This window comes from Xenopus laevis, chromosome 2L, assembly GCF_017654675.1.
Source record: "Xenopus laevis strain J_2021 chromosome 2L, Xenopus_laevis_v10.1, whole genome shotgun sequence".
In the NCBI taxonomy this organism is placed as follows: domain Eukaryota; kingdom Metazoa; phylum Chordata; class Amphibia; order Anura; family Pipidae; genus Xenopus; species Xenopus laevis.
The window spans coordinates 33,774,760-34,053,003 of record NC_054373.1 but is presented as its reverse complement, the minus strand read 5'-3'; the positions used below and the strand labels follow the sequence as shown (position 1 = coordinate 34,053,003).

General features: G+C 40.2%; 6 protein-coding genes and 1 long non-coding RNA gene across 9 annotated transcripts; 2 read left to right on the top strand and 5 right to left on the bottom strand.

The window, feature by feature from the left end:
- Window positions 1-90,945: 90,945 nt before the first annotated feature.
- Window positions 90,946-117,560, bottom strand: fam222b.L (family with sequence similarity 222 member B L homeolog). Its single transcript, XM_018246116.2, has 3 exons — window positions 117,188-117,560; window positions 96,750-96,877; window positions 90,946-94,151 (listed from the first exon to the last, which is right to left on the bottom strand). Exons 2-3 carry the CDS (start codon window positions 96,829-96,831, stop codon window positions 92,161-92,163), a joined length of 2,073 nt encoding a protein of 690 aa, XP_018101605.1. The 5' UTR covers window positions 96,832-96,877; window positions 117,188-117,560; the 3' UTR covers window positions 90,946-92,160.
- A 9,306-nt stretch (window positions 117,561-126,866) lies between these two features.
- On the bottom strand, window positions 126,867-128,579 carry LOC121399868. Its single transcript, XR_005965299.1, has 2 exons — window positions 128,482-128,579; window positions 126,867-127,690 (listed from the first exon to the last, which is right to left on the bottom strand). It is a non-coding gene; the product is annotated as an uncharacterized LOC121399868 (long non-coding RNA).
- A 17,885-nt stretch (window positions 128,580-146,464) lies between these two features.
- flot2.L (flotillin 2 L homeolog) lies at window positions 146,465-183,041 on the bottom strand. 2 transcript variants are annotated; one of them, XM_041580869.1, is made up of 11 exons: window positions 182,820-183,041; window positions 174,890-174,971; window positions 166,504-166,594; window positions 156,036-156,159; window positions 155,611-155,729; window positions 155,380-155,493; window positions 154,545-154,664; window positions 152,964-153,178; window positions 151,929-152,112; window positions 150,582-150,731; window positions 146,465-149,748 (listed from the first exon to the last, which is right to left on the bottom strand). In XM_041580869.1, the coding sequence occupies exons 1-11, from the start codon at window positions 182,866-182,868 to the stop codon at window positions 149,710-149,712; spliced, it is 1,287 nt and encodes a 428-aa protein (XP_041436803.1). In that variant the 5' UTR covers window positions 182,869-183,041; the 3' UTR covers window positions 146,465-149,709.
- A 17,332-nt stretch (window positions 183,042-200,373) lies between these two features.
- LOC108707950 (acrosin) lies at window positions 200,374-203,297 on the top strand. Its single transcript, XM_041581719.1, has 4 exons — window positions 200,374-200,747; window positions 200,897-201,168; window positions 201,279-201,418; window positions 202,567-203,297. Exons 1-4 carry the CDS (start codon window positions 200,491-200,493, stop codon window positions 203,101-203,103), a joined length of 1,206 nt encoding a protein of 401 aa, XP_041437653.1. The 5' UTR covers window positions 200,374-200,490; the 3' UTR covers window positions 203,104-203,297.
- A 3,022-nt stretch (window positions 203,298-206,319) lies between these two features.
- On the top strand, window positions 206,320-209,270 carry LOC108707440 (acrosin). Its single transcript, XM_041581721.1, has 4 exons — window positions 206,320-206,813; window positions 206,965-207,236; window positions 207,347-207,486; window positions 208,644-209,270. The coding sequence occupies exons 1-4, from the start codon at window positions 206,557-206,559 to the stop codon at window positions 209,178-209,180; spliced, it is 1,206 nt and encodes a 401-aa protein (XP_041437655.1). The 5' UTR covers window positions 206,320-206,556; the 3' UTR covers window positions 209,181-209,270.
- Window positions 209,271-211,600: 2,330 nt separating this feature from the next.
- On the bottom strand, window positions 211,601-221,105 carry dhrs13.L (dehydrogenase/reductase (SDR family) member 13 L homeolog). 2 transcript variants are annotated; one of them, NM_001094507.1, is given in 5 exon segments: window positions 211,601-212,789; window positions 213,880-214,191; window positions 214,321-214,444; window positions 216,300-216,418; window positions 220,868-221,105. In NM_001094507.1, coding segments are annotated over 5 exon segments (945 nt in total). In that variant the 5' UTR covers window positions 220,995-221,105; the 3' UTR covers window positions 211,601-212,526.
- A 7,545-nt stretch (window positions 221,106-228,650) lies between these two features.
- On the bottom strand, window positions 228,651-273,754 carry phf12.L (PHD finger protein 12 L homeolog). The gene is given in 8 exon segments (NM_001091196.1): window positions 228,651-229,936; window positions 231,577-232,964; window positions 249,560-249,614; window positions 249,835-249,955; window positions 250,969-251,356; window positions 252,469-252,541; window positions 268,232-268,413; window positions 273,236-273,754. Coding segments are annotated over 7 exon segments (990 nt in total). The 5' UTR covers window positions 273,290-273,754; the 3' UTR covers window positions 228,651-229,936; window positions 231,577-232,847.
- Window positions 273,755-278,244: the final 4,490 nt, after the last annotated feature.

The window sequence follows — 278,244 nt, the reverse complement described above, 5'->3', positions numbered from 1 at the left end:
ATGAAGATCTTGTTTATACAGTTGATTCAGCAGATTCCGCAACGGAGGAGTAATTACACAGCCCATTGTTCATAACAAAGATGCTGTGGAATATATTGTGTATACCAGCATGGCAATGGCAGGCCCTTTAAATTGAGATGGCTGTTGACAAATAAATGATGATGATCATGGGAGTGAGTGCAGTTGTTAAAGGATGATGGTTAAGTTATGAACATCTTTATAACCATATTATTACATTGGAAGCAGTCTGAATTCTAAATAAAAACCCAGAAGCAACCATCTGATAGTTACACCTAGGATTCAATTAATATTGAACCTATTATAAATGGAAGGTGGCATTCAATAATAAATGACAAATGATAAAATAATGACAACTTATTATGTCCTGCTGCCTATTGGAAGCCAGAAGCCAATGGCAGTCTCTCTTTGCTGGACAGTTACCTGCCTTCAGCTGTATATATACCAATCTTTCACCCTTAAAGTATAACCGTTGCATTATTATACTGGAATAGTATCCTGTGAATCATGAGAACTCTCCCATAACTGAATAAAAAGGCTCAAAAGTTGATTTCTGCAGGTCTTTATGAAGGTTGTCCAACTTACCTGAATATAAGTTGTACTGCATATAAATCGAAAATAAGTGTTTTTAAAAATGTGAAGACTTTTTTAGTTAGACCAGTATATTCCTCATGGTCTGTACTACATGGCCTGAAGAACCTTGGGGACTTGATATATAAGAGCAAGTAAAATTAAAAAAAGGACTACAAAGAATACACTTTTAAATGTAGTTTAATGTTACAGATTTGTGGCATCATCTGACCCTTTGATTTATCTGAGAATCGGCAATGCATAACATTTTATCGTTTTTAACAGGGCTAGTGAGAGAATATGATTTCCCAAGGGAGGAGTTGCATATATTCATCTTCTCTGCCAGTCCCACACATTATATTCCACCAATACCTTAAGAACAATGGAAAATATGCTGGGGGTCATTTATCAAACTGGATATTTATTCTGATTCATCTACAGACAAAGAGCTTTGAGTGGAGTGAAATGAACTTTGTATTGGAGACAGCCCCTTAAAATATCAATGTTATGCTGTAGGAGGCTCCTTCCATTTAATTTAACAAGACATTGATAACTATACTCCCTAATCCCAGTTCATTGTTTCAACAAGTATAAGGTATTGGCATCAACAAACTCACCATTTATATGGTAATATATTTGAATCCTAGAGTAACTTTACTTGCATTGTGCAGATGGGAAAAGTCAATGCACACTAAGGGCAGAGACAAACACTCAGATTCGGGGAGATTTATTTGCTCTTCTTCGGGGTGTCTAATCTCACGAACTGCCTCCCCTGTCGGCTAGAATCTAAATCGCAGGCGAGATGGCACTCGGAGTGATTCGTTTTCCGAAGTCACCCGTAGTTTCCTCATGAAGCAACTTCGGGCGACTTCGGAAAACAACACACCCGATTGTCATCCTAGATGGCGGGAGGCAGTTTGGGGAGATCAGTCGCTCCGGAGAAGAGATTTGTCGATAGGTGACTAGTCTCCCCGAATCTGAGCGCGTGTCTCTGCCCTAAGGGCTGGAAGATTGGTTCCCCTCTTTGTGCTTTCGCTTACCAACCAGAATGTTTATATATTCTTTTTCAAATGCATCTTGTAGTGGTTTGTTCATACTGGTAGTATTTGTGAAATATGACCCTTTTTTCCCCATTCCTATATTGGCGATGGCTGTACCAGTTCCATACAATAGGGAGCTGAACTATAGGTGGAAGATGTAAGTTGTTCTGTAGTGTTGCTTCCAACTGTCGATTTGTATTCTAGATAACAATGTATTAAAAACAACCTATTAATACATGCTCCTTAGATCTCTGCCTTTGTGTCTCTGAGCACTTATGTCATATTTTAAAAACTGCAAATAAAAATTAATTGGAATCACAGATCCCATGTGGGGCTGTTTGCACATGTCATTGCAGTCCCAAAACAAGTATGTCGCTGACAACAGCGAGTCCCTTTAATTGCTAATTAGCCTTTACAGAAGACTGAATCAGGGTAAAACAACTGTATTTACAATGTCTTACAAAATAAAACAATGAATGCAAAAATCTACCTTCCACGTCCAGACCCACGAATTTCTGCAGTTTGTGTAGGAAGAACATTAAACCCATAAAACCGGTTTGACCTGATCATATGTAGCCTGGTGAAAAATAGTAGATTACAGATGCAATGACTACATCCAGCTATTGTGACTATGATTTCTGTGTAAGGTGTGTGAATCTTCTCTTTCTGTCTGATTATTTATTGTCTCCGTTTCTCTGTTGAATGAAGAATTAATATTATGAATGGGAGGGGGTGGCTGATTGCCTTTATACTTTTGTATAATAAAATCCTCTCAGTATTGAAAATTCAAGCCTGTTTGTGTGTTTTTTTTTTTTATTGGAGTTTCATTAGAAGGAATATACATGCATAACTGAGGGCTTAAAACCATTTCTTGCTAATACAGGGGATCCGTTATCAAGAAAGCTCCAGATTATGTAAAGGCCGTCTCCCGTAGACTCCATTTTATCCTTTTAATCCAAATTTTTAAAAACAATTTCCCTTTTCTATGTAATAATAAAATAGTACCTTGTACTTGATCCAAACTAAGATGTAATTAATCCTTATTGGAAGCAAAACTGGCCTATTGGGTTTATTTAATGTTTACATAATTTTCTAGTAGACTTGAGCTATGAAGATCCAAATTACAGAAAGATCCATTATGTGGAAACAACAGGTCCTGCACATTCTGGATTACAGGTCCCGTACTTGTATCTATTTCTATCTGGTACCAGGTCTTGCCATATCTAACTCCAACTACACAACACCAACGTATATAAAGCATTGATCAGTGCTTGGAAGGGGATAAGATGAAAAGTATCCCTTTATCATATGCTTACTCTGGAACCCCAGAGGGAGATTAGGAACCTGGGGAGAGGAACAATAAAATGCACTTCTCACCCAAGGGCTTTATCTGAGACATCTATTTTAGTTCCTAGGTGTGAAAGGCTTTACTTTGTTCCTACATTCAGCCCCTGGCTTCTCCATAGCCTGCAGTTTTTTATGCTTGGATATTCCAGACATCAAGGCTACAACTCAGCCATGTTTTGATCCGCACAAAGGATTTATTAGTTAATATTTGTGCTATACAACACACTTACAGGGGAATAAAAGTTTTTTTCATCAAGATAAACCTATGCCAGCTGATGCCTATGTGATACCCTGCTCAGGAGTATGTATACAAATTGGCTGATTATTGGGAATAAATCCCCAGTCAATCTAGCCCACTGTGTTCTCATGGGGCTGTTTCTGAAATTGCATTTCTCAAAGTTAATAAATTAAATTACTTGTTACTTATTGGTGAACGTATCCCTGCCCCCTGTCCTCTATTGCACTGAAGCAAAGCGTATTATTCTGTATTTATGATGAAGTCTTAGACTGGATTTATCATTCGTCAAAATCAAACTTGACAACAATTACGCATATATTTTCAAGTTATGAATCATTGTTATTCAGTTTTTATTTTCTAGCTACATGCACTTAAAATAATATAATTGTAATATATTTTATATCTAATTGTAATTGTAATATGCTGTTGAATTGAAATGGGGGGGAGCTCGTTGGTGCAGTTCAAGGACATCTGGAGGGCTCCAGGGTGCATTGGGTTTCTTTGTGTATTAAATTTAAATATGAGCAGGAGCTGCCATGTAACTCTAAACACTGAAAGAACATTTTGTAATCAAAAGTTGATAAGCCCTGTTTTATGAATGGAGCGCAAAGGATGCAGAAATTGAATATCTTCTCCAGTCATTTCCCACTCCACAACTGCCAAATTTATAAACCTTGTTTTTTTTACTATTATGTATTGTTTTCTTGTGTTAAAGAGATTATGGAGACCGACTCTAAACAGAATCCCGGATTTACAGTTTAGCGTTGCCAAAAGAACCCAGATTTAGAGCGTTTATGCAGACGAATGTTTGTAAAGTTACGTGGCTTTGTTAATGTAGATTCAGCCATTAGGCAGTACATAAATTGCCAGCAAAAAAAATGTCCCTGAATCAAGCGCTGGAGCACTAAGGGGCGCAAAAGTAATGAATACTTTAGGTCACATGTAGAGCGTTGGACTGGCCAATCAGGATACCGTGAAACATTCTAGTGGACCCTCCTGCTCTTAATCAATTGACCTATTTCATGGTCTTCCCTATTTCTGTATGGGAACAAACTGTACAAATAGAAAGAAGTGTTGATTATAGTATTTAAAGAAAACAGACAATGAGAAAAAAAAGAGGTTGAGTGAGAGTAAAAACTGTTTGGAGATTAGATGGGCCCCTAGTCTAATAACTAGTAGTAGATTGTTCCAAACGAATTACTTGCAACTAACTAATTAGTTGTTATTGGTAATTGCAAGTGTCGTTTATTTTCATATATCAGTAGTACCATTACTTTAGTTCAAATTGACTTTTTGAAATTGATCCAATTGATTTTCTGCCTAATGGTCCATTTCACCAATGGGCTTCAAGGGGTTGGAGCAGGAAAATAACGACAGACAATTTCCATCCTTTCCATCATAGTTCTGGTGATTAAGTTGGGAACTCGGTTATTAGGGAAGACAAAGCTTGCAATCACCTTGGAGCAAGCCCGTCCCTAGGCAGGGACAAAATACCAAAGAAATGATCAGTTGAGTCATGAAGCAATAGTCTACAGGTAAGCAAAATGTCCCAGTTATTGCATCTCATTTAGGGACATGATCTGCCTTTGTGTTTTCTTTTATACATCTATGTATGTGTGTGTGTGTGTGTAAAATAAAACACATAGGCAGATCATGTACCTAATGTGTGAAATGAGGACCCACATTTATTGGCTCATATTTACAGACGAGCCTGAAGCTGCAGTCTGATCTCATACATTGTTAATCCCCTCCTGCATTTAATAATAAAGTAATGATGTTCTATTGATAAAGGCATAATGAATTCAGGCAAACTAACAGCCGGAGGGGAGAGAATTGGACACCTTGTTTGCCAGTGATCCTTACCTTTCAGCATCATGCAATTTAATGGCAATACATGTATTCTTGTTATAACAAAGGAGTGATGTATTACACAGCACAAAACACCAGTAACTGGCGTTTCTGCCCCTGGTTTACAAATGTGACTCCCACTCCTGGTACTTTTCAAAATACACCGGGCCGCAGGGCAAGATGTCATGTACAGCAGCTCATTTAAGATGACCATACACTCGGAGGTCTGGTAGATCTATTAAAACAATAAATGTATACAGCGCCGTTTCTGTATGCATTGCCGCCTGAGGCGGCTCCAGTAATGCCGCCCCCCCAGCCCGATTCGATTTCCGGGGGGGAGGCAGCAACGCTAGTGCGGAGAGCGCAATTGCGCTCTCTCGCCCTAGTAAAGCCGAATTTCCGGTTCAAAAACCGGAAATTCGGCTCTTAAAGGCACCAGGAGCGGCTTTTTGCCGCCCCTGGAAACCTAGCTGGCGATGCCGCCTGAGGCGAGCGCCTCAGCTCGCCTCATTGGCGGATCGCCCCTGAATGTATATTATTCTTTAGGCAAATACCTGTTTTTGGCCGGAGGACCCGTTTAAAGGCATGGTTCAGCTTTAAGTGAACTGTTTTCAAATGGCCGTTTCTGAGCAACATTCCAGTTGGTCTTCATTCATTTTAGTTTTTTAATTATTTTACTTCTGCTGCTGCCTCTTTCCAGCTTTCAAATGGGGATCACTGACCCCATCTAAACAATGTAAAGTTAAAGAGTTGAGTTAAAGATTGTGGAAATAAGCCAGGCTCCAGAAACCACAGAAGCTGTGCTGCAAGGTTTAATCACAAGACATGTTTCGAGCTGCTACACTTGAAAAAGAGCTAAGCAGCTCGAAACATGTTGTGTGATTAAACCTTGCAGCACAGTTTCTGCGGTTTCTGGAGCCTGGCTTATTTCCACGATCTTTAACTCTTTTACATTGGCACGAGCTTCATTGAGACAGAAGCAAGTGGTACAGGTATCAGGGCCGTGCAACTGGTACAATCTTTCCTTTAGTTTCCCCATCTAAACAAACAAATGCTCTGCAAGGCTACACATTTGTTATGAATGCTACTTTTTAATACTCCTCTTTCTATTCAGCCCTCTCCTATTCATATTTTAGTCTTTTATTCAAATCAGTGCATGGTTACTAGGGTCATTTGGCTCCTGGCAACCAGATTGCTGACATTGCAAACTGGAGAGCTGCTAAATAAAAATCTTAATAACTCAAAAACCACAAATAATAAAAAATGAAAATCAATGCAAATTGTCTCAGAATATCACTGAAAGTTAACTCAAGGGTGAACAACCCCTTTAAAAAGTTCTAATTTTTGCTGAACATGGTAGGGAATGCTTATAGGCCACCTATCACCTAATATATGGATGGGAGAAACTATAGTACAGGTACGGGATCTGTTATCCAAAAATCCATTATCCAGAAAGCTTTGAATTACAGAAAGGTTGTCTCCCATAGATTCTATTAAAATCAAATAATCCAGATTTTAAAAATTGATTCCCTTTTTCACTATAATAATAAAACAGTACCTTGTACTTGATCCAAACTAAGATATAATTAATCCTTATTGGAAGCAAGACCAGCCTATTGGGTTTATTTGATGTTTATATGATTTTCTAGTAGACTTAAGGTAAGAAGATCCAAATTACAGAAAGATCTCTTATCTGGAAAACCCCAGGTCCTGAGCATTTTAGATAACAGGTCCCTTACCTGTATTTTCCTAAGAGAATCCCCTGTATCACTCTATCTGTGATGCAGGATCTATATAACTTAGTTACTGTATGTAGCAACTGACTACATATTCACAGACAAACAGAAATGGAAGATTTTAATTTCTATGGTGGAGTAAAGATGTTTATATGTATGCCAGGAAATAAAAACAACATAAAAATGGGATCTCTTATTGGCTGAGATCACAAAGCCTGGTTCAATATTCACAGTTTGCACGGGTTCTTGTTGTAAGAGTCAAAGTATAAATAAGAGACAGTAAAGGCATGAGTGTTTCATTTGTTCGACTGGTTGTTCCACTTATTCCCCTTGCAGTTTCCTCCTTTCCGGGCCCTGCAATTTTGTCTGAAAACGTGTGATTATATAATAACAAAGCCATGTGCATTCCATTGTGGTGAGTACATTTGATTTCATGGAGTCGTTAGTGTTTCTCCGTGATTATAGTCTCCTTGTACCACTTCATGAGTATCAGTAATTCTCCTTCATGGTGATTCTGAAGAGGGTCAGTGCTCTTTAGAGCTGTTAGGGTGAACGGACTTATTCTTGTCTCCTCTCAACATTTATTCAGTCTGTGTTTAACCAAAGTCTTTCTTCTTTATCGTTAATCTCCTCCTTCTTCTCTAGTGGCTCCCATAATCCCAACTCTTTATAATAACACCTGATTGTCCTCCCACTCGCACAAAACATACATTGTTCTCTGTGCAAGCGTTTTGCCTCCTCACTTCCATTTTGCATTGCACTGCTGCCCGGCACAGCACGAAGCCCCCAATTCATAAATAGAAACATTTTCATTTGTTCTTTTCTATATTTGACTTTCACTAGTAGCTGTAATTTTCTCTGTTCTACAGACACATCCCCAGTGAACATAACACCTTGGTTATTTTCCTTTTACATTTTCTAGCTGCTTCTACATCAGGGAGCACTTCTACGTGACTTCATCAAGTGATTTAAGATACTAGGCCAAATTTGTCCAACTTGGGCCATGCCAGGTGTAAATATATTACCCATCTACTGAGGGTTGTAGTTAAAGAGCAAATACATCTCCAAGCAAATGCAACCTTGGTATATTAGCATCAGGGTTGGACTGGGCCGGTGGGAGGCCCCCGGGAACAAAGCTGGAGGGCCCTGGCTCTTGTGGGCCCTGCCAGTACAGATCCACTGCCCTCGACCTTCCTTCTAGGCCTAGGTCGTGCCAAGGCCCCTTTTGACGTCACTATCCACCCCTTTTTGTTCCCGCCCCCCACCGGCCGGTAAACATTTGGGAAAAGGTGGCAACCCTAGGTGAGACTAATTTGCTGTTTATGGAACTATGACTGAAAAACATTGATCGTTTCCTACATCTGTTACTTTGTTATGTGCCAAGAAGGGGCCTGACAAAAGGTTGGAACTCAAGTGGAGTTTCAACTGAAAAAGTCTGACACCCACTGACTTACAGGAAAATGAAGGTCATCCCAAAGGATCCTGGAAGGTGAACCAAGTTTGAACTGTAGCTTTAAGAGACTTAGGGCTGCAGGGGAAGGAAGTGCTGCATTAGTCTAATTAGCCAAGCCTATATTTACTTGGTGCCATTCTTGCCGTTTGAATAAATTTGCCTCTTGAACCCAAAGCCAGTTTATGAAATCTGCATGTTATACGTATACACCCTTTTATGTACGGTGTTGAGGAATATGTTGGATTTTTACAGATGTATAGTAATGATTAATAAAAAACAATCCAGAAATATATAAAACTTTCTGTGCAGAATAGGCCCATTTACTGTAGCAAATGTCTAATAAGATTGGGTACATTTTGTTTTACAGTTTGTTTTTGTAATTTTATCAGAGCTAGTTATCATTTCTTAATTACATTTAAAATAAATATAAAGTTATAACTAAAATGTACACCACAATGTATGCAAGTATCTTGCCTGTAAACAGAAGGACCTTTGATCATTGTTTTAATGATAAACCCGCTCTTGTAATGACAGAATCCCAAACATCCCAATGTGGAACAAAAGGGCTTATTGTTGCCTAATGTATGTTGCCCTCCCCCTCTTTCCTGTCAGTCCATCCTGCCTCTGGGATTACGGCTTAGTTTGCATGGAGACAGAGGGACAGGACAATGCTGTGGATTTGCTGCTACATTTACACACCAGTCATGGAAAAGTCAGGGAGCAAACTGATAACATAATGTCACATGTATATGAGCCAGACTACACTTATATCACCTTTATTGGATGAATTCTATCCAAGGATACTCTTTGCTGAATGCAGAAACACTGCGGATAATAACAAATGGGAACATTCGGCAGGAAACAGTTGCTGTTGCCACTTCCCATCTCACCACTGAAGTGACCAGAGTCTGTCCCTGTTATCCTTTGCTTGAGTCACCATCATTCCCATACATTACTATAGGAAATGGTAATGGTGGCTATTTCCAGCCTCAGGGCAATCGAGGTCAAAACACCCTACAGTATGGGCCATTATTGTAAAAGGGGTGGGTCACCTTTAAGTTAAATTTTAGTATGTTATAGAACGGCCAGTTCTAAGCAACTTCTTAATTGGTCTTCATTGTTTATGTTTTATAGTTTTATAATTATTTGCCTTTTTATTCTTACGCTTTCCAGCTTTCGAATAGGTTTGCCACCTGGCCGGTATTTTACCGGCCTGGCTGGTAAAAATGATAGCTGATCAGAATGTTATTAATAGGGAAAAAAGATAAATATATAGGAAGGCCGGTATTTTTTTCCAGAAAAGGTGGCAACCCTACTTTCAAATGGGGGTCCATGAACCCATCTAAAAAAACAAATACACTTTAAGGCTACTAATTTATTGTTATTGCTGCATTTTATTATTCATCTTTATATTCAGCCCCTCTCCTATTCATATTCCAGTCTCTCATTCAAATAAATGCATGGTTGCTAGAGTAATTTGGACCCTAGCAACCAGACTGCTGAAACTGTAAACTGGAAAGCTGATGATTTAAAAGCAAAATAACTCAAAAACCGCCAATAATAAAAAATGAAAACCGATTGAAAATTGTCTTAGAATATCACTCTCTACATCATACTAAAAGTTAATTTAAAGGTGAACAATCCCTTTAACCTTTATTTATATAGCACATAGAGCTTCTTTGTTAGCAATCAGTCAGTTTCTCCTTTCTTGTGTTCTTTAGGTTTAGTTCTATGCTCTATGCTTACAGTAATATGGTGCCATTCTAATACTAGTGTTTTCAAAACATTTGATGCATGTGAAGAAGATGTAGTATTTCGAATTTCTATTTGTAGGCTGAATCGTTAATTAGCATATACTGACTGTGAAAAATATTTACCTACTGAAAACAGCTGTGAAGTTCTTCATAAAGATTTACAAGAGGAAGTCAGGGTTATCCAATGAACGTAAAGCATAAAGTATAGGAATACGTAATGAGTAATAAGACAGAGAGCTGAAGGGCATTTAACTGACATTATGTGATTTGCATATTTATTTCTAGGTCAGTCTCACCTAGTATATTAATAGTACATATAATTATTGCTCGTTGGCCAGGGATGTCCACATTTGCTTAAGTTAAACTGATAACCAGATGTGGAAGGAGATGTCCCTATGATGCTTCTCTGTAGCAATCACACCAAACCCTACAACCCTGACAGACTGAGATGGCAGCTTATTGGCCCGTGTGTGGGGCCATCCGACGGGCTTCCCCGATCTATATCTGGCCAAAAGTTGGCCAGATCTCGATCGGGCAGGTTAAAAAATCCCTTCAGATCGCGGTCGCATTTGTGCGTGTATGTGGTCCGGCGATCTGCCCGCCCATTTTGGATGCATTGTGATCCGATCATTGGGCCCTACTTCAATGTGGGCATATCGGGGAGAGATCCTGCGTCTATGGCCACCTTAACTCTCAATGTAGTAAATTACAACCAAAAATACTGATAAACTGTATAATAGTAGCTATAAGCACATACATTTTTGGGAAGAGAGGCTGTGGATCTAAATTTAAAGTATACAGTTGTGTGTGCTTCAACCACCTCACATACATACATATATACACTGCTTTGCACTCTTTCGGGCAGAGTGCAAAGCAGTGTATAGGCCCTTGTCATGGGCCAATTATACAGCAAAAAGGAAAAACTGCAGCACCTCTTGTTTGCAAATTGTGAAAAATTTATTACAATTGGTCAGTAACAGGCAAAGTTTCGGGCCTTGTCTTGCCCTTTCTCAAGCCTTTTTTGGTGGATCTAAATTTAAACAGCCATTGGTTCTGAGTTTACCTTCACACAAAGGATTTTACTGATCTGATCAACTGTTGTGCAGTCAGAATGATAACACAATGATGCCATGGAGAGCTTTGGTCCATGTAATGCGCTGTTGTAGCTCACTGGCTGACAATATTTCTAGTCCTTGGCAAGGTATTACGATCTGATTGGATTAGAATTCGGTTGGTTAGTATAGAAGTATAGATGACCCACATCACTAGCACAAGGAATCAGAGGCCTTCCTTTCTATCTAAAACCCAATTACAGATAATTGAAACCCCGTTATTCAGAAAGCTCTGAATTAGGGAAAGAATGTCTCCCATACACTCCATTTTATCCAAATAATCCAAATTTTTAAAAAAATGATTTCCTTTTTCTCTGTTATAATAATAAAACAGTACCTTGTACTTGATCCCAACTAAGATATAATTAATTCTTATTGGAAGCAAAACCAGCCTATTGGGTTTATTTAATGTTTACGTGATTTTCTAGTAGATAGAAATTACAGAAAGATCTCTTATCTAGAAAACCCCAGGTAACGAGCATTCTGGATAACAGATCCCATACCTGTACTTAGAATATAGCCAGTGAAAAAGGCAAATGACTATTTCTTTAGCTCTAATTTCCAAGGCTCTGCCTTTAAAATCCTCCTGGGTAATTGCTGATTCAAAGGAAATGGTTTTAGCCAAATGCTTTTCAAGCTTTTCATCGTCATGGACCCCCTGCACTTTTTATGTCATCCCTCACAAGGACGGAGAGTGTGTGTATGAGGTGAGTGTAAGTGGCGAGTAGGCACACTGCTTGAGGCAATTTCACTTACAAGGATGCAAAGTGCTGAAGGGCTTTCGAGGAGGGTACGCCTAATTCATGTAGCAATTACACACAGAATCAAGCTCACTGTGGGGGTATCTTTAGCAATACAGTTTGAATACATTATCCTTGTAATGTAATGCCCCGCAGCTCATTTAATTTAGGACCCCAAGCATTCATGTTTCTATTATCCAAGATATACTGAAAGTGTTGCTTAACATGAGCCTCACTAGACTCTCTACACTGATGGGCCCCCCCTGCAGTTGCTTTTTCTGTCTGGAGCCATTTATCCGAGTAGGCAGCAGTAATGTCCTGTTGGGAGCCAGGTCAGTACTGGGCTATTATTGAGTAATGGTAATCACATCATATAGTAACATGAAACTCAGTAATTTAAATAACATCAGTTGCATAGGAAGGCTGACAAGGCAAACCGTGCTTCATCATGAAATCAGACGTGTGCTGATATTTGTGAATTAAAAAGTAGAGATGCAACAAATCCTGGGTTTGGTTCGGGATTTGGCTGAATCTGACCTATTTTTATAATGATTCAGACTCAGCCGAATCCTAGAGCCTGGCCAAACCAATTCCGAACCCTATATTACTATAAAAAGTCGGTGCCAAATTGAATCCGAACCCTATATAACTTTAAAAAGTTGGAGCTCACCCTACGCACGCACATCAGATTCTACTGCCCGCGTGCCTTTTTTTCTGTTCAGAAATTCAGTATTCAACTGAATCTATAATCCTGGGTTTCAGGGATTTGGCCCAACCCTGAAAAGAATCCCTATTAAAAAGGTGATCTTCAATTAATTATTTGCAAACCAATTACAAAGCATGGGCTTAATTGTACTTGGGTTATAGATTGTTCAGAGCAATTGAATATGTTGGTTTCTTTTTAATAGATAAAAATAAAGACAATGTTCTCTAAAACTTTTATTCTGTTTATTGGTGAACTTTATTTACGCACTTTTTTCTGCCCTTTTAGACTGTCTTTGAAAATATCAGGGGGTCATGGTCAGTTGACTCAGAGAACATTGGCTTGTATGTCAGGTTACAATCTGCCTTCCTCCCACTCTTTACTCTTTGCTCCCTCTCCCCCTCCACTTCTAGTGAAGAAAGAAAACGGCTATTTGCTGAAAATGTTTCACTTAAACCTTTTGTACAATTTCCAGGGCATAATGACTGTTGTGACTGCATGCAAACAAGCTCATAGATAGATATTTAGCTGACTCATATTAATGCTCTAGATTCTAGAACAAGATGAAGTTCTCTATCTGGGCCGAATTCAGATAACTGGTGTAGATAGAGTAGATAGATAGAGTGTTGGACCCACTGCAACTACCAGAAGAAATTTATAGCAGTACTACTTTCAAGCAGGTGAATTGGAATATAATGGGAACTTGAATTTGAGAAGAGCAATAAAGAAATCGACTAGTAATAGCTCACAAGCTGCTTCTGTGCGGGACATCATAAAAATGACTCTCCAATAAAGATAGCAGCTTTTATGAGAAGGGTCCCATGAACTATTGTCACATGCCAATCTGCACCATTTATCATTATTAAATAAGCATTGTGCCCTAAGCAGCTGCCCCTTCCTCCTAGCCCCTAGTTTCAACCCTGTCTGCTTGTCAGTGTTCACACAGAAGGACATAAACCTTAGGAACAGTTGTTACAATAACACTTAAATAGAAAAAAAATTGAATATAGGGTCTGCCATTTCTGTGGGATCATTCATAGGTTGTTCATCTTTAAATTAACTAAGATGTAAAGAGTGATATTCTGAGAGAACTTGCAATTGGTTTTGATTTTTTTATTATTTGTGGTTTTTGAGTTATTTAGCTTTTTATTCAGCAGCTCTCCAGTTTGCAAGTTCAGCAAACTGGTTGCTGTGGTCCAAATTACCCTAGTAACCATGTATTGATTTAAATAAGAGTGTGCAAACCCAGTATCTGTAATATTGTGTATTCTGGTTACTATATGGGGAATATTTTTTGGGTTACTTGCACCTCATTTAGCATTTTCCTTATATTTAAATTATTGGAGTGCCCTCCATTGATCAGTATTCTTGATTTAAATAATAGACAGGAATATGGATAGGAGAGGCTTGCCTAGAAAGACGAGTAATAAAAAGAAGCAATAACAATACATGTGTAGCCTTACTGAATATTTGTTTTTTAGATGGGGGGTCAGTGACCCCCATTTGAAAACTGGAAAGATTCAGAAGAAGAAGGCAAATAATTCATAAAATATAAAAAATAAAAAATGAAGGCCAATTGAAAAGTTGCTTAGAAGTAGCCATTGTTTACCATGCATATAACTCAAAGTTAAACCACTCCTTTAAAGCAGACAAATGGTCTGATAGTGGGCCTTTTTCACCATTTATTTAAATGGCCCTGTCTATGAACTATAATATATATATAATTAAAAATTATATTCTAAAAAAAAAAAAGTGTTTGTAAAAAAAGTTAATGTGTAACCACTTATCCAGAAATGACTCTCTCTCTGGTGGAGAGTCGTTCAACTTATGAAAATAATCGATGTATGCTTTGAACAATATAGTAAAGTTATCTTTTATCTCTGTATGTTAAAGGGCATGTAAAGGCAACAAAATAAAATCCCATTTTTACTTTCTTTAATGAAAAAGAAACCTATCTCCAATATACTTTAATTAAAAAATGTGTAGCGTTTTTATAAGAAACCTGACTGTATGCAGTGAAATTCTCCCTTTCGTTTACTGCTGCGGATAGGAATTGTCAGATGGTCCCTAACTGCTGAGCAGGGAAACAATCATACTTATGTACAGCAGGGGGAGCCCCCGCCTTACTTCCCAGCCATGCAGAACTCAAGCAGCTTTGTTTATGACGATCCCTAAGCAGCCCAGACCACACTGAGCATGTGCACAGTCTTAGTCTTGCAAAGATGTTTAACAAAGTTACAAGATGGTGACCCCCTGTAGCCAACTTTGAAAGCATAAATTATTTGTTTGATTAGGCTTGTGGTGCAGTAAGTTCATGTTTATATTTAGTATACAAAATACAGCATTTCTAGCCTTATTCTATTTTAGACTTTACATGCCATTTAAAGATGAAACCAATAAATAAAGAACTTTGGGGAAAAAATGACATTCTTAACAATGCCTCTTACAGTATATCCTGTGTTTAATATGTATAGTTTTTCTGTTTTATCTGTACATGGAAACCTAGATATTTTCCAATGAACTAAAACAGTGATTGAAGTTTTTCCCCTAGGCCTCATGCTGCCTAAATAGGGCCTTGTATTATTTTGGAAATACACAGGGAAACTGAATAGAAGTAGGATAATAATTACAATTGATCAAGTGCCAAAAGGCCACATGATTGTTTTGCAGACAGTTACAAACTTTTTTTTATTGCAGGGCGAATAGAGAGGGAGATGTGATGCCTTTTTTTTAATGAAAGGGTTAAAGATTGGTATCTTTCAGCAGCAGCACAAAAGGATATGACAACAATCAGATTTCTACTAAATTGAAGCTGGAGGTAACCTTGGGGCGGAGAAATCCTTGCCTCGTGGGACTCTGTGTTTAGCTAAGTGCGCTGGTTGCAGGGCCGTATGCAACGTTACACCAGGCTGAGCAGTTTATTTTCAAATGCACTAATTGCAACTCTCCTCTGGGATTTCAAGGAAAAACAGTCCTGCCTTCGTCGGTTGTTATGGGCAGAAATACATCTGAGCAGATCTCAAGCACAGAACCAAAACCTGGGCCCTTATACTACACAGATGGACTCATATTGGTTTCCTTTGAGTTCAAGTGTCCTGAAAATCACTCCATGAATTTAGGTGTGGCCCTACTGTATTGTTAAACATGGAAAGCTGCAGTTAAATATGTTTTTTTTTGCCATGACAGGGCCTTCGGCATTATTTGTTTGACATACGCCTTTTTTTTTTTTACTATGTAACTTAATGCTTCTGAATATCCTAGGGACTCATTTGAAAACAGTATTACTGTTTGGATAGCTGTATGTAGGTGGAATGAATGCTGTAGTTCCAGATTTCTGATGTTTAGCCAATCCATTAGTTAATATCAATCCAGGGAATGTCAGCCAGAACTTCATTTGCTGAGAAACTATGATTCACAACCAGTGGAGTACCTTGAAATTACCTACAGCAAACATTTTTTCAGGCCACCATAACCCTGAGAAGACGACCTCTATCTCAAACATATTTTAATTAATTTGTATTGTATTTTAATTAATTAAATTGGACATCATTTAGGGCTTCATTGGGTTACTTACACTCCTGGGGCCCTCTCCCCCAGCAGCTGCAAAGTCTGCAACCCCTACAGCTAGGCTCATGCTCACTACTAGCTCTAGTAAGGTGTTTAGGTGCACACCAGGTAAATCCTCCACTGGCATTTTAGTGGTGCTGGAGAAACCCCAGTGCACACCCAAAACTACCTTTTCCTTCTGCTGTTCATTTGCTTTCATCCGAATGTCACTAACCACCATATCAGATTTTGTCCAGAATTTAGCATCTCGTGGGAGGGACCAAGAGCATTTGTAGGGCTGGCTCAGCCTGATGGTCAATTAGGCTGAGATTTGGGCAGTCCAGGCTCCACTTACAGGACTATAGAGGTCCTAACTGATGAAATATAATACTATATGAGTGCAAACATTTTCATATTTTATTATTTGTGATTTTTGTGTTATTTGGCTTTTTGTTAGGCAGCTCTCCAGTTTGCAATTTCAGCAATTTAGGGTTCAAATTACCCTAGCAACACTGTATTTATTTGAAAAAGGGACTGGAATATGAACAAGAGAGGGTCTAAATAGAAAGATGAGTAATAAAAAGTAACAATAACAATACATTTGTAGCCTTACAAAGCATTTGTTTTTTTTATATGGAGTAAGTGTCCCCCAATTGGAAAGCAGGAAAGAGTCAGAAGAAGAAGAAGGCAAAAAATGCAGAAACTATAAAAAAAAGAAAAAATGATGATCATTTGAGAAGTTGCTTAGAATTAAGGGGCGTAACTACCGGGGCGCAGGGGGTGCAACTGGGCCAGGGGCCGCACCCCCGCAGGGCCCCCCCGGTAGATTGTGCGTGCTGCAGCCGGCTGGAGTCGGCTGCAGCGTCAGAGAAAATCACGCAGACGAGGGTGGGGGCGGGCCCGGCTGCACGTCCCGCACCAGGGCCCACCCCCACCAAGTTCCCTTAATGTTAGAATTAGTCATTCTATAATAAACGTTTACAGTACTTATTTAACAATGTTAATCCTTCCCCACAAATATCAATTGCACCAGAGATAATCCTCCAAAAAGTAAAGATGATTTGGGTGCAGCATATGCAGTTCCGATAAACACACCTATGGGGTGCAAATCCTCACTGTACTGGCAGATTATTGACCTGTGTATAGTGCTTAACATTATTTATGATCGAATCTCAGATAATGGTCTGAAACGCAGGAAAATCCTGTCTGGTGTGGACCTCATTTGGCCCATAATGTTATCCAGGCATTGGCCTGAGGGCAAATAATTAGATCAGCCTACTACTTAGGTTGCCAGATGCACAAATAAGTGCATTGAACGTGTTTATGGGCAACGTAATGCTAATGAATCCCATTGGTTGAGAAGAGTTGCTGTTCTGGAAAACTGGAATTAACCTCAGAGCTGGATTTAAGGCAAAGACAATTTTGCCTTTGGAAAAAAAACAAGTATCTCCAATATATATATATATACTGTATATTATTAATGTATCAATATTTATAGTCAGAAAATTAAAAGCAGGCCCTGGAGTAAATATCTTTATACCACACCGGCCCTGGGGCCATGGCAAAATGTGACCTCCCATTAAGAATTGTGAGTGAAGTGACACTGCATGAGTGACATGGACCCCAAACACTAGCTTTTCCTCAGTGCAGCTTGTCTCCCCAATATCCGTGGATAATGAGGGTGTGGGTACATGGGTATTAAAGGAAAGGCAGAAAGTCAGCTTTACAGTTTCCATTTACTCTCAAGTTTTCCAGGGCTCAAAGGGGACATTATTGTATTGTATTTTGGAGTCAGGAAGGAAGTTTTCCCCTTCTGAGGCAGATTGGAGAGGCTTCAGATGGGGTTTTTTTTGCCTTCTTCTGGATCAACTGGCAGTTAGGCAGGTTATATATAGACTTAAAGAGATATTGAGACCTTTTTTACATCTATCATAACATTGTCTTTGCATGCTTTTTATGATTTTGCCACAAACGTATTTGCCCCATGCTTACATCACCTATCTGATCCCCTATGTTGCTCTATGGGGGGCTGCCATATTTGTGCAGCAGTAGTCCCTTAGTATTAGAAACTTTAGCTGAACTCAGCTTCAGCTTCGCTGTGTGTGACTGGATACAGGCTGATCAGATTGAAATCAATGGAGCAGGGGCACTGAGCAGATCTGCTTCTCTCCGCCTGCAAAAATACACAGGCTGACAACAGCCGTTGACAACAGCCCGTGTGCCCATAGCCTAAAGCTGGCTAAAGACGCAAAGATTTGATTCTAGGAATCTTTGTTTTGCACGATTTTCAGGCCGTGTGTGGAGTGTCCTGAAATTTTTCGGCCCATGCTGATCGGTCTTTCAGTTGATCGGACAGGTTAGAAAAATTCTAAAGCCTACCCATAATATCTCTGCATGTATTGCTGATCTGACGATATCATTTGGAGACGTCACCAGCTTTTGTCAGACAGAACTTTCGTACGATTGCTGTCAGGGGCAGAACATCGTCTGATCTTTTACTACTTTATTTGATCTGAATGGTTAGTGGCAGGTCGGGAGATGGCACCAAATCATTGTTTGTCCAATATAAAGGTAAATCTGTACTTCTATGGCCACCTTTAGTGACAGGTTGATAAGAGACGGCCCGTCAGGTTGCTTTGCCGAAAAAACTTCACGAATTTTGCGGGAAAAATTCACGAAACTCGAATTTTTAAAGTCAATGGGCGTCCGAATAGTGTTGACACAAGACGGTTTTGACGCAAGCAACTTTTCTGACGCGCGTCCACATTTTTTGACACCGGCCTATTCTCATAGGAGTTTAGCAAATTTATTCGCCGGCGGAGAAAAACTGAAATTCAACGCAAATTCGCGGCTGACGAATTTATTCGGCCATCACTAACTGTCTTCTCTCCAGTACCAGTTATAATGAGATGGGCACCTCCTTGGAGCCCTGAGACTTTAGGAATCCTGCAGGAAAGCCCATAGTTTGTTTGATATAATAATAAAGGCTTATTTCCACTGCAGCAACTGTTTCTCTTCTCTCTCCCTCTTCCTCCCAGGGATCATTTGCCTTCTCTCTCATAATTCCAATTTCCTTTGTTTCTTTGCTGTTTCCTTTACTTCTGTTTACAAAGATAAGACAAGAATTTCTGTGTAATTAGAAAAAAAAAAATCTGGCTGCTTTTTCTATATCCAGTATAAATCTTCCTTCCTCTTTTTCCCTTTTGAAGCCAATTATTACACTGGCATTTGTGTGCAAAAATATCTCAATCCTTCTAATTAACCCCTTGGATGCTTGAAAGGCACAAATACACTGTAGAATAGTTGGGAGCCAGAGAATGTGTAGAATCGACTCTAGGCTCTGTTGTTTAGCAAAATGCTATTCTCGGGGGGATGCCAATTTGTTAGGCCCACCAGTGAATATAGTCGCTAACCGTGGACCCCCGGCTACTGCTTCTGTCCTTCCTTACAAGCCTGGCCATTCTTCATCACTATATATTAGGCTGTCAGCCTTTGATTATTTCAAGAGTCAAAAGTGAGTTTATTGTCATTTCATCCATATACGTTTGTACAGTACACAGTAAAACGAAACAACGTTCCTCTAGGACCATGGTGCTACACAACACAACATAGATGTACCGGACAACAGACAAAAAGTGCAAGTGCAAAAATATGCAACTCCTGCAAAACAGGACAGCATAGTGCAGGGACAGGACAAGACAGTGCACACTCAGCAGATTTAATATGTTATGTAAATAATGCTAAACGTCAGACATGATGGGTGTATCATTGTGATATAATAGTAGTAAGAACATGATAAAGAACATGATAGTGCAGATGTGCTCATAGAGAACAATTGTATCCAATGGCTATTAATTTATACAATAAGGTCAGATGGAGTGTGAGTATGAGAGAGATCTGTCCGGTCTGAGTATTCAGGAGCCTTATAGCTTGGGGGAAGAAACTGTTACACAGTCTGGTAGTGAGGGCCCTAATGCTTCGGTACCTTTTTCCAGATGGCAGGAGTGTGAACAGTGAGTGTGAGGGGTGTGTTGGATCAGCCACAATGCTGGTGGCTTTACGGAGGCAACGAGTGGTGTAAATGTCCGTGATGGAAGGAAGAGAGACACCTATGATCTTCTCTGCTGTCTTCACTATCCTCTGTAGGGTCTTGCGCTCCATGACAGTGCAGTTCCCAGCCCAGACAGTGATACAGCTGCTCAGGATGCTCTCGATAGTCCCTCTGTAGCAGGTTTTGAGTATGGATGGTGGGAGATGGGATTTCCTCAGCTTGCGCAGGAAGTAGAGGCGCTGTTGGGCTTTCTTGGCTAAGTAGCTGGGACCAGGTGAGGTTCTCAGCCAGGTAGACATCAAGGAATTTGGTGCTTTTGACGATCTCCACATTAGAGCCGTCGACGTACAGTGGCAGGTGGTCACTCCTAGTCTTCCTAAAGTCAACAACCATCTCCTTTGTTTTGTCTACATTGAGAGACAGGTTGTTGGCTCTGCACCAGTCTGTTAACCGCTGCACCTCTTCTCTTTATGGTGACTCATTATTGCTGATGAGACCCACCATGGTTGTGTCATCAGCGAACTTTATGATGTGATTTGTGCGGTGCGTGGCTATTCCCTGACCTATTGAACAGTTCAGTCAGTAATTATTTATCATTGAAACAAATATCAGCAAGAAATCGATGTGATTCAAGATGATGTAATCCTGATTTCAGTGTACAGTTCATTATGAAAGAGCAGAGGTGAGTAAGGATATACCCCAGAGGCTTTCTACACTACTGTTTGCTCATTTCCTATTTCCATGCCCAGTTACTGTGTGCAAGGGAAATAATTACATTGGCACCTCATTAATGGCAAACCTCAGGAGTAGGTGTGACTGTCTAGGTTATGCTGGGAGTTTGATGTTGGAAACCGTTGGGTGGAGAATGTGACAGATGGGAAGGGGGTAATTACAGGACTGACGGGTGGATCTAACCACAAGCAGATACACATCTTTGTCTCAATTGCAGGATGACTCCATTGCATAAACAGGTGACAACTTAAGGACCGAAATGAAATAATATTGTGGTGCTTTATTTCCCACGTTACGCCTGTGTAATAGATGTAATATTACTTAATAACTCTTGAATGTAGTTTATAGATATCACATTACAGAAAAAAAGCCTTTAGCCGTATCTGGTTAAAAATGACCAAGCTGGGTTTTCTTATCCACTTCTATGGGTTCCCCCGACTCCCCCAAGAGGAGCAACATGTGTGATTCACTTCCAACCCAAAAATTCTAAATGGGATAAACTTGCAGGGACAGGGTATATTTCGAAAACCATTAAAAAAAATGTATGTACAGTATATTTCTGTATGATCATTTACGTGCACAAATGCAGTGTGCACAATGTCATTTTGGACACAATTCACAAGAATGCAGTTACCCACCATCACCATTTCTACATAATTGTAGTTGCGTTGGAGGTTGCACCCGATGCTTGCTTCAAACAAATACAATTGCAAGTGCACGTTTTAGCAAATCAGATGCAAGTTGTGGCTAACACATTTTACGCATTGCATCACTCTGTGATAAAATGACGTCAGTGTATGATTCTTTTGGAGCAAGATCTTCTCTATGGGAACTCTCGAATTACCACTAAGTTCACAGTGGCTGGAGAAGGTGCACTTACAAAGCAATTTCAGCAGAAGAGGCAAAAGGGAAACAATTACGCTTGGTGCAAGTATACAAGAGTGCAATAATGCAAGCAGTTTTGATGAATGGCATCAATAAGCACCATTTAACACAATCACACTTACACTTGAGTTGTAAATGAACTGTAATTACTGTGCCTAAGAAACACAATGTAGAACTTATTTCTCTGTTAGGGAAGAAACACACGCAAAGATTCGGGGAGACAAATCACCTCTTCTTCGGGCGACTAATCTCCCCGAACTGCCTTCCCACCGGCTAGAATCTAAATCACCGGCAGGATAGCACTGGGATAGTTTCGTCTTCTGAAGTCGTCCGAAGTTGCCTCACAAGGAAACTTCAGGCGACTTCGGAAAAGGAAGTGCTCCGAGTGCCATCCCACCGGCTATTTAAATTCTAGCCGGCGGGAAGGCTTTTCAGGGAGATTAGTCGCCCCGAAGAAGAGGCAAATTGTCTCAAATGGTATTCATTATTTATTTTTTTTTATAGTTTTTGAATTATTTGCCTTCTTCTTCTGACTCTTTCCAGCTTTCAAACGGGGGTCACTGATCCCCAACAAATATATTCTTATTGTGACTTTTTATTACTGATCTTTCTATTCAGACCATCTCCTATTCATATTCCAGTTTCTTATTCAAATTAATGTATGGTTGCTAGGGTAATTTGAAACCTGACATTGCGAACTGGAAAGCTGCTGAAAAAAAGCTAAATAACTTAAAAAACACAAATAATAAAATATGGAAGCCAATTGCAAATTGTTTCTGAATATCTCTCTCTTCTACATCATTCTAACCCAAGTTAATTTAAATGTAAACAACCCCTTTAAGCCAAGCAAAAAGTGGCCATTCCACAAGGGCCATTGTTTCACTGGTGTCTGTCATTGATATGAGTTGCAATTTATCTGGTTGCCAGAATGGAAATCCCAGGAACAAAATAGTTATAGAAATAAAACTAAAAAAAAACCCCAAAATGTTTTAATACAGCTATGGGACCTGTTATCCAAAATGCTCAGGACCTGGGGTTTTCCGAATAACGGATATTTCTGTAATTTGGATCTTCATGCCCTACGCCTACTAGAAAATCATGTAAACATTAAATAAACCCAATAGGCTGGTTTTTCTTCCAATAAGAATTAATTATATCTTAGTTTGGCTCAAGTACAAGCTACTGTTTTATTATTACAGAGAAAAAGGAAAGCATTTTTAAAAATGTGGATTATTTGGATAAAATGGAGTCTACGGGAGATGACCTTTCCGTAATTCAGTACTTTCTGGATAATGGGTTTCCGGATAATGGATCCTATACCTATTTTATTGAAAATGTAGAACACCATGAATACAAACCTACTTACATTGAAAAGTCAGTTTTTTATTTTCTAAACATGAAAGAAAGATATTTGCAATAAATCCACTGGGATTCTGGGAAAGCATGTTGATAATATCCTAGTATTTGCAGGCTTATCATTATCACTCATTTGACCTAGTTAGTTGTTTATGACTCACAGGGAAGGGAATCTGTATCTCCATGGCAAGGAATGTGATGCCTATTATAACCTGTGCTTGCAGGTATGTTGCTTAAGTACACTCGCAAATAACAACACCCTTCCAATTGAGGCATTAGACATGTAATCAGGGACTTAATGGATTTCTAAAGAAACTTCATTTTATGGTTCCCTTGTCGGTAAAAGCCAGAATTATACAGGAAGAGACGAGTGTGTCCCAGCACACATAAGGACATTTTTGTCTGCCCAGTCATTCCTTGTTGACCATCAAAAGACACTATAATACTTAAAACTATTTATTTCCAAAAACAATGTTGCATGCTTAGTTAATTGGATTACTCTTGGAAAGTAGCAACTTTTTAAGGAAAGAGCTCCCTTGTGGCACTGAGTGAATGCCTGGCACATGGCCTAGGTGCCCTAGCGGGTGCAAAATTGCTTCCCCCGCCAGCCTAGACCTACTCCCTGCCTGAAACCTGGTGCAGCCATGAGAAGAAAAAGGCAGCAAAGGGGGGCCGGAGTGGGCTTTGTGCCTGGGAGGGGGGCCCTAAGGCAGAAGCCCCTCAGTCTGAAGATGGCCACATGTGTCAGCAATCCAGGTGTATTCATTTGTTTTAACAGACTTTAATTTGTCCTGGAATAAAAACATCCATACTATGCATGTAAAATGTGCAGGCCGGATTTGTGGAAAGGCCACCAAGGCCCGGGTCTAGAGCGGCAGGATTTTAGGGGACGGCATGCTGCCCAACCACACCCACATTGGGTCAAAACACTGGAGATTCGCAAGAGATACGGTAGTTTTTTTAACCTTCCCATGCGCCATCCGCCATTCGCACAAATAAAGGGAAGGGGACAGGGCAACGAATGACAGCAGGCCTAGGGGCGCCTGCTATGTAAATCCGGGCCTGAAAATGTGTTTTACAACAAATGTGTTATTGTTTTTCTATACTATGACTTTACGTCATGATGGAACTTCGTAACCAAGCCAGGTGTGAAAATGCAACATGTCACATAGTAGTGATGTGTGGGCCAGTCCTAAACCTGTGGGACCCATGGGTCGGGCAGGTTTGGCCCGACATTCGCACAGGATTTATGCCGCACGTGAGTCAAGTTCAGGCTGAGCTCTCCCTTTTGTCCTCCCCAACTGCGACCTTACTCTTCCGCCACTGGAAGCCTTTATTTATAGACGCCTGCCCACCCCACCCCATCTCTGAAATAACAAAAGGGGCGTGATGGGCAGACGCATGCCTATAAATAGAGACTGCTAGAGATGGAAGCCTGGTGGAGTAAAGTAGCAGGTAGGTCTATTAATAATGCTGGGTTGAGTCGGGCATGGGTTGGGAGCAGGCAGTTTTATTCAACCTACACATCACTATTGCATAGTACTTATTACTCTTTTTTTGGATGAGCCTGAACTAGTATCACATGACTGGTAGAATGCAGCTAGACATAGGAGAAGCATCTCCTAATCACCTTTGGGATATGATTATGACATTTTTTTCAAAGACATGTATTTGTAATACTATTGGTGCTTTTCTCTCATGTGTAACGTTTCCTTTATTTGCCCATCATTACGTCCTATGTGAAATGTTTTTGCAAGGTTACAATGACAAGTTAATTAAAGTACCAGAAACAGTCCTCCCACTGGAAAACGACTTTATTAGCCAGGCATTGGCTTTTAGCATATGGCCGCTAATGTGATGGATTGCCTTGATTGCTGTTAATCTACCCAGGGTTGTGGTAATTAGTTTGGAACACGGAGTGAATAAGTAGACTGCTGAAACATACGGCTTAGAATGAGGAAGATATGACACTGAGGCCCATGTGAGCACCTTGGCATTTAAGTCACTTTACCTAATTGTCTCTGAACGTAAATTTGACTTCGAGCTGTAGGAGACTTGGTGCTAATAATGTAATCTCAGGGCTGTTTGTCTTGTGTTTGCAAAGCCCCCTCTCATCATTTTAAACTTTCCTATGTCATTCTGTATATCTTTGCATTTATGATAAAAAATATTGTCTTGCTAGAAAAGACAACGCTTATGAAAAGACAACGCAAGGCAATTTAAGGTGGTTAAGAATCAATTAAGTCTATCCACCACCACTACCGGATTTAGGGGGTTATTTACTAAAATCTGAATTTATCTCATTATTTAAATTTTAAAAAAAGCTCGATAAAACTCCTATCCCCGATTTCGCCTTATTAATAAAAAAATAAGCCATAGTGTGCTTGGGAAATTCAATGGTGGATGAAATAAAGGATACAGCAGACTTCATTTTAAAAATACAGGTATGGGGTCCGCTATCCGGCAACGTGTTATCCAGAAACCTCCATATTACAGAAAGGCCTTTTCCCATAGACTCCATCTTATCCAAATAATACAAATTTTTAAAAATGATTTCCTTTTTCTTGGTAATAATAAAACAGTACCCCGTACTTGATCCCAACTAAGATATAATTAATGATTATTGGAAGCAGAACAATCCTATTGGGTTTATTTTATGTTTACATGATATTCTAGTACAAAATCCAAATTACAGAAGTCTGTTATCCAGAAAAACCCAGGTCCCAAGCATTCTGGATAACAGGTCCCATATCTGTATTTCCATTCGTATTTGAAGACAGATCTCTGAAGAGCACCACTGGCATGAGATGGAGAAAGAAAGTGTGGCTGGTCCATAATGATGGATTCTTCTATTTATGTTCAAAGTAAGCCATCTAAGATCTACATGCAGTGGGTCCTAAATGGCAGGGCTATCCACCCCCTTCTGGGATTGGATCAGTGCCAGCGGGGCTCAACCAAGGGAAAATGTCTATTTAAATGTCTGCAAGATACATTTAAAAACCCAGTAGGATCAGTTATGGTGAGATTTTTGTTAAAAACCTATTTGCTATCCTAGATATCCTTGGAACTATAGCTGGATGGCTCATACATTGGCACTCGGTAACCTTGTTATGAGCTGGATATGGAACTGACCAAAGACTGGAGACTTGAACTGTATAAGGCAATATCTATGGAAATAATTTGTACAGGCTCTGCTAGCAGTCTTAGGGCTATTCCACACGGGGAGATAGCGACGCGTTTGCGGTAGCGGCGACAAAGCGCCGCGACCGGCGCAGGCGACAGTTTTGTATGGGCGCCTATGTAAAAACGCCTGTGCTAACCACACGAGGCGATGCGCTTTTCAACAGTCGCCTGAAAATGCCTCGCCAGGCGGTCGCCGCGACCGCAAACGCGTCGCTATCTCCCCGTGTGGACTAGCCCTAAAGCTGGCCGTAGACATGCAGATACAGTGTGTCTTTTGTCCGATGAACATTCCAATCTCTCCACCTACCACTAACCATTCAGATTAAATAAAGTGGTAAAAAGAACAAATCAGACAATGTTCTGACCATTAATTCAAAGACAGCAATCGTATGAAAGTCATGTCCGACAAATAATAGTGACAGTCACCCATTGAATTTGTTATTAATTGATATTGTCAGGTCGGTAATACATGCAGAGGTATTATCGTTAGCCAACAGAAATCTTCTAACCTGCCCAATTGACTAAATGTCCAATCACTATGGCATGGTAAATGTCAGGGCGAATCACACATGGTCTGAAAATCGTACGAAATGAAGATTCATGAGACTTTATCTTTGCATCTATGGCCAGCTTTTGTTTTGACAATGGCACTTTATCAGTCTATAACAACCTTCCCCCCATAGCTAGGGTTGCCATCTTTTCTTGGATAAGATATCTTCTAATATCTTTTATCTTTAAATACCTTCTAATATATTTAAAAGTGTAAAATACAGACTGGTCATGGAAATCAAAAAAAAAGAAAGCAAAATAATAATTAAAATTAATTGGGAGGACCAATCCATCTAGTAATGGTCAGGCCTAGAGTTCTATCTGACCACCTGAAGGTTTAGGGGAATCTGAAACTTCCCCCCTATCCATCTGGACCCTGTTATCGTTGGTGCTGTGAGGATATCCCTTCAGAGAAAAAAAAGGGATATCCTTATATCTAGTTAAAGGGAAATCCTTATGTATAAATATCCTATTAAAAAATGTGATTCATATGAAGCCCTTTTAGTGGAAAGTGTAAGTGCAAAACTATTTTGTATGGATTTTCTTGTACTGGGGTTTACAAGAGAGCATTGGTCAGGTTCTGCTGGATACAAAATCCTAATGGCTTGCTCTTGTTTGAGTAATATCTTTAACAGCTGAGCAATATAAGTTGTTGAGTGTTTCATTTCATGGTCTCCTATCGCGTGTCCTTTAGCGAGATAAAGCACATAACCAGTGGTCAGAGCTGATTGAACCTGTAGATAATTAACCAACAGGAAGTTGCCCTGTCGGAGATTTCCTATCAGCGGTCATTATGTGTCACTTGTTTATTGAAGTTATGAGCTCGCACCTTGCAATCACTTATATTATCTACACAGTGCAAACAAGGCAACCCATTTAGGTGTATCACCCATGAAATCATCCCATATTCATTATAAATATGAAGCCATTGATTTGCAATGAAGGAAAAGTATGTGCTTGACCATGTCACAAAAGGAATAATACTTTATATTTAAGAGGAGAAAAACCCTAATGACCAAATGAAACCCATTTAAGAGGAAAAGAAAGACTACAGCGTCCCTGCTTCTCTTTCGGCAGAGGTTAAAGATTCACTGTTCGGCAGAAAATGGGGATAACCCTGCATGCAGGAGACTTGCTAATCATCTGAAATGAACATTCTTACAGCATTAATGATTGATAGACATCGAATTAGTTGGTGCTGAATCATAGGAAGGCTCACAACTTTAAATGATTCCTTTAGGGCAGAGGCAGGCACAAAGATTAGAGGAGATTTAGACGCCCGACAATTAATCGCCTCTTCCTCGGGCGGCTTATCTCCCCGAAAAAGCCTTCCCAGCTAGAATCTAAATCTCTGCGCGCCATCCCACCAGCAATTTAGATTCTAGCCGCCGGGAAGGCTTTTCGGGGAGATCAGTTTCCCGAAGAAGAGGCGATTAGTAGCCGGGCGACTAAATCTCCCAGAATCTTCGCATTTTGTCTCTGCCCTTAAAGGACTTGTTCACTTTTGGGATATCGGCATATCGGCGCATGCACAGTTGGAGCAATCTTCAGTTTTGCGATAACTGCGCATGCGCTGGAAGTCACGGAAATTGACGAAGAGCCGGAAGAAAACCCGAAGATTACCAAAGAGAAGAAGATGTCGCCCGTGAACTCTGATGCCCTGAATTTGCACCGAGGGGTAAGTATAGAGTTAGGGGCATTTACCAGGGGTAACAGCTAGGCTGGGGGGGAGCAGGGAGGGGGGTGGGGGTAGAGGGGGTAGGGTTTTTTTTAATTAAGAGTTTAGTTCTCCTTTAAGCAGCATACAACATCCACGAAATTACTTGCATCAGTGGTCTGTGAAAACATTTCTAGAAGTTGTAGGGAAGGAAACTGTCATGGCCTTGGCATTATGTACTTTCCATAAACATGAGGTCACCCATTCATATCTAACAGAAATTTGTTAGTAGACATAAATTATATCTAATATTAGATTTGAGGCCTAAGGCTATTGTCACAATCACTACTTTCTACCAGCTGAAAACTGCCCATGTATTCTCAATAACTTGAATGGGAAGTGCAATGAAATGCTGGTATGAGCACTTTTTAGATCAGAAATGCTTATTAGGTATTCACTCAAACCTTCTCTTCTGAAAGTTTGTTATCCAAGTCATTGGGGCTGTGGAAGGTGGTTATTTTTACGTGTGTGACAAGATAATTAGATTGATGAGTGGGTGAGTATAGTACAGTATCCAAAAATGTATATGCAGATCAGCGCCTATGGCAACAGAGAAAGAAACAGAAAAAAATAGCGCAATATGTTTCAATATCACACCAACACCAAGGAACCGATTCACTAACTTCGAGTGAAGGATTCGAAGTAAAAAAACTTCGAATTTCGAAGTGTTTTGTGGGCTACTTCGACCATCGAATGGGCTACTACAACCTTCGACTATGACTTCGAATCGAACTATTCGAACTAAAAATCGTTCGACAATTCGACCATTCGATACTGTCTGTCTCTTTAAGAAAAAACTTCAACCCCCTAGTTCGCCATCTAAAAGCTACCGAATTCAATGTTAGCCTATGGTGAAGGTCCCCATAGGCTTTCCTAAGTTTTTTTGATCGAAGGATATTCGATATTCGTTCGATTCGAAGGATTTTATTGTTCGATCGAAGGAATAATCCTTTGATCGTTCGATCGCACTATTTGCGCTAAAATCCCAGCCGAATATCGAGGGTTAATTAACCCTCGATATTCGAAACTTTGTGAATCGGCCCCCCAATGTCCAGGTTTTTTTTTTTTTGAGGTGTATTTCCCCTTTAAATTTCCACTGTTATTGGTGACATGCAACGTTTTTCCAATTTATCCACTACCGTTTGGCTGGATTACCTACTTACAAACTGTAGGTATAGTATATGGCTCGTAGTGTTTAGCAGGTCTCTCCCTCCTTCTCCTGTCAGCTCCTCATGTTCCCATAGAGAGATATAAAGCCTGGATAGTGTAACACCGTTTATTAAAAAGTATAAAAAAGTTTAAAACAAATTTGCACTCACATTTAGTGTGAAGAATGATCGCACATAGGAAAAGATATTTGCACAGGTTGCACTCTGAGTTTAGTACAGTGGTTGTCATTAAATTTCATTTCTAGTCCCCTTTGGTCCAAACTTTGGTCAGGGTTCATCTCATCTCATGAAATGGGTACAGATATAGGAATAGATCAGCCCTTCAGTAGTTTTAGGATAACAAATATGTTTTCTCCCTAAATATCCCCCTAACTGACCCTAAAACTGGGCTTCCAGGTATATGCAAAAAAAAGCCATTCATCCCAGTTCTCACCCTAATTGACTTTCAAGCTTGGCTTAAATGTATCTAATAAAGCAAATAACATTTGTGCCAAATTCCTACCCTATATGCCTTAAGGCTGAGCCCCCTGGCACTGCTCCAAGCCCCTCTAGGGCTTCAGTCTCATAGTTTGGGAACCACTGGGATAGAGTCTAAATTCAGTCATATTGAGCTAAACCTGAGAAGGATATTCTGTGTACAGTTTATTACTGCAGGGTAGAAGGGTAAAATCGGTGGTTAAAGTGTGGCATTTCTGGGCGTATAATGTCTGTACTGTGTTTGAAGTCATAATAATCAGAAAGATCAAATGAATTATGAATGGGCTAAGGCAAAATAAACACACTAGCAAATACACAATGAGTCACACAATGTTATTATTAGAAAAAGTGCTGAAAAATTCAGCACAGACAACTCGAATTCTCGTTGGCTTACTAAGTCATGTGCAGGCACAATACACATACATGTCCCTATTCTGTAGCATCAATACCATTTCATATTATACAGTTCACTTTACAGTTTCTTCCCTACAGACGTAGTCATTTTAGAATGAGTGCCGGCAACACAGAAGATCATTGCGTTATCCTCATGAAACTCAAAGCCCATAGGTTCAATGCCTATTGTTATAAAGAGAAGGCCACAATACATGATATCCTTCAAAAGGACAGCGCTAATAACCTCAAGTATTTCCAAGGAGAACGATTTCTGTCTTCACGTTCTACCTTTTGTTGACTAATTCTACACTGGGAAACAAGATTCTTACTGTAAACCAGTCAGACCAGAAAGGCTGTAAATAATATATTCACCCCCCAGATGTTAACCCTTTGACTGCCATATGGGAGTTCGATGCTAAGTAGGCTGCTCCATTGTTGTGTGGGAATGATTAAAGAGCCCATGATTAAGCGCCCTGGGTGGGTGTGAAACGCATAGAGCGGATGGAGATGCAAATATACATTTTTAACTTTGTACAAATAAAAGATACTTTTTAACTAATCTTCACTGGTCCTGTGGATCCGTTTGAGTGCTGGTCGGCCCTGCTTCTTCTTCAAATCCAATGATTCAAATTCAAAGACCCACTTCTAGATGATGAAAATTCACAAAATGGCAAAAACTCTGCAAAACGGCGCCAGCGTCTTGTTTTTGACGCCAGCATCCGTTTTTTTACTCTGGTGCCAATTCGTTGACGAAAATGCCCCGGCATCCAAAAAAATGGACAACGCCGTCCATTTCTTGACGCCGGCGAATTTTCGATGGCAAATTTATTCGTCGTTGGTGAATCACGGGAATTCCCCACTAATTCGCGCCTGGCAAATAAATTCGCCCGTCACTAAGCAAATGTGCTAGTGATTCAATGTTTTTGTCACAATTTATTCCATACCAGAAGAACAGACCAGAAAATTGAACTAATCATAACCCCTCTTTTTATTCTCTGCCAGCACTGGAAACATCATGCCCCATCTTTATCCTTGTTACTGATGTTGGCATAGAAAGCAAGGCTGGCTTTAAGTCTAGAGCCACCAGTTGGGCAACACTGGTATAAACTCTCACCAGATTGCTTTGCCCACTCATTCATAGTCCTATCCAGTCTATTTTCTTGGTCGTCCGGCGACAAATCGCCTCTTCTTCGGGGCGACTAATCTCTCCCGAAGTGCCTTCCTCTGCCTTCCCGCCGGCTAGAATGAAAATTGCCGGCGGGATGGCACTCGGATCCGAAGTCGTCTGAAGTTGCCTCATGAGGAAACATCAGGCAACTTCATTCTAGCCAGCGGGAAGGCAGTTCAGGGAGATAAGTCGCCCCAAAGATGAGGAGATTTGTCGCCGGGTGACTAATTTCCCCGTATCTGACCGTGTGTCTCTGCCCTAAGAGTCATTTAATCTGCCATGTTTGTCACACTGTGTGTCCTGTCCAGCACCTCCAAAATGGACTGGAGAAGTGTCTTCCCCCATGTGGACAGCATTTGTCAGCCATCTCCGTTTCCGGTCACTCGTCTTCATTTCAGAAATAAAGCCTGTTCAGTATCATGAAATAAAGTAATACAGGTATGGGATCTGTTATCTGGGAACTTGTTATCCAAAATGCTCAGAATTATGGGAAGGCTTTCTCCCATAGACTTAATTTTTTTCAAATGATTCACATTTTTTAAGTGGTTTCCTTTTTATCTGTACAGGTATGTGATCCATTGGATGATGGATTTTTCCGTAATATGGATCTTCATACCTTTAGTCTACTAGAAAACCATTTAAACATTAAATAGGCTGGTTTTGCCTCCAATAAGGATTAATTATATCTTAGTTTGGAGCAAGTACAAGCTACTGTTTTATTATTACAGTGAAAAAGGAAATCATTTTTAAAAATGTGGATTATTTGGATAAAATGGAGTCTATGGGAGATGGACTTCCTGTCATTCTGGGCTTTCTGGATAATGAGTTTCTGGATAACGGATCCCATATATTTAACAATAAAACAGTACCTTGTACTTTTGTATTTTTATTTTATATATTTATTTTTTAGCTGAGATTTAAGGCATTAAGATCCAAATTACAGAAAGATCCCTTATCCGGAAAACCCCAGGTCCCCAGCATTCTGTATAAGTCGTCCCATACCTGTATTGAGACCATAAATATGTTAGTATAATAATAAGCATGACTCACAAGTGTCACATTATGTTTCCTGTTTTTTGGGTGGTTTTTTTCATCCGTGATTCTGAAAATCTTCTCTCAGAAACTCACCAACCGCTGGATGTTATAAGAGAAGCCAGGTGCGTGCTGTTGTTTTAGCTGTAAGAATCGGGTAATTCACCTGGGTAGAAGTGGAAACAAGAGCACAAGAAATAAAATGCATAAGTGGAGCAGTTATGTAATGGAAAACTAAACAGCAGCATTTGCAATGTGATTTAACTGGGCCAGAAGCAAAGCACAAATAGTGTCTCCTCTAGTGGATTATATAAGAAATGAATCCATGCGGGAATCCTGCTTGTGTCTGTTGCTCAGGGCTCTGTGCTGGAATCCCGGGAACAGACTAATCTGCAGTCACTTTTATGACACTTACAAGGTGAATAAAGTCAAATGAATGAATTTAGGATTTCTCACTTCTGCGCTGGTAATTGCACCATATTCGTTGCTTGTAGTGATGGGCGAATAAATTCACCTGGCACGAATTCGGGACGAACGTCCGCGTTTCGCCCGAAAAGTCATTTTGTCCGAAAACTCGCTTGCGCCAAAATCTGCGTGCGTCAGCACTATTCGGACTCCCATTGATTTTAACGCGAGTGTCAGCTTGGACGCGGTTGACAATTTCCAATTTTCAAGATTTTCAGTGAAAATGCCAGAATTTCACGATTTTTTTGTGAAAATTTCCGTATTTCATGATTTTTTCACGAAACTTTTCGATTTATCGATTTTCCCACTAATTTTTCGCCATTTCGTCCATCACTACTTGTGGGACCTCAAGTAGAATGGGGGGGCTGTAGCATTCTGTCATTGAGACAGCAACACAAATTATTATCAAGAGTACCGGTACATTCCTTTAGAGACTTTTAAGCTGAATCAATTGAAGGCTCTTGTACAGGTATAGGACCTGTTATCCAGAATGCACGGGACCTGGGGTTTTCCGGATAACGTATCCAATCTTCATACCTTAAGTCTACAAATAAATCATGTAAACATTAATTAGCCCCAATAGACTGGTTTGGCTTCCAATAAGGATTAATTATATCTTAGTTGGGATCAAGTACAAGGGACTGTTTTATTATTACAGAGAAAAAGGGGATCATAGTCTACAGGAGTCTATAGGAGACAGGCATTCCGTAATACGGAGCTTTCCAGATCCCATACCTGTATTTAACAGTAATTGTAAAATGTAATATACGCTAAAGGGAATGTACATAATCCCCATACAGTGATGCTTCACCCACATGTGTCTGGGCTACAGTATATCTCCCAGCTCTAGTCTACCAGCATCAGGGAGGAATTTTTAAAACAATGCTGCTCAATAAACTTTACCCTTCTCTCCAGAGCCAGTGGTTCATGCTGCAGTGAGAGTATACCCTGCTCCCTGTTCTTTGTTCAAGCAATCATCAAAGGAAGAGATTTAAGAAAAAAAAAGGTTTGCATCCCCTTTAAAGAGGTTGTTCAATTTTGAGTTAACTTTTAGTATGATGTAGAGAGTGATAGTCTGAGACTATTGGTTTTCATTTTTTATTATTTGTGGTTTCTGTGTTATTTAGCTTTTAATTCAGCAATCTTGTTGCTAGGGGCCAGATTACCTTAGCAACCAGAAACTGGAATATGAAAAGGAGAGGGCCTGAGTAGAAAGATGACTAATAAAAAGTAGCAATAGCAATAATTGTGTAGCTTTATGGAGTATTTGTTTTTAGATGAGGTCAATGACCCCCCATTTGAAAGCCGGTTTGCAATTTCAGCAATCTGGTTGCTAGAGTCGATATTCCCCTAGAAACCATGCATTGATTTGAATAAGATGCATTGATTTAATAAGACTGGAATATGAATAGGAGAGGGGCTGAATAGAAAAATTAGGAATAAAATAGTAGCAATAACAATACATTTGTAGCCTTACAGAACATTTGTTTTTTAGAAGGGGTTGGTGACCCCATTTGAAAGAGTCAATGGCAGATAATTAAAAACCTATAAAAAAATAAGTAATGAAAACCAAGTGAAAAGTTGCTTAGAATTAGCCATTCTATAACATACTAAGTGAACTTAAAGGTGAACCACCCCTTTAACACTCAGGCCCAGAGAACAGAAAATGATAAACAAACACTGCTTTAAGCTGTAAATACATTTATAAAATATTTTAAAACATAGAATATGTGTAATGTATGTATATTAGAAAGTTGTTTAGAATTAAAGTTTTTTACTAGAGAACTCGCCACTTAAAAAAAGGTACATTTCAGCTGGACATACCTGGTAAGATTTGCTCATTTATCTGATTGGCCACCAATGCAGTGGGACAAATAAGAATGATGTGAACTTGGGAGAGGACTGTATCAATGCTCCAATGAGGTCCTTGTCCAACAGGATTTTTTAACCAGTCCAATCAATACATGGTCAATTTTCAGCTAGACATTGATCCGGCAGGAGCTTCCAAGTGCTTCTTATAAGGACCAGTGAGCTGCCAACTCTAGAGCAGGAGTGCCCATACTTTACTAATGCAATCTACATCTATAATATCACTGTTAGCATTCTGTTCCATGGAAAATATTACTTAAATATTATATTGATTATGTTGAAGAGAATTTATACTGCTATATTTAAAAAAACAACTATTTCTTATGTAACCTTAAAGGAAAACTATAGCCCCAAAATGAACACTTAAGCAACAGATAGTTCACATCATATTAAGTGACATATTAAAGAATCTTCCCAAACTGGAATATATATTTAAGTAAATATTGTCCTTTTATATCTCTTGCCTTGAACCACCATTTTGTGATGGTCTGTGTGCTGCCTCAGAGATCACCTGACCAACTAACTGTAAGGGTCAGTCCACATGAGCAGATTCAGGGAGATTTAGTCGCCTGGCGACTAATCGGCTCTTCTTCTGGGCGGCAATCTCCCCGAACTGCCTTCACGTGTCTTTCCGTCTACCGCCTGGCGGGTAAAAATGAAGCTTGATCCCAATGTTATTAATAGGGAAAATACATAAAACTATAGGAAGGCTGGTATTTTTTTCAAAAAAAGGTGGCAACCCTAGTGGTCTCCAGGCGACTAAATCCCCCCAAATCTGCTCGTGTGGACTGACCCTAACTGGAAGAAGTGTGGAAACAAAACACAGAACTCTGTTTGTTAATTGGCTCATGTGACCTAACATGTGTAGTTTGTTTGTGTGCACCGTGAATCCTACGATCCCAGGGGGCGGCCCTTATTTTTTAAAATGGCAATTTTTTGAGCTCTTTTATGCAATACCTTTATAGAGACCTACATTGTTTGGGGGGTATAGTTTTCCTTTAACAAAATAAATATCTGAATGAAAAGAATAAAACAGGAGGGTGATTTAGACAAGCTGTTTGTTGTCAAGTATCTTGATATCTACTGATCACCAACTAAAGGTTTACTGGTCGATCCAGATCTACCTTTTGGCACCGCTGGTCTAGAGGGAAGGAATCCCCACATTTTTGGTCTCATGTACAGTCAACTTTAGGGCTTGATGCCTTTGTCTGCTCCTTGTATGTAACCCTGGCATCAGTATTTCCCTGTACTTCATACATCAAAACATCTATAATTATTATAATAATAATATTACTGAGCAGGGATGTACTGTACCAGAATAAAATCTGCTGCTCGTGTTCTATAAGAATAATAATGTCCTGGGGATCTGGTGCCATATGGCATCTGTAGGATCAGTGCATTGTGTTGGCTGGATCTGGGGCACAACTAGTTAATTCAGATGAAGACGCCTGGGAATGGAAACGTGATACCATTGTATATATAACTGTGACTAAAGAAAGGAACTGAATGGGGAATTGTTCATTTCCTGGCACCTCACGAAATATCATCATAACACCAAACACTACTTTGCCTTTAACTCTCACTTGCTAACTAATACCTCACTCTTTAAAGTTAATGGCATCAATAGGAGCCGACAAAACAAAAAGGACATGAACTTGCTTTGATATCTGTTTTCAGTGGGAAGGTGTTTTATTGCCTTTCGTGGAAATGCTTTGGGCTTTTAAATGAAACCAGATCTCTCTGAAAATGCTGCTCCCCAGGGGTCAGCTCCTCTGTCTCTCATGTATTAAATATGCTTAAAGGATCTCTGAATTCCCAAATCTCTTCTGAATGTCTCCTATCTTGAACACAAAAAAAAAATGTAAAATGAGCTTTGATTTACTTCCAGTCGATATTCCTGAGATCACCCGTTTTCACCTTTAAAATATTAATGTAGAAACAATATCTACAAGACGTCTGCTAGTTACTATTCCCGGGGTGTTTTTCCTTGATTACAAAATATAAATGGGGCGACATACACCTGGGTCCCAGACAAACACAATAAATCAGAGTTGAGAATGTGTAAAACATATATTTCCTTTATTGACACCCCTCTTCCTTTATAACTCTTTGCCTTCTTTCCTCACTTGCCTCCATTGGTTCTTTAAAGGGAAACTAAAACCCTTGATCATTGCAGGATGAGTAATATATGTTTTCTGCTGACAAATGTTATAGTGTGTGTGAATGAGATAGGGACTTTAGATTGTAAGCTCCACTGGGGCGGGGACTGATGTAAATGTTCTATATAAATAATATCAATAACTTTAATAGCAATCGTTTTCAGCGCATCTCACATAACAGGTCACTTGCTCTAACTGAGCTACTGCCATAAAAGAGCTGCATAAAGGGAAATGCATGGGGTGTTTTTGGTGATTTATGTTTCTGTAGACAATGGTACATGTCTTTTTGGATTTGCTGATGGTACAAAATGGTTCAAAATAGACCGTTCTATCCTTGCCATTACATCAAAAAAATAAATGTAAGGAAGAGTCATTGATTCCTATAGGCAGGCCTGAGACATACCTTAATGCATTTCAGACAGAGACACATAGAATCCCTTGCAGCAGGTGTCAAACCTGGGGTCTCTCTTGGCAAGTGAGCTGACGGGTAACTAATAGGGGATCTGTACTGTTCTTGGCACGTTGCCTACCTATCTACATTCATTGGCTGGGGCACCCATCATTCCCAAACCACATTTCCTCAGCCAGTGAATAGAGAGGGTGAGAGCGGAGCACAGAGGAGTATGTGTTACACACTGACAGAGAGACAGAGGCATTTGACAGCTGCAGGGGACAATTAGTGCCCCCCATTAGCAGTTCTTGGCACAGACCCCAGCAATTTAAATTCAATCCCATGCTTACTACTTCCTCTGCTTTACAGTGAGACCGGGCACAGATTCCATGAAAGCCTCAATGACAATATCTCTTTAAACTTAATGTATTGCTGTAACTCATATAAGTCCTATATGCATATATATAAAATTCACCCGAGGGCTGGAGTCAGCTGTAAGCTTTATAACTACCCCAGGGCAGTGCTCTCTAGATATGTATCTACTGTAGATATGCTCTCTTTATGCACCTTTCCATCAATATACTGTCAGCTGTATGCATTTTTACATAAGAGGTGCTCTACATTTATTTCTATAAATAGATGGGTGCCTGGAGATATTATACTTATTATACTATTATAGGTGATGAGTATACAGTATGTAATTGACTTTCATTGTCCAACTTTCTTTAGATTGATCAGCTGGAATTGCTGATCAGTAGGTTACACTGGATCTGCAGGTATGGTGAGATTTTTTTTCCCTGATTTAAGCTGCACATGGAAATGCAGATTATATAGTGAATAAAGTACCCCTTATTGTAAAATATATAGTGAATAAAATGTCCCCTATTGTAAAATATAAGGATATTATAAGTCACCGAGGAGTTTCATGACCAAGAGGCGGAAGGCTTTTATACAGGTCATGGAACGCCGAGGTTACTTCTAATAACCTCATATTTTACATCAAGTGATACTTTATTTATTATAATACACAAGTTTTAGTGAGTCATGTGACAAAAATGACATCACTACTCACCGTTTATAACGGATGACATCACTACTCACCGCTTATAAGGATATCATTTACAAGATATTCATGGCTTTTGTGTATTATAAGGCTTTATTGGACAAATGAACATCCGTTCCAATCTTCCGACCTGCAATTATAAAATAAAGTAGTATGTACAAAGAACAAATCACACGATGTTCTGGCCATTAAATCACAGACAGCAATCGTAGGAAAGTAATGTCTTATAAATAGTAGGGACAGTCTCCCATTGATATATAATATATGCAGAGATATTATCAGTAGCCCATATAAATCTTTTAACCTGTCTGATCGACTGAACGACTGATCACCACAGTACGAAAAATGTTGGGACAATCCACACACTGGCCGAAAATCGTATGAATCTTTTTATCGTTTGATGGTATCTTTGCATCTATGGCCAGCTTAAGCCACCTACATTCTGGGTCTAATTGGGTGATCCAATCATTTTGGTCCCTGGGTTCTGGTAAAGGAAAATTGATTGAATTATATGAAACATCTGTATGTGCAGCCTGCTGTCTCTTCTTCATATACTAATCAATATGGATCATGTTCCCATATTATTCAGTGCTTGCAGAGAGATCTTATCGTATCTTATCATCTTATCTCCCTGAAGATTAATGAATGAATTTAGAGTGCACACTAATGTTTTTGCATCTGGAATTTACCGGGGGAGAATCAAAGTCTTTATCACACATACAGACAGGACTCTACAGATTTGCTTGAACTGGATACAAAGCAACAGAAGCCATAGCTGCTCCATATTGCTCAAGAGGATTTCATGTTCTTGATACAGATGCCCTGCATGTGGATACCAAAGAAATCATATAAATATTTATACTTAAATAAATGTAAAAATTGTTATGTCCTATGGGTTTTTAGAGAATCATCATCCTACTTGGTGGATTGTGAGGAGCTGAGGTAGCCATGCAGAACTACAGGGTTCTAAGGGTAACTAATTCCCAACAGTTTCTGCCCTGTGGAGCTTGCAATCTAATTTCCTATCACATTTGCCCAACACATACATATGCATTCTGGATAACAAGTCACATACCTGTACCACTGATGAAAGGCATTTTTAAGTGCAACTGACTGCAGGGAAACATGCAGCCCCACAATTGCAGTGCAGTAAGTAGTCTAGATGACCCCTTATCCTTTGTGATGATGCCCCACTCAATATGGCACCCACAGATCAGTTCATCTTGGGTGACTGGGGATGGAAATATACCAGGTTTATGAGTATATCACATAGACAAAAGTCTAACCAGGGTGTTATTTGCCACATTCTTTGAATGAATGAGGCCAGTGGAATGCCTTCCATAGAAATCTCGGTGCATGATTAAACTTTTAACACAGAGAATTTCCTGTTGATCCCTGTTCTGTCTGCAGAGGAAATGTGGAAGCTTTTATTTATCCAGAGTCTCTAGAGGGAAATGGTTCCATGGTGGAGGGCAATTCCAGCACATCTGGGACGCCCACAGGCTAATGTGCCTGATATTTCCCATGTCCTGTAACCGCTGGGAAGCTGACCTGCTTTTCAACAGAGAAATCCCAGGATGTGAAGTGGTAGAAAAGTAGAAAAGTGAAATACTTTTTTTCATGAATTAGTTTCCTGCCAAAAGTCCTGCTGAAAAAAAAATATCATTATTATCAAGAAACGTGCGGAAGAGATGGGTGATTTATTTGTAAGCACCTCAAATTTTGGATCATTTTTATTATAGCCAGTTTAGTAATACAATGATTTGATGTGAATGAGCGGTGGCATGATGAATGGGAAGCTATCATTGGCAAACATAGTAGTGAAAATAGACAATCATGGAATTAGGGGTCACTGCCCTTCCCCCAAAACTACTCATCATCCCCTACTGATTGACACCAGTACACACTGCCACCAACACCACAATTGGGTCTCATGGGGGACCCAGATGTACCTAAAACCCCCATGGTAGTTACTCTACTGGCCAGACACCTACCTTCTCTTGGGATAGTTGTTTCCCAAGCTGAATTCTCCTGTATACGTAAACTGGTTGGACTAGTCATTCTTCAACTGGAGGGTTTATATTCAAATTCATCCAAATCCTGCAAATCCAGGATTTGGTGCATCCCAAATTTACATATATAAACAGCTTTGCAGTTAGTCTGTATTTTTATGGCTGGAGTGCCATCACAACCCAGAGCTCTAAAATTAGGCCATGTAACCTCATGTACCCTAATAGTTAAACACATTTACAGTTTCATCCATGGAGCAGTTTTCTTATGTTCTGTATTCTTTTAGCAATTACTTGATAAAGGGCCTTGCCCGAAACATGTCGTACAAATAAACGTATTTGCAGTTTGATCTGCGAGTGCCTGGCTCTACTTCCTTTACATTGATTGACCTTACCTGGACTAAGGCAGAGCCATACACGGAGAGATCCGCTCGTTTGGCGATGAGGTGGGCAATATCGGGCTGATCCGATCGTGGGCCCTAGGGCCCAATGATCGGATCCTAGTGAACGGGCGGTCGGATCGCGGGACTGCATCAACGAACAGATGCGGCCGCGATCCGACGGGATTTTTAGTCCCATCCGATCGAGATCTGACCGACTTTCGGCCAGATCTCGATCGGGGAAGCCAGACAGGGGCTCCCATTCACGGACCAATAAGCTGCCGACTCGGTATGTCGGCAGCTTTTATCGGCCCGTGTATGGCCATCAAGGCACATCAAGGCATTATTGGAACCAGTATACACATGTTTAATGGGGAGTTATGCAGAGTGTAGGTCCCATTAGCAGTTAATGGCTGATGATGGAATGACAAAACAAACGAAGACCGAGTAATGAGAGTTAATCATCGTACAGCTGGTAACTTAATCATGTTTGACCTTGCGACTTTAACCTTGTAACCAATACCAGCATTTGTTTCAGCAGTGTAGCCATGTGCAATATCATACCTTCCCCATATGTAAAAGAGCAAAGAACTGCAGGAACTTTTTTATTGTTTTGTTTCTTTTCCTCCTTTTATTTCCTCTGCTGTCTGCCATTCTCTCCCTCTACCCCCCCCTTCTAATAATTTCATTCTTGTGCCCCCCTGTGTTTCTTCTACTTCATGAATCCCTCCTTTCAGTGCAAAGAGAATCTTTTATATGTGTCAGACATTAGGGGTCATTTATGAACACTGCTGTAAGCACTATGTTCTAAGGAGCCTATTGATTAAACCTCATTTGTTTCTGGTCAAGTTTTGAAAGGGGAAAAAACTTTAGAGGGGAAAAAACTGTTATTCTTAGAGATTCATTATACCCCGAAGCAGCCAAAAATAGGAAAATACGTATCCGAAAATACTCCTGCTAAAACCCGTCTAGGTCATGTAGAAGTCAATGACAGAGGTCCCTTTTACAATTTGAACATGTTTCTTGACATCGTTATCTGCTCTGGTTTTCATTCGATAATCCAAAAAAGTTGAGGTTTTCAGCAGCAACTCAAAAAAGTCGTACGATTCAAGCAAATTTTGAAAAACATGTATGATTTGACTGAGAAAAATTGTGGATGGTAGTGAGGTTGACTGTTTTAAGTCTTAGTAAATAACCAGTTAAAGATGAAGTTGGCAAGCACTCCGTGTCCACTCGTGAGTTAAAAACAATGAACTTTATTTTATCAAGTTAAAAACATCAAACGTTGTTTAATTGGCTTGAGTTAGTAAATAACCCCCTAAATGTTACACTTTTTGGGGCTCATTTATAAACACTGGGCAAATTTGCCCATGGACAGTTACCTATAGCAACCAATCAGCAATTACCTTTTTAAAGCCAGCTGCAAGTAGAACAATGAAAGCATCAATTTGATTGGTTAACATGGGTTACAGAGCATGGGCAAATGTGCCCAGTGTTGATAAATGACCCCCATTCACGCTATTCATTACTGGCATCCAAACTTGTTCCTTGTTCTTCTGTATAGTGAGGCCAAGTACCATTGCAACCCTTCTGCCTCTTTTGCTGAATTGTGTGTAAGTGTCTCTACTGACAATGGGTAACCCTAGAGCTGCTGCCACCCTGAACATGGCAGTAATTCTACATCTGTACAGGGGTTGCAGTATGGAACATAAATGTAATTGTTTGTTTTGTCCTGTAAGTCTGTTCAAGTGTAAAGGTGGCCATACACGGGCCGATAAAAGCTGCCGACAGACCGAGTCGGCAGCTTATTGGCCCGTGTATGGGGGCCCCGACGGGCTTCCCCGATCGAGATCTGGCCGAAAGTCGGCCAGATCTCTATCGGATGGGGTTAAAAATCCCGTCGGATCGCGGCCGCATCTGTTCGTTGATGCGGTCCCGCGATCCGACCGCCCGTTTGCGAACGTGAAGGATCCGATCGTTGGGCCCTAGGGCCCACGATCGGATCAGCCCGATATTGCCCACCTCAAGATGGGCATATCGGAGGGAGATCCGCTCGTTTGGCGACATCGCCAAACGAGCGGATCTATCCATGTATGGCCACCTTAAGGGTCCCAGTATTTATAATTGTTATAGTGCAGTGTTATTTTGCTATTTACCATTATCCTATTTAACTTGATTTCTAGGATTCTACTTGGAATCTACTGGGATCATGGCAGATATCTAGGGGGTTATTTACTAAGACTCAATTTGAATCATACTTTTTAACATTTGACCAGGCCCAGATTTGTGGCGAGGCCTAGGGTGGCACATTTTTAGGGACGGCATGCTGCCCAGCCGCATTGTTGCACCTCACCGAGAGAAGCAGAGCTGGAACCAGAGGAATGGTAAAACTGTGCGTGCGCGGCGTGTGCACATCGGGGGAAGGACGCAAGAGGCAGCCGGCCTCAGAGCGTGTCGTTTAGAAATCCGGCGCTGAATTTAATGCTCTAATTAAAAAAACTTTCAAGTTGTAGCCCGAAAACCTCAACTTTTTCAGATTATCGCATGAAAACTAGTGCAGATCACAATGTCTAGAAACATCTTCAAATTGTAAAAGGGACCTCTGCCATTGACTTCTACATGACCTCAACAGGTTTTAGCTGTACTGTTTTTCAGATTCGGATTTTTAGCAGTTTTGGGGGTATACTAAATCTCTAAAAGTTCAAGTTTTTTCAACCAGAAAAAAAATCGAGGTTTAATAAATAGGCCCCAAGGTTAAGGACTCACACTAGTCATCAATGTAGTGAGAAACAAGTTTCTCACTATTTATGTTTAGTGAGTTCAGCTTACTTGCCCAGCCTGTTAGGGCTTTCCATATCTGCTAAAAAATGGAGATATACAGTGTGACCTCTATAATAAATGTGGGAAAACTGCTATTTTCCAATAACTAGGAACAAGTAACAGGGAACAAATATTATAAAGAAGACATAAACCAGGGGAGTAAACACAGAGGTAGCAGACCCTATGGTTGCAGGGGGCCCTAATTAACGAGCAATATTAATATACCTTATCAATATATAATACACAATAATTTGTGTATTATAATAAATAAAGTACCCCCAGTTGTAAAATATGAGGATATTAGAAGTTACCTCAGAGTTCCATGACCTGTATAAAAACACTCTGCCTTGTGCATTAATATAGTCATGGAACTCCTTGGTAACTTATAATATCCTTTTTTTTTTACAAGAGGGGGTACTTTACACAAGGGCCATGAATATCCTGTAAATTATATCCTTATAAATGGTGCTTAGTGATGTCATCGGTTATAATCTGAGCTTAGTGATGTCATTTCTGTTACATGACTCACTGAAACTTGTGTATTATAATAAATAAAGTACCCTCAGTTGCAAAATATGAGCATATTAGAAGTCACCTCGGAGTTCCATGAAAGACTGTCAGCCGTACCTGTCAATCTTTATATGGTATGGTCTGTAACTTATAATATCCTTATATTTTACAAGAGGAGGTACTTTATCCACTATATAAATTTATATTGGGACTCTAAATTGAATCTGTGTGTGTGTTGGGGTGCAGATAGGGTAGAGACTTAGGGGAAGCATAGAATAATGGGAGTTAAGCAGTAAGAAATGTAGATGAGCAAGAAGGTGAAAATGAGGAAACATAGAAATTCTGAAGTGAGCGATAGTGGGGTCTGGGAAAATGGGAATGTGTTCTGTACATGAAAGTACAGTTTAAATCTAGTTAGTAGAGATACACATTATTATACTCTGAATACTCAGATCCACCCCTTGCACCCCATACATTCATATATACTGTGTCTGCTTTTAAATTCCTCTCTCAGGAGGGCCAGGGCAGCCTTAAGGTGCTTCTCCTTTTTATTCTTTGACTTTTTATGTTGTTTAGTTCAAATGTTTGGAAAATAAAGCCAGCGCCGGATTCGCTGGGTGGGCGCCCCTAGGCCGTGCGCTCCGCGCGGTCCTAGCGCCCGCCCGCACTACCACACGCTGGCGCAAAAGCCAGCGTGCGAGCGCCGGAGCACTGGGGAGCACAGGCTCCCCACAGAGCGGCTGGGCGGCATGCCGCCCCCAAAAATGTGCCGCCCTAGGCCCGGGCCTATGTGGCCTCGCCACAAATCCGGGCCTGAATAAGGCTGCGCCTAGCAATAGCCGTAAAAGTGTGACCCACAGGAGCCCTTGGTACCAGCAGAAGTACCTGACAAAATCACTGCATGTAGCCAAGCAGATGTATGCCACCTACTGACCCTAGGTTATATGAGCCAAAACACTTTCCCTTGATTACACTCAATTACAGGTGGATATTTACCCATTTATTTCGGTAATAAGTGACAGTGTTGGTGTTTGGGAACAGTAAAAGCCGGAAGCAGCTGAAAATGTTGACAGCAAATAAACTCAGTTCCGTTCCATTGTATGTTCTGCTTTCACTCAAACAGGAATTGTCTGTTTACATCCTTAAACCACATTCATTCATTACTTCAAAAAAAAACAGTCATTGTGGTCATCCAGTTAAAGAATAATGTACACATAGAATTTGTTTAAGTATCTTGCAGATAAATATCACTTTAGCAATTGCTTGTCATTTCTATAGATTTTGAATGATTTGACTTCCCCATAATAGCGTCCTCCAACCGGATAAAGCGGCACTTGCAGCGACCCACTCCTTTAGTTCTGATCACCTGACTGTAAATGATCAATATGTGGTTTATGAAGGTCATTTGTGAACACAGCGCAGGGTGAAACATGTTATTTGTGTACATGCAGCTCCATGTTTTTACCCACAATGCAGCATGCCATTGCAGTCAAGCTAAAATGAACTCAAATGCTGCCCTTATTGATGATATTCAATAACAGGTATGGGACCTGTTATCCAGAATTCTTGGGACCTGGGGTTTTCCGGATAACGGATTTTGCCGTAATTTGGATTTTCTTGCCTTACGTCCATTAGAAAATCATGTAAACATTAAAGGCCATGTAAAGGCAAAAAAATATAATCCCATTTTTACCTTCTTTTTTTTTTTTGTAAGTCTTTATTTTACTTTTCATCTTAACATGGGGTACAGAAAGGAAAAGGGGGATGAGGGTCACATATTTGCACAAGTCATCCAGAGTCAAAGAACAATTGTCCACACCAAGTTCAGCACATTATTATATATTCCTTCCATGTCGCCGACTGGCAATTCGCATCAATGGAAATATCAATAGTTGTCTCTCGCTTATACATATTGGTAACTGACAACTGAGCATTGAACAAAGGTTCGAATAGGGGGGGGGTGCAAAGAAAGAGGGAAGGAGGAGCAGAAAATAGAGGTGTGGACATAACAGGGGAAAGAGGAGGGCTGGGGGGGGAAGCAGGTCTAGAGCCATTCTAAGTAGCCAAATCTCTGTTGAAGGCCAGCATTAAAGACCCCATTTCGTTCTCCCTGAAAGAGCTAGTTAGCCTCTACATATCGGATCCAGTCCGTCCAGGTTTGTCTGTAGGTCTTAGTTGCCCCATTCTTGATTGCCAATAACTCCTCCATCATCCTTATATATTCAATTTCTTTCATCCAATCCGCTTTATCCGGTGCTTGTCGACTCTTCCAGTATTTTGGGATTGTCATTCTTGCTGCCTGGAGCATATGTATGGTGAGTTTATCCTTTAACACGTTTTGTTCCCGCTTGTCATAGCTGAACAATGCTATCTCTATGCTCTCCGTAAGTCTCAGGGACCGCACTTCTGCAATTGTGTCAAATATTTGTTTCCAGTACTGTTTCATACTTGCACAATAGAACCAAATATGGCTGAATGAGCCTTCCTCCTTTCCACATCTCCAGCAAGTCGCCGGTACATTATGATACATTTTGTGTAAATTAAGTGGTGTGCGATACCATCTGCTAATAATCTTATAATGCGACTCTTGTGCTCTCGTCGATTTGGCCCCTCTGTGTGCTCTCGCCATAATCTTGGACCAGATGGTATAAGGGAGGTCTACATTCAGTTCCTGTTCCCATTGTCTCATAAACAGCGTTTTCACCTCCTGTTCCCCTTTAATCAGTTTTTTGTAAAATTGGGACACAGGGTGTTTCAAAGTGGGCTGCTGTAACAATTTTTCCCAGGCCGTTGGGGGTCTAATCTTCAGTGGTAGTCCCGCAGCACGGAGATAGCTTGATAGTTGTAGGTAGTTCCAGTGGTTTCTAGGATGACGTCCCCATTGTTCCTCAACCCTGCTCAAGGGCACGATAACCCCATTTTCTACAAATTGGTATAATTTAGTGGTTTCATCACCAGTCTTAGCCCATCTATCTAATAATCCCTTTTCGCAGCTGGGCGGAAAACCTGGATTGTTTAACAGTTCCAATTCTGGAGACGGAAATGGAGACATCCCTCTGTCGTCCCGTAATTGGTTCCAAACCTCCAATGAAGCCCCAATGGTGGGATGTGACCTCGTCTGATCAGGTAAGTCTGTATAGTTTACATTCATAATATTTCTCATGCTACCCTGTATCTCATGCTTCTCTATTTCTTTCCACAGTTTAGTAGTGCTGTCCTGCTTCCATAACCAGATCCTGTGCAGGTGAGTAGCGAAGTAATATTGTTCCGGGCAGGGGAGGGCTAAACCACCATCCATCTTTTGCCTAGTCAATATGTTATAGTTAAGTCTCGAGTGCTTTTTCGCCCAAATAAAAGTTGAAAATACCTTTCTGACATTGCTGAAAAAGGATTTAGGCAGCTTAATCGGTGCCATTTGGAATAGATACAGCAATTTGGGCATCACCATCATCTTCAGGACATTTACTCTTCCCATCCACGAAATAGGCTTGGATTGCCATCTATCCAACATGGAACAAATGTCTTTGAGTAGTGGAACGTGGTTCAGCTCAAATATCCTCCCCAACTGAGCAGGTAGATTAATTCCTAAATATTGAATAGCTTGGTCTGCCCACTTAAATGGGAACGAAGTACGGATACGTTCTGCTCTTGTGGGAGGGAGATTGACATTCAGCACTTCGGATTTAGAATAATTGATCTTAAAATTGGACACAGACCCAAATTCCGTAAATTCCCGTATTATATTTGGAAGTGATATTTCAGGGTTCGTGACCACCAGCAGCAAGTCGTCGGCAAATGCAGCCGCTTTATGTTCTTGCTTGGCAACAGTAAGACCCGAGATGTTCACATTTTGTCGGATGGCGGTTATCAAGGTCTCCATCACCAAAACAAATAAATCGGGGACAAGGGGCAGCCCTGTCGTGTTCCATTGGATATGTCAAAAGGAGGGGAGAGAATGCCATTGACCTTTATACGTGCGTACGGCGCGTTATAAAGGGCCATTATCCGAGCTATTGTCAGGGGGCCGAAGCCGAATGCTCTCAAAGTGGCCTCTAGGAAGTTCCAGTCAACTCGGTCGAATGCTTCTCGGCATCAGTTGTCAGCAGCACCGTAGGGGTAGCCGTCTTAGAAGCATAAGAAATCAAGTCTATGATTTGACCGAGTTGTCCTTTCCTTCTCTCCCTTTCACAAAACCCGTTTGATCAGGATGAACCAGCAACGGGATAATATTCTGAAGCCGATTAGCTATTATTTTGGCAAACAGCTTTTGGTCCAGATTGATCAGTGATATCGGCCTGTAACTGCCACACGTCGCCGGATCTTTATTGGCCTTGTGGAGAACCGTGATTTGAGCCTCCTGAGCTTGCTTATGGAAATGGTTATGGGCAGATATGAAGTTAAAATGTTGGTGAAGGATAGGTGCAAGTTGGGTGTGGAACTCTTTATAGAATCCTGCACTGTAGCCATCTGGGCCCGGACTCTTGTTAGAGGGTAGGGCCATGATCACTTTATTGAGCTCCTCCAAGGTAATCGGTGTTTCTAGCTGCTTGAACAGCTCTTCAGGCAGCTTAGGCAGCTGTAATTGTCGTAGATATTTGTCTATCTTCTGTTGCTTATTGGGTATCGGCGTTGCTGGCGGTAAATTGTATAAGTCCTGATAAAATTCCTGGAAGCATTTCGCTATATCTGGATAGTTATGGTGCAATTTCTGACGTTTATCTTTCATTTGTGCTATGTACGTTCTATGTTTTTGTGCTTTAATTAATCGAGCCAAGATTTTAGAGGATTTATTCCCAAATTCATAATAGTCACGTTTGCATTTTAGATATGCCTGCTCCGTATAAGAATCTAGAAGATGTTTCAATTGAAGTCTCTTGAGTTCCAATTCTGTTTGTACTTGTTTTGCCAAAGATTCCTTATACCTTTCTTCTAACAGTTTGATTTCCTGAAATAGTAGTTGTGTGTTAGAGTTGTGTTCCTTTTTCAGTCTGGAACTTAAGGCTATGAGGTTGCCTCTAGTAACTACTTTGAGCGTTTCCCACAACGTAGATGGATTCGTTCCTGGCAAATTATTATACTGTATAGTGTCATTAATCAGGTCGCCTATAGTGTCTCTAGTGGTCTTATTTAAGAGAATCCGTTCATTAAACCTCCATGTAAAGGCTGCTTTCGTAGTATTTGGGATTTCCACGGTGGCTAGATAAGGTGCATGATCAGACAGCAAGATCGGTTCAATTTGTATGTTCTTGACGATATGTAACCATTTTTGATTAATCAACACGTGGTCTATCCTCGTATAGCTATTATGCGAGTTGGAGAAGAAAGTATAATCTCTCTCTTTAGGATTATGGGTCCGCCAAATGTCAATTAGGTTGAGTTTGTTGAGGTGACCCTTAATAGACTTTAGCGTTTTATAGGTAATGGCTGATTTTCGGGAAGAGCAGTCCATAAGCGGGTTGAGTGCCACATTAAAATCGCCCCCTACCAGGAGAATACCCTCCGCAAAATCGGCTAAGATTTGGGTTACCTTCCTAATAAAACCGTGTTGATTGTTGGTTGGGACATACACCGAGCACAGTGTCATCTTAACATTATAGATATTTGCTTTCAGTATAACATAATGGCCCTCTGCATCTATCTTTGAATCTAGAAGGGTAAACGGCACATCTTTATGAATGAGGATCGAAGTTCCCTTCACCTTAGTTTCCGGATGGGTACTAGAAAACACCTTGTCATACCATTTGTTTCTCAGTACCGATACATGGGCAGATTTAATGTGTGTTTCCTGCAAGTAAAGAATTTTCGCATCATGTTTTCTGCAATTACTAAATATCTGCGCTCTTTTCTGGGGAGTATTCATCCCGTTGACATTTTGTGACCATAGTGTCAAAGCAATATTACGTCCCATAATGATAAATTTCGGTTAAGGCGACTGAAAATGCGCTCTGTATGACCTGCTTCCTGGGGAAAGGGGGGAGGGGGTAAAACCAAAACATGCATAACACAGCATACATTGAAATGTAAGCAAACAAGTATGTACTACTACTAATTCAAATGCCAATGGGTCTGAACCGCCCGCAGGTGCGGTATACCACTGTGGGGGGGTGGTTAGCAAGTGTTAAGGGAGAACAGTCATTGCGTAGTGGCCCACTGACTGTGCAATAAAAAACTTTAATAAACTTTAATGGGGGAAATAAGTGCGCAATCACACATAGTCCATGTGAATGTAAATAATCACAGTCCAGGCAATGTATACTCACGACTCTGACCAGTCCTTAATCGGTGTCCTCTTATTGGGCATAGTCTCTTTGTTGTAGCGGCTTCTCGACGATTTCGGGGTTCTTTGAGACAGAGGTACTTCGTGCCAGGCATCGTCAATCTCCATGAACGACTCCTTGGGACCTTTATCTTTGTCGTTCCAGCCGACCAGGACGACTTCTTCTAGTTGAAAAATCCGCAGGAAATCTTTTAAGTCAGCTGGAATGCGCAGAGTCACTTGAGTTCCGTCGTTGTTGGCAGTCAGGCTAAAAGGGTAGCCCCATCTGAACTGTATTCCCTTCGCCTTTAGTTGGTCTGTCAGAGGCTTAAGTTGCTTTCTCTTAATAAGCGTCGTTAGGGACAAGTCCTGTAATAGGATAATGGAAGAATCCTCAAAAGTGAGATTCTTGATCTTCCGCGCCTTCAGCATTATTTCTTCTTTAATCGGAAAGTCATTTATACAGCACAGTATGTCTCTAGGCGCCTCAGGTGGAGCGTTCCTCGGTTTGTACACTCTGTGTGCTCTATCAATGGGGATTGCTATGTGGGCCTCACGCTCTAGAATGCCATTAAAAATCTGGAGGAGAGTGGGTAATATAGCTTCTTTCTGTACAGATTCAGGCACACCTCTTACCCTAATATTGTTCCTCCGACTCCGATTTTGTAAATCTTCCACTTGTCTATGCAAATCCTCAATTTCTTTTGCCTGTTTGAATAGTATTGCTCGGTGTAGTTTGTGATTGCTCACCAGTTTCGTTTGGTTCCTTTCCAGCGAGTCAGTCCTGACTCCCACGCTCTCCAGTTCCTGCCTGATACCGTGAAGCTCGGTGCGGATCTCGTCAGTCATCGTGTGTAGCATTTCTTTAATATCTCTTTTGGAAGGCAGCCTTTTCAGGTAAGTTTGGACATCGATTGAGCTGTCCGCATCACTGTCCCCGTCCGAGGAATCAGGCGCTTGTGACACTGCGTCATCGGGTTCTTCAGCCATTGCGGGCGCCATCTTGGCTTGAGCCGCCTCGCGGCTTTTCTTGTAAAAAATTGCCGGAATGTCTTTATGGTGCCCGGAGTTTTTCGGGGTCTTACCACTGTCCTTATTTGCCTTATTCCCTTGCGATTTCCCCATAATCACGCTGTAAGAAGCAGTCAGTGGGCCGATGGAAGAGCGGAGCTCAGCTCTATGCGACCATTCCCTTTCAGCGTTGGCCACGCCCCTCCCCATTTTTACTTTCTTTAATGAAAAAGAAACCTATCTCCAATATACTTCAATTAAAAAGTGTGTACCATTTTTATAAGAAACCTGACTGTATGCAGTGAAATTCTCCCTTCATTTACTGTTGTGGATAGGAATTGTCAGACGGTCCCTAACTGCTGAGCAGGGAAACAATCCTACTTATGAACAGCAGGGGGAGCCCCCGCCTTACTTCCCAGCCATGCAGAACTCAAGCAGCTTTGTTTATGATGATCCCTAAGCAGCCCAGACCACACTGAGCATGTGCACAGTCTTAGTCTTGCAAAGATGTTTAACAAAGTTACAAGATGGTGACTCCCTGTAGCCAACTTTGAAAGCAAAAATTATTTGTTTGATTAGGCTTGTGGTGCAGTAAGTTCATGTTTATATTTAGTATACAAAATACAGCATTTCTAGCCTTATGCTATTTTAGACTTTACATCCCCTTTAAATAAACCCAATAGGCTGGTTTTGCTTCCAATAAGGATTAATTACATCTTAGTTTGGATCAAGTACAAGGTACTGTTTTATTATAACAGAGAAAAATGAAATCATTTTTAAAAAATTGGATTACTTTGTGAAGATTTAAATAGTTACTGCAGAAATAACAAAAGAGAAGGTTACGCAGGAAAAGATCTCAACTGATTTTTTATTGAAATTAATACTTCATTATGATCCACATACAGATACTACGATAAAGAATCAATTGACACTTTTCATGTTACAAGCTGCAAAGGCTATGATACCGAAAAAATGGAAAGATAGGAATCCCCCTACAATCCAAGACTGGTTTCTCCTTATGGAAGAAACTCGGAAAATGATTCGTCCCAAAAATTTTAAGTATTGGAAGACTTGGGCTCCATGGATAGAATATCTTAATTTAAAGGAGTGATAGTTTCTAAATTTGTGTAAATCTAGAGAAATGGAGAAATCTGTGGCCATTTTCAATTGGTCAAAAACAAGAGCCTGTATATTCATAATGAAACTCTTGTATTGGTCGTTCTTCTTCGTTTTTATTTTTTATTATTAAATGTTATTTTATAAATTTGTATTTCAAATATACAGTACAGGGAAGGAGAATGACATGTAGTAAAATGTTTCCCTTCCTCTTTAATCCCTCTATCCCGTTTCTTTTTTCTGTACCCCCCTTTGAAAAATTTGTATAAATAAAAAATTTAAAAAATAAATAAAAAATTGGATTATTTAGAAAAAAACATCCAGTAATTCGGAGCTTTCTGGATAATGGGTTTCCGGATAATGGATCCCATACTTCCAAACACACTCCTTGCACTGTTGGGTCTGTCCTGTCTCTTTCTGCTGAATTGTGCACACGAGTGCCTATTAATACCATAATGTCAGTGCAGGAAGGAGATTGTGATCATGTGCCTCAGCCTCACAGCCAGTTTAGTGGTAGGTCAGTACATTCTATCCCTTGTAAATGGAAAAATAAGGAAATAAGAGCTTGCTTCTGTGTAATATGAACCAACCAAAATATTGCTGCTGATTCTCATTCAAGAAAAAACTGAACTTGACATTCTGGTGTGATCGGAGGCATGTTCTTTATGTTGACCATGAAACAGACTCTTGATATTCAACATGGAAGGGTGAAAAGGGCAGGGGAGAAAATACATGGGGGAAGGAAAAAGAGGAGAAGAGAAAAGGCAAGAAGAGAGAGGAAGAGCAGAAGAAAGAAAAAAGGGAATAGGAGAAAAGGAGTAAACCCATTTTAACAGCAACAGTGAGGAGCTTACAGTTGCCATAGACATTGGCAGCATAGAGCTAGTTGGGCACTGTCTTTGGCACTGATCCTATAAGAACAAGAAATGAAAAGGAGGATGCAGTGGGAAAAGGAAAAAAGAAAATAGAAGGAAGAAATACAGTGAAACTTCAATTTTACATACCCTGATTTTACGGTTTCCCTCAATTTACACCAATATTCTGTGGTCCCAACAATTTATAATGCATTTCAGTGGATGCTTTTCCCGGATTTTATATCAGGTTTTTCTGGGTTTTGCACCAAAATGATGTCCTGCTGTTCCCAAAAAAATTGTCTGTTTGGCCTCTGTGAATGTTATTTATAGTAAAATGAAGTTGTTTGGAACACTAACCAGATATATATTTTGCCACGTTCTGTCTGTAAACAGTCAAGTCATATTAGTCTGTACCTCATACAGTCCTGCACTAATCACTTATTGCTTAAAGTGGTGTATGAGGCCTTGCAATACCCCTTATAGTGTAATAATAATGAGATGCAATGCTTAAAGGGCAAGTCAACCCCAAATTTAACATTTGTCTAATAAAAGAAAACATAATTCTAAGCAACTATCCAATACACATTTATACACTTTTAGTTCCCCAGCAAAGTCAGGTCTGTTAAAGGAAAACTATCCCCCCAAAATGAATATTTGAGCAACAGATATCTTATATCAAATTAAGTGGAATATTAAAAATTCTAATCAAACTGGAATATATATTTAAGTAAATCTTGCCCTTTTACATCTCTTGCCTTGAACCACCATTTTGTGATGGTTCATGTCTGTGTGCTGCCTCAGAGATCACCTGACCAGAAATACTGCAGCTCTAACTGTAATAGGAAGAAGTGTGGAAGCAAAAGACCTCTGTCTGTTAATTGGCTCATGTGACCTAACATGTATGGTTTGTTTGTGTGCACCGTGAATCGCCCAGGGGGCGGCCCTTATTTTTTAAAATGGCAGTTTTCTATTTATGATTACCCAATGGCACCTACTACTAAAAAAGTATATTATTATGAAAACAGTTTATTTACATAAAGCAGGATTTTACATATGAGCTGTTTTATGCAATATATTTTAATAGAGACCTACATTGTTTGAGGGGTATAGTTTTCCTTAAATCAGCTGGCTTATTTTACAATATGTTTTAAAATTCTGAGCTATCAGGGCAGAGAATAGAAAGGTGCAGACAGACGCTGCTTTCAATAGCAAAATATATATATACAAATAACAAAAACAATTTATAATGAATGTATATTGCAACGTTGCTAGGAATTATGTTTTATTTTAATAGGCAAAAAATTTGGGTTGATATTCCCTTTAAAGGGCATGTAAAGTCTAAAATAGAATAAGGCTAGAAATGCTGTATTTTGTATACTAAATATAAACATGAACTTACTGCACCACAAGCCTAATCAAACAAATAATTTATGCTTTCAAAGTTGGCTACAGGGGGTCACCATCTTGTAACTTTGTTAAACATCTTTGCAAGACTAAGACTGTGCACATGCTCAGTGTGGTCTGGGCTGCTTAGGGATCGTCATAAACAAAGCTGCTTGAGTTCTGCATGGCTGGGAAGTAAGGTGGGGGCTCCCCCTGCTGTTCATAAGTATGATTGTTTCCCTGCTCAGCAGTTAGGGACCATCTGACAATTCCTATCCACAGCAGTAAATGAAGGGAGAATTTCACTGCATACAGTCAGCTTTCTTATAAAAATGGTACACATTTTTTATTTAAAGTATATTGGAGAGAGGTTTCTTTTTCATTAAAGAAAGTAAAAATGGGATTATATTTTTTTTGCCTTTACATGGCCTTTAATGTTGACATGATTTTCTAATCATTAACAAAGTAAATATTGTATTTTAACATAAAATTTACTTCTGTGCATATATCCTTTGAGTACTTGCTTTAACATATTTCCCGGAGTTTACATTTTCCTGGATTATACAGTTTTCCTGGTCCCCTGAAAAGAGTAGAATGGGGGGGGGGGGGGTTCGACTGTAACAACAAGAGAAAATGTATATGGGAGAAGAGGGATGTTTGAATGAAAAGAGATGGAGAACAGGAGACGCTTTAGAAGAGAACCTACAGAGAAGGTTTATTAAAAGATTTGATGGAAGAAGAGAAAAAGAGGGCAATAATTGTGTTGAATAAACTGATGTCACATGGCTGGTGGGCCCTCGACACTTTACATTCAGTACAGAGGCACATCTTGGGTACATGAATTAATAATGAGATTTGCCAACTGCTCTGCCTATCTGGAAAATATTGTAGAATTGTGAGACTACTACTTTCAGTTAGTCACATTTGTATATTCTGCTTTATTTTGGAGTCCACCTACTTTGTTTTCAAAGTTATATTAAAAAACATAGATGATAGATAGATGAGTCAGCAGAGATGATCCTGCATTTGAATCAAAATATTATCTAAGACTGAGCTCGATTTATGGGATATTATCCATTTGTAGGAAGATGAGAAAGTTATCTCTATTTAAGAAAAGAAACCTATTGTTGTGTCTCTTTTTGTTCAGTTTCCTCTACTGCCTTGCACAGGTCATAGATAATTACTTATTAAACAGCCGCACATAACGCTGTCCGTCAGGCTAATTATATAATTGAGAGAGGTCTGATTAGGTTTGACAGATCAAATGCATAAGTGCCAGATGATCCTTTCTATAAAAAGAAGTGACAGCCAGAGGAGCAGAGAGCGCAGACTGAGCAGATGTAAGAGTACGGGGGGCGGGACAAAGAAATGAGGGCAAAAGGGAAACCACTCGAAATAAAAGTGGCACAGATTACTGAAACAATAAGGGTTCGAAGGTTACAATAGAGAAGGGGAAAGGAGGAGGAAAAAGAGAAACAAAGTTCTACTACAACATCTCCGCAGTGTTCATCGCACAACAGGGAGGGTAACGTTTCCTATCCTCATGCTCAAGTCATAAGTGCAGTTTTATAGAGGCAAATGACAGTTCCAGTCTCAGCTCTGATAAGTGGGACAGATCTGGAAACCCCCATAGAGAGAAAGCTCTTTAACTCCTCTATAATAAAGCTTATTTAATAAACTGTCTAAAACAGCCCCCTGGGAGCGAGAGTGTCACAGCACATCACTGGAGTAAATAAGCAGGAGGCTTGGAAAGAGACGCTATTCTCAGGCACAATCACAAATTCAAATAATACAGAGAAATTACAAGAATAGGGGATAGTTTGCAGACTGGAGAGTAATGGTTTATTGTCTTTATTCTTACAGGGGATGTAAGCATTTCCCAGTGATTTTTTTCATCTCTCAAACCCTATTCATACAACAATATTGTCTAAAACAGAGTAACGAATTTTGTTTATCCCCTTATAGAAAATGGTACAGGTACAGGGTCCGTTATCCGGAAATCCGTTATCCAGAAAGCCCCGGGTTATGGAAAGATAGACGCCATTATAGACTCCATTTTAGCCAAATAGTCCAAATTTTTAAAAATGATTTCCTTTTTCTCTGTAATAAAACATTAGCTTGTACTTCATCCAAACTAAGATATAATCATTATTGCACAACCAGCTTATTGGATGTTTGCATTAATTTTTAATAGAGTTAAGGTAGGAAGATCCAAATTATGTAAAGGTCCCTTATCCGGAAAACCCCAGGTCCCAAGCATTCTGCATGAGAGGTCCCATACCTGTGTTTCTTCTCTGCTGAGTGTACTCTAGTTTGGATAGATGTGGCCCCTTCCTGAGTTTTACCCACTCCCTTTGGCCCTGCATGTCATTTCAGATTGGCTTGCCTGATTTAGGGCGATGGCTCCCACTGCCTTGGGTAATCATGTGACCGGCCTGGCCAGTAAAAATGATTGTTGATTCCAATGTTATTAATAAGGAAAAAAGATAAATATATAGGAAGGCCGGTGTTTTTTTCCATAAAAGGTGGCAACCCTAACTGGCAAGGAAGCAGTAATTCGGATAGTATTGCTATTTATGGGAATGTATTTTGAGGATTTTCATTGCCCATGCAGAGCACGATTTCCTATGGGAGAGTAAATGCCTTATGTACAGATGCAGCCTAATATCAATTCAAAGGCAATGGGGCATGCATGTGCAAGGGAGAGGGGGCAACCAACATTTGATGAGGCCAAATAGGACAAACCTGAGTATTGTATCGAACCTATAAAGAGCCTGAGATGGAGGGAGCCAACCCCTGTACCAAGGAAGGGGGTGCAGCTCACTGAGCATCCAGTCATTGCTATTCCAAGGAATGGATGGAAAAGGAAAAGTATAGCGGCAGAAGAGGCAGAACTGCTAGAAAACAGAAGCACAAAGAAAGACAAAAAAGACAAATAGAAGGACAAAGAAGGGAATATCAGTAAGCACCATGTATACTGTATAGAATGTAGTGCAATATAAAATAACCCAGTCAGTACAGGAAATGAGAACAAGAAGTTTGAATACAGGGGTTGTATGAAAATATATGAAAAATATGTATTATCACTTCCTGTTTTTTTTTTTTTTTTAAATTTGCTGTTACATATTCTAATATATTTAAAATACACATCTTCTAATCAATGTATATGGTAAAATTGCTTCAAATTCCTTTTGGTATCAAAAAAGAAAAGAAAAAAAACAACAAAGTTTTTGGGGAGAGATTCCTAATTGAACTCTTCTACTAGCATTTGTAAAAGACAATTGAGTTTTCACAAAAGAATTCTGGAAGAAAAGAATGGGTTGTGCCCTCCTGTGGGGGATTCAGTTTGTGACATCACCAAGCCCAACACCCCTGCTGCTGAGTCGGCTCTTTGTGACACGTCCAGGTCCCAGGGTCCCAGAGAGCAATGAAACAACCACCCATGTTGATAAGAAAGCTGCTAACACTTCCAGCTGACAGGTGTCTGGGCCAAACAGATAAGGGACTGATGAGTCAAGTGTCTTTTTTTTTCTTTACACTTATATGTATTTATTTCCCTATAATACATATAAACATGTTTTTCCTTTATTTAGCTTATAGGACACAACCAATTTGTTCCTATGCTAAGCTGGCCATAGACGTGCAGATTTTACCTTTGTATCCGACAAACGACTGGACGTCCTAATTTTCAACCTACCACTAACCATTCCGATTAAATAAAATAGTAAAAGAACAAATCAGACGATATTCTGCCCGTGACAGCAATCATATCAAAGTTATGTCCGACAAATTCTAGTGACAATCTCCCATTGATAATGTCAGAAAGGCAATACATGCAGAGAAGTTATTGTTAGCCGACAGAAATCATTTAACCTGTCCGAACGACCGATGGTACGAAAAATGTTGGGATGATCCACATACTGTTTGAAAATCATACGAAACGTCAATTCATACGACTATATCTTTGCGTCTATGGGAAGCTTAAAGGTGGGCGTACACGTAGAAATCCGCTCGATTGGAGAATTCGCCAAACAAGCGGATCTTTCCCCGATATGCGCACCTTGAGGTGGGCAATATCGGACTGATCCAATCGAGGGCCAAACGATCAGATCATAATGCAGGAGATCCGGGCAGTCGGATTGCGGGACCACATCAACAAACAGATGCGGTTCGCGATCCAATGGGATTTTTAGCCCTGCCTGATCTGGCAAATGTCTGGCCACTTGACCTTCTCTGAAGGCAATCCCAAATTAGGTGCATGTGGTTCAGGAGGGGGCCTTGAGTGACTGCCCTGTACACCCCCTACACCACCCCATTGGGTTGTATTGTGTGTGCAATGTCACTCCCCAGGGCACAGGCTACAAACTAAGTTTGTGTGCTGCTCCTTATTTCTAAGCTTAACAAAAGCTGAAACTGGGATAGGGATGGGGTTTGCTTATAATACAGACTGTAGATTTGATTAGATTGTGATCATATAAACATAGTGTATAATATGACTTTACTTTCAATTTGCAAGGAATAACAAAAGGCATACATTTATCCCAATTAAAACAAGTGTGCTCAGCAAAAGCCCTATTCATTGAACAAATGTTGAAAAGGGGGGTATGCTGCTCCTTTAAATTAAGGGCTTTTCAGTCCTAAGGAGTTGGCATGACTGTATATAGATAGTAAATGAATAAAGTTTATAGAATTAACTTACTACTGCACTGTGATCACAGATTCCATAAACTTACCCACAGCATAGGATAAATAGACACTGGGGCAAGATGACTGCACACATATACATCAATATATCCCAAGATATAACTGTGACACATATAGGGAATAAGTGCAGCAAGTCTCCCAGTCCCCCAACACACACACAGCATCATTCTGCCCAATTGTACAGGCTCCCCATTAGCAACAATTGTCCTCTTTAGTTTGGCTAAGGGAGAGAAACTGGCAGCACCAGCTAAAACCAAACATTTCGGTTCAAAAACGGTCACCTAGAAATCTTCACTTTATAAGGGTACATTTGAAAAACTCTAAATTGAGTGCGTATATAGAATCCTAAATTTCTATGTAAATGGGATGACTTGTGCAACAGAAAAGCAGGTCCATAAATAAAATGAAATAAGGATATTGGGAGCGTATGGGATTATTTAGCAGGTGTCCCTATTCCCTTGTTTTGGCTTTTCTGTGGCACCAGATTGTTTGATAAGTTAATTATCAGCTGCGAAGCACAGAAGGCTCCTCGTCTGTACTAATAAAATATTCATGTTTATAGTCTGGCGTTACCAAGAATAGAATCATGCTGAGTATCAGCCTTAATAATACGCCTAATTGTTGCCATCATTTTAGCTTATCCTTTTGTTGTAAGGCAATATACTAACAAACCAGTCTTCTTCTCTATAAAGTGTCATTTTATTTTGTCTGTCAGGTGTATATTAGCAAGATCAGCACTATGCAGGTCAGGATCTGGGAGTCATAATAGGCCCTGGCATTTCAATACACAGAGGCATTTCTTGTATATTTTTAGAAATATTTTACTAATGCAGTATTACCTATTTTAGTGGTGAATATGACTTTGAGAGATTCTGCCTTAGCATTTATATTATAGATACAGAGCTCTGTATATTATAGATACAGAGCCATAAAACAATGTAATAAAAGGCACTAAGTTTGCCCAGGAGCAGTAACCCATTGCAGCCAATAAGATGTTTGCTTTTAAACAGGTGACCAATAAATGTTATCTGCTGATTGGATGCTATGGATTATTGCTCCTAGGCAAACTTAGTGCCTTTTATTACATAGCCCCAATAAGTTATATGGCGAGTAAGGGAATTACACATTGTCTCAACTTTTTCTCATCAAAATTAAAATTTTTATTGTCAAGGCAAAATTAAATGAAAAATCCAATAAATGAAATGTATTTGTATATGTAATTGTTATTGACGGCAATCTCTGTCTATGCCTTGCTATTCTCTACACTGCTGATTCTGACTACGGGTACTGCTGAAACCTGTCTCTAGCTGAGACTACAATTCCCATAATACCTTGCATGTTTTGTGATCAACAGCAGGGCAGGGATAGAGGGTATTCAGAAGAGGCACATGGGACTAGGCAGAAGAGGCATGTGCATAGGACACAATGGTAGCAGGGGGGGCATATACCTCTTCTGTTGCCTATCCCTTGTCCAGGTCAATTCCCCCCTCTACACTGTGTCATCCTTAGCATGCGCATGCAAAAGGGATGCAAGGTGGCCAGCCAGGGGTGCTTAGGGTGCCAAGCTGGCCCCACCCCAGAGGCAAAGACACGTTGGCCAGGACCCCCCCCGGTGCTTATTTTTTTTCCTGTTCGGGTCCGGTAGGGAGGTCGGAGGGGCAGCGCCAATAGTGGGACTGGGCCGGCTGACCCACCTGTTTTTTTTCCCGGTGTCCCGCCGGCCCAGTCCAACCCTGTGCATGCCGCCATGGTTGAAGCCAATATAGTCTGCATATGATTTGACTACTAATAGGTCATGCACCATATAGATTTTATCTCTGTTCAGTAGGGATCCTAAGGTGACCTCTCATTAGCTCTAGGACAGTTCCAATTTATATTTCTCAATATTAATTTGCTGATAAGCAATGTCCTCTGAAGACAGTTTGTGATGCAAAAATACTTATTTAAGAGAAATATGGAGATGGAAACCCCTTCCAGAAACGCAGATCCATACTCAGAGGATAGGCAATGCTCAGACTTCACTATCTCACTCCCCTGATGGACAAGGGTCTTTGTACAAGTTACTCCATCCGGCAAGCAATGCACAAAGAAAACCATATTTTCAGACCCTGGAACAACAGAATAAACTATGATACAAAACACTCAAAGAACCTAAACAGATGTGTTGTTTTTTTCGGTATCCAATTATTGGTCACCTTTAACCTCTCACCTTTACTCTAGACCCCTCCAGTCCTCTTTAGCCTGAGCCAATTTAGGGAGATCAAGCAGATCACGTTGCGTTGCTTTGTCTTGCCCTGTCCTTCAAACTGGCTGGGAACAATGTCAAGTGTATCCAGCCCCAAGAGCAAGGCTTGAACCTGGGGGATGAATTGACAAGCGGAGGCTTTAAAGTTCTCTATGAAAGACAGAATAGTCTGTCTGAAACGTTGTTTTCTGTTTGAACAGTTGCCCATGATGGATCTTAAAAAAGAGGGTTAAACTAGGTTTCTAAATGAGTTGTTTTTACTGAGGAATCAAACATGTAGAAGAGGGGGCAATGACATACAAGTGACTATGTCCACAAACCCCATCATTAGGGTGATAATGATCCAGTCCTGGATTTTATTTAAATCTTATTCCTCTTCCCAGGGTAACATGAAACAAGGTCTCAGACCGCCCAGACTGGATCATTTTTACCCCGAATGGCATGGGCCTAATATACTCATCTGCTATACTTTTACAGTCCATGTTGCTCCATTCTTTATTATTGTTGCCAAGAGGAAACCCACACAAGCCCAGGGAGAATTCATGAACTCCTTGCAGGTAGTGCCCTGGTTGTAATTGAACCAATGCTAACCCTTGTGCCGTCACCATACTATTCTTTGATTATCTATGGAACATTGTACAGCAGCAGAATGTTTACTTGGTATTTTTTTTTTTTTAAAGTTTCTTTTATTCAGCAAAAGGCAAAGTGACATATCAATACACATCAAACAGACACGTGTGATCAAACATGTACAATCCACACAATAGAAGACAGTAGGCATTACAATAAGACAGTACGGTCATCAAGGACAGGTTTAAAGACAAAGCAATCACTGAACATTAGGGTTAGGATATACCTCAAGCCATCTCTCCCAAATCTTCTCAAATTTAGTTGAGGAGCCACGCGCTTCATAAGTGAGTTTAATAAGTGGTAAGGTGCGGTTAACCAAGGCAATCCAATATTGGACTGAGGGAGGTGCAGGCTGAAGCCAATGAAGTATAATGGCCTTTTTAGCATAAAACAGCAAAGTACGGTACAAAAGTTTAACGTGATTCTGTGGAACCATATCTCCCACTACCCCCAAAAGACAGGCTTCAGGAGAGAGGACCTGAGGCAGCTCCAAGTCATCACTCATATATTTAACCACCGCACGCCAAAATCAAGCAATCTTGGGGCAGGACCACAAAATATGTAAGAAATCTGCGGATGGGTCTTGGCATCTGGGACATGCTGGAGATTTGTCGGGGAATATATTATGCAATCTGAGGGGTGAAAAGTAATAGAGGTGGAGAACTTTAAAATTAATTAACCTATCCCTAGTAGAAATAAGGAAACCATAGCTAGAAGCGGTGGCTTCATCCCAAATATCATCATCAATCACTGGTAGTATTGATTGCCATTTACGACGGGCAGAGTCAAATGGAGAAGGTCCTAGGTCTTGCAAAGCTCTGTATAAGTTAGTAACTAGCTGTCTCGTACTCTCCACTCTAAGAATATCTTCAAACCGAAAAGTATGATAAGTAATTGGACCCGGACCAAACTGGGCTCTACAAGCATGCTGCAACTGCAGAAATCGGAACACATTCAAACTCATAGGAGCCACAGAATCTTGCAGCTGCTGAAATGTTGGAAATGACCCATGTTGTAACAGGTCTCCAAGAGTTTTAATTTTACGAATGGGCCAGTATATAAAATCAGGCAGATGCCGAAGGTGGGGAAGATGGGAATTGCCCCACAAAGGGGTGTATGGAGTAAGCAAGGGATTCGACAGGCGCTGCAACCTCCTTGCAGTCTGCCAGGCATCATAGGGGGCCCTCAATACAGGAGGCAAAATAGCAGTCCTTTAACTTCCTTTTAGGGCAGTGGCAGAGGGATTCGACCGAACCTAGGATAAGGGAGTGAAATAACATATTGGGGTCTTCCGGATTAGGGACCAGCCATTCATGCACATGGGACAGTTGTGCTGCTACATAGTAAAACCAGAGATGCGGGAGTCCCAGGCCCCCATTCGGGACAGTAGCTGTAAGAGACTTCCAGGAGATCCTAGGGCGTTTATCCGCCCATATAAATGAGATCAAAGCACTATTGACTCTGCTAAAGAATGATTTAGGTATCTTCGCGGGAGCATTTCGAAAGAAATACAGAAATTTCGGTAGGAAAATCATTTTAAACAGATTAATTTTCCCCCATAAAGTCAAAGGGAGACCCTTCCAGGAGGTTGCCGTTTTGAGGAAGGTACCAAGCAATGGCAGCAAATTATCCTCAAGGAAGGAGGAATCCTTGGCAGTTACAATAATTCCCAGATATTTAATTTGGTCAGACCACTGTAATTGAAGAGACGGGGGTCGAAGGACAACAGGGACAGGATCCACCGGCAAAATGGAGGATTTATCCCAGTTGACCTTCAAGCCCGAATACGTCCCATATTCTTGGATAAGGGAAAGGGCATTATGAAGGGAAGGGCCTGGGTCTGCAAGAAATAGCAAAATATCATCCGCATACAAAGCAATGCGCTCTTCACAGGTTTTGTAACGGAGTCCAGAGATATTGGTAGCCTGTCTAATCATTATGGCCAGAGGTTCAATTGCCAATGCAAACAATAAAGGAGACAGTGGGCAGCCCTGGCGGGTGCCACGATACAATGAGAAAGGTAGAGAATTGGAGTTATTAACCCTAATCTGAGCCTCTGGATGTGCATAAAGTAACTGGACCCAAGCTATAAATTTAGGACCAAAGCCAAATGACCTGAGCGTCTCCCACAGAAAGGACCATTCTACCGTATCAAACGCCTTAGCAGAGTCAAGAGATACTATGATTCGGGAGCCAGAGTTGTCATGGAGCATTTGCAGATTGGTATAGAGACGTCTAAGATTAACAGAGGTGGATTTAGCGGGCATAAAACCGGATTGGTCCGGGTGAATGATAGAAGTGATAACCTTAATCAACCGGGTGGCCAAAATTTTTGCCAATATCTTGGCATCTGTGTTAATAAGTGATATAGGGCGATAGGAATCACAGGATTCAGGGTGCTTGCCCGATTTATGTATCAAAATTATCAAGGCCGAATATAAAGAGGGAGGGAGACGGTGGTCAGCCAAGGAAGCATTGTACATAAGGAGTAACTTGGGAATTAGGTCTTTAGCTACAGTTTTATACCACTCAGCTGGGAGACCGTCAACTCCTGGTGTTTTATTATTCGGAAGGGAATGTATAGCCTCCGAAATTTCTTGGACAGTTATATCTGCTTCTAGGAATGCGACCTGAGGGAAATCCAAACTGGGGATAGGGAAGTGACTCAAGTAAAGACTAATGGACGCTGGGGATTTAGTTATATGAGATTGGTATAGAGAGGTATAATACTCCTGAAACGTGGAAACGATTTCTTCAGGAGAGGAAGTAACATCTCCATTCAGTTTCTTAATTCGAGGGATCATGGTAGTGGGCGTGGAAGTCTTAGCCAAATATGCGAGTGTTTTTTCACTCTTCTCACCTTGGTCAAATAGACGCTGGGTAGCATATAATAATTTCTTTTGGGTTAAGGAGGTACGGGTGAGTTCCAGGGCTTTTTGGGCCTTACACAAATTATTGTGAAAGAACTCCGAAGGCCGATCTACAAATTCTCGCTCAGCAGCTTGAAGCTCCCTTTCGGCCAACTGAATCTCCTGTTTAGCGTGGTTTCTAGCCTGTTTAATTGCAAATGCTATGGACCCACGTGCTACCGCTTTAGAAGCCTCCCAAGTTACAGCAGGGGTGGACGAGTCCCCATTATTGGTCCAATACTCCGTATATTCCAATACCACTTTCTCTTGAACTATCGAGTTTTTCAACCACAGAGGGCTAAGGCGCCACAGCTTGTCAATGGGTTGACTATTAATACATATGGTTAAAAGAAGTGGGGCATGGTCAGAGAATGCCCTGGGAAGGTAGGAAATCTCAGATACCCAGGGTAGGAAGTCTTGTGAAGCCAGAGCCAAATCAATCCTAGAGAGTGACTGATGCGTGGCTAAATGACAGGAAAATTGTCTCGTCTGCGGATGTTTCCAACGCCACACTTCAGTCAATAACATTCCCTCTGCCCAATTCGCTAGAGGAATAGAGGAGTGGGTAGTATGGGACAGCTTATCCAATTGGGGAATAAGGGGAGAATTGAAGTCGCCCAATAGGCAGAAGGGGGCCGGGGGAAATTCCAATACCTTCTTAAAAATTAAATCCAGGAGATCCATAGACATAGGAGGAGGGAGATATATATTACCCAATATCAATGGTGTAGAGTTGATGTTACAGTGTATTAGGATGAATCTCCCATACATATCAGTTTTTATCGACAACAATTCAAATAATAAGTGCTTCCGAACTAAAATAGCTACCCCTCTGGCGTACGTAGAGAACGTGGCATGATAATGGTGAGCCACCCAGGCCTTTTTGAGCGCCAAAATCTTTTGCCCAGTAAGATGGGTTTCTTGTAACAATAATAGCGAGGGAGAGTAGGATTTAAGGTATTGAAACAGTTGCGCCCGTTTAAACTTAGAGTTAAGGCCCCTTACATTCCATGAGCAAATATTAACCATAGCCATTTGACCAGAATAAACATAGAGATGTGGAGTGTCCATTCAACATGCATATATCACACAAATTGTCAACCATAGCCTTTGCAATAAAAAAATAAAAAGAGAAAAAATCAAAAATAACCCCAAAGACCCAACCAACCCCTTCCCACCCTTGCTCAGACATAAACATAGTTGAGCCTATACCCGTAACTTGTCAACACTGGAGGAAAAGGTAAGTATGCAACGTTCGTAGCGGGTAGTGTTCCAGTCCCTGGAGTGTACTAGCCATAAGTCATGAAAAATAAAAGTAAAAGTCACACCCAGTATAGCATAGCCATAGCGTCACAAAGTAGGCCCAATAACTAATAATGTAGACAAGGTGATAAAATTTGGGCTCAGATATTCCACAGACAGTAAACGCTGAAAGCTACAATCACCGCCCGTTAAAACAGGAAAATGAGAAATGTGGCCATATTCCATGAGAGACATACTCACGACCAGCAGACATAGAAAACTGAAAACAGAAGGCCTCATGGATCAGCATTACCACGACGTGGAGAACGATGTCGCAAAGCATCAGGGATATTAGCCTCTATCCATTGCATGACGGCTTCAGGTTGGTCAAAAAATACAGAAGAGTCACCAGTGGTGATGCGGAGCTTCGCTGGGAACATCAGAGCATACTGAACCTTATGCTCACGGAGTATCCGACGAACTTCTGTGAAGGAGTTGCGCTTCTTCTGAACAATCGAGGAGAAGTCAGGAAACAGTAGAATCTTGGCATTGCCTTGCATAATATCACCCTTGGAGCGCGCCTCCCGAAGAACAGCATCTCTATCCTTAAAATTAAGCATTTTCAGGACAACCGCCCTGGCTGGGGCCCCTGGAGGAGGCTTGCGCGCTGGGTCGCGGTGGGCCCTTTCAATAGCAAATTGCGGAGAGAATATGTTAGGGCCAAGCTTATCTTTGAACCACGACTCCAGGAACAGCTCCATATGCGCGCCCTCTGTTCCTTCTGGTAGGCCAATAATCCGGAGATTAGATCTGCGTTGTCTATTCTCCAAGTCGTCAACATGTGCTATCAGTAACTTCTGATCATGTTGAAGTCGTTGTATTTGGTGCTGGAGAGGATGCACCCCATCCTCTAAATCACTAATGCGACGTTCAGCCTCACCTGTGCGCTCACGCAGCTTCTGCATATCATGGCGGATAAGGGAGAGATCCACTCTGATCTCTTCGATCTTGGACGTAACCGTGGCCGTGTTTTCTGTAAGTTTAGCGGATAGAGAAGCTTTCGATTCGGATATCGCCAACATCAGCGAATGGAGAGAGGGCTCCGCTGACGGCCCCGCAGGGCACTCAGCCTCCGAGGGCTCAGTCGCGGCGTGTGACGCAGATTCTGGCACAGGATCCAAGGCCGCGTCGCCATCTTGAGAAACGGCTCTGGCAAAAAACTTCTGGACACTGTCCGCCTTAGGTTTCGTGGCACTTTTAGGAGGCATGATGCGGTGGCAATGCAGTAAACTTACAGTCCAGGTTAGTAGAAAGGTATATGGCAGCAAATAACAGCACAGGATCAGTGAAGGTACGGGAGCTCTTGCTACCCACGTCTGCTCTCGATCACATCCAAGCTCCGCCCCCCTACTTGGTATTTTTAATGAGTTTCTTTGGACCTGCCATGACATGTTGTGGGATGTTGGCATGGCATATGAATGTGCAGATAAAAAGGTACTTGTTTAGAAAAAAAACATATAATACAATAAATGACCCACTAACCATGTTAGAAAGTCAGATGACCTTCTAGGGCAGGGGTCTCCAGCCTTTTTTACCCGTGAGCCACATTCAAAAATTAAAAGAGTTGGGGAGCAACACAGGCATGCAAAACATTCCTGGGTGCCAAATAAGTGCTGTGATTGGCTATTTGGTGGCCCCTATGTGGACTGGCAGACTACAAGAGGCTCTGTTTGGCAGTGCACCTGGTTTTTATGCAGCCAAAAGTTGACTCCAAGCCTGGAATTCAAAAATAAGCACCTGCTTTGAGGCCGCTGGGAGCAACATCCAAGGGGTTGGAGAGCAACATGTTACTCACAAGCTACTGGTTGGGGATCACTGTTCTAGGGGAACACCCAAAATCCCAGAAAAAAAGGATATTTGGTCAGGATAGAAAATGAATAGGGAGTGGATGAGAGTTTTTAAATGTTATGAACAAGTACAAGTAAAGGTGATTGGATAAATAAATAATGGGATAAATATAACACTGAGACAACAGGCTGGGAAATGTACAGATCATCTGTATCATTGCAATCCGTGACCAATATTTTGCAAAATGTTTATTTTTTAACCCCGCCTGTTTCTTAAAAATACCAAAGCATACCACATCTTACATGGGTGTGAAGGAAACCCAAAGGCACTTACCCCTAGGTAATTGAGAGAGCGAGCACGGCATGTACTCACCAATTCCATAGAGGTTCTTTCTTCTGTCCAGAGTGAAACTCCTAATAGGGAGGAATTATATGAGTATATGGTAGAACCTCATTGGCGCTCAGAAAGACTTTTAAATGGGTTGTTCACCTTAAATCAACTTTAAAGGAGTTGTTCCCCTTTGGGTTAACTTTTAGTATGATGTAGAGAGTGATCTTCTGAGACAATTTGCAGTTGGTTTTTATTTTTTATTATTTATGGTTTTTGAGTTAATTATCTTTTTATTCGGCAGCTCTCCAGTTTGCAATTCCACTAATCTGGTTGCTATGGTCCAAATCACCCTAGCAACCATGCATTGATTTAATTACTTTAATGGAATATGAATAGGAGAGGCCTGAATAGAAAGAAAAGTAATAAAAAGTAGCCATACCAATACATTTGTAGCCTTGCAGAGCATTTGTTTTTAGATGGGGTCAGTGACCCCCAGCAGGAAGAAGATCTCTTTGTTGTGCTCACTGGAATAACCCCGAGCCGGGGTCGTTTCTGCCGATAGAAGCACCGGCCCAGGGTTTCAGGTAAGTCAATACAATCACTTGGGGGTGTCTAACATTTGGCATCCTCAAGTACTAACAGACTTTCCTTCTCCTTTAAAGAGGCTGCTTTATAAATTAATTTGAAATTAAATATTTGTCATAATTATGAATAATGGAATTCAGGTCATCACAGATGTCCAACCTGTGGTCCATCAGCTGCAGCTGAACTACAACTACAACTCCCACCTCCATCAGCATATGCCAGTGGGGGCGTCAGACTGGACATGAATGTTTCACAAGAACAAAACCATGCCTGAATGTAATGATTACCTAGTTTTTTTAGGACTTGTTGAGATTTTAAGCTTTGAAGTATTGTGGTTGCCCCCCCCCCCAGTCTCTGAGCACATGGTATTCTGAGAGAAAGGAGCTAAATGAGCACATACAATGCAGATGCCACTATATGACCTTTCCCTTTTTACCCCTCACAATCCCTCCAACAAAGGTCCAGGATTGCAACATATAAATAGTGAGTAGAGCATCTGGAAAGCCACATTCCTCTCATTGTCGCCTACTTACTAGAGTCGGCCAGCAGAGCGTTCCTGTTTATAGGCCTTTTCACTCCTAGTTGTGAGTTTAGCCTGTGACCATTATACAGCAAAGTTTCTTCTCAAAGCTCATCATTGAGGGATTTACACATAGGCGAGAAACCTGGCTCCAGAGCAGGGCTGTCCAGCAGAAGGCTGCCATGTGACCAGCTTTATGGACCCCCCTTCCTATACAACATCATTATTTTATTATAATACAAAAGAGCCACGAATATTCTGTAAATTATATCCTTATAAACGGAGCTTAGTGATGTCATTTCTGTCACATGACTCACTGAAACGTGTATCATAATAAAGTACCCCTTGTTGCAAAAAACAAAGGATATTAGAAGTCACCTCGGAGTTCCATGACTTGTAGAAAAAGACTCGGCCTTTGACCTCATGCGTCATGGAACTCCTCGGTAACTTATAATATGCTTATATTTTACAAGAGGGGGTACTTTATTCACTATATAATATGGTTCATTGGATAATTGTAACGGTGGGACAACTGATCGATTCCTCTTCTGGTAGGTTGGATCCATAATCCATAGCTCACAGTGCTGCACAGTAGATGTCATAACAATTACATACAGATAAAGGATTAAGAGGGCCCTGCTCAATAGAGCTTACACTCTAAAAGTGAATGGGAGTATGAGGCACAGTGGGGGAAGGGTGGGGAAGGGTCCAGTAAACAAGAATAAAACAGGATCTGCACATCTCTAATGAACCTTTGCACAAAGAACTGCTTTGTCTTGGTACCCAGCTATTGCTGAAACTTCCAACATACGTTTACAACATTATTACAAGTAAGAGATCTCTTTTCTGGAAACCCATTATCCAGGACGATCTGAATTAGGAAAATCCTTTTCCCATAGAGTCCATTATAAGCAAATCATTTTAATTTTGTTAAAAAATGAGTTCCTTTCTCTCTGTAATAATAAAACAGTACCCTGTACTTGAACCTTACTAAAGAAGGCCATAGACATAACAATTACGATCTTTCCTGTGACCATTAGTTTGTTTTCGATACAGACATGAGGAGGCATTCTCAAGGTGGGCATATCGGTGCAAGATCAAGGTGGGCATACCGGTGCAAGATCCGCTCATTTGGCGACTTCGTCAAACAAGCGGATCTGTCCATGGATGGCCACCTTTTAGGTATGGTGATCCAAATTCGAAAAAAATCCCTTAATGGGAATGTCAGGTCCCAAGCATTCTGGATAATAGATGCTATCCCTGTACAGGTATGGGACCTGTTATTCAGAATGTATGGGACCTGGGGTTTTCAAGATAACAGGTCTTTCTAGCATTTGGATCTCCATACCTTAAGGGCTCTTACAAACGAGCGTTTGAAGCTGCGCTCCCCCGCGTTCCGTTTTTATGCGTTTAGCCGCAGGGGAGCGCAAGAGAAGATGCATTCAGTTTTTTCCAATGGGGCTGTACTCACACAGGTGCATGCAGGCGTCGAACGCAGGTTGAGACGCAACACGCTGCATTTTTCTACATGCGCCTGTGTGAGTACAGCCCCATTGAAAAAAACTGTGTCTACTCCTGCGCTCCCCTGCGGCTGAACGCATAAAAACGGAACGCACAGCTTCAAACGCTCGTCTGTAAGAGCCCTTAGTCTACTAAAAAATTACTGAAACATGAATTAAACCCAATAGGATTGTTGTGCTTCCAATAAGGATTAATTACTGTATATCGCAGTTGGGATAAAAGTAGAAGGTACTATTTTATTACACAGAAACTATTTTTTAAAATGTGAGTTTATTTGATTAAAACTGAGCTTTCTGGATTATGCTTTATGTAGCACCAAGAGATTCTGCTGTGTGGGAATTATAGTTCAGCAATAGTTAAGGAGTCAGTTGCAGTAAGTTTTAAGTGAAATATAAAATACACCTACACTTGGGTGATGAATAAATCCATGAGAAATTAATATTGCTGACACGCAAGCAGAGGTGTTAAGACAAAATGTTCCACTTTTCCAAAGAAGTGACAATAATGTGAGTTGTAGAATTGCCTAACTAAGCAGGAGATGCTATAAGCAGCCTGAGCTGCAGTCAGTATGTGACGCTCGTGAAGGCAGGAGTGGGGCTGCTAATATTACCTGCAATGGGAATGAATCACGGCTCATGTTACTCATCCTGCAGCTCACACAGCTCACGCTCTACTCCCACACCCTGTGTCACACTCTCCGCACCTAGTTCCCCTGCACTGTTTTCTTAGATCACATTATGTATTGTGTATTGTGCTGGTTAACCCCTTGCCGTACATTAACATTACTAGAAAGCTGCTGTGCCCTAAGGAGAGGAACAGTGTACAATGGAAGGTTATTATCCATATAATAAATATTTTTCCAGTTCAGCATTAGTGTCCCCTCCCTTGGCTACAGATACACCCGGCAGGCTGAGAAGAAATAACAAATTTGTTGCCATGCAGTGGAAAACCATAAAACTCCCAAAATATGTTTATAATCACCTGTGGGTATATACCCTAAGGATTCTATACAGAGTTACCTTCCTCAGATTTTCTACAATCTAATCTACATTTAGGGTCGGACTGGGGTGTCCAGAGCCTACTGGAGTTGCCACCTCAGGGTCCCAGAGTTATGAGCTTCACCCGAGGCTGTAGTCACCACCGCAACCCTCCCACATACCTTTTACTTCCTTAAAGGGATACTGTCATGTGAAAACATGTTTTTTTCAAAACACATCAGTTAATAGTGCTACTCCAGCAGAATTCTGCACTGAAATCCATTTCTCAAAAGAGCAAACAGATTTTTTTATATTCAATTTTGAAATCTGACATGGGGCTAGACATTTTGTCAATTTCCCAGCTGCCCCCAGTCATGTGACTTGTGCCTGCACTTTAGGATGGAACTACTTTCGGGCAGGCTGTTATTTCTCCTAATAATGTAACTGAATCAGTCTCACTGGGTCTTGGCTTTTACTATTGAGTGTTGTTTTTAGATCTACCTGGGAGCGGTTATCTTGTGTTAAGGAGCTGCTATCTGGTTACCTTCCTGTATTTCTGTTGTTAGGCTGCTGGGAGGGGGTTGATATCACTCCAACTTGCAGTACAGCAGTAAAGAGTAGTGATGTGCGGGTCCCACGGGTATCGGCCCAGCCCGTACATCACTAGCGGCCAGGATTGGGGGAGAAAATGGGATTTTATTTTTTTGCGTTTACATGCCCTTTAAATAATGTCTTTTTACTGGTATATATGTTGCTCTTTCCATGTTACCACTGACTTTGCTTGATGGAACAATGTTTGTTCTGTTTTGATGCACCTGGGCCTTCTTGTGACCATATCCCATGCTTGTATGTGGGCCAACCGGGGTACTTAGTAATAAGAGCATAATAATCCACCTGAGGGTCTGGCTACTGATTCAGACTTTCTTCCCCTGCCAAATAAATTAATTTCAAGCCTCTTGCCTCACATGCACATCCCTGCAAGTAGGTTGATTTTCATAGAGTAAATGCCACCAAGCCAAACGCCCCATATAACTTCAACTATTTCTAGTTTCATTCTCTCTACCATGGGGCAACTATTCAGAAATTTAAAGGGGTTGTTCTTTAAATTAACTGTTAGTATGATGTAGTGAGTGATATTCTGAGACAATTTGCAATTGGTTTTCATTTTTTATTATTTGTGGTTTTTGAAGTATTTAGCTTTTTATTCAGCAACTCTCCAGTTTGCAATTTCAGCAGTCTGGTTGCTAGGGTCCAAATGACCCTAGCAATCAGGCATTGGTTTTAATAAGAGACAGGAATATGAATAGGAATGGCCTGAATAGAAAGATGAGTAATAAAAAGTAGCTATAACAATACATTTGTAGCCTTACAGAGCATTTGTTTTTAGATGGGGTCAGAAGGCAAATAATGAAAAAACTATACAGAATAAATAATGAAGACCAATTGAAAAGTTGCTTAGAATTGGCCATTCTATTATATACTAAAAGTTAACATAAAGGCGAACCACCTCTTTAAGTTAACTTTTAGTATGTTATAGAAATGAAAATTCTAAGCAATTTTTCAGTTGGCCTTGACTTTTTTCTTTTATAGATTTTGAATTATTTTCAACTTTCCAACTTTCAAATGGAGATCAGTGACCCCATCTAAAAAAACAAATGCTTTCTAAGGCTACTCATTTATTGTTATTGCTACTTTTTATTACTCATTTTTCTATATAGACCCTCTCCTATTCATATTCCAGTTTTATTCAAATCAATGCATGGTTGCTAGGGGAATGAAATTGCAAAATTAATAAAAAAAAACTAAATAGCTTTAAAAACCACAAATGATAAAAAATGAATTGCAAATTGTCTCAGAATATCACTCTCTAGATCATACTAAAAGTTAATTTAAAGTTGAACAACTCCTTTAATACCCTGGCTGTTCCAGGAGCATCACCCCCAGGTACATGTTGCTGGGGTTTTCCATTTAGATGTAAAGCTTTAATTTTATCCCAATTCTTAACTCTGCCTGAAACTGTTTAAAACTGTCTGAAAGTTTCTGTATAAACCACTGACTACAGAAATGGACCAGTGATGTACAAGGCCTCTAGTATATTCATTTATTGGACTGATCTGCCTGTCAAAGTCCTTCTCAAGTCCTTGCAGCACAGATCACTGAATTTCTTGCAAGCAGTCTGAGTATTCTCCTGATGTTATATATATACGGTGTCTCTTCCCAATATAAACCTCCACCTGGTTTGGGAGAATAAAATTTAAACATTCTGCTAGAGACGCTGCTGTAGGTTGTAGATTAGAAGCAAATAAAGCAAAAATCTCTACCTGTTTTATGGTATGTTTGTGCAAGGATTCTGCAAGGTGATAGAGTTTGCACGCAGCTCCAGTATCAGCTCCATGACCACAAAGTGTTGCATTTTGGCATTATGTTCCTTGCTCTCTCTCCCGGGCCCAGCTTCTGTTGTCTGTAAGAGTTGTCTCTCTGGGTCATGGCCATGCTGGGGGTCTCTGGGGGTGACTTTTGGGAAGTTGCAGTCGACTTCAGCTTGAGAAACAAGAGCAATTAGGGATTCACTGACTCCAGGATTCGGTTCGGGATTCGGCCTTTTTCAGCAGGATTCGGGCAAATTCTTCTGCCCGGCCGAACCAAATCGGAAACCTAATTTGCATACGCAAATTATGGGCGGAGAGGGAAATTGCGTGACTTTTTGTCACAAAACAAGGAAGTAAAAAAATGTTCCCCTTCCCACTCCTAAATTGCATATGCAAATTAGGATTAGGATTTGGTTCAGTATTCAGACGAATCTCTCGTGAAGGATTCGGAGGTTCGGTCGAATCCAAACTAGTGGATTCGGTGCATCCCTAGGAGCAATAGTCACATATTTAACCAGAGCCATGCATTAGAGTGCCTTTTTGAAAGATTCCTCTTGGGGATTTATGGACATTTTAGTTTTGCATTACTGCCTGGGTTTTTCACAACCATCTTCCTTCAGTGCAAGCTCCATGCCTGAATATTCTTCTTTTTACCCAGCTACTGAGACATTGTTATATTATGGGGGTTATTTATCAAAGGTCAAAGTTTAGAGTTTTATATACCTCGAATGAGCTCAAAATGATTTAAAGGAGAAGCAAACCCTAAAGTAAAAAAAACCCTTCCCCTCTACCCTACATAGACCCCCCTCCGGGCAAATGCCCCTAACTTTTTAGTTACCCCTCGGTGCAGATTCTGTCCAGCGGAGTTCATGGCAGCCATCTTCTTCTCTTCTGTAATTTTCAAGTCTTCTCCCAAGGCTTTGGCAATTGCGCCGAAACAGAAAATTGCTCCAACTGTTCATTCGCCAATACGGAACTCACTTCCCAAAGATTACCGAAGAGAAGAAGATGACGCCCGTGAACTCTGCTGGACAGAATCTGCACCGAGGGGTAAGTAAAAAGTTAGGGGCATTTACCCGGGGTAGCAGCTAGGCTGGGGGGAGGAGGGAGGGGGGTCTATGTAGGGTTTAGGGTTTGTTTCTCCTTTAAGAAAAAACTCAAATGGAAAAAACTCGATTGAGGAAGTTTGAGGTTAACAACCCAAAAATGAATTAATCAAGTTTTCGTGGGAAAAAAAACTCGAAACGCTCAAATTGATTGAGTATTCGGGCGAAACACTCCGAACATCATGCAGGCTATTAACATCTTCAAATGGTCATGGGACCTCTGCCATTGACTTCTACATGACCTCGATAGGTTTTAGATGTTGTATTTTCAGATTTGAGTTATTTCCAGGGTCGGGGTATAATAAATCTTGAAAAATGTAAGTTTTTTTAACCCGAAAATTTGACTTTTGACCAAAAAAACCCTTGAAAATTAAACTAAACTAAAACTTTTGTGAAAAACACAACTTGAATAAATATATATAGTAAATTACCCTCTATGAGGGTTATGTAATAAAAGGCACAACATTTGCCCAGGAGCAGCAACACATAGCAACCAATCAGCAGGTAGAATTTACTGGTCACCTGTTTAAAAGCAAACATCTTATTGGTTGCTACGGGTTACTGCTCCTGGGCAAACTTAGTGCCTTTTATTACATATGGGGGATTATGTCTGATGGTTAGTTTAGAAATCAGTTGATCAAGGGTAGCAGGGGGTCCTGTACAAATCAGATGAGCTTCAGAAAACATAGGGAATACCCCAAAATCCAACCACTGGATTAACTGGTGGTTTAGACAAACTAAAGTGCTGTGTAGTGTTAATCTAAATTCCAGGGATGGCTGGAAGTCACTGCACCTTCAAACTGATATTTGCCCTTACAATAGTGTATATTATATATTATTTCTGGCTTCATAAGAAAAAGCTACAGGTATTCAGGCTAATGCCATGTGGGTATGAAACTCAATACTTCTTTTACAACGCTGACATCAGCTGGCCAATATAAGTATTGCAGCTCCTCAATTTCAAGCTTGCAGTTAGTATACAGGTATGGGACCTGTTTTCCAGAATGCTCGGGTCCTGGGGTTTTCTGGATAAGGGATCTTTCTGTAATTTAAATCTCAATAACTTAAGTCTACTAAATAATCATTTACACATTGTTTTTCCTCCAGTAAGGAATAATTATATTTCAGTTGGGATCACAGCTGGGTACTGTTTTTATTACAGAGAAAATGGATATAGGTTTTAAAATTTGGAATTATTTGCTTAAAATGCAGTCTATGGGAGATGCCCTTCACTGTAATTCAGGGCTTTCTGGGTAACGGACCCCATACCTGTATACAGTTAATCTTGTATTTATCAGACTGACCAATAATGTATAATAAAAATCAGAAAATGTTTGTTTTCCATTTTACATTCAGAGGGCAATTTATAACAATGTGACTTATTTTTCAGACTTGTGGTTAAAGGGCATGTAAAGTCTAAAATTGAATAAGGCTAGAAATGCTGTATTTTGCAACCAGGCAGTGGTTTGAATGATGGACAGGAAGATGGACCTGAATAAGGAATAAAAAGTAACAATAAAATTGTAGCCTTGCCGAGCAATCATTTTTGGCTGCTTCTGCTTGGTTCAGTGACCGCATTTGAAAGCTTGAAAACAGAGGAAGTCAAATAATTCCTAAAACTATACAAAATGAAGAATTTCGCTCAATGGCAATGTTGCTGGGAACAGGATATTTCCATACCTCCCAACATTTTGGAAATAAAAAGAGGGACACAAAGATTTGCGCAGAGACTTTTGGCCAAGCCCATTTTTGTCCCCACACCCCTAATTACCATGTCCATTTTACAAAATTTGGCAGGTTATGAAGGTCTTGAACACATTTCTGTGGTTTTTATGTGTTATTACAGTTTTGCTAATGAAGGTGAATTGCCCTTTAAGCTGCCAGTCACAGTTTCCCAAGAGACCTGCTTATCTTAAATTCTTACAAAAGTATCTATTCTGGGCTCTCAGCCAAAAAGCCAATTAAGTTTCAGAAACTTTGTATCTTTTTCTGGCTGTTCAGTGCAGGAGATCAAAGAGAAAGTCGGGACATTTCAGTAACAATCAGGGACTGCGGGTTGAGCTGTCAAAATCGGGACTGTCCTGCGAAAACGGAACAGTTGGGAGGTTTCTATATCAAAAAAAGTGAATGTCTCGCTTTATACTTTAGGGCAGAGACACACGGTCACATTCGGGGAGACAAATCTCCTCTTCTTCAAGGCGACTAATCTCCCCGAACTGCCTTTGTGCGGGCTAGAATGAAAATCGCTGGCTCGATGCCACTCGGATCGATTCGTTTTCCGAAGTCGCTCGAAGTTGCTTCACAAGGAATCTTCGGGTGACTTCGAAAAACAAAGCACCATCCTGCCGGCAATTTTCATTCTAGCCGGTGCGAAGGTAGTTCGGGGAGATTAGTTGCCCTGAAGAAGAGGAGATCTGTCACCGGGCGACTAATCTCCCCGCAACTGTCTCTGCCCTTAGGGTAAGGTCACACCTGGAGATTCAGGGAGATTTAGTCACCCGGCGACTAATCGCATCGGCTAATCTCCCCGAACGGCTTCCCCCTGCTAGAATGAGAAAATGCATGCGGCATGGCGCTTGCAGCGCTTGGTTTTCCAATGTTGGCCAAAGTTGCCTCACAAAGAAGCCATTCGGGGAGTTTAGTCGCCCCAAAGAAGAGGCGATTAGTCGCCAGGTGACTTAATCTCCCCGATTCTCCAGGCGTGACCTTACCCTTAGGGTGAAGACACACAGAGCAGCTACTTGTCACGGCTACAAATAGACAATAGTGATAATTGGCTTTGCAAAGACACTATGTGTGTTTTACCAGAGGCAATTCTTAGTATTGTCTATGGCAGGGTATTTTGAAGCCACAAGTAGCTCTAGGCTGCAGTATAACTCTGTGACACTAGATGGCAGCAGAATGAAATGAAGGAACTTAGGAATCATTTAGCAGCGGAACTGCAAATCAGTGTGTGAGGTCTGCAGCCAACAAGCTTCATTTATGTCTGATAAGTAATGTTTCCCATAATGCCTAATACTAAATGATTTGTGGAAACTATTTAGTAGCAAGAAAATAAACTGGGGAAACATTGGAATTCCCACACTGGGGGTGCAATTGTATTGATAATAACAATAATTGCTACAACTGTAAGAGGCCTATTTCTAGTGGAAGGAAAGTCCCCAGGAGAGAAGCATGCAGAGGATACATGTAAATACAGATATACTCACATCCATAATGATATATATGACATAACCACAAAGCTTGCAAGATATTTCTTTATATTTTGGCCTGCTGTTTTTTCCTGCAAAGATGAGGATACAAAATAATTGGTGGGGGCACTGGAAATGGAAAGTTGTACCGAGTGGAAGGAGTAAAAGAACAAAAGCAAAAGATGAAAAAGATATTAAAAGGGGAAAGTAAGACTGAAATTTGGTCTTTAGAAAGAAGGGGCAATTAAAAGAGGTTTCGGGTTAGAGAAGAAAAGGGAAACAATAAAGAAAATGAAGGGGTGGGAAGAAAATGAAGGAGAGAGTGAAACAGCAGCAATGGGATTTGGATAAAAAGTAGCATTTTATGTATTTGCTATTTAAAGCAATTGTTGGCTTATTAGGTTGGTGATCCCTTGGTTTGTAGCAGGGCCGCCATCAGGGTGGCACAGGGGGGACTGTTATACCGGTCCCAGACCTAAAGGAGGGGCCCAGCTGTGCCCCCCCCCTGACTGCTGAGCCGCATCTGCCATAGGCTCAAACTGCTGAAGTTAAAGGCCCGAAGCCGCAAAAAGACCAGAAGTCACGAAAGGAGCCAAACTTGTCCTGAAGCCACGAGTTCAGTTCTACTGAACACAATGTGTTTTTTTATTTTATTAAACCCCTAGTCATCAATGTATTATTTTAATACTCTATAGGCTCCTGACAACCTTTTTAACAAAAAAATTCTCTGGGGCCCCAATGTTTCTTTTTAGCTTGTAAGAGGGGGGAGGACCCTTGCGCCAAAACAAACTTATGGGGCACCCTGGCATCAACATCTTTTTTACTTATGGGGGGCCCTGACCACCAATGATATTTTAAAAACTTTTATGGGGGCCCTAGCACCATTTTTATTTAAGTTATAAGGGGGCCCTCACCATCAATGGCTTTTTATAACTTGTGTGTGTGTGTGATATCGTTTTTAGCGCTGATGTCTGTGGTGTGGGCGGGAAATGTATGGGGCCACGTGATTTCAAATGTTTTGTAGCCATTTCTTTGGTGGGGCCACAGGGGCTGCCATGTTTCTGATATATAATGACATGATTACCAACACAACAATTTGTTTAAAAATGGAGATCCAAATTACAGAATGATCCCTTATCCAGCAATCCCCAGGTTCTTAGCTTTCTGGATTACAGATCCTATGACTATTTCCCAAGGATTCCTTTCAGCACTAGCAGAGAAGTACTCTGGGTTTTTAGAGCGTCGGAGGGCTGTGTAGGGTCCACAATGAGTGACTATAACCCCAAGTCCCAAGCATTCTGGTTAACAGGTCCTATACCTGTATTGGAAATATTCTTAGAATATTCTTTGCTCTTGCAAAATGTTATCATTAGGTTTAAATCCCCGTTAATAATAAGAGCGGACAGTTTTATTAAGCAGAAATTGTGTTGGCTTTTGTTAAAAGGATGAAGGATACAATATGACTATGAAGATTTTCATTCATCCAGGTCATGGTATATCTATTATAGGTAAATATAAAACAACTGGACTTGCTGAGTAATCACTGAAGACCTTTCACTACTTATCCGAGCAGCTTCTTCTGTTCAACTGAAGATGGATGCAATTATTTAATCCTACTTTCCCTCATTAATACAGAGATCCTATTGTGTCCTCTGTGACATTATACCTGCTCCCTCGGTAGCACCCGTTACTGAGGGTGAGGATTTAAGGGTGCTCAGTTTCTGTTCCATTTGGGCACTTACGCACCTGATTTAAGGAAGAACCAGTTCATGAAACAAATGGGAAGGACACACAAATATTGAAGCAGAAAAGAGAGAAAGCAAATGGGAGAGAGAGGAAGGGAGAGAAAGAGGGAGGTAGAGAAAGCAGGAGGGAGAGAGAGAGAGAGAAAGAGGGAGATAGAGAAAGGCAGCGGGTTGTTGCCAATTAGAATTCTGATGCTGGCCCTGATGGAAGCTGCTCTCTAAATGTCAAGCAGGTCTGTGAGCACCTCTTGAACTTTCCATAACCTAATGAGTTCATTAAAAGCTAATGCAGCCCTGGCATACCCAATCCCACATAAAGGCAGCCATAAAAGAATCAATTAAATAAGCTTTCTTGCCTATTGTTATAGCACCGAAGGGATGTGTGGTTTCCATCAAACAAGTAACTTGGTTAAGAGGATATTCCAGGAACAGCGCTAGACACTTCCATTCTAAACTGACCTACATATCAACTGCCATTGCCACCAACTGTCATGCGACCACCAGCTTTTTCCTATTATATTGGCAAGAAAAAAAAAACAAAAACATGAATATCCTGTAAATTATATCCTTATAAACCGTCAGTTCTGACGTCATTTCTGTCACATGACTCACTGAACCTTGTGTATTATAATAAAAAAATAACCCCAGCAGCAAAATATGAGGATATTAGAAGATACCTCAGAGTTCCATGACCTGTATAAAAAATACTCGGCCTCGTGTGTTTTAATATGAAACTCATAAAACTCCTCGGTAACCTATAATATCCTTATAATTTACACGAGGGGGTACTTCATTTAATATATAATCCTTATAAACAGTGCTTAGTGATGTCATCGGATATAATCGGAGCTTAGTGATAACATTTCTGGCACATGACACGTGACTGAAACGTGTGTATTATAATAAATAAAGTACCCCCTGTAGCTAGGGTTGCCACCTGGCCGGTATTTTACTGGCCTGGCCAGTAAAAATGATGGTTGATCCCAATGTTATTAATAGATAAAAAATATAAAGAAGGAAGGCCGGTACCTGTAGCAAATATTAGAAGTGACCTCGAAGTTCCATGGCCTGTAGAAAAACACTTGCCTTCTGTCCCGTACTTTTATATGGCTGTAACTTATAATATCCTTATATTTTACAACAGGGGGTACATTATTCACTATATACACAGTATATGCACCATGAAACAAGAGAATTTTAAATGAAAACAAGCAGACACCATATAGAAGGTTCACCTCAGCATCATGTCATGAAAACAGTTGGTGAGGAGCCCAAGGTTTTATTAGAAGGCGGATCATATTTGGATGGTAAATTACAGCTTAATAGGATCCAACAGAGCAGGATTATCACTTTAAAAGTCAGGGTCCAGGCAAGGGATGGAATGGAGGAGGGAAGAAACCTTGGCTTCAAGGAGGTAACATGTTCAGGAAATATTGCATGACATGAAAAGTCTCAGTTTCACTTCTGTTTTCCAGCTCTGGAAACAGCGACTAGTTATGACACAAGAGTTAGAAATAATAAATTAGAACTTCATTTTGCTGTTATTTGGCAGAACATAGGTATGTATACATTTCTGGGTTTTTTTTTCTTTTTAAATATAAGGCAACAGCAGCCAGCACAACTTTAGCTCACAGTATCCTACTGCGCTATTATAGATGTTCTACCATTAAAGACGACCATAGAGGAAGCAGCAACGGCGGCCTTCACTCGCAGGAGACGATTCAGAGCATCTTCCAATATGCTAAGATTATTAAATAATAGGCCCAAATTGCTTTCTGCAATACTGGAATCTGAAATCAAATTAAAAACTGCTAATCTTCAAAATAAAAAAAACTTCATCTTCCAGATCTAAACAGCGGAAAAGAAAGCCCCTCCCTCCAAAAAGAAAACTAAGTTCCCCTAGCTATTTTATTTTTTTAAATTTTAGTTTTTAACCACCTGGACTGTCATTCAAAATGCATTATCAAAAAAAAAAAAAAAAAAAATTATATATATATATATTTTGCTTTTTTTTTTTTAAGTTGTCTACACATGCTTTAAAAAAAAAAAAAAAAAAAGTTTTGAGGACCGGCGTTTTTCAGTTTACAAGCCTCCCCGCAAATTGTGCAAAACTTTGGAATTATATGACTAAGATATTGGAGGGAAAAAAAAAAAAAAGGATGACTGTTTTTAGAGGTGACTGATAATAAATTTTCACACCCATGACAAAGATCGGAACGTAAAGTTTTGTACATAAGGAGCTATAAATTCTAGTCCAGGTTACCTAAATACCATAAATAAAAAGAAACGGTGAATGGAATAAAGAAACGGCAGATATTTCAATTCTCTTTTGCAATTAATTTTCTTCATCTAATTTTTGGTCCTAGTAAGTGGGGATGCACTGAAAAGATCGAGCTTGGACCCAGCCAAATCCTTCGCAAGGGATTTGGCTGAAAAAAAAAACCACTCAAATTTGCATGTTAATATGCAACCGGTTGTTCAGTATCGTCCAATGCCTTCGAGGGTTTGGCCACATGTCTGATTCGGTGCATCTCTACTGATAAGTCACTCTGGAGGTGCAGAACAGTTGGTGCACGAACGAAGAGGCTTTTAGCAGCGACAATGAAATGTGTGATAAATATGGGTAAGACTGGAGCAGCAACAACCTGATTTTTATTTATGGAATGGATTAAAAAGCAGAGAACCTCTAGCGGAGAGGCACCACCAAGCAACTCATAGTTATACTTTCCTGCTCAAGGTAATGAGATTTAGGGCAGAGACATACTGTCAGATTCGGGGAGATTCGTTGTTCAGCGACAAATCTCCTCTTCTTCGGATTGACTAATCTCCCCGAAGTGCCTTCCCGTTGGCTACAATGAAAATCGCCAGCGAGATGGCAATCGAAGCGCTTCGTTTTCCGATGTCGCCCTAAGTTTCCTCGGGAGACTTGGGGAAACAAAGCGCTCCGGCGGCCATCCTGTGTGTCTCTGCCCTTAGGTGCAAATACATCATATTATCCAGTAGTGTTGCTTAATTCCAAAACCTAAAAGGCAACCCCTTGATATTCACCTAGAACACCTGTGTGTAGCTTCTTGGACTGGGGGAAGCAGATTAAACTGAAAATAGCAGGTCTGCAAAACAGAAACATTAAAAATAGGCAAATACTTAAGGCTTCATTTGTCTTTTTCAGGAGGTGGATGAAAGGCGCATTCATACAGGTCTACTCCAACCCACACTAACAAGCAACATTCATACAGAAAATATTACACTTAGTTACAGTAGTATAGCATTAACTTTTTAGCCAGTGTACATAGAAAGTATTACTTTTTCATTTTAACATTCAATCTCAAACATTGTTGTGATCATTATAGTCATTTCTCTTCCAATGGGTAAAGGAACAAGCAAAAAGATCAACGCAAAATTCATAGGGACACGGTGTTATGTTTGCCTACCAGTAGAGGAAATAAATGAACTGTTAGCTCACAGAGAAAGCCAAAGGCCTCGCACCAGTTTGATGCTATAGTTTGGAGGGTCATAAAAGCCCCCCATGTGATGTGAGGACAACATTTTGGATTTGGTAAGTGATTTAAAAAGTGATCTTCTCCCTTTTCAGCATAATTTAAATCACTTTTTCTCCCCCCCCCCCAAGACCTCAATTAAATCCACCAATGTTTTTGGTCAACTTTTTTTTTAATCCAGGAACCTCCATAAAAATATGATGAACCTTAACAGAAGATGAATTGCTTGGGGGGGGGGGGGGTAGAAACAAACTGACAAAAGATTTTTTTTTTTCTTTAAACAAAAACACAACTTCTAAGGTTGATCTATAAATATATACAAACATCTTTTCACAGTAGAAAAAAAGTCTAGCAGCTTTCTAAACCCCAATGGTAGGAAGTGAAACCCTTTGGTTGCCGTGGGGTAGAAGCTAGAATTCGGCACTTCACAGTGTATCTTACAAGGTCGTTGAGCTTTACGTGAGCACAGGATTGTGTAACCAGGAAAGTAGATCACAAATGACTTCAGTGTAAACAATAAGTAGTGTTTGGGATCTGCTGGTCATTATGGGCCATGGCACACTACATGCGGATACCTGGCATCTCATCTCCACCTCCTATTATAGTGTAGGTCAGTGATCCCCAACCAGTAGCTTGTGAGTAACATGTTGCTCCCAGTAGCCTCAAAGCAGGTGTTTATTTTTAAATTCCAGGCAAGTTTTGGTTGTATAAAAAACTAGGTGCACTACCAAACAGAGCCTCAATGTAGGTTGACAATCCACATGGAGCAACCAAAAGGCCAATCAAAGCACTTACTTGGCACCCCAAGAACATTTTTTATGATAGTGTTTCTCCCTATCTTCTTTTTACTTCTGAGTGTTGCTTAATGGTTCCCTGGTGTAGGCAATAGTCTCAAACTTGGCCCCTGTATTATGCGAGTCATTATACACCTACGCTCATAAGATCATACCCTTGGGAAGGCTGCATGACATAAAACCACAGGACTTTATATAGTCAGCCCTCACCTATGGGAACAATACCTCACACCACATACAGTGGACTCATTTGCCTGGGCAAAACTATACTTGGGTGAGGGAACCAATCAGCGATTACCTTTGTACAGCCAGCTGCAAGTAAACCAGTGAAAGCAAACATCTGATTGGCTGCCACAAGCTACCACCCAGGGTTACAAACGGAGCTCTCCCGTGTGCCGCAGCCATTGTGTATTAACATCATAGCGAGACATTTTAGTAAAAGCTGGTGCATACTAAATGCGATATTTATAAAGCGGTTTCATATGAATTAAAGGCATGCATCACAAATATAATCGGCATATTTATAAAAGGTTTGTTTTCTTTCATGCCAGACTAAATGTATAAAATGAGGCCATTATTTTACACCACTCAAGGCTGGTGTAGCCAAGGGGACAAATTTAAGCAGCAAACAGTGAAAAGTAACGGCACTTTAATGCAGCGATTACACAGCTTTATAAATAGACACTTTTTAAAAGGAGTACCAGGGCATCCCATAGTGTGCCAAAGCCCTAAATAAGCCAACTAGAGCTATAAATAAAACAATGGCAAGACAAGGCATTCAGGAACAGGCCAGCATATAGCATGTAATAGACTTCCCCTATGGAAAATGATTATATCAAAGCGAAGGGGGCTTGCAGATAAATAACAGGGTATTTACAAGTCTGCAGTCAGAGAGACCTGCCAGCTTCCCATTACAACATGGCCTCCCCCCAAGTGAATGGGACAAGCAGCTACCAAGTAAAGACTCGAATTCTAGGTCTGAAGTCTAAACACCAATGGGCAGATTTATCAAAAGTTAAATTTCAAACTGATGTAATTTTTTTTTTAACTCTAAATATATAATAATAAATTCGAACGTACTCTTTGAATGGGAGATTTACGAAAAAATGTGAACGTCTAAAATTCGATCGAATGGGAACGATCCGAAAATTCGTTTTTTACTCAAATCGAATACGAACGGAACTCGAACCTTATTTTCCTCTGAAAAAGACTCGAATGTCAGGAAGGCTATTAACATATTCAAATGGGGCAACGGACCTCTGCCATTGACTTGTAAATGAATTCGGCAGGTTTAAGGTGGCGGTTTCCGTGGTCGAGGTGTGATTAATCTCTAAAATCTCTAAAATTCGACTGTGTGAAAAATTGTAATTAAAATTTACTATTCAATCCTTAATAAATCTGCCCTCAAGTGTTTTATGGCCCCAAAGAGATGTAACAAATGCATGTACATTGAATTTACTTTAAAACAGATCAGCCACCATTTAAAAAAAAACAAAAAAAAACAAAACAGCTTCCGATACGTCTAATGTTAAAGAAGCCACTATGCAAACGTCTGGCAGCTGCAGCACTGAAGGTAGCGGAAAGTAGTCAATAAAAAGTTGGTTTAATAAATGAAGTGGCTTATCCATGTCCCACATATTCCTGGTTGCCCCTTACATGAGGATATAGGATAAAGCAATTTCTAAAGAATTCTGAGAGGGGCTTTGCTATTGATATTGTCTTAAAGAGGCTGTTCACATTTGAGTTAACTTTCAGTATGCTGTTAAGTGTTATATTTGGAGACCATTTGTAATAGGTTTTAAAAAAAATTTTTATGTGGTTTTTGAGTTATTTGTCTTTTTATTCAGCAGCTACCCAAATTGCCGTTTTAGCAGTCTGGTTGCTAGGGTTCAAATTACCCTAGCTCCCATACATTGATTTAAATAAGAGACAGGAATATGAAAAGGAGAGGGCCAGAATAGAAAGGGGAGTAATACAAATAGCAATACATATGTAGCCTTACAGAGCATTTGTTTTTAAATGGGGTCAGTGACTCCCATTAGAAAGCTGGAAAGAAGCAAAAGGCAAATAATGAAAAACTATAGAAAATAATGAAAAACTATAGAAAATAATGAAGACTAATTGAAAAGTTGCTTAGAATTGGGCCATGCTATAACATACAAAAAGTCAACTTGAAGGTGAACAACCCCTTTAAATCAGTCTGAGGCTGAAGTGATTTGGAAAATTAATCTCCTGTGAAACCTAATGGCTACTTTGCACTCTGCAGTGTGTATGTTACCTGAGTCTTACAAGGTCGAGGTTAAGTGTGTTCTCTTTTCCAATGGTAGTTAGGCACGGTTTGTGGGAAATGTATTAAGCAGTGGTACCAAACACTGTCTTCAGAAAGGACTAAAGGCCCGCAGGAAAACACTTTGAAATATAGTTGAAAATGAGGAATTAACATTGCAGAACTATCCAGCAATTTATAGCAGAGAGAGAGGGAGAGAAACTTTGGCACTGTTATTGCTGCAGAACTATAACTTTCACCCCTGCCAAAAGGGGGCTGGGAGACTGGCTGCCAAAGCTGCTGGAGTGCTAAAGGCTGCCTTAAAGCCTTCTGAGAAAGAGAGGGGTGGGGAAGTGAAATCACTAAACATAAAACAGGTAAACTAAATCAACTGCATCCGTTGCAGAAGAAATGCTAAGAGCTTCCCGGCAGATGCAACACTCGGCTAGAGATTACCCTTTGGAATAACAGGCAACAATGCCTAGAAGTTAAGGCACAGGTAGCCAACACCAACAGAGTGTCATGGGCAAGTAGGGAAAAGCCATTATAGTACCAGAACCAGTTTCTCATTGCTCATCCCCTTGGGTTTGAAAATTATAGCCAGGATTTAAAGGACAACTAAAGCTTAACTAAAGTAGGCTAGAAATGTTGTAAATTATGTTTTGGGCTTCTGTACCAGTCCAAGGCAACCACAGCCATTTAATCTTTGTCTCCAAAGATGCCCCAGTAGCTGCCCATCTTCTTTTCTGCCGATTTACTGCACATGCTCTGTGCTGCTGTCAGTTACTAAGCTTAGGGGCCGCCTTAAAATATACAGTACACATTGAATATAAACATCACACTATAAGGCTGATTAGTAATTAATACAGATAATTACTACATGGCAGCACAGAAACCAGTGCAACTAGCATTATAATTTAATAATCAGCTTTCTAGCATTAGCTTAAATTACCGGTCAACCTCATTTTCTACTTGATAATTAGTGACGACCCCTAAGCTTAGCTTCTCAACAGCTGCTCAGAGCCCACTGAGCATGTGAGTGTCACAGACACTTTCCAAGATGGTGACCCCCTGTGACAAGTTTGAAGTCCTGGATCATTGCTGCTATTGAAATTTTCGGCTGGTGCAATACGTTCAGTATAAAAAATGTGGCATTTTTAGGGTTTAGTTCTCATGTAAGGAGGGTGGATGACCCAATCTGGTAATAGTGGAAGGAGTAGCTTCACAGCATAAAATAATCATTTCATTTAATAAAGCAAAATGTCAAGCAATGTCCCTATTGGAAAGGCACCTGCAAGGAGTTATTGGCCGATTCTCAGAGGGCAGGTGGTTAGGTGATTTGTCTTCCGAACAAAAGAAGTAATTACCCCAAATCATCCCGTGTGATGTGAGTCCATATGTACAGGGCACACTGACCATCCTACCTCATACAACATGAGCAGTGATAACACTCAATTACAAGTATCCTGAAAAAAGTAATGGTGCCCAATACGGCGGCCTTGTATGAACATGGATGTACAATGATTGCTTGTGCACATTCTTTGCTTAAAGGAACAGTTCGGTGTGAAAATAAAAGCTGGGTAAATAGATAGGCTGTGCAAAATATAAAATGTTTCTAATATACAGTAATTAGCCAAAAATGTAATGTATAAAGGCTGGAGTGACTGGCTGTCTAACAGAACAGAACACTTCCTGCTATTCAGCTCTCTCTTAGTCAGTGACTCTAAAGAAGAAGGAAATCAGTTTATTGCCAATAGATTAGCCACAATAGTGCAAGCTAGAATGCTATATTTATTCTGTAGAATGGGACCATACCTGAGTAAAAATCTCTAGAATCTCTCTTTTTGTTAAGGATAGCAGCTGCCATGTTAAATATTCAAATATTTATTTGTGCCATTTTGTGCCACTAGCAAATGACGTTTCGGGCTATCCCAGCCCTTTATCAAGCCCTTATCCCTGCTCACTCATAGCTCTGGGCCCAAATTACAGCAGGGAGGGAAGGAGGGAGAAGGGAAAAGGGGGAGAGAGAAGCAAACTGAGCATGCTCAAGCCCGTGCCCTGGAGGCTTATGCTGAAAACAGGAAGTCTGATACAGAAGCCCATGTGTACACTACAGAAGGTAAGAAATGCTGTGTTGATTGACAGAGGACTCAGAGCAACATTACTTTGAGGGTTTACTGGTGTATTTATATAGACCTTTCTGATAAAGCTTAGTTTTAGCCTTTCCCCAATTGGGACATAATTGTTCAGTGAGTTTGCAGTTGGTCTTAGCATGCAGCTCAGATTCAAGCAAACAGTTCTGACCCCCCCCCCCCCCCTCAAGTCTCTAATTGGTTATTGCCTGGTAACCAATCGGGTGAAAACCAAGAGAGCTGAAAATCAGGAAGTAGTGTTCTAGCTATTATGTTACACATCCAGTCACTCCAGTCTTTATACATTACATTTTTGGCTAACAATATTAGAAACATTCTTTATTTTGTACTGCCTATTTACCCAGTTTTTATTTTTATACTGAACAATTCCTTTAAATGGTGAAATAATAATCTATAAATGAATGACTGTAAGATACACCAGATGACAAAGCTATGGATAACACTGCCAATGACATACCAGTATAGTCCAATGACTTTTTTTTGGTCAGGATAGATTATGCCGACGATGGAATGCATTTATTCTGGAATAGCCAACTCCGTAAATATGTTCCATAAGTGGATTGGTCTGAACTGAAATTTTGCATATTCAAATTTTAGTGCAAATATCCTTATGACATACATTGAAACGGTACAACCTGAAGCAGAATGGTTGGATCTAAACTGAAAAAACCAGCCATCAATATTTAATGGGCAGTTGTTATGGGTTATAGTCAAGCCATTTGAAAATAAACCCCATCATCTGGTTCTTAAAGGGGTTGTTCACCTTTGAGTTAAGTTAGTATGATGTAGAGAGTAATATTCTGACAAAATTTGCAATTGGTTTTTATTTTTTATTCTGTGTGGTATTTGAGTTATTTGGCTTTTTACTCAGCAGCTCTCCAGATTTTAATTTCAGCAATCTGGTTGCTAGGGTCCAAATTACCCTAGCAACCATGCACTGATTTGAACAAGAGAATGGAATATGAATAGGAGAGGCCTGAACAAAAAGATGGGTAATGAAAAGTAGCAATAACAATAAATTTGTAGCCTTACAGAGCATTTGTTTTTTTAGATGGGGTCAGTGAACCCAATTGAAAGTAGGGATGCCCCGAATCCAGGATTTGGTTCGGGATTCGGCCTTTTTCAGCAGGATTTGTCCGAATCCTTCTGCCCGGCCGAACCGAATCCTAATTTGCATCTGCAAATTAGGGGCGGGAGGGAATCGCGTGACATTTTATCAGAAAACAAAGAAGTAAAAACGGTTTCCCCTTCCCAGCACTATTTTGCATATGCATTTTCTCTTCTAGCTCCCTCCGTATAATCCTCTCTGCCATTTTAAAACACAACTGCAGGGTAGAGTTTCCTTTAGCAGCAACCCGGGCTGTTAAAACATTTACTTCTTGTGGACCATTACTTGGGTAATTGTTGAGAAGTGGTTTGGAAGAAAATTTTCAAGGACATCTGTGTGTAAGAAAATGAAAAACAAGAAGTATAAAAACAAAAAGGAATGACGCTTTAAGGGGCGACGCACAGAAGGCATTTAAACTGCAGCTACAGACAGATACCTACTCACATGAATGGAAAGTCCTACAGGTCTCCAAGCACCCACCAGTAGCAGTGAAAACGACACAAGCATAAACTTGCACATGCTATTGGTTGGTGTTGGTTGCTGCGTGCTGTATATCAGAACCAGAGATCCTGAGATTAGCCCCTTACCTCAAGCTCATAAAATAAGCTTTAAAGATTTTATAAACTGAATGACAGGGGATAATAAACTACATATTAATTTGCTCACAAAAAAAAATCAAAAAAATCAGTATTGCTTAAAAAGAGGAGGGCCGAGCTACATAAGTCACCTGGAGCCCAACAATAATGCACACACTTAACAGTCATATTCCCCCTCAGTTTGCATTTATCCAGTAATCTTTCCTAATGTATACAAAGGGTAGGTTACAATAAAACTGGTTAAATACAGTGTCTATTCTCAAAAGCCACCGCCGTGCAGGACCTTTTCAGCCTTGTCTGGGAATTCTGACTTTAAAAGCACGACCTCTTACAACTTCTAAAGGACATCAAGAAAAAAAAAAAATATATATATAACACTTTGGAGGGCTTAGTGTTCCCACATTAAAACAAAGCAGCATGTTAAAGCCCTTCAGTGCTCGGAGCCAGTAAAGAATTGCAAGGCAATACAATACAGCACTGTTCAGCTACTGACAAGGTTCAATAAAAAATAAAAACAAAAACACGCAACCCTTATTAAACAAAATTAAAACCCTCTTATGAACAGAGCAAGGTATGATAGCAACTATAAGCATTGACGGCATCTTATAGCCAGGTTAGCATATAATGATCACAACAATTTTGCCAATTGAAAAGGATAAAAGAGCCTTACTAATCATTCAAATAAAGACTAAACCCTCTTAGTTGCAAAAGTGACAGTAGCCTATCTATACCCTGGATGCTGAACATGAATGTTTCGGCTATCCGCTGGTTCTGGGGCTCGGCTCATTGGGGGTCTCTGAACCTTTCCAATAGAGGCCATACTCTCATCTCGGAAGCAAGACTGCTGAAAGTCCCCTCCGCTCAGATAATCCATGGTCTGCATCATGTTGTTGGAAGACCCAATAGCTCTATAGTGAGTCCCCCCAGCACAATCTAAGGATCCACCAGCCGCCTGACCCCCGTGAAAAGACATGGCAAGATCCTGTGACCCCATGCTGTCACTGTTTGGGGTCGGCAGAATGTTATTCCATAGTGGCTGGAAATAGTGTCCATTTGTGTATGGCAAAGGACCTGGCAATCCATTGACAGGAGGAGATGGGGTAGGTTTCTCAATAGGGGGTTTCAGACCAAAAGACTGGTTCATGCACAGTTCTTGTGGGTAAGATGAAGCCTTTCCAGGAAAGACCTGGGCGCTCATTTCTCTCTGGGGAGGTTTCCCAGGTTGCACAGCAGTTTCACCACACATCTGTTGTAAATGTGCCAGCTGGTGATGGTTCCAGGCCATGGGTTTTATATCAGCAGGGTATGAAGTAGGCACTCTGCTCATGTTCACCATAGGGATATTCCCAGAGGCTGCAGAGGAAATAGCAGCAGCAGCAGAATGGTCTACAGGTGTTCCAACACAGGAAGGCATGGGAATGCTATGAGTGGAGACCCTAGTGCTTGCATTGATAAGCAGGTTACGACTGATAGGACTGGGGTTGGCAATCTGTCCCTCACATACAGAAGTTGTGCCAATGCCAGCCCTAGCTTGACAGAACTGGTTTATCTGGTGCACAATGCTGCCTAGGTCGGGGGGTCTGTTCTGCTGTAGGGTGGCAGCCATAGAAAGGGGGATGGTTGAGGTAGACACTGTCACATTCGGAGGTGCATCTGCATCGGGCATCTTTCGGGCTCCATGTAAACCTGGCTGCAGGAGGTTGTTGGCAGGGTGGGAGAGACCCTGATGTGAAATGCCAGTAGCATGCTGTAGAGACGTCTGTTGGGGCATACTCTGGGAATGTTGTGCCCCCATGTTTTGAGGGCGCTGCAACCCTTGTGTATGCTGCAGCGCTTGAGACATATTCTGAGCGTGTTGCAAGGTCTGGTTTATCGTCTGTTGGTGCTGCAGATTCTGTGGTATATTCTGTGGACGTTGCATTTGGGGTAGACCCTGCGCATGGTGCATGGTCTGTGTCTGTGGTATGCTTTGCGAGTGCTGCACATTTTGCGAGTGCTGCACATTTTGCGAGTGCTGCACATTTTGCGAGTGCTGCACATTTTGCGTGTGCTGCACATTTTGCGTGTGCTGCACATTTTGCGTGTGCTGCACATTTTGCGTGTGCTGCACATTTTGCGTGTGCTGCACATTTTGCGTGTGCTGCAGTGTCTGTGGTTGAGGGATGTTCTGTGTATTTTGCAGACCCTGAGAATGCTGCAGCCCCTGAGGCAGGCCCTGAGGGTGCTGCAAAGTCGAAGGGTGCTGTAGACCAGGTGGCATGCTCTGAGAATGTGTCAATGTCTGTTGCTGCTGCATGTTCTGTGCATGGTGCAGGGCCTGAGCATGCTGCAGGGCTTGCTGGGGGCGTGTAAGCCCTTGAGGATGGTTTAAAGTGCTAGGTGCAACGTATGGAGCCGAGGGAGGATTCATCATAGACTCTGGCAAGAGGCGGGCTCGGGTGCCGTCAAAGTCCTTTAAAACCCCTTTAGCTGGGGACTTAACAATAGCCAGCAGTCCTGTCTTTGTGCTGACCTGCAAAGGATACGGACTGTACCGCTGGCCTGACGTGTCTAGTCCGTTCACAGTCCGACGGATATGTTTCCTCTGGGGAACTTTAACGCTGTTTGGAAAAATTTTTATTGTCAAGGGATTGTTGGCAACCTTCTTAGCATAAGCATCCAATTCTGCTGGAGTAGGATGCTGAGCAGATCTCATCTTCTGTGTAGTATCCCCTGCCAAAGAGAAATCAAAGACATTCAATATAAAATGGAGATTTAAGAGCAAAGAACTTCACCTTAAAGCAAATGTGTAACTTCTCTTAACACTGGGCTATTCAAACGTCAATCAGCTTATCCAGCATTTCCCAAGGGTTAAATTATGCGAACAGCCATAGTTCAACAACATCATTGTTGCATTCTTAAAGCAACATCATAGACTAGAGACCGAACAAGATAGAGAATCGGCTTACCAGCCCTACATTGAAGGGTTTTACGTTTGGACCTCTTACTTTGGAGATTGGGGGGGGCGCATAATCTCTAATAAGACATAAATATGGAGGGTGGCTTGGGAGGGGGTAGGTTAGGGTCGGGTGCAAAATGAGCCGGGATGGCTGCATACACACACACAAATATTACAACTAAAAATACACTTGGTTCAGGAATTAAATTTTATATTGTAGAATGAATTATTTGCAGTGTAATTTAGAAATAAAAAAATACATCATGAAAATCAGGACAGGATCCCTTTTAGCTAGTAGCACTTCTGCACTTTTGAGGATTCAGTTGCATTCTGAATTGATGCCTCAATCATTTCTTGGAATTGATGCACTATGTTCTTAGAAGAGTTTTCACAATTCATTGATTTACTAATTAGTATATTAGAATATGCTACACAGCTGGCAGTAATTACATGGATTATTCACACAAAATATTGGCATTTTTAAGTTCTCTTATCTTAACTGACTTTTCCACACAGCTGGGGATTGTTACAGTAATGTTCCAGCACAATTCTTCCCCCACCACTTTTTTTATGACAGTCATGCAAGGTTGTTCTGGGTTTGGAATGGCAGCCTCTAACTCCCAACATACTCTCACAGACATGTAACACATTCACCAGATATTCAGGGGTCATTTGTTTTTGCAAGGAGGGTTTGGCATGAGTTAAGAAGCTTTAGGAGCCAAAATGCTGTTCAGAACATATTTAAAGGGGCAGTTCACCTTTAAAGGAGAAGGAAAGGCTAAAATTAAGTAAGCTATATCAGAAAGTTCTATATAAATACACAAGAAAGTAATGTTGCAGAGACCTCAGTCAAAAGAAACACCACATTTCTTTCCTTCTATTGTGTACACATGGGCTTCTGTATCAGACTTCCTTCTTTCAGCATAAACCTCCCGGACTAGGGCTTGAGCATGCTCAGTTTGGTCCTCTCTCCCTTTCCCCCTTCCTCCTCCCCTCCCTACTGTAATCTGAGCCAAGAGCTATGAGTGAGCAGGGAGAGACTCGGGCAGGAAGTGATGTCACAGCAAGCCAATATGGTAGTTGCTATCCTAAACAAACAGAGCTTCTAGATCCATTTACTCAAATATGGTAAAGCATTCTGCAGAATAAATAGTGTTTTAGCTTGCACTATTGTGGCTAATCTATTGGCTTTGCTAGCTTTCCTTCTCCTTTAAGTTAACTTTTAGTACAGTGATCCCCAACCAGTAGCTCATGAGCAACATGCTGCTCTTCAACCCCTTGGATGTTGCTCCCAGTGACCTCAAAGCAGGAGCTTATTTTTGAATTCCAGGCTTGGAGGCAAGTTTTGGTTGTATAAAAACCAGGTGTACTGCCAAACAGAGCCTCAGTATAGGTTGATAATCCACATGGGGCTACCAAATGGCCAATCACAGCACTTATTTGGCACCCCAAGAACATTTTTCATGCTTGTGTTGCTCCCGGACTCCTTTTACTTCTGAATGTTGCTTACGGGTTCAAAAGGTTGGGGATCCCTGTTTTAGTACATCATTGAATGGCCATTTCTAAGCAACTTTTCAACTGGCTTTAATTTTTTCTTTTTTATAGTTTTTTTTTTCCATGATCTGCATTCTTTTGAATGTCCAGCTTTCAAATGGGGGTCACTGACCACATCTAGAAACAAATGTTCTGCCAGGCTACAAATGTATAGCTAATGCTACTTTGTACAGGTATGGGACCGTTACCAGATTTCTTGAGACCTGGGTTTTTCTGGATAACGGATCTTTCGTAGTTTGGATCTTCATAACTTAAGTCTACTAGGAAACCATGTAAAAATTAAATAAACCCAATAGGCTGGTTTTGCTTTCAATAAGGATTAATGATATATCTTTGTTTGGATCAAGTACAAGGTAAAAATTCAGAGCTTTCTGGATAACAGACCACATACCTGTATTACTCATTTTTCTCTTCAGGCTGTCTACTATATGCTAGTCTTATCCATGCATGGTTGCTATGGTAATTTGGACGCTAGCAACAAGACTGCTGATATTGCAAACTGGAGAGGCATTGAATAAAAAGCTAAATAACCCAAAAACCACAAATAAATGAAAACCAATTGGTTACAGAATATCCCTACATCATGCTAAAAGTTAATCTAATCTAAGTATTCCGTTCATAAGAAGGTACAAAACTGAATGTAAAGTCACATGAGCATTGGATAACCATAACACAAGATGGTATGTGTGTTTATGGTTAATCTCATTAAAGGAGAAACCATAACCAACTCCAAATGAATTTTTAGATTGACAGAATCTACCATAAGCAGCAGTTAAAAAATTAGATTTTCCTAGCAGATGCACTTTGGTTGTACTTACATTTCTGAAGTCCAGTGTTCATCTGCGGGTGAGAAAGAAGCTGAAAAGAGAGGTCACCTGGTCCTGGCAGACAGGCCAGCATTGCAGACTGGCACTAACACCACATGGGGATCCCACTCCTTCTTGCACTGCAGAGAGATACACAACATTATATGAAGACACTGGGGCACATTTAAAAACTTTGCGCAGGGCAGATTGGTTCGCACAGAGAATATATTTGCCCTGTGCACAGTTATATTTGTAAAGCTGAATAAGTGTGCAAACAGAATTGCAATTTTTTTTTTTTGCAATGTGAAAGAATAGAAGAGCTTTTTAAATATGTCAAAATTCGCAAATTGCAAATATACATGTGCACACTCTGACAGTAAACTGGTTGCGAATATTTTCTCCGCCACTAAAGTTGTGGCGTAATTTAAATGCAAAGCTATGCTCACGCACAACAACCTCGCACAGTGGGCACACTCACCAGCCATCTCATTTGCGAAAATTTATTCTCAATGCGAATCCACAAAAAACGGAAAGACGGACATAGCAGGGCAATATTAGCGTTCAGGAAAAAACATTGACAAAAATATGCGCTGTGCAAACTTTATAAAAGACCCACCCTGCGTATTGACCAATACTTCTTGCACTGCAGAGACATACAGAACATCATATGAAGAAACTGGGGCTCATTTATCAACACTGGGCAAATTTGCCCATGGGCAGTTACCTATAGCAACTAGTGATTAGCTTTTTAAAGCCAGCAGCAAGTAGAACAATGAATGCAGCAATTTCATTGGTTGCCATTGGATACTGCCCATGGGCAAATTTGCCCAGTGTTGATAAAATGACCCCCAGTATTGACCAATACTTCTTGCACTGCAGAGAGATACAGAACATTATATGAAGACACTGGGGCTCATTTATCAACACTGGGCAAATTTGCCCATGGGCAGTTACCTATAGCAACTAGTGATTAGCTTTTTAAAGCCAGCTGCAAGTAGAACAATGAATGCAGCAATTTCATTGGTTGCCATTGGATACTGCCCATGGGCAAATTTGCCCAGTGTTGATAAATGACCCCCAGTATTGACCAATACTTCTTGCACTGCAGAGAGATACAGAACATTATATGAAGACTCTATACGTTGACCAATACATTCAACATTTCTACATTATTTATTTGCAATATTTGTCCATCCTCTGTTGTCTTCACTGCTGGCTCTGACTTTATGTAGCATTGTACAAAATGTATGCATAGTATACTTTCCTTAAACCAAGCCTCTACTTCTCACAGCGGCTTGCATTTTCTGTGATTAAAGAAACAGTATCAGCAAATAATGAAAATGTTTCAAAGTAATGAAAATATCATGTAGTGTTGTCCTGCACTGGTAAAACTGATGTCTTTGCTTCAGAAACACTACTATAGTTCATATAAACAAGCTGCTGTGTAGCAATGGCGGAATTGAAAAAAGACTATATGGCACAGGTTAAATAGTGGGTAACGGATAACACCATTATGTTCTACAGAGCTTATCTGCTGTGTAACCTGAGCCTTTTCTCCTTTGAATGGCTGCCCCCATTGCTACACAGCAGCTTATTTATATAAACTATAGTAGTGTATAGCAGCTTAGGAAATGTAAGGAAGAAATACTGCTCATACCACGTGTAGCCCCACTCTCCCTGTTAGGTGCATAGGTTACTCCATTAGAAAGTATAGAAGACTGAACAATGTGTGGAAGTAGTGAAGGATAGAACAACATCTTGAAATCAATTTCGATCCAGTTTCCCAATAATCGGCTTATTACTGCTTACACATTTTCTAAGCTGTTATTAATGCATCTTTAAAAAGGTGCACTCCACTTACATCATTGCTGATGAACTAGCGCTCTCTGCTTATGAACTTCTTTTCATAAACCAGTGTTACAGGAAAAGGATTCCATCAGTTTTTTTATTTAAAAAAAAAAAAAAAAAAACTACCCAGACTTTCCACAAACTTAAAGGGATGGTTCACCTTTACATTAACGTTTAATTTTGTTATAGAATGACCAGTTCTAAGCAACTTAATTGTTTTATTTTCCTATATAGTTTTTATTTCACTTCTTCTGGCTCTTTGCAGCTTTCAAATGTAAAAAACAAATGCTCTTTAAAGGAGAATTCAACCCATTGTTTAATAAACCCCCCTCCCTGGGCAAATACCCGTTTTACTCACCCCTGCAGATTCTGGCCTCGGAGTTCACGGCAGCCATCTTCTTCTTCTCTGGTAATCTTGTACTGTGTACGGACGGCATTTTTGATGCATGCGCAGTTGGAGTAAATTTATGGTCCCGAACCACTGCGTGGAAATTTTTGGCGCATGCGCAGTGGTTTGGGACTGGAAATCTACTCCAACTGTGCATGCACTGAAACATCCGAAAAAGACTGAAGAAAGAAGATGGCTGCCGTGAACTCCGAGGCCAGAATCTGCATGGAGGGGTGAGTTAAAAATTAGGGGCATTTGCCCGGGAGGGCAGGTAGGAGGGGTTTTTTATTACAGGTTGAATTCTCCTTTAAGGCTGCAAATGTATTATTATTGTTACTTTTTATTACTTATCTTTCTATTCAGGCCCTCATTTTCCAGTCTCTTATTCAAACCAATGCATGGTTGCTTTGTCAATTTGGACCATAGCAACCAGATTGATGAAATTGCAAACTGGAGAGCTGATGAAAATAAGTTAAGTTTAAGTGATTAAACTTAATCACAAAAAATAAAAAATGGAAACCAATTACAAATTGTCCCAGAATGTCACTCTTTACATCATAAGAAAACTTAATATAAAGGTGAAAACCCCTTTATTAGGTGAATAAAACTCTAAACATAATATAAAATGAAAACCAATTGCAAAATGCCTCAGAATCTCACGCTCTACACTATACTAAAACTTAATTTAAAGGTGAACAACTCCTTTAACTTTTTTAAAATTAAATTCTGTGAGTGCCTAGTTGTTTCAGGAAGCTTCCAGAAACTAATATTTTATGACCAGATGACTTGTCCATTGATAATTGTCTTTAAGGTTTTATTGATTAAAATATAGAAAACCCACCATCTCTTTTAAACATTATATGTAAAAGGTAGCGCTCAACAGGAAGTACAGTTTTATAGCAGTAGGAAAAAAAAAACCTCTGCAATTGTACCACAAAATTGTAATCATAATATTTTATATTACTTTAACATCTTTGCAGCTCAACACCTCATGCACGTATGACACGACTGTAAATGAGGCATTCAAGTGCTGATTTGAAAACACTTCCTCCTACATTAAAACCTCAGAATTCTTTTCTCTGAAGTGACAAAAAAAACAAAAAAACAACAAAACAAGACAAGCCGAGCATATGGCGTGTTCTCAATAGAACGCTGGGTGGCCTATATTGGATATCTGTAGATTCTACATTGCTTGAAAACAGATTAAAAACTTTGGCATTGTGTTTGCTTGGGTGACGTAGGATGGCACAGCTGGAAAGGAGAAAAGTATGTTTGAGAGGAGATGAAGATGATAAAGAGGAAAGAAACCAGAAAATGAGTACCTGTCGTTACAGACAAGCAACAATGTTCTCGGTCTTGTGGGAACACGGCTAATGCTGCACAACGCTAAGTACCACTTAGGTATTTTGTGCATTTCCAGTGGGAGGAACGTACCAAAGGAATAAAGGGAAAAAACAAAAGCCCGGCAGCTTCCAAAAAACATCTCTCTGATATGAAGGATATTGCCTAAATGCAGAGAGACAAGAGTTAAAACTAAAATCCATTTATGAATGAAACCTTGCAGAAGCAAAGAAAACAGAACCTCTGGCAAACGTCTGCACTTTATAGAGCAAGTAAAGGAATTGTTCAGAGTAAAAATAAAAACTGGGTAAATCGATAGCACAGCCCATTTACTCTGTTTTTACTTTTACACTGAACGGTTCCTTTAAAAGAGCCCTCTAAAAGCAGACTAAAGTTTATAGGCCCCTTAAACATATTCTTTATCTTGTTCTTTCATATAGAAATCTTCAAACCTAAAAAGAAAAAAAAAAAAGAAAAAAAAAAAAAAAAAACACCTCATGTTCACTTTACTTAAATGTAAATGATTTTCAAAAAAAAAAAAAAAAAAAAAAAAAAGGGTGTGTAGAGCAAGGCCATACACAGGCCAAAAAAAGCTACAGACCAAGTCAGCAACTTATTGACCAGTGTATGGGGCCCTCAGACGGCCAAATGCAGGCCTAAAATTGACAACAGATCAAGGACTACATTGGTTTGTTGATGTCGTCCTCAATCCCGTCAGCATTCCTAGCCTTGTGATCTGATCATTGGGCCCTAAGGCTTACATTCGGATTAGCCCAATATCAAGTTGGGCATTTTGGTGCACGATTTGCTCTTTGGCAACCTCTCCGAATAAGTGGAAAGGCCCGTGTATGGCCGCCTTAAAGGAGAAACAACCCCCTTATTAAAAAAACCTCACCCCCCTACCACACATAGCCCCCCCCCAGCCTAGCTGCTACTCTGTGCAAATGCCCCTAATTTTTTACTTACCCCTCGGTGCAGATTCAGGGATCGGAGTTCACGGCAGCCATCTTCCGGGTCTAGGCGGGGTAGGGTTTTTTTTTTAATAAGGTGTTTGTTTCTCCTTTAAGTCACTATACATGAACACCCCCTGTCTACTAGGTAGCCTTACTGGCTTCATGCTGGCAATAGAACATAATAGGGGTGATATGGAAGGGGACAAGAGATGATGCGACAAGCCAACCCGAGATTATGGCAAGAATATAGCACAGCATAACCCCATTTGAAAAAGTGTTTAAGACCTCTGAAAACGTTTTGCTACAAACAACAAGGCTGCCATGCTTTTCACTGAACTTTAGTGGCTATATTTGACAATAAACAATTATTGATGGTAGGACTTGTTGTGAGCCTGCCCTGAAGAGATTCATGCCAACAAAGATCAAATAGTTGCCTGTTTAGACACTGCTGAGCATCACAACAACTTTGGTATTTAAATACCGTCCAGGGCTGAGCAATACAGGGAGTTTCAGTTTGTCCACACACACACATTAATTGCAATATTGGCAGACGTTCTTGTGCGCTTACCTGTTTATTAGCACTTCATGATCAGCAAGCAACAACGAATACTCCTCATAAAGAAACAAGACCTTGACATAACCAGCCACATACCTGGTGAGTTAGAATAGTGCTAGGCAAGCAACAGCCTTAGCACTGTACATCTGGAATAAAATGCTAATCAGTAATATATTATTGGAACAGAAGTCTCTCTTTAGAGTTTCTCCCGTTATAAAGCAAGACCTGCAATTTCACACAGCCTCATATATGTAGAGTTTTCAAAGGCTTTTCGAGAAGAAATTAAGTCACAATACTGGCTTTGAACCTTCAAAGCTTATCTAGAATGCATTAGGAAAGAAGTCCTGTGACCTCACAATTTACAATTCAAACAGGCCTTTCAAAACACCATGAATACAAATGAAGGGAAAGAATTCCACGTGCAAATTTTCCCAGCATCCGCCTATTGGAAATCGCAACAGACGACAATTCAAGTCTTCTTCTACCTTTTCTCTGCCTCAGAAATAAACACTGTGCTGCTGGGACTGAAGGGCTTGTATAGAAAGGGCTCCATTCATATGTAACTGCTGTGATTCTTACACCATTTAGAAGGGTTCTTTAATCCATTTGAATGGTTTAGCTCTCTAAGGTCCATTACAGACTAAGAGATGCTTCCTCAAGCACAGTGCATTAAGAGCCTTTACAATCATTAGGCGCTCTCATTCCTACACCTATAAAAATGATAATTCCAGATGTATTAGTGCAATATGGACACCTCTAAAAGGACTGCGGCAATAGCAGTATATTGAAAGGTTGTAATATTAGGTGAGCAGGTGCTTTGTACAAAGGTCATTCCATTACTTAGATTATAAACTCTATATATTTCGGCTGTGATCGTTTTGTTCCCTGTTCTAGTGTATGGTTTTAGGGTCAAGGCACACAGGCAGATTCGGAGAGTTTAGTCACGCAGTGACAAATCTCTTCTTCTTCGGGGCGACTAATCTCCCCGAACTGCCTCCCCGCCGGCTAAAATGTAAATCGCCGGTGAGATGGCACTCGGATCGATTTGTTTTCCAAAGTCGCCCAAAATTGCCTCACGAGGAAACTTCGGAAAACGAATCGCTCAGAGTGCCATCCCACACTCTACATTTTAGCCGGCGGGAAGGTAGTTCAGGGAGGTTACACACCCCAAAGAAGAGGAGTCACCAGGCGACTAATCACCCCGAATCTGCCTATGTGCCCTGACCCTAAATGTTCAGCAGGGTGTTTACATGCAGGGAAATATACTAACATACATCTGCTCTCAGGGGTCGCATACAATAGTCTTGTAATGAAGAGTAAAGCCGGCCATAGACATTTTGTAAGGTTGCCAGCTTAGATCTTTGCCCGATTCACACATTGCTGAACCGACAAAGAAGCGCGAGTTCGAATTCTCGCGCCAAAAATCAGGCATGTCCTGGGCTGACACGATTGTTCAGAGTGCAAGAAGGATAGGATGGGAATGCCAGCACAGGGGCGAATTCTCAGCCTGGGTATTTCAGCAGACTTATTTTGCACCTGTCTGTTGGACTGTTTCAATTATATTTATTACACATCGCTTGTGGAGCTTTCTACACAGCGCAGTCTCTCCATGCATGCATGTACGTATGTAAAGTGGGTAGTAACTATTAAAGAGATATTAAAAGACTGACACCAGAAATTAAACTTCCTGTATGTTCCTGTATAAGGGGGCTGCCATATTTGTGCAGTAGGAGTCCATTAGCATTAGAAAATTCAACTGACAGGCTGAGATGGGACAGTTAGGTTGGCAAAAAAGTCAGGTTTTTTCAGCCTAACTTACTAGGTTATAGAAACAAAATGTTAAAAGGCTATAGGCAGAAATAAAAGCAATCCATATGTTTTTGCAGACACCCTGCATTGCAAGCATTTGTTCCAGACTGTGCAATTTCTCATGTTCTGTGACTTTCCCTCACTGCTCTGTACCCTGTATCTTGCCAGTCTATAAATAAAGTTGTTAAAGTTAAAGTTGATTAATATTAAAGGATTGAAAGCTCACAGCAAGTAGTTTTGCTCAGGGGTGTGAGCTTTTCCAGGGCCCCAAGTGACAAGCATTCATCTGCAGTTATTCTCAACCTGTCAGTCAGGTGACTTGTACTTTAGTTCCCAGAACAGAGCCGCTCATGACATGTGAAGGATTCAACTGATTGAGATGCAATTTGCTTAGCAACCATTCATTAGGCAAGGTTCAGAAACAGGCCAGCAATTCAATCCAGCTCTTATCAGCTGCCCGAGAAGATAACACTGCCTAACAGGTCTTCTATCATCCCTGAGTCACGCAGCAAAGTGCTTGCTCATTCCTTCCCTGCAGCATAACCTTGCGCACTTTATCTGTAGTCGCTTTGGCTTGTTAAAGGACAACTTTAATTAATGTTAAGGGCAGAGACACACAGTCAGATTGGGGGAGATTTGCCTTCCACCCGATAAAATGTAAATTGTCTGGGGGGCAGGCACATGAAACACTTACGTTTTCCGAAGTCGCCCATAATTGCCTCACGAGGAAAGTTCGGGCGACTTCAGAAAACAAAGCATCCGGTGTGCCTGCCCTCAGGCGATTTACATTCTAGCCGGCGGAAGGCAGATCGAGGAAGATTAGTAACCACGAAGAAGAGGAGATTTGTGGCATGGCGACTAATCTCCCCGTGTGGCCAGACCCTTCAGATATTGTATCCCAACAGATCCATATACTAGGGGGTTGCCACCTAAAGGTGGCCATTAACGCACCGATATCGTACTAAACTAATTTTCGTACAATATTGGATGTGTGTATTATGTGAGACAAGCCGACCAATATCAGCAGAAGACTTGAATATCAGTCGGCTCATCGATTGGGCTGGCCAGAAAATTTTGATTGGGTGCCTTTGAAGGCAACCGAACATCGGCCATGTTAGTGCTGAATCATTAGATACAGGTAGAATTCTATTGTAATTTTAACGTCTATGGCCACCTCAACGCTGAAATACTCAGAATGAAAATCAGCCCCTACATCTTGCATGGAGAGTTAGCAATTAAAGGAAAACTATATGCCCAAAATAAATATTTTAGCAACGGATCGTTTATATAAAATTAAGTGACATATCTCTTGCCTTGAGCCAGCATTTTATGATGGTCTGTGTGCTGCCTCAGAAATCACCTGCCCAGAAATACTACAACTCTAACTGTAACAGGAAGAAGTATGGAAGCAAAAGACACAACTCTGGCTGTTAATTGGCTCATGTGACCTAATAGGTATGGTTTGCTTGGTTTGTTTGCATGCACCGTAAATCATACAATCCCAAGGTGCGGCCCTTATTTTTTTAGTGGCTATTTTCGATTTAGGATTACCCAATGGCACATACTACTAAAAAAGTATATTATTATGAAAATGGTTTATTTACATGAAGCAGGGTTTTACACGAGCTGTTTTATGCATTATATTTTTATAGAGACCTCATTGTATGGAGGGTATAGTGTTCCTTTAATTTACACACATGCTGCAGACTACACCAAATTATGTGCAGCCATGCAGGAAATGAAATCAATGTGTGACTGGTAAAGGGGTGAGGTGGCAACCTTACCAGCTATTGATATCCCTTTTCTAATTTCTGCAGGAATTCTGTAGCCTAACAGTAATAGGAGTGTAGCTTTAGGGTAATGGCAGACAGGGTACAAACAGCACTCTCAGTCTGTTACGGATTTTTAAAGTAAAGTCTATGGGTAACTGTCGCAAGCACATGTAAAAAGGGACAGTCTAACCCCTTCTCTGAAATGATCCATGTCTGGCAGGCAGCCTATTTAGAGGCCTTACTCACTTAATTGGGTTATATTTTCTTAACAGATATAGCTTCCCAGTATATAATGTTCTTTTAATGAGCAGCCACTGACGACCTACATTTGAGATACACGGGAAAGACCAGCAAGGCTCCGATTACCCCTGGTCACAGATAACCTGCCCTCAATATGCACCTTTGAAACATGGTTACAAGATCGCTTAAAATATATAACCTATATTACGTTTCATATGCAACAGAAAATGTGCAAAATGGTCGTCCTGGTGTGTGGCCAGATTAAATGACAGCCAATCAGTGGTTCACATATCAAGGAAACTGACTCATTTTAGTCACCTTAATCTTATATGATAATCCTATACAGGTATGAGATCCGTTATCTGGAAACCCATTATCCAGAAAGCTCTGAATTATGAAAAGGCCATTTCCCATAGATTCCATTATATGCAAATCCAGATTTTTAAAAATGATTTCCTTTTCCTCTGTAATAATAAAACAGTATTATTTGATACAAACTAAGATATAATTATTGGAGGCAAAACCAGTTGGGTTTATTAAATGTTTAAATGATTTTCTAGTAGACTTAAGGTGTGAAGATCCAAATTATGGAAAGATTCTTTATCCGGAAAGCCCCAGGTCCAGAGCATTTTGGATAACCGGTCCCATACCTGTACTAGGCTTGAAGCATGACCTAAAGGATTTGAGGGGGTGTCTCAAACTGATAGCACAAAATAACTCCACAAATCTTACTCATAGCCTGTACAAAGAGAAAACTACATTTTGCATATACATGTACTGTACAGGTATGGGACCGGTTATGGGACCGGTTATCCAGAATGCTCAAGACCTGGGGCTTTCCGGATAACGGATAATTCTGTAATTTGGATCTTCGCACCTTAAGTCTACTAGAAAAACCTGTAAACATTAAATAAACCCAATAGGCTGTTTTTGCTTCCAATAAAGGATGCACCGCATCTACTATTTTGGATTGGGCCGAACCCTTCACGAAAGATTCCGCCGAATATGAAACCGAATGGGAAGGGGAAAACATTTACTTCCTTGTTTTGTGGCAAAATGTCATACGATTTCCCTCCCCATCCCTAATTTGAATATGCAAATTAGGATTCGGTTCTGCCAGGCAGAAGGAATCGGACGAATCCAAATGCTGCAGAAAAAGGCAGAATCCTGGCTGAATCCCGAACCGAATCCTGGATTCGGTGCATCCCTACTATTTATTATATTTTAGTTTGGATCAAGTACGAGGTACAGGTATAGGATCCCTTATCTGGAAACCAGATATCCAGAAAGCTCCGAATTACAGAATGGCTGTCTCCCATAGACTCCATTTCTTCAAAATAATCAAAATTTTTAAAAATGATTTCCTTTTTCTCTGTAATAATAAAACGGTAGCTTGTACTTGATCCCAACTAAGATATAATTAATCCTTATTGGAAGCAAAACCAGCCTATTGGATTTATTTAATGTTTAAATGAATTTCTAGTAGACTTAAGGCATGAAGACCCAAATTACGGAAAGATCCTTTATCTGGAAAACCCCAGGTCCCGAGCATTCTGGATAATAGGTCCCATACCTGTACTTATTATTACAGAAAAAAAGGAAATCATTTAAAGATTTGGATTATTTGGATTAAAAGGTCTATGGGAGAGCACTTTTCCGTAATTGCTGGATAATGGGTTTCTGGTTAACGGATCCCATACCTGTACGGTTTTATTATTACAGAGAAAAAATAAATCGTTTTAAAAATTGGAGTTGTTGGATTACAGTGGAGCAGACAGTATTACCATAATTTGGAGCTTTCTGGAGAACAGATCCCATACCTGTACTAGGCACAACAATGAAAACTGAATTTACACTCTATTGTGTCTAAACTAATCCTCATAGTTTAGGCAGAGTCCAAAGACAAATAACACAGTAGCCGGGGTATAACTTCCCTCAAGCCTGTCAGAACGTCATTCTCCTCTTAGGTGGAATGGTGTGAAAATGACTATATACAATGCCACATCCCACTGGCACTTAATTGTAAATGGGATCAATTAAAAGGAAAACAATTCTAATCTTCCGGAAAATGATACAGTTTTTGAAGTAATGTGATTCAGAGTGACAACAATAATAGTTCATTAGTAAATGACTGACTGAATCTTTCTATCCCAGCTGAATACAATCCGTCACATACTGCTGTGATAATCGGCCGCACAACAATCGGCACAGCTGGAAAGTACAGTAGCCCTTTCACATCTCAAATCAGTGCGACATTCAGCACAACAATAGTGCACAAGAAATGTCTGACGCTTACAGCTGGGAGAAATACGTCTGTTTCGGCTTAAGAAAACAGCCAAGGGAGAGGTATGTGTATAAGAATGAAATTTCTGCAGCAAAGCTTATCCTGGTGTATGGCTTGGATATACAGCTATGCCTGGAGAAGCTCTTTCCTTTATACTTATCAGTGCGTTCAAGTCATGTGTGAAAAGCCTCTCAACAGGAAAAATTGTTATATCCCCATGCAAGTGGCCCTTGGGTTCCTCACGAGGCAATTTCGAGCGACTTTGAAAAACACGTCGCCGCGTGTGAATAGGCGCAGGCGACTTTAGCGCTAGCAGGTTCGAGATACCAGCAAGCCATTCAGGGAGATTAGACGCAGCGATTAGTCGCCAGGCGACGAATCTCCCTGAAATCTTCCCGTGTGGCCTAGCCCTAAAACCAGAGAGGGAGATAAGCAATACCCAACATGTCGCATAGCCTGCACATAAAGAGAATGCTAGCTCACACATCACTCCCATAAATGCAAAAAAAAAAAAAAAAAAAAAAACATTTACAGGAACAGTTCAGTATAAAAATAAAAACTGGGTAAATAGATAGGCTGTGCAAAAAAAAAAAAATAAAAAAAAAAAGTTTCTAATATAGTTAGCCAGTAATGTATAAAGGCTGGAGTGACTGGATGTCTAACAATAGCCAGAACACTACTTCCTGCTTTTCAGCTCTCTAACTCTGAGTTAGTCAGCGACATGGGACGTATCTGTTCAGTGAGTTTGCGATTGATCCTTAGCATTCAGCTCAGATTCAAAAGCAACATTTATGACCAATGTGCCCCCTTCAAGTCACTGATTGCTTACTGCTAGAGTTGCCACCTTTTAATAAGAGGGGATGGGAACAAAAGGGTGGGTTGTGACATGAAAAGGGGCGGAGCCATGGCGCGTGATTGGCTGGGCAGATCGTGAGATCAAAGGGGGCAGAGCCTCGGCGCTGCAATTGATAAGAAGCTGGCAAAAAGGTGAGTTTGGGGGCAGGCCACGGGCTTTTGTTAAGTGTATTACAAATTTACTGGCAGCTATATTGCCGGTAAATTTGTAATACTGACCCGGCAGGTGTTTTACCGGCTAGGCCGGTAAAATAGCAGCCGGGTGGCAACCCTAGTTACTGCCTGGTAACCAATCAGTGTAAACCAAGAGAGCTGAAAAGCAGGAAGTAGTGTTATGTCTATTATGTTACACATCCAGTCACTACAGCCTTTTTTACATTACATATTTGGCTAACTACCAGTATATTGAAAACATTTATTTTGTACAGCCTATTTACCCAGTTTTTATTTTTATACTGAAAAATTGCTTTAACCAGTGGTGTAACTACCAGGGACAACGGACCCCCATGACAAAAAAAAAAAAAAAATTTGGAGGGCCCAAGTCTGGTGTGGAGTTTTTCAGACTGGGCTCCATTGTGTATGTGGGGTCTGCTTAATGGTAGTTATGCCAGGGTATTTAATAACGTTAAAGGGCATTATTTGGATGAGATGGAAAAAGACATTTCAGTAGCATTTTACGTGATATGCTCTTTCTAGTTCAAGCTCAGTTACCTTGAGGGGCTACACCGATTATGCATTCTTATGAAACTGTATTTTTTGTACCAATTACTTTAAGACATGCAAGATCTACTCCATTGTAGCAAAAACATAAAACTTAATGTAGGACTACCAAATAAATGGAATACTGTATGTTTAGTTATACACACACTACTAGTAACTGTAAAAAAATTCAGAAATGCTAATCTTTAAAAGGAGCATCAACCAGAGCCCATCTATGGAACATTCCCATACTATGGGTATGGGATCCCTATCTTGTTATTCAGAAAGCTTCAAATTACAGAAAGGACCTTAGAGTACACGTTAAGCAGATAATTCTAATTTTTAATAATAACCCCCCCCCCCAGCCTGAGCATTTGACATTTCATATCAGGTGATGGGCAGAAATCCGTGTTTTGGCTGGAGATCATCGTTTTGGCTGCGGTTTTCCGACAGGCTACAAAATGTTGTAGGGCGCACTTGTGTAAATTCAAGGTGCTGATCCAGCAGGAGGCTGCCCAACCAAGTCTCCAAAAATATATCCAAAAATACATAAAGTGGATGGAAGACTATGTCCAAAAAAGGTTTTTATTGGCCAGAAATTATAGCAGGCTTTTTTACTGGCTTTATTTTTCATTGTTTGTGCCCCTGAGGAAGACAGTTTCTGCGGTCGAAACATGTAGGGCAAATGCTATGATTTTGTAACCGTTTTCCGTCATGCAGCAGTGGAGGATGAAAGCCAATTATGTCTAAAGGATACAAGAAAGGCCCCCAGGTGAAAAAGTGCCCCTTTAAAGTTAAGCATTTAAGTAAGTAGACATATTCGCTTGTGAAAGCAGCAGGACGAATGTAAACACTCAAAGAGCAATCTATTTGAATGTTCCCACAAGCTTACGGCCTTGCAATTCATACTGCACACGGCAATTAGCTATTTGAGAGCGACCACTTACAATGGTATGAAGGAAATCGTAAAGATCAGATATTGGCACAACATATACTGAAAAGTATTACAAGAGGCCACAATGCCCACTCCATGATGCTCGGCTTCCACAGCTGCACTCTGCAACAATGGGGCACTTGCTGGAGACGCAATTGTTCATAAATCGGTATTAACCGGATAAACATATTCCTTACAAATGTTGACATGTTACACTTCGGAAATATCTCAAAAGTATGCTTTACAGACAGACTGTGTATAAGTCCCAGGGAATGCCGGAAGATGCATATAGGTATTTTTTTTTTTTTTTTTTTTTTTTTTTTTTTTTTTTGCAAAGGATTTATGCACTCCCTGGATTGCTTAGTTCAGCCTCACGCCTCAGTTCAAGTGAGCATGAACACCAAATGCTGATGCAGTGAAGGCAAAGGATTATTCCCATGTCAGCGTCTTGTGACCTTGCGCTAGGCACTACCTCCCTGTATCTACAGCAGCAAAAATAATGACAGCAATTTCCGAGTCGAAGAGCCTAGGAAAATATTTGTTCAGCGCCTTGTACAACCAGTTTCTATGGAAAAAAATGAAAAGCTTTATAATGATCGGTTTGCTTGAAGATCTGCACTTTTTACCCCTCACAATGCCCGGGCTTCATCAAGAGGCAGAAGCATAAAGCAAACATATTCTGTCTGTAGGAATACAGTTGTTATTCAACGACTGCTCCCAACATCACGTCAGAAGGAATTTATTCCTCAACAAGTTATTTCCTTCACCGAATGTCTTTAAACAGAGAGAATACAAGACAACCTCTCTTACTTCAGATTAGCCCATAAATACAATTTAAGGCAACAGGGTCAGATGATGGAAGGTTTAAGCTCGCGTGCAGGCATACGTAGTAGATTTCTGTGCCGAAATGCAACATTTTTGCATTTTAAAATATGGCCGCAGCAGGGCAGCAGATTATTTGCCTGTGGAGAATCCAGATTTGTAGGATAGTCTGGCCCTTGCCTAAAGGGCCCGTAACAGCAGACATTGGGATTGGGTCAAGCTTTAAGAGCAGAGACACACGCTGCTATTTCGGGAGATTAGTCACCCAGCGACAAATCGCTTCTTCTTCTAATCTCCCAAACTGCCTTCCCGCTCGCTACAATGTAAATCGCCGACAGGATGGCACTCGGATCCCTTAGGCTTTCCGAAGTCGCCCAAAGTTTCCTCGTGAGGCAACTTTGGAAAATGAATCATTCCTAGTGCCATCCCGCCAGCAATTTACATTCCAGCCGACGGAAAGGCAGCTTGGGGAGATTAGTCGCCCGAAGAAGAAGTGATTTGTTATTGGGCGACTAATCTCAGAGTGCGTCTCTGCCCTTATATGGTTTATAAAAACAAATTACTACATTACCATTGTGCTGCCATGCGAGTCCCAGTAGGGCTGTTTGCATAGCAGATAACATATAAGCTGTTAAGAATACAATGCTTCTACTGCTTAAGTGGAGATAAACAGGTCAAATGGGATTTATGGCTCTCTCCACACCTATAGGATAAAAACTTCTCTCACATAAAAACAAGACTGTTGCTGCCAAAGCACGTTTTATATGCACATGCTGGACAAACATAAAGATAAAACCTTTAAATATAAATAGTTTTTTGCTCTGCAGAGTTTCTGGTCCTTTAAACTGCACAATGCTTCTCTGTCACTGCATGTGACTGCTTTTTTTGTGCACCATGATATGCTCTAATGCAGTCTAAACTTCCAGGACAAGCAACAGGAAACCTTCCTATTTCCCCGTATTACGTTAAAGGAACAGTAACACCAGAAAAATTAAAGTGTTTTAAAGTAATTAACATAATACAAGGTTAGCATGCTCTGGTTAAAGCAGTGTGTCTGCTTCAGAAAGACTAGTATAGTTTATATAAACAAGCTGCTGTGTAGCCATGGGGGCAGCCATTCAATCTGGAAAAAAAAAGGAGAAAAGGCACAGGTTACATAGCACATAACAGATAAGCCCTGTCCAAAACAATGGTGTTTACCGGTTATTTTACTAGTTAACCTGTGCCTTTTTTACTTTTTCCAGCAGCTTGAATGGCTGCCCCCATGGCTACACAGCAGGTTGTAGCTATATAAATAATACTAGTTTTTTTATGTTTTTTTTTTTTTTTTTTATCAGTGCAGAGCAATAGTGCATATAATATTTTAACTACTTTAACAAACTTTCAGTTTTTGGTGTTACTGTCCGATTAATTTTATAATAAATAACTATAAATAGCTGTTAAATTGACCAACGCTTGGCAGTCACTGGCCTAGGGGATGACCGATCAATCCACCCACTTTAGCTCACAGTGTACATAGCTGAATGGGCCTTGGAGTGATTACTTGGCTAATGAGTCACTGCAACGCTCAGCAAAAATGAAATCAGGAGGCATCTTACTTTCACCTGTATTAAGCAATTCCTTGAATGATATTTTGTGAAGCCACTAATCAGAGATAACACATCAGAGATGGAGACATGCAACAGTTTTAAAATTGGTAGGATGACAAACAACATGGAAGCAGTCATTAGATTCCTACTGGTTGTTTAGGGTGTTTATCAGGACTGTTTGTGGGTAAACAGTGGTACGTCACATGTATAAAAATAATTACGACTAGGTTTGCCACCTGGCCGGTATTTTACTGGTCTGGCCGGTAAAAATGATGGCTGATCCCAATGTTATTAATAGGGAAAAAAGATAAATATATAGGAAGGCCGGTATTTTTTTCCAGAAAAGATGGCAACCCTAATTACAACCCTTAAAAAAATAAATAAATTCACAATTGTGATGTGTGGGCTGGCCAGATACCCAAGTGATCCGCAGGTCAGGCGGGATTCGGGCAAACCTTGCTGCTCCTATTGCAGCCTTAGACTGCCGGCTTCCTGTTTTATAGGCTCACATTTGTCCCGCCTCTTTTCTTATGTCATCAATGAGGAAGGTCTATAAATGGAAGGGCGAAGTTATTCTCGACCTCACATCCCTAATTCACAAATTTAAACACTAATTTTCCTTGAAATGTCACATTTCTATCAGTACTGGTTGTTCTGCCCGCTGTGGTTCACATATATGTATGTGTGAACCTCACATTATTTCTGTTTATTCATGTGAATCAGATCATTAACTATGCTTGATCCAAAAATCTCCAAAATGGAACATTGTTGTTCAGTTGGCAAACTGACATAGCAGCTTGCACAAGGCTTGCATTCGGATATGATGGTATTCTTTTTTAAAATCAAAACCATAATAAATGTTGTTTTCTAATGTCATAACTGGTCAGTACAAGGTGTGAGCAATTCTAGATTATTTCCCGATATCCAGTAATGACCATTATTCAAGGACTGCTACTAACACTTGAGCTAATAAAGGTGATTAAGCATCCACAGGCATTAATCTTTTATAATTCATACAGATATATTGGTAGCCTGGTGGTAAATTATGCAATAGATTCATTTCTGAATTAAAATGGGAAGAACAGAGACTTTAAATAAAGGCAATAATTACCGAGCTGCTGAATAGTCACCCCATACGTGAAAAGTGCCTATTGAGTCTCCATAACGTGTTAAACTTCAATCATTACATTTCACCTTTAATCTTTTAAAACACGGTGTTAGGGCCATGGGATTTTGTGCCCCCCCCAGTCAGCTCCAGGGCTCCGTAGATTTCATTGTATGACATCACGGTTTTAACATAATCTGACCCTAGAACATGTGGAGCAGATTATTGGTCAACTAAAGAAGTAACTAGAAAGGTTGTACATTATGTTTTGTGCTTCTGTATCAGTCCAAGACAACCACAGTCCTTACCAGCAGTAAAGATCTGTGTCTCCAAAGATGCCCCAGTAGCTCCCCATCTTCTTTTCTGCTGATTCACTGAACATGTTCTGTGCTGCTGTCACTTACTGAGTTTAGGGACTCACAGGCCCGGATTTGTGGCAAGGCCACAAAGGCCGAGGGGTAGGGCTGCATGCCGCGGTAAATCCGGTGCTGGGGACTCGCTCACAATATTCAGTACACAGAATATAACTGTCACAACATAAGGCTGATTAGTAATTAATACAATCAGCCAATCAGCACAGAAACCAGTGCAACTAGCATCAGAATTGAATAAGCAGCCCTGTAGCATCAGCTTATATTACAGGCCAACCTCATTTTCTGCTTGATAATTAGCAACAACCCCTAAGCTTAGCTTCTCAACGGCTGCTCAGAGCCCACTGAGCATGTGAGTGTCACAGACACTTTCCAAGATGGTGACCCCCTGTGACAAGTTTGAAGTCCTGGATCATCGCTGCTATTGAGATGCAGAAATTTTAGGCTGGTGCAATACATTTAGTAAATAAAATATGAAATGTTTAGCCACATTCATTGTTAGGATTTAGTTCTCCTTTAAGGGGTTAGAGACTGCGTTCCAAGTGCAAGGACGCCCTAACAAACAAATATAGTTTCCAAACTTCAAAGCAAGCTTGCAAATGGTTACTGATAAAAATGATCACGGGTACAAAATACTATAAAAGGTGTCCCAACCTACAACTTCATAATTGGATGTGAAAAGGAAATTCATTTTTAGCAGACTATTGCTCGCTCCAAATGTCCATCCAAAACTTTTTATTTTTTGCATAAAAAAAGAAAATGGCACCCTAAGCAACTTTCCAAAATATTTGCAGCTGTAAATATGCTATTGAAAGCAGTATCATTCTGGTTGTTTATATTCTCTACATGCCTCAAATCCACTTTCTTAATTAGGTCACTTTCCCACCAAGGAATGCTCATTTATCACCCAAAATTCTGATTCACTCTTCTTCATATCAAAATATTGATTACTGTAACTCTCTAATGAATACTGCCACAAGGCTCATACACTTCAGCAACTGCTCCTCCTTTGTCATGCCACTGCACTTGTTTCCACTACCCTTCAGGACATAATTGAAAATAATGACCCTGACATTCAAAGCAGTTTATGACTCTGCCCCACCTGACATCTCTAATCTTGTCTCCAGATACTCGCCAGACTCTCCTCTACTGACCTACTCCTCTCTCATCACCTCCTCACACGCTCACATTTAAGATTTTGCAAGGACTGCACCCCTTTTCTAGAATTCTATCCCACATTCTAACCGACTTTCTGCTTTCAAAAGATCTTTCTTTACAGAATCTAACCTCATCTATCTTAGTATATACGATTTGCTGCTACATGCAATGCTAAGCTCCACATCTCTCACCTTGCCAATCCCTAGACCATTGATCCCCAACCAGTAAAGTAGCTCATGAGCAACATGTTGCTCGCCAACCACCTTGGATGTTGCTCCCAGTGGCGTCAAAGCAGGTGCTTATTTTTGAATTTCAGTCTTGGAGGCAAGTTTTGGTTGCATTAAAACCAGGTGTACTGCCAAACAGAGGCCCCTGTAGACTGGCAGTCTTCATGGAGGCTACTAAATGGTCACTTCATGGAGGCTACTAAATGGTCACTTCATGGAGGCTACTAAATGGTCACAGTACTTAATTGGTACCTGCATGAAAATTTTTCATGCTTGTGTTGCTCCACAACTCTTTTTACATCTTATTGTTGCTCACGGGTAGAAAAGGTTGGGGATCACTGCCCTAGACCTTGCGTCTTAACCCCTTCTTCTAGATTGTAAGCTCTTTGGGGCATGGCCTGCTCTACATCATGTATTGGTAATTGGGTGTTGGTGTGTATGTTCAATGCATACACCCACTTATTGTACAGCACTGCAGAATATATATTTATAAATGTGATGATAAAACTATTTCCGTTACATTGTTTCAAGAGTCGGAACAGATACTGCTATCAACTGCAATAACATTTCGCAAATAACTAAAACCGGTGACATTTTTAATGAATACAGAAGAACCCCCATTTTACATTGTTGTGTACCTATATATTAAGCATAATACATTTCCCTGGATTTTACACCATTATTTTCTGTTCCCCTGAAAAGGGTAAAATGGGGGTTCTACTGTACTTTGGAAAGCTGCTTAAAATGACAGTCTCTTATTGAGCAATAAAGTTTCTGGGTGTTGGAGCCCTGTCTCGGGTCCCTTATGCATCAACTCTAACAAAACAATGAGGGGGCACAACTCACTCACTATACATTCTATAGGTGTATAGCTGCCTTCAATAAGAGCAGGATTTGCACCTTGCAGAGGCCAACAGTATGTACACCCAAACACTAAGGCTTCGCTATAAAATAGAAGGCTTCATGGGTGTAACAATGGAGGCAGCAGACTGTGCGGCTGTTAGAAGGGCACAGGGAGTTATAGGAGGGCCCAGTGACGTCGTTCCTTTATAAACTTAATCCCAAAATGTAGGAGGGAGGAGATTTTGCAGAGGAAAACTACTATAACTAACACAACTGCACGGTCTCCCGGCTGCCCTAGCAGAATAAAACCCACAGTTCCGGGCACGAGGGCGCGCGCACACGCACAGGGTTCGCAGTCCATAAATATTGACCCCACCAACACCCCGTTGAGCTGCCGGCTCAGAAAAGGATCAAAATAGCAAGATAGGAATCGAGAAACGGGAGGGACCGGACAAAGACGGACTCGGTATTAGCGTGTGGGGTTTATTTCGGATACAAATAGCTGAATGGACGCCCAATAAACCAAACTGTATTGTTTCCAGACTGGACTGTTCCATCTTACACACACCGCAGTCCTGCTCTACATTTACTATGAAGGCAGCCTGTAATTAATGTAGGTGCCAACCCCGGCGCTGTAGTCTCCAGCCCGTACTCACTGTCGCTGGTAGAAAACCATCGCTCCCGGACACCGGCTCACTCTCCTCTCCCTCTCGTCGGCTGAAGGTTTCATGGAAAGGGCGGAGCTCTTACCGCCCACATCCGGGAACTGCCCGACAGCAGGGTCCTTAAAGCCAGTCTGAGGCTGGCTAGCGCAATGCCTGTTTAAAGAGCACGCTGACTTGTGACTTGCTGCATGTATAGGGGATAATGCGCATTTGCATGAGGCCTGCTGTGTTGGAGCGGGTAGGAAACAATGCACAATATTTGTACAGGTCGTTTTATTCTGCTACGTGTGTCCTGCACTGCATATCCCCACCTTCTATCCCAAAATGCAACAGCCTTGCCGCTTAGTATTTATATACGTACTTGAGCTCTGTATAAAGGAAGTGAGTCAGTCACTAAGCAACTAATTATCAAGTCCATTTCATTATACATTTCTAAAAAGGGGTTGTTCACCTTGTGTTCACTTTTACTATGATGTAGAGAGGGATATTCTGAGATAGTTTGCAATTGGTTTTCATTTTTTGCTTTTTTTTTTTATCTAGCTTTATATTCAACAGCTCTCCAGTTTGGGATTTCAACAATCTGGTTGCTAGGGTACAAATTACCCTAGCAACCATGCATTGATTTGAATAGGAGAGGCCTGAATAGAAAGATGAGCAATAAAAAGTAGCAATAACATTACATTTGTAGCCTTACAGAGCATTTGTTTTTAGATGGGGTCAGTGACCCACATTTGAAAGCTGGAAAGAGTTAAAAGGAGAAGCAAACCCAAAAGTTAAAAAAAACCCTACCCTACAGACACCCCCTCCCTGCTCCCTCCCCAGCCTGAGTGTAAGCCCGGGCAAATGCCCCTAACTTTTACTTACCCACCCCGTGTAGATTCTGTCCAGTGGAGTTCACGGGCGCCGTCTTCTTCTCTTCGGTAATCTTCAGAATGAGACCAGCGGCGCATGTGCAGTTGGAGCAATTTTCTGTTTCGCGACAATTGTGCATGCGCCGAAACTCACGTAAATTGCTGAAGCGCCAGTCTCATTCCGAAGATTACTGAAGCGGCTGAAGATTGCGCCTGTGAACTCCGATGCCTGAATCTGCACCGAAGGGGCATTTGCCCGGGGTAACACTTAGGCTGGGGGGAAGGGGTAGGGTTTTTTTTTTTTAACTTTTGGGTTTGCTTCTCCTTTAAGAAGAAGGCAAATAATTTTTAAACAACTATAAAAAAAAATAATAATTAATAAAGACCAGTTGGAAAGTTGCTCAGAATTGGCCATTCTATAACATACTTAAAAGTTAATTTAAAGCCCCTTTAAAAATATATGAAAATAATTATGAAAACATGAAAAAAACTTAATGTGCCTGAAAGTTGCCTGGAATTATATTTTTTCACTATTCTAGGAAAAACATATTTGCGAGGAGGACCCCTTTACTCATTTATTCTTTGGATTATGATGCTTGTTTTTACTTGAGGTGTGTGTTCTGATCTCTGCTATGTTATGCCACCTTGTATTTCATGTCTAGAAACAACTCCCAACCTGGCCAGTTGTGTTAAAGGAAACCTTGGGCAAATGCACATGGGGCAATTGTGGCATTTTGCCTGCCGTGATAGGGCCCAAACAAACAGGACATAACACCTGAAAATAAGGGGGTTATTTATCAAAGGTTGAATTTTAGAGCTTTCCTTTTTTCGACCTCGAATGAATTCACAATTCTAATGGTTTTTATTTAAGATAAAACTCAAATGTTAATACTTGACTCAGTGTAGTCAGGGTGAAAAACTTCAATACTTGAACTGATTGAGTTTTCAGCAGAAAAAACTTGAAACGATCAAATTGAAAACCCCAGATGCCTGGCATCCTGGATAACAGGTCCCATAAATGTACTTTTAATATTACCTGTCCTCCCTGTGTGTACTTACTGTCTATCTATATATATATAAATATATATATATATATATATATATATTGTACTTGTGCTGCAAGTCCATATAGAGCTTTGCAAATAAAGTTATACATACATACACTTGCGGTGTCAGCTTCTTCTTATTCCCCCTCCTTCTGTTGGCCATTCATGTCTCTATTGTGCCACCAAAAAGCTACTAACAGCTGAATAAATACATTATGTAAGTAAACTTCAGCAACATGTACTCGAGGTATATACAGTATATAAAAATCTTAAGGCTTTAAATCTTATATATGAAAATGTATTAAATGCATAACATTTCTGCATCCATGGGCATATTATCTGTGTAATAATGGCATTGCTCTGAGATACTATAACTTTACATTTATTTCATCAGCATCATTAAAAGAGATCTCAACTCAAAAACTGTGAATAATTAAAGAAAATGTAATTCTGAGGAACTTTCCAGTATTCATTCATTAGAGGTTGTTCACCTTTAAATTAACTTGAATATGTTGTAGAGAGTGATATTCAGAGATAATTTGGTTTTTGAGTTATTTAGCTTTTTATTCAGCAGCTCTCAGGTTGCAATTTCATTAATCTGGTTGCTAGGGTCCAAATTACCCTAGCAACCATGCATTGATTTGAATAAGAGGCCGGTAATAGAAAGAGGAGTAATAAAAAGTAGCAGTAACAATACATTTGTAGCCTTACAGACCATTTGTTTTTTTAGATTGTGTGACCCCCATTTGAGATCTGGAAAGAGTCGGAAGAAGAAGGAAATATTTCAAAAATAAATAATGAAGACCAATTGAAAAGTTGCTTAGAATTAGCCATTCTATAAGTTAACTTAAATGTGAACCACCCCTTTAAAAGAGGCGCTATTCTCAGCTGCCTTCTAGTGCCGTTGGCTTATCGCACGCATTTTTTTTAGGGGGGGGAAACAATTGTTTCCTTCAAACAGAGTGTGGTCTCTTTTAGCCTGCACCTCTGGTGGGGGGACATTTTTTGGGTGATAGGTGCCCTTTAAGGTTATTAGTAAATGTGCTGTTGAAGGCAATATCTGTCTGGCTGTTCATGTTCTCTGCTGGTTATGACTCCTGAAATATTGTAGTAGAATCCAGCTAACAGACCTGGAGGAGAATTGAGTCAAAACCAAAAGCGGGGATAAACAAATACTGTTTTAACTTGCAATAAGATTTACCAATAGCCATTCGAATGTTTAATGAGTGTATACTGGAAAGTCTCTTTTACTATGAAAACCCAGCCTAACAAAGATGTGCTGAGCAGCTCCTTCCCTCTGGCTGTCAGTACAGTTCCCAGTGAGGGAATGACCTGCATATTGCTTTCTAATTTGTAAATGCCCCTCCATATTCATTTAACCACAGCCTGCTGATACATTAGCCCTTAAAATGAGCTTCAGTGTCTAAAAGCCCCATTTTACTTGATACAAATAAAAGTATGTATAAATAAGGTGCTACAAGACCATCTCAATATGCAGATGGGTTTTCCAATAAGAACATACATATCAGGGATGTTGAAAACTCCCTTCACCCTTGTGAATGTCTATCCAATAGTGAAGTACGGGTTGGGTTTTTCCCGACCCGCACCCACCCACTATCGGTCTTCCCTCCACCAGCGCCCGACCCAAGCCTGACTGCCGGTTTCCTTTTATAGACCCGAGCTTCCCCGCCGATGATGTCACAAAAGGGGCCGGGCAAGCAGTCACGCATCTATAAAAGTTGAAGTTGGAAGCCAGCATTGTAAGGTCGCGGGGAGAGCAGGTGGAAGAGCTTAACCCAGACTGGCCCACAACCCGGAAAAGAGTGAGGTCGGAAAAGAGTGAGGTCGGCCAGACCGCGGGTATCGGGCCAGCCCACACATAACTACTATCCAAAATCCCCAAAACTAATTTCAGGCACCATATCCCTAGGATGGGAGAATCCACTACAGGAGGCACATACACAATTGGTTTGTATGGGGATGGTGAATACTGCCACCTGTTGTCATGATTCAGCAATGTACTTTATGCAGTAGAAACTGTGCTCTGATATTGCAGCAATTCAATAGTGAACTATCTTTCACCTGTCTCCTTTATAACTAGATTCCAAAGCCAAGAAAAGACACCCAGTTATTAGAGAGTGCAGAATGCCAAAGCAGTTGTAGCAGCTATTTTTGCTCCGCTTTGTCATTGGTAACAGAGAACTAGTGTCTCAATAAGCAGAATGAATTCAGTACTGGCTGGAGATGGTTTCACAAGATTTCTGCTGCCACCCATTTTTTGATCAAGTCAAAACCCAGTGGGCCTGAAATCAAAAGAAAGCCATAGGCCTTAACAATGAGACTTGACAGGGGCAAAGTAAACAGAAGCATCAAACGTTTAATACAAATAAAGATATGAAACTGTAACCTGCAGCACTTAATACCCCTCCGAATTATGTCTGTAAATTACCCTCCCATTTGGACTGTAAGCTCTACGGGGCAGGGACTTCTATCCTTTTGTCTCCTTGACACTGAGCACTTAATCTGTATTGTAATTATATTTTATATTTATGTGAATTGTATTTTAATAATGTACTTATTGGTATGTATTATTGGTATTTATTACTAATTTATTGTTCTGCTGTACAGTGCTTTGCCCTCAAGGTGCGCTATACAAATATACAACTTCTAATGGACTCGATTTACTCAGGTGTACTGTCCAAAATGACTGTATCAGCACCTCCTGGTGGTCACGTCTGGTAGAACAATTATGGACCCCAATTTGGACTGGAAACGTCAGTGGGAAAAACTTGCAAATATCCAGAGAGGTGCCTCCAGTAAGCTGCGGCTTCAGCCATTCATGTCTATTTACATAGATGGAAAATAAACTGTGCTTCCAAATGGGGTCTTTTTTCCCCATGTATTTTTCATATATTACTGTGACAATTACAACTTGCCCTTTCGGCTTATAAAATATGGTTGGCATTTTGCAGAAGCATCAGAGTGCATTGCTAAGTACACTGTAATTCATACAGACATAAGTCCCCATTTATTATACATCAGCACTCTGGCTCTGCTCATTCTCCTTTGCTTTGCTGAAAATGATTTGGCTGCTGAATTTTTAAAGTCACTTTCTTCTGACTTACAAAGCTTCTGTTAGACTGCCGCATTGCCCAACTGAAAATGCACTTTTTTTTTTTTTTTTTTCCAAAGGAATTGAATTAAGTACCTGCTTGACTGATAATGCTTCTTAATGTTCTGCCCTTTATTTCACTATAAAACTGTCTCTACTTTCCATTATCTTAGTAGAGACAGTTTTTTTTAACCCATTACATTGTCACGGTTGGGGTATATGGTGCTCTACCTGCCCAGGACAAAATTTTTATGTAAAATCCGGGAAAACATTACTTCAAATCAGGGAAATGCACCCATTGAAATGCATTATAAATTGGTGGGACCACAAATAAAAAATGTAAAATGCAGGAAACATTAAAATCAGGGTACTTAAAGGGCATGTAAAGTCTTAAATAGAATAAGGCTAGAAATGCTGTATTTTGTATACTAAATATAAACATGAACTAACTGCACCACAAGCCTAATCAAACAAATAATTTATGCTTTCAAAGTTGGCTACAGGGGGTCACCATCTTGTAACTTTGATAAACATCTTTGCAAGACTAAGACTGTGCACATGCTCAGTGTGGTCTGGGCTGCTTAGGGATCGTCATAAACAAAGCTGCTTGAGTTCTGCATGGCTGGGAAGTAAGGCGGGGGCTCCCCCTGCTGTTCATAAGTATGATTGTTTCCCTGCTCAGCAGTTAGGGACCATCTGACAATTCCTATCCACAGCAGTAAATGAAGGGAGAATTTCACTGCATACAGTCAGGTTTCTTATAAAAACGGTACACATTTTTTAATTAAAGTATATTGGAGAAAGGTTTCTTTTTCATTAAAGAAAGTAAAAATGGGATTTTATTTTTTTTGCCTTTACATGCCCTTTAAAATCGAGGTTTCACTGTTGCTACACCATTAAAAGAAGGAGTTGGTAGGTTTCCCTAAACTTCCTTTAACACAAGGGACTGATTTGCCAAAAACAAGTGATCATATTGCACTAATGCAGTTACCCATGCCAACTAACAAGATCTTATTTAGGAATATAAGTAGCTGAATCAAAATGTATTGCTTATTGGCTGCTAGTGGTAATTCTAGTGGGAAGATGTAGCACCTATATTAATAAATTAGACTCACGAGAACCGATATTTCTGTAAGCCGCAAAATGGTACTGATTGGGTAGGTGGGCTCCCACTGCTGTGCACTAGTTATGCCACTGATTATTTTTATACCTTTGCTATTACAGATGAGCCCCACTACATGTACATTGTATACCCAGCGCCAAGAAACAGAAAGGGTGACTGCAGGAGTCTTTTGAATTCCAAGCCATAATACCTATATGCCTAAGCATAATTATACACAGATATCATTTTAATCAAATAATGCAGATTGATTTCCTTTTTCTCTGTAATAATAAAACAGTAGCTTGTACTTGATCCAAATGCAGATATAATTAATCCTTATTGGAAGCAAAACCAACCCATTGGGTTTATTTAATGTTTACATGATTTTTTTTAGTAGACTTATGGGGGCAAATTCATTAACCTACGGAAATTCGCCAGTGCTGGCTTCGCTCACATCGCAACACTTCACCAGGCGTAGATTCACCAGGACAACGCTAATTCACTAAAATCCGAAGTTGCAGCCTGCACAATGCTTTATATAGAACTCGAAGGGATCTTGGCCCTTTACTGCCTGTAATGGATGCCACTAAGAGAGCCTGGGATGCAATTGTGCAAATCACTAAAGCTGCTACTACTCTATCTCCAGATTCACCTTTATGGGGTAATAGTAACTATCTACACTAAGTCACATTCTCAGAGGTGGGAACGTGGTCTAAATTTGGTCTTAAGCGGCTGTCTCGAGTTTATGCTGATGGCACTCTTCCCACACTACCTCAACTTCGCCAGATCCTCTCTCTGCCTGACCTGTCCGAATTCCGCTATAACCAGATCAGTCATCTTTGCTCAGCGCAGTTCCCAACCCCTCCTCTGCACCTACAATACACAGGGATAGAGGAATTGATATCTAAACCCGCCAAGGTCAAGCTCCTATCCAATGCATATAAGCACTTAATTTCTAATAGATATGATCCCCGACCCAGGGTGAAGTATAAGTGGGAGAGTAGTGGGGTTCGTATTGACCCAGATGATTGGGAAGAAATCATTGACAACCTATATGTCCCATTAGTGAGTGTAAGAGATAAGCTCATACAGTTTAAGATCACACATCAAACATACCTCACCCCTCAGAAACTATTTACGATGGGGAAAGTAGCTTCACCCAGCTGTCCAAGATGTGGTGCTTCTGTCGCTAATTTCATGCATTTAATGTGGGATTGCCCAGTGATATTTAGATATTGGAGGGCAATTGTGAGCTTCATGGCTACTAAACTGGATCTTCCCCAGATACTTAACCCTGCTACTTGTCTTCTGGGTCTCCTTGACTCCGTGATACCTAGAGTAAACACTAGATGCCTGATGAGGTTGCTTTTCTTTTACGCAAAAAAAGTTGTTGCCCTGCACTGGATGGGCCCCTTGCCACCGACTCTGAATAGATGTATTGGACTAATTAATTCGCAACTGGAACTGTACAAGCTCACCTACTTAGCACGCGGATGCCCGAAGAAATTTGAGAATATTTGGAACCCTTGGCTCGAGTCGCCAGCCACAACGACTAACCAGTGATGGTCACTTTTTCAGCCGTACCTCTTTCTCTACTTTCCCCTTTCTTTCTTTCCTTCTACCTAGCTTTACTTCCTTCAAATTTTTTTTTTGTTGTTAAAATTCAATAAAAATCAACCTTTTAAAAAAAAAAATCCGAAGTTGCGTCCAGGGGGCAGAACTCTGGCGAAGTGCGTTATCGCTGGCTAATTTGCATACGGCGGGAAGTAAAGTTAATGGACGTATATGTTGCAGCAAATACATTACACTACACAAGCCCAGGGAACCTTAATAAAATAAAATAACGTTGTTATATTGCCCTACACATGTGCCCAGTGTATAGTTTATATGGCACATATGGTAGGAAATGTATGGGGGAGCCTGGGTACCCAAAAATTTTTTACGGCCTATCACCCTGAAAAAGTAAAAGACACCAGTCTTTTTTGGGACTTAGAAAATTTTCAATTTTTAACATTCCATTGCACTTCGCCCGGTCTGAGCTGGCGAAGGTAAGTCTGGCAGAACAGGTAGCGCTGAGTAAAAGGCACATCTTAGTGAATTTGCGAAGTATCGCTCTTTCGCCAGAGCGAAACGTTGCCTGGCGTAAGAGTGCGAAGTAGCGATAGAGTCTATCTCCTTCGCTAACGAAGTTACACCTGTGCATGTTATTAAATCGGTGAAGTCCTGAAATGACGTCACGCTGTTGAATTTTCGCTAAAGTTAGTCACTTCGCCCTTTGGTGAATTTCCCCATGATATGAAGATCCAAATATCCAGATAACCCCAGGTCCCGAGCATACTGGATAATAGGTCCCATACCTGTATCTGCGTATTGTATTATATGACATGGATTATGAATTCTTAAGTACACCACTGGTTCATATGTAAGGAGTGTTTTGCCTACATAGGCCAGTAGGGTACATTTTTAATTTAAAATGGATTTTTAGTAACCATAGATACATTTGGGAAGCCTTTTGCATTACTAGTCATTTGCATTGTCAAGGTTATGCACACTGCTGTTAGCAGAGGATAAATAGCTGGATTTGGAACAAGTAAACATTTTAATAATTCAACAGGCAATCAGTGACCTCACCCAGTGACATCATTTCTCGGCCAGAGATTTAGGCACTGCCCACCCCCTGCCCCTCCCCAGGACTCAGCCCATAGCAAAACAACTTTGGAGTTTTGGTAACTGTTTACAGATACAAAAGTGAGCACACCCCACCCAAACCCCACCTTGTGCATAGCCTAGTCTGGGAAGAGCTGATAATAACGCTGGCAAGGGAGATATGAACTAAATGAATATTTACAATGATGTTTCATTTTATGTGTTGCTGAAGCTCCATAAATGTTACTCTTAGAACTAATGGACAAGTTTACTAATAAGAGCGGATACATTTATTATAAAGCAACCAGATGCAGTGCCCATAAAACTCTTGATGCTGGCAGAAAATACTGGTAATTATATTGACTGAACAACTTAAAGGGGTTGTTCACCTTTAAATTAACTTTTAGTATGATGTAGAGAGTGATATTCTGAGACAATTTGCAATTCGTTTTCCATTTTTTACTATATGTGGTTTTTGAGTTATTTAGCTTTTTGTGCAGAAGCTCTCCAGTTTGCAATTTCAGCAGTCTGGTTGCTAGGGTCCAACTATGCGTTAATATCAATAAGAGACTGGAATATGAATAGCAGAGGGTCTGAATAGGAATTTGACCAAGTTGCAAAAACCATACACCGAGCATTTGTTTTTTAGATGGGGTCAGTGACCTCCATTTGAAAGCTGGAAAGAGTCAAAAGAAGAAGAAGGGAAATAATTCATAAACTAAAAAAAAAAAAAAATGAAGACCAATTGAACAGTTGCTTAGAACTGACCATTCATAATATAATATATTAAAAGTAAAACTTAAAAGACCCCCCTCAGCCGCCTTCCTTCGTGGGTAGAAGGCAGAGCATTGTAGTTTGGCAACATTAAGGGCAGGATTATTTAAAAAACCTAAAAAATTATGAACCCAAGGTATAATTGTAAATATTTTATTTAGTAGACAATTCAGGAAATGACAAGGCAGAAGGTGATAATGACATGGTACATTCAGTTCTTCATTGCGTTTGCTTCCTCTGGAATCTCAAAGGCGAATGGAAGAGCAGCAACAGAACCCTTACCATTACTAAACTCAGTAATGGTAACGGTTTCATTGCCACCCTACACGTCTCCATCCAATACAATGGGTCAGCCATCCTCTGCTGCACTTCGGAACACTGGACATTGCACATACAATAATAACTGACTACGTGCTCCAAACTTCCCTTCTTTCAATATTTTCATGTAGACATTAATCAGAGCTGCCATGCTGCTTGCCTAAGCTAAGGCATTCTCCGTAGACAATGTATAAATCACCACTAGAGGTTCTGTTTCATTAGTTTTATGGAGAATGCCTGTGCCGAGACAAGTAATATATCAGCTCCTATATATATACTCTATTTGTAAAGGCCATGAAAGAAAATACTATCAATAGAACATTTTCTTATTATCTAAAAATCCCCTTTAATTACATCTAATATCAATGTATTTGGCTGGCCTGTATGACGGACAATTAGTTAATTACTAAAGAGCTGTCGTATTAACTGTTAAGCAGCTATACGGGAGAAATGAAAGTCATAAAGCGACGGAATGTTCAGCAGTGCAGCGACGGCGGGTGCTTGAGAGACTTGGTGTAGTACATCATCTATACTGTAGTGTCTTAAAACAAACTTACAGTATATGATGATATCCCAAACTCAGTCCCAAAGGCCTCAAGTACAGGGTGTGAGGTTGCAGCTCCGTTATCACTTCCTTCAGGGAACCTGTAAATACAATGGAAAATAGTTATAATACATAGCATCACCCTCTTTTCCCCATATCACTCATATCCCTGGCAGCGATACAGAACAAATTATTATCCTAAGAAACTCTATAAACAAAGAGCCCACCTAGCTTTTGTCTTCCAATTCAAGCCATAAATAGAGGGTTATCTGGTATCTAGGTCAGTAGGGTATCGTTAAGTTCTATAATACAGCAGTTCTGCAACACACACATACACAACATATTGTATAACATCCCCTCCATAAAGAATGGCATTTACTTTAATCCTAATAACCAAATGTATAAGAAGAATAAATATATTTTGGCAGTTTGAGTGTTCTCATGACTGTGCCAAGATTTGCTTTTCTAAATATCCTATTTAATCAACAAAAATAAGTGTACAAATATGAAACAAGGCCGATATACAACAAAGTAACCTTATGCACATGGCTACTGCAGAACTACAACTTCCAGCACCTCTCTTCTCCCCACCAGGTTCTGTTTGGGCGCTTGCAACATTTGCATAGTGCTACGCAATATGTACAGTGCTACGCAGTATGTTGGCACTATATAAATACATGTTAATAATAATAATAATAATAATTTACATTTTACTACTACATGATATACATTAAATATCAATAATAAAAAAAATTAGCCAGGCTTCAGTGTTGAGTTTCAATATAATGCATACAGATATCACAATGGCAATGCAATTGGTCCTGATTTAATTAACCTGGCAGCCATGCGAGATTCAGAGTGCTTTCCCAGCATTCCTATGGGCTGTACTTACCAACTAGAGACTGCAGTGCAATGTGATAGGAGGGCTGACTCATTATCTTCATTATCATCCAACAGCAGCCTGGGAGGGGGACATGGCGAATGTACACCCTGTTCCCTGGTCTCCTTATTTATAATGACCCAAGCTCATTTACATATTAACCAGCTGCCTGCCCCTTTAGCTAGCCCAGTACACAGACTGATTTTTCATTGGCCAAGAAAAGTGCTGGCGAAGCACATGCCGTTGTGTTTGAAAAAAGACGTATATTCTATCTACAATTTCTTGGCTAAAAAAAAAACATTTTTCATAAATAGCATAATCTGTGGATGAAATAAAATCATAGATCTCATGACTCCATATTTCATCCATCCTATGGGATAACTTGGCCTTTGAAGGTATTTTGAGCACTTCACCCATATATTTACTTCTATCACAGATAAAAAACATTCAATGAAGTCACCTCGGAAACACATTGGGGCTCAATTATAATTGCACGCATTGCTGGCAATGGGAGTCACATCAAAACACCAGCATGGGAATGCTGCTTTTTTGTCAGTTTTTGTAGCCATTTCTTAAAAGATGGATCTTTAACACTGTGACATCATTTCGATTTTAAAGCAACAAGGACTGCATAGGGCTTGGCTCATAGATCTGCATGGGCTCCACCATGTGATCCAATCATTGACCTAGAAGCTGGAACGATGGCTCAGCCTGATATGGCCCTCTACTTAGGCAGCCAAATGGCATAAACATCTACTTGTTTGGCAGTCAGACTAAATAATCAGATATGTCAGGCTTGGAAAAACATCCAGAACACTAATTTGGCTGGGGAAGTCAAAAAGTAAACCTTGCCCATTTATATCCATTATAGCCAAAGTTGTCAAATGACAAACCTGCATTTCATGGAGATGAGAAAAATGGAGCATAAAGCGAGCTCTTTATTTTCTCTAGTACAATATTTTCTCTTGGAGTCCCATACCCCTCTGCATCAATCCAAATTTCAGAACCTGGGGCTGCATAATAGTTGAATTTATAAACAGTCCCTATTTAGTAGGGATGCACCAAATCTTGCTTTTCAGGGTTCAGGTGAATCCCTGAATCCTAGAGTATGGATTTGGCCAAATAACAAACTGAATCCGAACCCTGGCAGAAATTGTTGGTGCATGAGAGGAAATACCCAATAAGTGCATAAAGCAAGCACTGCAAATTTTTGATTTCGGTTTGGCCAGGCTCCTTGATTCGGCAAATTGCCAACATTTCCAAATTGCTTGGAATCCTGCTAAAAATTCAGGCTCAGCCAAATCCGAGCTTCGGTGCATCTTTTCTATTAAGTGGGCTGGTGGGGAGCTGTTTGGGCCTCTGTGCCCCATGCACTTTAGAATGTTTGCCCCTCTGGCCAGACTTTGTTCGTTTTTGTTTATATTTTAAAAGAGTTTTCAGAAACGTTTACAGCCAATATGTAACCCTCATACTCTTAGGTTCTAGATATAGAAAGGTGAGGTACAAACTGCCGGCATGCATCATACAGCATCCATAAATTCTTCAGAGGTTCTTCTAATTTGGACATTTGGCCCCCGAATACAACTTGGACCGGTTAGAAGACACTCTGAACTCTAGCTGCTTTTTTCTGTATTCAACAATTGGGACCCAAACCACACATTATATGTGGATGAAGGCTGCCCAATTAGTTCCTCCTAGAACACTTGTTCTCCTCTCAGGGGCATAACTATAGAGGAAGCAGACCCTGCGGTTGCAGGGGGGCCCAGGAGTGTAGGGGGCCCAGTAAGACCATAATTAATTAGCAATTTTAATATATCTTGGTAAAATAGGCCAACTTATAAATATTTTGGGGCCCTAAATTGAATTTGCTATGGGGCCCAGTAACAACTAGTTACGCCACTGTCTCCTCTATATTTACTGGTGTTTTTTCCCCAACGACCATCTCTTGGCCTGGCTAAGCCCAGGTCCTTCACATGCATTCTTTTGTCTTTCCAGCTATATAAACCATATTTACCATTCACGGTTACATTACTTGAGAAGACCAAATGGACTCCAAATCCACCAATTACAAGGTTAGCTAAAAGTACCCAAGATACACTTCCAGAGGCACAATTCTATCAGACATTTATTTACTCATTTACTAACATTTCTGACTTTTTATTGGACCTTAGGAATATTTTTGTTCAGGACAGGAGTAAGTTCAAGTAAAGAAAAGAAGCAATATTGAGAGTTTAATTTCTGCTGTTTAAAATCTGGCGAGGGGGGGCTGCAAGGACCAGGTTGGGCGGGTCGGGGGGCCAGCGGCAACGCGTCTAATTTTGTCACGCGGGCGTTAATTGCAGGCTAGGCTCGGCAGCCCAGTTCATGAGTGGGGTGCGGCCCGACGGTTCGGGACCCCCTGCTCTAAAGGGAATTAAATAAATGAACATTTTTTGTCATTTCTATTTTTATTGTTTTTAAGTTACAAAGAGGGAAAATGAATATAAAAGGGAGAAGAAAGAGAGAAACAACAATGATGAAAACTATGAGAAAACCATCTGAAGAGAACAGATCATGCTTTCCTTCCTATTATACATCATCATCTGATATTCAGTAGCTTTGTTTATTTTATTCTGTTTGTGCTAGACTCTCTCCTGCCAAATAGAAATAGCTTCATTCGACTAACTTTTTTTGAAGTTGTGTACCTTTCCTCTTAGGTATGCAGCATCACTATTCTTTGTTTCTAACCTCATCCCTCTGGGGGGCTGAGCATCCCTCCAACGGACAGGTAGTGCAAGACAAGCTGTAAGTAAGATAGCTTTTATGGGGGTTGTTCACTTTTAAATACTTTTTTAGTATGATGCAGAGAGTGATATTCTGAGACAATTTTCAATTGGTTTTCATTTTTTATTTTTTTATGGTTTTTGAGTTATTAAGCTTAATATTCAGCAGCTCTAGTTTGCAATTTCATCAATCTGGTTGCTAGGGTCCAAATGACCCTAGTTCCCATGCAATGCTTTGAATAAGAGACTGGAGTATGAATAGGAGAGGGCCTAATAGAAAGAGGAGTAATACAAAATAGCAATAACAATACATTTGTAGCTTTATGGACCATTTGTTTTTTTAGATGGCGTCAGTGACCCCCATTTGATAGCTAGAATGAGTAAGAAGAAAAAGGAAAATCATGTAAAACCTTTTAAATTAACCTGTCTGATATATAGCTGCCTGATTTTCAGCCAGAAATGTATTGGATAAGCCATGAGAGAAGTCCCATACATGGGCAGATAGATGTAGGGGGCTGAATACAGCTTACAATTCCTTGGAGGAGGCCTCCATTGATAAGAATTGTGCCTAAATAACATGAAGGAGAGTGATGGCTTTTGGACCCATTTCAAAATTGCACTTTCTTGATAACTTCTCCATGTGCTGAATTGTGCGCATAAAGAGCATCTACTCTGAGCACTTTCCTATAACCTACTTACATTATTTTTGTTTAATGGATTGGAAGCCTGCCGGATATAGTAGTCTAAAACCTCAAAAACCACTAAAAGTAGAAAGCCGAATGGTACCTGCTATTTGAGTGATCACCGCATGCACAGGATAGATAGGCCAAATGTCAGGCCAGGCTGAGGGTCTTTGCTTAGGGCAGTACTGGACCTAAATAGAGCCCTGGTAATTTGACTCCCTGTATAATGGAACCAGGTCTGGACTGGGAGTCAAAATAGGCCCTGGAATTCCAGGTACACAGAGGCCCAGCCGCCCAAACAGCCCCTACCAACCCAATAAATAATGACTGTCTATGGCATCTTACAGCAGCCCCTCTGCTATTTCTGATCAGGCCCTCTACTATTTATCTTCAGTTCTGCCTGGTTGCTAGGGTAGTTTATCCAGAGCAACCCGGTACACAGCAAAAAAATCTAATTAAATTAAAAAACAGAAACAATAAAATATGAAGAGCAATTTTAGCCATATAGCAGCCTGTTTTCACCGTACTAAAAGCTTTTGTTAAATTATTATTCACAAAGAAGTGGTGCCAAGGTGATTTTTGTACTATAGTGGTTTTAGTGCCATGTTATCCGGGCAAATAAAAAGAACATCTGTTTATTTCAGCATTTTGAACAGGAGCTTAATAACGGGATAATAACGGGACCACCATATCAGTGGGAGTATTCTGGGATTTGTAGTTCAACCAGCAAGGCACAAAGTGGGAATTCAATATCAGACCAGAATGCTTGGGACTTGGGGTTTATCCTAGAAGGGATGTTTCCTTAATTTCATCTCCAAACCTTAAAGGGGTTGCTCACCTTTGAGATAATTTATAGTATGATGTATTGTAGAGAGTCATTTTCTGAGATGATTTGCAATTGGTTTTCATTTTTTATTATTTGTGTTTTTTGAGTTATTTAGTTTTTTAATCAGCAACTCTTCAGTTTGCGATTTCAGCAATCTAGTTGCTAGGGTCCAAATTACCCTAGCAACCATGCATTTATTTGAACATTGACTGGAATATGAATAGGAGAGGCCCGAATAGAAAGATGAGTAATAAAACATAGCAATGACAATAAATGTGTAGCCGTACAGCGCATATATCTTAGATGGGATCAGTGACCCCCATTTGAAAGCTGGAAAGAGTCAGAAGAAAAAAGCAGATGATTCAAAAACTATACAAAATAAACAATGAAGACCAAATGAAAAGCTGCTTAGAATTAGCCATTCTAGAACATATTAAAAGTTATGTTTTAACATTAGATAAACCCAATAGGAATGTTTTGCCTCCAATAGAGATGAATTATATTTTGGGTTTTGGAAGTACAAGCTACTGTTTTATTATTATGGAGAAAAAAAGGAAATCATTTTTAAAAATTCGAATTATTTGCTAATAAAGGAGTTTATGGGAGAGGGCCTTCCTGTAATTCGGATGCATTGTGGAAAAAAGGTTTCCAGATAACGGATCCCATACCTGTACAGTTATTACATGAAGTATAGGAATTAATTCGACCTGCTTGTTTCTAAACACAATACAAGCAGCCGCCTTGTACGTTGCGCCCATTCAGGATGAAATGGTACTTTTTTCATGAGCTCTGGGTGGATGAAACCATGAGATAGAGAAAGCTGCTAATCCTTTCATGGCTTATCATGTGCCGGCAGAGTAATGTCCATAGAGCAGTCAGCAGATCTACATGTGGCTTCTCTGATAACATACAGTGTGTGCGTGTGTCCCTGCACAAACCTCACAACAGAGTCCAGTCTGGGCTACAGGGGATTCTTCCCCCACCTTGGCCTTAATAGCTAGTGTGTCCTAATAAAGAAAGTACTTTATTATATATATATATATATATATATATATATATATATATATATATATATACCTCCATATCTGGGCAGGATCCCATCCTTGGCTATCCCTGTTATACTTGCTTGGAAGAACTTGTCGTACTTTGTGTTGACTCCAAATTGATTGGGCAGATGTGCACTAAATATAACTGGTGCATCATATGTTTATATATAAATATACATTGTTGTGTGGGAGGTTGTCACACACACAGAAGCTGCTCGGATGAGTAGCTGATTACTCAGCAAGTCCAGTTGTTTCTAGATTTACCTACACTAGATATACCATGACCTGGATGATGAATAAAAATCTTCATAGTCACACAAATGATTCGTTTATACAGGGAATGTTACTTGGACTTCCAAGATGTGGGATGTGCAGGGTAAAAGAAACAAGGGAAAGTTGTGCTTGTGAACATTTCAAAAGAGAAAAATGTGAGTGTCCCCCAAAATAATGAATCAATCAATTAAAAAATGAAAAATTTATTAGGACATCAGAGCAAGACCTAACGCGTTTCGTGCCTGCTGGGGCACTTACTCATAGGTTTGATTCTGAGTAAGTGCCCCAGCAGGCACAAAACGCTTTAGGTCTTGCTCTGATGTCCTAATAAATTTTTCATTTTTTAATTGATTGATTCATTATTTTGGGGGACACATTTTTCTCTTTTGAAATGTTGACTTGGACTTAAACCCTAGGACTGGGGTGAATTGTGAGTATATTCCCCATGATTAACTTTATTTATTTTTGATTTTGAATTACTGATTAGTTTTGTAGTAGTACCTATATAGATTTTTTGGCACCAACATAAACCATATTATTAAAGTTGTGCTTGTGACCAAAAAATTCAAATACAAGAGTCCTCTGCACTCAACCCATTATCAATATATTTAAGACAGCGACATTTTGTGCATACTGCTACTGAAAAATGCCTTACCCTTTAAACAAAACAGGGATTGTTTGTCCATATATTGCAATATATTTAAGCTGGCCAACTACGTCAAAGTCATCCCATATCTGGCCAGTCCTACGCTCAATTTTATCTGATTCATTAAGAATTCTATTGCTTCATTATACATTTTACACAGGGACTTTCATGAACATATAATGTCATTTTGTAACCCACAAACTGCACTTTTGCCATCTCTGTGCCACTCCTCAGCAGTACCCCCTGTATCCCCTGATGGTAGCCCTGCCTCTGCTTTTTAATAAATAAGCCTTTTTTTTTCTATAGTTTCTATTAAAATGTTAGCATTTCTGATTATTTTTTTTTTATGTAAGGGATACTCGAGAGGATGTGGATACAATTTAAACTAAGGGCCCCGGGCTTTAATGAACTGCATCTGGAGCTGCTGTGCCACATTGGAGCAATGGAATTTTTGGGGCCCCCTGGGCTCCACCCGACCCAGCCCCCAAGCCTCACCCCAGATCCCGCCTCCACTCCCCATCACAGTTAAAAGACCACACAGACATCAACAATAAAAAAAGGTAACCCCGCGACACACACATAAGTTATAAAAAGCTATTGGGGACCAGGGCCCCCCTATGATTTAAAAAAAAGCATTGTTGCCAGGGCCCCCCATGAAAGTTATTTAAAAAAGCATTGGTGCCAGGGCCCCCCTTACAAGTAAAAAAAAAATTGTGGCCCCAAAGAATATTTTTTTTAAAAAAAACATTGGTGGCAGGGGCCTATAGAGTATTAAAATAATACATTGGTGGCTAGAGGATTAAAAAAAATACACATTGGTGTTCAGAAGAATTGATCTCGTGGCTTCAGGACTTCATCTTCGCCTCCTTTTGTGACTTTGGGTCTTTTCGGTGCTTCAGGACTTCGGCTTCAGCTATTTTCGCGGCTTCAGGTTATTTCACCACTTCGGGACTGTTCAGCACTTCCTCGTTGTGGCTGTTCGGGACTTCGGAAGGAGGTGGCAAAGCTTTGACGCTGTCAAGGGGGGCCTGGATTTTCAAAAACTGCCAGGCCCCCCTTCAGGCCCACTTGTACCGCCTGTGCCTCCCTGATGGCGGCCCTGGATTGGATTATTGGAAGAGTTTATATACTGAGCTCTTTCCATACTTCAATGAGGACTTCAATGAATACTCAGCAAGTCCAGTTGCTCTAGATTTACTTGCTTGACAACCCTCGTATCTACACAATGTTCTCATTTTCTATATTAATTATTAGCAGGGTATTAGTTCAGTGGTGCCAAATCCTTGTCCTCTTTCAACTACCCTTTAGCCCAGCGACAAATCTCCTCTTCTTTGAGTGACTAATCTCCCCCCGAACTGCCCCCCACCGGCTAAAATCTACATCGCCATCGGGATGGCACTCAGAGCTATTCGTTTTCCAAAGTCGTCCGAAGTTGCCTCACGAGGAAACTTCAGGCGACTTCAGAAATGAAGCGCTACGGGTGCCACCCTGACGGCCATTTTGATTCTAGCCAGCGGGAAGGCTTTCTAGGAGATTAGTTGCTCGAAGAAGAGGCGATTTGTTGCCGGGTGACAAAATCTCCCTGAATTTCACTGATTTTACATTTTCCCGGATTTCACATCATTTTTTCCTGGTCCCATGCAAAATGTGAAATTGGGGTTCTACTGTAGCTCTATATTGTTTGATTTAGAAAGATGGTGTTCCATTGGCAGAAACAGAATGTGGAGCAGTGGTGGAACTACCGGGCGGCTGCATGTCCTGCACATGGGCACCAGCAGCACTAGGTACGTTACTGGTTTGGAAGAGGTTGGTGTAACACAACTTGATCGTGGTACAGGTATAAAAGGTTTGTGAATTTGTCATTAAATAACTTTCTGGACTGAACTAACATTTTACTCCACTTTTGTGAATCCCTTCAGAGCCTTAGAAATAAATACTGCCCTTTTGCTGTGGAGTAGGGCAAAATGGAGAGATCGCTGAGGGACGAGCACTCCCACTAACAATGACATGTGGTTCTGGGACTGACCGGTTACACTGGCTGAGAGCAGCTTGAAAAGCAAATCGACTGCACTTTACACAGGGTGGGTCTTATGGTAGTGCAGGAAGGGTTCCAGCATCTGCTCGGGGGAAGAAAGTTGATAAATAAAGAATATAAAATATAAGTGAAGCATCTGGCACACATCCACACCCTTTTCACTACTGAAATGAAACATGTGCACGACACCTAACAATAAAACATTTTCTGCCTGTGCTCACGCTAGAAGAAATCTGTGTTGTGAGCTTTGGTGGATGATGTTATCTGGTTCCCTACAAATGAGAATGGAGATAACGCAATAAAGGGGCCCCTCTCCCCAGTAATACAAACCCAAACATTGGAGACTCTTTTCAGGCCTACACAATATTCTTCTTGGCTACCAGTTAGATGAACTAGTAATGTCACAGCTCACGACTTGTTATCAATAATTTGTTTTTGAGTAAGCAAGGTCTGGCCGGGTTGGGTGTGGGCAGAGTGTGAAGGAGCAGAACACTGATAAGGGAGGATCAGCTTTTATATCACACTGATATTGCCTTGGAACAGACTCCCCGGCTCTTATCAGTCAGCAGATGAAGGCCATGGAGCTGCGCATCAGCAGATGGAAATATTAGTGGGAGAGGGGTAGTGCTCCTGTATTAGATCTGTTTAACCCTTAACCTTTTTTTTTACTTCTGCACATAGGTAACTAGGGGCCAGGGGCATAGAGACTACACACCCAGCAGCTGGGGCACAGAGGTTCTGTAAGATATTGTGCATTTTTAATATATTGTGTGAGATAATCTGCCGAAAATGTTTGCTTGCAAAGCAGTACTGATAAAAGGGACAGAACAGGGGTTTATATGGCACCACTGCAGTTGACTATTATATAAAGATTAGAGAGTGAAAGCAAAGACCTAACTGACTGTGATGTGCCATGTGTGATAGTATAAATATGTGGGGAATTACAGTTATTCTGGTTTTTAGCATTAAACACAATTAAAGATGGATCATTCTTTATCCCAGACATCTGCCCAAAATGTGGTCATACTCCGGCGGATTACATCCACATGGTATGGAGTTGTCGGCACATACAGACATTTTGGAAAAAAGTGGTTACTGAAATAAGTCAAATAATGGCTCTCATAATCCCACTTGATCCACTAATTTTATTACTGAACCAGGTAGTGGAAACCGCCCCTAACCCGGCAGAAAGAGCATTAATGTGTTATTTTCTAATTCAAGCAAAGAGACTTATTGCTCTTAATTGGAAATCGAAACAACCCCCAAAAAGGAATCAGTGGGTGGAAATGGTAAACGCTTAATGTATCAGCTTACATACTTGTGTAGGGGTTGCCCTAAAAAGTTCGATAAGATTTGGTCCCTGTGGCTCTCCAAACATCTACCAGGCCTGCACCTCAGGCTGACTCATGAGACCGTGTCGGCAGCTTATTGGCCCGTGTATGGGGGCCCCCGACAGGCTTCGCCGAAAGTCGGCCAGATCTCGATCAGATGGGACGAAAAATCCTGTTGGATCGCGGCCGCATCCATTCGTTGATGCGGTCCCGCGATCCAATCACCCATTACTATTCGTTAGTATCCGATCGTTGGGCCCTAGGGCCCACGATCGGATCAGCCCGATATTGCCCACCTCAAGGTGGGCATATCGGGGAGTGATCCGCTCGTTTGGCGACATCGCCAAACGAGCGGATCCCTCCGTGTATGGCCACCTTTAATTGTAATTGTGTATATTATTTATTGTAGTCCCCCCTCCCCTTAGGGTTAGTCCACACGAGGAGATTCAGGGAGATTTAGTCGCCTGGTGTCTAATCTAATCGCCTCTTCTTCTGGGCGACAATCCTGGCAACTTTGGGCGACTTCGGAAAATGAAGCTCGGGGAGATTGTCGCCCAGACGAAGACTAAATCTCCTTGTGTGGACTAACCCTTAAAGTCCCTCCACTTTCCAAAGAAACTGGAAAGCAGAGCGGCTTCAAGTCCCAGAACCATCACTTCCCAATGGAACAAGGTGAGGGAGTGATTGGAAAATTGTTCATACTCGTATCATGGTTTCTCTTCAAACTTTAGAAGTTCAGATTATGCACCTTTTCTACAGAATCTGCAAGGGATGGTGGTGGTGGAGGGTGGGGAGGAAAACAGCACCTAAGAGAGGAAATTATTATTGCAATCGACAGTTCCCCCTCAAAATATAAATAAAGGAGATCTATAATGCCTGGGACCCAGTATTATATTGTACAAAAGCAATAATACTACATACTGTGAAAAGGATATTGAATAGAATAGATTGATTAGACTGTTGCTAAGTAAGACTATATAACAATATGAGAGTATAGAGTAAAACTGGCCATAGACGCAAAGATACGATTGTTTGAATCCTCGAACGACTGGACTTCCCCATCTCCTGACCTGCCACATTCAGATCAAATAAAGTAGAAAAGAACAGATGAGCCAATGTTCTGCCCCTGACAGCAATCGTACGATATCTATGTCCAACCAAAGCTGGTGACAGTCTCCCTCTGAATATCATACGATCGGCAATACATGCAGAGATATTATCAGCAGCCGACAGAAATTTTTTTACCTGTCCAATCGACCAAACGACCGATCTCTGACGGACAAAAAATGTCAGGACTCTCCACACACGGTCCAAAAATCATACGAAACCTCGATTCGTACGACTGGATCTTTGCGTCTAAATACTGGGGTTCTCTGCAGAAGAGCAGTCCCAAAATAGCTTAACAATTAGACTGGCACCCCAAGAAATTGTAATGTACCTCAATATCACAAGGGAGGACAGCTGTGGGTAATGTTTCATCATCTCTGTGGACCCTACGCTCCTTTACGGATCTGTATTTAGGTGAAAAGTAAACTTAATATGTACACACATGTGCTCCAGTGAAGTTTCAATTCTTATTCATCAAAACATGTATCAACCAGACACCAGATGTGGCCTAAAACAAGCAATATAACCTTAATCTGTGGAACAAGGACTAGGATTTAAGCCCATGAAGAGCCCCGGCCAATGCCTTTGCTGTGCAAACAGTGTCAGCTTTCAGCAGCCTCTCAAAATACTGGGGGTCAATTATAAACACTGGACAAATTTGCCTGTGGGAAGTAACTTGTGGAAACCAATCAAATTGTTGCATTCATTGTTCTACCTGCAGCTTTCTGAAAAAAAGCCACTTACTAAATGGTTACTATGGGTTACTGCCCATAAGATAAGAGTCCTGCATCAGATCGGATGCCAGTGTAACAATGTGATTGGGACTCGTGGATTATACTTCTTGTGCCCACTGTGTGGGTGGCCTGCAGGTACACGATCTGTTGCAGGGGAGTGGGTTACAGACGGCCATTCCTGGAGTAACGTAAGAAAATCCAGGCTTCCCAATGTGAAAATTGATAGGTGTGACGCAACTTCCCATTAACATGGCGATTGCTGCTGGAAGCGGTTGGGTAAGCGGGTCCAGGTTGGGTGCAGGTTTTAAAAAAAAGACTCGTCCAGGTCTCTACCGTAAGCTAATTTGCACAGTGTTGATAAATGAGCCCTAATGTATGTAGGGACAACCAAACTTTAGCAATCCTGGAGGAGCAAGCAATAGGACAGAAAATATACATCCAATGGGCCAGATTCCATTCGTCATGTTAGTGATGTGCGGGCCGGCCTGAAACCCACGGGACCCGTGTGTTGGGTAGGTTTGGGCTGGCTGCTGCTTCAAGTCTTCAGGTTGAGTGGTTCCTTCTGCTCTCCCCACCCTAACACTTCCAGCTCCTCCATTTATGGACTTGCCCCACCCCTTTCATGGAGGAGCTGAGCCAGGTGAGGGTGGGTTAGGGTTGGGTGTGAGTCCAGAAAATCTGGATCCGCACATCACTATATAACGTGAAAACTCATGATAGAGATTCAATTCGAGGAAAAAAAGCTTTTCTCTAAATTCAGTTCCAGTTTTTTCCAATAGACTTCAATAGATACGTTTTTCTGAATTAAATCTCAAATTGAATCTTGTCCATGACCTTTCACGTGATAAAATCTTTTTCTCATTGAATTGAATCTGCCCCATTGTCTGAAAGAAGCAGATAGGAGCGACAGGTCCTCGTCTCTTCTGCTTCTCAGATTGTTTGATCTGTTGAATGTTACAATAGAAAGTGGCCAATCATGCGTCTGGCCACTCGTACAGTATTCACCTGTTTAGCAGTGAGATGATCAGAGTGGCCTATGGGCCGGCCTGTGTATGGCCACCTCTAGGCAAGATTAGGAGGTAGTCAGCTTGGACTATTAGGTTATAATAGTCTGAACTGTATAAATGTAAGGCATGGGTGAGGTTATTATTAGTTGTTTCTAGGGGTCCCCAACTGTTTTTTTGCCCATGAGCCACATTCAAAGGTGTTTAAGGGGGTGGCAAAAAAAGGCTGTGATCTGCTATGTGGTAGCCCCTATGTGGACTGGTAACCTACAGAAGGCTGTTGGCCTCTAAGCCAGGAATTCAAAAATAGCCACCTGCTTTGGGGCGACTGGGCACAACATCCAAGGGGTTGGAGAGCAACATGTTACGTACGAGTCACTGGTTGGGGATCACTGCTTTAGTGAGAAATCATGTACAGGTTGTGGCAATATATATTAAATAAATCACAATAAGCAGTAGTTTTGGACCAAGGTGTTGATATGACCATAGATTGGTCAAAAGGCACACAGTGGATTTCAGCTCTGAAACACAAATATGCATTTTGGCCCAGAGACCCATTCAGTGTGCCCGCACCTTGACCAATGCAATGGCTCCAGGTACAGGCTGATTATTGACCTGCGTTTATCCACAGACAGAGAATCAGCCCAGTTTGGTATAAACCTGAATAATCTAGAAAGGTGACGGCACAAAAGCAGAAACTGCTCATTTCACAAAATGTATTTTTGCTATTGCAATGCTTCCCCATCCCCTGGTACATCTTGATGAAGGATAAAGTAGAATAAAGTACACAATCCAGAAATCCCTTTCCTGAATGACATGCCCCCACTGGCAGCAGCCTGAATGAGAGCAGGAAAAAGGGGCCGCTTAGGTGAAGTTATTATCCTGCCTTGGATAAAGAAATACATGGCTGAGAGCTGTAGCTCAGGAGCAATGGTAGCCCAGCCGGCTTTAGCAGCACCTTGTTTAGTATAAGAGTTAGTAAGGCTGCTATGAAACCTGGGCCTTTTTCATAACAATGTGTTTGGTTGCTTTGAGCCGATGCCATTCTTATTGTTTGTATGATAGCCCTCTGCACTGAATCTTTTGTGAGCTGGAGAATGCCGAGTTGCCAAGCAAAAGGGGGAGGCGACACATGACTATCGGGGGGCTTACCTTGGGGTCCCTTTACTTTTATCCTGGCTATGCAGAAAAGGAACCATAACACAAGTCAGTTTGCATGGAATGCTTATTGCACGCCCCCTAGTGCTGCTGAATAACAAGTGCACCTAGAGTGCAACATAATCACTTATACCACTGATCCCCAACCAGTAGCTTGTGAGTAAAATGATGCTCCCCAACCCCTTGGATGTTGCTCTCAGTGGCCTCAAAGCAGTTGCTTATTTTTGAATTCCAGGCTTGGAGGCAAGTTTTATTTGCATAAAAACAGGTGTAATGCCAAACTGAGGCTCCTGTAGGCTGCCAGTCCACATAGGGGCTACTAATAGCCAATCACAACCCTTATTTGGCACCAGCCAGGAACATTTTTCATGCTTGTGTTGCTCCCCAACTCTTTTTACATCTGAATGTTGCTCATGGGTGAGAAAGGTTGGGGACCCTTGAATTATACGCTTGATATAGGGATTAGAGTCCTGCAGCAGGTTAGGTCCTCGTGGGTTACCAGCAAAAAAAAAAAAAAAAAAAAGCAGGCACCCTGTGGAATGAGGAGAGAATTTTCAGGTGCGGATCACGGGTCTCATCTAAATGTCTTATCTTATGTAATATTGTCTATATTTTACACCTTTTAAAGTTTTACAAAACTTGTTTCTGTCCTCATCCACTCTTGATGACGTCACTTCCAGTTTGCAGCAACATCATTTCCTGTTTGATGGTGGTCTGCAGGTTGCGGATAAGGCAGTTGCGGGTCAGGTAGTGGATCAAAGTGGCTAAATATGCGGGTTGCGGTTTGGGTCTTAGAAATTGGTTCCGCGCAGGACTCTAATAAGGATACAACACAAAAGCCTGCGTTTTTTGTTCACAAATATAAACTATACTCCGTTTATACTATACTTTAATGGATGCTTCAGAATGGAGCTCAATCCAGTGGATTCAGTGCTGCTCCCAATAACATCTGTAACACAAGATGAAAAACACAGACAACGTATAGGAATTGGAACAGCAGGGAGTTTTATTATACAAGTATGAAACACTTGCATAGGGTCCAGTGAGAGACAGCTGCACAGGTCACATGGTGTCACTTCATTCACATGCAGATAATGAGAAATCACATTAACAGTCGTCGTTATACACAAGAGTATCTGCTGCTTCACTGTACAAAGGACAGAAATGCTCGGGGTTCTCAAAGGCTTTGGTGGGGTGACATTATAGATCTGCCACGTCCTCTACATTGTGTGAGATTAAATATCGTTATAATATTGTATATCGCCCAGGATTAAAGCTTCCTGGGGAGGAAGAGTTGAATAATACAAGCATATTCAAATATAGACATTTTTTTTTTTTTAAGGAGAGTACAGACCAACAACGGGTTATAAAATCATAGATATCTTTGGGCTGTTTTTATTTTTTTAACACAGCAGTGCTTCTGCCATTAGCAACCAATCAGATCCTTACATCCATTTCCCAACTTGACTGACCGCCATGGATTGCCAAGTTGCTATGGTAACAGCACTGGTGCCTCCATGTTTGTGAATGAGCCCCCTCATGTCTCTTACACCAGGTATGACAAAGTCTCCAGCTCTTGTGAACTACAATTTCCAGCAGACTTGGAGTATAACCGAGGCTGATGGGAAGACATAGTTCAGGATAACCGTCAGGCTGTGAATTTGACACCCCTGCTCTACAGGATAAGGATATTTTTTAGCATTTGACCTAAAAATTGTAATGTAAAAGGCACGAGAGAATTTTCCTATTCCGTACACTAGAGAGAATAAAACAAAGTGGCACCAAGGAAACCTCCCTACCAGGAGTACAGTTTATATCATATACATGTATCTATATATATATATATATATCATTATCTGAAACTCAGTATGACAGAAGGGAACATACAGATATTTACAAACTGCACACGTGATGGAAGGGCCATGGGGGTGAGATGCTATAACCACTACTAGAAAAAAAAAAAAAAGATCAATGACCCACATTTTGTAATGAGACTCCTCTAATAATTCTGATAGGCTGACCCAACAGAAAGAGATACTGGGGGTCATTTATCAACACTGGGCAAATTTGCCCATGGACAGTAACCCATGGCAACCAATCAGATTGCTGCATTCATTGTTCTACTTGCAGTTGGCTTTAAAAAGCTAATCGCTGATTGGTTGCTATAGGTACCTGCCCATGTCTTGATAAACGAGCCCCACTAAAACGAATACAAAGAAGATACAAGGTCTCCTGGTAGGGTTTTAAGCACCCAAATCTTGACAGTAAAGCTAAAGACTACAGACACACACACTGGAGCTTGAAATATTGGCTGTACTGTAATATTACATGGATGTATGAATGTAGGAAGCTGCTTATTGATAAAGTCAGAAGGGGCATTTACTATAAAAAGGAAGTCTGCAAAGTACAAAAATCAGGCGCAAATGCCCTTTTTTGCACAATGGCTTCCTTAAAAGTCTTAGCTTGACATTTTATTTCCATAAAAAGCTACTTTTATTTAAAAAGGCATATTAAAACAACAACAAACCTACAGATCCCATGGTATTCCACAGATTACCATATGTTTGTTATTCTTTTAATATGACTGGGAGCTGTGTCACAGTAACTATGGCCCCCCCCTTTTTTTGGGGGGGCCATACGTTTTCTTTTGCTTGGCCTTGGGCTACTCCCTTGAATACATTTCCTACACAAGGGTTTGGCAGGCATAATTGTGTCATTCAGATGAGCAGGTTAAGGAGCGACAACAACTAGTAAACTACCCCCCTGTGCCTCTCTCCCAGGAGGAAACTTATTGTATATAGAGGAGGGGAACCGGTTAGTTTATGGCACAATAGGATTAACAGATCATTTGACAATTCAGGGACATGTCTAGTAAATCCAGGTAGAAGGGCTGTACTTGTTGCAACGTAACTATAATCATTACAGCAATGCATTTATTAGAAGGAATTTTCAAGTGATCTGGTAAATCCTACAGTAGAATCCCGGGTATGGAACATATTATAAGGAAACCTGCTGTGAAATATTTCCCAGCTGTGAGGTTGAATCAGGGGCAATTTTGGCCTCACTGCTGCCCTGAGACAGACGAACTGCTGACACTTCACTAGTACAATTGCACTCCCTGCACTAGAGGTACACAATTAAGTTTAAAAAAAAAGGTATTTTGGCTCTTAAAAAGTTACCAGGAATAGCTTTTTGTTGCCCCAGCAGGATGATGTAACCTGGTACAGCAACACCAAAAATTGAAAGTCTTTTAAAGTAATGAACATATAATGTACTGGTGCTTTGCACTGGTAAAACTGGTGTGTTGGCTTCTCTACAATATTTTATTTGAAGAAGCTACTATGCAGCCATTCAAAGATGAATAAGGAGAAAAGGCACAGGATACACAGCAGATAACAGATAAGCTCTGTAGAATACAATGGGATTCTTCAGTACTTTTATCTACAGAGTATTCTGTGCTTGAATGGCTGCCCCCATGGCTACACAGCAGCTTGTTTATATGAACTATAGTAGAGTTTCTAAAGCAAACAGATCAGTTTTACCAGTGCAGGGCAACACTACATTATATTTTCATTACTTTAAACCACTCCTTTTTTTGGTGTTACTGTTTCTTTAACTTGCTTCATAGCAGGAGCACAAGTGAGTGGAATACCAATGGCCTACAAGTACAGTGAGGTATCTGGGGGTACAGGACTAAGTAGTAATGCCTGGGGCACCAATACTATATGGCCCAGCTCTGGTGATCCTTAAAGTAGCCTTAAAGGGGTTGTTCACCTGTGAGTTAACTTTTAGTAGGATGTAGAGAGTGATATTCTGACTTTTCTGAGACAATTTGCAATTGGTTTTCATTTTTTATTATTTAGCTTTTTATTCAGCAGCTCTCCAATTTTAGCAATCTGGTTGCTAGGGTCCAAATTACCCTAGCACCCAAGCATTTAGTTGAATAAGAGACTGGAATATGAATAGGAGAGGCCTGAATAGAAAGAGGAGCAATAACAATAAATGTGTAGCTTTACAGAGCATTTCTGTTTAGATTGGGTCAGTGACCCCCATTTGAAAGAGTCAAATGAAGTGAAATTAAAAAAAAAAAAAACACCAAAAAAGAAAAATGAAGACCAATTGAAAAGTTGCTTAGAATTGGCCATTCTATAACATACTAAAAGCAAACATCCGATTTGTGAGTTTATTCGAGGTAGATAAAAACCTCAAAGTCGACCGTTGATAATTAACCCCTTAAATGTTGTGTGTGTGTGTGTGTGTCAGAAAGTGTCCACTCACTGCACATTGATTCACATGCACAATATTCCGTTTTGAGAGGCAGGAACGGGTATGAGCGAACTTAACAGAAATATACACTTTTGTCAATAATGAGAACTGAACAAGGTCATCATCATCATCGTAAGTAAAAGACTGTATTCCAAATCATTCAAACATAAAATCAAAATAAAAGCTTGTCACAAAATAACCGCGTTAAACATTGTGGAAGCCACAGTAACAGTAATACTTGCCTACACTACTCCTATTATACGCAAAGAAACCCACAGAATAAAGTCACACTTCACAAAACATTCACATATTTCCCAGGTCATCTGGTCCAAAATGATGGACTACATAAAGAATATATTAATATAATGTATAGTGAAAATAACCCCCACCGATCGTATTCTAAATCCCCAGGCAGATATAGAGTGCAGTGCAACGATAATAAGCAATGCCCTGGCCATGCACCTGCCCCTAGAACTGCTGCACAAATACAACTGCCATCAGGAAAGCTGTGGCTGTGAATAATGGGGATTGGGTTCCTAGTGTGGCTTATTTCAACCAGATCAAGCACTATATATGGTTTTCAGAAACAACTTTGATTGATAAAATGCACAGATAACTGGCTTAAATGATTATTTCTTTTGAGATATAACATAGCAAAAAAATCCCCTAAATATTTATCAACACCACTTCTTTGGGGATCACTATGAAGCATTTTGGGTAAGCAATGGAGAAATTTGGGTCTGTGTAAAATAGGGATGCACTGAATCCACTATTTGGGATTCGGCCGAATACCGAACGTGAATTTGTATATGCAAATTAGGGTCAGGAAAGGAAAAAGTGGAAAAAATTAATATTTTGTGGCGAAAAGTCACGTAATTTCCCTACCCCACCCATAATTTACACATGCAAATTAGGATTCAGTTCGGCCAAGCACAAGGATTTGTCAGAAACCGAATCCTGCTGAAAAAGGCAGAATCCTGAACCGAATCCTGGAATCGGTGCATCCCTAATGTAAGAGCTACAATGTAGGGGAGCTCGTTCCTCATTGAAAGGCAAGTTAGAGAAGTCATGTTCCATTAAGTCCTCCTAGCTTCTCAGGGGAACACTAGCTGCCTAATCAGCCCCTCCTGAGAGGACAACAGCTATTTGGACCATGCATGGGGCCAGAGTAAACTAATTTAGTAAACAAGAAGAGATCACATTTACACAGACCCTAATCAGCACCTCCCCACTCTAGAGTATCCCCAACTCTAATTTTACAGGGCTTTTTAGATATCGATTGGGAGAGCAAATACTATTGTGCCGTGCGTGGGGCCTCTATGTGATCTGATTGTTGGACTGGGGGCCAAGCAGATCTTCACTGGCATGAGACTTGAACCCAATCCAAAAGCAGTCCTTTCACTGTTACTGGATTGATATAGTTTGCACACACACACTTAAGAGCCACCATATACGAGCAGATATAAGCTGGCGATAGATTAAGTCGGCATCTTATTGGGCAGTTTGATCAGGCTTCCCCATTCAATATCATGCCAAAAGTTGGCCAGATGTCCATTAGGTGAATTTAAAAATCCCCTCAGATAAAAAAACTGCATCGGTTCATGATGCGGTCCTTGATCCAACCAACCATATCCTCCTAGTTGTTATCCGATCGTTGGGCCTGAGGGCCCACTATCAAATCAGCCCAATATCGGTGAGAGAGCCGCTCGTTTGGCAGCCTTCATATGTATGGCCAGCTGTAGAGGCGAGTGCCTAGGGAGATTCAAATCTGCATAGATGGGAGACTTTTGTGTTAAAATGTATAAACGAGCACTGCCTTAAAATAAAGTGAGCAAAAAGCTATACATGGATTTTATGTGCTCCTGAAAATAAAGCATCAGAGTGGAACCTTCCAAATCTTCATTTATCTTACAGGTTATAGAAGGAAGAAGACTTTCTGATTTCAATGCGACAGTTATACTGTAGTGACCAATATATATATATATTACGTGCAGGGTACAATAAATGTACAGTGCTAAAGAGGATTTGTCACTTACAATTTACATGCAGAGGTTCCACAATAAAGTGAGCAGATATGTAGAAACAAAGAAGTCTTGGATGAAGCAGCCACTCAGCACTGCCATCAAGAAGAGCGTGCTTCCCGTTTGGTATATACAACAATATGAACGCATTCCTACTTGGATCTTAAAACAGGGGGGAAAAAAATAAAGTACACCAAAATTGGAAAAAGCCTTTAAACAGCAAACAGGCCTTAATCAACCTAAATGAAATGTTCCTAAAAATTAGATACATATACCTTGGCCAGCTGTTCACTCATAAGAGCAATCGAAATTCCCTGTGCTGCATTCTTTAGAGGTTCAAAGAATTTTTAATTGCAAAGAAATAAAAGCAGGGATTATCAACCACCATACAAACACACTTCTGTATCGCTCCCTTGCTTTTCTGCATTTAATAGCAATCCATGATCTTTTTTTTTTTTTTCTACATTGGCTGGAAAATAAATGTAGTGCAACTTGGGCAGATTGTATTTGTCATGTGTCCACAGCTACATGCAGCATCTTAATTACACATTTTTGGGCAATAATTGCCCGTGCAGGGTGATCCATGCTGCTTTCCATTCAAGTGTGAGGTGGAGGTGATCCTCTGCAGGAAGCCTCTTCTCAAAGTAGCAATGATTAATTGTATCATTCCCTTACAAATAGACTGAGCAGCCCAGACTGACTGCACAAATATAAGACTCATATGCTGAAACAGGAGAGCAAGTACAGATGTCTGTTGCTTGGGAGTACAAAAAACCCAATGTATATTATATCAGGATTTTCCAACCTGCATTCCATCCAAAAGAGGACTTACAGCCAATGACTTTCCGGCAATTTTGGAAGGGCAGTTTAGCGGCTAAAGGGATGCAGTTTTGTTACTCTTTAAATGGAGACATGAGACCCCATGCGCTCTAACACAAAGTGGTGGTACACTGTTTCAGGGCTTTAGTGAAATATATAAAAAAAAAAAATGGCTGGAGTTCTTGCATTGACAGGTAAAAGCAGCATTTTGGTAGCTTAGAAAGCATACACCATAGGGCAGAGAAACTGAAGGCACAGAGGCAGCAACTCCAGCCAAAGCAGAACTCTGCCGAACAAACAGCTTGAATCATACAAATAAACAGTAACCATCTATTTAAAAAAATATCTATGAACAAACTTAAAACAATGAAGGATATGACTATTCGTGTTTCTGGCCCGAACACATTAGGAACCAGATTATTTAAAATGAATGAGAAATTGTCTTTTTTTTGTATAAAACAGAGTCCTGTCATTGTTGAAGGCAATCTGATGTTGAGTGCATACAGAGGTGGACTCATTGTTCTTATCCTTACGCCATGATGCCTGTGGCTTTCTGGATCAGGGGAATCTGCAATAATACAAATAAGAATAAAACTGAATTCATAGAAAAACAATAGTACAGAAGTTTTCCCAATGTTGTAGTTATTAACTTGCATTCGTACAGTCTACAGATCAAGACAATACTCTTTATGACCACTTGATGGCATTGTTCTGAAATTATGCAAAGGAAAAAAAGCCAACTCCATATACTATATGGTTTATTATAAAAACACTACTAATCAAACAGGGCAGAATTTCCCAGGGTGGAAGTGGAAACAAATCACATAATTATCAGGAATCAGATTACTTAATTTGCACTTCATTCAGTAAAGGATTAGGGGCATCTATAGGTGTGACCACCTATGCGGGGGGGGGGGGAGAGCAGGGACGGGGAACTATGTAGGGTACTGGACGTGTGTGTGTGTGTGTGTGTGTGTGTGTGTGTGTGTGTGTGTGTGTGTGTGTGTGTGTGTGTGTGTGTGTGTGTGTGTGTGTGTGTGTGTGTGTGTGTGTGTGTGTGTGTGTGTGTGTGTGTGTGTGTGTGTGTGTGTGTGTGTGTGTGTGTGTGTGTGTGTGGGGGGGGGGGGGGGGGGGGGGGTGTTGAGTTCTCCTTTACAAAAAAGACAGCTCATCCAGTCTATTCTTTATTGCTTTAGTCAGTGCTTTCAAACTTTCAGAAACAACCTTGATAATAGATTTGAATTTAAAGGGTATGTTCACCTTTTGAAAACTTCTACCAAAATAGTTAAAAAAAAACAAAAAAAAAAAACACGATTCAGCGCTATATAAATACATATTTTAATATACAACAGATAATAAAAATTGACTAATTAGGAACGACCATTCACTGTAAAAACTTACCTTGGTCAGATCCACACCAGTAAGTGCTTGTACTGAAGCTGGGACCTCAGCAAGCAACCGATTAATTTCTCCAGTTATTTTGCTGTTTTCCCCACTGAGAATGAGGATTTCATCCACTTTGGCTAGAGGAGCTGACACTTTGGCAGCAATCTGGAAAAAAAGAAGAAAAGCGGTTCAGAGAAGAAAACGAATTTGAGCTCTGTAATATATACAGTTTTGTATAAAGATTGTGTGGTACAATTTTAGCACAATGCATTACTTCTCTATGAATATACCAGCTGGGCATAACACCCATCCACCACTCTCAGGAAGCCATTGGCCCACCACAGAACCAATTACTAGCAGAGGGTGGAATTCTGATGTCTACAGCAGGTAAGCCCCCCCCCCCAGCTGTTCTCCAGCTTTTTCAAAAGGAGATTCTGTCCTACAATTCTGATCTTGTTACAGCTGGCAATACATAGGGATCTGCTAGTTTGGCAAATGAGCGGATCTCTCCGGGATATGTCCACCTTGTGGGCCCAATGATCGGATCACAACGAGAAGAATACGGGCAGGCTAATCGAGGGCAGCATTAACGAACCGTTAATGAGGTCCTCTATTAGATGGGATTTTTAAACCCACCTGATTGAGATCTGGCCAACTTTTGGCCAGAAATCGAGCTGTGAAGCCCATCAGAGGGCCCCATTAACTGCCGACTTTTATAACACTTTGCTATAAAAATCATAGGAATGTGTCACCCGTAATCGTTCCCCGAAAAGCCCCCCCCCAGCACTGCAAACCCGTCTGCTGCCGACCCTCTGACACTAGAGCCCAGATACGCCCTGCCCCCAGCCCAGTGTCACTGAAACGGCTCAGAAGGTCTTTTAGCAATGTCGGCTTTGCGGTGGAGCTTTGAGGGGAACGATTATGGGTGCAGCATTTACTTTATACTGACAAGTTCCTATGACTTTTATAGGAACATGTCAATATCGCTTTAATCTGTCGGTAGCTTTTATATGTCTGTGTATGCCCTTGTGTCAGGATGTTTGGCCATAATGATAGTTATCCCCTCCTAATATCCTATTATGTATTATTACCCTCGCAAGAAGTAAAAAGGGGGTAGTGTGGTTAATCAAGCAGAAAAACTCTCCATAGCAGGTGAAATAGTCTTAACTTGTACAGAGAGACACCACTGAACAGTGCCATCATGCAAATGGTTAGTAATTAAGTAGAGAGAGTAAGCTTGAGAGAGTAATTTAGTCACTTCTTGAATTAACAATATGCACTAAACCTTACAAAATTGGATAATCTACCCAAACATTACTTCCTACACAGTATACTATAGACAGTGTTACAGAATATAGGTACCTGGGGTAGGCATTCCAGCACCATAGCCATTTTAGCTGCTTCACCGTACTGCTGGTAGGCCCCAGCCTTCAGCTTCATTTTCTCCGCTTCAGCTTTGCCAATAGCCTCGATTGTAGAAGCTTCAGCATCTCCAATTTGCCGAATCTTTTCGGCTTCAGCTTGAGCACCGAGCACTTGCTTCACCCTGGAAAGGGAAAAGGAGTCAGTTCAACGGATGGGAGGAAAAATATCCCTTCACTAATTCAATACAATAGATAAATGCTCATTCACAGGCGGACATTAGGATGCAACCTCTGCCTCTTGACTCAGCATCCCACTGGTCTGTATATCTGCCTAACCATTATTATCCCTGGCTATTTTTTTGGGGGGCTTATTTAAATATAGAACAGGAAGGGGAAAAAATCCTGTAGGCTGAGGACAATTAACGGATATGTCTGAATGGGACCTCCAAGTCATGTGAACAAATGCATCTACTTTTGCTGCCCAAATCAGGTAAACAGCTCGTCTACTAGTCAGAAAGGAAATCATTCAAGCCAAGAGGGTCTAATAGGGGCTGACGCAGTAAAGAAGAGAGGGCTGTTTAGCGAATGTCTGATATATAGGAAGGGGGAGAATACCCATTTCTTTATTGCTAAGGTGTCCGAGGTGAGAGTCATTACTACAGGAAAGGATTTTTGTTTATTATAGCATACTGTAGATGGCTAACGTGTAACTGTTACTTGCTTTAAGAATAACTAGCTTAAAATGACAATAAAATGCATTGCTCAGATGCATAAAAGAGAATTTATCTTCCAGTATGTAAAAGGTGCAGCACAAAGGTATTGTTGGCGAGTTCTCAACATGAACACTAATTGTTACAAAATTGTAACTGATTAACTGTACTGATCAGTTCTTGGAAAGACCCTAATTGTGACTTACAAGCAGCCAAGGAGGTCAGCAACAACTACTCACATCAGCGGTCTCCTAAAAAGAAGCGTGCAAGCCGCTGTACTTTGTACACTGCACTGCTCATAACCAAGTTAAGCATTTGCTTACTTCTCTCCTTCAGCTATTTGTTGCATTCTGTACGCCTCTGCTTCAGCTGGCCTCCTGACAGTGGCTATCAGTTCTTTGTCCATACGGACAACCTCTTTCTCTTCAACGTCGATCTGCTTCTTGCGTTGCACAACTTCAATCTCTATTTCTTCCTGTCGGATCTTTTGCTGTTCTTTGGCAGCCTGCAGTTCATAAGCCAGTTGGGCCTCTGCTTTCTATTTAGAAAAATAAATAAATAAATAAATAAGGATAATTGGGACGATTAGTTCCAAAATTGCTGGCTTATTCGCTGTATTTGAGTTTAGGGATGGCACTAATTCATATTTGGATTGGCCGAATACCGAATCCTCCACCAGATTTGGTTGACTCACTAGCAGAATCTAATCAATTTGCATATTTAAATTAGAAAATAATGACACTATGAACAAAACAAAAAAATATCCAGAGCTGTGACTTTAGAGGTTCAGATTCATTATGGCTCAACACTTTAAATTTGCCCAAATCTGAATCCTATAAAATGATCTAAATATGCCATGTCCACGTACAAAAATATTTAAAGAAGCTCTAAAAAATTTTGTGGCCATTAAGCTCCTGATCCTCCTGAAACCTGGCCTAACCAAGGGCGTGTATTATATGGACATTTTGTTTCCCTCTTCTTTATAGGCCTTCGGCTGGAGGGAGTCTGAGCACCCTTGCCTCCTGCAGGCCTTTTGGCCAGGGAGGTTGGGGATAAAGGGACTCGCCCTTGGGCGAAGGCGAGTCAGAAGACTCTCATAATTTTGTGCCTTTTGGTCAGGTGATGGGACTTTAAGGCAAAGTCCAATTATAACTGTGTGTGATTGTGCAGCTTTAGCACTGGGTGACTTAAAAGGGTTGTTCACCTTCAAACAACTAGTTGTTTTCAGATAGATCACCAGAAAAAACGACTTTCTATGTGTCACAGTTTTTCTAATATTGAAGTGTAAAATGTAATTTTTGACTTTCTAAAGCAGCTCTGGAAGGGGGGGGTCGCCGACCCTGTAAACTGTTCTAAATGGATACATTTAGTTGATTCATTTCTGATCTTTGTCCCTGCTGAGCACAATCTCTGGGTTTCATTACAGGCAGCTGTTAGAATTGATACAATAGTTGCTAATATTCCAGAGATACTGCTGAGAAATGTATCAACTCAATGTTGCAAAATTGTAACAGTTTAGAGTCTGCACCTGAATTACTGAGCTGCCAGACTCAAACACCAGAGACACGAACATTCAACTTTAAACTAAGATTCTGGAAAAACAGTAAAAAATAAATAATGGAAAGTAATTGAAAAAAAGTCTTTATTTCTGGGGAACAATCTGAAAACAACTGAAGCTTAAAAAAAAACTGGAGGGCTTGTCATATGGCCATTGAGAATATGGCTTCTGAGTAGGTAAGGCTTGGAGAGCAGGAAAGCAATGAAACTATTGTGGTTAGCGTGAGAGGAGCTAAAAGGAGGCAAAGAGCCCATCATTGTAATTTCATGAAGTTAGACAGAAAACGACATTAAGCTTCGCCTGGCATTTAAGTTAGTATAATGAAAAACAAACAGGGTTTACTTACTTTAGTGTTAACTTCCTGGCTAAAACCTGCTTTCTGCATTTCAAATTCACGTTTGGAGTCAGCCATTTTGGTGTCAGCAACGTACTTCACGTCGAGCATTTCTCTCTTGCATAACGCTTCCTGTGGCAAGAAACATTTCATTGAAATATCTCCTACTACTTATTACCGGGGCGGGAATTGAGACATTCCTGGCCTATTCTGCTGCCACACTCTTGTATTATAAAAGGCATATTCAGCACCTACTAGAAGTGCAACTATAGAGCAAGTACATCCAGCAACTGCTAGAGGGGCCCAAGGGGACACTGGCAGTTTCAATGTTTATGAAAAGGTCTTCTACCTAGAGGAGGAAGGAAAGGCTAAAACTATGTTAGCTATATCACAAAGGTCTATATACCGTAAATACACCAATAACCCTCAAGGTAAAGCTGGTCTGAGTCCTCTGTCAAAAGAAACACCACATTTCTTTCCTTCTATTGTGTACACATGGACTTCTGTATCAGACTTCCTGTTTTCTGCTTAAACCTCCAGGGCTTGGGCATGAGCATGCTCAGTTTGCTCCTCTCCCCTATGTAATCTGAGCAAAGAGCTATGAGTGAGCATGAAGAGACTCAAGCAGGAAGTGATCTCATACCAAGCTAATATGGCAGCTGCTATCCTAAACAATCAGATAGAACTTCTAGAGCGGTTTACTCAGGTATGGTAAAGCATTAGCTTGCACTATTGTGGCTAATCTATTGACAATAAACTGCTTCAGTAGCTTTCCTTCTTCTTTAACATTATTTTGCTGTGGGGGTCCAGAAACTTGTAAACTTTTAGTTATACCACTGGCACTTACCTTTATACCGGCATCACGTTCTGCTTCAGCCACTCCAATATCAGCATCTCTCCTAACAGCTGCAGTCTGAGATTTACCAAGGGAGCTTAGATATTCAACTTTGTCATATACATCCTGCAGAAAGGAAGACATGGCACGTGTTAATACATTTAATTATTCATTATCTCCCTTCGTAACAAAGCAGTCTCCTTGAAATACAGGATTTTCCATATTGCTCTCAGCAATTCATACCTTGATGGTAAAACTGAGGATTTCAATACCCATGCGTCCCACATCAGGGGATGCCACTTCTCGAACTAATTTGGCAAACTGATCTCTGTCCTGGTATATTTGCTCCACAGTTAGCGTTCCTGTATAGAACAATGGACACTTTATTAGAATGTGGCTGGGTCTAAGGGTAGTGGCCAGTGAGGTTGTTTTGTCTACATTATGATTGGCAGGTTTTATAAGGCCATATTTGGGCAGCCTAAGTTGAAAAAGCAGACCAACTCATATGGTGCATGACAAAATGGACTGCTGGATACCATATTGTTCTGCTCAATTAAAAGATGGGCGGCAAACATTTTCTAGAATGAATTTAAGTTAGGGTTCGTTTTTACAGCCATGACAGAAAGCTTTGAAAATATACAAGAAAAAAACAACTAAAAGTGATGTACCAAGTATAGATCGCAGGTGACCTTCCAGTGTCTGTAGGACAACGTTTTTAATCTCATGAACATTTTTTCCCAGAAACTGCTCACATGCTACAGCTAGAAGTTCCCTTTCCGTCATGATCTTCACCTGCACAAGAGAACAAACAGCCTTATATAAGTTGATAGGAATTATACAAAGCTGCCAGACAGCAGAGGTTACCATTACCAGGCGCTAGATAAGGGAGCCCTGCAGTAAAAGGAAAACTATACCCCTCAAACAATGTACGTCTCTATAAAGATATATTGCTTTAAAACAGCTCAAATGTAAAACCCTGCTTCATGTAAATAAATCATTTTCATAATATACATTTTTAGTAGTATGTGCCATTGGGTAATCATAAATAGAAAATTGCCATTTTAAAAAATTAAGGGCCGCCCCCCTGGGATCGTAAGATTCACGGTGCACACACACAAACCATCCATGTTAGGTCACATGACCGAGTTCTGTCTTTTGCTTCAACACTTCTTCCTGTTACAGTTAGAGCTGCAGTATTTCTGGTCAGCTGATCTCTAAGGCAGCACAAAGACCATCACAAAATTGTGGCTGAAGGCAAGAGATGTAAAATGGCAATATTTATTTAAATATATATATTGGTATGAAAAGATTCTTTAATATGCCACTTAATTTGATATAAACTGTTGCTCGAGTATTCATTTTGGGGGTATAGTTTTCCTTTAAGTAATAAGTGCAAATATGTGATCAGCATATAAATGAAACAAGGGCACAACAAAATTGTTATTCACCCACTGACTATAACTGCTAACCTTGGATCCACGGGTGACGTTCCTCAGTGCTCAAAACTGCTCTGGCCTGGGGTATTTTTCCTACCACCATCTTTGAGGAATTCCCAGGGATCACTTACAGTAGTCCAAGATCATTAGCATGTGCAATATAGTGTTGGAAAGCTTTCCTTAAAGCGCAATTCCTAGACTGCTGCAAGGGATCCATGCAAAATCCATAAAGATGGCAGTGCCCACAGGAAAAATAATGGTTTTCAGCAAAGAGGAGGCCTGGCAGGAGGCCACGGGAATTACACCTTCATAGTCCTTTAATACAGTTTTATACCTTTTATATATAATATATGTCTTTTATTAAACAGAATGTACATGGTAAATACAATATAGATCTGTTAGGAACAATGCAGTCAAGCGATTGTAACTTCAGACATCTAAAGTATACCCCCATCAATAGACTAAGCACTTGGTATACCATCTTTATTCAAAATGAGTACAATATATAGGACTTGTGTCACATACATATTTCCAATTTTCTTTTTATCTTGCATATCCGGTGGCATAATATTTTATTTAGCATTATTTTTTTTAGCAAAACAGGACAAACAGGGAAACTGAAGCTCCTCCATGTTTGGATGCAAGGTAGAAAATTAGAATAATGGACTCCTTATATGAAGGCCAAAACAGTCACAAATAATGATGGGAGGGGGTTATGTAACTTGAAAAGACCAAACTGAGTGAATCCAGTTTGTTCGTTTTAGCTCAAGAACTAACAAAATCTCAGATTTACTGTGATTAAATAGAAAAAAAAATAATTCACTCAAACTTCACTGAACTCATTTTGAAAAGAGGGGTATGCGGCTCCTTTAAAAAATTGTGATAGAGTATGGATGTCCTTCTAAATGGATAGGATCACACAGACAGCAAGCCATGGAGTTAGCTTACTAAAATGTGGCCATCCACCTATTTGACCAAATCCGCCAAGATCTAAAAGTTACCCCATTAAATGGTATTAAATAGGTATAGCACAATATAAGGGTGCATAGTCACTAGACATGCTTTTAATGTTGCTCAAATGCGCTGTAAATGCATAAAAATTGTTCAGTACAAAGAAAGCTAAACAACAGTCTGTTTTCAATCAGTTGTGTCTGTAAGCGTTTTGGCAATGATTAATGCATGTTTAATTTAATACAGGGGCTGGGAATCATATTTTATTTTTCAAGCTTATGGTGGATGCATTTGCACTTTATGTGCTTGTACATACGTTCGTATAATGTTGCGACTGTGTAAGCAGCCTAAAGGATGACACAAAACAATTTGGCTTATAGAGAAAGTGAACCTAAGATCACTGTGGAGTAGCAATTTTGAAGGCACCCCCAGTGACTGACTGTTAAACCATGGGCTTCTGTATCAGACTTCCTGCCTTCCGCTTAAACCTCTTTGCCCCGGGCGTGAGCATGCTCAGTTTGCTCCTCTCCCCCCCCCCACTTGTCTGCTGTCATTTGAGCCCAGAGCTATAAGTGAGCAGGGAGAGCCTCAGGCAGGAAGTGATGTCACACCAAACTAATACTGCAGCTACTATCCTAAATAAACAGAGCTCCTAGAGCTTTTTTTACATTCTACAGAATAAATATAGCATTCTAGCTTGCACTATTGCAGCTAATCTATGGGCAATAAAATACCTCTGTAGCTTTCCTTCTCCTTTAAAGGAGAAGGAAAGGCTAAAACTAAGCTTTATCAGAAAGGTCTATATAAATATACCAGTAAACCCTCAAAGTAATGCAGCTCTGAGTCCTCTATCAAAAGAAACACCTAATTTCTGTCCTATTATGTACACATGGTCTTCTGCATCAGACGTTTAAGTTTTCCAGGGCTAGGGCTTGAGCATGCTCAGAGTAAGAGAAATTGGTTGAGTATGCTTGAGCATGCTCAGTTTGTTCCGCTCTCCCCTTCCCCTCCCTGCTGTAATCTGAGCCCAGAGCTATGAGTGAGCAGGGAGAGACTCAGGCAGGAAGTGATGTCACACCAAGCTAATATGGCAGCTGCTATCCTAAACAAACTGACAGCTCCTACAGTAGTTTACTCAGGTATGGTAAAGTATTCTACAGAATAAATATAGTGTTATAGTTTGCACTATTGTGGCTTTCCTTCATCTTTAAAGAATAGAAGCACTGGCAAGAGGTAGGTAGTGGTTCCTGGGAAGGTGCCTAACAAAATGGCAACACCCTGGTGATTTGGGTCAGTTCTCCTTTAGTTGCAAACAAACAGTATTGTACAGCTATACACTTCACATAGAGTGATCGTTAGCAATGTCCTGAACAATAAACATAAGCACACACACATCAGGGGATGTCATACCCACTACCTTGCAGTTGTTGAATACGAATCAAGATAAGCGAGATTTCATGTTAATATGCAGTATGTGTAAAGTAATAGAAATGTAATTTGTTGTGAACGACAGCAAAGAAACCAAAGACAAAGTACAGTTATAATAATACACTCTGCAACGATTTCATGTATCACACATATGAAAACATTTTGCATTTTAAAAAATGATATTGTTTTTGCAAAGGAGAAGTAAAACTAGATTTGCAGTCCAGTGGAAAGCTGCTTCCAAACATTTGCATAAAACTAAGGTGCGGCTCTCTGAAAAATCCGTGAAATGAAGGCCACGTGGACTGCAAATAGTTATAAGTCACACAACATTCAGATTACATTTTAGGAAACGTGCAAAATGCTCTGACATTGAAGGGGTCTATACTATAGGAGCAAAAGCATGCACTTTTATCCAAAAAGCAGTTTCCCCCCCCAAGAATTAGAGCATTATATTTGGCAGCACAGCTTGCACATGATTTCGTTTTAATCATGCTCAAGCAATGGAACCGTCTTTTCCTAGTCAATGTGTATATGAAAGGCATTGCTTCCAGTGCAGGCAACATTAATTTTGGTGCTGAAGTATGATTCACTAGCTGAAAGTCCGCTGTCTGTAGATCCTCTCCATACCATATTCTGAATAATGGAACTAAAGTTGCCTTACCATTTACGAAATAAGGGGGCACATTAGATTATGTTGCCGATGCAGGAATGGTAGGGGGAAGAAAATACAGTTATAGGATCCATTATCCAGAATGCTCGGAATTACAGAAAGTCAGTCTCCCATAGACTCCTTTACAACCAAATAATTCACATTTTTTTAAAATGATTTCCTTTTTCTCTGTAGTAATTTAATGTTAGCTTGTACTTGATTCCAACTAACATATAATAAATTCTAATTGGAGGCAAAACCAACCTATTAGGTTAATTCATGTGTAAATGATTTTCTAAGGTGTGGAGATCCACATTACATAAAATATCCCTTAATGGGAAAACTCCAGGTATGGAGCATTCTGGATAACAGGTAGGTCCCATATGTGGGTATTGCCTTTGTAGAACAAAGACCTTATTCAATAACAACACTGCTCTCTCTTTAGCAGGAGTTAATATCTCAGAATGAGATACAGCCTCATGGTGAAATGGAGCAATATACCTATGTAAGATCCTAGTACAATTTCCGAAGTCTACCATAGACTCAATTCTATCCAAATTTTTAAATATTATTTCCTTTTTCTGTGTAATGATAACATAGTACCTTGTAATTGATCCAAACTAAGATTTAATTAATCCTTATTGGAAGCAAAACCAGCCTATTGGGTTTATTTAATATTTACATGATTTCTAGTAGACTTAAGGGATGAAGATCCAAAATACAGAAAGGTCCATTATCTGGAAAACTCCAGGTCCTGAGCATTCTGGATAACAGGTCCCATTTGCTTTACAAAATTTCATTTCAGAAAAATCAAGGCATCTATAGTTGACAAAGAAGGATGTAGTTCATATTTCAATACTTATTATTAAATTAAAAAAAAAGAAAATTAGTTGATCAAAAAAAAAAAAAAAAGAAATATAATATGCCATTTGCATTTTTAAAAATGGTTAATACCTGCAGATGTGATGGTAGAATTCTATAAGATAATTAACTGCTTATAAACAGGGCAAAGGTGCCATTTACAGTATGGTTTTCTATATAGACCCATAGCACGGCTGTAGTGGCCCAGACATAGCAGCTACTGGTCATATATCACCTGCACATGATATTTGTCCAACATCGTATTTTAACTTTACTGTATATATTGGCCTTTTAAAATGCTAAATGGTTGCTAGGATTCACTGAACATAGCAACCAGGCATATATCTGAACTGAAATATCTAGCCTCACCATCCATCTGGTTGCAGTGATCCCTGAACATAGCAACCAGTTAACTTTTCACTATTCCCATTTGGATTGGTAGAACAAAGAAGGCAAAAACTAGGTAATACAGGTATGGGATTCATTATCCAGAAAGCTCCAAATCACGGAAAGGTCATCTCACATATTTTATCAAAATAATCCAATTTTTTACAATCATTTCCTTTTCCCCAGTAATTATAAAATGGTCCCTTGTACTTGATCCAAACTCACATATAATTAATCCTTATTGACTGCAAAACAATCCTACTGGGTTTCATTCATGTTTAAATCTTATTTTGGTAGAATTAAGGTATGAAGATCCAAATTACAGAAAGGCCAGTTATGTGGAAAACCCCAGGTCCCGAGCATTCTGGATAACAGGTCCCAAACCTGTAGTAGGTAACTGAAAAAGCACAAAAATAAACGGCTATGTCAGGTAGATTCATTCCACAGAAAACGAAACGAAAAGTTAGATCCTAAATTTAAGGAAAAATTGTCATTTATTAATAACATTGTCAAATATACAAACTTTTTAGGAACTTGTTACAAGGAAAGGTATTTAAGATGCCGCTACAATAAAAGGGTTAGTATTTTTTTTTGGTTGTGGATAAACACAATATCTACTGTTCAGGGTTAAAATTCTCATTATAGGAGGAATGTTGTTGGGTTGCTCAGCCTGTTTTTAATCCATCGCCTTGAGGCTATTAAAGGAATTGTTCAGTGAAAAAATAAAAACTAGGTAAATAGATAGCCTGAGCAAAATAAAAAAAAATGTTTCTAATATAGTTCGACAAAAATGTAATGTATAAAGGCTGGAGTTACTGGATGTCTAACATAAAAGCCAGAACACTACTTCCTGCTTTTCACTGATTGGTTACCAGGCAGTAACCAATCAGTGACTTGAGGGGGGGGGCACATGGGTCATAACTATTTGCTTTTGAATATGAGTTAAATGCTGAGGATCACTTAACAGTTATGTTATGACCCGAAGATTATCGAAGAGAAGAAGATGGCGCCCGTGCACTTCGATGCCCTGAATCTGCACTGAGGGGTAAGTAAAGAGTTAGGGGCATTTACAAAAGCACCACCTAGGCTGGGGGGGGGAGCAGGATATATGTAGGGTAGGGTTTTTTATTAGCAAGGGTTTAGTTTTCCTTTACAGTCGCTGACTAAAGGTGGCCATAAACGGGCCGATAAAAGCTGCCGACAGACCAAGTCGGCAGCTTATTGGCCCATGTATGGGGCCCCCCCGACGGGCTTTCCCGATCGAGATCTGGCCATCTCGATCGAATGGGACAAAAAATACAGTCGGATCGCGGCCGCATCTGTTCGTTGATGAGGTCCCACGATCTGACCCCCATTCCCATTCGTTAGGATCCAATCGTTGGGCCCCAGGGCCCACGATCGGATCAGCCCGATATTGCCCACCTCAAGGTGGGCATATCGGAGAGAGACCCGTTCATTTGGCGACATCGCCAAACGAGCGTATCGCTCCGTGTATGGCCACCTTCACTCTAACTAAGAGTTAGAGAGCTGGGAGGGGATCTATGTAGGGTAGGGTTTTTTTATTAGCAAGGGTTTGGTTCTCCTTTAAATGAGTTAGGGAGCTGCAAAGCAGGAAGTAGTGTTCTGGTTATTGTGTTACACATCCAGTCACTCCAGCCTTTATACATTACATTGCTAAATAACTATATATGATAGTATGTGCAAAATAAAAAAATGTTCTATTTACCCAGTTTTTTATTTTTACACTGAACTGTTCCTTTAAAGGAGTAGTACATAATCCGTAGTACTCGCTTGTTGCACTCTTAATGACATGTGCCGTTTTGTCTCCCATATGATCACGTTGACAATAGGCTAGAAAGTTGCCATAGTGGATACTGCTAGGAAAATGCCTTTGTATGCATTTACATGCAATGAAACAATTTGAGTGTTTCCCCTGCAGTGATTATGAGAATCTGCTATGGCAAGGACATTTCTAGTGTTTTGTCCCCGCAGCAAAAGACGGGAGTTTTAATGTAAAATAATTTGCACCTGTATAAATTACCCGTGCTCAACTATAATGGAGTGCTCCAGGACATCTGGTAGAAAAAGTTGCGGCAAGTTCTGGAGACATGCATTTCCAAAATGATATGCTATGTTGTACTGTACCTGTGCCACACCCGTGACAGTTAATGCTACCCCCTCGGCCGTCTCTACGTCCTCGCACTTGGGCTGTAACGTCATTATCTCTAGGGTAATCCTGCCAAAAAATGCAAAACATTTGGACATTTCCAGGCTTCACATATCAACTTTATACCTCCTATTTACTTTCTCCCCTTTTAAAACCAGCAGCCACATTCAGCTCAATGCTCAGCTCGGACTTCAATGCATTTGTCATTTACATTGTACCGCAATGGACTGTAATCTAAAACAATACAAAGCAAATCCATGAGAAAGCTATACACATAAGTGTTTAAGTACATCCCTTTGTAGGGTATGGGATCTGTTATCAGGAAACCTGTTATCCAGAAAGCTCCGAATTACATTCCATAGACTCCAATTTATTCAAATGATCCACATTTTTAAGAATGATTGCCTTTTTCTCTGTAGTAATAATAAAACAGTTTCTTGTACTTGATCCAAACTAAGATATAATGAATCCTTAGTGGAAGCAAAACCAGCCTATTGGGTTTATTTAATGTTTTCATTATTTTCTAGTACATTTAAGTATGAAGCTCCAAATTACAAAAAGATCTGTTATCCGGAAAACCCCAGGTCCCGAGTATTCTGGATAACAGATCCCATACCTGTACAAAGGTATAACAGAAACGTGCAGCCTAAGCGATTACAGGAGGACACAGAATGGTCACATTATAAGGTTTCCAAACACCTAATACTTGTGGGACAAAAAAAATAAATTTAACATATATCCTATTTATGACAAGGAATACCTGCCCCCCCCCCCCCGGCAACTACCCCTAATTCTTTTACTTACCCCTCCGTGCAGATTCTGTCCGCGGTAGTTCACGGGCGCCATCTTCTTTTCTTCGTTAAAGTTCAGAATGTGAGCAGAGTTTTGGCGCATGCGCAGTTAGAATAAACTTCCGGTCACGAGAATTTTCCAAAAATTTTCCGTGACATTCGTCGCATGCGCAGTTGTTCTGGACTGGAAATGTACTCCAACTGCGCATGCGCCAAAAATGCCGGTCTGTTTTCGAAGAAGACCGAAGAAAAAAGAAGGCGCCCGTGAACTCCCGAGGCCAGAATCTGCATGAAGGGGCAAGTAAAAAGTTTGCAGAGAGGCAGGTAAACTGGGGGGAGAAGGGAGTTGATCTACACAGGGTAGGGGGGAGGTTTTTTTTTTACAGTACATGTTGAATTCTCCTTTAAGGGGGTTGTTTATCAAAGGTTTGAATGTTAAGTTTTTTTTTTTACCTTGAATGAACTCGATTGGGATCTTATTTAAGAAAAGACTATAATGCGATTGAATAGGAACCACCCGAAAACTCAAAACGAACGCAACTTGATTAGAATTTTCCTCCGAAAAAAAATTCCAATGTCAGGAAGGCTTTTTACATTTTCATATGGATCAACGGACCTCTGCCATTGACTTCAACATGAACTCGCCAGTTTAAGGTGGCGCCCTATTGAATTTGAGTTGTTTCCAGAGTCGAGGTATGATAAATCTCGAATTCTGTTTTCTTCCCAACTCCTTATATGTGAGTTTTGAAGAAGAAAAACAACTCGAAATTTTGAATTTATAATTCAAACCTAGCAAATCTGCCCCTAAATTCATTCTATATGTAATTGTATGAGGTTTCCTAGGATTGTTACCCTCATCTCATCTATAGTTTCAAGCAGAATTAAAGTCCTGAAATAAATATGGCTAGAAATGCTGATTTTTTGTAGTGAACGTTCGTAAGCTGGGTTATCTTTTTTTTTTTTTTTTTTAAAGAAATAAAACTCAAAATCATAAAATAAATTCTAATTATTGAGATTAAGCGGAGCACAAGCGTTTTGGCAAGAACTATATGCAGCTACCCACGTTAAAATTGCTTTCCAGTCACTTCAAGGGGCCACACATTGCTCTGCACTAAAAATTATGACAGTGCAGGAAAAATATTTGTGATATGATGTGGTTTCTCGTTCAAGTGAAGGAAACAATCGTCAGCAATCAAAACACAATTTTTGCCGTAGCGCTAAATGAACTATTCCATATGAAACGCATATGAATGGAGGATACCTTGTATATATTCCCGCAAATGAGTGAAACATGGGCGATGGAATATAATCATTAATTCTGCATTGTAAGTACAGGTATGGTGGCCTGTTTTCTGGAAACCAGTTATGCAAAAAGCTCCGAATACGGAAAGGCCATCTCCTACAGACTCCATTGTATCCAAATTTTTAAAAAAAACAATTCCCTTTCCTTTTTTCTCTGTAATAAAAAAAACAGTATCTTGTATTTCAACCAAACTAAGATAGAATTAATCCTTATTGGAAGCAAACCTAGACTATTGGTTTATTTAATGTTTACATGATTTTCCAGTACATAGTTACACAGTTAAATTGGGTTGAAAAAAGACAAAGTCCATCAAGTTCAACCCCTCCAAATGAAAACCCAGCATCCATACACACCCCTCTCTACTTTTAATTAAATTCTACATACCCATACTTATACTAACTATAGAGCTTAGTATCACGATAGAAGATTTAAGGTAGAAGATCCAAATTACAGAAAGATGAGATATCCGGGAAAACCCCAGCATTCTGGATAACAGATCCTTTACCTGTACAAGCAAAGGCAGAATTTCTATGGAACACTGGAAAAATCTTTAAAATGTCATATACTAAGGGTGCACTGAATTCACTATTTTGGGTAAGGAAAGGTTAAAAAAAAAACAACAACCAAGCATGGTGATGAAAGATCACAACAATTTGGTTCGATTGGCTGAATATGAATCCTGCTAAAAGGCCTAAATTTAGTAGATCCCTAGCACATACTGGGGCTAATTGATAAAAAATGGGCAAATTTGCACCTGAGCTGTTGCTATGGCAACCAATCAAATGTTTGCTTTCAGCTGCCTGTAAAAAGCCAGTCATTTATAGGTTGCTATGGGTAACTGCCCAGGTGTAAATTTGCCCAGTGTTTATATATGAGCCCCACTGTGTATAGCAAACTCCTGGATACATAATGCAGCATTTGGGAAAAGCTATGGATACATATGGCTGTTATAGCTATGGTATTATGCAACACTTCACATTGTGGCCAAAAGTGACTGCTGGCTGTACAGAAAAGGGGGGAAATGGGGGGGGGGAAGTTGATATTAACATATTGGAGAAGATGGTTAGAAGGGTTAGTGATGTTCCTCTTGCTGTCCCTGCATTCAACAGAACAAAAAAGGAATGAAGAAGAAGAGCAGAGTTAGGCATTTGGCATTTTATTACCTGTGCAACCCCTGTTACGTACAAAGGGACCCCCTCCGATGTTTCAATATTCTCGCAGCGACAGAGGATGGTCATAACCTCCAATGACAGTCTGAGCAGCAATAAATAAGGGTAGGACAACAGCAAATACACAAAGCAGTTACCAGAGAGTAACACAAAGAACCATTCCACCATAGCATGGAGAGGAGCAAGAGTTCAGTATGGTTAGCATTAGCGGCATGCACAGTGGATTCAGATATAAAGGGGTGCCAGCTTAGTACTCACAGGAAAGCACAGGAGCAAATTCAGAGCATAAGACTGAATGAACCAAGCTACACAGGCAGCATTGTTGGGCAGACACTATCAGGGCTACTAGAAGCAGAACTAACTGAATGCTGCTTTTCAGCACCATTTGTCTGACAGCAACAAACCTGCACAGCAAATTTCTGGGAATAAAATTTATAGGAGAACGAACGTTTTAAATCATTTGACGGGGGACCCAAAATGTTAGGCACCCCCAGTAATTATTATTACTCGATAAACCCGGACCAGCACTGGCCCAGAGTATATTTGTACAAGATCCTCTTCCCCATCTTCTTTGGCTTCTTCTGTCTTGTTTTAGTTCTGGCACAACAGAATGAAATCCGGACACAAAATGCCGGCTTTTTCACGCTATTGAGCACACACCTGCCCACACCCCAAGAAATGAAAACAGAAGGAAGATTATGCCGAGACGCCTCTATAGAAATACCTTGGGTCTGTGCAGTTTTCTGTCAACAGGAGCATTAGACTGGGTATAAGGTAAGTAATAATAATGATATGGGGGGAAAGGGGTGTAATATTTGGCATCCTCCAGTGATTTAAAACTTTAGTTCTCTTTTTAATTGTTCCGTGGAAAAAGGAAAGTTACTGCATCCAGGCTAAAGTCTATGGTTTCAATTCTTTTATTATTTGTGGTTTTTGAGTTATTTAGCAGTTCTTAAGTTTGCAATTTCAGCAATCTGGTTGCTAGGATACAAATCACCCAAGCCACCATAAACGGATTTGGATAAGAGACTAAAATATTAATAGGAGAGGGCCTGAATAGAAAGAAGAATAATAAAAAGTAATGCTTACTATACATTTGTAGCCTTACAGAGCATTTGTTTTTTTAGATGGGGTCAGTGACCCCCATTTGAAAGCTGGAAAGAATCAGAAGGCGGCGGCAAATGATTTAAAAACTATAAAACAGAAAAAAAATTAAGGCCAATTGAAAAGTGGCTTAGAATTAGCCATTCTATAACATACTACAAGTTAATTTATAAGGTGAACCAACATTGGAATAAAAGGGATAGCAAAACTGATAATTTTAACAGGAATGGGTCATTAAGCCTATAAAAAAAAAACTACCAACACTAAGGGGCAAATTTACTTAAGGTTGAATATCGAGGGTTAATTGACCCTCGATAATCGACTGACGAAGTTAAATCCTAACGAAGTTGAAGGATTTAGTGCCATTCGTTTGATCAAACGAAAAATTGTTCGATCGAACGATTAAATCCTTCAAAACGTTCAATTCGAAGGATTTTAATCCATCGATCGAACGATTTTTGTTCGACCAAAAAAAGCTAGCAAAGCCTATGGGGACCTTCCCCATAGGCTAACATTGACTTTTGTAGCTTTTAGGTGGCGAACTAGGGGGTCGAAGTTTTTTCTTAAAGAGACAGTACTTCGACTATCAAATGGTCGATTAGTTGAACGATTTTTAGTTCGAATCGTTCGATTTGAAGTCGAAGGAGCCCATTCGATGGTCGAAGTAGCCAAAAAAAAACATTCGAAATTCGAAGTTGTTTTCCTCTATTCCTTCACTCAAGCTAAGTAAATGGGCCCCTAACTGTTCAAAAGTGCCATCAATTGAAGGAACAGGTGGATGCCATTTTGCCATCCATGTGCCTGTGGGCCAGCCAGCAATAATCTACACATGTACAGTATAGCCACCTTGGAATATAGGAAAGTCACCAAGCTTGCACACCCTGGCTCTCTGAAAAGCCAATATCCGGTGCTTGGCGAAGGAGGCAAAATCCAAACTCGTAAGTAGAAAGAATTTCACTGACACTCCAATGGCGTTACTACAGGGGGAGCAGTAGGTGTGATTGGGCCAGGGCCCCCCGGCAGCTCACGCGCCACTGATTCCAGCCGGAAAATTTTGTACGTTCAGCTGCATGTCCCGCCACCCTCTAATTACGTTACTGTGGCACTCAGGTTAAATCCAAGAAGGGACAAGCCCTTGCCAAGTTTATTTTGCAAAGGTGCAATGTTTTGGGGTAAACCCCTTTGTCAAGCATGCGAAATGTTGCACCTTCGCAAAATAAAACTTGGCGAGGGCTGGTCCCTGCTTGGATTTAACCTGAGTGCCAGTGAAACTCTTTCTACTTACAGTATAGCCACCTTTACATCATAAGCTATAAATGATAATCCTTAGAGGCAATAAAGGCACAGCACCATATTGCACTTCAGTATAGCCTTGAAATGAGATCCCTGAGCTGTGTATTTATCAAGCAGCTGGACTGAAAGTGATATTAAAGGATAACCAAAGACAGGAATTATAACAATTAAATAAACAGGTATGGGATCTGTTATGCAGAATGCTCAGGACCTGGGTTTTTCCGGATCAGGAATGTGTCAGTATCAAATATATGCTGTACACAAAATAGCCCCCCTCAAAGCTGCCCCCAGCATCGCGAACCTTTGTGTAGCCAACCCGCTGACACTACAAACAGATCTTCCGTGTTGCTTCAGTGACGCTGGGCTGGGGGGTGGAGCGATCCCGTTTTCATTCGTAATCAGCCTATGGAAGGATCGCACCACCCCCAGCCCAGCATCACTGAAACGGCACCGAAGATCATTTAGCAGTGTCGGATTCATGCAGGTTCACGGGGCTGGGTCAGCTTTGAGGGGAACATTTATGGGTGTAGCAATTACTCAATACTAACACGTTCCTATGATTTTTATAGGTGTCTGTATCGCTTTAAGTCTACTGGAAAATCTTGTCAACATGAAGTAAACCCAAATAGGCTGGTTTTGCTTCCAATGAGGATTAATTATATCTTAGTTGGGATCAAGTTCAAGGTACTGTTTTTTTATTACAGAGAAAAAGGAAATCATTTTTAAAAATTCTGATTATTTGTATAAAATGGAGTGTGCGGGAGACAGCCTTTCCATAATTAGGAGCTTTCTGGATAACAGGTTTCCAGATAACAGATCCCATACCTGTACAGGTATACCTGCAAAAAAAATGAAAGTGTTTTAAAAGAATGACAATTTAATGTAGTGTTGCCCTGCATTGGTAAAACGGGTGTGTTTGCTTCAGAAAAACTATTATAGTTTACAGAAAGAAGCTGCTGTGTAGCAATGGGGGCAGCCATTCAAGCACATCCTGTGCCTTCTATTTCAGCTTTGAATGGCTGCCCCTATGGCTACACAGCAACTTGTTTATATAAACTATGGCAGGGTTTCTGCAGCAAACACACAAGTTTGTACAAGTGCAGCTCAATCCGTAAATTATATTTTCATTACTTTAATGTACTTATTTTTTTGGTGTTACTGTTCCTTTAACATAAAAAAGTACAAGTCTAGTCTTAAACAGGCCAGCAGAGGATGTATATAGTGAATAATCATCACCAAAGCCACAGAGGTCATGTATCTTGGTTTTTTAACAAAACCCACTTCCTCCCAAACCGTTACACTAGTTTACCAATAAGGAACACTGGGGCTCATTTATCAATCTGGGCAAATTTGCACATGGGCAGTAACCCATAGCAACCATTAAGTGCTTGCTTTTTTCCAGGCAGCTGCAGGTAGAACAATAAATGCAGCAATTTGATTGGTTGTCATGGGTAACTGCCCCATTGTTGATAAATTACCCTTGCTAACTTTTTTTTAAAGGAGAAAGAAAGTTAAACTAAAGATGTAGGCTAGAAATGTTGTACATTATGTTTTAGGCTTCTGTGCCAGCCCCAGTTAACCACAGCCCTTTAGCAGTAAAGATCAGTGTCTTCAAAAATGCACCAGTAGCTCCCCATCTTCTTTTCTGCTGATTCACTGCACATGCTCTGTGCTGCTGTCACTTACTGAGCTTAGGGACCAACTCACAATATACAGTACACACAGAATAGAAATATCACAGTATAAGGCTTATATGACAAGCCAACCTAATTTTCTGCTTGATAATTAGTGATGTCCCCTAAGCTTAGCTTCTCAACAGCTGCTCAGAGCCCATTGTGTCACATTGCAATATATGGACAAACAATACCGGTTTTGTTTAAAGGGTAAGGCATTTTTCAGTAGCAGTATGCACAAAATGTCTGTCTTAAATATATTGATAATGGGTTGAGTGCTGAGGACTCTTGTATTTGTCTATATGTATTTTGTGGTCACAGCCTCATTGCACCCCTGCCTAATGGTTTTTAAAAATTAGTGGTGAGCACAACTTTCCCTTGTTTGTTATAGTTCTACAAGAGCAGTGACCAGCTCCATGTTGTAGCTCCCACCCTTCCCAACTATAGTCAGGTGATCCCACTGGTGTCTAATAAAAGGGCAGCCAAGTTTGGGAGTTTTACTTTGAAAGCAGCAAGAAAGTTGCAGGTAAAACTTAGTCCCTTTGTAAAATGTATAATGAAGCAATAGAATTCTTAATGAATCAGATGAAAATTGAGCATAGGACTGGCCAGATATGGGATGACTTTGACGTAGTTGGCCAGCTTAAATATATTGCAATATATGGACAAACAATCCCTGTTTTGTTTAAAGGGTAAGGCATTTTTTAGGAGCAGTATGCACAAAATGTCTCTGTCTTAAATATATTGATAATGGGTTGAGTGCAGAGGACTCTTGTATGTGTCACAGACACTTTCCAAGATGGTGACCCCCTGTGACAAGTTTGAAGTCCTGGATCATTGCTGCTATTGACAAGCTGAAACTTTAGGCTGGTGCAATAAGTTCAGTAAATAAAACATTGCATTTTAGCCCTGTTCATTTTTAGGGTTTAGTTCCCCTTTAACAATAATTTGCCTTTTTACATTTCAGATGGAAATAAAGGTGGAATCTCATCTAATATCTCCCACTGTCTGAAGAGTCCTAGCCACTGAGAGTCCTTCAAGTATAAAATGTCCGGCCCATGAAAAAGACAGGCGGGTATGTGGTCAGAGGGCATCCCGTGAAGTTAGCCAAGACAAAACCAAAAAATATAAAGTAGGAATAGCCCAGTAAAGTGTGCTCATAGTGTATTCTGGGTACTAATATATTCACTTGAACGAAGCACAGTAATGAAATATATGTTCTAAACCTCGGTGACCCCCAGGAGTGGCAAAAATAGGTTTCTGGTGTGCACAGAGATGAGACTGACAATTACATTCTAACAGCACCTTTACATGTGGACTTTGTGACCATTAAATGGGTTGTTTACCTTTGAGTGACTTTTCGTACGATGTAAAGAGTGATATTCTGAGACAATTTGCTATTGCTTTTCATTTTTTATGATCTGTGGTTTTGAGTTAATTAACTTTTTATTCAGCAGCTCTCCAGTTTGGAATGTCAGCGGTCTGCAGTCACCGACCCCCATTTGAAAGCAGGAAAGAAGTCAGAATGAGAAGGTAAAAAATTAATTAAAAAAATTAATAAAAAGACCAATTGAAACGTTGCTTAGAACTGGCCAATCTATAACATATAAAAAGTGAACCACCCCACTTAATGCAGTTTGTATTTAGACGTGGCCATACGGGCTGAGCCAGTGAGAACTACAATATTTAGACCAACATTTTAGTCCTGGCAGACAAATATCAGGATGAATCATTGGTCTTTCAAATGTGTCACCAACCAGCAATAGTTGGGTAATTTGGTCAGCATTAATTAATGATGGTAACTTTACACTGCAGATAACTGCTGCCTCTTTATGAAGGGGTGGATCACCTTTAAGGTAACTTTTATTATGTTATAGAATTGCCAATTCTAAGCAACTTTTCAATTACTTCAATTACTGGTTTTCATTATTTATTTTTTATAGTTATTTGCCTTTCTATTTTTTTTTTCTGACTCTTAGCAGCTTTCAAATGGGCGTCGTGGACTCCCTTCTAAAAAAAACAAATGCTCTGTAAAGATACAAATGTATTGTTACTTTTTATTAATGACCCTTCTATTCAGGCCTTTCCTATTCATATTCGAGACTCTTATTTAAGGCAATGCATGGTTGCTAGGGTAATTTGGACCATAGTTACCAGATGTCTTAAGATGCAAACTGAGCAGAAAACAAGCAACAAGATCATCCATAAATACATGATAAATGACAAAGCTAGCTACACACAGTTACAAGACAGCAACAGAGTTAAAGGAACAGTAACATCAAAAAATAAGTTTTAAAGTAATAAAAATATAATGCAGTGCTGCCCTGCACTGGTAAAACTGGCTTCAGAAACACTACTATAGTTTATATAAATAAGCTGCTGTGTAGCAATGGGGGCAGCCATTCAAAGGAGAAAAGGCTCAGGTTACACAGCAGATAAACTCTGTAGAACATTATGTTATCTGTTATCCACTATTTAACCTGTGCCATATAGCCTTTTTTTTTCAATTTCCGCCATTGCTACACAGCAGCTTGTTTATATGAACTATAGTTGTGTTTCTGAAGCAAACAGATCAGTTTTACCAGTGCAGGGCCACAGTACATGATATTTTTGTTTCTTTTAAAACACTTTTTGGCATTCCTGATTCTTTTAAAAAAATAAAAAAACCACCACAGATCTTGTCTCTACCCCTTGTGATGAGAGCAGGCTAGCAATTAGAAGGAATGGACTCATATGACTATAAAAATAACGTCTCATAGTAAAACTATGCAGAAAAGCCATGGATTCAGTATTTTCCCAATGATCTCTACACAGACCCCCCCCCCTCATGTGGTCATACAGACAAATCTTTGGATCAGCCCAATTTGGCTCACTGCTTGGGGTCACTCTGGGCAAAGATCTTGCTTGATAAACTCCCTGAACAGCTTTAGGGTCAGGGCACACGCTCAGATTCCGGAAGATTAGTCGTCTGGTGACAAATCTCCTCTTCTACGGCGCGACGAATCTCCCCAAACTGCCTTCCCGCCGGCTAGAATGTAAATCACACGCAGGATGCCACTAGGAGGGCTTTGTTTTCCCAAAGTTGCCTCCCGAGGAAACTTCAGGCGACTTCAGTAAACCAATCGCTCCAGAGTGCCATCCAGCTGGCGATTTACATTCTAGCCGGCGCGAAGGCAGTTCGGGGAGATTAGTCGCCCCAAAGTAGAGGAGATTTCTTGCCGGGCGACTAATCTCCCTGAATCTGAGCGTGTGCCCTGACCCTTAATCAGCAGGAAGAGTCAGACAAACCACTTTTTTGTTATGCAAACGCTTTAAGCCCTTTAAACAGCCTTGCGTCGGGGGTGCAGGATTTTTTGATGTCAGACAAGATTTGTTGAAAAACAAGAAACACAACTTTAAGGCACTATTTGGTATTTGAGCAGCACTGGCCAAGCTTATTCACAACCACAAAACAAGTATATGTTGCATTACAAGCGGGACCTTTAAGGGCTCTTACTCGCGTTTTTACCTGCGCTCCCCTGCGTTCCGTTTTTCGGCGTTCAGCCGCAGGGGAGCGCAGGAATAGACGCATTTCATTATTTCAAATGGGGCTGTACTCACACAGGCGCATGTAGGCGCCGAACGCAGGTTGAGACGCAACATGCTGCATTTTTCCTGCGTTCAGCGCCTACACGCGCCTGTGCGAGTACAGCCCCATTTGAAATAATGAAATGCGTCTATTCCTGCGCTCCCCTGCGGCTGAACGCCGAAAAACGGAACACAGGGGAGCACAGGTAAAAACGCGAGTAAGAGCCCTAATACATGAGCTTTTAATGCACAGCAGCAGCATTTCATTAGATGGTTCTGGTCGGCTGGCTCCAAACACTAACGAAATTATAAACATGGGAAGAAGCGTAGCTCTTATTTTTAGGAAAACTAATGCTGCATCCCTGCTTTATCATTTGAAATGCTTGTACAGAGCTTTAGTGTGGTTGCCATATTCTGTTTCATGGAGCAGAGAGGCCAGGCTGCAGTGTATAGTTCACAATAACCAAATTAAAGGTACAATGTTGAATTCTAGATTTGCGAATATTTTTTTTTTAAAGACAATTTGTTGAAAATTAGGATCCTGCTTGATAGTTTACCCCTTGTACTTTTGAAAGATATTGTACCTTTAACGATTAATGAACAACTACCATAACTACATTTTTTTTTTGCATGCAATATTAACAGAAACACTTGTATACAAATATTCAAATACAGTACACAAAATAAAAATTTGTAATTACTTGATTAGAATATCAAATGTGGTATTAAAGCAGTTTACTTACCGCTGTGTGTCAGATACACACCACCATGCCCATGCCCATCCTCCGTACACATACTGTTTTGTATCAGAGCCACAACAGCCACCTAGCAGAGATACACAAATACGACATATGAGGGTTTGCATTTAACACAAACTATCCAATTAAAAAGGGGGGGGGGCAAAATTTTAGGCACCCACCAGTGACTATAAATATAAACACTTTCCTTAGACCCCAACCTGGCATTTGCTGAAAAGTGCAATCCCTAGCTAGAACCCTGGGTTCCAAGATAAAATAATTTAGACTACCTTTTCCTTTACAGGTAACGCAAGTTAAATATTGTGAGACAAGATATACTCTGTGCTTTAATCTGATTAAAGGGATAGGTTCAACTTTAAATTAGCTTTTAGTATGAAGAAGACGGTCATAATTGAAAACAACTTGCACATTTTCCAATGGTTTTAATTATTTTGCCTTTTGTTCGGCAGCTATCCAGTATTTCTCTCTTGCTCGCTCTCTCGATTACAAGGAAGTCGATGGGTGATGACCTTTCTGTAATTCAGAGCTTTCTAGATAATGGGTTTCTGGATAAAGGATCCAATACCTGTATACATGTGTGTGTGGATCTATATGGCAATACTGATTTACCAAAGCACTGTTACTCTAAAGCAGGGGTCCCCAACTTTTATTTATTTTTTCAACATGTGAGCCACATTCAATTTTAGAAAAAGTTGGGGAGCAACTTGGGTTGCCAAATAAGGTCTGTGATTGTCTATTTGGTGCCTGTATGGGGACTGGTAGCCTACAGGAGGCTCTGTTAGGAAGTACAACTGGTTTTTATACAACCAAAACTTGCCTCTAAGCCTAGAATGAAAAAAAATAATCACCTGCTTGGAGGCCAGTGGGAGCAACAACTATGAGGTTGGTGATTAACATGTTGCTCACAAGTCCCTGGTTGGGAATCACTGCTCTAAAGTAAAGATTATACAAGACAGATAGAGAGAATACAGTTTATAACAACCTGTTAGGGTGTGGGATACGAGGAGATTAGTCACCAAGCGATAAATCTTCACTACTGCGTGCGACTAATCTCTCCGAAATGCCTTCCATTGACAAGAACGTGAATCGCTGGTGGGATGGCATATGTATCGCTTCGGTTTTCAGAAGTTGCGCGAAGTTTTCTTGTGAGGTGACGCGTATGCCAATCCGCCGGCAATTCGCATTCTTGTCAGCGGGAAGGCATTTCCGGAGATGAGTGGTTTAGCAGTATCAAAGATTTGTCCACCCTTACTGACTTGAGACACTAGTAAGGCTAATGCCACTAGTGGTGTAATTATGCCAATTCATATATAGAAGCAGACTCAAGCTGATTTCAGCCTACACTACATTACAATTATCAGTAAAATTCCATTCCCCATAATGCACTGCATTGTTGCGTTTGCATAAATTTAATGACACAGGGCGCCACTAACGATGAGTTACATAGTTAAACCGGGTTGAAAAAAAGACAAAGTCCATCTAGTTGATCCTCTTCAAATAAAAACTCAGCATCCATACATACACCCTTCCATACCTTCACATAAATTATATATTCTCATATCTGTAATAACTATAGAGCTATTCCAGCCCGAAACGTCGCTTTGCTAATGGCATGAATAAATAATTGAATCACATATCGGAGTGCTGCTGGATTTATTGCTTTATTGTGGATATATTCCTTGGCAGAGAGGAACACAGCTGTGCACCCAACGCTTCAAAAGGCAATTCAGTGTGAGTGTGGCACCTTTACTGATTTGACTGTAATAACTATAGAGTTTATTATCACAATAGCCTTTGATATTAGGTCTGTCCAAGATCCAAGCCATTCTTAAAGGCATTAACTGAATCAGCCATCACAACATCACCCGGCAGTGCATTCCACAACCTCACTGTCCTGACTGTGAAGAACCCCCTACGTTGCTTCAAATGAAAGTTCTTTACTTCTAGTCTAAAGGGGTGGCCTCTGGTACGGTGATCCACTTTATGGGTAAAAAGGTCCCCTGCCATTTGTCTATAATGTCCTCTAATGTACTTGTAAAGTGTAATCATGTCCCCTCGCAAGCGCCTTTTTTCCAGAGAAAACAACCAGTAACCTTCTGTGTGGCACTGTATCAAATGCTTTAGTAAATCACATCCACTGCCATCCCAGAATCAAGGTCCCTGTTCACCTTCTCATACAAAGAAATTAAGCAAATCTGCTCCCCATAATAATGCAGCGATTGGTTGTGGGCCTGCCCCAAATAGCTACAATCTATATCTTCCTAAGTTTAGAAATGTGTTCCACTGGCCCTATTAAATACAAATTGTTTTGTGAATGACAGGTCTCAAACAGGAACTGGGAAATGTTGGCAGTTGTCACAGGAATGAGGAAGCAGTGGGTGCGGGTTTTTGTCTTTTTCCCCACAGAGTGGAAAGTGCAAACAAATTTATTATGTGTGCTTGCATAGTTCATTACCCTGGAAAGTGTCCCGAATACATTGCTCACTTATCGCTGCAGAGTAAGCGCAGCAGAGCTTATAGGCGGCATCTTTCGGATAATCTGTCTTCATCTATAAGGTAGCAACATATTGACGCATGTGCAGTTGGAGAAGCCTTCATGTTCCTAGCAACCACACATGTGCCGTGAATTGGCAAAGAGAAGGAAGAGGACCCGAAGAAGAGAAAAGATGCGCCCATGAGCTCCGCTTACACTTACTCTGCACAGATACGCGAGCATTGTATTCAGGGGAGGGGCTTTTCTTATTGGGGGGTTTAGTTTTCCTTTAAATTATGAAGATAACTAATTAACCCAGCACACCTTCTATATAGCTTTTAGGAAAAAATCAGAATGAAAGGAAAACGCCTATATTTGGAAAAAAGAGACAGTTTTAGTTACATGGTTTGTACAAAGTATGCAGAAGCTGATGCATACCTGCTTATAAGTAGGTAAGGTCTTTCTCTTCCCAAAGAAAATACTTTTTTCACAGTCAGGACTGCTGCATGGACACTACCTTGGCAGGCGCATCAGCTTATGCATACTTTGTACAAACCATGTAACTAAAAGGGTCTCTTTTTTTCAAATATAAGAGTTTTCCTTTGCATGGAGTAGCAAAAAACGGTCAATGAGTTTAACTTTGTCTCCTGTGTATCTTAGGACTAACTCTACTAATTTCAGGAGCAGAATTAATGCTTTGAGTTAACTTTTAGTATGATTTAGAGAGTGATATTCTGAGATAGTTTCCAACTGGTTTGCATTTTTTATTATTTGTGGTTTCAGTTTAGTGTTTTATACAGAAGTTTTTCAGTTTGCAATTGCAGCAATCTAGTTGCTAGGGTCAAAATTACCCTAGCAACCATGTATTGATTTGAAGAAGAGACTGGAATATGAGAATATGAATAGGAGAGGCCTGAATAGAAAGAGGAGTAATAAAAGTAGCAATAACAATAAATGTGTAGCCTTACATTTGTTTTTAGATGGGGGTCATTGACCCCCATTGGAAAGATGGAAGGAAAAGGAGGCAAATATTTAAAAAACTCTAAAACATAAATAATGAAGACCAATTGAAAAGTTGCTTAGAATTGGCCATTCTATAACACACTAAAAGTTAACTTAAAGGTGAACCACCCTTTTAATATACCAGCTCAACACAATCATGCATTTGCTTTTTTCACACAGGGTAACTGTTTTCTGCAAATTATACAACCATTCTGTGAGTCACAGACAGACTGGCCTTACACATACAGAAAAATAAGTACATGTATAGGACCCCTTATCCAGAAACCCGATATCCAGAAAGCTCCGAATTACGGAATGGCTGTCTCCCATAGACTCCATTTTATCCAAATAATCCAAATTTTTTTAAAAAATGATTTCCTTTTTCTCTGTAATAATAAAAGAGTAGCTTGTACTTGATCCAAACCAAGATATAATTAACCCTTATTGGAAGCTAAACCAGCCTATTGGGTTTATTTAATGTTTAAATGAATTTCTAGTAAACTTAAGGCATGAAGACCCAAATTACGGAAAGACCCATTATCCGGAAAACCCCAGGTCCCGAGAATTCTGGATAACAGGTCCCATACCTGTATAAAGTTTTGTACGATTTTCTGTATATGTATGTTGGGTAAACAATCCTGCCATATCTATGTACTATCCCTATCTGTCTGTTTATCAAGTGCCAATTGGCCAGATTCCAACGAGTATCAGCCAGTGTTTGGCCACCAGATTCCAGCATGAGTCAGTGAATTAGAAATCTGAATGTCAAACTGGGTTCATTCCAAGGACAAAAACAACTTCCACCATAGAACGGCTGCATTTTATTAAAGGAGTGTTTCACCTTTAAGTTAACTTTTCGTATGTTATAGAATGGCCAATTCTAAGCAACTTTTAAGTTGGTCTTTTTTTTTTAAAAAAAAGTTTATATGCCGTTTTCTTCCGACTCTTTTCAGCTTTCAAATAGGGGTCAATGACCCATTCTAAAATCAAATGCTCTGTAAGGCTACAAAAGTACTAATCTTTCTGTTCAGGTCCTCCCTTATTCATATGCCAGTCTCAGATCAATGCATGGTTACTAGGATAATTTGGACCCTAGCAACCGGGTTGCTGAAATTGCAAACTGGAGAGCTGTTGAATAAAAAGCCAAATAACTCAAAACCCCCAAAATGACACATGAAAACCAATTACAAATTGTCTCAGAACATCACTCTCTACATCATACTAAAAGTTAACTCAAATGTGAATAATACTTTTAATTATAGAAATATATGAACATTGCTTCTGATGAAACAATGTATATATGTACGTTAGGCACTGGATTGATCAGTTTAATACTGAATTTCATCACAGTAACTGTTCGTTATAATACAATGACAGGAAACCACAAAGGGATTTCCAGAATGTGTATCATATGATAATTGCATAAACTAACAGTAATAGCCGTAAACCTCTAACACCTTTATACAACCTAGCTAGTTACAGTTAACAACCATGGGGCTGGGACTTTGTAAAAAGATTCTCCTTTAAAGAAGGGGGTCACCAGCTCCCTGGAGATCAGCAGCAGGTAGCTTTAGTTAGTACCGGGTTACTATAAGGGCTAATCTGCTTGCTTAGTCCCTACGTCACAGCACCTGCACTTCACATGGGGATTGGGACAACAAAAAAAGTTGATTTTAAGCATTTTTGTGTACTAGTGTATTTAGAAAAATGTTCTCTCTCAGCTGAATGTGAGAAGCAGCATGCAAGGAATTCATTAGTAAAACACATTTTGGGGGGCTGTTTTCCAAACATTAAAATGTTTTAAGAAACATTGAGGCTTTTTTTGTAATGGCATTAAAAGATCCTTCTTATTTACGTGAACAAAAAGAGAGTGTGGCTGGCTCACTGGAAAAAAAAGCCTAGCGGGCCCTGCTATTGTAGCAATAGTGCAATTAGGCTGCCTACACGTCTGCTGCTACCTAAAGCTGGCCATACATATAGAGATCCACTCGTTTGGCCCAACGATCGGATCATAACAAGGAGAAAACGGGCAGCCAGATCGAGGATCGCATCAACGCATCGGCCAATCGACATCTAGAGAACTATCGACCAGATATCGATCGGAGAAGCCCGTCGGAGGGTCCCATACACTGGGCAATAAACTGCTGACTTAACACCAGTTCTTTTTGATCGCACCCCTAGTCACGGCCCATTACCTTAATGGTTTCCCACACTTCAGACTGTGGCAAATCAGAGCCATTCCATACTGATGCCAATGGCTAGTGTCACATTGTGAGAGACAGGGAGAGGTATGTTTTAAAGGAGAAAGGACTTGGCCAAGCCATAAGGTGATATGCTGGGCTACTAAATACCTGCAGCCTTCTGATCGATTGTCTTCAGATAATTCCTCATTGTAGTCAATGGGTAGAACAATCACAATCTTTACACAATAACAGAAAACTGTTTTAGCAGAGGCAATTCCCGTTGACTACAATATAAAGGAATTTTCAGGAGTCATCACCCTCCCCGGTCCCCAAATCTCATCGCCTTGACTTCCAGCTCTTCAACTGTCAAACTGCCACTTGCTGTCTCTTTCACGGACGCTTTCCCATCAGCAGGGCTGAAGTTAGAAGATGAGGAACATTTCTAGGGTCCCAGTGCCCCCCACTTGCCTCTCCGGACTACTCTTATGTCCGGCCCTGGGTAGCACAGATTTCCAGTGGGGGGCCAGTGTCCCCATGTGCCATCACCCTTAGTGGTTACGGAACATAAAACAAGGTACAGGTATGGGATTCATTATCCAGAAAACTCCTAATTAAGGAAAGACTGTCTCCCATAGACTCCATTATAATCAAATCTAGATTTTAAAAATGGATTTCCCTTTTCTCTGTAATAATAAAACAGTAGCTTGTACTTGATCCAAACAAAGATATAATTAATCCTTATTGGAAGCAGAAGCAACCTATTGGGTTTATTTAATATTTACATGCTTTTCTAGTAGACTTAAGGTATGAAGATCAAAATTACGAAAAGATTCTTTATCCTGAAAACCCCAGGTCCCGAGCATTCTGGATAACAGGTCCAATACCTGTACTGTGCAATTTTGTGGCAGAAGTCAAACAACTACAACCACTGGCCAGCACTATTGAAAAGAAAGAATTGCAGAAAAAAAGATTTTTTTTCTTTTTAATTCAACCATAACATTAAGTTCACATTTTGTAGGGGTTTTCAATTCTAAATTATGAATGCAGTTAAAATAAGATAACACTGTAAACAATGAGCTTGCTGGGAATGGGTGGGTGCATGTTTATACAACAGATTAAAGATGACTGCAGTGATTAAGAACAAATCTGACACAGCAACACCTGGAGAAATATTATATATATATATATATATATATATATATATATATATATATATATATATATATATATATATATATATATATATATATATATATATATATATATCATTTTGCAGAATTTGATTCTGGATATACATAGCTGCAATGTGAATCGATATTACAGGTTCCTTAAAAACCAAAAGCAATGAATGCGAGTAGGGGAATCACTAACAGGGCTGATATACACAGAGGCCATGTTTATCAGGGGGAAAAAAAAAGCACAGAATTCCCAAGAGGGATGGGGAGGGGATTTGCATTTTCCTTGAGACAACGCCTTAGTGAAGTCAAAATTGGGTCTCCCCAGGTTCTAGAGGGCAGCTGCTTTATGTAATGTATAAATCCTGCTTCTGCTGAAAGCATCAGGCTCATCTAGGAGGGAATATGCGGAATACTCTGCATTGGATCAGACTGAACACTGCCACTCCCTGCAGATCCTTCTACTTCTGTTTGTCTGTACCACTGTCAATAGACACACTTGTGACTGATGCTCCTGCTTTCTCTCTCATATTTACACAAATAAAAAACAAACTGATGTACAGACAAAAACAGCCGCAGAGCTTTATCAATATAGAATGATGGGGAGCCACACTGCGCTTCTATGCACTGGATAGTCAGGCACCAGCAATCCATATGAAACAGGGATGTCTAATGAGCGGTTATCCCTCCTGTGCAGAACTACAACTCGATCCACTATTCCCCCCAATATGGAATGGCTTTCGCTGAACAGAAGCTGCCATATAAAAAGCAGATAGAATAAAGGCACAAAGATGGAAAGCCTGACATGTGTGGAGAACTGAAATGATGCCATAAATAAATAAGCTGTTCAGCTGTACACGTCAGGGTATGGAGTGGGAGTTGTAGTTCAGCTCTTCTCTACAGCAGAAGTTGTATATTAGGCTTCCTATGGATGAGTGTATAGGAGTGCTGTGCTAGTCTATGGGTAGGAGCTGAAAGATGCCGAGGCAACATGGAGGAAGTGAGAAAGGCATAAGGGCCTCTGGATAGATTTCCAATGGATCAATGCTCCTCAGTCACACCCCAGGGCTTCCCTTAGTTACCTGATACGACCAGGGCTTCATTTGGCCCCACTGTATGGCAGTTCCCCATGCAGGCAGCCGCTTCACTACTTGTCTCTTCAGCAGGCGAAATAAAGCAGCTCCCAAAGCCTCTCCACGACTCAACACTCGCTCCCCTTCCCCCAAACAATAACAAGCGCCTGGGAAAGCAACACACACACAAACCTCACAGGGCGGAACCAGAGCCAATCAACTCCCTCCCACCCTCGGCTTCCCGTTAGCATAGGGCGGGGCCAGAGCATGAATGATCTGCAGGACAGATTCTCGGGGGCGTTGCCAAACCATGAATGATCTGTGGGACAGCCGGTGTGGGGGTGGGGCTTAGTGTTGGGCTGCAGCTACGTGCTGTGTACTTAGGAGATCACATAGTGCAGACAGACTGTGGCTGAAGATGTCCTAAAATGCTTTCCGTAGGGTTATAGATATTTTGCTGGTGGCTCTGTTTTAGCCTCACAACAGGAGTTTCCCCGTCGTCAAACTACGTCAGCCAATCTGGAGAGGGGGATGTGTGGATGGTATCTGGTGTGATAGGAACAGTGGGCTACAGTGATAGCTCATGGAATACGGGGAGGGGCTATTGCTGGGTTGGGAAATGGTGGGATCATAGAGACGAATATTGCTTGGGCAGGCAGGTCATCAAATAATTGGGGGCGGGGTCATTATGTTAGGATCTCATCGTATATAAATCTCTGTATGGATTTTATTGGCTGAATAAATCATTTTTGCACAGCAGATTCATCTTTAGTGTAATACTATTTCTGCATCCTCAAAGGAAACTTCCATACACTGATATTATATAAGGGCTTGAGCTCTCCATTACTGATCATTATTAGACACTGGGGCTCATTTATCAACACTGGGCAAATTTGCCCATGGGCAGTTACCTATAGCAACCAATCAGTGATTAGCTTTTCGAAACCAGCTGCAAGTAGAACAATGAATGCAGCAATTTGATTGGTTACCATGGGTTACTGCCCATGGGCAAATTTGCCCAGTGTTGATAAATGACCCCCAATATGTGTTACTGTGACGTATTGCTACTGGGGACACTAGCATTAAATACTTTGTAATGCTGGGGTCACTGTGCCCTCTGTTGCTGTATGTTACTAAAGAATGGGCTGTTTTGTGCTCCACATACTAATTTTTTTACATACTATTGCTCCACTTGAGGGCTATAACGTAAAGGCCAAGGAAAGCATCATTCACTAGAAGTGCCAAGTTACTAATGTTCCTCAAGCCACAACCCCACGGTCACAGATTTTCCATGGATATTAGGGTCAGTTCACATGCACAGAATGCTAAAATTCTCTATATCTTTTAACTTTAGAGAACAGTGGCTGTACCAAACAGGGCTAAACATTTTGTTTGGCCAAGGGCTTTCAACAAATGGATATGACCAAAAAAAAAGGGGCAGTGGCCCCTCTCTCTTCCAGTCCTACAGTCATATAAAAAAAAGTTTGGGAACCCCTCTCAGAGCAATTTGCACAAAGAACATCTGTATGGCAGGGGGATGAGAAAGAAGCCCCTTTCTGCACTCACGCCACAAACAGAGTCGCTTGTTGTATGCAAAAGCTCATATAGACAAGCCACAGTCATTTGGGAACAAAGTGCATTGGACTGATGAGACAAAATGTACATGACAAAAAGCGATTTGCATGGCGGAAGAAGAAAACCGCATTCCAAGAAAAACACTTGCTACCTACCGTCAAATTTGGTGGAGGTTCCATCATGCTGTGGGGCTAGTTCAGGGAATGGGGTCGGATGAATTGAATTCAACCCAATAACAACAAATTCTTCAGGATAATGTTCAAGCATCAGTCACAAAGTTGAAGTTACAAACGGGGTTGGATATTCCAACAAGACAATGATCCTAAACACACTTCGAAATCTACAAAGGCATTTTATGCAGAGGGAAAAGTACAATACAGTAGAACCCAAATTTTACATCCCCTAATTTTAAGTTTTCCCTTATTTTACATTGTTTTTTTGTGGTCCCACCTAGATATCATGCATAATACTTTTCCCTGATTTTACACAAATTTTTTTTGGTCCACTGAAAAACGTAAAATGAGTGTTCTACTGTACTCTGGAATGGCCGTCACAGTCCCGACTTGAATATCATCGAAAATCTATGGGATGATTTGAAGCAGGCTGTCCATGCTCGGCAGCCATCAAATTTAACTGAGCTGGGGAGATTTTGAATGGACGAATGGTTAAAAATACCGCCATCCAGAATCCAGACACTCATCAAAGGCTATAGGAGGCGTCTAGAGACTAACATTTGCAAAAGGAGGCTCGACTATGTATTTATGTAATATCTGTTGGGGTGCCCAAATTTATGCACCTGTCTAATTTTGTTATGATGCATAGTTTCTGTTAATCCAATAAACTTTGTCACTGCTGAAATGCTTCTGTGTCCATAAGGCATGTTATATATTAAAAGAAACTTTGAAAGCTCAGCCAATGATAAACAAAACTCCAAAAGAATTAAGAGGGGTTCCCAAACTTTTTCACAGGACTGTATCTATATCTGACAATAACAGTCCTCAGCAGATCAGATTTATGGTCCAAAGAGATTGGCTGCTATCTGACGGGGTCACATTATGTTAAGTAAAAACTGCTTTCCAGAATTCCCACAGAAAGTACTGATGGTCCGTCAGTAATTCCAAACTGCTGGCCCATGTATGACCATCAAATGTATGCCAAAAAAACCCCCAAAAAAAAAAACGCAGCAACAAATCAGAAATTTTCTTTCACCAGCAACTCAAACTCTGTAAATAGTGGCCAAACAACTAGATAATCAAGATTTGTTCCAATCCATAGGTGGCCATATTGCACAAAGATCCACTCCATTGTGAACTTGCCAAATGAGCAGATTTTTACATGTATGCTCAACTATCGGGCTCTTTTGATAAATGCCACAAAACTGCACAATACATTGTTTTATGTGCAATAAGTAAGGGTGATTGTATGCAGGGAAATTTGTCACAAGGTGAAATCTGCACCACCACAGGTGACATCTCCAGATAATTCCTTATTGTAGTCCATGGGTAAAAAAAAATTACATAATCTTTACACAATTACAGGAAACAGTTTTAGCAGAGGTAATTCCCATTGACTACAATATAAAGGTATTTTCAGGAGGACTGTTACCTGCAGATAGCGCCAACTGTTGCCACAAAATTGCACAGTATTTTGTTTTATGTGCCGTAACCACTAAGGGCTAGTCCACAAGGGGAGATAGCAACGCGTTTGCGGTCGCGGCGACAAAGCGCCGCGACAGTCGCCGCAGGCGACAGTTTTGTATGGGCGCCTATGTAAAAACGCCTGTGCTAACCACACGAGGCGATGCGCTTTTCAACAGTCGCCTGAAAAAGCCTGGCGAGGCATTTTCAGGCGACTGTTGAAAAGCGCATCGCCTCGTGTGGTTAGCACAGGCGTTTTTACATAGGCGCCCATACAAAACTGTCGCCTGCGCCGGTCGCGGCGCTTTGTCGCCGCGACCGCAAACGCGTCGCTATCTCCCCGTGTGGAATAGCCCTAAAGGGTGATGGCACATGGGGACACTGGCCACCCACTAGAAATCTGTGCTACCCAGGGCCAGAGTAGTGATGGGTGAATTTATTTGCCAGGCATGGATTTGCGACAAATATTATATATATATATATATATATATATATATATATATATATATATATATATATATATATATAATACACAAGAGCCATGAATATCTTGTAAATGATACCCTTACAAACAGCGGGTTCTGATGTCATCAGTTATAAATGGTGAGTTCTGATGTCATTTCTGTCACGACTCACTGAAACTTGTGTATTATAATAAATAAAATACCCCCAGTTGCAAAATATGAGGATATTAGAAGTTACCTCGGAGTTCCATGACCTGTATAAAAGCTTTTTTTTTTTCCAGCTTCGTGCTTTTATATGGTCATAAAACTCCTCTGTAACTTATAATACACTTATATTTTAAAAGAGGGGGTACTTTATTCAGTATATATATATATATATATATTTATATATATATTACATAAAAGCTGTGAATATCTTGTAAATGATATCCCTATAAACGGTGACCAGTGATGTCAACAGTTATAAATGGTGAGTAGTGATTATAATGTATTATAATGAATAAAGTAACCCTTGTTGGAAAATATGAGGATACTAGAAATAACCTCAGAGTTCCAGTATAAAAGCTTTTATATGGTCATTGAACTTCCTCGATGGCCTATAATATCCTTATATTTTACAATAGGGGGTACTTTATTCACTATATAAAAGTTTGCAGTATCCATTTTTATACATAATTGCACCGTGAATTAATTGATATAACCGGTTCCTTAAAAACCAAAAGCAATGAATGCGAGTAGGGGAATCACTAGCAGGGCTGATATACACAGAGGCCATGTTTATCAGGGGGGGGGAGACAGAATTCCCAAAGGGGGTGGGATTTGCATTTTCCTTGAGACAACGCCTTAGTGAAGTCAAAATTGGGTCTCCCCAGGTTCTAGAGGGCGGCTGCTTTATGTAATGTATAAATCCTGCTTCTGCTCAAAGCATCAGGCTCATCTAGGAGGGAATATGCGGAATACTCTGCATTGGATCAGACTGAACACTGCCACTCCCTGCAGATCCTTCTACTTCTGTTTGTCTGTACCACTGTCAATAGACCCACTTGTGACTGATGCTCCTGCTTTCTCTCTCATATTTACACAAATAAAAAACAAACTGATGTACAGACAAAACCAGCCGCAGAGCTTTATCAATATAGAATGATGGGGAGCCACACTGCGCTTCTATGCACTGGATAGTCAGGCACCAGCAATCCATATGAAACAGGGATGTCTAATGAGCTGTTATCCCTCCTGTGCAGAACTACAACTCGATCCACTATTCCCCCCAATATGGAATGGCTTTCGCTGAACAGAAGCTGCCATATAAAAAGCAGATAGAAAAAAGGCACAAAGATGGAAAGCCTGACATGTGTGGAGAACTGAAATGATGCCATAAATAAATAAGCTGTTCAGCTGTACACGTCAGGGTATGGAGCGGGAGTTGTAGTTCAGCTCTTCTACAGCAGAAGTTGTATATTAGGCTTCCTATTGATGAGTGTATAGGAGTGCTGTGCTAGTCTATGGGTAGGAGCTGAAAGATGCCGAGGCAACATGGAGGAAGGGAGAAAGGCATAAGGGCCTCTGGATAGATTTCCAATGGATTAATGCACCTCATTCACACCCCAGGGCTTCCCTTAGTTACCTGATACGACCAGGGCTTCATTTGGCCCCACTGTATGGCAGTTCCCCATGCAGGCAGCCGCTTCACTACTTGTCTCTTCAGCAGGCGAAATAAAGCAGCTCCCAAAGCCTCTCCACGACTCAACACTCGCTCCCCTTCCCCCAAACAATAACAAGCGCCTGGGAAAGCAACACACACACAAACCTCACAGGGCGGAACCAGAGCCAATCAACGCCCTCCCACCCTCGGCTTCCCGTTAGCATAGGGCGGGGCCAGAACATGAATGATCTGCAGGACAGCAGACGTGTAGGGGCAGGGCTTTGTGTTGGGCTTCAGTTACAGCACTGCAACATTAGTGCCAGGGAGCGAGTTCTGTGGGAACACAAGAGAAGGGTGGGGTGAGGTTTTTTCCTAAAGTGGGAGGAGTTATGTAGAATTCACTCTCCGGTGTGTGGTCTCAATTGGCAACAGAATGCACTGCAGCCTCGACACCGGGATTTCACTCACACGTCACAAAAAGCTGTAGCCACTCCCCTGTCCTTGTCCATATATTTCATGCTCTGTTTCCCACGTGGTGCCCGTTTTAACTTGTTTCTGCCCATGATTATTACATACTTCCAACCAATAGCCGTTTAATGATTTAATTTTAACCAATCACATTTTGGCAGGCTTTTCCAATCTTTAAAGGGGAACTCCGGCTTCCAAACCAACATTTGATAAAGAGGCCCACATAACACAGAAACCCCTGATCACTGTTACCTGTTTCTTCAAAAAGTATATATAAATGCCATTTTCTAAACTGTAATCCAGCTGTTTAACAGCTCTTCTCTTGCTGCATCATTTGAAATCCTGGCAGGGAAGGAGGGACTAAACACTGATCTTACAAATTGTAACAACTTCTCCACAGTTTACAGATAACATGCAGGAACTACATAACCCACAATGCATTGCACTATGATGTTCCTTTCCTTATTGAAATCACGTGTGCTTGGTGGGGCTTGGAGGATACAGGCTGAGGACAGCTGGCTGTGATACAAAGTAAAAGTAGTCAGCCAGCTCAGCAAAGTAAGCCTCTGACAAAGACCTAAAGCGATGAAACGCGCAAGGCGAAGGCAGTGACATCATCTCCAAGTGCCCCAGGATTGTTACAACGGGTGGAAGCAACGCAGGTCGGAGCTGAAACTAAAATATCAGCCTGCAAAGTAATACAGACTCTAGAGGGAAAGAGGAGATTTGATGTGCCTTTTCATAACTTCTTAATGTGAGTGGAATAGATGTTTATTATATACACGTAATAAAAAGGTTTTATACTACTATTTGCACATCTTCTAACAGTATGGAGTCATCACTGAACACCTTATCCTGACTATTCTGATGAATGAGTTGTAAAGCTTAAATGCTTGTAAGTACCCAACTTTAAGTAAAACGTGGTGAATATAAGAAGTAATCTGACACCTTGAAGTGAGTTTTTGGCAGAGTGTGGAACTACAACAATCAACAACCCACTACACTTAGATTACTTTTATGCTGCATTATTGTTTCTCCTAGCTCTCTAGCGCTTCTTGTCTACCAGGGACACCTACTCATAGGCTGATAATAAATGTAAGCTTTTTTAAATTTTTTTACAACTTGACTCCAGCTTTACTACTTCGTGGGTCCAGGCTTGTGCCAGCCTCTTTTGAAGTTTCTCTAGTCCAGGGGTCCCCAACCGCTGGCCCATGGACACTCCCGCACTGGCGTGTCCAAATTTGCTGCCGACCCCCGTCCCCGGTCCAAAAAAGGTTGGGGCCCCCTGCTCTAGTCAGACAGATCAGCAGGGGGCTAGTCTTAGGGAACTGTCAGTAACAATTAAAAATCATGAAAAGTCTGCATATTTTTTAATTGATGTATATTGCAAAGTTGCTTGAAATTATGTTTACTTTTCAAAAAGCTTAATTTTGTGGAGTTCCCCTTTAAAAAGCCACTGCATCATGTTTGTTTTTTTTCTTGCAGGCAGGCAAAGCTTATTAAATTGTTTATGTCCCTATTTAATTGAATATATGCTAATCTTAGTGCTTCATATTTATTGATGAATTATATTTTTTCCAACTGTGTTGTTTAGCTTACTTTGTCATTAAATAACACAACTGGAAAATTATATTTAATTAATAAATATGAAGCACTAGGATTAGCATACATTAAATAGGGGCATAAACAATTTCATTAACTTACAAGTCCAAATGCTGCCCAAAATGAGGTACAATCATAGGGTTTGTTTGCCTGCAGGAAAAAAGAAACATGATGCAGAGGCTTTTTAAAGGGGAACTCCACAAAAAGGCTGAAGTCAAAGGGAGGAGAAAGAAAAATACAATGACTGAGGGGGGAGGTGGGAGCATGGAACTAAAATATGCCCTTTACTGAGGGGAACTTAATTGCAAGGAGGGGAGAGGAAGGAAACAGAGACACGAGGTGGGAGATCAGCGCATGATACATGGGCAGGATGTGGCTACAGCTTTTTGTAATGTGTGAGTGAAATCCCTGCCGAGGCAGCATTCCGTTGCCAGTGGAGATTGCATACTGGAGAGTGATTTCTCCAGAGGATGTACTAATATGGCCACTGTAATGGCGGATGGGTTAGGTATTTTATTGTCTAGAGATGTGGTGGGTCTGTTTTAGCCTCACAACAGGAGTTTCCCCGTCACCATGTTTAATCATACTACATCAGCCATTCTGGGGAGAGGGATGTGTGGATGGTATCTGGTGTGACATATGGAATCCACAGGCTGCAATGGCTAATTGCACATAAATCAGTTCAGTCTGCAGCATGCATCTAAATGAATTACGGGCCATGCATCATGCATGTTAATGAATCGCTAATTAGCCATGCAGGCTGTGGATTTCATATGTGTTTGGTTTTAAAGTAGCGAGGTCACCGCTGTCCTGTATTGCTGTATGTTACTAAAGAAAGCGGTGTTTTGTACTCCACATACTATTTTTTTTTTTTTACATACTATTGCTCCACCTCTTTTGAGCCTCTTCAACCACAGGAGGTGGGGGGCTGCCTAAATCTTATGTGGTGAAGACAAAAAGTTTAGAAAACGTTTCTCAAAAGGATGAAGTATGAGGTTGGGGGGAAAAAGAGGTGAGAAAATTCACACACGCAAAGAGGGTTAAGAATGGGTGAATGACTTTTAGGTGGGTATAATTGTACCTGGAGGGGGTTAAAGGGGGCGAGTGGATTTTATGGTGGGAGTAAACCAGTAATGCTTTACTAATGCAAGGTCTACTTTTAGTGATGTTGTCCAATTAGGGTTGCCACCTGTTCAGTTTTGACCTGAATAGTTTGGTTTTTGTAAGGCCTGTTTGGGTCTGAACTTTCTGTTCGGTTTTCAGCCTTATGAAACCCAAACAATAATCTGGCCAATACTTTAAGGGTTAGTTCACACGAGGAGATTCGGGGAGATTTTGTCGCCTGTCAACTAATCGCCTGTCTTCTGAGAGACAAACTCCCCAACAGTGCCGGATTCGCTGGGTGGGCGCCCCTAGGCCATGCGCTCCGCGTGGTCCTAGCGCCCACCTGCACTACCACACGCTGCCGGAGCACAAGCCCCACACAGAGCGGCTGGGCGGCATGCCGCCCCCAAAAATGTGCCGCCCTAGGCCCGGGCCTATGTGGCCTCGCCACAAATCCGGGCCTGCATTACTGTATTTCAGAGCTTTCTGGATAGCTGATTTCTGTATAATAGATCTCATACCTGTAATTAAAGGATTGGGCTTAATCATCAAGCAGAATAGAGATAGGGTTGCCACTTGTGTGGTTCTGAACTGGGCATCAACACTTTAAATAATTGGATAGAAATCCAGCCAGTTGCATCTAAGTGATGCAATAACCTTGCCCTGGTGTCATAACTCCACCAACATCATTGTGCCCACCTCTGATGTCATCATGCCTGTTCCTACATCACTGCCTCACCCCCAATGTTGTCTGCGCCGCCCCCGTGTTTGGGTTTAGCCATCAGCAAAGGTGGCAACCATATGTCCCATTATGATCTACATCCATAAAAGCATTGTTGTTCCACGGAAAATATTCCTTAAATATATTGATTTATGAGAGAATTTATATTGCTATATTTACCAAACAACTATTTCTTATGTAGCCTTAACATAAAACAGGAGGGTGATTTAGACAAGCTGTTTGTTGACAATGTCTTGAGATCTACTGATCACCAGCTAAAGGTCTACTGGTAGATCCCAATCTACCTTTTGGGCACTCCTGGAGTAAACTGTGCAGGGAAAGGATGAAAGAACAGCATATTGCGAAAGGGAATGGAGGTGGATATGGCATGTGGGAAAGGACAAATTAATATGGTTATTGATGAAGTGTCTTTTACCTCATGTGGTGCAGGATTCAGTGTGTATGTGTTTCATACTCAAATATCAAATATCTCGTAAAAATAAATACAATTTATTACATAAAAAAACTATTAATAAAAAGGTACAGGTAGGCAATAAAAGTCCCATAGGAAAACAGACTGCTGAGGACAGGGGCAATAAAATGGGAAGGGCTGAGGAGGGACATTTAGCAATGTATGTCAGAGTTGCTGCACAGAGGGGGGCCATGCTCCCTAGGAAGCCCGGCCCGCCAGCTCGACCACACTTCCTCTGTGGTGTGCACATGTGAACACCTCAGAGGAAGTGGGGTCGAGCTGGCCGGCCTGGTTTCCTAGGGAGCATGCCCCCCTCTGTGCACGTTTGTGGGTTGCAGATAGGGTTTATTTTGAAAGCAGCTAGTAAGTTGCAGTTAAAACTTTGTCCCTTTGTAAAATGTATAATGAAGCAATTGAATTCTTAATGAATCAGATGAAAATTGAGCGTAGGACTGGCCAGATATGGGATGATTTTGACGTAGTTGGTCAGTTTAAATATATTGCAATATATGGACAAACAATCCCTGTTTTGTTTAAAGGGTAAGGCATTTTTCAGTAGCAGTATGCACAAAATCTCTCTGTCTTAAAGGGCATGTAAAGTCTTAAATAGAATAAGGCTAGAAATGCTGTATTTTGTATACTAAATATAAACATGAACTTACTGCACCACAAGCCTAATCAAACAAATAATTTATGCTTTCAAAGTTGGCTACAGGGGGTCACCATCTTGTAACTTTGTTAAACATCTTTGTAAGACTAAGACTGTGCACATGCTCAGTGTGGTCTGGGCTGCTTAGGGATCGTCAAAAAAAGCTGCTTGAGTTCTGCATGGCTGGGAAGTAAGGTGGGGGCTCCCCCTGCTGTTCATAAGTATGATTGTTTCCCTGCTCAGCAGTTAGGGACCTTCTGACAATTCCTATCCACAGCAGTAAATGAAGGGAGAATTTCACTGCATACAGTCAGGTTTCTTATAAAAAGGGTACACATTTTTTAATTAAAGTATATTGGAGATAGGTTTCTTTTTCATTAAAGAAAGTAAAAATGGGATTTAATTTTTTTGCCTTTACATGCCCTTTAAATATATTGATAATGGGTTGAGTGCAGAGGACCTCTTGTATTTGTTTTGCAGATAGGGTTGCCACCTGGCCGGTATTTTACGGGCCTGGCCGGTAAAAATGATGGTTGTTCCCAATGTTATTAACAGGGGAAAAAAGATAAATATATAGGAAGGCCAGTATTTTTTTCCAGAAAAGGTGTCAATCCTAGTCGCAGAGCACGCAAGGCAAGTGAGTCCGGTGTAGGGGTAGGCACAAGAGCAGTGGCGTAACTAGATGTTGCTGGGCCCCACAGCAAATTAATTTAGGGGCCCCCAACATATCCAGTGTTTGTCCTGTTTTACCAATATATGTTCAAATTTCTCATCGATGAGAGCCTCATGGGGGCCCCCTGTACCTCCTGGGCCCCCTGCAGCCGCAGGGTCTGCGTCCTCTGTAGTTACGGCCCTGCACAAGAGGTTATCTGCCCAGCACCCCCCAATAGACAGCTGCCTCTTTGCCTACCTCTAGTTCTGGCCCTGTTTCTTCACATAGTCACCTGCACCAGGCAGTATGGACTGTACATGAAAACTTAGTTAACACTTGTTATGTATGCCTGTATGATTTCATTCCCTAGTACTCGTGATTATTTTTGTTTCCTCACTACCAAACCACTGCCTGCAGTGTCATGTTTTATCCTTACACTAAATAAAGGGGCGTTACCGTACCTATAAGACAATGTGACATTATTAAAGACTGTATAAATATGTATACGATTCTATCCTTTTAAGGTGTTATGGACAGAAGAATACAACTTGCATGTTTATGTTGAAGTGGGCAGATATGAATACAGAACGACTAAAGGTGGCCATAGACGTGCAGATTTACCTTCACATTGGGCGAAATGTCTGACAAAGCTAGTGACAGTCTCCCAATGATATCGTCAGAACGGCAATACATGCAGAGAAATTATTGGCAGCCGATAATATCTCTGTCTCATCAACTGAACAGCCGATTGCCAAAAAAATGAAAATCTTTGCGTCTATTGCCAGTGTAATTTAGTCACGTAGATACAGCACAAATCTACACTTTCAGTTTAAGGCTATGGTCACACCAAAAACTGAAAATACTTTGGTTTGTGCTACTGCCACATAACAAAAAGTATCTATGGTACCACTCAAAAAATGAATATTAGATGAGTGAAGATACAAAAATGTATAATAGAAGAAATAATAAGGAGAAAACACTCACAGTTCACCTCAGTCCCAAGGTGCAAAAACCAAAAACACTGTGTCCAAAGGGTGTGAGGGTCTCCAAAAATAAAGAGGCAAATATAAAAAGTAGAAAAATGTATTAGGACATGAAGACCTACCGCGTTTCGTGCCTATAGGGGCACTTACTCATAGGCTCAGAGCCTATGAGTAAGTGCCCCTATAGGCACGAAACGCTTTAGGTCTTCATGTTCTAATAAATTTTTTTCTAGTAGATCCCCTCATAACTGACTTTAAAGGGGTGGTTCACCTTCACATTAACTTTTAGTATGTTATAGAGTTGCTAATTCTAAGCAACTTTTCCATTGATCTTCATTATTTTTTTAAAGTTTTTGTTTTATTTGCCTTCTTCTTCTGACTCTTTTCAGCTTTCAAATGGGGGTCACTGACCCCATATAAAAAACAAATGCTCTGCAAGGCTACCTATTTATTGTTATTGATACTTTTTTATTATTCAGCTTTCCATTTAGGTCCTCTCCTATTCATATTCTAGTATTTATTCTATGAACGGTTGCTAGGGTAATAGACCCTGGCAACCAGATTGCTGAAACTGAAAATTGTAGTGGTGTTAAATAAAAAGCTAAGTCATTTAAAAACCACAAATAATATAACATGAAAACCAATTGCAAATTATCTCAGAATTTCACTCTCTACGTCATACTAAAATTTAATTTAAAGGTGAACAACCCCTTTAACACCTTACACACAGATTGAAATTCCTTTTTGTTGGTTATTTGACCTTTGAGCTGAATGTTGCATATACAACATATATACCAGAGAACACCACAGCTTCATTGTAATCAGTTTGAAAAAGGAACTAAAATGTTCTGAAAGCTTGCCATGATTATCTTAGCTATCACCTTTATACCAATTTTTTTTATATTTTTTATTTCAAAAGAGTTTTTACTGGCTAACACGGTACAACTTTACCTGCAACTCTCACCCTGAGTCTAGAGTATACGCTCAAACTGCTTTTCTCAACCTGCGAGGCCATGCTTTCCATCTTGTAAGTAAAACAAGAACAAGAAACAAGACATAAGAACAAAGAAGCCAACGTGGGAGCAAGCAGGTGTGCACCAAAAAACCCTTTTTCTTTGTATTCCAATGAAGTGTAAAGACCGTAGTCGTCAGGCTGGTTTGCTGAAAGTATCTGCTTCAGTGCACATTACATTTCTGTAATGTGACTCATAAACACAGTCCCAAAGAATCCCCCTTCCCACCAGCCCTAATAAAACAATATACACTAGCTACAATAATACATCACATCAACACTCTTTCATACTGAACACTTTAATTACATATGGATTTCCTCCACAATGTGTATCTATATGAACACAATGCAGCCACGCATTCCTGCAGTATCTGATGACTTGCATGTTCTTGTTTATTATTAGGCACATGGTATTTTTAGGCTACTGGATGCATGCAAAGGCTCTATGTCAGACCATACAATATATGCCCTTTGGTTTGCCACGCGTTCAGTTTTTACACAAAAAGTTTTTCTGAGGGCTGTTTAGGTCAGAACGTTTGTTTGGGTTTCAGGTTTATGACCAAGGCTGAGCAATAAGCGCATTCATTTTACAGTGCTGCACAATATATTGGCATCCTTAAAATACATAATAATGAAACCTCTAATGAAAAAGCCCTATCCCCAAAATTGCCATGATCCCACCCCCATGCCCCTGACATATAAAACATAGTGTAGGTGTTATAACATATTATTTATTTATCCTTATAAAGGGGTTGTTCACATTTGAGTTAATTTTTTTTTATGATGTAGAGGGTCATATTCTGAGACAATTTGCAATTGGTTTTCATTTTTTATTATCTGTGGTTTTTCAGCTCTTTTTTAGCCTTTTTATGCAGCATTTTTAGTTTTCAAAATCAGCAATCTGGTTGCTAGGATCCAAATGACCCTAGCAACCATGCATTGATTTGAACAAGAGACAGGAATAGGAGCTGAACAGAGAGAGGAGTAATAAAAAGTAGCAAATACATTTGTAGCCGTACAGAGCATTTGCTTTTAGATGGGGACAGTGACCCCCATTTGAAAGCTGAAAATAATCGGAAGAAAAAGGCAAACAATTAAAAAATTATAAAAATAAATAATGAAGACCAATTAAAAAGTTGCTTTGAATTGGCCATTCCAGAACATACTAAAAATTAAAGCGGTGGTTCACCTTTAAGCTAACTTTTAGTATATAATAGAATGGCTATTTCTAAGCAACTTTTCAATTGGTTTTCCTTTTTATAGATTTTTGTAAAAAATTTTTGCCTTCTTCTTCTGACTCTTTCCAGCTTTCAAATGGGGGTCACTGACCCCATCTGAAAACAAATGCTCTGTAACACTACAAATGTATTGTTATTGCTACTTTTATTACTCATCTTTCTGTTCTCTCCTATTCATATTCCAGTCTCTTATTCAAATCAATGCATGGTTGCTAGGGTAATTTGGATCCTAGCAACCAGATTGCTCAAATTGTAAACTGAAGACCTGCTAAATAATTCAAAAAACCGCAAATAATAAAAAATGAGAACCAATAGCAAATTGTCTCAGAATATTACCCTCTACATCACAGTAAAACTTAATTCAAAGATGAACAGCCTTCTTTAATTTAAAGGCAAACAACCCCTTTATTGGTAAAGACCTATTACTAATGTTTTTTTCAAGACCCATCACTGGGATGTCTGTATATGGAACTCCTATTGATGCCAATGTTGTCAGCGCATGGACATGTGACCTGCTATGCTTTAGGCAGAATTGTAGTTCAGCAAAATCCATTGGGTCTCAAATTAGATACAGGTATAGGATCCCTTATCCGGAAACCCGATATCCAGAAAGCTCCGAATTACAGAATGGCTGTCTCCCATAGACTCCATTTTATCCAAATAATCCAAATTTTTAAAAATGATTTCCTTTTTCTCTGTAATAATAAAACAGTAGTTTGTACTTGATCCCAACTAAGATATAATTAATCCTTATTGGAAGCAAAACCAGCCTATTGGGTTTATTTAATGTTTAAATGAATTTCTAGTAGACTTAAGGCACGAAGACCCAAATTACGTAAAGATCCGTTATCCGGAAAACCCCAGGTCCCGAGCATTCTGGATAACAAGTCCCATACCTGTATTAAGAATTAGTAGCAGCTCGATAGAATCTAGAGTTCACTTTGTAAAAACTCTGCAGCAGTCTTTGAGGGAAGACCTGGGACTTGGACAAAAGACAAAATCAAGTTAAAACTCTGCTCTTCATATAGATCTTTTAGCATGAGGACAGAAATACCTCCACCTGGTGGCCAACTCTTAAAATTAATTATAGTATTACCTCCGCACATGCAGTTCAATCTCTGCAATTTCCACCCGGTAATTTACATCTAACACTACTTTCATTAAAAGTGCCTGTATCATAATGTGCCCCTTGTACTTCCATAAATCTCATATTTGTACTGCAGGGGTGCCAAAAAGATGCTACATAGTACTTGAGTGTATATTAAGGTGTGCCGTTTCATTTCTATACAACACCCAGCTGATAAAAGGTCCTTTTTTTTATCTAGAACAGTGGTCCTGAAATTTCCCCTTAAATATGTATTGACAAAGCCAAAAAGATCTCTATAAATAAAAATACACAAAGTTACAATAAAGGTTATTACTTTAATTCAGCTTCTTAAATAGTTCATAATAAATAAGTTCAAGTTCCCAATGGAGATCCAATCTTTGGTCAGTCCCATCTTTGCTCATAACATGTTTTCAGTAATAGGAAAACATTGGTGTATCAGCCATAGTCCCAGGAATATCTCGAACAAGTAATACGTTTTCACCCTAAAACCCAAATTTTCACCTTAACTGATTCAAGCTGGGCTTCTTGATGTATCTTGCAAAGCAAAAAGGCACTTTCCCTAAATCTCAGAATAACTGGATTTCAAGCTGAGCCCCCCAGCGACGATTTGCAACCCACTGAAGGGAGCCAGACCAACAGTATGTGAACCTACTGTTGTTCGTTACAAGAGGTAAAGACCATTTTATAATAACAAGATATATCTGGCCTGGGATCAGCAAGACATCTATCTGGCAGATATAAAATCATTGGCCCAGACAACCCATTAAAACACTTTTAAAATGATACTGACCCAAAAAAAACCAAGTTCCCTAAAATAATACTTTGCATGAAAAGTTATCTTTTCCCTCTGCTTTCCATAGAGTCTTTGCAAAAGAAGTGGGGGTTCCAAAAGCCAGAATCAATTACTTCACAATGGAATAATTTGAGGTTTTCTAAGGGAAATGAGGAATATTTAATTTTTCAAACATCCTATTATTATTAGCAAAATATTAAGAATTGGTGGGGGAACAGGCCTCCCTTAGAAAATATGAATCTATTGTATGGCAAATATATTAAGAAAAGTTCCATTTGGGCTTATATTGAAGATAGATGTTTATTATACCCTTATGTTTGCAGCCAGTTTTAATGAATTTTTACTTTCAAACACATTATCTCAACATTAGTAGTTTTATTGAACTGGAGGACCATTTTAAAACGAAATGTGAGCTTGGGGTTAATGTTAATGCTGCTGTTAAAATGTTAATGCTGTTAAAGTAATGACATCACAATGACGTACATTTCTGCTCCAGGTGTTTGCATAACTTAGACCATGACATCACAATCACTGGAATAGTTTCATTGTGATGTCATAATGTGCAAACATAGTTTCATTGTGATGTCATCACTGGAAATAGAAGTATCTAGACCACTTGGCTTAGTTCAAGCATTTTAGAGTTGAGAAGAGCAACGATGAAGCCACCCTTTATCTTTCTCTTTTCTATTCTAATTTTTTACATCTCAGAAACATCTAGCTATATCAGTAAGTATACAAACTATTTATTTTGATATTGAGAATTTCTGTTTTAAGACTTAATGCTCCAAAAGCTGTGTTTAGCGTGTCATGGTTTGCTAGTCGCACACAGACATAGATAATGCAGTACATTATGGGGCATGATCTGTTGGCATGAAGGAATCTGCATGTAAACTAATTTAATTTAGAGGCCCTGCTATAGAATTGCAATTATTTACTGCACAAACTCTATGCACTGCTTTAGTTATAGGCTGTTTGAGTTAGGATTTTATATTATATCATAGAATTAGGCACCAAGGGGGTTATTTATCAAAGTCCGATTTTATCTCATTATTTTCTGCTACAAACTCTGCTTGGGGTTTTTACGGTTATTTATTATTACATTTTACCCAAAAACTAAGATTTCTTATGCTTTTTTGCCCGAAAACTCCAAAAACTTCAGGGTATTGCATAAAACTCAGCGCACATCAAAAAATCTTTGGGACTTCTCCCACTGACTTATATGCAACCTTGACAGGTCTGAGATGCCGGATTTTCTAATTCAGACTTTTCCATCCTCGGGGTTTAATGAATTCAGAAAAATATTGATTTTTTTTTTTTTTAAAAGTCTGATTTTATAAAAGAAAAATCACATTTTTCAGATATTTACATTCGGCGTTTAGTAAATAACCCCCTTACAGAAGGTTTAATATACAAAATACACAGAGAGCCATATACATGTGTCTTTCTCAGTTCATACACACCATGCACCTTAAATTTGTCTTGTCTCTCCCCTAAATGTCTTAATAAAACACTTGGAAGCAATGGAAGTTGGTTAATAGATGTTCAATTTAAGCTTTTTTCATGTTTATATCTATATTGTTCTTTATTGACCCCTGTACTGATATGTCTCTATCACCAACAGCTTGTGGAAACACACCATTTTATACTAAAGTACAAGCCGCCAATGTATCAGAATTATACCCAATAGATGGAAAGTGGCCCTGGATTGTAAGCATCCAGAGGAAAGTAGAATTTGGCTACAAGCATATCTGCACCGGAACCATTTTGAACAACGAATGGATCATAACAGCTGCTCACTGCTTTAAATTCTGGAAAGAGTAAGTCATGAATCAGCTACTGGACTCCTTTATATTATAGAATTAATCATGACATGATTCCTTTCTAAAGTTTTCCTGTTAGACCAATGCATAATTGTCTTGGAACACGTCAAACTTATTAATGTGATACATTTGATTTTCTCTTCCAGAGATGATCCAACAACTCCGCTAAGAGTTCTGCTTGGAACCTTCTACCTGTCAAAAATTGAATTAGGAGCTCAGACCCGGGGAGTTAAACAGTTGATAAAACATGAACAATATGATCCGACCAGTGAGAGCAATGATATTGCCTTGGTTCAACTGGATAAGCAAGTGGAATTCAGTGATCATATCCAGCAAGCATGTTTCCCGAAGGAATCTGCTGATCTGAAGAATCTGATCGACTGCTCCGTCGTAGGTTGGGGAGCCCAGGGAACTAAATGTAAGGCTTTGTATTCTTCATTTCTTATATTTTGTGATTAAATAAAATAAATTTGGTTTAGATACCCAGATGGTACCCATGGTTAAGTAATTCTGCCTCTTCATTTTTAGCTGATGAACCATCTCAGTTCCTGCAAGAGGCTGAAGTGGAACGGATGGATATGAAGCACTGCAACTTGTACTACAAAGGGAACGTAGGAGAGAACCATGTGTGTGCAGGCCATCGGAAGGGGCTGGATGGTGTTTGCCATGTAAGTGGTTATTACACATCGCACTTTGAAACAATAACCAGTATATTTATTAAGGGGTGTGTGTGGTATAGTATTGTAAGAATACACCCACCAATGCCACAACTTATTGTGTAATATTCAGAAGTTATAGAGCTTCTTCAGAAATGCAGGTGTTATTTACTAAAATCTGAAGTTCTCATATTTTATTTTAAAAAACCACGACCAAACTCCCATGCTCGATTTGACCATATTTATTACTAAGATAACCAGAATGTATTGAATTGTGGGGGAAAAAAACGAGCGTAAACCCAAATCACTTCGAGTTTTTGCCCAAAAACAACGGATTTTCGGTCTAAACCCACCAAAGACCCTGATAACTTCAATCTGGGATAGGCGCCTCTCCCAATTGACTTATACAGGACCTCGGCAGGTCTGAGATTTTTGGATTCTGGCTTTTTGCAGTGTTGGGGTATAATAAATCTCTAAAAATTATATTTTTTCCTTTAAAGATTTGAGTTTTCTAGTGAAAAGAAACTAGATTCTTTCGAGATTTTACTATTCAAACTATGATAAATAACCCTCTAGGTGTATGTGTAACAAAGAGATCAATTCTGGTGTAAAAAGGGGCATTACCACAAAAAAGCCATGTTAAAAAAAAAACTGTTATACGCAAGTGGGGGGTCAAACTGAGGGGTAGGCATAAGAGACAGGAATCTCAGGTGCATTATTGGAAAAGGCACAGTTTCAATAAAATATCTGTGCCCCTTTCCTAAAATTCAGAGCCCCTTCTTGCACCTGTCCCCAGGGGGATGTGTCCATTTACACTACACACCTTAGTAATTATTTACTTCTTATAATAGTCATGTTGTTAGAAAATTGCTAACTGGTCCCATCTACCTGTCCTATTCTTTTTTGAACTGGAACGGTCACAGGATAATTTGATTTCCAAATTAATCAGTTGTATCCTTAAAGTATATTTGTGTCCACCCTTAACGATAGGAGACTTGATGCAACATTTTCCAATTAAAAGCATTATCATAGTGAAAGACAGCTTTGCTAGTTGCAGAATATGGCCTTACAGTGTTTCTAGAGTTTGTCTGTGTTTTTAGTCCACTCCGTTTATTAATTTACATGTTCAATTCATGTAATTTTGCTTCTTCTCTTTTCAGGGTGACAGAGGATCGCCATTAATGTGCAGAACAAAGAAGAACAATGCGTATTCAGTAATAGGAATACTAAGTTGGGGTTCAGGCTGTGGTAAAACCCGAAACCCGGGGGTTTACAGCTCTATTCAGTTCCATATTAAATGGATCATTGAAAAAGTAAAGAATGAGGCAGTTAAAGCCACAATTCAAGGGAAAAGATTACTCCCAAAACTATTCTTTCCCTTGGTCAAACCCGATCATTATATGAACCCGAGTAGAAAAATGGTGCAGAATTCAGAATTTAGGGAAAATCTGTTATCTACCGCCCCTTTGACTGACCTGTTACCAGATGCAAGAAGCACCCAGGCCAGTACAGAACACAATGAAGAAGGAACCAGCCAATCAGAGGCAGAAATAAATCAGGCTGAAAACACAGGCCAACAAAATACCCCAATTCCTCCAGAGAATAATTCAGCATCTAATGCCCAGACAGCTGAGGATTTCAGAGGAAAGAAAGTCCTGAAAAAACTTGTGGCTGCTGTAGCTAAACTCTTTAAATAGAGACTGCCTCCAGCGTCCAATCTGAAATACAGATTACATTTTATTTTTTATATGAAAATTATTTTTATACACATTAAGAACTTTATTTTTATAGAAAAATGTATATTAATTTTATAGAAAATGTTAATTTTTATATACAAATATATGTACTTTTATAGAAAATGTTTATACATAAAATTGATATAAATAAACCTATATGTTTACCTAAAGATTTGTAGCCAATGGTTTCTCATTTATTGGGATGATTCAGGGATCTTTTTGATACCACAGTTCACTATAGCAGAAGGGGTGTCTAAAACAATGGCAGAATAAATTGAATTAAGTATATACTTCTATAGTATTGGATCTGTTATCTAGAAAAAGATCTCTATAAATAAAAATACACAAACTTATAATAAAGGTTATTACTTTAATTCAGCTTCTTAAATCAGTTCAAGTTCCCAATGGAGATCCAATCTTTGGTCAGTCCCATCTTAGCTCATAACATGTTTACAGTAATAGGAAAACATTGGTGTATCAGCCATAGTTCCAGGAATACCTCGAACAAGTCATATGTTTTCACCCTAAAACCCAAATTTTCACCTTAATTAACATTCAAGCTGGGCTTCTTGATGTATCTATAATGATAAGGGGGTAACAAGGGAAAAGGGGAAATATATCCAGTATTGTAGACTTGTAAGCAGTAAGGTGCACTTACCAATACTAACATCGGGTCCAGATGCTCACGCCCCAGACCTTCAGCTTTGGGAGGTAATACCATAAATTTTTGATCACTTATAGCCTGGCACATAAACTGGACCTCACTCCAAAATATGACGCAAATAAAAATTGTTTCATTACGCAAAAAGGAACATCTCAGAGGGTGACCTTAGGCATTCCGTGCCTTGTGGGCACTTAGTCATAGGCTAGGGATATCCTGTACAACCAATGATATTTAAATTATAACACACCAATCAGAGAAGTGTTTTGGACAGCCAATCAGAATGCTTAATACATAAATGATTTGTTTGTCCAAGAGAAATAAGATACATATAGAATTTACATGATAAACAGATTAAAAATACATATTACAGAAAAAACATGTATTAACACTATGGGAAAATGCCTTTTGCGACAAATGTATAAATTACATAATTTTACCGGCTAAGGTGACTAGTAATTTCAATACTATTCACATAACTTTAGACAAAAATAGAAACACTAAAGTCTAGAGTTCTTTAGAGGTTGAAAATATTTTTTAGAGACTGAATTTCAAAGATCTTTAGACAAAGCAGGATACATTATAATCTAAGTTCATTCCTGTGGGTTGTCTTGTTCCTAAGAAGAAAATCCATGTTGCTTCATGTTTTAGGAGTCTGTATACAGTGTTTACACCTCTAATATGCAATGAAATTTGAAATTTCTAGGTGTATCTAGCAAAGCAAAAAGGCACTTTCCCTAAATCTCAGACTAACTGGATTTCAATCTGAGCCTCCCCCCCCCCACACCACTGTTCCCAACCCACTGAAGGGAGACAGACCCACAGTATTTGAACCAAACGTTGTTTGTTAAAAGAGGTAAAGACCATTTTATAATAACAAGATATATCTGGCCTGGGATCAGCAAGACATCTATCTGGCAGATATAAAAACATTGGCCCAGACAACCCATTAAAACACCTTTAAAATGATACTGACCCAGAAAAAACAAGTTCCCTAAAATAATACTTTGCATGAAAAGTTATCTTTAGTTTGAGTTGAATAATTTTTACTGCAACTCTTACTGATCTTCTTTAACCAACTGTATTGCCAACCCAACTGATTCTTCTTAACCTGTCCGTTATATTCTCTTTAGAGAGATCCCCTTTTTTTACCATGTAGAAGTGATGGATTTTGGGACTTGAAGTCCCTCTGCTTTCCATAGATTCTTTGCAAAAGCAGCGGGGGTTCGGAAGCCAGAATCCATCAATTCACAATGGAATAATTTGAGGTTTTTTAAGGGAAATGAGGAATATTTCAATTTTCCTATTATTATTATTAGCAAAATATTATGAATTGGTGGGGGAACAGGCCTCCCTTAGAAAATATGAATCTATTGTATAGAAAATATATTAAGAAAAGTGCCATTTGGGCTTATATTGAAGATAGATGTTTATTATACCCTTATGTTTGCAGCCAGTTTGAGTGAATTTTTACTTTCAAACACATTATCTCAACATTAGTAGTTTTATTCAACTGGAGGAACATTTTAAAAAGAAATGTGAGCTTGGGGTTAATGTTGCTGTTAAAATGTTAATGCTGTTAAAGTAATGACATCACAATGACGTACATTTCTCCTCCAGGTGTTTGCATAATTTCATAAGACATGACCTCACAATCACTGGAATAGATTCATTGTGATGTCATAATGTGCAAACAGTTTCATTGTGATGTCATCACTGGAAATAGAAGTATCTAGACCACTTGGCTTAGTTCAAGCATTTTAGAGTTGAGAAGAGCAACGATGAAGCCACTCTTTATCTTTCTCTTTTCTATTCTAATTTTTTACATCTCAGAAACATCTAGCTATATCAGTAAGTATACAAACTATTTATTTTGATATTGAGAATTTCTGTTTTAAGACTTAATGCTCCAAAAGCTGTGTTTAGCGTGTCATGGTTTGCTAGTCGCACACAGACATAGATAATGCAGTACATTATGGGGCCAATGGGGCATGAGCTGTTGGAATCTGCATGTAAACTAATTTAATTTAGAGGCCCTGCTATAGAATTGCAATTATTTACTGCACAAACTCTATGTACTGCTTTAGTTATAGGCTGTTTGAGTTAGGATTTTATAATATATTATGGAATTAGACACTAAGCGGGTTATTTATCAAAGTCTGATTTTATCTCATCATTTTCTGCTACAAACTCCGATCAACTCTGCTTGGGGTTTTTACGGTTATCTATTATTACATTTTCTCATAAATCTGCTTTGTGGGAAAAAACAGATTTTAATGATTTTTTTGGATTTTTCACCCAAAAACTAAGATTTATTATGCTCTTTTGCCCGAAAACTCCAAAAACTTCAGGGTATTGCATAAAACTCAGCGCACATCAAAAAATCTTTGGGACTTCTCCCACTGACTTATATGCAACTGACAGGTCTGAGATGCCGGATTTTCTAATTCAGACTTTTCCATCCTCGGGGTTTAATAAATTTTGAAATTTTTTTTTATTTTTTTTATTTTTTAAAAGTCTGATTTTATAAAAGAAAAATCACATTTTTCAGATATTTACATTCGGAGTTTAGTAAATAACCCCCTTACAGAAGGTTTAATATACAAAATACACAGAGAGCCATATACATGTGTCTTTCTCAGTTCATACACACCATGCACCTTAAATTTGTCTTGTCTCTCCCCTAAATGTCTTAATAAAACACTTGGAAGCAATGGAAGTCGGTTAATAGATGTTCAATTTAAGCTTTTTTCATGTTTATATCTATATTGTTCTTTATTGACCCCTGTACTGATATGTCTCTATCACCAACAGCTTGTGGAAACACACCATTTTATACTAAAGTACAAGCCGCCAATGTATCAGAATTATACCCAATAGATGGAAAGTGGCCCTGGATTGTAAGCATCCAGAGGAAAGTAGAATTTGGCTACAAGCATATCTGCACCGGAACCATTTTGAACAACGAATGGATCATAACAGCTGCTCACTGCTTTAAATTCTGGAAAGAGTAAGTCATGAATCAGCTACTGGACTCCTTTATATTATAGAATCAATCATGACATGATTCCTTTCTAAAGTTTTCCTGTTAGACCAATGCATAATTGTCTTGGAACACGTGTCAAACTTATTAATGTGATACATTTGATTTGCTCTTCCAGAGATGATCCAACAACTCCACTAAGAGTTCTGCTTGGAACCTTCTACCTGTCAAAAATTGAATTAGGAGCTCAGACCCGGGGAGTTAAACAGTTGATAAAACATGAACAATATGATCCGACCAGTGAGAGCAATGATATTGCCTTGGTTCAACTGGATAAGCAAGTGGAATTCAGTGATCATATCCAGCAAGCATGTTTCCCTAAGGAATCTGCTGATCTGAAGAATCTGATCGACTGCTCCGTCGTAGGTTGGGGAGCCCAGGGAACTAAATGTAAGGCTTTGTATTCTTCATTTCTTATATTTTGTGATTACATAAAATAAATTTGGTTTAGATACCCAGATGGTACCCATGGTAAAGTAATTCTGCTTTTTCATTTTTAGCTGATGAACCATCTCAGTTCCTGCAAGAGGCTGAAGTGGAACGGATGGATATGAAGCACTGCAACTTGTACTACAAAGGGAACGTAGGAGAGAACCATGTGTGTGCAGGCCATCGGAAGGGGCTGGATGGTGTTTGCCATGTAAGTGGTTATTACACATTGCACTTTGAAACAATAACCAGTATCTTAGGGTATATTTATAAAGGGGTGTGTGTGTGGTATAGTATTGTTAGAATACACCCACCAATGCCACAACGTATTGTGTAATATTAAGTAGTTATAGAGCTTCTTCAGAAATGCAGGAGTTATTTACTAAAATCTGAATTTATCGCATATTTTATTTAAAAAAAAAAAAAACACGACCAAACTCCCAGGCTCAATTTGACCTTATCTATTAAAAAAAATAAGAATTAATCGGATTGTGAAAAAAATAATCGAGCGTAACTGAAATCACTTTGAGTTTTTGCCCGAAAACTTTGGAACCCACCGACGACCCTGATAACTTCAATTTGAGAGGGGTGCCTCTCTCATTGACTTATACAGGACTTCGGCAGGTCTGAGATGGTGGATTTTCGGATTCTGGCTTTTTGCAGCATTGGGGTATAATAAATCTTGAAAGATTCTAGTTTTTTTTTCCTTTAAAGATTCTAGTGAAAAAAAAAAAAAACTAGACGCTTTGGAGATTGTGCCATTCAAACTATAATAAATAACCCGCTAGGTGTATGTGTAACCAAGAGATCAATTCTGGTGTAAAAAGGGACATTACTAAAAAAAAAAGCCATGTAAAAAACTGTTATACACAAGTCAGAATGAGGGGTAGGCATAAGAGACAGGAATCTCAGGTGCATTATTGGAAAAGGCACAGTTTCAATAAAATATCTGTGCCCCTTTCCTAAAATTCAGAGCACCTGCTTGCAACTGTCCCCAGGGGGATGTGTCCATTTTCATTACACACCTTAGTATTCTTATAATTAAATACTTCTTATAATAGTCATGTTGTTAGAAAATTGCTAACTGGTCCCGTGTACCTGTCCTATTCTTTTTTGAACTGGAACGGTCACAGGATAATTTGATTTCCAAATTCATCAGTTGTATCCTTAAAGTATATTTGTGTCCACCCTTAACGATAGGAGACTTGATGCAACATTTTCCAATTAAAAGCATTATCATAGTGAAAGACAGCTTTGCTAGTTGCAGAATATGGCCTTACAGTGTTTCTAGAGTTTGTCTGTTTTTAGTCCACTCCGTTTATTATTTTACATGTTTAATTTATGTAATTTTGCTTCTTCTCTTTTCAGGGTGACAGAGGATCGCCATTAATGTGCAGAACAAAGAAGAACAATGCGTATTCAGTAATAGGAATACTAAGTTGGGGTTCAGGCTGTGGTAAAACCAGAAACCCGGGGGTTTACAGCTCTATTCAGTTCCATATTAAATGGATCATTGAAAAAGTAAAGAATGAGGCAGTTAAAGCAACAATTCAAGGGAAAAGATTACTCCCAAAACTATTCTTTCCCTTGGTCAAACCCGATCATTATATGAACCCGAGCAGGAAAATGGTGCAGAATTCAGAATTTAGGGAAAATCTGTTATCTACCGCCCCTTTGACTGACCTGTTACCAGATGCAAGAAGCACCCAGGCCAGTACAGAACACAATGAAGAAGGAACCAGCCAATCAGAGGCAGAAATAAATCAGGCTGAAAACACAGGCCAACAAAATACCCCAATTCCTCCAGAGCATAATTCAGCATATAATGCCCAGACAGCTGAGGATTTCAGAGGAAAGAAAGTCCTGAAAAAACTTGTGGCTGCTGTAGCTAAACTCTTTAAATAGAGACTGCCTCCAGCGTCCAATCTGAAATACAGATTACATTTTATTTTTTATATGAATATAGTTAAAATTATTTTTATACACATTAAGAATTTTATTTTTATAGAAATTGCATATTAATTTTATAGAAAATGTTAATTTTTACATACAAATATATGTACTTTTATAGAAAATGTTTATACATATAATGTATATAAATAAAGCTATATTTTTACCTAAAGATTTGTAGCCAATGGTTTCTCATTTATTGGGATGATTCAGGGATCTTTTTGATACCACAGTTCACTATAGCAGAAGTGGTGTCTAAAACAATGGCAGAATAAAGTGAATGAAGTATATGCTTCTATAGTATAGGATCTGTTATCTAGAGACCCATTATTCACAAAAGCTCCAAATGATGGGTAGGACATCTCCCATAGACTCCATTTTAATCCAAAAATTCAAAATGTATAAAAAAAAATTCCTGTAAAAATAAAACAGTAGCATCTACTTGATCCCAACTAAGAATCATTTTTTATAGGAGACAAAACAATCCTATTGAGTTTATTTAATGTTAAAGTGATATTTTAGATACTGAAAGTATGGTGATCCAAATTATTTAAAGACCCCAAAATATCTGGAAAGCCGAAGGTACCGACCATTGTGGATAACAGGTCCCATACCTGTACTATATACATGGACTGATTGTTACTCTTCTGGATATTAGGCCCTGGGGGGACATAGTATGTATTTTAAAGCTGTGTCAGTATCATGTGACAGTGCTACTTGTGTAAGGCATCAAAGCCCAGTGTGCATTTGGAAGTGATATTAGCAGCTGCTGAATGACACATGGAGTGAGTAGCGGTGGTTTGATTCCCACAAGAAGAAGCCATTATCGGAACAATACATGTGCCATAGCCCTTAAAGGAGAACTAAACCCCCCGTACTAAAGTCTCTATTAACTGCCTGTTATTACTCCCCCTCCCCTCTCTGCACTGTGCATTAGTCAGAAAAAATTTGACCCTTAAATGCAGAGCAGCAGAGCTCCAGGGCATCATCTTTCACCACTTTTATATTCTTTCTGGGCTCAACACCTGAGGGAGCATGCTCAATTGGGCCAAGTCAGGAATCGTCTTCAACTGCGCATGCTCAAATCAGCATTGAGCCCCGAAAGAATACAAAGTGGCAGAAGATGGTGCCCTAGACCTCCGCTGCACTGCTCTGCATTTTAGGACCAGATTTTTTTTAACTAATGCACAGTGCGTATAGGGAGGGGAGGTGGGGCAATGCCAGGCAGATAACGGGGAACTTTAGTTCTCCTTTAAAGTCTTCAGCTGAGACTGAAAATGAGCCCAAGTAATAATATCTTTTTAATATACAGGATATATATATATATATATATATATATACAGGATAGATATATATATATATATACACACACATACATACATACATACATACGCACACACACACACATACACATAATTGGTGTCAGTCAGTCCTTCCCATTTGCCACAACCTGTACAATACTTCAATTAATGACATGCAATACATGCTCCTGCACTGAGATACCTTTATTGTGCTATGGGTGTCACAGACAGGTAGGGTAGGGTATTTTACCGGCCTAGCTGGTAAGACACCTGCCAGGGCCGGTACAAATTAACCAGCAATGTAGCTGCCGGTAAGTTGTAATACCCTTAACAAAAGCCCTTGCCCTCCGGTGGAAATTTACCTTTTCTTTGTCATCTTGTCCTCGCACGACATGGCCCCTCCCCCTTATGTGGCATGACCCCCTCCGCTCCACCCCTTTTTGCATCACGACCCGCTCCTTTAGTTCCCACCCCCTCCACTGGCCGATAATTTTTTTAAAAAGGTGGCAACCCTACTGAAAATGTAAACGTCCCTGATTTGTGGAGGGATATATTCCTTTAAAAGTACTTGTAGCCTTTTGATATTTCTGATTGAATACCAAAAAAAATGAGAAGCCAGTGTGCCATGAGCCTTAGCATCAAATCTAAGTCGGCTTCTACACCAACCAAATACTGATATCCATCTTTCCTCCTTAATCAAAAGCCTTGATAGGATATAGTCACTGCTTGTGTAGGCAAGAGTGTGACACCCCTTAAACCAGGGATCCCCAACCGCCGTGCCAGAACTGCACAGTCCTGAAGTGGGCCGCCGAACAATTAAATTGAATGCCGACCCCTCCCCAGTCCTTGCAAAAGATTTTTGGCTCTAATTTGGTCCCCGGCCCAAAAAAGGTTAGGGACCCCTGCCTTAAACAAACCACAAGTTTTTCTGTTAGAACACACAGACAGACCCCAGTAGTATAAGGCAGTAGTGCTAAGGGGTACACCATGTCAGCAAATAACAGTATGGATAAAGTTATAAATTCAGCATAGAACATTCCATCACAATGTTAAAAATGGAGCTTAAAGACAAGCTCAACACAGGAATTAAACATTTTATTTATGTACTTAAGAGGAAACAGTATTTAACATCCACTAACTCCGTGATCCCCAACCAGTGGCTCACAAGCAACATGTTGCTCACCAACCCCATGGTTGTTGCTCCCCGTGGCCTCAAAACAGGTGATTATTTTTCAATTCTAGACTTGGAGGCAAGTTTTGGTTTCTTAAAGACCATGTGTATTGCCAAACAGAGCCTCCTGCAAACTGCCAGTCCACATAGGGGCTACCATATACCCATTCACAGCCCTTATCTGGCACCCAGGGACATTTTTCATGCTTGTGTTGCTCCCCAACTCTTTTAATACTTGTCACAGTCACCAAAACTCTGGAGAAAAAACCCTCTACTTTCCAATATCAGAATAATTTCCAGCATATTTAGCAATCACAATAACATAGGAGATTTTATGCTTTATATATGTTCTCCATAAACAGGCACTGACTGCTTTTTTTCTTTGCAGTTCCCTGCCATAGAAAAAAAAAAAAAACAACTAAATTTGACAGCTCAAAGGCCGGGAGGAGTGGATGTACACTTTTGTGTGTAAATTGCTTACTCCAGAAAGGCATCTCAATTGCTCTATATAGATAGTGTTTTAATGTATTGAGTAAAAGCAAAATAAGTAAAAAAAAAAATATCAGCCTTGTGGGGTTGGGGGCAAATGCTAGATTATGATTAATCAAGTGACTTGAGGGAAAAAAATGAATTTGATGTTTTAATAACCTTTAACCCTGAGGTCATTTAGGTAATTTTAGGTCATTCTGACTTTTTGAACAGCCTTTTCTATCTGCAGTAATATAATCTCTAATGTAGATTAGGGTTGTTAGTCCCCAATGCCTTAATCTTCAGTAATGGTCAGGTAAATTATACTTTAGAGTTTGGTGTACTTTGAAGAAAAGAAAACTCAGCTGGCCAATCCGGTCATCCTCTCACTAACTTCCCAGAGCTTCTTGGCCACGGCATCGTCCCGAGCATGAGGCTTCACCTGTCTAACCTGACAGTTGTCAAAGTAGCGTCCAGTGTACATTTCGATGCCCTCTTGTACAGCACAATATATGGACGTTTGAGCTCCATCCATTGGTGTACGGAGAAAAAGCCAAGTAAATGGTTTAATACAGGCTTTGATCCAGTTTGGCAAACTGCGCACAAGGTTTGTGTGCACTGTTCCTGCCAAGAAAATAAATAAAAATGAAACATTAGCATTATCCACATATACAATCACTTCTCCATTATAGACTTGATAACCCATATACCAGTTGATTCAACATGTGACATTGCACAATAAACTGGAAATGGTTATTCTAAAGCAATATGGCCTACATTTCAGTTTACTAACAAGCAGCAGATTAATGGCTCATTTACAGTGTAACTGACTATATAGTTTGTGGGGTCACAAGAAACTGCAGTCTCCAGGGTGACTAATAGTTGTGTGCGGGTTGGGCTTTTCCCGACCCGCATGCCACCCGCCCTACCACCACCCACGCCCAACTTCCGGGTCTCTTTTATAGAAAAGGGGCAGGGCGAGAGGCGCACATCTATAAAAACTCAACCTGGAAGTCGGAAGCCGACATTTGGAAGGTCGCGACCCGGAGAGGAGTGTGTGAGGTCAGCCTGAATCTGCAGGTATCGGGCCGGCCCGCACATCACTAGCGATTAATGTACACCACCAGGCCCAGGCTGGCAATCTGTAGGTTTTGGCAAATGTTATAAAATGTCATGGATAGTGATGGGCGAATCTGTCCCGTTTCTCTTCGCTGAAAAATTCACAAAACTCCGAAAAATTCGCAAAAATGCATTGAAGTCAATGGGCGTCAAAATTATTTTGACGTGCATCAATTTTTACACAAGCGACTTTTTTTCTTACAACAAATTTTCAATGGCAAATTTTAGCAGCAGTTTCCAAAAACAATTTGCAGATGGCAAAATTCGGAAAGTCGAATAAATTCACCCATCACTAGCCATGGCCAGTCACTATTTATTGGGCTGGTGGGTGTCTATTTGGGCCTCTGTTTTGAAATGCCATGACCTATTTTGAATATCAGTCTAGACCTGGACACCACTGGTACTTGTATGGAGTTAATTAGCCAATATGTTTTCTGATTTAAGGCACAGTCCTAGCATAGAAGATCATCATCCAACATGCTTGGGTGGGCAGCTTTAGTGACTAGTCATGTGACCACTGTGATATTTTTGAAGCGTATATGATGTATTGCACATTTGTTTGTAAGCATGGATGTTTAATGTGACAAGGAGTTACCTGGATGAACAGAATAACAAGTCACGCCAGTCCCCTCCAATCGGTTGGCCAGCTCTCGAGCAAAGAGGACGTTGCACAGCTTGCTGTCACAGTATGACTGGAGTATGTCCTTGATGTGATCGGATGGGACACTGATTTTATTGAAATCAATCTTCCCCCATTCATGGGCATAGGATGCCAAAGCCACAATGCGGCTGGGGGTGCTCTGCTTGAGTCGGTCCAGAAGCAAGGAAGTCAGGAGGAAATGTCCCAGATGGTTGATCCCAAATACAATATTGTATCCTTCTGCTGTCTTTCCAGGGCCACTGAAACCTAAAGAGAGGGGAAAGCTAAATAAATACATTGCCCACAAGCATTCTGCATTCAAGCTAACATCCCAAGATCACAGAAGCACACAGATATCTGCATTGATTATTCATAGCAAATATTTGGTTTCCTCACCTGCATTGTTGATGAGTATGTCCAGCCGAGGCTCACTACTGAGGAATGCTCTGCAGAAGGACCTGACAGACTCAAGGCTGGACAGATTAAGGTTCATGAAAAGCACCTGATTGTTCCCGGAGAGCTGAATAAAATCAGGAGAGAAATTAGTCTTTTAGCGTCTTATCTTAGAGTTAAAAGCGAAAGGTGTGTACAAATAGTGTATGGCACACAATAATAAAGATGCAATATGCCCTCTTTGAGCTCAACATGATTTCAGAGAAAAGAGCATGTGCTGGACATACTTTTTGTCTCTTGATCGATTTGGATATATGTATTAAACAGGGCTCAATCTGAAACTGAAAGTAAAGTCACATTCTCCTTCTTGATCTTCAAGCACAATTCTCAGTCCATTGAGAAGTAGTCATGTGCTGGTGTATCAAAGTGGGAATGCAGGTGTGGGGTCAGCAGGTGCAGTCTTTCTGCGAGACCTCTCCGTTGGTGAAGTCATTAGCAGACCCCTCCATGATGTCACATGTAGCAGGTTTGGACGGAGTTAAAATAAGGTTCTGTGGGCTTGGATGGGGAAATGAAGGGTTTCATAGTGGACGGCTGATATGTTTTGATTGTGCACATACCAACCAGGAAGTATACAAACTTACTGGCATGCCAAACAGAATACATACAGGACAGACAAAAGAGATTTAAACAAGAACATCCCTCTGTCACAGGTCATGTTGCGGCTCACTCATAAAGTAATGGAAACATGAAGCAATAGCACACAAGGGTAACACGGGCTGTTCATGTAGACAGATGGAATAACGGGGATTCAATGCAAAATGAAAAGTAAGGCTTAACATATAGACTAAGTTCACAAAGTCTGCAGATAAACACAAGCCTAAGATCAGGAAGGCTTTGAGATAGGCAAATTATTTAACTATAAAATAAAAGCCATATACTGAATACTAACCAGTCAGATTCCTTCTAAACTGGACGTCATTTATGGGATACCAATACAACTTTCATGAACTAAAATTCCATTTCTTTGTGAAAGAGGGAATGTGGGTTGACTTGCTCAACAGGGAATGACTTGCTCAATAGGCTTCCCTGTGTAAACATCACAAGTGACCTGTCCCCTACTTCCTACAGGCCTTTAACTCCTCTTGACAAAGGACTTGCTGTCTGAAATTTTGGGGTATTCTCCCACACACCAATTAATCGGCCTTACAAGCCTGAGTGCTGCTGTTTTTTTTTTTTTTTTGGGACACTGGGTATGGTATGCACTAAATGATATGTTTGAAAGGAGGACTAAACCCTAAAGTTAAAAAACCCCTACCTCCCTACTGATATTCCGTTTTTTGGTTTGGTGGTTGGCACTAGAAAACTCCATTAATACAGGATATTCACCGATAACTCGATCAATTCGAGTTTTTTCATCTGAGTCATTTTACATTTTAGGTTTTCCATAAATAAGCAAACATTCAAAGATAGAAAAAAATCTCACAAACCCGACCTTTGATAAATAATGTGTTAATGATGTGGTGAGCAGAGTAATTTTTGTAATTTGGATTATTTTTGGCTCTATTTGGGCAAGAGCCTTGACTCTTGCACCCTTTGTTAAATTTGTATAAGGTGAGTGCAGGAGAGCTTTACTACATCTTTAATGCACAAAAATAGGGGCGGATTTGGGGAGCATTATTGTGCAGCTTTAGCCTGCTTATAAATGCACCTCTCAAACTGACCTAATAAGAGTCCTAAAATGTGTTTGTTATGACATATCTCCCAACTAGATCTATTTATGTGGGGCAGTCCTGGTCATGGAGCCATGTAGGCAAATGAGAAGAAAGCTCTCTTGCAGAAGAGTGCTAAGAGAGTGAAGTTTAAAGCCATTTAACAACAGGGATTTTAAACTTTGGCTCCTGAATTAAAAACCTGAGATCCAGCTTTACTCTGTAAGGACAGACATGTTTGTTAAATGACATGCAGGGAGGTTCACTTACCTGTCTTATATCATATGCAGCAGCCTCTCCAGTCTCTTTGACCCGACAAGCCAGAATAACACGCGCTCCCCTTCTCGCCATGTCCAGAGCTGTCATTTTCCCAATGCCTATATTCGCTCCTGGAGAGAAGCGCAAATACGGTGTTGCACCATTAAAGGGATTGTTCATCTTTCTTTTAGTATGATGTAGAGAGTGATAGTCTGAGACAATTGGTTTTCATTTTTTATAGTTTTTGAGATATTTATCTTTCTATTCAGCTACTTTCCTGCTTGCCATTTCAGCAATATGGTTGCTAGGGTCCAAATTACCCTAGCAACCATGCATTGATTTGAACAAGAGCCTGGAATATGAATAGGAGAGAGTCTGAATAGAAAGACGAGTAATACAAAGTAGCAAAAACAATACATTTGTAGCCTTACAGAGCATTTGTTTTTAGATGGGGTCAGTGACCCCCATTTGAAAGCTGCAAAGAGTCAGAAGGCAAATAATTTAAAAACTATAATAAATAATGACAACGAATTGAAAAGTTACCTAGAATTAGCCATTCTATAACATACTAAAAATTAACTTAAAGCCACCCCTTTAAAGGAGAACTAACCCCTTAAAATGAATGTGGCTAAAAATGCCATATTTTATATACTGAATTTATTGCACCAGTCTAAAGTTTCAGCTTGTCAATAGCAGCAATGATCCAGGACTTCAAACTTGTCACAGGGGGTCACCATCTTGGAAAGTGTCTGGAACACTCACATGCTCAGTGGGCTCTGAGCAGCTGTTGAGAAGTTAAGCTTAGGGGTGAAAATGATCAAACATAAAGTGAGGTTTGACTGTAATATAAGCTGATGCTACAGACTGATTATTAAATTCTCATTCTAGTTGCACTGGTTTCTGTGCTGCCATGAAGTAATTATTAATCAGTCTTATATTGTGACATTTCTATTCAATGTGTACTGTATATTGTGATTGGGTCCCTATGCTCAGTAAGTGACAGCAGCACAGAGCATGTGCAGTGAATCAGCAGAAAAGAAGATGGGGAGCTACTGGGGCATCTTTGGAGACACAGATCTTTACTGCTTTGGTTGCCTTGGGCTGATACAGAAGCACAAAACAATGTACAACATTTCTACGTACTTCTTTGGTTAAGCTTTAGTTCTCCTTTAAATAGTGGGAACGGACATGTGGCAAAATGTAAAAAGAGTTTGAAACAGAGCCAGACTGCAGGGGCTGATTAATCAGCGTTTGATATGGGAATTGATTACCATACATTAATGGAATGTTTTGGAGTCAATCAAACTCAATGATCAATTTGATAACGAAACAACATGATGCCTGAAGCATCTCATGCACACAGTCGTCTGCTTGTTTAGCTGTGTAACTGAATGAGCAGCTCTTCAACCTCTGTGTCAGACTTAATCTGTCTGATTCAATCTTGTAATGGAGCCTTTGAGTAATCAGATATAGTTGAGGAAGGGCAATTATTCTAGTCTCATACATATGATCCTGGTTTCTCTTTTTTGGTCAGTAAAGGCAAAATCAATTATTTAATTTCTGGACATCGTATAGGGCAAGCAGACACCTTTATAAACTATTGTACCTTGCAGGAAGTTTACTACAGAAATAGAATTCCCTAAGAACCTCACATATGTGCAACTTTGATGAATGTTTTCCCAGTACATCAAAATTTTAGACCCCAAAGTAGAACAGAGTTTTAACGTTACGGGGGCTTTTGGTTTTTTACATGCCGCTCTCACAGCACACGTGGGGTGTTTTCTCTGTAATAAAACAAACAACAAGCTTACAGTAATCCGTAGATCCCTCTGTTGGGCATGTTGCTGGGCTGCTGATTAGCAGGGTAGGCATTAGCAGGAAGGGCTGGTTTTTGATACTCCACGTGCTGAAAAAGCCTGAATTTGCTTTAAGGGATACTGTCAAAACACATCAGTTAATAGTGCTGTGCCAGCAGAATTCTGCACTGAAATCCATTTCTTCAAAAGAGCAAACAGATTTTTTTTATATTAATTTTAATATCTGAAATGGGGCTAGACATATTGCCAGTTTCCCAGCTGCCCCCAGTCATGTGACTTGTGCTCTGATAAACTTTAGTCACTCTTTACTGCTGTACTGCAAATTGGAGTGATATCACCCCCTCCCTTTCCCCCCCAGCAGCCTAACAAAAGAACAAAGGGAAAGTAACCAGATAGCAGCTCCCTAACTCCCCAAGATAACAGCTTCCTGGTAGATCTAAAAACAACACTCAATAGTAAAAGCCAAGTCCCACTGAGACTGATTCCGTTAATTTAGTAGGAGAAACAACAGCCTGCCAGAAAGTAGTTCCGTCCTAAAGTGCAGGCACAAGTCACATGACCAGGGGCAGCTGGGAAATTGACAAAATGTCTAGCCCCATGTCAGATTTCAAAATTGAATATAAAAAACTCTGTTTGCTCTTTTGAGAAATGGATTTCAGTGCAGAAGTCTGCTGGAGTAGTACTATTAACTGATTTGTTTTGAAAAAAACATGTTTTCCCATAACAGTATCCCTTTAAATTGAAAGAACATGCCACCATGCTAAACTCTAGTATAAACCCCCCTGACCTGTGGACAAATAAACAGCAATACCCTCCCAAGGGAAATGCAGATTACTCTTAGCTTTTCTCTGCCTCATCATTTGTCATTACATTTCCTGTGGTTATTATCAGTGTTAACTGCCAGACCTTGTGACGACTTGAATTCTAGCTCTGCTGTTGTATTGTTGTATTGTTGCATAACTATGACTTGCTATTTCTCATCACAAGTTCTGCTCAGCAGTGACAACCACGTGTGGGGTGTAACATCAGTTCCACTTGCATTCACAATTCTTCTTCACCATAAAAAAAAAACAAATAGTTTCCCGTGTCTGAGGACTAAACGAGGCAACTTTCATTGGATCACACATAAGCAGAGAGAGGGCGACATCTCACAAATAAGCCCCCTGACTAGAATAAAATCTAGGACCCCACCGTTGCAAGGCAGCGTTGCCAAACATTGTGCCATCATGTTTCCCCAATTGCATTATGTTGCTGGTGCACCTTTAATAAAGTAATGTGCTCAATCTCTGAGACCCACCTGTATTCCATTTAGGGATGCACCCAATCCAGGATTCGGCCTGCATTCAGCAGGATTTGGATTCGGCCGAATCCTTCTGCCCGGCAGAACTGAATCCTAATTTGCATATGCAAAGGATTCGGATCGGGATTCAGCCAGTATTCAGACTTTTTCTGCAGGATTCAGCCGAATCCTTCTGCCCGGCCGAACCTTAATTTGCATATGCAAATTAGGGGTAGAGAGGGAAATCTCATGATTTTTTGTCCCAAAACAAGGAAGTAAAAAAGGTTTCCCCTTCCCACCCCTAATCTGAGTTAGGGTACTTGGCCGAATCTTTTGAGAAGGATGCGGCCGAATCCAAAATACTGGATTTGGTGCATCCCTAATCAGGGCCAGATTTACATAGTGGGTGCCCCTAGGCCCGCTGCCGTTCGTCACCTCTGTTCCCTCTCCTTTATTTCTGCATTTGCACACATTTTCATCTTCAGGTTGGGAGCACTGGGGTTATGAGCATGGGGTGTTTCCAAACCAAAAATCCTGCCTCCCTAGGCCTTGGTGGCCTTTCCACAAATCCGGGCCTTTCCCTAATTCCACTACTCTTTGAGACTGTGCCAATGAATGTTACTGGGGCTTCAGAGCTTACAATTCACCACACACAGCTCCTATGTGCATTATTTTGGGTGGAAGTTTCATCATTCTGGGGCTCAATCCAAATTGCACATTGATCCCCCCGCTGTACCGTGCAGTTTTTACTCAATCAAGTGAAATAATTTCTGATTCATAATCCTATAGGTGCAGCCTGGCATATGCAAGTCCATCAGAGCACAATCATCCAGCTCAATCAGATCAAAGTCTGCAGTGTAAACAAAGGTCTAAAAGTGCAATGGTCCAACACAAGTTCAATCCAAGAAGCTCCTACCCAATTGCTGCACCCGCACAAGTTACTTCTTGTGACCCGGGACTAGGGTTGCCACCTGGCCGCTATTGTACCAGCCTGGCCAGTAAAAACGATGATTGATCCCAATGTTATTAATAGGGAAAAAAGATAAATATATGGGAAGACCCATATTTTTTTGCAGAAAAGGTGGCAACCCTAGTTGGAAGCCTCCACTGTCTCCAGGAGATCTCACAGCGGAAAAATGAAACAACTTTACAATATACAGTGACCTACAGAGCTCAGCATTTGTCTCACCATTGTAGTCTCTGACCTGGTAGTTCTGACCCATCATTGTTCTACCACAAGGATTCAAGACACAGAACCTGCAGGGGAAAATACTGAGCCTTGTCTAATGAACGCTCAGAATTGCATTTGAATTTCCATAGGAACAATTGAATAGTGGGACATTGTTTAGTAGAACTTGTCCCATGTGATATATGAATGTTGTGTCGGGGCACCACGTGACACAGCTCCGGTACAGGGGCCTGTAAGGCACAACGCAGTACTAGGCTACATGTATAGGCTGCGCTCTCCACGCCACGTCTCTTACCCGTTACTATGACAGTCTTGCCCTTGAGGCTGGCGTCACTGCGGCATTGCCTTCCTCTAATCAAGTTGAAATAGATGAGCACATATGCTCCGACCCCGACCCCAAGCAGCAGAATCACTGGTACCATGGCTGCTCCTCACGACACAGACACCGCGGTGCTGCTTATCCCACGTACTGCGGCTGTCGTGCCTGTCACTGCTAATCAACCTGCAGCTTTACCGTCTCACGCCCGTCACCCGTACTCCTCCAACCATTACTGTACATGACCCGCCTATACATAAGCGCTTGCTGGCGCAACTGGTCAAAGGCCCCGCCCTTCCTGCCTTGGCCAGTGATACCACAATATGCCTGTTATCCCCGCCCCCTGGCGTTGAGGTATTGGTGGAGCTCCAATCCTATTGGACAAAACAGAGAACACGCGCCACCAGAAGATGTCCTCTGATATATACGGCAACCTGCAAGGCTCAAACGTATGGACCACTGATCAAGGCTCAAACGTATGGACCACTGATCAACGCATTACCGTGTGTGGCTCTGGCGGTGGCTTTTGCTACTCCCTGCCCGTTTCTTCTTTCCACCTGAGCAATACATAGTTATAAGATGCATTAAACCAGATGTGGGTACTACACCGGCAAACAGCCTACTCCTATGGCTCCATTTTATTTCACTACCTCATTGTCTTTAAAATGCTGCTTAAAGGAACAGTAACGTCAAATGAAAAAGGTTGGCACAAACTGGACCACTCTCCACGATGTAGTTAACAAATGTATTTATTTAGAACAACAACATCCCAAATGCCTTACGCGTTTTGGCGTTAATCATAGGCTGTACCAACCCTTTTCATTTGATATTCAGTCACAGTGCCTTCCTGAGCTGAAAGCTTAAGGTGTGAGCACCTGGATCCCCCAATACATTGGGTAAGTTAAACCCTCAAAAAATTTACAATTTGGAGCTTGAAGCACTATACAAATTATTTATGTAACGTCAAACAAGTGTTTTAAAGTAATAAAAATATAATGTACTGGTAAAACTGCTGTGTTTGCTTCAGAAACACTACTATTGTTTATATAAATAAGCTGCTGTGTAGCAATAGGGGCAGCCATTCAAAGGAGAAAAGGCTCAGGTTACACAGCAGATAAGCTCTGTAGAACATAATGGTGTTATCTGTTATCCACTATTTAACCTGTGCCATATAGTCTTTTTTCAATTTCCACCATTGCTACAGACAGGGGCGCTCCGCCAATGAGGCGAGTTGAGGCACTCGCCTCAGGTGGCAGCACCCCCCTGGTTACCAGGGGCGGCACAAATGCCGCTCCTTGTAACTAAGAGCCGTATTTCCGGGTTATCAACCCCGAAATTCTGCTCTTCTAGTCCAGAGCGCGCAACTGTGAAAAACGAAGCCCAACACTTTCATTTTTTGATGTTACTGTTCCTTTAAGCAGTATTTTAAAGACATGTCAGTTATCCCCACACCCCCTGGCATTCAGGTATTGGTGGAGCTCCATTCCTATTGGACAAAAAAGAGAACACGCACCACCAGCAAATGTCCTCTGATATATACAGCAACCTGCAAGGCTCAAACTTATGGACCACTGATGAACGCACTACCCTGTGTGAGGCTCTGGTGGTGGCTTTTGATTTTTTTTTTTTTCCTTCCACCTGGGCAATACTTAGTTAGTGTTTCTGAAACAAACACATCAGTTTCATCAATGCAGGGCAACAGTACATGATATTTGCATTACTTTAAAACACTTTTTTGGTGTTCCTTTAAGCAGTATTTTAAAAGCATGTCAGTATATTCCCCTTTTAAAGGAAACACTACTATTGTTTATATAAATAAGCTGCTGTGTAGCAATGGGGGCAGCCATTCAAAGGAGAAAAAGGCTCAGGTTACACAGCAGATAAGCTCTGTAGAACATAATGGTGTTATCTGTTATCCACTATTTAACCTGTGCCATATAGCCGTTTTTCAATTTCCGCCATTTCGGAATTTTCGAGCTACACAAGCTTTTTTTTTAAACCTTGAATGAACTCAAATGGTTTCTAACTTTAAAAACACAAATGGAAAAACTCAATTCAGTAAGTTTGTGGGTTAACAACAAAAAACTTGAATCGCTCAAACTGAGCGAGTTTTTGAGAGAAATCCACCAGAAAAGCTCGAACATCATGAACATCTTCAAATGAGACCACTGCCATTGACTTCTACATGGCCCTGACAGGTTTTAGATGGTGTATTTTTCAGATTCAAGCTATTTCCAGGGTTGGGGGTATAATAAATCTCAAAAAAAAAATGTAGTTTAAAAAAAAAAAAATCAACTCTGAAACTCGAATTTTGAGGAAAACAGCACTTGCCCCTTAATGTTAATTAAAAGTAGAACAACCCCTTTAAAACTCAAAAGTTTGCAGCAACCCAATAAAAAAACAAAAAAAACGTGAGAAGTTTTGTTCTAAGTGTTTTGTATTGTTGAGCCTGAGCCCTCAATAGATAATACAGTAGGACAACATTGTTGGATTATGCATCAAATTGGGCAGATCTATGTGATCACATTGTATAGCAAATCTACTAGTGGTCTGACCAATCAACTCAAAGCCAACTAAACAGGCAAACAGAAGTGGTTGAGCCCCATCATTATTATCTATAGACACCCAGAGCCTGTACCTAGTAGTATAGGGTGTTTCTTTCATGGGTGCATATCTGCTCCAGGGTGATTTGATCTATTCAACGAAATATCACGGGGGTCAGAATGGCCTGTGTATCCCATTAGCCCAAAAGTGTTTTTATTATTCTCTGTCTTAAAGGTTCTGTTTAATATATTTGTATAGATTATAGGCTCGGTGTATGTTTACTTTGCACAGTCATATAGAAATATTACTTGCATTTGGCATGCAGTGGATTTTTGTGTTGATCGCATAGCAACGTAGGATTTAATTGATTTCCCAATGGGTCTGTAATCATAGGAGCACTTAAACAAGAAACAAACCCTTAATTAAAAAAAAAAAAACCCTACCCTCTCACCCTACATAGAGCCCCCTCCATCCTCCCCCCGAGAATAGCTGCTCCCCGGGCAATTGCCCCATAGGGTACAACTACACAAGCATTTTCAACGTGATTCAGGTGGATCCAACACGGTGTGCCAAAACGCAGGCGTCAAGCCGGATGCGATGGAAAATAAGGTAAGCAATAGCAATGTCATATGGTGTTGCATCGTTCATCAGACACGACTGTCGGATGTAGATGCTGCGTCTGCATTCGACAGTCGCGTCGTGTCGGATGAACGATACAACAACATCCGACATTTGTTATTTCTTACCTTATTTTTTGTCGCATCCGATTTGACGCCTGCGTTTTGGCACACCGCGTTGCAACAACGTTGGAAACACTTGTGTAGTTGTACCCTTAGTCTTTACTTAATCCTCCATGCAGATTCTGTCCAGCAGAGTTCACAGTAGCCATCGTCTTCTCTTCGGTAATCTTTGGAATGAGAATGGCGAAGCAGCGCATGCGCCAAAACTCACAAAAATTGCCGAAGCGCCGGTCTACCAAAGCAGAAGATGGGGCCGGTGAACTCCGCTGGACAGAATCTGCACGGAGGGGTAAGTAAAGAGTTAGCGGCATTTGCCCAGGGTGGGGCAGCTAGGCTGGGGGGGAGAAGGCAGGGGGACTATGTAGGGTAGGGTTTTGTTTCTCCTTTAATCCTGAACGCAGCTGCAATTGGATGTTATATACACACACACACTTTCTGTCTTTTCAAGAAGAGTGATTTGTTAACTTATGTGCTAAATGCCAGTAACACAGCTGCCACCAGCAAATTTTGCTTTTCATTTTCTAACTTGAATACTAACTGCCGATTGGTTGCTACTGCACTTTCACCATTCAACTCTTATATTAGCAAAGCAACCCCATGATGCCGTAACCCACAACAGCCAATTTTTGCATTCAACGTTCTAATGCACTCGAAATATGTCCTTTGACCTTGTTGTGCTGAAGCAAAGCCTTTCCCTGGAGCTCCTCCTGGCTACAGAAAGGATAGGAGAGCCCAGCTAAAGAAAAGGTTAATCTCCTTACTGTACAGAAGATTAAGCCTCCTTAGTGCTAATCTGATTAGTGCAAAAACAAGTTTATTGGCTGACACATTTTATTATTAATGCAGAATGCAGTGGCTCTGGGACATGAGCAATCGGCATGGTAGCTCCAGCTGCACAGCCATTACTGTAGAATTACTGTGGATTACTGTGGAAACAGTCTGATCAGCCAGCGAGAATGAGCCTAAGGGTCAGTAGGGACCTCCAAAATGTGCAGACACAGTCCCCAAGAAAAAGTGGATACCCCTAATGATCTGCTCAAGGATTTGACTAAAATGTTGCTTTTCGCCAAATACTTCAACACCCCAAAACCATAGTGATGATTGGGGGTGGGGGGAGGACTGAGCATCACTTGGTTCAGTAAAACCCCAGCCCCTTGCAGTTTAGGCTCGGACCAGCTGAGCTATATCCACTTAAAGGAGAAACAAACCCTTAATAAAAAAACCCTACCCTACATAGACCCCCTTCCCTCCTCCACCCCGGGCAAATGCCCCATACTCTTTACTTACCTCTCCATGCGGATTCTGTCCAGCGGAGTTCACAGGTGACATCAGCCGATTCGGTAAGCTTCGGAATGACCGGCGATTCGCTAATTTTTGTTTGTTTCGGCGCATTTGCCGTTGTCACGAAACAGAAAATTGCGCACGGGCCTCTACGCCAGGTCTCATTTAGAAGATTACTAAAGAAAAGATGGAGCCCGTGAACTCCCCTGGACAGAATTTTCATGGAGGGGTAAGTAAATAGTTAGGGGCATTTGCCCGGGGTGGAGGAGGGAAGCGGGTCTCCACTAGAATAATGAAAAAATATATTATATACATTTTTATCAGATGAAAGAAAATGAAATGATGAAGGTTAAAGATGATCATTCTGATTTCTCCACAGATTACTGTGCACAGTCAGATTTGGGAGAGGTTCATAAATCCAAAGGTCTTGCAGCCATAGGACTATTTCGTGGGAAAAATCCTATTATAGCCTCACATTTTCTTAAAGGGGTTGCTCACCTTTGAGATAACTTTTACTATGATGTAGAGAGTGATATTCTGAGACAATTTGCAATTGGTTTTCATTTTTGCGGTTTTTAGATTTTTATTCAGCAGCTCTTCAATTTGCATTTCAAGCAGTCTGGTTGCTAGGGTCCAAATTACCCTAGCAACCATGCATTGATTTGAATACGAGACTGGAATATGAATAGGAGAGAGTCCGAATAGAAAGAGGAGTAATAAAAAGTAGCAATAATAATACATTTGTAGCCTTACAGAGCATGTTTTTTTTGAAGGGGTCAGTGACCCCCATTTGAAAGTGGGAAAGCAGAGGGACTTTAAGTCCCACAATCCATCACTTCACAATAGAACATTGTGAGGGAGGGGTTAAATGACCCTACCAGCCTAAGGGAGGCAGAGTGAGTAGAATCCATGACAGTCTGCCTTTATCTGAGGAATCAGGCATTTCTGTAAATATTTCTGATTAGCCACTAATTCTTCATGCAATTCAGTATTGCCAACGTTCCCGACGTAAATATGCAAAATTAAACTCTAAACAGTAGAAAAAGCAAATACACTGATGCACCAGAGAAACCGGTTTCATGTACTTTGCTGCTCCTGGGAAGTGCTTTACGGCAAAGCTTCCTTTTCAGCAGTTTCTACAACCAGTGCAGCCCTGGAGACAATATCTGCAGCCGTCACTGGTAATACAATTGGGAACAAAATGTTCACTCTTAGAGGACACCTGCTGGGCACTTTTATTATTGCACCCATAGACAAGATTGTTTAAAGAGGGACTTATTACTTAACTTACTGTTCTTAGATAGCATATTGCTCATTATTACATTTTCCTAAAGAATTGGGCCTCTACCCACTAGTTTATAAATCTATTTACTCAGACATGTCCCTATTTTCCATAGCATTTAATACAAATATTCCATTGCCTAGTGTCATTACTCCGCTGCCATCTGGAGATCAGGGGTAACACCAGTACAAGTGTCATCTGAGGTTCCTTATATCACATATGGGATGCAATTGTGTTTCTCTGCCAACCCAAGGCAACAACAAGCTTTTAAAAGGCGGGCTCATTTATAAACACTGGGCAATCTGCACCTAGGCATTAACCCATCGCAACCAATCAATGACTAGCTTTTTTACAGGCAGTTGCAGGTTGAACAGTGAAAGCAAGCATTTGATTGGCTGCTATGGGTTACTGCCCGTGTGCAGATTTGCCCAGTGTTTATAAATGAGCCCCAGTGTCTCTGAAAATGTATCAGTTGCTCCCAATCTTCTTTTCAGCCGATTCATAGCACATGCTCAGGGCTGCTGTCACTTACTGACAGGCCAATTCACTATTTACAGTAAATAAGGCAGAATTCATTTTATGAGCATTTTGAAAATTTCCAATAACCTCTAAGCTTTGCAACACACTGAGCATGTGCAGTGCCACTGACACTCTAAAGGAGAATTCAACCCTAAAGTTAAAAAAAACCCTTCCCTACATAGACCGCACCCTCCCCTACATAGACCCCTCCCTCCTCCCCCAGCCTAAGTCTTTACTGACCCCTCCGTGCAGATTCTGTCCAGCGGAGTTCACGGGCGCCATCTTCTTCTCTTCGGAAATCTTCAGAATGAGACTGGCGTGGCGGCGCATGCACAGTTGGAGGAATTTTCTGCTTCGCGACAACTGTGCATGCTCCGAAACTCACGGAAATTGCCAAAGCGCCGGTCTTATTCTGAAGATTACTGAAGCTGCTGAAGATGCGCACTGAGGGTAAGTGAAAGGTTAGGAAAATTTGCCCAGGGTAACACTTAGGGGTGGAGGAGGAAAGAGGGGTCTATGTAGGGTAGGGTTTTTTTAACTTCAGGGTTTAGTTCTCCTTTAATAGATGGCCCAACAAGATCCAATATGAGGACCTGCAGCTTAAAAAGGCCTGGATCATTAGTTAGAGGGCATCTGAATCCCTTCTGCCGATACATTAAAGGAGAACTAAACTTATATTTTATATAATGCACCAGCCTAAAGTTTCAGCTTGTCAATAGCAGCAATGATCCAGGACTTCAAACTTGTCACAGGGGGTCACCATATTGGAAAGTGTCTGTGACAATCCCATGCTCAGTGGGCTCTGAGCAACTGTTGAGAAGCTAAGCTTAGTGGTCGTCATTAATTATCCAGCAGAAAATGAGGTTGACCTGTAAAAGAAGCTGATGCTACAGGACTGATTATTAAATTCTGATGCTAATTGCATTGGTTTCTGTGCTGCCATGTAGTAATTATCTGTATTAATTACTAATCAGCCTTATATTGTGACATTTCTATTCTATGTGTACTGTATATTGTGAGTGGGTCCCTAAGCTCAGTAAGTGACAGCAGCACAGAGCATGTGCAGTGAATCAGCAGAAAAGAAGATGGGGAGCTACTGGGGCATCTTTGGAGACAGAGATCTTTACTGCTAAAGGGCTGTGGTTGCCTTGGGCTGATACAGAAGCACAAAACATAATGTACAACTTTTGTAGCCTAATTCTTTAGTCAAGCTTTAGTTCTCCTTTAAGTTCAGTGTGTAAAGTGCAACATTCCTCAACATCTTTTTAGGGGTCAAGTTCTCCTTTAAAAAGTGAACTTGCGACCCAAAAAGGATTTTGTAAACATGCAAAACCGGACCCTCAGCTCTGTGTTTAGCAGAAAAGCTCAAGCCAAATATTTTACTCACAGACTCGTAAAGAATCAACTTTTTATATATATGTATATATATGTACAGAATACAGGAAAAAAAAAAAAAAAGTTGTGTAAAATCTAAAACAATACAGTTAATATTTACAACGGATCTAGCTTGACCAACCTCCACAACGGAGAAGTGGCAGTATTACAATAATTAAAAAAAGGGAGGGGGGAAAAAACAAAGACAAACAAGTGAACAAAATATTTTGTTACAGACAGGAGCCAGAAGGTGGATCGCACACAGCACTGTACATATTTAAAAATGTAATAAAAAAAAAAAGGAGGAGGAGTTTAAGAAGGAGGGTGTGTCTGGAGGTAAAGAATTTTAGTCTCTTGATATTGTACAAAAATCTCCACCCTGTCCTTGTTGTCTCTATGGAGCTCCTTTTATTGCAACTGTAGGCAGAACTGCGAGGCTGAGGAGTGACTTTCACGCAACGAGAACTTTAGACTGAACTGAAAAGGGATTTTTTTTTCTTCTTCTTCTTTAAGAAAAACAGAAATATGTTCAATAGAAAAAGTCACTGGCACCAAATAGAAAAGGGCGGACGTGGATTCATTTACAATTTCATGAAAGAGAAAAATAATAATTTTTTGGATTTCAGAAAGTGTTCAAAATGTTTTGATCGTGTCTTAGCAAATTCATTCTGGGGGGGGGGATTTTTTTTTTTTTTATCTTATAATAAAAAAAATATATATTTATATTTATATATATATTTATATTATATGAAATGTATGATAGAAATATGTGCAAATGCCCCTAAAATCTGAGCAAAAGGAGAAGGGAACAAAAAAAGAATAAAAAGGTGAACTTTTCTTCATGTCATGCAAATGTGCAAAGTGTTTGTGGTCGCACTGGAGTCTCAGGAGGCCACGGAACGCGTTTGCTCTGCCGAGTCTTTTGTCAGGAAAAGTCGCCTGGTAGAGTTCTAGTGTTTGCTTCCTAAGGAACAGAATTGGATCGTAGCACTGGCACCTGGTGAGGGGGTTTGAGAGACAATTTGTCCTCCAAGTCCAGCTCTTGTGCTAAGGCATCGCTTTCACCTTTGGGCTGCCTCGTTGCAAACTCTGTGACTGAGAAGAGAAACTGGATACAACCCAACTTAATGTAACTTCCGTGGTGCAGAAGGGCGGTGCCTTCCCAGCCTGCTCCGCTTCCTCCAATGAGACTAGAGCTGCTGGCTTTGCAGTTGCACGACTCATGAGCAGGGCCTTGGGCCTGACAGTTCATAATGGCTTCTTCTTCTTTCACTGCCTCTTCCTCAGGATTTTGGCTCTTGTGGTGTTCTGGGGTATAAAACAAACACATTGATGATTAGTAATGCCCAGCAGAAAAAGACACTCAACCGTTCATAATTGATCTATAATAATCTTGTACAGGTATGGGACCTGTTATCCAGAATGCTCGGGACCTGGTGCTTTCCAAATAATGGATCTTTCTGTAATTTGGATCCTTACCTTACTATAAAATTGTTTAAAAAGTAAATAAACCCAATAGGCTGGTTTTGCTTCCAATAAGGATAAAAGGGGTTGTTCACCTTCAAATAACTAGTTGTTTTCAGATAGATCACCAGAAATAACGACTTGTACTAATTACTTTCTATTTGTGACTGTTTTTCTAATATTGAAGTGTAAAGTATCGACCACGACCCCTCAAACTGTTCTAAATTGATGATTTATTGGATACATTTCTTATCTTTGTCCCTGCGGAGCAGAATCACTGGATTTTAGTGATGCGCGGGCCGGCCCGATAACCCACGGGTTCGGGCCGACCTCGCACGCTTCTTCACTTCAAATGCCGGCTTCATCTTTTATAGACGCTGCACCTGCTTGCCCCACCCCTCTTGTGACATCAACTGCAGGGCAGGTCTATAAAAGCAACCGGGAAGTGCGGATTCGGACGGGCTAAGGGTCGGGAAAATCTGGAAATAAGTCATTTGTATTGGCCATGGGGATAACACACAGTCTAAATTGTACTAAAGCATGACAGAGACCTCTTGTGTGCAAACAGAGGTAATACATGCAAAAGCCCAAAATTTCATGCTGTATAAAAATTATATATTTATTGAAACATCTTTAAAAAAAAAAAAAAAAACATTACCCTACATGGAGCCAGATCCGCACATCACTACTGGACTTCATTACAGGCGGCTGTTAGAATTGATACAATGGTTGCTAATACTCCAGAGATGCTGCTGAGAAATGTATCAACTCAATTTTGCAAAATTGTAACAGTTTAGAGTCTGCACCTGAAATACTGAGCTGCCAGACTCAAACACCAGAGGAACGAACATTCAACTTTAAATTTAGGAAAAAAGTTTATTTCTGGGGAACAATCTGAAAACCAACTGAAAAAAGTGTTTGGACGGTGAACAACCCCTTTAATAGCTTAGTCTGGATCAAGTACAAGCTACTGTTTTATCAGAGAAAAAGGAAATCATTAAAAATGTGGATTATTTGGATAAAAATGAGTCTAGGGGAGACGACCTTTCCGTAATTCAGAGCTTTCTGGATAACGGGTCCCATACCTTATTATGCTTTCATTGGTCATACAGATACAGGACATCACCAGCATCCTTCCAAAGTAGTGATGTGTGGACCGGCCCGAAACCTGTGGGACCCATAAGTTTACTCCTGGGTCGGGCCAGATCCTGCGCAAAACTTCAGGTCGCAGGCGGGTCTGGGTTGAGCTCTTCATCTGTTCTCCCCACCAGCGACCAAGCACTGACGGCTTGCAGCCCCTACATTTATACTCATGGCCGCCCCTATTGTGACATCACTGTGGGGCTGGTTTATAAATAGAGGAGTAACAGCGAGAGGGGGGCGAGTTGAGAATTCCTCTAACCCTCACACCACTATTACAAAGGCCTCGCCTGGCACATCAGACAGTGACTGAAGAAAAGACTGAAATCCCCAGCAGGACTTACTCAGAACACTTTGCACTTTGGCAACAATACTGCTTGGTGGGGTAGGGATGATTTTCTCAGAGAAGTCACAGGAATAGAGCACGTTGTCCACAGTCGTTCCATGTTCACTGTAATTTAACAGCTCGTAATGCTTTGTGTTCTAAAAGATAAAAGGACGAGGATTTATTAATCCAGGGACTGCCATTTCTTTAAAGGGGAACGATAGTGAAAATGAAGTTTTAATATAAGCTTCCTCATACAAAAGTAGACATTTTCTAAATACAATCAATTACAAATTCTGCATTGTTTCAGAAATAATCACGTTTATATTCACTATCCCTCTCTCAGCATCTGTTTCTCTTCATTTTGTCTTCATGCAGCCGTTGGGTGTCATATAATCATTGACAGTTAGATGCAATATATATTATAGGGGGGCTTCCTTTCCTAGCAGATGTATTAGAACTCACTAAAATAAGCGATTCCAGTACAAACAAAATTTAACAAAATAACTGCCTTTTGCACAAATCCTGCATGTAGAGAGACAGGATTTCTGGTGATTTTAATAGAGTGAGCTCTAATACATCTTCTAGGCAAAAGGGGCCACCCTATAAGATATATTGGATCATTCATCTAACAATTCCTGCATGAAGACAGAATGAGGAGAAACAGATGCTGAAAGAGGAAGTGAAGATAAACTTGATTATTTCACAAACAATGCAGAATTTTTAATTGATTGCAGTTCTAAACAATATTATGCAAAATGTATTTTCAAACTGTTAATCTTCAAAATATTTCATAATAAACAGTCACAAAACACATTAAAGGAGAAGGAAATGTTAAAATTAAGTAAGCTTTATCAGAAAGGTCTATATAAATACACCAGTAAACCCTCAAAGTAATGTTGCTCCGAGTCCTCTGTCAAAAGAAACACTGCATTTCTTCCTTCTATTGTGTACTCATGGGCTTCTGTATCAGACTTCCTGTTTTCAGCTTAAACCTCATTGCCCTGAGCAAGAGCATGCTCAGTTTGCTCCTCTTCCCCACCCCCCCCTTCTCTACTGTAATCTGAGCCCAGAGCAGGGAGAGACTCTGGCAGGAAGTGATGTCACACCATGTTAATACTGCAGCTGCTATCCTAAACAAACAGAGAGCTTCTAGAGCTTTTTACTCAGGTATGGTAAAACATTCTACAGAATAAATATAGCATTCTAGCTTGCACTATTGCAGCTTATCTATTGGCAATAAAATGCCTCTGTAGCTTTCCTTCTCCTTTAAAGACGTTAAATTTAACTTCAACTGCCACACAAGGAAGAAACAAGATGGAAACAACTCACCTCATCATAAAATATACAGGCGTGCTTGCCGGACACATAGTTGCAGTGACCATAATTTGTAAGGCAAACGTCCATGTCTGCTCCTGCGGTGAAAGAATGCCCAGTGAACAGATGATCAGCAGCAAGTAGAGCTGCACATTTTGTACGGTTTATTGTAAAATCAATTACAAATGCATTTATACCCTACTAGGGATGCACCGAATCCAGGATGTGGCCTTTTTCAGCAGGACTCGGCCAAATCCTTCTGCCCAGCCGAACCCGCATATGCAAATTAGGGGCGGGGAGGGAAATCGCATGACTTTTTATCACAAAACAAGGAAGTAAAAAATCGTTTTTTTTACTTCCTTGTTTTGTGACAAAAAGTCACGCAATTTCCCTCCCTGCCCCTAATTTGCATATGCAAATTCAGATTTGGTTTGGTATTCGGCCGAATCGTTCACAGAGGATTCAGTGCATCCCTATACCCTACACATCAGGTGTTTAAAATGAGCAGTTCAGTGTAACAATAAAAACTGGGTAAATAGGCTGTACAAAATGAAAAATGTTTCTAATATAGTTAGAAAAAATGTAATGTATAAAGGCTGGAGTGACTGGATGTCTAACATAACAAAACACTACTTCCTGCTTTTCAACTCTCTAACTCGGAGTTAGTCAGCGACTTTAAGGGGGGCCACAAGGGACATATCTGTTCAGTGAGTTTGCAATTGATCCTCAGCATTCAGCTCAGATTCAAAGCAAACAGTTATGTCCTATGTGCCCCCCTCAAGTCTCTGATTGGTTACTGCCTGGTAACCAATCGGTGGAAACCAAGAGAGCTGCAAAGCAGGAAGTAGTGTTAGGTCTGTTATGTTACACATAAAGTCACTCCAGCCTTTATACATTACATTTTTGGCTAACTCACTACATTAAAAACATTTTTTATTTTGCACAGCCTATCTATTTTTATACTGAACAATTTCTTTAACAAGGCATAAAGGTTTGTTTCTGCAAATATGTGATTTATTGCAAGTGGCAGACACACATATGAATAAAGAAAACATCTCAAGAGTGAGGAAAGTTCAAGAACTTACACATAGAGTGCAACGTGCACATAGGAAAAGGTAAGAACAAAAGATGAATACAGATAAAGAAAGAAGGATGCAGAGAAAAAGCACAGACAGACAGACATTGCTTTACATTTCAAAGACCATTTAGAAGGAACGGTATAAAAATACTGTAATGCAATACATCCCCACTAACCTGTGCCAATGTAGAGAGTCCGGTAACACATATTCACAGGAGCTCCAACACCCATCATTAGAGGGTAGAATACAGCCCTGGCTTGTACATCTTTTCTCTGGGCTGAAAAAACAAAATGTATTAAGCAATAGGCAAGTAAGCACTCTCCAACCAAGAACATAAAATCGCCTAAAATAGACAAAAAAAATTGTATTCATTCTTGTGTTCTTTAAACATAATCTGTGCACGCAGGGGGTTATTTATCAAAGGTCAAGTTGTGTTTTCCATGAAACATTTGAGTTTTCAAGATATGTCAAAAATATTTTTTTCTGGTTAAAAAATTAAACTAATTTTTCGAGATTTATTATACCCGCAATCCTGGAAATATCTTGAATCCCAAAATAAACCATCTAAAACCTATAGAGGTCATGTAAAAGTCAATGGCAGAGGTCCATTGAGCTAGAGTCCTGCAGCAGGTCGGGTACCCGTGAGTTACCCGCCAAAAAAGAGGGGAGGATTTTCAGTTGCGGGAATAGATGCGGGTCGCGGGTCTGATCTAAATTTCCAATCTTATATAATATTGTCTAAATTTTACAAAACAGGTTTCTGTCCCCACCCACTTTTGATGACACGACTTCCTATTTGATGGTGGTTGGCGGGTTGCGGGTAAGGCAGTTGCGGGTCCGCGTCAGGTAGCGGATCCAAGTGGGTAACACTTGTGGGTTGCGATTTGGGTCGAGGGTCTTAGAAATTGGTTCCGCGCAGGACTCTACCTTGAACCTTCATAATGAGTTTTGAGGGGTTTTTTTTTTTTTTGGTGGGCCCCGAAAACTCAATTGGAGTTTTTGGGTTGTTAACCCTGAACTTGCGGATTCAAGTTTTTTTCTTAAATCAGAAACCATTCGAGTTGTGAGTTCATTCCAGGTTCTAAAATTCGACCTCTGATAAATAACCCCCTATACCAGTGCATGCTAGCAGTATATTATATGAGAGTTACTTTTGGTGTTTATGTTCCTTTAAGCTTTCCTTTTCTGCAAAGCTCCACTTTGCACTACTTTCTATAGCACACGTAGGGTAAGGATCAAAGCTTTATACCCAAAAAGACTACAACAGAAAAGTAAACAGTAAACAGTGATAGTGCTACTGAAAAAAACATGTAGCTAAATTGTTTTTTGCTTTCAAACAGCAGACCAATAGTGGTTACCTGCTGATGAGAGAAATGAAGCACCTTTTCTTACCAAAAAAAAACTTTCTATGCTAGGCCTTCAGCAATTAAACATAAATTTGCTGTGCAGTTTTATATGTCCCATCTTACAACAGTTTCATTTAGCATGCAGTGTAAAAATTGGAGGAAAACTTTGCCAGTGATGTTACCCATAGCAACCAATCAGCAATTACACCTACAAGTCAGAAAACAAAAAGCAAATATCTGACTGGTTGCTGTGGGCAACATCACCAGTGATGTTTTCCTGCAATTTTTATAGAGCATGATAAACAGGTCCCTAAGTGTTCATGTTTTATCTCCTGACTTGGACTAAGTTTTTGCCGTTCACTGCCCAGGTTTGCTTTCAAAGTAACATGGGGTTGGTGGGGCAAAGTTGCCTTCTGGAAGAAGGTGACCAAATGATCAGACGTGATGAACCCCTAAATACTGTGTAATGAACTGTTCCTTCGCTGCAATAGTGACTTTCAGCTGTGCCATATCCCAAACTTACCTTCTAAGTGGTTTGTGAGTGAAGGTGCTAACGAAGGACGGGGGACACTTGCTACAGGATGTTCTTTGGAAGAAAAGATCTCCTGGATTCTCTGCATGGCCAAGAACTTCACCAGCTTTTCATCCAGTAGATTAATCTGGATTTCTGTAATAGGGAGAACAGTGTTCACAGTCTGATTCTACTTTGTTGTGACTTGTAAAAACACATCTGCTTTGCTCCCGTGCCCTTCTGCATATTTTTAGCCACATCTTCTGCCATGCATTTTCTAGTAATATGCAGCAAATATGATGAAGAAGAAATGCATGTGCTAAATGGGAAATGGTTCATACAAGTCAGAGGACCCATGTTTGTCAGTGTAAAAAAAATAAAAAAAGAATATTTGAGAGTTCTGATAAGTTTATTTTCTTACTGAATGAGCTGATCTAAGGAAAAAAAAAAAAAAAAAAGGCGAGGGGGGTATTTTTTCCTCCTTTAAAGGGGTGGTTCACCTTTAGGTTAACATCTATTATGTTATAGAATGGCCTATTCTAAACAACTTTTCAATTTAGTTTTAATTATTTATTGTTAATAGTTTTATAATTATTTGCTTTTTTCTTCTGACTCTTTGCAGCGTCGCTGACCCCATCTAAAAAACCCCAATGCTCTGTAAGGCTACGAATGTATTATTACTTTTTATTACTCATCTTTCTATTCAGGCCTCTCCTATTCCAGTCTCTTATTCAGATAAATGCATGCTTGCTAGCGGGATTTGGGCCCTAGCAACCAGATTGGTTAAAATGCAAATTGAAGAGCTGCTGAATAAAAAGCTAAATAACTCAAAAAACAAATTAACTAATTGCAAATTGTCTCAAAATATCCCTCTACATCATACTAAAAGGTGAACAACCCCTTTAACAATGGAAATAAATGGACAACTAAGAAAATTTTGGAAAAAACATTCTTTACTTAGAATAATACATTTTACGAAAAAGGACTCACCCCCACTGCCATCCATTAATGTTCGGAGGGAATTAGTAAGTTCCATCATTGCTGATGAGTTAATTGTTAATGCTGTGGGAGCACTTGAAGCGCTATCAAGTAGCAATGTACTAGATCTGACTTTGCCATCTACAGACAAAAAGGGAGAAAAAAAAAAAAAAAAAAAAAAATAAGTTAGTTATGTTTTACATAATTTCCTTGCTATATATGTCCATTATTTAACTACTACTAGTAGATTTAGAATTGGAAAAAAAAAAAGAAATCTCTTTTAAGATAAAAACAACCTCAAATCGTGGTTTCATCACCTCAAAGGAAAAAACGTAGGGGGCTACATGTGGCAATGTCTTCATCCAGTTTAATCGGGTTTCAAATAAAATGTTTAATCTAGGGATGCACTGAATCCACTATTTTTGATTTGATTGAACCCCCGAATCCTTTGAGAAAAATTTGGCCGAATACCAAACCAAATATGTAAATTAGTGGCACGAAGGGGAAAACTGTTTTTACTTCCTTGTTTTGTGGCAAAAAGTCATGCTATTTCCCTCCCTGCCCCAATTTGCATATGTAAATTAGGATTTGGTTCGGCCAGGCAGAAGGATTTGCCCGAATCCTGCTGAAAAAGGTTGAATCCTGGCCGAATCCCGAACCGAATCCTGGATTTGGTGCATTCCTAGTTTAATCTGCACCCATTCCCCTCACTAACTGCTGATCAGACACGTGTTAATTAGCCGAAACAGATATATCAAGTCCCAAGAGAAGCCAACTTGGAGAGTTTAATTTGGAACAGACAGGTCAGCAATTCAGCGCATGTCCTCAAAATAACCAAAAGGTCCAATCAATGGTTTGGTCATCCCAAGGTTTTGGAAAAGCGACCAGACAGCCCACACTTCAATCACACAAGAATAAATTATGTTTGTACTTATACAAGATGGCGATGTTACTTCCTAAAGAAATGCAGCCCAGTAAGATGGAAGAGAAGAGTGGAATTCATTGGGATATCTGGTTCCTATGGAAGGTATAATGTAAGGTATATTTTGTCCGACTTTGGAAGCGCACAAGCTCTGGTATAAAGCTATTTTTTCCTAAATAAATGTTACCAATATTTACTAACAATTCTATTAATTTTGTGTTCTTTAAAAATGGGCCGGGGGAGTTAAGGAAATATTCTCAGTTATTTGCTTTCCAATGAGGCTTTGCAGAAATGCCATGGTTACATAACAGTAGTAACATTGTAGACGCAGAAGGCTTCCCTTTCAGGCCAAGCTAAATTTAACCAGCCCCCCTAAAGCAAATTCCTCTCTGTGCAGGGCAGGGGAGGTAACTCATGAAATACGTACATATTTCCAAAGGAAAACGGAGCAGGACAGAAAGGTCCTTTAAGTCCAAGTGCTCTTTAATAGAAAAGAAAAAAAAAAAAGAAAAAAGCCAGACTTCTTCCACAGAAAACCCATAGCAAGCACTGGCCACATAACTCTTGCATTTCACTTTTAACATACAGCACTACTAATGGGAAGGGCTTTTAATGAAGTCTTCATATGTGCGGCATTCAGACTTTTTCTGCCAATAATAAGACTACTATGATTGGCCCACACTGATCATTTATTTATTTTCACATAAAAATCACAACCCAAACTACTGGTTTGGGTGCATGATTAGATTACAGACACGTCTGTAAAAGCTCATCCAACTTGATGCCAGCGTTTCGTGGCATGGCGTCGGATCGGACCTAAATCGCCCATGTAGTTCTACCCAAAGGGTCAGTGTACAACCATTTACACCTTTTTTAATGTATTTGATGTACCACTAATTAGTGCTGACCAGTCTTCTGTAACTATCACTGACTGGAACAGCATATAAACACATATGTGGCTCCTCTTCGCTTCTCCCCCCCCCCCCCCCAAAGTAAATTTTGTGGCATTGCGATTAGGCCTCAATCACATTAAAATTATCGGTATAAGGGGCACAATGATTGGCTATGCAGGTTAGGTATTGTGTGGGTTACAAAAGCTCTATTTATAGAGATTGAGTCACAAAAGGGGTGGGGGCCTATAAAACGGTCAGTGTAAGGTCATGGGCGGGGAGAACAGACGACTCACAAATGGTGCGTGGAGATCATCCCCAACAAGCCCGTAGACCCACAGGTTTCAGGCCTGCCCGCACATCACTATTACATGCCCAAATGGTCACATTCAGCCAAATTGCCAAACCAAATCCAGTCAAGTATGCCCCCTTCACTTTGCCTGGCTCTTGCCTATATGACAATTATCCTCCTCAATCATGGGGAAGGCACGAAATCCTGCAGGTATTAATATATTTTATATAGAATGGCAGGCCACTGTAGTCTGAAGCAGTTATAAAAGAAGAACTCCACACAAACACAACTTAAGCTTTTTAGAAAGTAAACAATTTCAAGCAACTTTGCAATATACATCAATTAAAACATATGCAGACTTTTCATGATTTTAATGGTTTGGAACAGTTCCCTAAGCCTAGCCCCCTGCTGATCTGTCTGACTACTTTGCTGAGCTGGCTGACTACTGTTACTTTGTATCACAGCCAGCTGTCCTCAGCTGCATCCTCCAAACCTCACAATTCACTGCACACGTGATTTCAATAAGGAACAGAAAATCATAGTGCAATGCATTGTGGGTAATGTAGTTCCTGCGTGCTGTCTGTAAGCTGTGGAGAAGTTTTGTAACATCAGTGTTTAGTCCCTCCTTCCCTGCCAGGAATTCAAATGATGCAGAAAGAGAAGAACTGTTAAACAGCTGGATTTCAGCATAGAAAATTACATTTATTCATACTTTTTGAAGAAACAGGTAACTGTGATGGATATATTAGGGGTTTGTGTTATGTGGGCCTCTTTGTCAAATGTTGGTTCCCCTTTGAAGGAGACATAAGAAAAATGAAAAAGGCAATTATGAGTAATATATGGTGTTGCTTTTACATGGTGCTAAAAATTATCTGTAAAAATAGCCCCTATATTAGAGCTTCCTATAGATGTTCTCTGGTCCCCGTTTCAAATTAGGGGTGGGGGTGTCCTAACGGACCCTGCCAGAAGCACAGTAGGAGGGGGACAGCCAATCACAGCTCTGCAGTCACAAGCAAAAACAGGATCCAGTTGGCTCAGGTTCTGCTAGCTGCTGATTGGTTCCTGTCCTACAGTGCAGTGAGCCGAGTGCCGCCGGCTCCCCTTCAATGCCTGGGAATTCAGGGAGCAGGAAGTGGAAGAAAAGGGTTTTTGCAGGAATATTCAATAAATCAGCCTGAAAGAGTACTTTAAGCAGAATTCTTCTATATCTAAAGGAGTATAACGCACTGGTACGTTCTTATTTTTTTTCTTTTTAGACAAAACATCTCCTTTAAGACAGCAGGAATATAAACCATAAAACATGACAAACCTGATTGGGGAGTAATAAAAAAAAAACAAAAAAAACCAGCTCATGGGTTACCTGTAGGCGGCGCTGCTGCACAAAGTCTTGAGGCTCCGGGAGCTGCAGAGGTTACGATGTCACAAACAGCTTGAGGGGGTGTAAGTGCCCTGGTACCAGATAAAGGGGAACTAAGAGGCCTTGAATCATGTTGGTTGACTGAAGTCCCAAGTGGAGTCTGAGCTGTTTTCCTGGACAAAGTGCTAGAGGGTTCAGGACTAGTACATGAGCTTGAAGGGGTAATGGCTGGTACTGGCAATCGCTGAGTGCACACTGATGACCCTGTTGTACTTTCAGTTTTCACAATATGGTTTGGGAGAGGCAGAGCCGATGACTGAATGCCTGGCCGAGGCCTCGCTGGTCTCTGTGATAACACCACAGTGTTCCCAGTCAGTCTTTGTGGGTCTATCAGCTGTTCCGTGGGCTCTGGGCTAACATGGTTAATAACATGAGGCCCATTTGATTTGGACTCAGATACAGCAGGTCCATTTGTGGTGCCACAAGCAGCAGTGAGACATGGTTTTAGCACGTGAGCAGTATCTTCCTGTAAAGATGAGGTGTGACTAGCACAATGCAATGCTACAGAGGTGGGGAACTGGGGCTTGCCCTCTGAGTGCTGCTGCTGACAGTTGGAAACTGAACCATCAGCTGCAATCACCGGCTTGATGTCCAATGAGTCTGAGTCATCGCAGTTCCAGGGAGGAGGCATGTGCTTAGCAGATAAATACTTCAGGATACTGCACTGAAGCGCCACCACGCTACGGAGCCACTAAAGGACAAAACAATTTCAGAAATTTAAGTCAAGCAGGTCAAGTCTGAAGTAGTACAGGGGAATATGTATGCAAAACTAAAATATAAAAGTAGCTTTCATGGGCACATCATTAAAGGAACAGTAACACCAACAAACGAAAGTCTTTTAAAGTAATATAAATATAATGTCGTGTTTCCCTGCACTGGTAAAACTGTTTGCTTCAGAAACACTACTATAGTTTATATAAACAAGCTGCTGTGTAGCAATGGGGGCAGCCATTCAAATGAGAAAAGGCTCAGGTTACACAGCAGACAAGCTCTGTAGAACATAATGGTGTTATCTGGTATTCAGTGGATAACAGACAACTCATTATGTTCTACAGAGCTTGTCTGTTGTGTAAACTGAGCCTTTTCTCCTATGAATGGCTGCCCCCATTGCTACACAGCAGCTTATTTATATAAACTATAGTAGTGTTTCTGAAGCAAACAAAAGTTTTACCAGTGCAGGGAAACACCTTAATTTTTTGATGTCCTTTAAACAACAACAGCAAAATAAGTCTCAATAGAAGTGTACATCTTTATCTGAACATGATCTGCAATTTACCCTATAGCCTTCCAGAAGAACTGCCCTGGGCACACGGAACTACCTATTGCTGGCAAAAGATTTATAGCACGTCTCATTACAGGTTATGAGATGGTCCCATTTACAGCAATGTAACCTTGCCCCGTTTACTTAAAAGTCACACTGCTTAGACTGCTAGACCAGGCCCCCCTTCTACCCTCTAGCAATGGCATTATACAGGCGAAAATTGCAAGCTGAGCCAATAATGCTTTCATAAAAGCAAATGGAAAACATATTGTCAGCTCATCATGGACAAAATAAAAAAAATTAAACAGGAACTATCGCAAAAATGAAAATGTAATATAAGCTTCAGCATATTGAAAGAAGAAACTTTCTAAATACAATCAACTAAACATTCTGTACTGTTTCTGAAATAATCAAGTTTATCTTTTCCCCTCTCAGCATCTGTTTCTCTTCATTCTGTCTTTATTCAGGAGTTGGGTGTCAGATAGTCATTGACAGTTAGGGTCCCCATAGACGCAAAGATTTTTCTTTGCCGAACGACCGAATTTAGCGAAATCCGACCTATTCGTTAAATTATCTTGAAGTTAGTGGGATTCGAACAATCTTCAAGCCAACACACAGTTACCCTTCAGTTTTCCTGGCAATATCGCCCAAAATGGTCTTTTTAGTTGATGGACACATTGTACATTTAAACGATTGTTTTGAGATAATAGTGGTCTCACAATAATGGTTGGATCTTTTAAAGATCTTTACATCTATGGCTAGCTTTAGATCCAATATATCTTATAGGGGGGGCTCTTTTTGCCTAGAAGATTAGAGGTCACTATTAAAATCACCAGACATCATGTCTCTCTACATGCAGAATTTGTGCAAAAGGCAGTTATTTTGTTAGATTTTGTTTGTACTGGAATTAGTTATTTGAGTGAGCTCTAATTCATCTGCTAGGAAAGGAAGCCCCCCCCCCATAAGATATATTGGATCTAACTTTCAATGAATATCTGACACCCAACTGTTGCATGAAGAGAGAATGAAGAGAAAGATTCTGAGAGGGATAGTGAACATAAACTTGATTATTTCAGAAACAATGCAGAGTATTTAATTTGATTGTGTTTATAAAGTTTCTTGTTTTAGTATGATGAAGCTTACATTACATTTTCATTTTCCCAATAGTTCCCCCTTTAAGGTTTAAATGCCTTCTAAACAAAACCTAAAAATAATAGCATCAGAAACAAAAAATTGCCAATGCTTGGTGGAAGCTGCTGCAGAACTAACTGCAAGAAGCACCGACATGCCAACACTAATCTACATTTGGAGTTCACAAAGTAGTAATGATTATACAGCTATGGGATCCCTTATCCGGGAACCTGTTGTTCTAAACTGATAGGATGGTGCACTCCCAAAGACTACATTGTAAGTAAATAATTCAGATTATGACTTCCTTTGTCCCTGTAATAATAAACAGTAACCTGTACTTGATCACAACTACGCTGCAAGAAGCCATATTGATGGCAAAACAATCTTATTGGTTTTTTTAACGTTTAAATGATTTTTAGTAGACAAAGTACGAAGAAGCAAATTACGGAAAGCTACCTTATCTGGGAAAACCTCAGGTCCCAAGCATTCTGGAGAATAGAACCTATACCTGTACCACCTTTATTGTATATGAAGAGAAAATGATTGCCATGGTTTTGGCAAGTGGAAGTGTCAATGACATGTTGGGATCATGATTTGGCTAAAATATGTCAGCACATGAGTCATATGTACACCCTACTGTTGGGCACAAATGCACGTTTTTGGCCCGAATCAATATTCCTCTGCTGTCATGTGACATCAGCCTTTCAAGGAATTACTATTTTATGGATAAATAACTATTGGATGTGATTACTAGCATCCAACAGTAAGACAAGGATGTAAAAATTCTAAACCACATTTTTGGGTCACAAAAGTGAATTCCCAGAATTAATCTGGTCTGGGGGGGGGGTATACTGGTCCTTTCAAAGTTGGAGAAGGAACATATTTTAACTTCAGGACAGTGAAAAGCGGATAGCGCAGTTCCATAAATAGACAAACAGATCTGAGGCCCAAACTACAAGCCACTAAGCAAAGACCAGAGCCACTACTACTGTCACTGTGAAGGCTAGCTGCTTTGGGGTATTAAAACATAATAAGTAGGGATGCACCGAATCCACTATTTGGGATTCGGCCAAATCCCCGTATCCTTTGTGAAAGATTTGGCCGAATACCGAACATGCAAATTATAAAAATGTTTTACTTCCTTGTTTTGTGACGAAAAGTCGTGATTTCTCTTCACACCTAATTTACATATGCAAATTAGGATTCGGAGTGGCCACACACAAGGATTCGGCCGAATCCTGCTGGAAAAGGCCAAATTCTGGCCGAGTCCCGAACCGAATCCTGGATTCGGTGAATCCCTAATAGTAAGTACATAACATCAAAGGGTTACCTTCCGGCCGAGAACCAAAGGTAAGCAAAATATACCGATATAAAGGGATCATCATAAGAGCTACTCTGAGATCAGCATATTTTTTATTAAACATGTTTTTATTTTAGTTTATCACCTAACAAATTATATTTCGGTGGTTCATTTCCATTGCCAATATTCTGTCGAGAGATCAGCATATTTAATGGGTTAGGCATTACAGAATATTACTTCCAGCTTCTTAATGTATAAGCCCTTATGACACAAGCCAGAAAAAAACCCAGTAGACTTCAACACTTGTGTGTGTGTGTGTTTATCCTAGCAAGCAACAAATGCTTGATTTAGGGAAAAGGACTTGGCAGCGCCTGCTGAAAACCAACCAGATTGTCCACCAACCAATTGCAGGCAATTTGGTAATTGTAATTACTTTACGTCAACTAGGTAAACTGTGCAGTATTGTCTTGCTTAAATGTAGCGGTGTAAAAGTGGCACGTACCTCTTGCTGCTCATTTTGGTTAGCTAAGTGCTCAGAGTGCAATAGGTGCTTTTGAGATTCCCCAGGGTCACCACTGCAGATCAATTCTCCATCTCTTATTCCGGCTGGAGGAATTAGCTGTGGAGGGGCTTGATACTGTGCCTTGATAGCATCTGGAACCTAGGACCAAAAGAGTCAGTTTATGCAGTTCATTACAGGACTGATTTTACATCCTGAATCTGAGCAATAAGAATAACATTTTTCAAAACACATCAGTTAATAGTGCTGCTCCAGCAGAATTCTGCACTGAAATCCATTTCTCAAAAGAGCAAAGTTTTTTTTATATTTAATTTTGAAATCTGACATGGGGCTAGACATATTGTCAGTTTCCCAGCTGCCCCCAGTCATGTGACTTGTGCACTTTCCTGCACTTATAATACACTTGCTGGTTCAGGAATGAAATGTTATATTGTAGAGTGAATTATTTGCAGTGTAAACAGTGTTATTTCGAAATAAAAAACACATTATAAAAATCATGACAGAATCCCTTTAAGGACTTTGTTTCCTGGTTGTGGATAGAGAGCACATCATGACACTAATTTCATAGTTTAATAATCCAAACCAACAGCATTTTATTTTTTTATTTTTGGATATTTCAATCTTTGGTTTGTTGTTCCACAAGGCAAATGGCTTAGTGACATGATCCCTAGCAATTTTCTCCTGCTCCATCTCTTTGTTACTCGCATTACACCAAAAAAATATAAAGCTGTACCGACACATTTCTATAATTGTCGTGGTTATGTCAGAATTACTGGTTATGAAAAACTGCAGTTTTTATTTTTAGGAGTCTGTCCTGAACCCGCTCCAGTCCAGCAATTCTTACCTCTCCAGACCCTATGACCAAGCTCAAGTTGCATGAGCTGGAAAGTGGTTGCTAATTCTAGTCTGCTTGCAAGCATGATCTTTAAAGGGATCCTGTCACAGGAAAACTTGTTTTTTCAAAACGTATGGTTAATATTGCTGCTACAGCAGAATTCTGCAATGAAATCAGGTTTTTTTTTTTGTTTTTTTAGATTTTTTAGTATTTAATTTGGAGTGGGGCTAGACATATTGCCAGTTTCCCAGGAGCCCTCGGGTCATGCACGTTGTGCACTGATAAACTTCACTCTTCAAGTTGGAGTGATATCACTGCCTCCCTTCCCTGCACAGCAGCCTATCAACAGAACAATGGTAAGGTAACCAGATAGCAGCAACCTGACTGCTGAAAGATTTGTTGCATCCCTAGCCCCACCTAAGCATCTGCCTTCTCCTGCTTTTCTCATGTCTACCACTAGGTGGGGCTAGGGGACACTTAGTACTGCAAACATGACCCATGCAGTGGTATACACAATGGGAAATTATTATTGTTAACATGTATTTATATAGCGCCAACATATTGCGTAGCACTGTAAGTAAATGTGATTATACAACTAAATCACATGAATTATATACATAGAACATATGGAGTTACATACATCACAATATAAGCTGTCTGAAAGCAGTTCCATCCTGAAGTGCTGGCTCCTTGTCAAAGCTCAGAATCAGGCACAATGCATTGAGATAGCTGCCTCCACACCAATATTACAGCCATTTTTTGGTTCAAGAATAAAATTTAAATAGTAGAGTGAATTATTTGCAATGTAAACGGTTTCAGTTAGAAATAAAAAGTAAATCATAAAAATCATGACAGAATCCCTTTAAACAAGATGGAGCATGGTTAACATTTGTTCTCCGGTCTATGGAAGAATCAGACTTCTCTCAATCCAGTGTTATAGTAATACAAATAAGAAAAAAAAAATCATTCCTCTTGCAACAGCAAGCGCGACAGAGTCAAAGTGATACATAGCACAAAACTGTGCAAACCGAGTGAACTACACTGGTTTAAAAAGCATCAGATTGCAATCTGCTTGAAAAAAATAATCGCACAACAAATAATTGTAGAAGGCATGATGTTCCACAAACTAGAGTCCTGCGTGGGTCCAATCTGCCAGACCTGTGCCCGACCCAGACCCGCTGAACTGCAAGCCGACCCGTGCCCCCAACCTAATATGCTCAGCTACCCAGACCTGCTGCACAACTCGACCGACAAATAACTTACTTAACCCACCCCGAGCCCCACTAGACCAGAAGTGACATCACTCATAACTGGACGTGACGTTACAATGCAGTATATATTCCGCTAGGTAGGGCAAGGATTTTTACCACAAACACAGGAAAGGGTGGGAGACTATACTGCAACGTATCCAGGTACCCAGACGAGTTACCCACGGACTATCACTACTTACCTTGACAGTGGGATTCCTGGCAGACAGCAGCAATCTGCGGTTGGGGGGATTGAGCTTGTGAATACGGCTCAGGAAGTCTATCTTTACAGCATGCTGGGAAATGCTATCCTGGAAGCGATCAAACACCTGGCATCGATTACTCAGGGTCATACTCTTCTGGTTAAGCTAAAGAAAACACAAATTAGTAAACCTTTTTGTATATAAAAGAAATAAGGTCAGTTTTCCAACACCACCCAGCAAGTGTGTGTGTGTGTGTGTGTGTGTGTGTGTGTGTGTGTGTGTGTGTGTGTGTGTGTGTGTGTGTGTGTGTGTGTGTGTGTGTGTGTGTGTGTATACATATGTATACATACACATACACACACACACATACACAAACATACTATTAATTCTCAAACACATGGTGCTTAATTTATTTGGGGAGAGGCAGTGCATGAGAGGTGGTGGGTCCCGTCTGCACCACATTTATATTGGTACTGTGAATCTCTAATGTATCTGGTGATATCGCGGAGCATGTATAGCTGATCAAGCAGCCCAAATCCATCTGAGCATGTGCAAAGGCACCAATAGTGTACAAAACAAAACATAAAAAAAAACAACTAATTTGCAGTAGGCAATAAAGATAGCAACTGAATTCAGGACAACGTACGAGTGCGAAAATCTTTTTAGGATCATATTTTTGTGTAAAGCAGCTGCTAGAGTGGATTTAAAAAAAAAAAAAAAAAAAAAAAAAAGATGCTCTAGGCCAGCTATCTGCTAGAATTATTAAAATTCCTTGTATTACAGCATGCAACATTATTAGGGGCAGTCTCTGCACCAAACTGAGAAAAATAATACCATTACATTTAGTAGTGTTTAGGTGAAGAAATAACTTTATTTAAGTCTCTAAACTCCAGTACTCCGGCCATTTATATTAGCAGGGTGCTGTTGAACATGTTGGGGCTGTATTAGTGTGTTAATAAAAATAGTAGAAAACGTTTGTCATCATTGGATTTAAAGGGATTGTTCACCTTTACAATAGCTTAGTACGACACTGATGTTCTGAAATAGGGAACCAGTTTCCATGTTTCATTTGTATGTTTGTTATTTAGCAGCTGGTTGCTATGGTCCATATTACCTTAGCAACTGTGCACTGATTTGAATTTGAATTAAAAAAAAAATTTGAATAGGAGTAGGAAAGGGCTTGAATAAGAAGAGGAATAATAAAAAGTAGCAATAATAAATTTGAAGAACTACAGAGAATTTGTTTTTTAGATGGGGACAGTGAACGCTATTTAAAAGCTTTAAGAGTCAGAATGCAAAGCATTCAAAAACGATATATCTATCTATATAAATACAGAGAGCAATTGAAAAGTTGCGTAGCAATAGCCATTCTATAACATACTAAAAGTTAGCTTAGAGCACTTATTTGCATTATTTTTCAGGCAGTTTCTAATTATGACAATAACAAATTTCAGAGAGAGAGGCTGAATTTCTGCCCACTAATTTATATATAACATGGTTAGGGCGGGGGAGATGCCGGGGGAATGCCTTGGGCACTCTTGTGCGTTAGCCTGGCTCAGGTAGCAAATATTCTATTATAATTGCTGCACCACTAATCACCCTTAACTATTGACAAGAGTTTTTCCATTCAGCTACAAATTCTGGTACCGAAACATGAAGATACATAGGGACCAAGATTTCTTGTCCACAGACAAGAAAAATAATCATCCAGCACCATAAAAATCCAATACAATTTGCGTTTAATCTAAAGTCCATAGGCAAAAAGCCTGCTTATGGCAGGTTTCTGAAATTCCCTTTAGTATAGCTACATTCCTCCCTAGGACAGAAAAGTGACTAAAACTGGATGTTTAACTCCCTAAATACATTCTTGGGTTGGGGAAACAAGACTTCCAGGGAACCCTGAAAAAGAAGACTTAAAAAGACTGCTGTTGCAGTTATCTTTGCTTCAAGGAAAAAATCTCAGGCTTACATAGGTTTTACAAACATTTCTAAACACACTATTGATTATTTATCATTGTTGCAAGAACATATTTTTCCTTTAAAGGAGAAGGAAACCCTAAAAATGAATAGGACTAAAAATGCCATGTTTTATATACTGAACTTATTGCACCAGCCTAAAGTTTCAGCTTGTCAATAGCAGCAATGATCCAGGACTTCAAACTTGTCACAGGGGGTCACCATCTTGGAAAGTGTCTGCAACACTCACATGCTCAGTGGGCTCGGAGCAGCTGTTGAGAAGCTAAGCTTAGGGGTTATCACAAATTATCAAGCAGAAAATGAGGTTGGCCTGTAATATAAGCTGATGCTACAGGACTGATTATTAAATTCTGATGCTAGTTGCACTGGTTTCTGTACTGCCATGTAGTAATTATCTGTATAAATTACTAATCAGCTTTATATTGTGACATTTCTATTCAATGTGTACTGCATATTGTGAGTGGGTCCCTAAGCTCAGTAAGTGACATCAGAACAGAGCATGTGCAGTGAATCAGCAGAAAAGAAGATGGGGAGCTACTGGGGCATCTTTGGAGACACAGATCTTTACTGCTAAATGACTGTGGTTGCCTTGGGCTGGTACAGAAACCCAAAACATAATGTACAACATTTCTAGCTACTTCTTTAGTTTAACTTTCCTTGTCCTTTAAATAAGAGTGAAGAGTGAACTACATCCTTACCACAATGTGTTCAATATGGTTGGGGCACATCCAGCGGCCAGTGGGCATGGCAGTTAGGGGTGGATCTAGACAGTCCATGTGAAACAGAAGTGGGCAGTAATCACACTGAATGAGAGGTGCAACTCGACAGCTCCTAAAATGTGATGAAAACATGTTAAACACACTTATAAGAAAAATAATAATACTACCCTTATAATACACCAATATAGTGTGATGGGAGCATTACTTAGCAACATGCACAGACAATACATGATTAATTACCCTTTAAGGTTATCAAAATGGATGAAGATGTCGTCCAATAACACACTATGTTGAGTTAAAGGGTACTAGGTAGATACAAAAGGAATTCTCACCTGCTACAAGTGAAGCAAACTTTAACAGGCAAAGGAACCAGGCCATTGTGATCCAATTCGTGCTGTGCTTTCTTGACATTCTTTCCTGACATTTCCTCTTTCCTACGCCGCTTGCTGGTGCCTGTGAAGAATAAATATCAGTTAGGCCTTTGTGAAGGTCTAGAGAGGGAACACAAGAACAAATAAGCAACCATATTAGCACAAAAGGTCACAACTCAGTAAAAAGTGCAGTTATATTTCACAAAGACCGATTAAAGTTGCCTAAACATGCACTAGTCATGTCAGAGAAATTGTACAACAATCCGTTTGTGTGCAAGGCCCAAAAGAGTATTTGCCATGGTAACAAAACAATAAATGAATAAATACATTTGCAAAAGTACTCTGAAGAGCATTGACAGCCAACTTACAATGATGGAGCAGAGCTTAGAAAGACCTAGAAATCAATTATGCTCTAAAAAGTAAAAACACATATATATCTGGTATTTGGCCAACATTTATTTGACATAAAAGGGTGTTGGAAGCCATTCATAATATCTAGAACAACAGAACGGCTGCCATAATTCTAGCCTTACAACAACAAAAAATTCATTACAGTATAGAAGAGAAATGCATTATGTTCAAAAAGCCTATTAACTCTGTGGGCCTTACTCTGCTACTGATGACGAAAAGAGAGGTATAGGGCACTGCACAAGGGCTGCCAAAAATAAGTTAAAAATATAATATTTATTGTAGATTTATTAAAAAAGGAACAATATCTCCATTGGCCCTACGTGTTTTGTGCCCACAGGGCACTTAATAATGGGCTTATGATTAAGTGCCCTGGGGCACAAAATGCGTAGGGTCAATGGCGATTTTGTTCCTTTTTTAATGTATCTACAATAAATATATTTTTTTTAAACTTATTTTTGACGGCCCTTGTAGAATTTCTCAGTACCCGATACCCCTCTTTTCATATAAACGCTGGTTTATCCGCTCCCTAAGCCGAGGGGCTGGGGATGGTGCACCTGGACCACCTGTTCTTCACGGTGAGTGATCAACATACTCTATATCCTGTGCGCACTCCTTTTTTTGGTGGTTTAACCTTAGTCGGCTACTGGTCAAGTGTATGATTGTTAAGTTCCAATTCTTAATTACCTGGAAGTGCTGTGGTGCATGTAAGTTCATTGGGCAGCTGAAACTGGGTAGGGTTCCGCTCCATAGCTGCTGCAATGAGCAGTTGGAAAGGTCTCTTAAGTTGAGAATGACTGCACTCAGAGTCCAAAGTAGTTGGTTCATCGTCCATATCAATGATGTCCTCATCCACATCATTCTGCTCAGAAGTTGGAGTATCAGTGCTGGCGCTGGATGTTGGGGTTCCTGGGCGACTAACTCTCCTTTCCAGCATTCTGGCTTGTGCAAGGGCTCGGAAAGTGCCAGGAGCTTTCTCAGAGAAATCCAGATCACTGGTTGGGGAAACAGTCCTCCTTCCATATCTGTCAAACAGGCCATTTACCTGCCCCAACTCCTTCTTGCGCTCACGTTTCTGTAGGGAAATAAATATTTGCATTAAAGGCTGACTATACCTTTTATTTTTTACATTTTCTCCTTGAATTTTTTTTTTAATACAATTCTAAAGGGAGCAATATCTATCACTGTACCCCCCCCCCTTCAGTTTCAATGCGAGGTTACACACCAGCATATTTCAGCTAAGAGAATTGCCCCACATTGCCCATGCCACATCCTATTAAAGGACCAACAACAATTTTTTTTTAAATTTGTTTGTATATAAGGGGAAAAAAAAAAAATACAGAAAAGTAAGACGAAGGATACTTAACACTCACCCAACCACTTTCTATTACAGTAGCAGAATGTTCATGTTGAGGAAGGGGCAGGTAGTGCTTGTCAAAGCGCATTCCCTAGCAAGGAAGAAGTGGTGGAAAGAGCGGGTTAAAGAAACAGTAACATCAAAAGAAATGAAAGTGTTTTAAAGTAGTTAAAATATAATGTACTGTTGCCCAGCATTGTTAAAATTGATGTTTGCTTCAGAAACTATACATTAGTTAATATAAAAATTGCTACTGTGTAGCTGTGGGGGCAGCCATTCAAGGCTGAAAAAGAAACGCCACAGGTTACACAGCAGATAAGCGATAAACACTGTAGTATACAATGGGATTCTACATAGCTTATCTGTAATGTGCCCTGTACTTGAATGGCTGCCCATATAGCTACACAGCTTGTATACATAAACTATAGTAGTCTTTACGAAGCAAACACACCAGTTTTACCAAATGTAGGGCAACAGTACATTATATTCTCATTACATTAAAACACTTTCATTTTTTAGATGTTATTGTTCCTTTAAGAAGTCTGCCAGAGAGACCCAGTAATCTGAACTGGAGGAATGAAAGGCTTTACTGTCCTTAAAATAACCCCGATAACGTGTGCATTGTGAGAAAGGATAATCCTTCTCCAAAAGCATAAAATGTGTCCGAAAGCATTTGCTCTGGTTAGTAACAGAACACACACGTGGCATGTCTAGAAGCACACCTGCAAATCCACTTTCAGTTAGCTTCAGTCTGTTAAACATGGAAATTCCCTTTTGAAAAAAAGGACATAACGTAAAGCAAGTGGTGTGTAAAAAGAAGATAACCCTACCTTCCTGCGTATAGTGCATCGATGACACATCCACTCTCCTGGAGGCAACATCTCTTCACTCAGTGGAGGGTTGCTACAAAAACAAGAACAACATTAGGCCAAAGATGCTGGATATAAATTCCATATACTCTATGTGTGATCCCATTACTACTGTTTTAATACTTCAAAAAAAAAAAAAAAAAGTGCAGTGGTCTTTCATTTTATTTTTTTGTGGCTTTTAATTCATTTGTATTGCTTTTGTGCCTGTCTGTAACAGTTGCTCCTTTAAGTGTGACCCCTAAAACTAAATGAGGACCGAAACTTGGGGGTTATTTACTAAAATAAATGCTCAAACGCCCACGCCTGATTTTGCTTAAATTAAGTCGGATCATTGAAAATCTAACAAAAATCGAGTGAAAACCCATATCATACAATTTTTTGGGCCTTTTCTCCTGAAAAGTTAGATATTTTTCGAGTTATTGCCCGAAAACCCCAAAAAGTTGGATTTTGGGCTAAACCCACCAAAGACCATGATAACTTTAATTTGGGGATAGGTGCCTCTCCCATTGACTTATACAGGCCCTCGACAGGTCTGAGATGGAGGATTTTCTGATTCGATAAATGAGATAAAAGATACCCTTAATTATGATTTATCCCCTCAATAGAAGAAGAGGTCTGATTAGATCAGTATAACTTTATACAACAGAGAAAAAAAGAGAAAAGAAACCCTCTTCTATCAGGTACCCCAATGGTCCGTTTCAATTAATCAATTTCCAACTCTAACAATCAAACTTCAATATCCTCTTTCAATTCACCTAAATTCACCCCAATTAAATTTATACTTAATCAATTAAAGTGCAAATGCTATTTTCAATTAAGTTAAAAATATTAAATTCCATGATTAAAGTTTATAAATTAAGGTGCAAATTCATTAAGTTCATGTAAAATAGATTAAATCAATTCTAATTAATTATCTGCCCACCATTAAATAAATCACCATAAATTGGAATGAAAGTGATCGAATCCCTAAAGTGCTTTAGTGTTAAAGTTTCAATGAATTAATTATTAAAAATGCAAGTGCATTTGTCCACCGTCCAGGACTTATTACAATTGATTGATGTAATGAGGTTTAATAACCACCTTAACGTGAAGAAAGTTTAATAATTCAAAAAATTCTTAAAGAAATATAATATAAAGATGCAAAGTCTGCAATAGGTCTAGTCACCAATATAAACTAATCAAAAAGCAGCATTTACTTCACCTGTGTAAAAGCAAAACTCTTAAAAGGGTCATTTACCTTTAAATTAACTTTTAGAATGATGTAGATAATGATTTTCTCAGAATTTGCATTTGGTTTGTATTTTTTTTTTATTATTGGTGGTTTTTGAGGTTTTTTAGCTTTTTATTCATCAGCTCTCCAGTTTGTAATTTCAGCAATCATGCATTAGTTAGAATAAGAGACTGGGATATGAATAGGAGAGGCCTGAATATAAAGAGGAGTAATACATTTATATTCTTATAGAGCATTTGTTTTTTAGATGGGGTCAGTGACCCCCTGGAAAGTCAGAAGTCAACAAATAATTCACAAACCTTAAAAAAAAAAAAAAAAAAAAAAAAAAATGAAAAAGTTGCTTAGAAATAGCCATTCTATAATATACTAAAAGTTAGCTTAAAGGCGAGCCACCCCTTTACTGGTTGCTTTGTGTTATCACACCTATGCAAACTTTCTGCTTTTTAGTACATATGGGAGAGAGTTTAAATCTAGGCCAAAAGAAATATGTTACAATACGATTTCCTACATGATTCAGAATGTAAAATTTAAACCATAAATTTCCACTGAAAATTAAAACAACCATTTTATAGGCTCTGGCAATAATTATGATAGCACGGCTTATTATTTGCCACCAACAGTCTTTCCTTCTGCATTCTATGGCTAATGTCATATAGACATGGTAATTCATATTTGCTCATAACCAGAAAACATACTAAGACTCGCTTGTCAGTAACCAGCTGCAATTGCCATCACAAAATCACCTCCTCGACCTGCTGTCAGTTTCATAATATAAAACGTGTTCTATATCTTTACCAGAGACACACTGGAATATAAATGATCATTATCTGAGCCTATGTTGAGCAATGCTGAAAGGACTAGGCAATGGCTTATGGCAGGAAACACTATGATATAAAAGCACATCTGTAAACAGGAAAAAGGTGGCACTTTCTCTTAAAACCTTACAGGTTCCAGGCCCTCCCTGCCTCCTGTTTGCGACCCTTGTACTCATATCATCAGAATTGTGTGCTGAAGATAATGTGGTACAAGAAACCATTTGTGACTGCACCAGGAAAGCAAACACATATGGAGAAAGAAGACTGATAGCTTAAGCAAATGCAGAATCAATATGATCTTTAAAGCAAACTATTATGAAACAAAAACAAACAAAAATACAAACTTCCAAAACAACAAAAGAGAAACTGCATGTAACATGGCACAACGGTAGCCCCCCAATAGCACAACGGTAGCCCCCCCCAATTGCACAACGGTAGCACCCCCGAATAGTACTACGGTAGCCCTCCAATAGCACAACGGTAGCCCTCCAAAAGGGAAAAATAATCCCATACAGCAGAGGCAGTGTTAATAGTGCTGCTCCAGTAGAATTCTGCAGTGAAATCCATTTTTTAAAAAGAGCAACAAGACTTTTTTATATTTAATTTTGAAATCTTACATGGGGCTAGACATATTGTCAGTGGCCTCCAGTCATGTGACTTGTGCTCTGATAAACTTCAGTCACTCTTTACTGCAAGTTGGAGTAATATCACCCACCTCCCTTCAACCTGTCATAAGTTATTTAGCTTTTTGTTTAGAATCTCTTCAGTCTGGTCGCTGTGGTCTTATTACCCTAGAAACTAGGTAGTGGTTTAAAGGACCAGTAACATCAAAATTTTTTTTAAAGTTATAAAAATATAATGTAGTGTTGCCCTGCACTGGTAAAACTGATGTGTTTGCTTCAAAAACACTACTATTGTTTATATAAATAAGCTGCTGTGTAGCAATGGGGGCAGCCATTCAAAGGAGAAAAGGCTCAGGTTACACAGCAGATAAGCTCTGTAGAACATAATGGTGTTATCTGGTATCCACTATTTATCCAGTGCCATATAGCCTTTTTTAAATTTCTATCATTGCTACACAGCAGCTTGTTTATATGAACTAGAGTAGTGTCTCTGAAGCAAACATCTGTTTTACCAGTGCAGGGCAACAGTAAATGATATTTTTATTACTTTAAAACACTAAATTTTTTAGGTGTTACGGTTCCTTTAAATAAAAAAATGTCAATATGAATAGGAGAGAGCCTGCATAGAAAGCGAAGTAATACAAAACCACAATAAAATTGTAGCCTTGCAGAGCAAAAGGTTTCAGCTGCTGGGGTCAGTTAACCCATTTGAAAGCTGCAGAAGACAATTATAAAACTATACCAATTGCAAGTTGCTAGGAAGAGAGCAATCTATAACATAGTGTTAACTTAAAGATGAACCACCCCTTTAAAGGAACATTATCACCAAAAAACTGAAAGAGTAATACAGTAATTAACATATAATATACAGTTGTTCTGCACTGTTGAAAGCTTTGTGATTGCTTTAGAAAGACTACTACTGTTTATACAAACAAGCTGCTGTGTAGCCACAAGGCAGCCATTCAAGCTGCAAAGGGGAAGGTTACATGAAAGACAACAGATAAAACACCATTGTATTGGACAGAGCTTATCTGTTATCTGCTGTGTAACCTGTGACTTTTCTCCTTATTTCCAGCTTGAATGGCTGCCCCCATGGCTACACAACAGCTTGTTTATATAAACTATAGTAGTCTTTCTGAAGCAGACACACAGCTTTTAATTTTTACGGTTCCTTTAAGGAAGGAGTTTGTGTATGAGGCATTTCTTTGTAAACCTATTCCTGTCCAGACACATAGCAGCTGTCCATCCAGCATGACAAAACATATTTATAGATCTTAGAGAACACAGCAGCACATACATCTCAAGCGGAAGCAAGAAACAACAGAGGTAGATCCCTGAAGCAGAATGTGCAGGCTATAGTTTAAAAAACAATGCAGTAGTTTCGCTTGTAAAGGTCACTAACTGATCTCTAAAACATAACTGTTAGGCCACACAGATTGAAATGTTTTTGTGCAGGCTTAGCTTCAGAAAGTCTGTGTATATTTTACAGCCCTATACAATTTCAGCAGTACAAGAAAACTATACAGAATTTATATAAAATAATGTAAAGTAATAGTTTTTGCACTTTTTTTTTGTTTTTTTAATATTTCAGCTGTGGTTTACCAATCTGTTACTAGCGGTGGTTTCTCATTGCTTCCTTTTTAACAAACTCCACATATTTATACGTAAAGGAAGAAAAAATGAAGTCCCTGCCTGTGTATTTACTTGATTTCATTTGTATATGCAGTCATTTTGAAGTGCTAGCTTAGAGACCAGTTTCAGCTTTTAATTATTAGTCAAATAGTCATTACATCTTCTTCTGGAACCTTCTAAAACTTTCAAACCTTGACTTAAAATTGTATTGAAAAAAAAAAACAACAAGGAGATTTAAGACTGAGATGAGCATCTATAGTAATATGTGTATGGTGCCAAATCCAGCACCTGATTTAGCCCCGGATGCTTCACTGGACGAGGGTTTATACCTGGGCTCATTCATCTAAGCAAGAAATTAAGATTAAAGAATCACACGGATAAGTAACAAAACAAGCAAGAGAAATAGCAATACTGTAGCCAAAACAATTTAGGAGTAATAAATGACATAATTAGCCACTTTGTTAATAGAGACATCTGCAAAGGCTGCAATTGGAAAATGTCCTAGACTAATGCTGCAGATCAGACAAAACATGGCAACATGCATTTAGATGCAATGCCTAAAAGGAAAACTATAGCCCCAAAATGAACACTTACGCTACAGATAGTTTACATCATATTAAGTGGCATAACCAAACTGGTCTATATATTTAAGTAAATATTGCCCTTTTACATCTCTTGCCTTGAACCACCATTTTGTGATGGTCTGTGTGCTGCCTCAGAGATCACCTGACCAGAAATACTGCAACTTTAACTAACAGGAAGAAGGGTTGAAGCAAAAGAAAGAACTGTTAATTGTACGATCCCAGGGGGCGGCCCTTATTTTTTCAAATGGCAATTTTCTATTTAGGATTACCCAATGGCACATATTACTAGAAAAGTATCTTATTATGAAAATGGTTTATTTACATGAAGCAGGGTTTTACATATCAGCTATTTTATGCAATATCTTTCATTGTTGGGGGGTATAGTTTTCCTTTAAGGGGGCCATAGATGTAGAGATCTCTCCTTGATATGCACACATCGGGCTGATCTGATCGTGGGCCTTAGGGCCCAACGATCGGATCAGAAAGGATCCGATACGGGCAGTCAGATTGCGGGACCGCATAGACACACAGATGCGGCTGCGTTCCAATGGGATTTTTTAACCAGACAGATATCGATCTGGGACGCCCGTCGGATGGCCCCACACATGGGCCAATAAAGCTGCCGACTCGTCCAGTCTGCGCTTTTATCGGCCAATGTATGGGGGCCTTTAGTGTGGTGGCAGACAATGCTACTGGGGGAGATTAGAAGTCACCTGAAGTTGCCTCAAGAGGAAACTTCGGGCAACTTCGGAAAACAAAATTCTAGCCGTGGGAAGGTATTTAGTGGAGATTAGTCGACCGAAGAAGAAGAGATTTGTCGATGGGCGACTAATCTCCCCCAGTAGCCTCGTCTGCCTGCACCCTTACAACCAGGTGTGATAATGGATTCACATTATGGATTGTATTAAGAAATTATACATTTTATTTGATATGTGCTTAATTTTCCCATTAGCATGCTCATCCAGGAGCAGAGCATTATGCTGGCTGTAACAGATCAGCAGCTTGTGTAGGTCTTCAACCCTGGGTTATATCTGCAGGGTGCACAGATAGAAATGGTAGAAAATACGCAAGAAGGCTATATTTGACTTGACTGATTAAATATGAATGCTCAACCCTTCTGCAAGGTACAAGTCCTGCCTCTGCATGTCCCCACACAATAAAACCATAGCAAAGGATTAACTTAGGATCAGCAGGAGAAGGCATAAAGTTAAATGTCAGTGTCTCTATTTCTGTAATGCAGAGTAGCAAAATATGCTTAAAAAAAGCACTTTAAAGATAAGTGGCCTTTAGGCAAAACTGCAACAGAGGCAAATCAAAGCAGAGGGCAATAACATGAAACAGTGGACATAGTTTAAAGGGGACATGTGTATATAAAAAAAAAACAAAAAAAAAAAAACCAACAACAAGAACGTACCAGTACATTAAACTGTTTTAGATATGGAAGAAATGCACTTTAAAAAGTAGTGTTTTGTGTTGACTTTTTGATTCCTACTCGTCCCACCTATCTGTTGCCTGCTTTGACAAGCTGTGAAGGGGAGCTGGCTGCACTGTAAAAACCAATCAGCAACTAGGCTGACCTGATAGGGAACTGAAGACTATCTGTGTGCTTGTATGACTGCAGGGCTGCGATTGGCTGTCCCCCTCCAACTGTGCTTCTGGCAGGGCCCGTTAAGGCACACCAGTAGGGATGAGCACTTTTTTTGCCCAGTTTCGCCGCGGAAATGACACCTATAGACTCCAATGTGAGAAAAAATAATTGCCGCTGGTCAAAACAAAATTTGTAGCCCATAGACCGATGCATTTTGGTGAATTTTTGGCGAAGCTAAATGGTTCAAATTCGTCCATCCCTACACACCAACCCTTTATTTCAAACAGGGACCAGAGAACATTTATGGGGAGAACCAATAAAGGGACTAATTTTGAAGACAATATTAATTTACACCCTAAAGTAAAACTAGCACCATATAGTTTACATTATTGCCTACAATATTAGGGGGGGGGGTTAATTATACTATATGTCTCCTTTAAACAGGACTCAAAATCCTTCAGTAGCCAGCACTGGATATTAGCTAAACCAGTTTTCAGACTTTATCACAGGCTTGTAGTTGTGAATCATAATCGCTCCATGCTAGTGATACCAGCCAAAGAACATTCCTCATACCGGCACATCAAAACCCTAACAAAACTACCCATTGTTTGGCTTTATCCGTTCATTATTGTTTCATGAGTGGCAAGAATTTTGTCTCCCCGTAGCTCTATTCAATTATCACAGTATTTTTTGCCATTTGCCTTACTGCAATACTAAAAGAAATATAGCCACTATAGAGAGTTTAGAAAGTGCTTTAGTAAAAAAAATGCTTAGGAACGGTAATAATTTATGTGTACATGTATGGGACCCGTTATCCAGAATACTCAGGACATGAGGTTTTCCAGATAACAGATCTTTGTGTACTTTTGATCTTCCCACCTTAAAGGGGCGGTTCACCTTTAGGTTAACTTTTAGTATGTTATAGAATTGCAAATTCTAAGCAGCTTTTCAATTGGTCTTCATTATTTATTTTCTAAAGTTTTAATTATTGGCCTTTTTCTTCTGAGACTCTTTCCAGCTTTCAAAATGGAGACTGACCCCTGATCTAAAAAGAAACGTTCTGTAAGGCTACACATTTATAGTTCCTGCTACTTTTTATTACTTATCTTTCTATTCAGACCCTCTTCTAATTATATTCGAGCCTTTTATTTAAATCAATGCATGGTTGCTAGTATAATTTGGACCCTAGCAACCAGACTGCTGAAATTGCAACCAGAAAAGCTAAATAACTGAAAAAACACTAATAATGTAAAATGAAAACCAATTGCAAGTGGTCTCAGAATATCACTCTCTGAGTTCCAGAATCTCTCACTTTATCACAGAACAAAATGAGGGAAGGTTCAATGACAACATTCATTCTATCGATCGAATTACGATGCGCCAAGCGGCTCCGACGGGTCGGTCGGGTAAAAATCCAACCTTCCCGATCGATATCGTGGCCAGATATTGATCGGGAAGACCCGTCGGAAGTCCCCATACACGGGCAGATAAGCTGTCAAATCGGTCCAAATGACCGATATCGGCAGCTTTATCTGCCCGTGTATGGCCACCTTTAGGGTAAGGTCAGACGTTGTGTTTTTAAAAAAACATTTAAGTGAAGTATACATTCCCAAACCTGCGGATCCCATAGAGTTCAATAATTTGGCGTTTTCTTGGCGTATGGACGTTTCTGCTGAAAAACGCAAATATTGACGTTGAGTGGCGGATGTTGGCTTGCAAGAGCCCAGTGGGATTTGCTATAGTGTGTATTCCATTATTTTCAATAGGGCTTCATTTTGTGTGTACTTATGCTCGGGATGCACGTTTTTAAAAACGCAAAGTACAAACGCCACATGTGACTTCACCCTTAAAATTCTATAGTCAGACGAACAGTGTCTCCGCTCCAATATAAGAATCTCTGTATGCCTGCATAAAATGTAGAAATAAACAAAAATACTTATTTTTGGCAGTTCAGATAGTTTAAGAATTTTTTCATGTAATAAGCCCAACGGAATGAGCTCGTATCAAGGCGAGATTTTTTTTCTCATTAAGTATAAATGCAGTGACAAGCAGTTTTGAATATCACAAAGCCAGGTTACTCATTTGTGACACTATCTTCAGGAAACATATGTTCAAGAAAACCAAGCTCAAGATAATATTTACATATCTCAGTTTGAGAAAAGGGCAGTTACAGTATCAAACACAGATTTTTCATGCGTTGTGTGTGTCTTGGATATAATCTGTCTTTCTCATGAAGTCAAGAACTCTTGATGAATGTCTGGTGGAAAAATGCAACACCCCAAATGGCATTTTGTCTAAGGAGCCCATGGCTAGATAGAGTGGCGAGCCAAAGCGACTAGGGAAAAGCAACAACCTAATATGTAACTGTTAGTAAGTGTTTTTTCCAGGTTTTACCCACATTTTGTGAACTTTAACATTGGGGGTAAGCCTACTCATAAGGGGTTAATAAGACTTGTAGGCGTTACCTTCCTACTCTTTCCAAGAGCTTTATAAACTTTAGCCACAATGTAATGGGATCTGGTGTGTAAGTATATGGGTTAGAACAGAATTGATACTATGGCTAAAAAATATGGATAAGTGGACAGTGGGACGAAAAATGCCGGGACTCTCCACACCCGATCCGAATCTTTGCATCTACGGCCAGCTTAAAGTCAGGGGCCCCTATATAGCCCTACAGAACTTCTGCCTCTTCTTAAAGGGATACTGTCATGGGAAAAAAAACATTTTTTCCAAAATGAATCAGTTAATAGTGCTGCTCCAGCAGAATTCTGCACTGAAATCCATTTCTCAAAAGAGGAGTTTAACTAGAAAAGCTAATTTGATCAAGTACCTTTTGCCCATCCCACAACTGCAATGAAGTTAAATCAGAACAATGGGATCAAGTATAAAAATTATGGTTTAGTGCAACAAATAAAAATAGTTTAATTAAAACAGGCAGAAACCATTTAGAGCACAGTGTAAAGCTTCCCATAGACACAAATATTTTTCTTGCCGATCGACCGATTTTAGCAAAGACCGACCAATCCATCAAAATTATCGTGTGGTTAGTGGGATTCGAATGATCGAACATCTTACGATTTTTCATCCGACATCTGTCAGGAAATTGATCGGCCAGGTCAAAAAATCTTTGTCGGTCCAGTGCAATCTATCTATGTTTGCAGGGCCAAGCAGGCAGCTCCCCTTTGTTTTCCTGGCAAATTGGTCTTTTCAGTTGATGGACAATTCGTATGATCGTTCCAAGACAATCGTGGTCTCACGATGATGATCGGATCTTTTAAAAATCTCAACATCTATAGCCAGCTTTAGTGTAAGGACTCGTCTGTTGTATAGGGGTGTGAAATGCCCATGTGAAGTGACACCAGCTGATACTATGCAGCTGCATACATGGCTTATTTTAGAGTACCGTTTATTTCCGGTTTTGCAAAGCAGGAAGCCTCTCAGTCATTCTACTGTAAAACAGCAATTATTTGCCTGTGCCACTGAAGCGAATACGATCTAGAGCCTAGAAATTACAAGAAATCTCTGAATCGCCTATGACTATTTCAATAGAAAACAACATACTGCTGTGGGCATTTGTGCTTTCAATACTTGGATACCGAATTTAAATCTACCCAAAACACAATCTGCTTTGGCTTTCCCTGGGTTTGTGCAAGTCTCCAGATTGCACAAAGCTGACATCGAACTGGATAGAAGTAGCCTCTTTTTCTTTCCTTCTCCGCAGTATTACACAATTGACTATTCAATTTAACGTATAGTCTTTAAAGGGAAAATATACACCCATTTTGACATGGGTTGTGAAGAGAAAGTGCACAAAACTATCTAATTTTTTTAGAAAAAAAAGAAAAGAAATCATGATCATCTCCCTCTGCTGCCTGGAAGCAGTTACCTGCCCCACTTTGCCTCACAGAGTAATGAAACCTCTTCCTCACCTTGTTTCACTGTGAAGTGATGAATTCTGGAACTTGAGGTCGCTCTGCTTTTGACAATGGGTGGTGCATAGATTCTGTGGAAAAGCAGAGGGACTTCAAGCCCCAGAATCCATCATTCCACAATAAAAGGGTTTGCATCCATTTCAATGTGAGCCTGGGGGCGGTTGAATGTTCCCAGCAAGTAGACACAGACTACCATGGTTTTATTTGTGTGTCTGTAAAACAACAAAATTATATTTAGTTGTGATATTTCAGACATGTCAAAAATGGGTATATGGTCGCTTTTAAGTATCTTTTGGAGAACTGCAGAGAAATACATATTTTGTACAGAGAATTCAAAAAATCACTAAAATCTCTACTTCTCAACCACAAGAGCCAGACTCAATAACCAAGATAGCCACAGCATTGTGTGGTGGAGACCAGTGGTCAGGAACAACACTTTCATTTCATACTGTACATGGATATCTGACAACTATCACTATGTTTGGAAAAATAAAAAGTCAAATTCTTAGCTTACCATTTGTTCAGATTGGCTTAGGCCCTTTCACATAGATCTGTAATTTTCCATGCTCGGTTTGCACTTCTCTAAGCTGCTTCTCTGGAATCAATTTACACTGCTTTTTTTTGAGGTCATCAAGTGTGTAGACATAAGAGTGGTATCCTAGAAACGCGTTTCTGTACGGGAGGGTAAAAACAGCCTCTCACAGGGCATAGATACATGGAAAGAGAAGAAATGTAGGGGGGAGGTCTGGAAGATATCACATGAGATGGCATCAAACTAAATTAATTTTTTTTTTACTGTGCCCTGGAACGGTGGCTGAAATCGTTAGGACTTTGGAAGTTCAGCCTGGGAAGCCCGACGGTCACCATGATGTGAAAATATTACAGCCATGTTTCAGTTGCCTATAGTTTAGAAGGATTCCCAATGGACCGGAAATGGAAATAAAGCTCTTACACACAAGCATGTTCCCCCTTAGGAATGCACAACATGTCTGATCACTTCTCATTTCTTGCAATGTGGTAGGATTTAATTCATTATGCAAAAAACAAACAAACAAAAAAAAAGAGCGGCTTAACAACAAATTCTGGCCTTTACCTATAAAATATTTTTTTTCCCCTATTAGTAAATCGACCATGGCAGCAGTTCCGCCAACTTTCCTCGTCATTCTCCAGTTCCCTCCAATATGGCGATGTGCATCAGCTCTGCCCTCTGTCACTATGATTTCTCTGACTCTCCAATTCCTTTAAAGGAAAACTATACCCCCTCAAACAATGTAGGTCTCTATAAGAAGACATTGCAAAAAACAGCTCATATGTAAAACCCTGCTTCATGTAAATAAACCATTTTCATAATAATATACTAATTTACTAGTAGTATGTGCCATTGGGTAATCATAAATAGAAAATTGCCAATTTAAAAAATAAGATTGTACGATTCACACAAACAAACCATACATGTTAGGTCACATGAGCTAATTAACAGACAAGAGTTCTGTCTTTTGCTTCCACACTTCTTCCTGTTACAGTTAGAGCTGTAGTATTTCTGGTCAGGTGATCTCTGAGGCAGCACACAGATCATAAATGGTGGTTCAAGGCAAGAGATGTAAAAGGACAATATTTACTTAAATATATATTCCAGTTTGGGAAGATTCTTAAATATGCCACTTAATATGATATAAACTGTTGCTTAAGTATTCATTTTGAGGGTATAGTTTTCCTTTAAATATGGCAATGTATATAAAGGTGAACCAGAGAGACAATACACAGATTTTAAGAATTAAATAGAGGAACTTTTTTTGTGGCTATAGTGACCATTCCTGTTATTGAAAGTGATGTTAATTTTATTCCAGGTGGTTTTCACCTTCGATTCGCATATACTGCTCAGCCATGCTTATTTAGCCACTACGATCAATAATTACCGGTAGTATTCATTTTGTGCGGTATTTGCAAAAGTGCATAGTCCAACCAACTTCTGAAAAGGTGTTCTATTACAGCGGGCGAGGTTGGGATAGGCTTTGAAGCACATGGATCAGTTTTCCTCCATCTGGCTGTAAAAATTTTCTATGGAGAACGTTGTTATCAGCAATGAGATTGTACACTCAATCGTCTCTACAATCGTACAGTGTTACTATATTTTCAAATGGCTAATGATGTGATGAGGGTCATCATCCAGTATTTACAAGTGGTCATCTCTTCCGAAAAGAGAATGCTCAAAACACTTGTTCAAGGGGACCAATGGCATAAAAAAAAGGCTACGTTCAAGGGAACAGGTCACTGTGCCAGATTTAAAAAAAAAAAAAAAACACAGTAAAATATACATACTATTTGACTCCACAAATGTGCAACACCTTTTGTCTCCAAAGTAAATAAAGATTGGTGACTACAGCAACTGACCTGGAGTGGCTTCCATCAAAAATCAAACAATACTACAGTACACACAGAAAAGTAAATAATATTCTACAGTCATCATGTATTTTTTTTAGCTGTTATCTTTGCACTATGTTATATCCTGGCCAACAGTAATGACTAATAAAAATGTAATTTAATTATGTGCTTTCAGCTAGAAATCTTAAGACCTTGTTGTCTTATATAATAATCCTAAAAGTATAAGCTCCAGATATTCTGAACTCAAGGGACCTCTCAAAGGGCTAGGCTAGTTAAAGGCATCCTTATTGGCTAATCCAGCTTAAGAGAACATAAACAACTTTGTTCACAAATGCAAAATAAACAGGCCTTGTGTTAAAAAAAGTTGTTGTTTTTTTTAAATAAAAGAGGAAAAAAAAAAAATATATATATATATGAACCAGAGAACCAGAGAACAATTAACTTTATCATTAATGACACACTGTATTGTGTGAGATATTGCTTATGTTACATATATTTCATATTGTTATTTCAACAGCTGACAGTCATCCTGAAGAAGCTAGACGAGTTCAACCTTCTCTAAATAAACATTCCATAAGAGATTGTTTGAAGTCTGAAAGATTGGAAGGCTCATCAAAAGTAGAGGGGAATTTTAAAGAAGGGTGCAGCTTTTGGTGAAGTCTTCAGTGGGGGCCTGTGAAGAAGTAATGAGTGAGGTGTTGTGAAGCCAAGTTCAAAGCAAACTACTATGAAGTCAAGGTCAGTGTTTTGAAGTTCTTTCTGAATGGCAGCAGAAGTAGGAATTGGTGAGGTGTATAAGTGTAGAAGCTGTATTTATTATGGACTGGACTGATGAGTCTCCAGAGGGACAGACAAGTTAACAGTTGTAGTAGTCAATCTGCAACATGATGCACTCACATACACTGTAACATCAAAAAATTAAAGTGATACAAATATAATGCAGCGTTGCCCTGTACTGTAACTGCTGTGTAGCAATGGGGGCAGCCATTAAAAGGAGAAAAGGCTCAGGTTACACAGCAGATAAACTCTGTAGAACATAACAGTGTTTTCGGTTATCCACTATTTAACCTGTGCCATATAGACTTTTTTCCAATTTTCACCATTGCTACACAGCAGCTGGTTTATATGAACTATAGTAGTGTTTCTGCAGCAAACACATCAGTTTTACCGGGGCAGGGCAACAGTACATTATATTTTCATTACTTAAAAACGAATTTTTTGGTGTTACGGTTCCTTTAAGCAGTTGACTCCTAGTTCAGCTTTTATTATGACACTACCAGCATTTCAAACGATTTCCAAAAATGAAAGCCATTTTGAAAAGCATCAGTTCAAGGAATCTGTAGTGGATCACACTGTAGTTTATACACAATAGAGCAGAGGATAGCAGGTCCTATTAATGTCCCACTTGAATAAGGGCATATGCTGCCCGAAACATGTCGTGTGGATTGCAATAAATTCGCACATTAGCAGTAAATCTGCATTGTTGTCCTTTTGTCCTCCACTTCGAATCTGTAGTGGAGTTAACATAATCAGTGACAAAAATATAAGTGAAGCCATGTTCAATTCTCTCACCAGAGAAAGAGCACACATAAAACCACATTATAAAATAGCACTCTAGTTTTTTTGATAAATGATGCATAAAAGAAACAAACATCATGCAAACACAGTAACTTACAAACTACAGTATGGGTAACAAATTCAGAAATACTGGCACAAGCACACCAGCAGCCTTCCCCCAGCTATAATGACAAAATTCCAGCGCCAATGCACTTGCGGCGCTTCGGTTTCCGAAGTCGCCCGAAGTTTCCTCGTGAGGCAACTTCGGAAATCGAATCGCCACAAGTGCATTGGCGCTGGCGTTTTGTCATTCTAGCAGGCAGGGGGAAGGCAGTTCGGGGAGATTGTCGCCCCGCAGCAGAGGCGATTAGTTGCTAGGCGACTAAATCTCCCCGAAACTGCCCGTGTGCTTGAGGCCTACGAGCGCAAAGAATAAAGGCTGATTTTTTTTTAATCATCCCACCTTGAAATCAAGTGTCATAAGCAAAAATACTGCACTGTGTGATTAACTTTTTTCTTGCAAAAAGATAACTTAAAAATTGCTGCCCCCCCTCGTTTCCTTTTTAATTATAATGAACAACAGAATATTGCCACTGCCAATCTGATGTTTGTACAAACAACACATGCCCCCTACTGGCCAACTATTGGACTCTCAAGATCAGCTCTAGACTTAAGCCAGGCTGTTTGTTACATGTTGCAATTCCTCCTATCAAAAAAAAAGTGACTACATTTACTTCAGTGGTAACCTTGAGGAAATAAGTGATGAGAAAAAAGTCCAAGCTACTAAAACCAAACGTATTGCAACAATACATATGAACCAAACACACTGGGCCAGGCATCAAAATAAGTGAACCGAGAAAGAGGCAGTCGAATAATTTCCCTGCAAATTCAATAAACCAGAAAAAACTGATCTAGCAACATGCTCAAGCTGAAACCCTTCCGTTGCCATGGGATGTTGCAGATAACAGAAGCGAGGGATCTTCGCTCTGCAGCTGCCGAATGATCATTCCCAGGATCCCTGGACACCCTTTAGTAGTAGAGAACACTGGGAGCTAAAACCTAACAAAAGCTAAAGAGAAGCAGAGTGTTCATTACCTAAACTCAGAGGCAAGCTGAGCTAAAACTACACACAATAATATTAAAGGCTATAAACGGCAGTGAAATAAAAAAAGAATCTTGTTCGAGGGGTGCAATTAAATCATGCAAACTGGGAATGTGTAAATCAGTAAGAAATACAGAAGGATCTAACAGTTATTTAGCACAACAGCCAAAAGGAAGCATCTGAAATATATATTGTTACAAGAGAAATGATTCTGCATTTTCAAGCACTCTCACACAGAATAAAGAAACAGTTATGAATGAATCTCCCACAATCCTTACCAACACTGGAGATGGAATGCAGCCGGACAGTGGTCACAGCACAGGAGATCTCCACCCTCCTTACAGCTATCACAGCTATCATGGTTGGTGGCCCTTCCACTTCTCCTGGGTTCCTTTTCTGGCCTCTTGCTTTTCTTCTCCCCTTCTTCACTCTTTGGTGGAGCCAACAGTGCTTGAATTTGCTAGATGAATGAAAGAAGGATACATAAGCTCACGGAACTAAAGGGCTGGAGTTAACTATATAGCATGCAAGAAATCCGGAATCCTTAAAGGAAAACTTTACCCCCAAAATGAATATTTAAGGAACAGATAGTTACATAGTAAAGAATTTTTCCAAACAGGTAAATATATTTGAATAAATATTGCCCTTTTACATCTCTTGCCTTGAACCACCATTTTGTGATGGTCTGTGTGCTGCCTCAGAGATCAGCTGACCAGAAATACTACAACTCTAACAGGAAGAAGTGTGGAAGCAAAAGACAGAACTTGCTTTTAATTGGCACATGCAACCTAACATGTATGGTTTGTTTGCTTTGTTTGTGTGCACAATGAATCCTACGATCCCAGGGGGTGGTGCTTATTTTTTAAAATGACAATTTTCTATTTAAGATTACCCAATGGCACATACTATTGAAAATGTATATCATCCTGAAAATGGTTTATTTACATGAAGCAGGGTTTTCCACAAGCCGTTTTATACAATAACTTTATAGAGACCTACATTGTTTGTTGGTATAGTTTTCCTTTAAGAAGACGAAGGAGAGCCACACTCGGGCAGATTTAAGATGCCAAATTATATGTCCATGTATGGGGCCCTCTGATGGGGTTATCCGATCGTTATCTTGCCAAAAATTGGCCAGATGTCGATTGGGCAGAGTTGATTTTCTTGCTGGATCGAGGAGCACTTTGGCTCATTGATTAAGCCCTTGTCCCGACAGCACCTATTCCAGTTACTGTAATCTGATTGATTGGCCCTAAACATAAACAACCAGATTAACCTGATATCATCCACATTTGGTAAGACTTGTGACATGTCAAATGAGAGGATCTTATAATGTTCAGCCACCTATCCACTATTTTATTTCTTGCAGTCCATTCAGCACTTGCTTCAGTGGCTTTCACTTTCTTTGTTTAAAGGAACAGTAACGTCAAAAAATAAAAGTGTTTTAAAGTAATGAAAATATAATGCAGTGTTGCCCTGCACTGGTAAAACTGCTGTGTTTGCTTAAAGGAGAAGGAAAGATACGGAGGCTTTTTATTGCCAATAGATTAGCTGCAATAGTGCAAGCTAGAATGCTATATTTATTCTGTAGAATGTTTTACCATACCTGAGTAAAAAGCTCTAGAAACTCTCTGTTTGTTTAGGATAGGAGCTGCAATATTAATGTGGTGTGACATCACTTCCTGCCTGAGTCTCTCCCTGCTCTGGGCTCAGATTACAGTAGAGAAGGGAGGGGTGGGGGGAGAGGAGCAAACTGAGCATGCTCTTGCCCAGGGCAATGAGGTTTAAGCTGAAGGCAGGAAGTCTGATACAGAAGCCCATGAGTACACAATAGAAGGAAAGAAATGCTGTGTTTCTTTTGACAGGGGACTTAGAGCAACATTACTTTGGGGGGTTACTGGTATATTTAGATGGACCTTTCTGATAAGGCTTACTTAGTTTTAACCTTTCCTTCTCCTTTAAGAAACACTACAATTGTTTATATCAATAAGCTGCTGTGTAGCAATGGGGGCAGCCATTCAAAAGGAGAAAAAGCTCAAGTTACACAGCAGATAGAAGATAAGCTCTGTCTGTCTAATGGGGTTATCTGTTATCCATTAGTTAACCTGTGCCATATAGCCGTTTTTCAATTTCCGCAATTGCTCCACAGCAGCTTGTTTATATGAACTATAGTAGTGTTTCTGAAGCAAACACATCAGTTTTACCAGTGCAGGGTAACAGTACAAGATATTTTCATTACTTTAAAACACTTACATTTTTTGGTGTTACTGTTCCTTTAAGCACACCGAGGTCAAGATATATATATATATATATATATATATATATATATATATATATATATATATATAGATATATATATATATATATATAGATATAGATAGATATATAGATATATAGAGAGAGAGAGAGAGAGAGAGAGAGAGAGAGACAGACAGACAGAGAGAGAGAGAGACAAATACAAGATTCCTCTGCACTCAACCCATTATCAATATATTTTAGACAGCGACATTTTGTGCATACTGCTACTGAAAAATGCCTTACCCTTTAAACAACACAGGGATTGTTTGTCCATATATTGCAATATATTTAAGCTGGCCAACTACGTCAAAGTCATCCCATATCTGGCCAGTCCTATGCTCAATTTTATCTGATTCATTAAGAATTCTATTGCTTCATTATACATTTTACAAAAGGGACTAAGTTTTACCTGCAACTTACTAGCTGCTTTCAAAGTAAAACTCCCAAACTTGGCTGCCCTTTTATTAGACACCAGTGGGATCACCTGACTATAGTTGGGAAGGGTGGGAGCTACAACATGGAGCTGGTCACTGCTCCTGTATAAACTATAACAAACAAGGGAAAGTTGTGCTCACCACTATTTTTTATATATACGTAATCAAATTGTTTGGTGTGCATAAACATATTGTTTCCATAGGGTCAGAATCTGATTAGATGGGTATGAGATAGATAGATAGATAGATAGATATATATATATATATCTATCTCATACCCATCTAATCAGATCCTGACCCTATAGAAACGATATGTTTATTCACACCAAACTATTTGATTATGCGTGTAGAAAGGAGTCACACAAAGAAATAACTTTTGCCCGACCAAGCCAGCTGACACATTGAAACAAATCCACATTTATCTCGAAGGAAACACAAATAAACCATTTAACTTGACTCAGTCTGGGGTTGCAAAGGTAAATTAGATTTCATTTTCCTTTTTAAAACTAGACTTCATATGTTTGAATGGATTTAGTGACAAAACAAAGTGGTTGGTACTGAAAGGCAGCAACTGACCACACACCTATGTGAAGAGAGCTAAATGTACACAGTGACCATATCATTATCCATTGCCACAGGAGGAAAAGGCTTCCACCCACATATTTAAAAATAACTACACTGCAGGCGTCAAACTCAAGCTTCTCCTACAGTTCTAAACAATCCTTCACACTTTATTTACCTGTAAAAATAGTAAGGGTGATGGGATTTGTAGATTATCTTCCTCCTGACCGAGGCATCAAAAATTTCTACATTTTTGATACACATGGTGCCTTGGTTATTCAAAAGATGTAGTACAAAGTAATGTCGTTTAAAGTGTTCCGCCAGACCAGCCCCAGGCCAACTGAGTATATTTATTTTTAAATGTCATGTATGTAGGCCTAATAAACATGGAACTTAAAAACAAATAATGCATAAAGTGCCTGGAGTCTAGGGCATTCCAAGGGCAAATCAGAATGCTCCTTCTTAGCATGTTAAAAATAATGGAAAGGGGAGTATTCAAATACGTAATGCTTCCTTACGGGAAGAAAGCAGTAGATATTTCATTGTGTGCCATGCCTGCTAAAACAGCACATTAAACTTTCAAGCAGCAGAGTGGCCAGAGTTCAGTAACTTAGGAGCATGAAAAAAAAATTCCAGCCCATTTAAATATCAATGCACACTGCTTGCCCTGGACAAATGACTGGTGGGTTAAAAGAGGATTTCCACCCCCATTTCTTTTCTTGCATAATGAAACATGAGGCCATTCTAAGCAACTCTACAATACAAATCGATTAGAAGAGTTATTTGTAAACGTTAACGCCAGTGAAAGTTACATTTCTGTACTCTTGACACAATATGGCAGGTCTCTAGCCAGCCGGCTGGTGTTACATCAGGGATCCCCAACCTTTTTTACCCGTCAGCCACATTCAAAAAGTAAAAAGAGTTGGGGAGTAAAGGTGACCATGCACTATAAGATCTGCTTGTTTGGCGACATTGCAAAACAAGCAGAACTTTTCCCAGATATGCCACTAACGGCAGAGCTATATCCGGAGTCTGAGCGTTCGGCCCTATGGCCTAACGATTGGATTCCGGCGAGCGCAATGGGCTCCGACGAGTCGGTGAGGAGAAAAATCAAACCTTCCTGGTCGATATGTCCAGATATCGAACGGAAAGACCCGTCGGAAGCCTCCATACACAGGCAGATTAGCTGTCAAATTGGTCTAAATGACCGATATCGGCAGCATTATCTACCCGTGTATGGCCACCTTACCACAAGCATTAAAAGGTTCCTTGGGGAGCCAAATAAGGGCTGTGATTGGCTATTTGGTAGCACCTATGTGGACTGGCAGCCTACATGAGGCTCTGCTTGGCACTTTACTTAGTTTTTATGCAATTAAAACTTGCTTCCACGCCTGGAATTCGAAAATAAGCACCTGGTTTGAGGACACAGAGCAACATTCAAGTTACTGGAAGGCAACATGTTGCTCACAAGCTACTGGTTGGGCATAGGGTTACCAACTGGCCGGTATTTTACCGGCCTGGGCGGTGAAAATGATGATTGATCCCATTGTTATTAATAGGGAAAAAATATAAATATATAGGAAGGCCGGTATTTTTTTCCAGAAAAGGTGGCAACCCTAGTTGGAGAACACAGTGCTACATGGTTAAAGGAGTTGTAATCGAGCAGGAAATTTATATATAAAGCAGGACAGATACTAGTTTGGTAGCAAATCAATTCACACATTGCTTTTTACCTAATGTAGATGGGAAAGTTGCTTTTAATGACATCAGTCTCCATTATGCCATTTGGGTGGGATCCCCTTTACAGTGTGTAAGGTTGAAACAAGGCTAACTGGGAAGTGAATGCTCCATGTGTATAAAGCAGCAGGCAAAAGAGAAGGGTTGTGGTTGTACAGCAGCTGGGGGCTGCTCATCAAACTGTAGTTGTCAAGATAGGAATTTGAGTTGAAATGATTAGGCTAGCCAAAGAAAAGCCACCCCACTCCTTACCTCCATTAGACCCCCAGAGGTGTCCAGATCGTACACGATGGTTTTGGTCTCCATGATCGGATGGGACTGGCGGGATGCCAAATGCTTATTTCTCAGAAATATAAAACGTAGGCAGGAGAGGCGCTGAGGAGAAGGCCAAAGCAGCAGTCAGACAAGGCCTGTCCTGGCAGCAGGACCCAGGGAGAAGCCGTGGAGTTCAGAGAAAAGCAGGGGAGCCCAGAGAGAAGCCGTGGAGTCCAGGGAGAAGCCGTGAAGCCCAGAGCAGGGGTGGGACAGGCCGAGTAACGGTGTTATTAATCCAGGGAGAGAGGCAGGAGAATGCTGCGACGGGGACGAGCGCTCCTCACGGTCTCCTTGCTGCAAGGCAATGGCGAGAAACAAAAAGAAGCGCTCAATCCCTGCTCCCGGGGATGTGGCGAGGCCTACGAAGGGCCTAGCCGAGCTGCCGCCGGTCTCTCATCTTCAGGCTACTGTGGGTAAAGGGAAGCGAGAAGGCTCCGGCCATGGCGGCCCAATTCGTAATATTCAAACAAAAATGCGACTCCAAGCCAGCTGTGAAGGAAGAGGCGGGAGTTCGGTATGCCGCTATGGAGGTAGGGCTCCCTTCCGTGGATGCTTACGTGCGTCTTCCCCCTCCCCCCAGCGGCGGCCGCGCACTTGGCGCAAAGTGACTGCGCGGGAGACAGCAGTCTGCGCATGCGCAAATCGGCGAGAGGCGTGCCAGCCGCTAGACAGTGAACGTTGGCGTCACGATGTATGCGCACCGCGTCTTCGCTTCACGGAGGAAACCAATGGGCTGTTTTGGTGCTCTTCTGAGCGTGAGCCCTGCTGCGCAACTCGCTGCCCAAAGCAACATGGCGTACGCGACAACACGGGCGCCATATTGGAGGCGGCAGGGAAGGATTTCGCAAAATAACAATAAAAACGTTCAGCTGTCAGTCGTCTTTTTGCATATAAAATTTTCAGCGTGTTTTTTTTGTTTTGTTTATGTTGCCGGTTTGATTCACACGATGCTTTCTCTTGCACGCCGTCACGACACTGGCGCCCGGCACATCCGCTGTCTTTGTTAGCTGCGCGCCCAAAATTGTCTTCTATTAAACCAGCAGGAGAATTCATTCGGCGCTTAATGTGCGTCAGAGCGAGACACATAATAACCTAGCGCAGGGCTGCTGCTGTTCAACAATACAATACTGAAACGACTACAACATGGCTTAATCATTGTTCCACAGTTCATTTACGTCGTAGGCAACCACTATTCTATTCCGTGTTTTAGTTATGCCTTGTGATTGGGGGGAAATCTCGCACTTGTGATGTTTATTTCTAATTAATCAAATAAAGTTGGTTGAAAAGAAAGACATTGTTCGCACAATTCATGGAGTTCAGCACTCCGGAAGTCTGCGGTGGCACTTCCGGTACAGAAGTTGTGTGGGAGGGGAAGGGAGTTGTGTAACTAAACAGAGCAGGCATTACTACAGGAAATGTTTCAATGCGGTTTCACACCATTGTTCAAATGTGATTGCATAGAGATGTAGATCTCCCTGTTTTCGTGCTTTATAATATCCCTAGCGGGGGTAGGGTACAATGTGATACACCCATAATAAATTATAAGTTACAAGAAGGGTTGCCAGAGGCTAAACCCGAGTAGGGGGCGGGGCAGATAGCATTGGGGTGGGGCTGTGATGTTGGGTTGGGCATCATGACATCAGAGGAAGGCACAATGATGTCAGTGCTGTTATGATGCCGGGGTAGGGTTGCCGCCCGGCTGGTATTTTAACGGACTAGCTGGTAAAACACATGCCGGGGCCTGTATTACAAATACAAAGCAATGTAGCTGCCGGTTTGTAATACTCCTAAAAAAAGCCCTCGGCCGCCCCAAATCCGCTCAATATGTAGCTTTTTTTCTGTCTTTGGCCAATCGTGCGTTTAGGCCCCCTCCTTACATCATGACGCGCCCCTTTCTGCGTCACAGCCCCTTTCTGCATCGCCGCCCACACCACCAGCCGGTAAGCCATGTATTAAAAATTGGCAACCCTACGCCGGGGTGGGGTCAGTGCATCACTTAGATGCAAATCGCTCTATTTCTGTTTAGTTTCCTGAATGTTTTGGCATCCATTATACAGAAATCAGTTATCAAGAAAGCTCTGAAATACAAAAATGCCAATTTAGAAAAACAATTGCTTAATTTTGATTGATTGGACATTGGTCTTTTTTCAACCCAGCTTAACTATGTAACTATGCTTTGCTTTTTTTCTGTAATAAGAAATTAACCGTACTTGATAATAACCATGTTATGTTGAGTATCTTAGTATTTAAATGTTTTTATTTAGTAGCCAGATTATTATTCAGTTTCATAAAGATGAAAACCGAACAGAAAGTTGAGACCCGAACAGGCCTTAGAAAAACTGAACTGTTTGGGTCAAAACCGAACAAGTGGCAACCCTAGATACAGGCCGTTATATTAATGGGCAAATCAGGCATTTGCCCAGGTCCCTGCATGACGGGGGTCTACAATCAGAGCTTTGAAAGTCGTACTTTTTGAAGTATTCACAAGAAATCTGAAAAAGCTGTAAAACATCTAGTTTATTTATGTTTTGCTTTTTTTATTGATACATTTTGGTTTCCACTCCCAGAGCAGCTCATCTGGAGCATGTTTACTTCAGTAATGCCCGAGCATTTCTTTATTGGCTGCCTTATATTCAGACTGGTAAAATTGTGGCATGGTGTACTGTTTATTCCCCTCCTCCAAGCCAGTGCATTTCATTCCTAAAAGGATCAATGGCCCAGGGAAAAAAGTAGCAGTTGGATTTGGTGTATTTTGGCCACAGTGCCCACGTTCGGAACATAGCCCTGCCATTGGTGGGCATATCGGGGAAAGATCCTCTCATTTGGCAATGTCGCCAAACAAGCAGATCTTATAATATATGGCCAGCTTTAGTCAGGATGGTTTAGGGTTTTATAGTAGGCAGCAGGTCTGGACTTGGAGTCAAAATAGGCCCTGGCATTCCAAGTACACAGAGGTCCAAATAGCCCCCCACCAGCCCACTTTATAGTGACTTTCTATGGCATCTTAAAGCAGCCCCTCTGGCATTTGCCAGAACCCACAGATTGCCAGTCCGGGCCTGGTAGACAGTAGAATTGTGCAGCATTTAAAGGAATTGTTCAGTATAAAACTGGGTAAATAGGCTGTCCAAAATATAAAATGTTTCTAAAATAGTTAGATAGCCAAAAATGTAATGTATAAAGGCTGGAGTGACTGGATGTTACAAGATGGTGACCCCCTGTAGCCAACTTTGAAAGCATACTGTAAATTATTTGTTTGATTAGACTTGTGGTGCAGTAAGCTCATGTTTATATTTAGTATACAAAATACAGCATTTCTAGCCTTATTTTATTCTAGACTTTACATTCCCTTTAAGAAAACCTAGCCTCCGCAAAAATAGACCGACTGTTCTATATTCATGTATAGTTGTAATAGAACACCTTCTACCTGAGTGATACTTTAATTACTGAAATGTGCTGAACTGTGCAGCTACTCCACTGCATCCTCCGAGTCAGTTGTAGTTGCACATGTATAAAAATATTGAAAGATCTTATAATCTGCTCCATAAAATACATGAAGTGACAAAAACCTCTTGTGCAGCTCAGCCCTAGTTGCTACAGCTGACCCCAACGATCCCCAGTATAAAGTATAACCAATGGTAAATAGAAATGTGCAATCTGCACAAATCTTTTTCACAAATAGTCTTTATTAATTTTTTTTTCTTTTACGCAGTTGATGTCAGTCACATGAAGCGCATAAAAGATGCTGATTCCCACACTAGACTGCAATCTTCCATCCTTACCGTAACTTAGAGCTTTCTGGATAACAGGTTTCTGGATAATGGACCCTATTATTGTTACTTTTTATTATTCATCTTTCTGTCCCGGCCCTCTCCTATTCATATTCCAATTTCTCATTTAAATCATTGCATGGTTGCTAGGGTAATTAGGAAGGACCATAGCAGCCAGACTGCTGAAACTGCAAACCGGAGAGCTGCTGAATAAAAAGCTAAATAACTCAAAATCCACAAATAAAAAAGAAAACCACTTGCAAATTGTCTCACTCTATATCATACTAACAGTTAAAAGGGTGGTTCACCTTTAGGGTAACTTTTATTATGTTATAGAACGGCCAATTCTAAGCAACTTTCAATTGGTTTTCATTATTTATTTTTTATAGTTATTTGCCTTTTTCCTCTGACTCTTTGCAGCTTTCAAATGGGCGTCACTGACTCCTTTCTGAAAACAAATTCTCTTTTGAGCTACAAATTTATTGTTACTTTTTATTACTGATTCTTCTATTCAGGCCTCTCCTATTCATATTCCAGTCTCATATTCAAATCAATGCACGGTTGCTAGGGTAATTTGGACCCTAGTTACCAGATTGATTAAGATGCAAATGGAAAAGCTGCTGAATAAAAAGCTAAATAACTCAAAAACTTTGAATAATAAAAAATGAAAACCAATTGCAAATTGTCTCAGAATATCACTCTCTACATCATACTAAAAGTTATCTCAAAGATGAACAACCCCTTTAATTTAAAGGTGGCAACCAATTTCAGTAACCATTACTGTTTCTTTTATATTGACAACCAATTGACAACCAAAATGTTAAAATAAAGCATATAGGGTGACCGGATGTTGTTCTGAACGGACGTGAAAATCTGCAGCTCCCGTCTTCAACCAGCATTTCATTTGCTTTCGATTACATAAGGCCTGGGGAACCTCTTATAATGGGCAAGGATGCCAAGAAGAAACCTTCCCCTCCTAAACAGCCGTCTCCGACGAAGGTAAAAACCCCTTCCGTGTCGTCTTTCTTTGAGAAGTCTGAGGGGCCTAGTTCGCAACGCTCTAAGATGGCGGATGCGCCACGTCGTAGCCCCAGCCCGACGGATTCTACAAGCAGCTCTATACAGCGCTTCCACCAACATGATATTCGTGAGCTCCTTGCGGCTTTACCAACTAAGTCG

Excerpts from the sequence above, each read along its gene's own strand:
- fam222b.L (XM_018246116.2), bottom strand. The coding sequence starts at position 96,831 with ATGCTGGCCTGTCTGCCAGGACCAGGTGACCTCTCTTTTCAGCTTCTT. Across the intron at positions 94,152-96,749 it reads GAACACTGGACTTCAGAAAT|GGGATACTACACAGAAGATG; the intron begins GTAAGTACAACC and ends TCTCTTTGGCAG.
- flot2.L (XM_041580869.1), bottom strand. The coding sequence starts at position 182,868 with ATGGGGAACTGCCATACAGTGGGGCCAAATGAAGCCCTGGTCGTATCA. Across the intron at positions 150,732-151,928 it reads TGCTGGAATGCCTACCCCAG|ATTGCTGCCAAAGTGTCAGC; the intron begins GTACCTATATTC and ends CTTTTTTTCCAG. Across the intron at positions 149,749-150,581 it reads CTGGTGTGGATCTGACCAAG|ATTCCCCTGATCCAGAAAGC; the intron begins GTAAGTTTTTAC and ends GTATTATTGCAG.
- LOC108707950 (XM_041581719.1), top strand. The coding sequence starts at position 200,491 with ATGTTTATATCTATATTGTTCTTTATTGACCCCTGTACTGATATGTCT. Across the intron at positions 201,169-201,278 it reads GGGAGCCCAGGGAACTAAAT|CTGATGAACCATCTCAGTTC; the intron begins GTAAGGCTTTGT and ends CTTCATTTTTAG. Across the intron at positions 201,419-202,566 it reads GGCTGGATGGTGTTTGCCAT|GGTGACAGAGGATCGCCATT; the intron begins GTAAGTGGTTAT and ends TTCTCTTTTCAG.
- LOC108707440 (XM_041581721.1), top strand. The coding sequence starts at position 206,557 with ATGTTTATATCTATATTGTTCTTTATTGACCCCTGTACTGATATGTCT. Across the intron at positions 206,814-206,964 it reads TGCTTTAAATTCTGGAAAGA|AGATGATCCAACAACTCCAC; the intron begins GTAAGTCATGAA and ends TTGCTCTTCCAG. Across the intron at positions 207,237-207,346 it reads GGGAGCCCAGGGAACTAAAT|CTGATGAACCATCTCAGTTC; the intron begins GTAAGGCTTTGT and ends TTTCATTTTTAG.
- dhrs13.L (XM_018245208.2), bottom strand. The coding sequence starts at position 220,609 with ATGATGGGTCAGAACTACCAGGTCAGAGACTACAATG. Across the intron at positions 216,419-220,572 it reads CCAGGTCAGAGACTACAATG|GAGCGAATATAGGCATTGGG; the intron begins GTGAGACAAATG and ends GCTTCTCTCCAG. Across the intron at positions 214,445-216,299 it reads CTGCATATGATATAAGACAG|CTCTCCGGGAACAATCAGGT; the intron begins GTAAGTGAACCT and ends GATTTTATTCAG.